Below are 287,065 nucleotides of genomic sequence, written 5' to 3' on the forward strand. Positions count from 1 at the left end.
TAAAGCAAATCTCTTATATTTTGCTCTCCTGAACATCCCCCAGCAGTAGGGAATGTATTGGTCACCCTATTATTTTATTCTTTAGTGTCCAAGCTTTGCTGAAGCATTTAATTTCTGTAAAACTCATGCTTTTCTTGGTCTTTTAAAATTGTGTTAGCACAAAGGAGAGTGATGGAAGCAATGTTAGCCATCAGTCCTTACAAATGACTCATCTCTATTTCAAGGAATTTGAGGTTAGCATAGGCTGATGGAGCCTGTAAGCAGGAGATGGGCCTGAGGGTATTGGAAGCTGTGCAGGAGGATGTCAGACATTTGTACTCCCACACTTTCACAGGACTGTTGAAAATGGGTTTCTATGAAGCATCCATCCTCCCCTTTGTATTTGTTTCAGGAGGGGAACAAAACACAAGGCTGTATGGCTGCTGTCCACCTATGGCTTCCCAGCCAGGGGGTACCCAGAGACTCCTTTTGCAGGCTGCCTGTGCCAAGTGCTCTGGGGCAGGGGGGTCTGCAGTGCCACTGGTGGTGAGGTTTGGGTGAGTTCCTGGTGGTTCCCTGACAGTTTCCCTCCAGGAGATGCTGCACTCCCAGCGCTGGGCTGAGCAGTGCAGCTGCTGTGCAACACTGATGAAGCCCACAGTGTTTCTGGTGAGCTGGTTGGGAAGAGATTTGGGCTCCAGAGGATCCCATTGAGTGAAAGCAGTTGTTGAAGTGTTTTAAAAAATGACCTATATAGTGTTTACCTCAAGCTCAGAAATTGCTGTGAGATGAGAAATTGCTATTTGCCCATGTTTTTTCACTTACCACTCACACTCACATCTTGGATAGGGACGCTTTGGGAATCCCAGTGTTTCTGTTTAGAAACACCACTCAAAGCCTTGTACTTGTACATCCTGCTAAAATCCCCCATCCATGCATTTACTGTGGGATGGGCAGTCTGGCATCTGGCAGCCTGCAGGACCTAGCTGTGACCTCGTGGAAAGAGCAATGCAGGCTGAAGTGGCAGAGAATAGTGATATTTCCTGAAAAAGAACAGGAGGATGCAGGGGATGCAGTGTCAGCTGAAATGACACCTTACTTCCATGTGACACCTGCTGGTAGGAAAAGGCACGGCTGGCCTTTGGGAACGAGACCTGCTAGTGCCTTTTTGTTTTTTCTAAAAAGCACTCGTTTCTTACAGCCTTCCTCTGCGGGGTCTATTGGTGCTCCTGGTTGGTATTCTCAGCACTCTGACTCATTTTGGCAGGTTGGAAAGTACTTTTTCCGGGGTGCTTATGCATACAGGATGTGTCTCTTTAGGTGTTTGATTTTTTTTTTTTTTTTTTTTTTTTTTTTTTTTTTTTAATTCTGCAGAAAACGGGCTTTCAAAAATCCACACCTCTAAAGTAATTAAAATTAGAATTTTTTCAGAGCCAACAGAAGCTGCTCTGAGCATGAGCTAGTACAATGACCTGAAAGCAGTGAGTGCCTGGCACACAGAGGCTGGCATTACCACAGCCCACATTTTATGAAGAAAAAGTAAATATGCTGGCTGCAAAGGAGATATTCAGTGTGCAGTCCTTGATAATGTTTGTGGTGAGGACTGCTCCCTGGTTACAGAGCAAACACTGACTTCCTGAAGGCCTCTGTCTGCTTATGCAAATCCCCCTGAGCTTATCCTGAAATCCAGCATCACCCTGAGAGCACTGGCAGGTTTCTAATGTGGCCCCAAGTGCTGCTAAGCTTGTGAACCCTTGATTTACACTGCCAATATATTCTTTGGCTGGCTGTTTAAGAAGAATAGAATTCAACAAACAGTAGTTGAATGCATTCATGTCAAGTGAAATCATTCCTTTAAGAGTTTTAGTTGTCAGGTATTCATTAAAGCAGGTTTCACATCAAAATGATCGTCACTAATACAGTGAAAACATCTTTTAGAGCTTTCAGGATTTTTATGTTGCATTGTGTAAATGCTGGATCTCCACTGGTATGGAAATGTCTTCCTGGACCTACACAGCAGGTATGAAACTGTACCTATGCTCCCCTTTAGAAGAAAATTAATATAGTATGTCAGTGTGGCTGGAACAAGGACATTCCTGAGAGTCCTTTATGTAAATAGAGTGCAATGGATTGTAGCTACAACTTCAGCATAGCATTCCCATCACTTCTGCAGGCTGTTTTCCACCTTGTAAACACTAAAAATTTATTTGTATTTTATTATTTCTGTAAGGTGAAAATCATCAATTGAAATTCTTTTTTTTTTTTTTTTTTTTTTTTTTTTTTTAAGGGAGAAAAAAGAGAAAAAAAAAGGTTCCCCAGTTAAAAGAGAGTTCTGGCTTAAGAAATTGAAAGTAAGTAGCAATCTGATTACTTCAGACTTTGGATGCTTTGGAGAATTTCATTCCTCTGAGAGACTGCTAAATCAGCATTTAGTACAAACCAGCCCCTTTTTGCTTGTCTCAGGCTGGAGAAACCCAGAGGACATTGCTAAGGCTAAAACGGCAAGGGGTCCAAAATTCAGGTTAATGGGAGCTGCAGCAGGCCCAGCTCTCCCTGAAAGTCAGTCAGGTGCCTAAATAGAGATCAAGGCAGCTCACTTCAGAATAGCTATTTTTGAAGCTCCTGGCCCTGGTGTGTGAATTGATGGCATTTCAGTTGCAAAGAGCAGATGGTACTAGCTAGTGATCCAGGACAGGTTTTTTGCATTAGTGTCAAAAATAGATCAAGTGCCAGCTGTAGCTCTTTTGGGTCAGTGGAGGTGAATTCACAGAGTGATGTGCACAATATTGCAGCAGAATAGGGAAAAATCAGGCGTTCATTTTAGGAGCACAAGGTGCTTTTAAATGTCTTAAACTGCTGTTCCACGTGTGCATTTGCACAGCTCAATCCCAAGTGTGTCTCACTCAGCAGTGAGCTGAGCTGCCTGGTGCTGGAACAGCACTATTCTGTGTGGCTGTAGCTTTCAGGGTGGTGCAATTCAGGGTTTGCATCCAGCTCCTGGAGGCAGCTTTGGCTGTGCTGCTGGTGGGGCCCTTCCTTGGGACACAGCCTGGGAGAACTCACTGTGTTCCATGGTGCTGGAGGGAAGAAGGAGCTGCCGTGCCCTTCTGTGCCTCCCCAGGAAACTTAGTTTTCAGAGGTGCTGCTGGGAAGGCTTCCAGGCTGATCTGCCTAAGAGCAGGCAGCTAAAGAGGAGTTTGAAAATGTTTTATGTTTACTGGAAAACCAGAAGAGATTCTGACTCTCAGCCTACTGCTCGTTTTATGTATTGCTGAAGTTTTGCTGTATTTTAGTGAGAAACTAGAGAAAGGTGGTGCAGCCTCAGCAAGGTGATCTGTTCTTGTTAGTTTAATTGGGCCATGGCCTCTTTTTTGTTAAAGAAAGCTATGATGCATGAGGAGGAGAGTTTGCATCATTTAAGGCAAAAGATGAGTTGTGTGTAGGAAAGCTGATCCACTCGCACACCCTGCTGGCTGTAGTGAGAGTGCAAAGGAAATGCATGGCTGCACATTTTATAAAGAGACAGCATTCCTGTCTTTTTATAATCTAAATTAACTTTTTTGCCATGGTGTCCCTCTTGGTTTTCACTTCTGAAAAGACGAGCAGTGATGTGTGAACTGCCAAAAATCAGGGAGGTTGCCTGGCCAGAAATGCTCCTGCAGCAGATTTCAGTACTTTTGGAAACCTCTACCAGGTCCCTGTGCCCACCAAAACTACTTTATGATGTAGCTGAAACTGCTCAGATCTAAAGTAGGGTGTATAAGACACCTCTCCATGACCTAAGAGAGGTAAAAAACACTGTGAGCTTGACCATTGTTGGGATTTTTCCACGTGAAGAAAATTACTAGAATAGCAACACAGAGGAAAAAAAATACGTGTTCTTTGATTCTGCTCTGGAATCTCTCCCAGATGCCCATGTGATGATTGCCTCCATATGACTTTCCATTAAAAAAGAAATAATGCTCCCTTTATCCCTGAACAAAATGTCTGCAGTGATTTGGAAATAGTTACTCCAGCCAATTTCCACACGTGGACCTGCTGCAGTTAACGGTGTGACTGAATTACCTGGGAGCAGTAGAGGTCTTCAGACTGTATCTGGCCTTCACAGGGCATGTATGAAGAGACTGATATTTTGAAGAGATGGTTGGCCACCCCATTTGAATCCTCTCAAGTGGAGCCAATTTGGAAAAATTGCTGTGCAGCTGGAAGCCAGGCTTTTTTAGAGGTGTCAGCCCTGAAACAAACCTTGTCCATTAGTTCTGGAGTGGCTGAACACCTGCATTTTTCAAGACACAAATGACAATGTTCATATATTTGGGAGGCTGGTGGGGACAGAGCTGCCTGGGGAGGGGGGATTGACAAGACTCCTTACTTCTGGTGAGGGGGCACAGCAGTCAGGGCTCTCCTCTTCTTCCCCCATCCATGGTTTGGATAACCCTGATAACCTGGTAGCAGCACAGCCTTGTCTGTGATGAGTGCCCCCCAGACCCCATCCCCTGCTGTGGCAGCTGCTGGGGTTATGCTCCAGCTCACTGGACCCAGGTATGTTGGTGAGACTGAAAAAAAACATAGCTTGGTGATCAAAGTAATGTCCTGGAGATGCAGAAATGTGGAGTTTGGACTACTTCTCCGTGAAATTGCTGCAGGAAAGGGGATGGAGGCAGAAGAGGTAACCAGCAGGGTGAGCAGGCTGCATTCACAGCTACTCAGGAAGCTCTCTGAAGAAAATGAGCCTTCCCTGGAGGCAACCCACCTTTCCTTTTGCCATTTCTCCTTTCTGTATCTGGTGTATATAATGTTTTCATGGACTCCAAGTCTTCCTGACTTGTTGGAGAAGGTGGTGATATCACAAATTACAAGGACAGAAGAATTTCGAGGTAAAACCATCACTAATAAGAAGATCCAACCTTCATTCACCATTGTACTCAGTACCCAGTGCTTGTGTTCCTGTCATGTTTGGAAATCCTCCTCTTGCTCTGGAAAGGGAACACTTGGATGCTCTGCATTGCAAGCTGTGGAGCTAATATCCCTTTCACATCCATAACCATTTTTATCCTGTCAGGAGCACTTTACCCTGGTGGACAAGCTGCTTTTCTATGGGTGAGCCACGATGGTGCAATATCAGCTTGTACCTGTAGGTTGTGCCTCTGGATAGCTTTTCCCATCAGCTCCAATTGCTCTGCCCGACCCGGAAAATGACGCAGTTTCTGTCTTACTGCTCGCAGATTATGCTAGTTGGGGAAATTATTAATCACTCACATTTGCTAGATTACCTTTGCATCTGTGTAAACCTATCATGAGCTTATAATAAATCAAAATGAGATAGCTGCTGCCTGGTAAAATAACCAACAAATGTAACTACAGCCTTGGTGATAATAATCATCTCTGCAGATACTTGCTAGTGTATGTTTTATGATTCTTTGATATCATGCCAGCAGTGCACTAAGCACTCCAAAGCCTTGGGAGACAGATCTTTGCCCCACAGCACTCTTGGAGCAGAAGCAGTTCAGGGCAAGGGCAGTGAGGAAGGGCCTTGTCCAGTTGGGATGTTGGAGCAGCAATGTCATTGGGTGATTAATTAATGTCAGTGCCATGAGGAAAATGCCAGGACTGATGAGTTTTCTATGTTCAAGGGTTTTTTTCTGTTGAATTCTTTGCTGTTCATGATTCAATACCTCTGTTGCTGACCACACCTAATAATGTGCCACTCCTCAAACTTTGTGAAATGCAGTGAAAATCCTGTGCTGATTTGGATGTTACAGTATGGAAGGGCTGTGCCTTGTGCTGCTGGTTGGAGAAGTAGCTTGGCTATGGCAGGCACAGGAGGAAACAGGCAGCTTGGCTCAGAACAAGTTGAATTTAGTTACAACAGGTTTTATTTTGTTTTACTTAATGACTTTGTAGAAAAAACAAAAATATCCCTTGTTTCTGCATATCCAGTTTGCATTGTTTTTACAGCGTGTTCCTTTCTCAGCTCTCCTCCTCCTCTCACACACACAAAAAAATATGTTATTTTGGATTAAGCCATCGCTGTGGTATGCACGGTGGTACTACTCAAGGAAGTAAACAAAACAAAGTGCACCACAACTTTTCCTCTTGCACTGCAAACCTGCCGGTCTAACAGATTTTTGTTGCTCTCTGGTAACTTTTATGATCTCCCCACCTTCATTCAGATTGCTGCAATGGATTTGTAAGATAAGCCATGAAAGCAGCCGTAGACACTACGTGCCCTGCCTGACAGACAAGCCTCCTGTGACACAGTAGCCCTGGTTATCTACACACTGGTGTACAAATACCTTGGATTACGATGGGATTAATTTTGGGTGGAGCAGTAAATCCCCATTGACTCTGCCCATGGCTCAGCACTCATTCAGCAGGGCTCACGTGCTGCTGCTGGAGTGCAGGGTGGCAGGGCCTCTCTCCCCATGGGGACAGGAGAAAGGATCATGGGCTCCCACAGGGAGAGCCTGTTACGTGCTGGTTTTGCCAAGTGCTCATCCTTCCAAAAGGAAACAGCACTCGGTAAGGCCATGTTCCACCAGGCAGGTAACAAATAAATAGCTGGGCAGCAGCAGCCAGGTGACAAATTTCAGCTTCTCCCTTCAGCTGACGCGACTTTTTCCAGTGACACTATTCCAACAGAATGCTCTTGGGGTTTGAGAAACCACCACATAACTACTGGCATTGCAGTGTTGAAAGTGAGTCATCTCCAGGCTGAGGAGCACACAATGATGCCTTTCCATGCTTTTAAGAGCAGAGTGACTTGCATTTATAGATCCAGTTATGAACCTGCAAGTAGGGCCACGGCAGGCATAAAGGAAAATCAATGGGGACACTGCTGATCCTTTATTGAGAAATAATAAATTCTGCTTTTAACTATACCAAAGCAATTGCTCTTGCTTAGGAAGAAGCTGACAGCTAAAGATACTCTTAGCCACTGGCTTGATAATCCACAGCAGAAAGGGCAGCCGAGGATAGCATCTTCTCTGTCACCTTATTTCAGTAGTTCATGCCTGAATCGGCATCTGAGCCATAGGTTTTCTTTATGAAAAGCACATTTTAAGGCAAATCTGTAATCCACTTGACACAGCAGTGAGGTGTGAATTGCTTAGACTTTATGTGCTAGGGTGGTCGACACAGTATCTTTATTCAGGGCACCACAATTGTGCAGAACTAGGTTCAACTTGCATCTCTGCAGCCCCTTTGAAAATTTAGGACTTGAGATCTGATCTGAGCATTATCACTTCAACCACAAACACCGCCAGGCTTAAACCTGACTTCTAGCTTGAGTATAGTGTAAGTATATATACCACAGTCTGAATATTTTTTGTCTCTTGCTGCTCGGGATTGCTACTGCAGTAACTGAACTGCTTCCCATCTCCAAATTGCTTTACACTGCCTGGATTTGAGACAATAGCACTTTTTTTTCTGGCTAAGAGCTCAAAAGGGAGTTAGCTGGGCTGGCATGTTTGTTATTACTGATTCTCCAATGCCCTTTGTCAGAGGACTCTTGGGAGGGATGAGTCAGGGCCCAGCCCAGACTCCTTGTAACTCAAGTCGTTGTTTGATGCGGTTTTCCCCATTTTCTGCAGTGCTTCCATGACTGCGCTGCCCAGGGATCAGAGATGAGTGGCAGAGCTCTGCCGAGTTAAGCACTGGATGAACATGTGATGAGGAGACAAGTGCTGAAGAGTTTGCAGCTATTGTTGGTGGGCAAAGCTCATGGTACAAAACATTACACATTCTCTGAGCTGATTGTTTTGGGGGGGCGGCAGGGGGATGGGATGGCGTTTTCAAAGGGCGAAGTCAGCTGGCATTTAGCAAAGGCAAAAAGAGCAATTTTGTTTTCTTCTTTCTGGCTTGACACTAGTACAATGGTTATCAGAGTGCAGGACTATTTTTTAATTTTTTTTTTAATTTAATTTTATTTTTTTTTGCACTGAAGACTAAAGACTAAGGGAATAGCTAAACCCAGCTGAGCCCAAAGCTTTGCCTTATAAGGGAACTGCCCTAAAGCACAGATCCCCGGCAAGCCTCTCCTTGGGAGAGAAATCCAGAAAGCAGCGCGGTGGGGATGTGTCAGACCGGAGCTTGGAGGGATGGCCAGAATAACAACACTCCCTTAAATAACTTTGCAAAACTTCAGCGAGAAGGAGGCCACCAGCTTCCTTCCGAGGAGCAGTGTGTGCAGTCACACCAAAAAAACAGCAAGTTTGCCTGAACAGGAGCCTCCTTTGTGAGTGCAGTCTCTGTTGCAGGCTGGTGCTTGAGCTGACTTCCCAGCTGGAAGAGCTATAAACCCTTTCTGACTACAGACGCTTCAGCTGGACGGAGAGAGCTCTTTCCCCTAGTTCAGGAAATGCTCCTGGCTGTCACCCCAGTCTGAGCTGTCCTCTCCGGCTGCTGGGGCAGATAATCCATGCTCTGGGTCTGTAATACCTGTGTGCAGTTGTGCCCAGGGATTCTGAGACAGGGAACAGGGCCAAGAGATTCACTTGTGCCTCAGGTCCCTTCCTGAGCTCCCGTGCTGTTGGCAAAGATGCTTTGCAAACACTGCTGGCTCAGCAAGGAAGGTCGTACATCTTTTAATTAAAAGGCTTAGTGGTTATGTAATGCTGCTGAAACCGGAATGCAAGCAGACATCGAACCAGTTTTGTTTGAAACATAATCAATTGAAATAGATCTGCTCGTGTCTGCCACGCAGCCATGTGACTCCCCTGGGTTTGGCATCGCAGACGGGCTGGGAAGGGCAGGATGGGGATGGAGCACAGCAGCACAGCCCTGCTGGGAGGGAGGGAGGCAGGGAGTGTACAAGGTCTGCTTTGTACAGGAGCAGCCTCCCAAACAGAGCACTGCAGCAGTGCTCCAGCCCTGGCTCTGCCAGTGCTGCCATCGCGGGCTGTGAAGTCTGCAGTCACACAGAAATGGAATTTGCAAGAGAGCAGATGTGAAGAACTTGCCTTCCTCATTTTAGAAAGCAAGGGCCAAAACTAGGAAATCTCCAGCAGCTTTCTGTGAGTGTGCACAGTCTGTCTCACCCAACAGGAGAGCTTCACCTGCTTCCACTTGGTGTCCAGCACAGGGCAGTGACCCCCAACACTTTGGGAATTCAGTTTAGCCAGCCCTGTGCTCTGGAGGTACATGGATCCTCCCCCTGGAAGCTGTTTAGTGCTGTCAGGGATGCTGTGAGTCTGGTTATGACTTCTGTGGGAACACGTTCTGCTCTACAGTATACCTTGAAAGCAAGTGTTCATACAGCACATGAAAGCTGCTTGTGACAGTGCTCAAGTGTTACTGGGTGTGGGTGATGCTGCTGTCACACAGCTGTAAAGCTGGGGTGATTTTAGTGTAAATGATGATAATCTGGTGTTAATGAAAGAAAGTTTCAGGTCTCTTCACTAAAGTATCAACAGTAAAAATGTATTGCAGAAAGAAATATATATATGTATATACTGCTGTGCATGGAAAAAAAAAACGTTTGTGCAGAAATGTCTGATACCCAAGAGCTCAGTTAGGTCTGATGAAGAAGTCTGAAGCCACACTTCAAGAGCAGTCTTCAGAAGTGCAAGGTTGTTTCCCCACATTAATTACATACACATGTGAGTGGCTCTGCAGAGATCTGAAACATCATCTACTGAGCGGAGGTGCAGGAACATGGCACCTTGTCAAAAACTCTCAAAAAACCCTTAGCAAAACCTAAGGCCTAAGGATAATTAGGAGCAATAAATTTTTTTTTTCAGAAATTTTTTTCTATTAGCACTGTAAAAATTTGAATTTAAATTAAATCAATCCCTCCTATATCCCTATCAGCATTTAGTGCAGGGTCCTTTCTCCCAGGGGGATCACTTCACTGTAAGTTGGAATTTTACATCCTGTGTGGGAGCAAGGCACAGCAGAACCTGTCAGATCTAGAAACACAGGGAAGTACCTGCTTCTCAGGGAAGTTAAACCTGTACACTTTCATCTCAGGCTGGAGTTAATAATTGATATCCCTCAGATGTAGCTACCTGCTTCTGAGGAAGTAAAAAACAAACATACATTCTTGCCCCAAACAAACTTCCCTGTGCCTGAATTCTAATGATAATGAGTAACTTTAGCAACTACTTCAGGAAACAGGTATAAGCTCTCCTGTTTAAAACCCTTCTTGATTAAAACTCTAGTCTTTGCCTTTGAAAGTACTGCAGCATCTAGAGAAGTATTCTCAAGCATTTTTTTCTGACCTGTGCTTTCCCTACCCACTTTTCCCTACCTGGTGTCTATCCCTAAACACACAATGTAGCTTTTTGAAGTCGATAGTCACACATATGTGCTATTTCAGGTGTACAGTATGACTTGTATTTGACTCATAGGCTCATCTGAGGCTCTGCTGTTGGTGGGTCTGGAGCAGCCTCAGCAGTTTGAAGCACTTTGTTCAGCACTACAGGATGACAGCTAAATGTAGTCTTGTATGATACAGTTTCTTTCACTGCAGAAGGAAAATCCCAGCTTCTCTCAAAGTGGTGGTCACCAGAACCTAATGCTGTGGAAAAAGCAACACCTCACCCTAACAGAAAAAATCTGTAAGGTTATTGCTCTGCTCCTCGTGAAAGACAGTATGTTTGAGCACTAACACTTGTCTGTACAGTCAACAGACAGCTCAACCATCATGACAGCTACCTGCCTACTAACATAATCCTTTCATTGTCATTACATTGACAAATTATATGCTGGGTGCTGTTGCACACTCCAGGAAGGCAGTTTTCCTTCCAGGCATGGCATTTGCTCCTCCAGGATGACTGGCAGGGCTTGCCTGGAAGGGATGGAGTCACACCTGGCAAGCCAGGGGTGTCTGTCTCACCACACTTCTGTGCTTTCACTTATAGCTTCCATGTCCTTTCCCTGAAACACCATATCTTCCCTCTGGTGTATGTGTTTTTTTTAATTTTTAAGTTTAGCCAAAATTCAGGGAACTCAGACCTGACTTCAGTCTGGTGACTGTAATTTTCACATTTACTTGACAGGGGTGTGGTTTTGACTGAGCACCTGTTTGATGGGGTGACACTGCCATACCCTAATGCTGTCAGGGTGCAGTCAGGTGTTTGGTTAGGGAGTAAACTCAGAGGGTGTAGCAGTGCAGACCCTGAATGAAATCTGTATTACCTTATGGGCCTTACTCCACAGAGCTGTGGGGACCAGGTATCCATCTTGGTGTTTTGTGAAGATGTCAGTTGTTTCAGCCTGGCTAAGATCTGAACACATTCTGTTATTTAAGCAGAGACTTCAAAGAATGTAGGGCTGCAAACCTTTATTTTTGATGTAGGTAGATGTATTTAGGCTGTGCTGATACATCATCTAGACAGCTTGTAAAGTGGTGTTTGTGGTATGAATCTTGTCTGGTGCTGCCACTCAAGGAGGTGATGATGACTAACAAGATGGTCAAGTTGCCATCTGTCTCGTGATGGGTTTACTTTCTCCTGTGTTCTGTAGGGCAACATTGACTTTGGGCAGCAAGCAAGGAGGAGGAACTTCCCTCCAATGCTGCCAAACCACATGAGTAATGCTGGACACAGGCAGTATCAGGGGGTGACTCACAGGATGACATGTCAGCTGTGTGACCTTCTGAGCTGGGGCCTGGAGCCAGCTGGAGACCACTGATCAGCTCCCTCCAGATAACTCATGCTTGCTTTGTTACTATGTGCAGCCTTTTCAGTGCCTTCAGTGGCTGCTATCATCTGCATGTCCCAAATCAGCTGATGAAGCACTTGACTGCTTCTAGTCCTCAGTCTTCTAGCAGAGCTTGAGTATTGAAATTAATTTGGGGGGTTAGGGATGGGATTCACCTTCAGATGAATGAAAAGGATCTCTTCCACTTGCCCTGTGTAAAAGCTCCTGAGATGATTTGGTATATTAAAATAATGCAAGTTAAACACACTACCCATATTATTGCAAATGCTTTCCAAACAGAAGACATTGCATTTGTGTAAGTATTTATTTAATACTATGGCTATGATATCATGACCTCTTTTATCCCACACCTTTGTCAGGGCAGGAAAAGCTTGCTTTGTGCAGTTCTGGCACTGTCAGGTTGCTGAAAGCCCTTGCTTCATCTATCTTCAGCTCCTTGGAAGTGCCAAGGGCCGCCAGCCAGGCTGTGAGGCAAGAGTGGTCATGGCAGTCCCTTCCAGCAGCAGCTGGGGAGGATGTTTTTGTGAGCTGGGCACACAGCACAGGTACACAGGCCTTGGCTGTGCCCACCTGAGAGCACAGAGGAGAAGCCTTGCATGCATCTCTTTTAATCTCTAGCCCCTAGAGATGAATATCAGAATATCTGCGTGGGTTCACAGCGAGTGTGTCAGTCCTGCACACGGGAAGGCTGCCCAGAAGTGTGGAGATGTGCCAGCAGCTCTTATTTCAAGTGCTTGGATAGGTCATGGCAGTGCTGTGAGTGACTGCCTGCTCCCTTGCATATCCTGCCTGTGTCTGATCCACACCACCCTGGGCATCCAGGAAATCCTTTCCACTGACTCAGAGCAGGGATCCTGTTGTGTAACGAAGGGCTCGCAATCCATCATGGCTTCAACACAGGATTAGGACAGCATCCACACTTTCCCTAAACTGATCTTCAAGTATGCTGGTGGGGCTGGGGCAGCCAGCCTCCACGGGGATGTCCCTGACAGTGGAAAGGGAATTAAAGGGACACCAAAGCTCCTCTTTGCAGGGATGAGCAACAGCCACAGAACTTGCCAGGGAGAGCCAGCAAGCACCAGGTCACAGCTGCTTCCCATCCACTTCATTTCCTGGACAATAGTGCTCATTTCTTTCCAGATTTTACTTGCCTGGGAACTCAGTAACATCTGTTCCTCCAGGTTTCATCAAAGATGAACTTCCTCCTGGCAAAAAAGACTTGTAGAAGTTGTTTGTCTTTTTTTTTTTTTTTTTTTTTTTTCTGGTTTTGTTCTCAGAGCAGTGTGAGGTTCAAGTGAGGTTTATCTCTAAAGGACAATTATAAAATTATAAGCTTGCCCTGCCTCTGCATCTGGCTTTTTGCTAAACAGTTTCTGCTCTGACTTGACACCAGTTCCACATGCCCCTCTTCCCACTGTTCAGGGAGCTCCAAATGCCCCTCTTCCCCCACTGTTCAGGGCAGCAGGCAGAGCACTGGCAGCTGTGTCCATGCCAAGAGCCCTGCTCCCATGTGCTGCCTCGTGTCACACAGATGCTGGAAAGGCTGGCAGTGCCACTACAACATACTGTGCTATAGCCAATTCTGCTGAGGATTCACAAAACGCAAAGGTATGTTCAATCTGCTGCACTAATAGGAGTTAAAACAACAAAAAGGGCTCACATAATAAACAGATTATTTTCTTAGTAAAAACCATCTCTTTAAATAGCTGCTTGCATGTGTAAGCCTGCACTCAGAGTTCTGGATTTTTTTAAATGGAATATGGCACAGTTAATCTCTATAGGATTGCTTATGGAACTTGGAATTTTTTTTTAATTTTTTTTTTTCTTTTCAAAAACCCAAAACTGATTAGCTTTGTTAAGAATGCTTACCTCATGATTACCTGTAGCATCATTCCTCATCGCTTTTCTCTTCTTGTAATCTTATTATTATAGGGTTAAAACATGTAATTCTTTAGGAAGGAAAGATGAAGCAGTTGAGAGTCATTTTATTCTCATGCAGCCTGATTCTAAAGCATTTCAAGCACGGAGCTGTTAGTGCCTTCAGTGGACAGCCTTGTGACACCTGTGAGGAAGGCATTTATATAAATGACCTCTCTCTTGGGCCATGGCAAGGCCTTTGCACCCAGAGGACTGTTCCCAGGAGATCCTTTTCTGCTCCAGAGAGAGTGCCCTGACATCCTTCTGCCCAGTCTGCTTCGAGGTAATGTGTAACAGACTGATTTTGGTAATAATCTTCTCCATCCACTTGCAGCTCTGCTCTGAAAGCCTCTGAGAGCTGAAGGTTAAGCAGTTAAAGTTCTGCCTGGAAGATGCAGTGCCTTTCTCAGTGAACTCTGAAATAGGCACTCAAAGGTTACACCTGTAACTCCGTGGCACAGCTGCCTCTTACTCATGCCCTTGAACTGAGAATAGCAGGAGGTAACAGAGGTATGGACAAACCAGCTCTGTCCTGCCACAGGCAGGCTGAAGCCAGTCTGCTCTGCTGCTGCTCTCTTTGGAGCACAGCATTCCCAATATGGACTTTCAGCAGTTTTCAACTTCAACACTGGTCTGTGACTCTGTCTGAGTGACACTCACCTGGTGACTGTATTGCTTCTGCCTTCATCTCATGCATATGACTTTCTTCCAGTTTGTAGGATGGAGGTCTCAATATGCCAATAAATGTGGCCTAGACACGAGAAGTATGCAAGAGACAGGAATAAGCTGGCAGAAAAGCACAGCTGTAATGCTACTAAAGGTGCTCATTCTTTTTCTCCTCCTTGTAAAGTTTATTTGGCAGCTTTGGAACCAATTCTGTGCAATCTGTTTAGGGATATAAAAAAAGGCTACCAACCTTTTTTCAGAACCACTGTGTGGGAAGAGCACTGCTCCTCATGGTTTTCTTTTTCCACACAAGCACTTACCCTGAGCCAGACTAAATGCCATTCAGGTGGGGTGTGCCAGGCATCCAGAGCTGGCCAATCCTCAGGAAGTGATCAGCAGCATTCCATCACACAGATCCTTCTGCTTGTCCTGAAGTACAGGTTCATTGGACTGAGCTGGTGGATGTTTCAGCTCATTACCTTCATAAGTTAATGGTTCTTGTTACTCAAATTAGTACTGAGATGTAAATTAACCTTTTCCCTCTTATCTGTTAAATAAAGGGTATAATCTCAGTATTCAGGATGTTTCTAGAAGATTATTACTCTCTAGCATATGGTTTGATCGATTAGTTCCAGTTCTAGCAATCATTAACAACTACTGGTAGTTTAAAAATTACTTCTCATTTCAAAGGGTGGAATTTATTTGGCTTTACACCAAGGCAGGTTCAGTAAGCCCTGCTAAACAGTTACCTTTCTCTTCAATCATACTTCTGTGTAAAAGGGCAATACATTCTACCACTTGTGCTTTTTCAGCCCTGAATTTCGCCTTTGCCATTAAGAAAACTTGTTGACATATCAAACAATGTAACTAACAGGCAAAGCAGAACAAAATGAGTCACTATTTAGGCTATTTTTTTTTTCCTTTTAGATTATGCTTTCTCTTTTAGAATATATTGATCAAAAGACAGAAATACAACTTAAAAGGTTATCACCAGAAGAAAAACTTGCAGATATGTGCAAGGTGAGAGAAACTGGTTAGAAGAATTGCATGAAAATTCACATAATGAAAGTGCAAGAAATGAAACTAATGTAACTTCTTGTAAACATGACTTACAGGGCACAGGTCTTGAGAGTTTGTAACTGCTGTAGTCAGGATAGAGTAAGTCAAAGCCAAGGAGAAAACAGAAAGTTGGCTGGATGATGTTCTTCATAAATTTTAATCATTTTCATGATGTTAACCATAAATACGTTAATAATTATGTGTATCTGATCTACATGCCTTCTGACCCAAAATACTCAATAAAGTTTGCTTTTTATTTGTTGCCTTATAAAGTATTTTTAGCTGAAAATATCTTTCTTGCTATAGCTGGGTTGCTCAACTATGCCACCATTCTCTGACTGTTTTAGCAGAGCTGATCCTCAAATACCCAATGAGACTTTAGTCAAACACAAACACAGTACATATAGCAAACAGCCTGGAGAAAAAACTAAAATTCCTATTGAATGGAACACAGTAGGGCCTATCAGATTTATTCTCAAATTAGGCCCATGATGTCTCAGGTGATTAGTGTAGGGTATTACAAGATAACTTCCTATGCAAGTATATGGCAGAATAAGAGATGTTCAGAATTTATATTTCCTAAACTCAATATAATCATATTATTCAGACAGGCAACTGGTTTGACTTTATGCCTTATTATAGGGGTATCTAATTGCCCAAAGCTGTTGGTTGGTCAAGGAACCAGATGAAACTATCTAAATATTCCAAATATCCAAGTACATGGTCATAGTGTGTGACGGGAAGGCTGTGAAGTCTTATCTGACAACATCCCTTTCCTGTGGTACAAGGCCAAGTGTACAGAGAGAAACAAAACTATCAGCATTTCTTGGCTACTGCTCTTCCTTCGAGCCCTTCTACAGCATGTTAATTCAGAGCACCTCAAGACGTGTTTCACAGCCTTATTATGTGAAACTCCTCTTTCTCAAAGCAGACAGTGATGACCTGTCAATTTGTAACCCAGCTTGTTTCACTTCTGTTTTGCAGCACAACCCAGTTCAATAGCTGTCTCAGGACAACTGTGAGGGAGTGACAAGCCGTGGCACGTGCGTGGGAATGAGTGATGTTGCCACCAGAGTTCGTGTCATGTTAGAAACACACCAATTTCCACATCACAACCCAGTCAGTTGAGGTAAAAGCCCAAATAATTTGGTCTAGTACTGCTATAAAAAGTATGCTGAGGGCTAAAAATATTATTTTAAAGGTAGAGTTTCTTCTCTTGTATGTTTTCCCATTAGCAAGAGCTGTTTCAAGCCCTGTCTGAAAAGATGAAGTATTATGGAGCAGTTAAAGATGATGTGAAGAAGTTCTGTGACAACAGTTAACATTACCAAAGCACAAATCTTTGGCTTCCACAAGTGTTGCAAATACACCAAAAGTACCATACAAAATTTTTGAATGCTTTTCTTCTTGGAATTTAGGATGAACATACACATGTTTAAGCAGTAGACTAGTTATTAGCAAAAACATGTACTTTATCCAGGCTATTTTAAAACCTTGATCACTCTACTTTTTAAATCTTGGAATTCAGTTTTGCAGTATTCAGTCCCTTGGCTACTGTTGTGGAACTGTTCAAAAGTCCTTGGATAAACATTAAATACCCTTGGAGTGTGAGGGTACACCATGTGCTACTGGAAGTGCTGCTAGTTTTTCTCTCTTTCACCTCCCTATGAAAGTTACATGTTTGTAAAGAGAGAACTAGATGCGGGGGAAGGAGGGAAATCTTTCAAGGTTACATCCTTCAAGAATTAAAAAAACTACTCTGTTTTCTCATTAGTCTTTATGAGACCATTTGTTTTTAAGTAAACAGGAAACTTAAACACTTGCAGCTTGGAAGGAGATGGGCAACTCACAGCAGTTGCAAAGGAAGGCTGAGGAGACTCAGTCACCTGAAGTGTGCATTCCTCTTCCCTCAGTGCAGCCACAGAAATAGAGGGCGCCAAAAATACCAGGGCAGAAAAAAAACATGTGGTTTTGCTGATTAGTTTGCCATTTCAGAGGTAGTGGGATTTTGTTGAGGCTCTCATTATACCCTGTACCAAATCAGAGTGGTTTCTATCTACTCCAGAGGAGCCTTCTGGAAGAGGAAGACATTTAAAAAATTTGGACGACCACTTATGATGAGACAGTTTCCATTACAGTCTGATTGCTTGTTTTGCTTGCTTCATTTTACCTTGTTTTGTTTTGTTTTGTTTCTCTGCAGGGAAGCCCTCCTCTTGGGACTGGATGTTTTGTCAAGCTTAAGCTTCTACATGGTCACAGGTATTTGTGAAAGGGTAAAACCAGAGCTTTTACTTTGTGAGACAATTTAATGGGATGCACTTTTATGCTTTGGCCTGAAAGCTTGCACCTCTCCAAGGGTCTTTTAAATGAATGTGCTGAAATTCAGAGCTGAAAGCTTAGGACAAGGGGAGGATGCAGCACACACTGGCTTCTCCATCACTTCAGAGCTGAGGTGGCCCATGCAGATCATGGAATGGGTTGGATTAGAAGGGACCTTAAAGATAATCTCATTCCAAACCCCTTCCATAGAGAGGGCCATCTTTCACTAGACCAGGTTGCTCCAAGCACCATACAACTTAGCCTTGAACACTTTAAGGTATGAGGCAGCCACAGCTTCTCTGGGCAACCTGTACCGGAGTCTCATCAGCCGCACAAATGAAGGATTCTTTCCTAATATTTAATCTAAACCTGCTCTCTGTTAGTTTGAAGCCATTCCCTTTGTCCTGGCACTGCATTCCCTTGTCAAAAGTCCCTCCCCATCCTCCCTTTAGGGGCCTAATGACACAGGTATTAATGGTCAACAGTGACTGCCCAGTGCTGTGGAGCTTTTTTGACAAGCCAGCTTGTGGTCAGCCCAAGTGCTCCGACCTTCCCCAAATGCTGGCACCAATTATTCATGTCTGTTGTCAAGAGCAGTGAGACATGAACCCATGGGCTCCCCTGAGCTCCCTCATGCATGCTCATCTCAGGCATATGATGGGGCACTTGGATGATGGTGTCACTTGTTTCTTTTTGCTTGCACAAGGTTACCAAGGCTAATATTTGAGGGCTGGGAATACAAACAGAAGATCCAAGTTTGCTCCCGCTCCCTGACCTCCCATAATATCAAGACTGCAGTTTAAGAGATATCATCAAAATTAAACATTAAATGTGATTGTGGGTGGAATGTATGGGATATGTAAGTATGTAACAGTATGGTTTAGGTATATTGTAATGCAAATAACATGCAGTGTGCTGGATGCAGCAAGGAATGCTTCCCTGTTAGCTTCTGTTCTGACATGTGAAGAATTTCACGTCTGAAAAATGCTATGACTGATAATGAGCATGAGGAATGATGGTGCAGTCTCACCAACCAAGATGAAAGGAAGCAGGTTAAGAAATAGAGTAATAGGAAAAAATTGTGCCAGTCTTTGCAGGTCATCCTCAATAACTCTACTTCTGTGATTTGCTTGATCTTGTTATATATGCTAGAACACATCATATGTTGTCTGTTAACCATGCTAGGAATGTCCTAGGCCCTTGTTGTCTTTTTTCAGTCTCAGAAAATCCTTCAAATATTCTTCCCTTTGAATTAATTCCTCACTGCATCTGTTTGCCTGGAATGTGAGTGATATGAACTGAGCTATTGACTCATCTATGTGCTATGCAGAGAGGGCATTTTTTGATTTTATTCTTATTGCTTGTCACTTGAGGTCACTCCCTCAACCATTACTTTCCAGTTAAATAAATCCTCTGAATGTTTTCCTTCTTGTTAGATTTCTGAGCTGTGATGCCTGAACATTTGAACTTTCCTTTTCTTGGATTAAATAGTAACTATTTAGTACTTGTGCTTCTATGCTCAGAGGTAGCTGTTCTGTATCCTCTGTACAATCCAAAGTGGAATGTTTCTTGTGACTGGGCACCTTTCCCTTGAATCAATACAAAAATGTTACCCAAAGGTACAGCAAGTTTGCCTCACAAAAGGAAAGAGTATTCCTAGGAACTGCTGCTAGAATGGGTAGAAATACTTAAATAGATAATGGTTGCCTCTGGTCCTTAGTTCTCTTTTGGAAAGCATTACCCCGCAACAAATAAAATGGAGCCAACATAACCATTTAAAATAGCAAAGTAAACAGTTCATGTCGTAGTCAAGATAATCCTTAATTTCTGCTGCTTATCTGAGATCTGCCCTGCTGATCTGATGGGAGGATTTAACCTTCCTGAAAGCTGTTATCAGTGTATGTGCTTGAACTGGGAAGACCTCTTTGCACCTGCTTTTCAGAGCCCTTTCTCCTAGGAGATTAATGCTGCTATGCCCCTTTTAGAAAGGAAAACCTCTGAAATATGGTTTATTTTTAGAGAGCTATACTAGGAATATTTTGCTACAATACAGCTTAAGGGAAATACTTTAAAAATAATGCCTATTTAAAACATGGTATTTTTTTCTTTCCTGAAGAAGCTTCTTGTCTTAAATTCAAATAATTTTTGTCTTACAAAAGAACATGTATATTTGTGGAAGTTAAAAAGAGATTAATTGGCCTGTGGTTACTGCTAGTTGTGTAACCAGCTCAAAATCAAAGCTATGGGGAATTTTAATTTCAAATTTCTTTGCTCTGTGTGGAAACCATTTTGTAATTTTCTGTTTCTCTTGGGATACTGTGTGAAACACAGAATGGCAGAGCAGATGGCATGTCTTCTCTTTCCAAAGAGACGAGTAATATCACTCTGTTCAAAGGAGAAATCTAAATGGGGTTTCACTGGGTTATGGGAAAGCCTAGTCTAACATCTGGATCAATACCAAATTCAGTGTCAGTTTAACAGGTTTAATGTATAATGCTTTTCCCAAGCAAATGGTGATGGTTTTGATGCTTTTTTTACTACATTTCTTATGGCTTATTTAAATTGAAAAGAAAAAAAATCTGTGTCTGGATTAAGACTTTCTGGTATACCTGTGCCAGTGGGAGGAGGGAGAGAATCAGTGGGTGAAACGTCTCAGGCTTAGTCATAGTAAGAGCAAGGAGTGATGGCCTGAATTATGCAGCAAAAGTTCTCAGAATAGCGAGTGAGTCACTACTGCCCTTGAACTTTCTGGATCTGAAACTATATTTATCATTTTGCATTGTTCCCAAGCTGTGTAGCTGTAGTCCCACACACAGAGCAACTTGCATTTTCTGCCCTCATGAGCTAAAACACAGACAGGGGAATTTCCAGGGAGAGAAGTCGAGGATCAATTTCTTTAGGTGAGTTTTAAGAAAAGCTTTAATGAAGAATACATGCTAATACATACATAATAATGTACTAGTGTGAAAGCAATACTAAAGGGTTAAATAAAGGAAAAAGTCAATAGAGTACAAAGTAAAAAACCAAAAAAATAGAAAAAAGGAAGTGAGTAAAATTGAAGAGTTCCTGTAGGGTCAAGTATCATGAGGTACTGTTTTGAGAGGCAAATATTTTTGTGAATGTAGTAGCTTTTTCTTTTCCTTCTCACCACCTTATCTGCAAGGTACTGAACAGAAACCACAGCACTAAAAGGAAAGATCCAGATTATTACATTTTTCATACTTCCACCTCTTCTCCCCCTACAGTATAAGAGATGAATTAGATGAGTTTTTGCACTAGGTTGTGGCTGAACAGCTGGCTTAGAAAAGAGTGCAGCTGTCACACCAGCAAACCACCTTGGCACTAAAATTCAGAATCTTGTAGTGTCTGCAGAACTGTGTGTTTGATTAGTGACCAAATACACATTCTGGAAGAGTCAGCACTCACTGTCTCTGGTCTTAGAGCAGCAGACTCTGTGAAAGAATGGAAAAGGTGTTTGAGAGACTTCTATCTTTAGAGTATTTTACATAACGGAATTTTAGAAATGAGAAATATTATTATTGGGCGGCAGGATAAAAGAGGCAGTATTGGCTTGCCAAAAAGGACTTAGCAAATGGAAATCCAAAATTAGTTCCAGGAAATATAATAGATAATGTAATAAGTATGTGAGAACTGCAGGTACTTTGCATTTTTGTATGTGAAGTTACTGCAGCACAGGATTACACATCCCACACTGGTGTTTCAAGTTTCCTTGATCAGTGGGAAGAAAACCATTGGTGTGTGGAGGCTCATTTTATAGGCATAGATTATCAGCTATCTTTGTACCTTCTTCCAAAAACCCTCATGGCTGTTGTGACAATTTATTAGCATAGGGAACTCCTGTGGGTATTTGTGCTGCCGGGTAAGTAGGAGCACAAGGCAAGCCTATTCTCCACGTCTATTTGTAGTTATCTCAGAGTGCATGAAAAATGGGTAACAGAACCCTCTCTGTTTTATGGGGGTCTTAAAGAGCAATTTACTATTCGTAGACAGCTGAAACTTTCAATCTGGGGGGTGGTGGAAAACAAAATATCAGTATCTTCAGAGTAAAACACTTCCAATAAAGTGTGTAGCAAGATCATTTTAACTCAAAATTGCAGCTTTTCTGCCCCCACCTCTGCCAAACATAATAAACATACCAGATGAAATAAACTTCAATGCATGGGGAAATTGTTCACCAGGAAATTCAGCAGTAGTAAACTCACAGATCCACAAGTATTTACATTTTTGCTCCAAAAATTAAGATTCCTAAACTGAGAAGACTAGGGACAATTAAAAAACTAGTTTGCATGTTGGCATTACGGAGGAAGTAGGATGACAAGAAATCTCCTCTTCTTCTGTTGCCCATAATGGATACAATTTGCTAATATAGATTTGTACTCATCTAGGACAAATTTAGCAGTTGGTGATGTGAGCAAAGTTTCACCAAGGAACTGCAAAATCTGTGACTTCCAAAATGTTACATCCTGACAGCTGTGACAGAAGCTTAAGTGTATATAAGGAGTGACATTTACACCTTGTATTGGAGCCCTGCAGTTATTTTCTGCTGCTCTTCTCTGCTACACTTTTGCATTTAGGACTTTGCAATCATAGGTCGGTGGTTCCCAAACTGGGACATGAAGGTCAGCAGCAGCAAAATTTCTGCACTCTGATTTAATGTTTCACGATGTGAACATGAAGAATGGCCGCACCCAGTTCACCTAGGCACCCAGGTGGTTGATTTTTGTGTTTGGTTTATTTGTTTTTCTTAAAAGCTAAAAACTTCAGACGTTTGAACCAAGACTTACAGCCTCCACCGTAAGTTTTGGTAATGAGCTATGCAGTTATCCTTTTATTGAAGGTACATGGAAACCCTTTAGTAGCTCTGCTCCTTGTCAGAAACGTTTACCCCAAAAAGTGTGGGAACAGCCATTCCTGCTGAGGGTATTTCCAACAGGCTGCTGTTCCCTGAGCCCTTTCCTTGCCCGGTGGGTGATGGACACAGGCCCTGAGCATTCCTCTCTCTCCTCTGTGAGACACTGACAGGACTGAGGGGATGGCCTGGAGCTGTGTCAGCAGAGGTTTAGGTTGGATTTTAGGGAGAATGTTTTTCACCCAGAGGATGGTCGGGAAATAGAACAGGCTCACCAGCCTGGCAAGAGTTCCAAAAGTGTTCGGACAAGGCTCCCAGGCACAGGGTGAAGTTCTTGGGATGCACTGTGCAGGGCCACGGGTTGGATTCGATGATCGCTTGTGGGTCCCTTCCTGCCGGCACGGCAGAGGCGGTGCACTTCGTAATCAAAAACATACAGTTTTAAAAATGGCCATATCCATGGCAACCTGAACCCGACACCGCCGCAGGCCGGCCCGCTCCCAACGCCTTTACACGTCGCAGGGCGAGGGAGGGAAGGAAGGAGGGAGGAAGGAATGAGGGAGGGAGGCGGCGCGCCGGGCCCCCCTCAGAGCTGCGGCTCCGCCCGCTGGGGGCGCTGCTGCTCCCGCCCCGCCGGCCGCGCGCGACACCGGCGGCCCCGCGGGGAGACTGGGGGCGTGGCCACGGCCTGAGTGACGTGCCGGCTGGCCAATGGGCGCTCCGCCCGCCTGACAGTTAATCGGGCTGGGCCAATGGTGCGCCGCGGGGGGCGGGCGCGGCGCGGCGCGAGAGGCGCGGCCGGGCGGCGCGGCGGGCAGTCGGCGCGGTGGCGCAGGATGATGCGGCTGTGGCGCTCGGCGCTGCTGCGGGAGCTGCTGCTGCTCGGCCCGCCGGGGGCGGCCGGCGGCGGGGCTCCGGCCCCGGGACCCGCCGCCGGGACCAGGCGCCTCCCGCCGCCGCTCGCCGCCCTCGGCGCCAGCCCGCCCGCCGCCCGCCGCGGCCCGGCGGCGCTGCCCTCAGCGCGAGGTCTGTGCACCCGCTCGGAGGGAGCCTTGGAGGAGCCGGGGAAGGGGGCGCAGGCGCCGTCGCCGACTCCTGGCGAGCCCCCGGCCGACAGCGGCCACAACAATAACCACGGCGGCGGCGGCAAGGAGGTGGCCGTAGGCGGCGGCGGGGAGAAGTGAGTGTGGAGGGGGCGGCGGGCGCGGGGGATGATGCGGAGGCGCCATGTGAGCGCCGCCTCCCCTTCGCACGCGTGGTGCCTGCGGAAGGGGCCGGGCCGGGCCGGGCGGGCGCTTCCCCGGCAGGTGCGGGGACCCCGCGGGTGCCGAGCTCCATCCCGGCTGCCGGCGGCTCGGAGCGGGAGGGAAGCCACACGCGTGGCGGGGTGTGCGCCCCTCGGGGCTGTGTGGGCCCGGCCCGGGGGTCCCTCCGCCCCCGTGCGGGGCTGCCGGCCCTGGGGAGGTCCGGAGTGGGCAGCGTGCCGCTAGGCTGGCTTCGGAAGCGCTGCCGCTTGGTTAAAAATATTTGTTAAGAGAAGCGAAAGCTGTGTCATCTCGCATTAATTATTAAAGGCAGTGTGCGTGGTGCGTAGTGCTACCTTGGAAGTTTTGCAGCGCTGTCTTCTCCCTGTCTGTATGCACCTGGATGCGTTCCGGTGTAACCTGCTCTGGGGTCATTGGACTGGGTGTTCTCCAGAGGTCCCTTCCAGCCCTAACAATTCTGCGATCTAGTGCAGCCAGGGACAGAGAGTGCCATCCGTACGTGGTGAGTTCAGATGTTTATAGGTGCTGCAGGATGTGTGCCTGTGCCAAGAGATTCTTATTTGTCCCTTAGTGGCAAAGGTACATGCAGGTAGTAGAATTACAAGGCTTTATGTTTTTATGAAGTTAATATTCCTTCACTCAGAACCCGAAATTAAAAAAAAGGTTGGAGACAGGTGTACCAGCTCCAGGTTTTGTACCCGATGATGGCTGGTAGTGGATACCAGGTGTAGAGTGTAATGAAGAGGTAAATGGATTGGCAGAGCATTGTTTGTTAGTTCTCAGCATTATACAAGTTTTGAATGTTCGTTTCCTGCCACCCCCTATCTTGGCAGTCTGTGTGTTGGATGTTTGAACCTGGCTACATTTAGAATCTCAGGTAACCTTTTACAAGAAGTTTGACAGCTGCAAGCCCCGTGAAGACTCCTCCTTTGTGTGTGTCTGAAATGTGCCCCGTGGCATTCCTGTAGGCACCCTTTGCACTGATTATGGGGTGGCGTAATTAAAATTAAACCCAAGCTGCTTTCCCAGGCTTTGCTACGCTTATTACCTAGATGAAAAGAGCAAATGACAAAAGAAACAGGGCCGAGAAAGGAGTACCTTGTTTTGACACTGAGAAGTCTCTGTTAAGCTAATGCTAAGAGGAAGTCTGGCAAAGATTCCATAAGGCTGAAGCCCCTAGCTTAATAGTTCTGCTTTTGAGTTGTGGTTTGTGGGGCTTTTTTTAGCATGAACTTCAGTATGGCAGGTGGGGAGAGAGGCTGTGGCCTTGTTCTTCTTTGGTTTTTCCCCCCAGATACTTTAGCTGCTCAGCCTGGTTCATAGCCTGCTTTAAAGGCATCACCAGTTACTTCTGCTATCTGATGCCTTAAAAAATGCATGCACATCAGGTTACGTAACCGTATACAATATAATACACAATTTTTTTTTAACTAATTTTTAATTTTTTTTTTAATTTATGCTATTGTTCAGGAAATATGAAGTCTCCTCTTTGAGTTAGCTCTTTATATAATTTTTTGGAACAAAATAATATTCTTCCATGGCTTGAATAGGTGTGGTTTATAAAGACTGCACTTCTGTTTTCAAGCAGGAATACAGACATTAAATACTTTGGAAAAAAACAGCATGCCAGCTGTGATGGGTTTTTGAGGATATTGCAGAGGTGATTTATTGAAGAAGTAACATTTTCTTAAGCTGAACTGTTATTAGCTTCCTATGCTAGCATCAATTAGGGAAATTCTTTAATGTCTAACATGTGGTAAAGCTATGTAATCACAAATCAGTTAAGCACTTTTAATACTTTTTGGCTTTTGGCAGAAGGATGTATTTGAAAGTCAGATGTTTGTTCTTTGAGTCTTACTGCAAAATGAACTGCAAAATAAAACACCTAGCATACAGTTACAAATACAGAAAAAGCTAGAAACTTTCATTTCAGGTTGTGCAGGAATTCCTGGTGGCACATTAGGCTGCTGAGTACTTTCATTCTTACTTTTCTTGAAGCAGAACTGTGAAAATCTTCCTTCAGGCGTTTGTAAATGGTACATTCCATGGGGAAGTGGTTGCTATATTAAGACAGGGTCGAGAAGAAAAGTGAGATTCTTCAAAAGACAGGTGTCTGAACTGCGCTGGCAGCTGGGCTAAGTCAGTGCTGTCTGTACTCTGCTGAGTCCAGCACTTTGCCATCCGTAGTGTCTTAACATTTGAGTGGTGTTTGGCAAATGGTTTGTGGGCCCAACTGGCAGTAGTTTGGTTTTTGTTTTTAATTAGTGTTGGGGGGCATTTTTTTTTTTCCTATTTGGTTATAAGGTCAGGGTTCTGGGATGCTGAAATAAGCCACGATGTCAAAAGACAGCAGTAAGGTTTTCCTCTTTATTTGCTTTCCTAACAGTCCTTGCATACAGAGTAGGAGTTGCAAGTAAAAGCCTAAAATGTTCTGTGCAAAGACTGTACAGAAGTTTAGAGCAGTTTAATTCCTCATAGTGAGAATAAATTATGAGGTCTGTGGCTGATGAAATAACTAGTATCCCATTGCATAACCAGATCCCCTGGTGCATTTTTTCCATAACATCTTCCACCACCTCCTTATCCCTGCTATCCAGCCTTCACACTGTGTATCCAACTGTAACTTAATGTCTTTTGGAGAGGAAAAATGATTGAGCTTAAACTGAGAGTGGTCACAGACTAGTAAATTTAATTAATAGGAACTGTGGATTAAATCACAATCATATCTATGTTCATGCCTGAGTTATTAAAACACAACAGCCTAATATACTCCTTAGTTATAGATGTGTTTAATACTTAATACCCTTTGCTCCTATTTTCAATGTAACTGTTCTTTGCTTTTACTTTCAATGTAACAGTTCATCTTGCATCTTGTGCTGGTCAGTAAAGGGATGAAGCAGTTTATCTTAGTGTAGAAGCTTTTTCCGAAATTCAAAAGGCCTTGATTAAGATGAGAGGGAGGAGCAAAACGTGAGTGACCTTAACTTTTGAAAGCTAAATTGCTCACTTTTTACAATGGTGCTGGACACTTGTATATAGAATATCACAAAATGGTTAAAGGAAGCTTAAGGGTTTTTTTTTTTTTTTTAATGACAAGGGAGTGTTAGTGGTCTTTTTTAAGGCCAGAGATGAATTCTGGAGATACTTTTTAAAATGAAATTGCTTTTACAGGCCAGGTTACAGAGGAATAACTAGTAACCACTCAGTGTTTCATTTTGCTGATACTTCTGATGGAGTGTGAATACAATAATCAGAGATGCAAGAAGAAGTTAGAAGTGCGCTTTGTTAGACCTTTCATAACTTCTGTCGAGGTCAAGGCTTTGAAGCTAGAGTTTTTTGTTTTATCTTAAACAGTTTGTTAGCTACTAAACAAGTCTGTCTTTGGTCTAAGTTTATAAATATGTAGTTTGCTTTTGCATCTTGCTAGTTCTTGGGTAAATAGCTACCGCCCTCTGTTAGGCCCAGTGTCTCACTATATGAGTGGACACAAAGTAGTTACTCAGTGACCTAAGTAACTAAGTTGGAGATACAACCAAGATAATACAGCATCTGCAGTGTGGTGACAGCTTTTCCAAGGTGCCTGTCTTAGGTAGAATGGCTACTAACTGTGACTTGTGGCTTTCACAGAATCCCAGAATAGTTTGGATGGGAAGAGACCTTTAAAGGTCACTTAGTCCAAACCCCTCTGCAATGAGCAGAGACATCTTCGACCAGATCAGGCTGCTGAGAGCCTCATGCAATCTGACCTTGAATGTTTCCAGGGATGGGACACTTGCCACCTCTCTGGTGGTAAATCTCTTCCAGAATTTCACCACCATCACCATAAAATTTCTTCATTATATCTAATATAAAGCTGCCTTGCCCTCTTTTAGTGGAAAACCATTGTGCCTCGTCCTTGTTATGACCTCTATGCTGTGACGGATCCTGTTAAAAACCTGTCCCTGTCCTTCTTATAGGCTCACTGTAGGTACTGAAAGGCTGCAGTGAGGTCTCCCAGTAACTGTGGCCTCATTTTTGTGATTAGTGTCATATTTGTTAATAAGGCCTGAAACTATTATTAGCAATTATTATTATATCATATCTTTATATTATTTGTTGTTCTGTAAATCCTGTTCTGCATTTTGGCAGTTCTGTCTTGAAGTACAGAGCAAGAATCTTCTGTATTATTTGAAATTTAATCTTGTTTCTATCCTAGAAACACTTGTTAAAATGAAGTCCTCCCCAGAATCTGGTGTAGGCATTGTACTGATGCAAAAGGAAGAGCTGAAAGGAGGACTGCAAAGCCCTTGTGCTTGGAATTCCTCTGTTGTTTTTTCTTTGTATTTAAGAAAACAGTCCACCAGTATTGTACTTCATAGATTAGTATACTACCAAAGAATTCTAGTTGTTTAATAGTCTGGTGATTATTTATTTTTTTAAAGAAGGTAAATAAGTATCAATAGTCCTTATTCATGAAGTCAGGTAAACTGGAATTTCCACTTAATTTGACTGTGGAAATTGCAAGTTCCCTGACCTGAAAAACAGCTTTTTACTTGTGTGGAACAGAATTATCTTGCTTAGTGTGTTCACAGTGCCAAAACACATCTTTTAGGTTAAGCAAATAGTTACTGACATCACTGATCTGATAAACTGCAGAGCAAGCTTTTTCACCCCTATTTAGCAGATAAACTTTACCAAAAGATGGACTATTTGACAAGGAGCAATTTTCTGTAAATATATTGAATGTCATCTTCTTTGCTTTGGTCATCTGTGCAGCTCCATTGTTTAATTAGGCTGAGTGACCCAATATTAAACAACAGCAGATGTGAAAACCATGTTGAGAGATTTTCTGCTGTGAAAGGCGCACATCTTTTAACAGGTTAGTTTTATAAAGAGGCAGGTAAAATCTTGGTTAAATAGCTGAAGTATTTTTCTGCACCTTTCCAGATAGAAATCCCTTACTTGGAACAGCTGTAAAATTTTAAGTAATTGCTCAGAAATGTGTAATTAATTAGGTTATCAGTTGACATTTCTCAGTGTGTTTGTTGGCTGGTTTTGCCTGTGTGAAATAGGAACGTTTCCTCTACCAGACCTTCAGCAGCCCAGGAATGACTGGTGTAGCAGAGACATTCCCTAAAACATGAAATCTCAACATTTTGGGAAGCTCAGTTGAATGCTTTGTGTAAATGATGAAGATGTAATTTAGCATAACTTTTAAAATTAGTTCCCTGCAGGATTAGGATGCAGACACACGGTGAAACTTTAGTTGCTGTGTTGGTAGTTCTGGTTCTGTTGGCTTGACTGGGCATACTGTCCCCAAAGGATTAAAAGTGAAACATGCTGCCTGGAAGACCTGAATTTTCTTTAGGAAAGGAAATTCAGTAATTTGCTTGAGGTAGTTGCAAGCGTTTGTCTTGGTTGAATTGCCAGCCTGTTTGTGCATTAGTCAGCCAGCATAATTTAAATTTAAAAAAAATAAATCTAGACTGTAAGACAAGGAAAGTTCTGTTGGCTTACAAAGCTGTCTTCTGTTCTTAGTATGTAAGTACAGTGTTTCAAATTATAAAATGAGAGGTGATATTTTTTACTACTGGTTTTCACAGCTAGTTATGAGGAAAGGAGGGAGGCAAGGGCAATCTAGAGGTTGTCTCAAATTTATAAGGGTATTTGGATTTAATCAGATTTTTATTAAAAATAATCATAAATCTGACTTGTGTAAGTATTGGGAGAGGAGAGGATTAAACATCAGTCAGTAAGATTGCATTGGCCTATCTAGAGTCTGTGCTTAGCTGTAGCATTTTATTTTTGCAGTTGAGATCTGCTATTCAAAGAATGACTAATCTCTTGAAAATATCAGTGACTGGAATTTGGACCTGCATTTTGTAAACACATGCATAAATGTATAAAAATACGTAAATTGCCCTGAGCATTCTAGTTTCAGGCAGTAGTTTATCTATTACTGTTTAGTAACAAGTATTTCCAGTATTAATAGATTAAAAGATAGACCTTTAAAATTGATGGCTAAAATAATGTAAGACTGCATACTCTGCATTTTAGTTACTATCTACATCTTTTTCTCTTTTGGTTTTATGTATTTTTTGTTTGTCAGACATTGGAACATTGACTTTTTTGTTTGGAAACCAACCTGGGCACTTCAGGGGACCAAAGACTCAGAATCCCTTTGCTGTAGTGGGCTCCTGCCTGCTGCAGGGTGCTCTGGAATATCAAGGAGTATTTTTGTATTTAAATCTGTAAACTTCCAAAGGCTTTGGGGGAAAGGTGTCAGTACTACAGCTTTCTGTCTTAGAAGGAGTCTGAATGCTTAGTTTGGTAGGTTTCCTTCAGATTTCACATAAAATGGAGATGCAGGTAAGGAGAAACTGCAGGTGTAGGGGAAGCATATCTGGGAGTGAAATAGGTGACGCCTGGGATGGTGTGTTTACACTGATAAGCACAGTGACCATTAAAGGTGCATCTACACTGGGTTTACTTAGCTAAGTAGGTGTGATGAGAGTCACTCCTTCTGCTTCATGGGCTCTATTATGCTGCAGATGGCTTTGCTTGTTCCAAGGTAACTGATAGGGCTTACATAAGCTTCTAGAAGGATAAGGACTTTAGGGCTCTTCTGTGGAGTCCTGAAAACAGGACTGCTTTGAAGAAAATGTTACACATGTATCATCTCCTTCTCATGCCTGTAGAAGTTGGGTCAGTATGCTCGACGACTTCATTATAAGGCATGTAGATCCTGGAATCTTATAAATAATTTATCCTTTGCAAGTAACATGTCTATCCTTGGTAACATCAAAAAGAGATATGTGATTAATCTGCTCCCCAAAAAAATCTAAATATAATCTTAGTGGTAAATGTATGACAGTGAAAATATGACTGAGTTGCAGTTAAGAGTGTTTGCTACTGTAAAATCTATGTCTGGTGCTTGTAATATTACCATTTTTTATCTGCTTCAAGTCTGTCTAAGCTTTGTGTTCGCTGATGAAAATGTTCTTTGAAATTAGTGGCAGCAGTGAAAATGTGTTTCCCTGAGGATAATGCAAAAATGTGTATAAATAAAAATAGGCACTAAAATAATCTATGCTTTTTTTCTTTTCGGTTTTTCAGTAAAATAAAACAAGGTCTCCTTCCCAGCTTAGAAGATCTACTTTTCTATACTATTGCAGAAGGACAAGAAAAAATACCAGTTCATAAGTTCATAACTGTAAGTTTACTCTTCCAAAGTCCTGTATGAATGTTAACTACTGCAAGGTTATTTTAACTTTCTAAGTGCAAGAATGCAAAGCAAAGAATTTCTGTTGTACATGTTTAGCTTTGGGAAGGGATGTAACTATTGTTTCCTCCCACCCCCCAGTGCTGTTTCTGCAGTTAAGTAAGAGAATGATTGTATTAAAGTTATTATTTACTTCTTTGATGTGCAGAAGAGTATGCTTGAAGACAACTGTGCCTGTGGCTTGAGCTTGTGTAAATTGTGGTTGTGCCACTGGATTTGAAGTAACGTTAATGCTTTGACATAAAATGCAGCCAAAATGGCCAAAGGAAATTGCTAAAGGATCAGTAGAGTGTCACAATGTCTCTGTTGATGATGCAGTGGCGGATCTCTTACAGTGACAAACAGTGAGCAGTGGATAACTTGATTGTAAAAGCGTGTCTTTTCACTTAGTAATTATTGTTTTATTGTAATAGGCACTCAAATCTACAGGATTACGTACGTCTGATCCTCGATTGAAAGAGTGCATGGATATGCTAAGACTGACTCTTCAGACTACTTCAGATGGTGTTATGCTGGACAAAGACCTTTTTAAAAAGTAAACTTTTTGTCAATTATGTAACTGTATAATTCCAAATGAATGCTGTCTGTGTGCTACTGAGTGCTGTCTTAAGGAGAGACATAAGGTATATAAATTGATTAGAAAGGGAGTCAAACCCACGCTCCTGATCCTATTTTGATAGAAGTTTGTTCTCAGATTTCATGCAGCAGACAGGCTGTGTGAGCTCCACAAGAGTTTAATGTGTCAGTGTTGTGTGCATGTGTATCTGACCCCATAGTGCAACTCTTGGTCAGATGCCAAGCAAAATTAATTGATGCAGCATGAAGTGTTTAGTATGATTACATAAAACTGCTCTCTCACTACATTGTCAGTTTTTCATCTGAAGTTCAGGATGCTGCTTCTGTGTGGCGAGATGTTCAGAGCATGTGTGTAATTCTAAAAGTGTGTATGGGGAAAACAGTGATGTTAAATTTCAATATATGTGGAGATGAGGGGATTAGGATTGCAGGCATTGGTCTGTTTTGGAAAAGGTCTGTGTGCTGTATTTTAGTCACGCTTTTGTTTGTTTTTTTTTTTTTTAAGCAAAGTCTGTAGGCAGCTGAGTAGTATCAGCACTGTTTCAGGATGTCTTCTGTTCATTTCAAAGCACACTCCTTTGTTCCTCTACTTGCAGCTTTTGTGTGCTGAAAGATTGGAAATTTAGAGGCTCATAAATTTTGAAATGAAATTTTAGACTATTTTTGTCTACATTTTTATTCCATTTACAGGGGCAATAATAAGACCTAAAACTTATTTGCACGTACAGTTTTTAATTGTATCTATATAATACATATATTTTATGTACATATAGGATATAGAATGTATACAGTATATGCTTATGCTATCCTATGTATTTACATACTTTATGTAAGTATAAATATATAAACACAAAGTATATATATAAATATATATATATAAACATTTTTTGAAATAGATTGAGAAAAAGTGAATGTCTGTGTGTGTGACAAAAAAGCCAGTCAACTCCTTAAGCAGATGTGAGATACTTTGTAAAGGTTCAGCGTGAGTTGATTTTACTCCTGTTTTAAGTTCTAGACCAGGTCTTCACTGTTTTTATTGTCAGCAGAGTAAAACCTCTTATTTTTTAGATTCAAAAACCTTCCTGGGTGTATGGATGGATTGGAAAGGAAATTCATTTCCTATTATGTGTTATTTATACCAAAAGGCTTATTTGTCACAATAAACTGAATTATGTTTTAGTCAAGGGCTCTGCATTTGAAAAAGAACTGATTGCTAATTAGCAGCATTATCTTATATTCTGTGTCACATCTCTGGGACTCACTTCTCTGTGTGAGTAGTTATAACTATTTGTTGAAAGCTTACATGGTTGCTTCTTGTGTAGGAAGAGTTTTGAATATCAAGACTATACAGAGGTGGAGAGGTAAATCCTATTTCATGTAGCAAGTTTTTCTTTGCAGCAGGTTTCTTTGCAACCTTTTTTATAAATTAAAGACCTCTGAGCTGTAGTTACCTGTTGCTTGTAGGGACACTGCATTTGTTGTGAAGAGACTTGCACAGGGTCTCTGTATTTTCTTCTTCAAGTGTTTAAGGTGTGAAATACTATAATATATCTACACAGCCGTACTTACCTCAGGACTTGAAAGCTTCGGTTCCCTAAACATAGAAGTCAGTAGTGTAATTCTCCTCTTGAATTTGAATCCAAAGCTGCCAGATCAAATTAAGTATTAAGGTTAAGTGATCTGGAGTACTGGTAGCATAAGCTTGACTAAATCAATCAAGTCCAGTAGAAATTACCAGTGAAATACACCAGCTCATGCATCTGTGTTGTCTGTTTCTATATGTCTTTTTAGTGGTTCTAAACATTAGGCTCCAATTTGACTAAAATTGCATTATTTTGAAGTTTTTTAGCTTTACAGCACTCTCCACATCAGAAAGAGTCTCCGTGTTACAGGCAGAACAACATGGAGTTTTAATCTTTTGTCTGCAGAATTTCTTGAGTTGATTTCTGGGGTGCATATTTTGGAGAGAGTACTGATAAATTTATGAATTAGCTGTTCATGTTGCATTTGTTTAAAGTAGTGTGGTCTTTGCAGGGTGACATCAGGCTACTTCTGAAAGCAGTGCAACATGGTTAGCTTGCTATGAGAATTTTTCTTTTCTACCTTTTTGGTACTACTTAATATAATAGTACTGTCTATTGTTAGATGAAACTTGGGCTGTGTAGGGAAGTAGTAATAAGCAATCTGAGTCAGAACTTCAAGAATAGCAAGGTGGTAAAGGAAACAAAGTGATTCTAACTTTACACTAGGGAACAAAGATGCGATTTCCAAAAACCCTCCCAACTCTTGCTTTCAAATTTCGTTATACAAGTCATTGACAGTTAATATAGATCATAAGACTGGCAGCCTAATCTTCCTAACCAATATGTCTCAGGAAAAATTTGTAATTTGAAATGACTGTTTTTTAAAGTGGGGCAAGAAATGCTTGGATTGGGATTTGGCAAGAGAGTTCTTTTTTTTTTTTTTTTAGGCTGAGATTGTAAAGTTTGTGGAAATGGAAGAGTATAAAGTAGGAAGTTTTTAGTGTACCTATCCTGAACACCACTAAACGATGTGAGAGATAAAGGCCAAGTTGTTCACAAGATTTTACTGTAGAAAGGTTTTTAGTTACCAATATGATTATTTACTTAAATTCTTCTCTGTGATCTTTTCCTATTGCTCCACTTCAGAGCCCTGAGGCCAGCCATCTCCAGAGGATTACTTGGAACATAATTAGTTAATTACTTTGATGGGGAGGAGGTGTCAGCTGCAGAATTTCAGTCTATCATGGCTCATGTTCTTGGTGACTGAAGACTGTCAGTCCTGTTTACTTTCCTGTTTAAAGGGAGACCTAAGAACTCTGTTCTTTTGTCCATGCACCTATTGTTCTGAATACCCATCTAGATTACTTGAACCCTTGTATTTAATTTAGTCTGAGAATTTATACGATTTGCTTGGGTTAAGGAGTACCAGGATAAATACCCAGACAATGATCTTGGCAGAGTCTGGAAAAGATTGGTAACAATAAGTAGTGTCCTTCACCAGCACAGCCAATTCTGTAGTGAGTTTTAATCCCTGCATTAAAATGATTGAACTGCTTAAGTGAGTATCACAGGCTTGGTGTAAATTTTAGGTGTATAAATTCCCTTCTTGTTTCAGAAACATAATGGGATTTTAAGAGGACTGTATTTCAGTGCATACTGCCTTCTTGTTTTCTAGACTTTATATTGAATTGTTCTAATAGGTTTGAGTGAAATTCAGATGTATTTATTTTTCTTATAGGAGTGCTTAATGCTGTCCAGGTAGTACAGACAATGTAGAAGTGCATCTGAAGTTCAAACCTAGTGCATGTTATGTTGTTACTCCTTCTGCACACATAGCTGCCATCAGTGTTATTAATTACTTTTGAAATGGGGCTTTGCACCTGGAGTAGGTGACTGTAATTGGAGGCTGCTGGGAACAAAAGCAAACAGGATTTTTTGCAAGATACAGAGGAAAAAAGTGACAGATTGCAACAAAACCAGCTCAATTGCAATTTTAACATATGCTAAGAAACGAGTATATTACAGACAGCATCTTGTGACTGTATATCGGAAACGTTATAGTTTCTCTTTCACTTTTGGAGAGCGGTGCCTATCAGCGTTTGAAGCGGTCATCAGTTGAATTTAAGATAAAGTCCTCAAAGTACAAAGCAATTTAAAGGCTTAGGAAAAGAGCGATTCAAAGGATCATTCTGTCTCTTCACTGGTCTTCATGCACCTTCATTTTGAACTGATGATGATTTTTAATAGTAGGATTATTGAAATATCTATTCTAAGTGAAAATATTTTCCTAATTTCTTTTCCGGAATAAGTCTTAATTGGAAGGTATGTTCTTCTTTGTAGTATGTGCCTAGATGTTCTTAACATCCGTTTGCTTGCATTAATAGTATGTGTGTGCTTCTGTCAACACTGATAGAAGGCATGGTATGAAGGTGTTAACTATTTGTTTGCTGTTAAACCTGCCTTTGTCCTCCTCACACTGGGATAGGGCTGTTAATACCCTTTATCAGGTCATGACTTGATAATGGCTCTCAATTCCCACCCTGCTCCTGCTCTCCTCTCACCCACGGACACACCACTTTCGGCATGTCTCTGTGTTTTCATCCTTCCTTCTGTTTGCCCTAGATATGTCTTTTCCTTTTTATCTCATCATTTTTTAACTGTCCCAGATGGGCTGACGCTCAGAGGGTGTAGCCGATAGTGTAACTGTGTTCTGAGCTCAAAGGCAACAGAGATTCCTAGAGCGCTGGTGTTTTGAAAGAAGAAACTTGCAGTATGGCTCACTATTTTGCTTAGTTCAGGAGATATTATCAAGTTTGTCTACATTTTTCCACGGAGTTTTTTTCCTTATTAGAGTGGAATCACGTTTCAGTTTGGTCTGTTGGCAGCATTCTTACCTAAGTTCATGGGAAAGGGTGAAGTGAGAGAAAGCAACTCTGAACCTCCCAAGTCTGATCTAACTCTGAAATTAGCACTCTTTTAGATAAGGACTGGGTTAGACTTCGCATGGCTTGATCCTAAGAATTAGGTCCTTTAGAGCCGTTTTGCAAGCTGAGGTGCTACTTGATTGATAATACCTTGCAGTTCAACTTCACAGTTGAAACTTCAAAAGAGGGCTTTAAGTAGAAAGGAATAAAAATGAATGCAATAAAGCTATTATGACTAATTAAAATAACAGAGTGGCAAATTGGAAAAGTATTAAAGACTTGTTCTTATAGGCATGTAGCTTCAACATGTAGTTGCTACTTAAGTATGACTTTTTGACAGTACATTGTTAAAGTACTAATGAACGTTTTTAACTTTGCAGGTGTGTACAAAGTAATATTGTGTTGCTTACTCAAGCTTTCAGAAGGAAGTTTGTCATCCCAGATTTTATGTCGTTTACTTCCCATATTGATGAGCTATATGAAAGTGCTAAAAAACAATCTGGAGGAAAGGTAACCTCTTTGTAAATTCAACTTCAAATTTCTGTCGATTTTCAGTATTAACCAAATGCATCATTTGTTAAGTAGACAGATTTTCTTAGTGTGCTTTTAAGCAAAATTAAACTGGCAACTTGATGAAAGAGTTTGGAAGTTCAGTTATGCCTGCAACTTGTACACTGTGTTAGAAATACAGTTCACAGCCTCCAAGAATCTTGTAGCATTTTGATGTTGGAATATGAAAGTATTTTTTATTTTACATAAACTATGAAACTGCTGTATAATTTGTCAGACTACTCTTAGGCTATAGAATAATTATGCAGTTCTACACATCTGTCTGGATTGTGTGACAAAAGTAATTGTTAATACTGTACCTTTGTTAGTAAATAAAATTTATTCTGGTGCTTATTTTCAGTAAATTAATTGAAAAATCCCAGATTGTGTTACAAGCTAAAAATTTAATATTATTTGGAAATGCTTAACATGCTGTAATACAGAACACAGATACCTCTCTGTGCTGAAAATTTTACTTTGAAAAAAGCGTTTTATTTGATAATGATCTAGTGAATATAATAATTTCTAATGAAGTTTTAGATACACCAGCTTATTATTTGCAGAAAAACTAAGTTGTACCTTATGTCTTCTTTTCATTCATATTTATTTTAATTAATGGGGACTAAATTATTTTGGGTATTGTAATGTGTCTCTCTCCCTTTCACACTGATAGGTTGCTGACTATATTCCACAACTGGCCAAGTTCAGCCCCGATTTGTGGGGAGTGTCACTTTGCACCGTCGATGGACAGAGGTATATTGTAGCTTCCACATTTTGTTCTTGGAATAGTTGAAGGAAAGACAGAAGCAATGCTTCTGTAGTATTAATATTTGGAAGTTGAGAAACTTTGTCTAATAGTACGTGTGCATCAAGCTGTATAACTTTCTGTGTAGGTCACAATGTACCTAAGTGGTAGCTCCTCTGCATTTTAATATTTTCACTGTAGCATTGTTATATAATCTGTGTGTCACTGAAAAATGCAGATTCACATTCTTGAAAACGGAAATGAGGATGTGGAAACTGGACAGAGCTGAATACGATTTGGCTTTTCAGGTTTATCAAGCTTTCCCCTGTAAGAGTGTATGTAGGTCTTAGATTGAGTCAGAGTTACTTTATTTTTCTCAGTAACTGAGAGTAGCAGAGACACTTAGGAGCCTAGATGTAAAGGGATACCTTGCACCATCTAGCTGAGAAGTAACATGAGCTCTGTGTCTTCCTCTGTGAGTACACAATGCAAGGTGCTCATCAGCTCAGCTGATCTGCAGTTTGCTATGGTCCTACTGCATGTTCTGGAAACTGCAGTTTTTAGGTGTTGTATTTGTGAATGAGGCGTTCCTGAGAGCATCAGACTTGATTCTGGTGGCTGTGGCTTGGAGTTCATTTTGCCATGATCTGTCGAGATCCTTATGTTTGCTCCTAATTAGCCATATGTTCTGTAATCTCAGGGGAGGAGCTGTACAAGTGAGCAGAACTATTTTTTTCATCTCCCTGTTTTAGGTGACTGAATTATAATCTATTAATAGTAAAAAACCTTATACTTCCAATTGGCATTTTGCTTTGTTTGGATATTATGTGCTAATGAAAGTTCTAACAATGTTAATTTTTTTAATATTTAATGTTGTGTAATGTTAGCTTTTATAAGGCCAAAATGGCATTGTGATTTTCACCAAAGCCTTCTTGTGTTTTCTGCAAAGAATAGAAGCAAATACACTCCTGATTTTGCCATCAGACGAGTGGCTGCTTCAAGCCTTTTGCTCTATCTAGATGTGGCATATGCTGCTTGCATGAGTCACTCTTGAGTGCAGTCTGACATAGATGCTGAAAGTAAACTTTCCAAAAGATAGCCTTGTAATAAGTGTTATATCTTTGCCATTATTAAAGGAAATGTAAATACAGCCATTTGATTATTGTTCTCAAATTGCAAAACCAAGCTGTATCTCATCTTTTTTATATAGACATGAATTGGTATTGTGGTTCTCTTTGGGTCAGCTGTACCCTGCTGGGTATGTGGTTTGCAGTTGAGTAGGATAAGTGTAAGACTAGAGGTCTTCAGTGTTTTTTTTTTTACTCTGGTACAAACCCACTTCTGAACTTGCTTTTATTTTATTACCTCTGCAGTAGTCAGCAACTGACTTTGTTGTGCTTGGCTTATGGAGTCAGTTGCTAAAACCTCTAAATCTCATTGTTATGTTTAAAATAAGATTTTAAAATATGGTTTTGCTATTTGGGATGTTTTTGTTAATAGTCCTTGTGTGTTGAAGGACAGATGAAACCTTTAACACTCTACTGGCACAGCTGACAAACAGGAAATTTCAAGCCTCCTCATCTGTGTTTTTCCTAGGCATTCTGTGGGTGATACCAAAGTTCCATTTTGTCTTCAGTCCTGCGTCAAGCCTTTGAAATATGCGATTGCTGTCAATGATCTTGGCACAGAGTATGTGCACAGATATGTTGGTAAAGAGCCTAGTGGATTGAGATTCAACAAGTTGTTCCTGAATGAAGATGGTAAGATATACATCATACTTAATAATGCAAATACTCAGCTTTAGAAAATTATGAGGCAAGCCTACACAGTTTTTTCAGTCCTGTCATTTTACTGTATCCTCCTAAGTCTTACTACTAGGCAGTGTCCCAGAATATTTTGCCATCAAATGCTAGTGAAAGATGTTTTATTGCTTCTATTCAATTTGCTAGTTACTGAGCTATAGGAAAGCCCAAAGAATTTTAACAGTGCAGGTATTTGAAATGTATTTTTATTTAGTTGAGTTGGTAGCAATGGTCCTTAATCATGGCTTCTGTAAACTGATAGTGAAGGAATCAAAGATGTTAAATTGATTTTAAAAAACATGTCACTTCTCAGCCTTCTGAGAAGCAGGTGCTGGTGCCAAAGGCCAGCACTGACTAGTTTCCAGAAGGTGAAATCTTCCCACAGTTTATTCTAAATTGAACTTGGCTGCTGATTCAAAACAATGTCTTTATTTTTTTCCCTGTGGCAGGAGTATTTTAGCAAGATTTTCTCATACAGCACTTTCCTAGATTATTTCTTTTTCATATTATATTAGTTCTTAAGCATGGAAATGCTATTTTTAAAAAACTTTATGGCACAAATCTGAAAGATTTGTGAGAAAGATGACTCATGTAGCCTTAGAGAAATACTGGATGTTATCTCTGAAACACAAATGTTTCTTCTAGTGGGTCTGTCTCAGTGAAAAACAGACAATGTTTCCGTTGCCATGGTATTGCAATTAATATTTAATTACCAGCATAAGGCTTGGATGGCATTTTTGTCAAGGACTGTATTGAATTCTGACTTAAATATCTGTATTATTAATATATTAATGATACATGATTATATTTTATGCTTATAAATACATGCAAATTATTTATATTAGAATTATTTATTTCGTTTATACATTAAAATTATTTTTCTATACTTAAAAATGCAATTTATTTCTTCTCTTTTATCATGTTAGTAAATGGTGATGAAATAACAATGTAGGAATACATTGCCAAGAAAGGATTAAGTGTTTTCTCAAGTTATGCTGTCTTGTTTTTGCTTTTCTGATTTTTACAAATACAGTTATATAACAGTGTGAAGGCTTGTCTTTCACATCCTACAAAAGCTTTACTATAAAAAAAGCTTTTTGGTGCTGAAAATTGCCTCTTCATTCCCTTGAGCTAATACAGATGTTCTATATTTTTTATTTTTAATAACATGACAATGTGTAGTAATTACTCTCTTTTTATTGCTACTTTTAAAATTGAACTATTGGAAATGAATTGGTGGGCTGTGGTCTTTTACATTACTGTTATACTTCAAGAGTATTTATAAGGCTGTTATGCATAAGAGAATTTGGACAACTGAAATTTTGACCAATGAACATGAAATTAATAGAGAAGACTTAATTCACATGATAGAAAATTTAATTTTTAAGTATGTACTTCTGTGGCTGATAGGCATGAGGAAATAAAAGTGCTGGAACTGACCTGGATGGCCTCTTATACACTTAAGAAAAGATTAAAACAGAAAGTAGAAGTCTAATAAACAGAAACATTTCAGTTATAGTGAAAGGGAGGTTGAGTTTCTCCAAGTAAAGGAAGAGAAGGATTTAAAAGATTAAATCTACACTTTACTTGTAGATTTAAACCACTGTATAAACTTCAGATATGCAGTCAGTTTGCAGATCCATAAATACTTTGAAGATCAGATTTGGAAATTTTAAAGAAATAGATTTTTAATCTATTTAGGTTCTAAATATTCAGATAGAATAGTAGTTGAATTTCATGGTTGTAATCCTGGTTTTATGAAGTGATGCACAGGTGTCTGAGAACTGTTTACGTGCATCTGAAGGTATTTTTTCTATATTTACTATGTGGAGGACTCCTAAAACATATAGTTTTTTATAGAAAAGGATATCCTTGCATTTCATTGTTTACTAGTATTGAGATTCAGGCTGGAAAGAATGAAGAATATTTTAAGACGATTTTAAATTATAGCTAAAAATGCCAAGTGAAAACAAAAAGCTGTTGCTGTCTTTTGAGTATGTGTTAGTTGTAAAGTGGCCAGAACCAGTACAGGTATCTTGAGATGTTAAGCAGTGAGAGACAGGAATCTTGAGAGTAGAGGAACCAAGAATACCTTGACTTTGAAGGTGAGTGGTGACATCCTCAAAGAAAGGAGAAGCAGTAGCACTTTGGAGGATATATTCTGTATGGACATACCACATTGATAAGCCATTCAATTGCTGAATGCTAAATAACCATTGCACATCCTTTTTATTCAAACATACACATGATACAGAATCTGCTTGATCTTTGAATTCTTGAAGAGCAGTTGCCAACATGTAGAGTTCTGTAACTCTTCTTGTATCTTCTTGGATACAAGAAGGGCCAGTTGCCCCATGCTGTGGCTTGGGAGCTGATGATTTAGTATCAGGGTAAATTTGTCTTCAGGTATGAACAGGGTTGTTGGACCTGCAGAGGGTTTGCCACACTTTGGGATTTTCAAGACTCAGTGAATGGAACCATGGCAAGAGCCTTGCATTGAGTGGGAGGGTGGAGGAGATGACCTCTGGATGTCCCTTCTGACATGCAGGCTGTGATGTGAGTGCTCATGTGATCTGTGCTCAGGTTGTGGTCACTGAGGGGCTGTGGAAGTGCTATTTTCTTATCCAAGATCTGGTGTTAATCGAAAGTCAAATACATTTCACCCTTGTGGCTTGTTAGTAGATAACAACAGGACATTGGATATATGTGGCTCTTAAGTGCAATCAAATGAAATCTGAACAATTTGTGAGTCTCTTTCATAGAGATAAGGAATGGCAGTAACAACTTAAAATATTATCTAGACAGCAAGTTTGTATAAACTTTGTAAAAGCTTCACTTTTTTGGAAGGTATGGGCCTTATTTTTCTGCTAATAGATGGGTTTGATTTATTTAAAAGTTCCTTTTAATATTGACTTTCTGAAAAATACTAATAAAACTTGAAGATGAGCTGATAGTCATAGATGGCTAAGTGCCATTGAACACAACCAGTGTAATTTTTGTGGGAATATATGTGTATGCTGCAAATACCAGACTCATCTCCAAAACCCAAATAGTCTCAAATTTCTTTTAGAGTTCATGCTTGTACATCATGTATAAAAATACTGGGCACTTTTTGTGCGGTTTGTAAATCAGTATTTTTTTCAAATTTGGAGATAAGGGAACAGCAAACAAAGAATTCAAACCTGTCATGATATTAATGTATTGAGAATTGTTAGAAGTTTTCAGACACCAGCATGCTCAGAAGCTAACATCCTAGTTAAAAGGCACAGCAAAAATGTTAATTAAAAAAGGGTAATTTGTGGAAGATTATTTGGGAAAAATAAGATGGCTTGTGAAGAGAGGTTTTTAGAAAAAGGAGATACAAAAGAAGGTGATTCATTCAGCAGCCAAGAATGACTTGGGAATGCAAAGATACCGTTAATATGGAGATCAGTGGGAAAAAGGAACATGTAAGTGTAGCAGGCATATGCAAGTCAGCTATGAAGTAAGTTCTTAAATGAAGAGGATTCATAATTTTCAAGAAAAGAAATTATACCAAACCAAATAATTTACTGGATTGTTAGGTAGCATAAGGCTGAATATGTTCTAAGCTATAAAATATTGTGCTCAGAATTAGAAAATATTGTGTACAGTGTTGGATTACAGTAATTTTTAAAGGTTTAAGATTATATAATAGCTATTCTGTAGTAGTAGCTTTTCAGTAATACATAAATCTAGAAGAATTTTTTACATAGGCACTTGACTGGTTTTGTTTGACACACATGTTTTGGAATATATTTGTAATTGAAAACTTTATTTCACAGACAGGCCTCATAACCCTATGGTGAATGCTGGAGCAATTGTGATCACATCTTTAATCAAGGTAAAAAGTTAATTTTTAGTTTCTCTCTGAGTATTTTAGTAGAATTTAGAAAAAATGCATTGTACAGACTATAAACTGTTTTTGATTTTTGTCTGCAGTATCTGATGGCACTTTACTCACTGACAGATAGACAAGCTCTGATATTTTTGGGAATTGTCACCCTTCCAAACAAATACAATGTTAGAATAGCAGTTTCTAACAAGTATCAGTGATTCTGAAAAACTCTTTTTCCTTGCTGGTATTATATTTGTGTCCTTCTTTAGCTGAACAAAACATTATATTCTCTTGAGAGTGTTGCCTTCTGTTTGTTAATTACTGAGGAAGTATATTTCTCAGGAATATAATTTATAGCACTCAGAAATACTTTTCTGAGTGTCTAGTGCTCTTTAAGAGCACAAAGTTACAAAGAGTATTTCTTGCAATGCAGAAGAAATGGAAGATACTATAATTTGTACAGGAGCTATGCTGCTATATCTGAATGTCAGTCTTATGTGGAATTTGTGTGCTATTAACATCCTGCACCACTAAATTATATTGAGCTTTTATGGTACATAGTTGCTGTTGGGATGTAAGTGTGCTTTCATAAATAACAGTGTTTGAAAACAGGTACTTATTTTGCTGAGCACACCAGTTCTGAATAGTGAGTCCATGATCTTGAGACTTCTGGAAAGCTGTTTTTTTTGTTTTTGTTTTTGTTTTTTTTTTTTTTTTTTTTTTGGTAGAACACCTGTATAAACGCCTTGAAGTTGTTAATGGTATAAACTCCATGTAATGTTAATGCTTGCCAAATACTTGACTTGTATTTTCTGCTGGTTTTAATAGCCAGAGGTACAAAAATTTATTTTTTTTTTCCTAAAGGTACCTGCATAGAGTTCTGGGGAACATGTCAGTCCTCTGGAATTTTTGAGTAGTAAACTTGATACTGTTACTTCAGAGGTCTAAAAAATCTTGTTTACTACCTATTTCTTGGTTGTATTTCAAAGTCCATTAGCTACAGTGTGTTTCCTACCCCTTATTTCAAAAACGTTGATTTAAAAATTACTTAGATCATGATTTTCTGTTATTTTATATTTAAAGAAGGTGTCAGAACTCCTGCTTAAAGACATTTATCTTTGATAGCTGTAGGTGAAAGAAAATGGCCTTAAGTATGACAGGTAAATTTATTCACATTTAATATTTTTAAAGGTTGACTGAGCATTGAAATTCACTTGGATAATAGTGAATTTTAAAATCTGACTTAACACGTTTGTCTGAAATGTCAAAATGTGAGTCCAACTACAACATGCCCTACTGATCATAAGGCAAAACAAAAGCATGTGCCTCTTGCAGAAGGCACATAGTTCTTGATAAGTGGTCTACTTCTGAATAGATGACATGGATTTGTTTAATGCATGCAACTGTGGTATTTGTTAGAAGGTTGTGGATTGATTTTGCTGGGTGGCTTTTTTTTAACTTTTATTTGGGTTTTTCTGTAATTTTCTTATAAAGAGTATTGCATTGCACTAACATTTCTGCATGTGGTAGCTGCACGTCTAGTGGACACGTATCTTACTTATCACACCATTCTTTGTTTTCAATGTGATTAAAATGTAGATTATTTTCTGTACTGCTTTCACTAAGATGCCATTTATCATTTGAACAACTAACCAAGGTATATATATTCTGAAGACAATTATGTAGAGGGTCACAGGTACAAAACTACTTAGTAGTTGTAATTTTTGTGAAGTTACTTCTTTACAATCTGCAACTTATTATTCCTACTAACCAGTGAATTACATAATTCACATTTGTATTTGATCTAATATCAAACTTACCTTTTTTCTGAAAAAGGTAGCTTCATTAACTCATGTTTTGTCCTCAATTCCTCTGCATTTATTCTTTTTAATTAAGGTGTTACTTGTCTTGAAGACAGCGTATGGCTCTTAAAGAAAATTTAAATTCACCGAGCATTGCAGATTTACCTAACGATAGCATGTTAATAACTACAGAGAGACTGCTGCTGTATTTCATGGTTAAGAATGCTTTTATCTCCTTTGAGATTCATTCTCTCTTTCTGAGAAATGGATCTAAGAACTCTTTCATTGTTCCCATACATTTTAGCAGTTGTTAGTAGACGTGATCCTGTAACCAGCTGTCCTTAGAGCCTGGCATAGATTATGATTGTGGATGAGAGATGATGCTTGGAGTAATCTGTCAGAGTATTTTAACATGTAATATGTTAACATTTTAGGGGTGAAAAAGGCTCTTAGCATCACATACCCAGTTCTGAGTGCTGTCAGAATTTGGTGTTCCTGCCTTGGAACAAGGCAGGGACCTAAACTTAACATTACATTGTCTTTGCAATCCATAATAATAAATCATTAGGGGTATGTGCATGTTAAGTTACACGTTTGTTTGAATTACTTAGGCATGGCTGTATCCTACTCCTGCCATCTTAAGTGATTTTCCAACTACCTTGTGTTTGGGACTATGATGTATTTATATTTTGGTCCCTTAATCCCTGTCTCTGTTCTAATTGTACTTGCATTACACTCCACAGACTGTTCCAGCAGTTTAAAGCATATATCTACAATAAAAATGCATTAGCAAAAGGACATCCTGCAGGTCACTTTTAAAGAAATAAAAATTAAAAAAAACCTGCTATAGACCTTTTCCCTTGTTTATAATTGTGCAGCCATTTGCCAGTATTACTAGTTACATTAATGACATAGCTACACTAATTTTCAAATAATTTTTATCAAAAGAAAATTGTAGTGGCAATTACAGGAGTTTTTGGAAAAGTGGTCTGAGATAAAACAGTAATTTTTATCATGTCTCCAAGGAGATACAGGTGCTTGAAAGAAGATGATTCAACTGCTGTATGGATTTAGTACAGATTCAGCTGTCTGTACATCACATTGGCTGGGAAAAGTCTTTATTGCCTGTAGTATGGATAGATTTTACTGCTTTGATTTGTTAAGTTTTCTTAAATCTTAAACTCGGTTCTCAAAGCTTGTCAACTCCAGGCATAGCAGTGGTTTTGCCAGGGACTTCCCACTTCTATATTACCTTTACTGACTGTCACATTAAAAGTGCAGGTGAGAGGAAGAGGAAGGGTTCAGAGAGAAATATATGGAAGAAGGCAGATGGCTGTGGGTAGAATCACCAGAGGACAAGGGATTAGTCTTAAGCCATTTTCATTGTATGCTTTAACATTCCATCTGTAGATAAAAGTTTTCCTAACCTAACAGCAAAGGTTCAGGCAAATACAGCATCTTTAGATTCTCTATGTGCTGGCAGCCACATGCAGGACCTTAGACAGTGTGGACTTCATTGCTCACTGAAGGGAGGTGTTCTATGGTCTTGAAATATGGGGGAAGCATTTAGACATGTTGGCAATAGCAAAATTCATAGTTGTTGCGAAAAATTTGGTGTACAAGAAAATGAAAATGCTTGTCTTGCTGACCCTAAAAAAACCTTAGCTCAGTAGAAGCTTTTTTTTTTTTTTTTTTTTTCTAATAAAATATGGAGGGGGTTGTGATGTATTTAAGAACTTTCTGAATATGCTGGTATTACAAAAATAAATCACGAAATAAATGAGGCAAAGAGTGGTAAAAAAACCTGTCCAGCTGTGCCAAGGGTCTGTTTGCAGTCAGGATTCAGTTATTAAGAAACCTATGCAGTTACAGTGTAGTACTTGAGAGGTGGGAAAATGCATGGTTTATTTGACAATATAGTTACAACAAATAGTACTGATTTAGCTTAATTGCTCTATGCTGTCATTCGAGTTTTCCTTCCTCATAGATTGATGTGTAAATGTGCATACAAATCACTTTTCAATATGTGTTGGTGTTGTGATCTTCTCTGCCAGATACTTGTCTCTACTTTGGTGATGTTGTCTCTTTTCCTAGGTTATTAATTTTCTTCTGGTAACTGATCTGGGATAGAACTTATATCCATGTTTTTCTCCACTTTTTATTAAAACTCAAATATATTGGATGTTACCTGACATAGGATATGTTGTAGATTCTGTGAAATAACATTTTAAATGGTAACACACGTACAGAAGTGAAAGACAAAAAAAATCTTGCATGTATTTGAAATTTTGATAGTGTTGGTCTTAGGTCAAATGCTGTCTGTCACAGTGTACTCTGAACTATTGTAGAGCTGAAAATGCTTCACTGAACTGTGAAGACACCAGTTCTCACAGAACAGGACCATCTTAACAAATAAAATATGAAAAGTGTGTAAGTAGAGAAAGCTAAAATAAAGATATTAGTGGCTAGCTTCATGAAAAATGCAGACATCTTAAAAAAAAGTTTTCTTGCACTCTTACATAGGATTATGATTTTTTTGTTTCTGGATATTTTCATCACAGTATAGTGTTAGAATATAGATTTGGCTTTAAATATTCCAGAAATTAATTTTTAAATAATCTTCTATTATTAGAAGACTATATCCTTCTCATGATCCAGGTGATTTTATTAGCCTTACTTAGATTCAAGATTGAGAAATTGCTTTAGTAAGAGACATATGGTAAGAGCTTATATGCTCTTATCATAGAAACAGTGTTGATCAACTAAAAGGAGCTAATATTAACTACTTTTCTATTAAATTTTACCTAATTTTGTTGTTGCAAGCTCTGGTAAGTATCCATGGGTCTCTTTCCTATGTAGGTATGTAGCCTTTGAAACTGTATATTTTTTTAGTAGAAATACAAGTAATACTGTGCAAGCACCTTAAAAAAAAAAAAAAAAAAAAAAAAAGAAAAGGGAAGATCACTAAAACCTGACACAGACAAAAAAATTCAAATTTATGGTTGACAGCCATGGTGTCCATTGGGGTTTTAAGTGTTTACAAAATCATATTGAGCTGTCTTCTGCAAGTTTGAATTTTCTGCCTATCAAACTGCCTCAGTCTTAACATTGTAAATTTAATTTTGTATTCATTTAGAAGTGTTTTTTCATATGCATATACACACAAGCATGTATAAGTGTGTATATGAACATATTCTTGTAAATGTACAAAGTGTTTGTGGCGTTTAGTGCATGGAATGTTTTCTTTCATATTCTACACAGGTTGAATTGCATCTTAACTTGAAAAACACTTTTTTAGAAATATTGTCACTGTGCCCCCAAACTCATAGGTTTATACAGTCAAGCTAAAAATGTGGAAGAACAGAAGTTTCCTTGTCCCTTATGTTTGTTTAAGTTATTCTGGAAAAGCTGCTCGGTACTCTGAATGTTAGGATTTTATATTTGCACTTGAATTTTAATCATAGAATGTGTGTTGCCACTGTCTCTCTCCAGCTTTTTAGGAGGAGCAGGACACCTCTGTCAGCTGCTGAAAGAGGGGAACTAATCTGTTGGGGTTTTTAGTCACCATGTGTATGGAAGCAGTTTCTTATTTCAGTAAGGTGTTGGTAGTAAATCATCCCTGCTGAGGTCAAATAGTTCAGGTGTCTGAGCAGTCTGGTTTCAGTAGCAATGTCTTTGTGTGTGATAAGAAATACCTCTACAAGAGCGTGGAACATCAAGGACTGAAAACTCATCATCTGCCTTAGGATGCAGAAGATTTTCTTCCCAAAATATGACTTTAGTTGTGAACTTTAAAAGGAACCTTTTTTCTAAAAAGTTGATGTGGAAAAAGTTTGCATTGAGTCTTTTGCCCACCAATTTTATGTGCTGCTGGTAAAGCCGTGTTTTTGTTGAAGCGAATTTTTTTCCACTGGGCAGAACAAAAAAGTGAAGTATTATGTATTTATATTTTTGCAGAAAGCATGATCCCTTTCTCCCTCTTTTCTTTTTTTTTTTTTTAACAAAAGAACCTGTTTCAATTTATTATACATGTCTAACCATACAATTATCAATGCAGCATCCCATAACTAATGCTGACCCACTTTCCCAGAAAAAAAGATGTTCATTGTGCATTTGAAAGGTTGAAAAGGTTTTTGTGGTTTAAATGTTGTTACATATTTTACAGCATTAGGATCTATGGAATATTTTGACAACTGCAACAGTTCAATGAAGTTGGTAATTTCTTCTTTTAATTATTTTTCATTGAACAGATTTGGAGTTAAATTTTTAAGATTTGTGTTCTGGTATATTATACAGGAACATTTTGATGAAATGTATCATGCGTTTTTTTATCTAATTGAAAATTAGCTAGAGATTATTGCCTTTAGGACTAAGGTTGTTAGCCTTTAAACATAAGGTAACCACTGGAACATAATTTTGAGAGAACAGTGTGGTGTTCCTTTCACCAGTGATTGTACGTGTGTGTCTGCACATCTTCTTGTAGATGAGCTGAAGCATGGGCTTCCAAGATTATCTGCAACACCCTAATCCACATACAGAGTGGGAAATGAGACTGGCTTTATGCATTTCATTAAGTAAAATACTGGTTGATATAAAGCTTCTGGTTTTTCCACTGTCTTCCCCCCATCCCCACGCTAAACACACTTCAAGTAGCGTCTTGAATTGTTTGAGATTTGTTAGTCTTGTTATTCTAAACAGAGTATCTTTAATATTAAAATTTTGTATTAAAACAACTTCTCCAGATACATTGTTTCCACTTGTGTATGCGATGCCATTGTTTTTTCAACTTCCTCCAAAAAGTCGACTTGGCTATTAAAAAAGATTTAAAACTCCCCCCATGGACCATGTGCTATTTTTTACCTCCCACTCCTCTTTGAATCTCTTTTGATAGGAATTTGTGAAAGGTCATCCATCAGATACCTCTAAAAACTTAATATCTTAAACCAGCAGTTGCTAAATTTGAGAGTGCTCTTGAATGAGTGAGGGGGAAAAAAAAAAAAAATCCTCAAAATAGCAGCCCTCATCCTCCCCAAAAAACCCAAACCAGCCCACCCTAAGAATTAAGTTTCACTATCATCCTTATTAAGATGGATTTAGATTTTCCTGTACATTGTCAGCACAATGATGTGCCCTATGATGTGAAATTCTATTTTTCTACCTGTTTAACAGTTTTTAATCCGATATTTTTTAATTTATTGCAGTTATTTTCATAGTAAGGGGTAACACTTCATTTTAAGTCTTCAGTCTAAATTCTTAGTATGGGCACTGGCCATGGAAATATTTTAACTTCAGTAGCCTGAAGTTAGAGTCTTCAGAGTTGAGCCTATGCTCAGCTCTGTTGGTAATATGAGAATAGCTTTGCCTTACTAATCTATAAAAAGTTAGTGTTTTTACTGTAATTATCGTGTTTGTAGTTACTTTTGTATTTTTTTTGCTTTAGCTACTGCATTTACTTATGCTAAGCATGTAAAGTTGAATAGAGAGCACTTAAAATAAAGCATAACTTTTTCAGTTTAAGTTAATCTCCAACATACAGGTGTTTAAGATGCATAGGATTATTTAAATGATAATTAAAAATTTACTTATCTAACACTTTAATTTTTTAATTAATATATGAAGTGATTGTAGTACCTTATTCTTAATTAGCCTCATACCTTAGTTATATGCATTAAAATCCTAATACTGTTAAGTGAACTAACTTTGTTTCTTTGTTAACAATCTTTGTAAATTATTTTTCTTTTCTTGCAGCAAGGAGCAAATAATGCAGAAAAATTTGACTACGTAAGTAAACATTATAACTTCTCTTTTTTAACTAAATTCAGTGGTAAAATTTAAAGATGACAAGAGAATTGAAAGTGAAATTTTAGTAATACCCTGTGTTTTGTTTTTGTAGATGTACTTGGTTGTTTAAACATTTAGTGATTTGTATTGCATTTATAAAATGGTGTTGCAAGGTTTAGGGTAAGGCTGGGTTGAAAATATGTAACCCTTTTATGTGTAAAAGTATTGCTTTTCTTCATCTTTGTCTCTGACAGGTGATGCAGTTCATGAATAAAATGGCTGGTAATGAGTATGTTGGATTCAGTAATGCTACGTAAGTATTTTTATTCATTTAATGAGGCTGGGGGAAAGGGTTTCATCTGATTACTGGTATATTGAGCTTGTGACAAAGTCCAGTTATTTACATTTCAACTGGCATTTCATCCCTTATATTGGAGGGTGTCTTTGACTTACAATTTACAACTGAAGCTGTGCATGTCTCTGACATCAGTGTGGCTAAATTTCACCTAAAAGCGTTGGTTACCTCTTTGAAAATGTCATTGTTCTGTCTTAGTGCTCTGTTGGTGCCATGGCAATGAGAGCTGTAAGTGCAACTCTTCTCTTCCTGGCAATTATATTAAAAATTAAACTCTGCATGTTGGTGGCTGATGGCAAATGTTTAGAAAGCATAGTTCATACAAATGAAACTCCTTCTGCTTTTTTATTTTGCATATTTAAATTATTTTGTCAAACAGTTCCCCTTGTAAACTCAGTGTATAGCATTTCAAAAACCTTGAGAGCTTTTTCAGGCAGCACGGGGGAAATAATGAAGATTCACTTTAGCAGAGTTGCTTCCAAGTTGCCAGCTGCAATGCTTGTGAAGAAGTGTTTTTCCTGAGCTTTGTTACAGTAAGAGGTGTGTACTGTAGAAGGAACCAGGCAGGTGTTCCTCCTTGAGGTTTCATCCTTACCTTAAAGATCACAGTGAGGAGTGCAGCTCTCAGTCTGGCCATTGTCTGACCTGCTGTGTGATCCTCACGTTCCTGCTTTGGGCAGGGAATGACTCTGTCACTGTCTCAGTGGGGGATCTTCCATTCCACTCTGGCCTATTTAGAAATGCTTCCAAGATTAGGATTTTATCCTCTTTGCCTTCTCTCCAAGTCAGCTTACATTGTGTAGGTAGCCAGTACTGTGTGTTTGGGTGTCAGTGCTGATTCACTCCAACTGGGTGAACTGGAATGAGCTGCTGTGGCCACTTCTGTCCCATTAGTAGAATATTTGTGTTCAGAAGTGATGTATCCTTTACATGGAATTTTACTGAATTACATTATCCATCTTGAGTTCAGTGATTTTTTTGGGGTTTTTTTGGGAAGTTTGACATGCTGCCTTGTCTTTTTTTTTTTTTTTTTTTTTTTTTTTTTCTCTTTTAGGTTCCAGTCTGAAAGAGAGAGTGGAGATAGAAACTTTGCAATTGGCTATTACTTGAAAGAAAAAAAGGTTAATTTCTTTATTGTTAAGTGTATTTTGAAGATGATGTGCTGGGTTTTATTTGTAGTCTGTGAAGACTTAATTTATTTTATGTACAGTATAGCACAAATTAATACTGGATGTGTCTTCTCAATGTTATTCAAAGGCTGTAATTTAAAAAGTGTGATGTTTATGCCATTCTAATAATTTTTGTGCATTATGGCCATGGTAATTTGCTTTATTTGTTGTAAAACATATAATCTGTGCTGTAGAGGTGACTTCATAAAACTCCTGGATGCATTTTTCAGTTTGCTTATTTAAGGATGTTGAAAACTATACTGGAAAATATTTTAGTACCTAGTTTGTTGATAATGCTGTACTTTTAAGTCTTTTAAATCTGATATCATTAAGTATTTCTACTTACTACATTTAAATGTTTATAATAAAATATGTCTAATGCTGACAAAATTGCAGCTTAATTTGTCTTCCTAAAAGCAATACTAAAAAAACATAATTTTACCTTACCATCTTCTTCTATTTTTCTTCCTCAGTGCTTTCCTGAAGGCACGGATATGGTTGCTATACTAGACTTCTATTTTCAGGTAACTGACTTTAAAATTGAGACTCTATAAGCTTAGAATTGCTATTGTAAGCAGTAGAAGCTGATTTGTGCCTAGACATGGAGGCTTTCATGACTTGCAGTTACATGTCAGCCTCTGTTTAACTGTGGAAATGACAGATGCAGTTTGATATATCCACATTTGCTATTGTTTGGGTGATCTACTCAGATGTCTTTGTTGCTAATACAAACTGGCAATAGTCTTTAAACCACGAGAAGCTAGAAGCTTGAAATGTCTTGTATTACTTCAGTGAGTTTGACAAAACACTTCTTCTTTGGGTTGCTGCTTACTGTGCTGTGGAGTAGCTTAACCTCTGTGTAACTGGAGAATGCATGCTGAGCTGTAGGCTCCAGGGGAGTGCTACAGGGGAAGTCATGGGAATATCTCCTTTTGGTTTAATGCAATGCTTTTGAGTAAGAATCTATCTATATATATATTTCCTTTTTTTTTTTCCTTTTTTCACTTTCAGCAAGTTATTTACAATTGTCACAAAATGAGAACTTTGCAAGTGTGAGGTATTTCCTCAGTAAAGGTTTCCTAATGTTTAAATGTTCACAACTCAGCCCTTCTATGTAGAGTTCTCAAGAGGCAGTTCAAGTTTTTACTGATTGACTTCATCTGAGAGAGTTAAAAAAAATAATAGCTGAGTTCTCAAAATCTGTTTGGAGACTTGCTGTTACTTATGCAAATTATAAGCCATTATTTTCCTAATGCAAATTTTAATCAAGTTTTTTTGTGTTGGGATGCACCTGCTCTCTTATATTTAGATTTGATAAGTATTTACGAAGTAAGGTATGTGTTATTAGTTGTAGTTGACCTCTTGTTGAGTTAGAAACTAGGTACAAGCTGATAGTCTACTCTGATCTTGTGACAGAAGAGAACGTGTAATTTATTTGAATTTACTGTGTAAACACACTTTTAAATGCCTTGTATCCCATTGCCTGATATGTTTCTAAGTGGAAGCTATTAATAAGTTAAGAAATGCTAAAGCTTACTTTTCTGATGTATTTTAATTTGGCCTCATTTTTGTGCTTTCTGATCTCTGATGTAATGACCACATGTCATTCTTTCTTTTTTCCCTGAAAAATCCCCTTTTCAACTCATGCTCAGGAAAAGGGTAGCTCATACAGGAGCAGCATTTCTGTTTTTTTGTCAGGGTACAATGCTTACCTTTCCAACATTCAGATTCTACTGAAGAGTCTAGTTATTTCTTTTCTTTGGGTTTTCTATAATGCTCCTTCCTCCCTTTTGTAACTGGGAACTTTCTGAGCAGGAATAAACATATTTGCCTATTATCTCTGTAAGCGAGGATGGATTAGTCTCAGTTTAGACAAAGGAGGTACAAAATGCAGGTGCTTAAACTGAGAACCTAGAAACAATTTTTTTTTTTGAAAGTAGGTGATATTATGTAATACTTCATATGTTTAAAACACAGTTGCCATTTTAGATGCGTCTCTGACAATCTCTTGATTTGCAACTCCAGTTGATTGGACTAGGATGTATTGAGTTTGGCACCCGGAAAATAAGAATTCCAGGTAGTAACTACTCATGCAAACGTGGCTTAGGTAACTTCATGAAGTATCATGTAATGACTGTTTGGCAAAAGCAAGAATACGAGCACTAGTTTGTTTACTTTTTAGAGCAGCATTTCAGCTTCAGGTTGAAACCAACTTATCTTTTGGTTTCTGCAGAAATGAGGCAGCATCAGGTGATGGCATCATATCACATTTCCTGATGTGTCACCAAAGTATGTATAGTCTGTACTGAAGCAGGGATCCTGGGAAAAACTATGGTGTGGTTGTATCATTACTATATAAGAAATTAAATATGAGAAAGGTGAAATACGGCTGCATCAGCAGGAAGTGCTGGCATTAAGACTTGCATGTGCTAGAATTTGCAGCTTTAAATTCTCCTAATAATGTGTGGGATCTTCTAAGGCTTTAAAATAAAAAACCCACCACACGAAAAAAGCTCAAATTGAAAAAAAAAACAAACCAAAACCAGTCATTCTGTGGCTTTGCCATTTAAGCAGATGCAAAATACTGAGATTGTTTTACAGACCTTTTCCTCTCAAAGCAACATAAGGGGGGTGGGGGGAGGAATTGAGCAGAGACACTAACCTGTGAAAATACTGTCCCCAGCTTTTAAGAGGGCTTACAAACACTGTCACTGGGATCTTTATAGTAGAAAGATTCAGACTGTATTAATTGATGCTACTAGAGTAATCTGTAACAAATGTTATGCTACAGGTGATTTTGAGATGTTAATTTAATATTTCAATATTTTGGTGATCCTGCTGTAGTTGGCCATACTGTGTAGAAGTACCAGTGCTTATAATCTCTGTTTCTTTTCCATAAGCTTTGCTCAATAGAAGTAACATGTGAGTCAGCAAGTGTGATGGCAGCAACTCTGGCTAATGGTGGCTTTTGCCCAATCACTGGTGAGAGAGTCCTGAGCCCCGAAGCAGTCCGGAATACCTTGAGCTTGATGCATTCCTGTGGCATGTATGACTTTTCAGGGCAGTTTGCCTTCCATGTAAGTACTTTCCAGGTATTAATTACAGCTGACCAGGAAAGGTTAATCTGTGCTATTATTTTCCATGTTCCTGGTGTTGCCTTTGTTCAGATTGGAAATAAGTAGGTTATTGTATGTTTTCATAGACACTTGACAGTTTTCTTGTGGTTTTGTTTTTTACCTTCTGCAGTCAAGATTTTTACAGCTTCATTCTACCACCTTGTTGCAAGGTGTTCATGAGACACACATTTGTGTACTACTGCTTAGTCATAATTACTTTTTTCTAATAGATTTAAATTATCTTTTTCACAGTCTTATTGACTCACTGTATTCCTGACAGCAAATAGGTTTATGATTGTAAACCTTGGATTGTCAGGTTATTGTTTATCTTAAAAGAGATAAGTAATAACGCTTTCCCAGCTTCAAGTGCCTTCCAGATACATGTTTTATAATGCAACACAATAATCTTCAGGAAAATGCTGGTGTGATACAATAGTGAGGAGCAATTGCAGAGGCCAGTAATTCTCTGATTATTCTGTAGGTTGGTCTTCCTGCAAAATCTGGAGTTGCTGGTGGGATTCTGCTGGTTGTTCCTAATGTCATGGGCTTGATGTGCTGGTCACCTCCTTTGGACAAGATGGGCAACAGTGTTAAAGGAATTCACTTTTGTCATGTAAGTAGCATTGACCTTGGGTTTTTTTGGTTGTTTAGGACTTTTTTTGTTTTGGGTTTTTTTTTTTTTTCTTTTGCAGCTGATGTTTACTGAACTTCAGTTGGCAGTTGGCATGGCTGAGATAGAAATGAATTAAATAGTGATTTGTGATTGTTCTCTACATAGCAAGTTTCATCTGATTCAAGGGTGAAAGTCTAAGGATAGATGTTTGCTTTTTAGTAGTAAATAGAACTAGAATTCAGTGAGCATTAAAATATGCCAGAAACACTGGAGAAGTCTGTTGTGGAAAAGCTTTGAAAAGGAACACTTCATAGGGTAATGAAAGTGCTGGATTCCAGTATATTGCATTAAAAATTGTAGAGCTCTATTTATAGACTTTCTACCTCTATTGTCATAAAGTGCAATTTTCAAAACACTGGAAATGCAACTCTTATTTCATTGCAATAAAAGAAAGAGACTGTAATGAGATACTGCCATTCTGATGTATTTTTTAACTGATTTTTGTAAACCATCTGACATAAAAGATGTCTTCATAGATGATACCCAGATGTTGGACAAACCCTTCCTAGCAGCAGTTAAAACTTTTCATGCTTCTATTTACACAGCTTCAAATTAAGATGTTACTAATTCTAGTTTAAGTACTTTAAAGTTTCATATGAAATCATCCTGGTAACTTGACTCTAAATCCTAGAATAGAGGGGTAGGTAAAGGATTTAATGCATCAATTCTGCATTGCAATGAGACCTAAAAGCTGATACATGATTGTGGCATACAAGGAACATTAATGTAACATTCACTTTTAAAAATAGAACAGCATTGCCAAGTTTTGTAATTACAGCCTTTCATGTTGCAATTCAAACTGATTGAGAATCCATTATGTCACTCATTTCCTCGTTTCATTCTTTTCATTGAAGTTTGATGTATTGGACCAACCACCAACCCAGGCTATTTTTTCTCTTCTTGAAGTGTTCCATACAGCTGGAGTAGAAATTTATTAAAATAGATATTTTGCAAATTGCTTCTTATTTGGTTTTTCTGTAAGAAGGAGTTTAAAGGTATTATTAGAACTTTATCCTATAGATGTGTTACGTTCAAAGTGCCTTATGGACATGGGTATTGATTCATTAAATAAACTTCTCTTCTTACTGGTTTAAGTTACTAGGATATGATGCAAAATGTAAGTGTAGTATTATTACTAACTTAGATGTGTTTGGCTGTCCTAAGCAGATGATAATGCATATTCTTTAAATACTTGCAGGATCTGGTTTCTTTGTGCAATTTCCATAACTACGATAATTTGAGGCACTTTGCAAAAAAGCTTGATCCTCGCAGAGAAGGTGGTGATCAGCGGGTAAGTTCCTGTCTGTGCTCAGTGAGTATTGCTCATAGACTTCAGAAGAAATATGGGAAGTTCTTCTCTAAATGACAAACTGCTCAATGACATGTATTGCATCAAAGCTTTCAGATAATCTAGTTAGAGTATATTATTTGTGGACACCTACCTAGGTGGACCACACTATCATAAGGTTTTGTGTGGGAGAATTTACTACTAGATTTGTAACTCCGTTTCATGCAGTTCATCTGCCCTGCTAGATTAGGTGGATGGTATCTGATGGGAGTTGCAAAGAGTTTTCCTGTACTGGCTGCCTTTAATAAAGACTTGACCAGCTGGTGGGCTTAGCCTTTCTGTTGTGTGCTGCAATGCACGAGATCTGTGTTAGCTGTATTTTCATGAGGATATCTCTGACATCACATGACCTGCTGAGAGTTGCACAGGCAGTGAATTCAGGCATGAATAGTGCTGCAGACAAGAACCTGCTATTTAGGGAGCAGTGTAAGCAGTGTCTGGGAATGAGCTGAATCCACTCCTGCTACATCTACAAATGATACAAGTGTGAGGGTGTTGAGATAAGGGAAACCTCTTTGTTTTCAATACCATTAATGTTTTGACTAAGGCATGAAAGTTCCAATAGGTATGCAGTAGAATGATTTTTAAAGTGCTTCTATTTGCATGTATACATCTTAAAAATACCCAGTTTTGAATTTGATTTTTTTTTATAAGTGGAAAAGGGAGACTAATAGTTTATGTGAAGAGCTGAAAAACTTGAGTCAGTTAGCAATGACTGCAAGTATGGATTTTTTTTTTTCCTTCAAGTACACTAATAAATAATGTATGTTGCTTGAACAACTAGCATTCCTTTGGACCAATGGACTATGAGAATCTCCAGCAAGAACTTGCTTTAAAAGAAACAGTATGGAAAAAAGTGTCACCTGAATCAAACGAGGACATCTCCAGAACCGTAGTGTATAGAATGGAAGGTCGGGGAGAGCAGAACTAAACGAATGGGTTCTAGTTTCATTAAATTCTTCATTTTAAAAACCCTCAAGCATCTCTAGATTTAACTTTGATTTGAATATGTTTACCTGGTGTTTCATTTATATATACATTTTGTGTAAGTTCTGTATGCTATACCAAAAAGATTGTCAAAGTTCAAGGGTGTGTGGGGAAAAAGCATGTGCAAACAAACCCAAAGCTGTAAACTGACTTTTGTAGTTCCTTAGAACACATTTAGTTTAAAAAAAGTAAAGGTAAATCTTAGTGTTTTCAAAGATGTACCACGGAAGTGGTATGTATTTGTTTATTTTTGTTTATATCTGAGAATTTTAAATATATGAACTTTGAGGCTGAGCAAGAACTTGTGTCCACTGAGCAGGGCCAGCATGTAAAGATAGAATATGAATTAAAATACAAAATAGTGTTCAGCAAAATACAGCAAATTCCTAAATTTCTAAATAATTGTATATTAAGTGGAGATGGATTCTGAGTCATATTATTACCATGTCAGGGTTATTTCAGTGGGAGCTTTGAACAGAAATTTGAACAGAAACGGACCCTTGGCATATGCCATGCTAGTGAAGGTTATTTTTTCTTTTAATCAAACCATTAATAAGTATTAATGCTAATGTTTTAATAAAGAGAGCAAAAATGCCTGGGCCGGAGTGGGAGAAGGAGGAGGGAAAAAACCTGTCTTGTTTGCAAGTTAACTAATGCAGCAGAGAGATTTCTGACCCAGCTATTTGGAGCGTCTCTCTTGCTGCTTGTGCTGCCAGCTGGTAGTTATGACTCAGAAGTCTGCCTTACTAATAGTGCTGTACTCCACCCTGGAAAGGAATGTAAGCAATCTGGGGTTTAGAGTGGTAACCAACTGAGCAGTGAGCAGGAAGTATGTTCACAGGGGAGCAGATAGGTAGATCTTATTAGAACTGTTTACAGTTAACTTATTTTTCAACCATTTAATATGTGTGTATGCTCATATATGAAGACCAGAGGTTTCACTTACACATGAGCAAAGTCTCAAAAAGTTATCATTAATGGCTATTTTTTGGAAATTATTTTGAGCTTGCAGCTCTGCCAGCTTGCTGAGAAAGAGGACTTGCATTTTTCTACAGGCAGCTGCATCTCTTAAGCTGCATAATTTGATAATTTGAGTATCTTGAGTAGGGTGTAGCTCCAAATGATATATTTAAGCTTCAGATAGGCTCAATAGGCAGTTCCAGACAGAGGTCAAAGACTTGCTAAATTCTTAATGCTTGCAGGAATTAGATTCTTGGTAATGCTAAAAATCTTAGAAAAATATTCTCTATAAAGTTTTCTCCTCTTTGCAAATTTGCAAATAATCTGATAGTACACATCACACAGAGTCCTGGTTTATCAAACTGGGGAAACTTGCCCAAGCAATGCTAAATGGTATTAGCTGATAGGGGATTTTAAGAGACAGTGACAAACAGTTCAGTAGTAACCTTCACCTCTTCTCCTTGCTCCCTTCCCCAGTTTCCTCTTCCTTTTTTTATCTAAAACTCCAAAACGCTGGTATATGGGTTTTGCCTAATGGCAGAGTTAGATTTTCCTGCCCCTTGTTTTGACCCATCTGGATGTTCATGAGCTTAGGAAGATGCATAAAACAGAGCTGATATTCTCTGAGAAAGCAAGCTGCCTTTAATTATTTTGTTTAGGTATTGTTAGTTTTGCATAAACATTTGAAAAAGCTCTGACTAAACCCTGAATAATCTTCATTTAGCAGAGTATTGTAAAAGGCTGAACTTCCTATCTTTGAAGCCTAGGATGAAAATATTTAAGGAAAACAATACAGAACATCAATTTTCAATGAATTTGATGCCCTACTGGGATGAAGAGGTAAATCTGTGGTGCAGGTGTCAGTAATAAGTGTCAGTCATGAATTGCTGAATAATAACTATTTTATAATCTTATCTCCGATAAGGTTAGGTTTGTTAGTGCTTATCCTCAGAATAAAGGCAAAGTCTTGAATTTACAAAAATGTCTTGCCTGTTTGAGGATTTTGCAGTAAACCAGTAGCTACAGAGACATAAGTATTCAGATCCTGCAGAACTACCTGAAATACCCTCAGTTGCAAGAGGGAACATAATGTGTCTGTGCTGCTAATGGAAAGTATTTACAGTGGTGACACGTTGCTGGATGACTTGCTGATTTAATTAAAAATGGTAAAAGCATGATGCAGGATTTTCTTGATCTGATTCTACCCACCATGATTTTAATACTGTTTGAAGCCACTTCTAAAGATGTGGTTGAAGATGGATAATTTTTCCACATGCAAAAACTTGTGGTAGAGTCAAGTCCTGCGTAGGAAATACAAAGATAAGAAGACAACTAGGTCTTTAATATGCGTAATGAGAATATTTAGGGTACAGCTTAAACAATCTTTAAAAATATATATTATATATATATATTACAGTTCTGTAATATATGCTTTTGAAGCCTGCCTCAGAATTGAAGGCAGCTTCCAGCTAGGAAGAGTCAGGAGGAGACTCCTCTGAACCAACAGTTCTGTAACTTGCCCACACTTGTAGTTTCTTGCCCTGGCTGCCATGTGTGCAGATGGCTCCTGTTGGTGGCCAAGGTCACCCACCATGGGCAGTGGGAGAGGCTGGGGCCTTGGTTTTAGTCATTCCATGTGTGAAGTCTGCAACGGTTTTAGTGTTCACCTGTGCTACAGTAATAGCAATTCTTGATATTCAAGCATTTTAGCTGTTTGTTTGTTTTTCTTTGTCAGCATCATTAACATTTCATTAGAAATGTAAATGCTTTTTAAAGATTTATTTTAGCATTTGTGTTGTACCTTTTGGCTCAGTTGTTAAGTTACCTGTCTCGTTTTCCATTTTTCATTTGCATTGTATGTTATTTATGTATCTTGATTTCCAGCATGCTTATTTTTGTATTGTTTAATAAATTTATTTTAAGCTGATTTTTTATTGTATTTTTTTTCTCTCAATGGAGAACAGGTATATTCAAACACATTTTTTAGATTGGTAATTGATATAGTGAGCACTCTGTTCTAAAAAAGATTCTGGAAAGGTAGGTAGAATAAGCAGGTTAGTGAAACCAGTCATTGAAAACTTTCCTAAGACTTTGTAAACATTTTGTACAATATTCTAATTATTTTTCTCTTTGAACTGCTCTCTTAGTTGAAAGTAAAATCAAAGTAGCAAAACTTTGTCACCATGACCTTTTTAATAAAGGAGTCCTGGTTCAGTAGAATTATAGTTTTGAAGATACTGATTCAGTCACATGCAACATGCATGGTTAGTGGTGCCAGTGTAGTAACTGCTGATCCCGAGCATTATGAAGGGAAAAACACAGCTTGTAATAAATCGCATGTAGTAGGGGAGGTGGTCCAAACCCCACATTGTAGTGTGGGATAGTGATGGTGGGGCCTGCCTATACTGAGGATGGTCAGATTGTGAACTTAGCTTTTCTGTAGACTGGTTTATAAGCTGAAGTGATTTGTTCTATGGTTGTAAAATTAGCTGAGTGTTCATTATACTTCAAAACATCGCATATCAAGGGAGTTTATTCTCTAAAAGCCATAAAGATGATGGGAGGAAAAAGAGCAGTAGGTACAAAGAAAGAGCCACAGGTGATTTACTATAAAATTATTTTGGCTCTTATATTCTGGTTTTCAGCATATTTTTTTCAGACCAGTAGGTGGGTAGATGGTAAAAAGACAATGGATTCAGAGGAGGGTGGGTGGGAGGGGGGGGATGGATTATGTTGTTTTTTTATTGCTCATATATCTCTTGGTCTTGATACATACATGTCATTGATGCACAGTAATTTGTGAACAAAGGAATTAATAATGAGCAGAATTTATGTATGATGTTTTAGTATCCTCACCATTGTTTGTAGGCTTGTATTTATTTTTTTTTTAAATTTAAAAATACTTCTGTAGTTTTTTTGAAGGTTCAGAATCAGTTATTGCAGTGAAACAAGAATAAGCTTGTTTCAGCAGAGTTCTTATTAGAATGACTTAAATAGACCTAATAATTTGCCTTCAGTGCAGAGTCTTGTTGAGGATTTGAGTTCACATATGTCTAGTGGTTGGAGAGTTGGCAAAAGGCTTTAAATTGGGTAGAAATCTTAACTAAAGTGTTCTTTCTTTTATCATGCTGGCATCTTGTCTGTTCCCCATTTGTCTAGTCTGAAAATGTATGACTAATATATGTGAAAGCATGGTTGAGTCATGCACAGCCCCATTTTCTTTCAGGAATTTGTGTCCTAGTATGTTGAATAATTTAAATAGTCTAAATTATTAAACTACCTACCTTGAATCAAGCTTGACTTCTGATTTGCTGTTTGCTCCTAGAGAATATTGTGTGCAAAATAAAAATGCCCTCTTTTCTTTTGGTTTTCATGCAAGTAGGAGTTAATTTTATTACTGGCATTCAGTCTTGCTTTATGCTGACTTTTGGTATCACTTGGGCATTGAACATTTAACTGTCTTTGCAAGACTTGAGTGGTACCACTCTGCACATGGTTCAGCTTCTTCTGACAATACCACATGTATTTCTTCTGTGCTTAGCAGGGGTCACATCTCAGGCTGCAGCTTAGCTGAATAAAGCCTAGAATGGAGTTGAGTGGCAGAAGTGTGGTGGGGCAAGTTTATTGGGTATTTTGTTTGCTATTTTGTTTTTTTACCAGTTTAATTTGAACAGGACTTAATTGAGACAATAAAGCTGGCATGGCTGCTTGACCGAGGATAAGGCAGGTGGGTGTTTGGAGAATAATAGGCACTTTGGCACCTCAGCACTAAGACTGATGAGGAAATGGGGTTGAAGGAAGGACAAGGGAAAAAGGAAGTAATTCTGGAATGTCTTCCTATCCTCAAAAATGTTCCAGCCAGCCATACTTTGATGTATTGTATGTGCTAAGCAGGCACGTGGGGCAGCATGTCTGCTGTAAGGTGCTGCTTCCTGTTTTAGCTGCTGCTCTGCTCCAGTTCTGACTCAGCTGGCACATAGCTGTGTCTTCATGTGGTTTTACAAAACTCACGTGCACACACTGTGAATTGGAAATTTATCTTCATATTGTATCTTTCCTTAAATCAGGCCCGATTTACTTAGCTGGGTGCTAAGAGGTTACAATAACCTCTCTGTCAGAGGTGCAGGGAGCACTAGTGACTGTAAGCAACCTGAGAAGGAAACCACGAGGTCACAGAAGCTGGGAGGGATCTCTGGAGATCTTGCAATGCAGCCTCCTAGACCACCTAGTGTCACTTGGGTTGTGTTGCTCAAGGGCTTTGCCAGTCAAGTGTTGAAAACCTCCAGTGGTGAGGTTTTGTCATCTGGCTATGTAAGTTATCCCAGTGCTTTAATGCTTTGATTAAAGATTTTTCTCCTAAGCTACAATTGGAATTTTCCCTTTCTGTAGCTTGTGATGGTGACCTCTGTGTTTTCACTGAATGTGATGATCTTGCCATCATGCTGTAATCTGTTGGCTTTTAGGGAGTCCTAGGAGTGGCATAGGTAAAAATGGCTTTTGGTCAGCAGTAACTGATACTTTCACTTCCTGTTGTATTTTTCCTACTGGATTCTAAGTATTTTTTCATTATGTCATTGAAAATGAAATTATTTAGGGATTTGAAAAGGTCCTGTTCCTCTTATTTTTCTATTGAACAGGCTAAATGCAAACGTGGAAGTGTGTTATTTGCTGAGGGATGGCATGTTACTGTTAGAACCCCTTGTGATCAGAGCACTTGTCAAAACAATCAACTGAGAACACAAGTGGAGTGATAGGAAGAGATAATGTTACTCATTTCCTGTTGATGTTATTCACTAGCCCAGCTTTTTCCTTGAGGCAGGCAACTTTATTGTTTGTTCAGGAATTACTCAGGCAATAATCAAGGTTTTTTTTGACTCATAGACCTGCTTTTGGTTATATGTGTAGCTTTTACTTTCTGAATGGAAAGTACATTTCACACTTCTTTTGAAGGACCTCTCTTAAAATTCTCCAGCCTGTATTTATTGCAAGTCAAGTAATTAAAATGTAATCTTGATCTGAGAATAAACTGTTTTGATTAAACATATTTTAAAAAATCCCCACTCATGTCATTGCAGTGCAGCATTAAGAATTATGATTGAGAACAGAGAGAAGCAGGCTAAAAGAGCTGAATATGTTTTATCTCATATACCAAGGCTGCTGGGGAATAGTATAACCATTTGTAGTGTTTAAAGATAAAAGTGGGGAGGCAAAAAGATTATTTAAGCTAATAAATATTTCCAATACAAGTAAAACAGGTATAGAATACATAGCCTAAAAATAAGAAGGTTTATAGAAACTTGATCCTGGTATTTAGAAAGAACCTTTACAACAAGGGTAGAGTGCAAGTGTCTGGTAAGATTTCCCCATTCTGCTTTCAGCCTGTAGGGTGGAGTCAGTCTGTTGTTAGTGCAGGTGCCCTACATCATTTTAGAGCAAAGTCCTTTCTTTTGGATATTATTCCAGTTCCAAGTCCTGTATTTAAGAGTGAACTGTCATCCACAAATTGTGAAGTGCCTACCGGCTGGGAAATGGGAGCATTGCCCCACTGTACTCTGTTGTGTGGGTATCAGTGGTGTCAATAGGTCCTTGAAAAGGCAGACATCCTTTTGTCCTGTCTGCTTAACACAGCTCCTGTCACTAAAGCACCCATCAGCATTCCACTTGATTCATGTGACTCTCGTTGATCCCAGTCCTTTGGTCCCAAATCTTGCACTGTTAGTGATGTCTATATCCATTACTTCAAAGCCTCTTGTTTTTTTTCTCTACATCCAGGATCAATGGCTTAGCATTCATTCCCCCTTTTAAGGTTTCTCTGTATATTCTCTGTGCTCTTTGTTGCAGGACTGTTAGCAGGGGTTTAGTCTTTGAAAAGGAGCTACCAAAGTAGGTATAATATTTGTGATAATTTACTGCAAGAATTATTTTACCACTTTTGAACTTCCAGCCATCATCATTTACTGACAAAATGTCAAAATTGCTGATGAGAAATGCTGAAAAAGTTTGATGGTGGAGTAAGTTAAACTCTTTGAGAGGGTCATTTTCTTAAGAAACTTGGATGCTTTGGACATGTGGCAGCATCACTGAAGTATTTCCATCCAAGCTGCTGATGGCAAATGCATGCAACCTAGAAAGGAAAATTTCCCTGGCCTTCATCTTCAACAGTGTCAGTCTTCATGCTTTAAATCTTTCACTTGATCTAGTAAACTTTTTGTTGAAAGGATTAATGGACCTACCATTCCTTTGTCATACTGTTCATGGCTAACAATGCAGCAGTAATTCCTTTGGTCATCCAGGACAGGAGCCAGGCCAGGTTTTTCTGACTCCCTCTTGTTAATTCATAGTTCTGTGGAACAGCTTGATTCACTATTACTCACTACTGCTATTCTAATTCGGTTTTCTTTATTAGATGTTCAAGAACTTTTATTGCTAGCACAGTTTGAGTTTGTGGATGTCCATGAAAGGTCTTTAAAAAAAAAAACAAAAACAAAAAACCCAAAAAAGTGGAATCAACCAACTTTAGCTCTTAAGTCTAGTGAAGGATGATTAAATTCTCACTTGATATTTTGGGGGTCTTCTCAGTGATGTGATTAATTCTGTTGTTCCCAAAAGCAAAAAGTGTGTTAATTCATTGGTACCAGAAGAAATTGGAAACAGCAGGTGGAAGCAAGCATGACCATGCTCACTGTAATCTAGTGAAGGCAGCTTTGGTACTCAGTTTTCTCTCTTCTTCCCAGTATTTGTACTTTCTGAAATCAACATAATCATTCCCAAAATAAAGGGATGGGATGGGTATACCCATACCAACGTGGTTATTAAGCAAAGGATAAGACAGAATAAGAGATTGTCAGTGAGTAGCTCTTGAGATCAGCTTCTCTTCTGCCAGGCTTATCTCTTTGTCCAGGCTCACATGAAGGGCCAGGGAAGCTCTCCAGTCACAACATTATTATCTGAGCACTGGTGAAGCTTCAGCATTAGGTACTGAAAGGCCTTCTGTGTTGAAGAATTTAGGATGATCTGTTTTCCAGTGGTGTCTGTGACAGCAGTATTGGCTAGGTCCATCCTAGTACCTGTTCTTGATACTTCATACCTGACTTATTTTCCTGGAAGTTTCTTCCGACTAAGGAAGCATCTATTCCTAGGATCCTGTAATCTAATACTGATGGAGTCAATGGCTTTGAATCTTGAGCTCTGATTTCTGTGGATTTTTTTTCCTGTGTACCTTACCCCTTGAATCCAGTTCATCATTAGTACTGGTTTTATCTGCTAGAAAGGGGAAGTACAAAAACCCAGTCTGCTTACCACAACATTTTCTGCTATCTTCTTCCTGATGATGGCACTGTAAAGGAGGAACTGCCCCATCCACACACCCTGGAAATTCTTATGATACTATGTAATATTTTCTAGTAAAATTGAGTTGGTATTCCCTGATTCCTGGGGGAGAGGCTTGTGTGCAAGGATCTAGTTGCACTTTGCTTTGTGTGACCCACTCTCCACCTCTGGAGATCAAGTTCTGGAGTCAGGATTAGTGAATGGTTGTTTCTTCTGCCTCCATCAGGGGAGGCAGAGGTGGGAGTGGGGCAGTTCCGGATCATGGCTGGCCAAAACAGCTTGTCTCACCCTGTGGGCTTGCACATCTCAGGAGTGGAATAGATGGGCATGGTCTTTCTGAAGGAATATCAGTTGCAGAAGGTAAGTAGATGTTTCACTTACTCTAGTAAACATTTTGTTTAATTACTTTACTCTTAATTCATCATAATTAAATAGTCTTATCTGTAATTTAAACAGCATCAGTTTACTAATACTTTAGAATTAATCAATAGTCAGAACTGTAAATAACAAGGCATTGCAAATTCCCAGTGTGTTGCCATGAAACAAGGTTTCTGCTTCCGTATCTTGCCGTCATCAAGGGCTGTTCTGTATTGCAGGCCCTTGAGTAAACCCAAACAGACTATACCTATGGAATCACAAACTGTATTGGAAACATAGATTATTCCATATTCTTGTTTACAAGATTCTAAGTCTCATTCAGCATTTAAAAATTAGAATAATTAAATGTAATAATCTCTGAGCATGCACGGGATGAATTAATTGTAGAACTGAGCTCAGTCCTATCTGTGACTTGCTTTATTCTGTATGAGTCAAAGAATTTTTTTTGACAGTTGAAGAACCTCCTGCCTGATAGTGTTTAGAGTGAATTCACAGGTAGAGAGGTGTTGTTTTGAAGAATACTAGTGTTACAAACTCCTTCCAGAAAGTTGTGTCCACTTAATGGCCATCTTATCAGCAAGAGGTTGGTGCTGGAAGAGATGAATTTTGTCTTTCATGGCTCCAAATGTGATTGAAGGAAAAATACTTTCTGCTCAGTTACTGCTTCCTGTGTCCTTAAGCTTTTTTAATTTTATGCAAATTAGTACAGTAACAGAGAAGAAAAAAGGGACAAACTCTTATGGTATTGTGCTCATTTTTAGTAAATACCATTTTTAGATGGTTTTGAATACCTCCATTGATTTAAAGTATTTTGACCAAAAAATGAGCTTCAGGCAGAGATAGATCAAGAAATGCAGTTTACTGGAATATCTGGTATCAATACTCTAATTATTTGCAATTTTGGGTGGTACAATCCAGTACTTGCCTCAAAAAGGCTTGAATGAGAGGGAAAATTATAGAAATCCATTTGATGCCAGTAGATGGAAGAGGGGAACAAACCACCTCTTCTCAGCCTTCCTTCCAGGAAAGCTGTGCTTGTCCTTTAGTGGCCTGTCTGTTTGCCAGTAAAAAGCAGACTGACAGTTGTTCTTAGGTTGAAGAAAGGGTCCTTTGGTGTATATATTTGGTTTAATTATTTCTTACATTCAGCTTATGCACAGCTTCTGTGACAAGTTCCAAGACTGAACTGGTGCTGGCTTGTTTGGATGTTCATGCTCCTGTGTCTGAACTGAACCTAGTCAAAACTCCTTGCTCTGTTTTTGGATTTTAAACAGACAACTTTAAGACCACTGAAATTTTTTTTTGTCAGTGTCTACCAGCTAGTTCAAAAATTTAGGAAGTCAGAAGGAGAAAATCACTAGCTTTATTCTAAAAAATTGAATTTGGATTTGAAACAATGTGAGAAGTGGAATTGCAAGAAGATGTTGAAATACCTACTGGGATTTTGCCCAGCTTTAAATAAAAGTAATAACTAACCAGTGTGCTGGCTTGCCTGAGGGTTTTGCGGCTCTAGCATCACAGTTGGTTTAGAGCTGCTTTGTGTTTGGGTATAGGAAAATACAGTCTCTTGTGTGGCTGCAGTCTAGACATCACTCATGGGAGAAGCAGCTTTCAGTATTTCAGTACATGCATGGCTTGTGTTCGAGCAGGGCTGCTGGAAACTGGAGTGAGGAATAAATAAGCATTTTGTTAGTCTGTTAGTTTGATATCAACAGCACAAACTGTATGGATAATTGCTGTGCAAACAGCATTTCAAGGTAATTCCACCAGGGAGACTCCAGAAATAAACTCTGTGGTAGCAGCTCTGAAAGTCACTTGTGGCAGCTTTGAGTCCAAAAATAAACACTGCACCCAGGGCTGGTAGAACTGAAGGAGCTGGGTATCGTCCTCTGTCCCCAGCTGTGAAAAGGGAGGACCTTGCACCATCTAGAGGAAAAGAAAGGACAGTCAAAGGGTTAGAAAAGGAACTGGGGAAAAAAAACTTACAAAATCTCATTTCCTGTGTTAGTTTTAAAACGTGGCAGAGTAGATATTGGCAGTAGATATTTGCACTTTGGTCACATGAGGAAACAAGGATCAGTAGTGCAGAAAATAACCTAAGGAGGTGGTAGAAGTCATCAAGAAGAAATTAAAGTTTTATGGAACAACTGGCCTCATCTGTGTTTCCAAATATATCAATATTTTAATGTGTATGTATTAATTTATTCACACATCTTCTAATTATTTATAGTGTAGTGGGAGCAAAGACTTTCCCAAGGAATTCTGAATTTATAGCTTCTTAAGACCCTTGTGTTTATTTGAAGTCAGAGCAGGAGGCTCTGTCAGAGGCAGTGAGTGTTGGGTTGCTGTAGAGCTACATGGGGTCATTTGATGACTTTACTGAAAGCCTCACTTTTGTGTGCTTCAGGAAGTTATTTAGAGAAATTACCAGTTCTTGTGGAACTGAATTTTCTTTAGAATAAGGTAATGTTGAGGCTGCTTCGTCCAGCAGGTAATCCAGGGGCTGCTTTGAGTGCCTTCAAGGACTGTCCATCCCTAAAAGTATTTCATAGAGAGAACCTCACTAGCAAGCTCTGAGACTACTTCAGAGCTGACCTGGATGGGCATCTAAAGTGGTGTGGGATTCATTTAGTGAATAAAACATGGCACTTAGGTCTGGGAGTTGTCCTGGCAGGTGGCTGGCACTGGAGGGGGGCAGACAGGTCAGGTCCTGGTTGTGAAATGGAGGTGATGCTTGGCTGGGCTTGGAGGTTGGTTGGGTATTTGTCTATAGTTCAGTCTTAGTTTTGACTTTGTAAAGTATGTGCTGTACTTACCCTTAGGTAATAAGTTCTGCTTTATTTCTCAGGAAACAAAGCAGAAGCTCAATTGAAAAAACAGGCTGTTGACTGAGATTTCTTTCCCTATGAAGTATGACTTACCCTCATATTGAACAATGGTATTGTACAGGAAAACTATGGCTGTCTCTTTTAGACATTAATTTCTTCTTTTATGTGGACACTAGAGAGTAAATTCCAGGTTATTGAAAATTAAATGTAAATGCAAAACTGGCCTATTTGTAAAATAAGTGATGCTGTCTAGTGTCTGAACATATAGATACCTGTGTTCCACTCTCAGATCCATCCCTGGTTTATTTTTGTCCTTTTAGGGACTACGTGCATTCTAGTTTCAGAGTTGAAATGCCAAAATTCATTTTGTGCAGGTTTGAAGCATTTCTTTTCCTGTTTGTTTTTACTTTATTTTGAAACCCTACATGCTGGGGTAAAGCTGTCTAAAGGCTGTGGTGCAGCCTGGGTGAGTTACAAGTTCAGTGTGTAAAAACTAAATGGTTTGCTTTGTGCTCCAGCTTTACTTTTCGTGGTATCAGTAGGTTAGCACTGCTGTTTCAGAGTTTATCTTGGCGTCTTGAGTTGTCAGGAATTGTTTTCCATTGATAAAATAAGCATCCAAAAATCAGCAGTTCTTCCGAAGAGCAGGAGTAGGGATTGCTTTTTGCTGGTGACCCTCGTCAGGGGACCAGCTCTAGGAAAAGCAGCTGAACAGTGCTACTGTGAAAGTGATTTTGGAGCTTTCATGACTTTGTGGAATCGCTTGTGACTCGTGTAAACTCTTTGCTCCTGCCTTCCTTGTCAGTCCCCGGCCATGGGTTTGCATGGGAATAGGCAGTGCTGCTGTGCAGTTAATCGCCGTTCTCTAGACGGGTGCTCACCTTGGGCAGCTTAACCATCTATTTTCTGCCTTTGCGAGCTAATGCGGCGCTGAGCCGGATCAGCTGTGCCGTGTGCTGGGAACAATGGGCGGGGAGCCGGGCGTGTGCGGGGCTCCCGTGTGCCCTGCCGGGACGTGCTCTTTGGAAATGCCACCCCGCAGGTTTTCCTGTGAACAGGGAGCTGGGAGCTGTGCTGTGTCAGCCCAGGGAGGCAGCCAGGCTGTCACAGGTGCACACAGTTGTGCTCGGCCCCGCTGGGGACAGTGGCACGGAGCAGTGTGCCTTGGGGACACTTCCAGCGAGCTGCAGGACTGCATTCCCATTGCTCTGCAGCTCTCATCAGCAGCTTGGGGGGAACATCACCCAGAGCCCTGCTTACCTGGGACCTGTGCTGAGGTCCAAGCAGTCACCTGTCATTAGGGAAGTCAGGCCCTGAAATTTAAATCCCAGGTTATCTCTACGTCTCTGTGCCATGCAGGGGAAGGTATAAAACTTAGCTCTTCAAGCCAGTTGGCCACAAGGGCAGGGTTCCCTGAAAGGAAATGTTGTGTCCCATTTTGAGCACAAAAAATTGGATGTGAGAGAAGAGTGTGGGACAGCTAGCTCTCAGCTAGCTCTGCTCTCTCTTTTTAACTCTTGTTTTAGAAAGTCTCTTCTTAGTCTGGTGCACAGTAAAGTTCAGACACAGCAAAGTTCTTTAGAAACAATACCCATTCAAACCTTTTTTTCCCTCAGTATTTTGAACATCTCTTCATAAGGCTAACCTGTGGTGTTATCCCTAAATATCATGGAAAGAGCCTTGGAAAGTTTAGGGGAATTGTTTATTTATCCTTGTTTGGCTTGCCTGGAGCAGCACTTTATAAACTGTAGGGCTTGACTGTATTGCTCAGCCACCTGGAGAAACATAAAGTTGGAAGTAATACCTTTTTTTTTTTTTTCAGAATGTTAATTCTGTGATGTTTTCAAAGAAGTTAGAGTGGGAGGAACTTTCTCAGGAAGCAGGACACAGTAGGAAATTAAAATCCAGATTCATTGACCTTTTTAGCTAAGAGCCTCTCATGGAATTAATCCTGCTTTGAGCTAAATTAATTTTTTTCTGGAGGATTTGCTTTCCATACATGCACAGCTGTTTGGCTTTTCTCTCCTGAGCCAAGTGCAGCGTGGGGCAGAGGCTCTCCCTGCCGTGCTGGAGGCATCTCAGTGGCAGCAGAGCAGGACAGAGCCCTGTGGTGGCAGGGACACGTGGGCAGGCACAGAGCACAGTGGTGGCACGCTCAGCTGCTTGCCCTTGGCTCCTGCTCCAGGTTTGGGTGTTCTGCATTAATGGTGAAGGCAGTGGGCAGATGGTGTCAGGCCATTCTCCCTTCACCACGAGACTGTAGCAGTTCATTTCCATCTCTGGGCCTGTTTCCCACCTTAGTGCTCCTAACACTGTCACTGTGCTGTCTCTGAAGTGTTTGGAGAGCTCTTCTGTGGATGGCAGTAGAGCTAGGCAGTGGTAGACAAAAGAGAAGTGATTCTATCTCAGAATCACTGTTGTGTAGGCACTTGCTATTAGCCGTTGTGAGATTATTTAAATACATCTGGATTTGGGTGTACAGCTCAGGTAGGAAAGACTGTTTTGTTTCAAATACTCCACCAAGGCAATTCCCACATTCTAGCCAAGCCTTTCAGATCAGTTAGATGTAGTTGAAATTTCACTTGTAATAGCTTCAGCATATTAATACTGAAGTGAAACTTTTTTTTTTTAATGACGTTTTTCCAGTTGGCATGCTGAGAAACTGATAACCAACTCTAAAGATCTCGTGCCCAAGTCCTTTTATCTTGCAGGGAAGGGAGCAGAGCTGTGCACATGCTGTGTGCTGGGCCACGTGCTCCCTGCTGCAGTTCCTCTGTTCCTGTGCTCGTGTCACCACTGCTGCTTGAAGGAGACTTCTCTGAAATTTTCAGCACAGCCAGGCTCAGGAGATGTTTAAAACAACTGTGACAGGAAAGCTTCTGGCTAGGAGCCACTTTGAGTTTCGCTTTGTAACTGGCAGTGCTGTAGCTCACTCAGTTTGTCCATTTGGGGTGTTCTGTCCATTTGCAATGGTGTCTTTCATTTTTTGCCTTTTTGTCCCCTGTTTATCTGAAGTACCTGCTGCAGCACTGTGCTTCCTGCTGCTCTGAACTCCGGCTGTTTCCTTGCTTTAACTTGACCTCAGTGCAGTTCTTGAGCAACAACAGTCTTAATTTTTCTTTCTTGAGCTGCTCACATCCTGCCCCACGGACTCACAGAACCATTAATTGGAGAGGTACCTCTGGAGGCTTTGGTTATTTGGCCACCTCTGATGTGAAGCAGGACTTGGATTCTTCATAGCTCTGTCCAAGACCTCTAACACCTACTAACCTGACAGTGAAACTGTGTTTCTGATTTCTACTATTGAGTGACATGAGTACTTCTGAGGAACCTTTCCTTGCTGGTTTCACTGCCTGGATAACAAGGATTATACCCAGTGCTGAGGAAAGAGAGGGTCTCATTGTAGCTGAGTGAGCAGTGCTCTGTGTTGTTGGTGTGGTGAGAAGAGCTGCTGAATTCCTCTGCTTCCCTGCAGGTTTTCTCTCTTGTTTGACAAAAAGTGCAACAGTTTCTGGGTTGGATCCTGCCATGCAGCTGTATGGCAGTGTGTGATCCATCCAGCTTGTATGAAGCAGAGGGACTCCATCCCTTCTCCTTTTATTACATTTTCAGAGTTAGGGAAGTACATGCAGCAGAAAAAGGTAACTCATGGCTGTTGGGTTGAAGGTGAACTTTGTGTTTCTAAACATTAGGAAGGCTTGTGTTCACCAGTGCACCAACACTGAATGTTCATGAACCACTTGGTGAGAAACTCACTGACAGAGTCTCTAAACACTTAGTAGGGCACAGGCAACTAATTTAAGTTTAAATGAGTAGAGCTCATCTGTCATGTTCACTATTTTTTTTCTCCCTTGCAGTTAAAAATCCCAAAATCGTATGTTTGCTGCTGCCACTTCAGAGTTTTTTTTGCCTTTTGCCTTTTTTTTTTTTTGCAATGAACCTGTTATTTCAAGCTAGTACACTGTGAGCTTTGGGTATAGAATTTGTACTTGACTTTGTGGCAGCCTAAGTGAGATTCTGCACAGATACAAAGCTTATGGCTGCAAGTGCTGTTCACATAGTAAGTATTCCTCACTGTAGATGACAACCTCTTACATAATGATTTAGTATGCATACTGCTTAAATTTATGCTCTCTTGGAAACTAAGGAAGACCCATAAGATGCTTGAAGAGATTATATGTTCTTACTTTGAGTTCAAAATGTATTTTGTATTTGCAGAATCCTAAATTTATATTGAATTCACTTTTTACGTGAACTCAATAAAACTTCTGTTGTTTATGGCTGCCTTCTGAGCAGTTTCATTTCATACCTTATAAAGTTTGTTAATTTTTTAGCCTGGTCTGTGCTGCTGTTACAGTAGGGTGCAGTTATGAGGTCAGGGTGTGTTTTGTTGGTAGCAAATCCAGTCTAATTCTCCCATAAAATCATTGAAGTCTCTAGAAGCAGGAGGAAGTTGTCCCAAAAGGATTTTTTTAGCTGTGATGGCCACACTTGGCTTGTTTTAGCTTGAGTTCATCTTTGACCAGCTTTGGATAATTACTTTGCTAACAGTTGTCCTGCTGAATTTGTTGGGTTTCCCCAGCTTCTTCTATCTCATTACTTTTCGTATTGGACACAGTGCAAATTTCCTTCTGAGGTAAACAAGCAGAGATCCTTTTGTCTGGACTTGAATTTGTTTTTGTTTTGATCTGTCAAGTTCAGTTCTAAAGTAACCTTTGATTTTTACTTGATTTATCTAAAGGAAGGAGCAGCTTTGACCCCTCCCAGATTGTTGAGAGATGTGATGTCGGGTGATTGTGTTACAAAGCCTCAGGAATCTCCAAATTACATTTTGTCACATCATTACAGAAAACAAAAATGGCTTTTTAGCAAAATGTTCAGCTGAATCCAGGATTCTGGGTTCTGACTACACTTGGAAAGTTGTTTTTTGAGGCAAGGAATGTGTGCTATTTTTGTTTTATTACTTTAATACATATTTGCATTTCCCAGAAACATCAAGAAGCCCAGCCAGAATGGTCAGTTACCTCTGAAATGGTTTTTATGAAAGACAGAGTGTCCTTTGCTCATCCCAGATGCTGAGAAGGGAGAGTATTCATCACCTGTAGGACCTGAAACACGGGAGTGCTGCCAGCCTGGTCTGCCTGCGGGGCCGCAGCGGGTTGAGGAGAGCCTGAATCACCTCGATGAAATGTAGAGATTATCAAACTGAATTCTGCATCCATTCTGCAGCCTGGTGCCTGCAACAGATGCTGTCTGTGTTAGAGGCTTTGGCATTTCACTGTGGCTGTGGTGGTTCCCTTGGAAAGCCCAGGGAGGGTGGTTGGGTGGCTGCTGCCCCAAGCTGGCCTCGCTGGTGCACATCTGTGTGTCTGACAGAGCAGCACAGACCCCAGCCCTGCAGGGTGCCCCAGCAGCTCACTGCCCTGGCCCTGCAGCCCTGATGCTGGGCAGGGGCTGAGCCCAGCCCTGGGGAGCTGCCTGTGGCTTGGGAGGGCTCAGCTGGGGTGGCCAGCTCTGCCTCCCTGCTGACCTGCTTAGGAGTCTTGGTCACTGTTTTGGCTTGTGGCAGAAACTCTAAACAAGAAAAGGTGGAAAGGAGTACAATCACTCAATGCCAGTGCTCTGAAACACTGGTGAAGTCAAGCCCAGGGGCCCAGCCTTTGTCCCCAGTCAGGTTTAGGGACAGCCCAGCAGGGCAGAGCCCCCTGAGAAGGGAGTCCTGCATCTCACAGCCCTCATCATGAAAACTGCAAAGGAGCTGCAGGAGTTAGTGGGTACTGGGCTGAGGTTGGCTCTGTGTCCCCTTTGTATTTCCATCCTGGCCTTTGTGCCTCCTTCTCCTTCTCTTTGTGTCAGTGCCTATTTGAGGTGTAAAAAACAACAATTCCACAGCTTTGGTTTAGAAGAGGCGCAGATGTTGGCTCATCTGTGGCCCTGTGAAAATAAACCAGTGTTCTTGCAGAAATCTGTGGGAGATGTGCTTGTGGGTGGGGAATTTTCATGTTGTTTGCTTCTCCTCCTTGTTGTAGAAGGTCAGTGCAGCATCAGCTCCCTCTTTTATCTCTGTTTCTTGGTTGGTGGCTGCAACAGAGCTTTGCAGACTCAGAAAAGCAAAACAGCATTTAGAAGGTTACTGGAAATTACTGTGAAGTGATGCCTAGAAGTGGCTATGTATGTTTGTGAAAGAAGCTGATGTGGATACTTAAAACCATCTAGCTTGTCATTTTTGGCTCTTGTTAAAAACTGCAGAGTTGTTATAGCCAGAATGTATTAAAAATATGCATGAGGCAAGGTTGGTGTACCCTGACAGTATCATTTCTTACTACAGTAATTAATACAGCTGAGAAAAAGCACTGATTACCAGAGACCTTACCTGTGTTGTGCTTTCAGCTCATATTTATCTAAAAAGATCCAGCTTTATCTGCCTGGAAACTTTGCTTATTACATAACAGAACTGCTTAAAATGGTTTATTTGAGGAAAGTCTGCATGTTGGATGTATGCAAGGATAATCTGTAATACGTAGAAAAAGGGGCATAATTTCTTCTCTTCTGCTGACATAGATTTCCTCCTGGCATTAGGAATCCTTGCAGTTAATAATAATAAAAAAGCCTCTTACTTTACCAGAGTGAGATTGCCTTATGGGAGAGAAGTCATGGTTTTATAAATTGTGCAGAGTGATGCTGTCTGTGCAATTCAGTACTTGGTGTCATTGGGCAAGTGAAGAGAGAAATAGGGTTTGCCCATAGAGCAAGACTCATGTTTTTTACCACAACAGAGCAGAAATTAATTGTTTTTGGTTGTTTCACTGTCCTGAATGACTTCAGCCTTGCAAAGACAGACCTTGCAGTACTGGTAGCAGAGCAAGCTGTACTGCAGAGTGTGAGCAGGCAAGGGGATACAATTAACAAGTTCATAAGCACTGGACCAGCTGGCCCCGCTGGGTTTTCTTTTTGAGGAAAAGAGATCAGTAAACTGGAACTTAATCTTTCTTTGTAGGTGAAGTCTGTGATAAATCTGCTGTTTGCTGCCTACACAGGGGACGTGTCTGCACTCCGGAGGTAAAAGTCAGTGGGGGTTTGGAATGGGAATGCTGCTTGTTTGGTTCCTGCTGTTGCTGTTTGTTTAGGAACATGCACGTGCACTGTCTGTGCTGGGGACATTGAGCTGCATGAGCTAGAGATTGAGTATGTTCACCCAAAACCCAACCAAAAGACCCAAATCTAACCATCAAAAAGGTACCCTCACACTATCCTGAATCCCATAGTGTTCCCCTTCTTTGGATCACAGTAAAACAATTTCTTTAACCATTTTGTCTGTACTCTCACCTGCTTTAATATTCAATTCTGAGAGTGCCTCAAAAATTCAGGTTGGAAAATGTACATTGTTATTGGACAGGTTAGGACATATAGCTTTGTTTTTAAAATCTGGAAAAATTTAAAGTAATAATGGTAGGAGACTAAATAAGAATTAATTTGGCTAGACTATATCTAGATGTAATTAGTGGGTGAAAAAATGTATATAGTTTAACTCTGCTGTCCAGGACACCATAGTGTGAAGCAAGAACTTTCCCAATCCCTTAATGCTGCTCAGGATTTTCAGACTTGGGAGACTTCCTGGGTATAAATTTACTTTGCCTTATGTGGCTTAGCTTGTCCATGTACAATTTTAAATCAGGTGTGTTGACTGTTATGTTTTCTGCAAAGATGTTTTATTTTTATTTATGACAGCTGAAGAGCAGGCACTGAGCTGGTTTATAAGGCCAAAGCCCCTTTCACCATCAGGAAAGAGAGGATGTGCTCATGGCGCTGCCACATCCTCTTGTGGCAGAGTGATGTTGTTCCATGCTGGTTTTGTCACATGCTTTAAATTGTGTCAGACTTACCTCTGCAATCTGTTTTATTTTGTTTTTAAGGTTTGCTCTGTCAGGAATGGATATGGAGCAAAGGGACTATGACTCACGGACAGCCCTGCATGTGGCAGCTGCAGAAGGTACTGTCTCCTCACACAGCATTTGCTGTCTGTCTGTCTGCCAGCTTGCTTTAGAGCATCCTGGCTGTCTCTGTGCAAACCTGCTTTTGTCTGTACATACATGGATATAGAGAAGTAGAGGCACTCACAAAGCTGCTTTTCCTGTAGGACACGTGGATGTTGTTAAGTTCCTACTGGAAGCGTGCAAAGTGAATCCTTTCCCCAAAGACAGGTGAGTGTTTCTATTGCTGGTTTGGAGGAAAGATGCTCCAGTAACACTTCCCTAGTCCCCATGAGGAGAGGTGCCCGTCAAATAAGTGTGGAATGTGTTGAGCCAGTCCACTGAAGCAGGGAAATGGGATTCTACTGGTTCTCAGTAGGTTCTGCAGACTGAGCAGGAATGAAAAATGAACCACTAAACCCATTATTTCAAAGGTTATTCTCAGCTTAATGCAGTTCCACAATTACAGAACCGAGTGTGGTCTGTGTGCTGAGCTATTAGTGCAGTATGTAAAGAACTGGATTTGTGGTGCTTTTGGGCTCTGTGCTTAACATGCCAACCTTAAAAATACTGTGCTGCTTTTTGTAGGTGGAATAACACTCCCATGGATGAAGCTTTACATTTTGGACACCATGATGTTTTTAAAATTCTTCAAGAATATCAGGTCCAATACACGCCATCAGAGGATAACAACGATGGGAAAGAGAACCGAACGGTTCATAAAAATCTGGATGGCTTACTATAATCATCTTCAGCTAGATCCTAAGAATCCAGTCACTTACCTATTTAATTGTGGTATGCATAAGTAATGAAGAGCGTGTGTGTTTCTATCTGATAGTGGTATATATTTTACAGAAGCCTCTGTTACTTCAGTGTTACGTTACAGGAGTTTCTATACGCACAGGACAAATCCAATCTCTTCAAAAGAAACAAAACCAACTAAGAGTCTCCCTCCATAATGTGAGCAATATTACCTCATGCTGCATATAATTGATGTATAAAAATATTTAGCTGTTGTTGGCTTTACTGTGCACTACTTAATTTATTTTTGTGTTCTATGTGAACTCTAGTCTGTGGTCAGGAACTTTTCTGCTGAATTTTTGTTTCTTTATTCCTCTGTTTCCAGTATGGCCAGGATGAGCCAGAGTACTGTCAGGTATGAGCGTCAGTGAGGTTTTCTGAAAGCTGAGGATGCTGATGTAGATTTAGGCTGGGTGTGTTAAGTAAGTAAGGATCTGCACTTATCTTTGGGAAAAAAATAGAAAAAAAAGAATTCCACACAACCTTGTTTACATGATATAAATATCACAGAGTATATAGGTGACACTTGTCAATGGTCTAGGCTTGTTCTTAGAGATAGTCTTGTCAGGGAATGTGTTTTAAGGTTTGTTTGACCAAATGGCGTAGGGGAATGTGACTTGTAGCTCCGGTGTGTAGTGGGATTTTTGTCCTGGGAGCGTTTCTCTCAGTTCCCTTTGTCTTGCCTCCCTCCTCTCTCTCCATGTTGAGCTGCTAAAGTACTTCCCTGTGGCCGGGGAGCGCGGGTGCTTCCACTCCGTGCAGTGTTCCTTGCAGGTCTATTTGCACTGCCCCTGGGGGCTAACAGTGCTGCTCCTGGTGGAGCCAGCCAGGGCAGTGGAGTGCTGGGAAGGCAAGAACCAAACCAAATACTACACGTCAATCTGAGCTCATCTAGGCTTGCAGTGAGGAACACGGATGGAGTGAAACAGCTTTAAGGAGCAAAGAGCCAATCAAAACAGGAGCAGAGCAGGAGATAAGCCAGGTTTTGGGGTATGTTCTCTTCTTGCACTGCCATCAACCAGGGAGCAGGATATTGCATCACTGGGATTCCCCTGGTGTGGGACAGGAGTTCAGCACCAGGAACACAAGTAAGTAAATGCCTTTTGTGGTGAATGGTGGCATTCGTTGTCTTGCCACTGAAGCCAGCGTGGCACGTGCCCTGTCGTGGAAAATGTAGATGCAGGTATTTGTAGTTCACATTTGAGGTCCAATACTGCCACAGCCCCCTGCCCCATGTACAATTGCTTCTGCCAGTAGTGTGGCATAAAACCTCAGAAGTGAGCAGTCACTTCAGATACTCACAAAACACTACAGCTATTGGACGTAGGCAAGGATTTTAGCACAAGAGTTTAAGGCAGGAATCATTCAGCACATGGAAAAGGAGATTGTGCTTGAGAATCATGTATATGGTGGTTTTTATCCTAGCATGTAGTCTACAAGTCATTAGTAGATCTCAGAGTTCAAATTTTCTGTGTTTTGGCACCAAAATCTCCTGAAATAATGCTCAAATTCTTCCTGGAATGGCCCAAGCACTTTATAAAGATGATCTGAACCACATGACCTTCCTTTAGCAATGAGTACACTAAGGTTTGGAGGGAAGTAACTTCTCCAGAGCAACTCAGCAGGTCAGTATAGTTGAGAATAAATCCTTTCAAGTTCCTGTACAGTCTCTTGTCAAAATGCCATACTGCCTCCCTCCAGGGAGGACAAACCACATGGAAAAGTGCTTGGTACTCATCACAAGCAGTGACTGTCTTCATCACGATGGAATCTTCAAAGAGTCTGAAAGTCTAAAGCCCTCAAATAGCATCTCGAAGCTGGCTGGCATGGTTATCAAACACTTTTTCTCAAGAATCCTGTTCTTAGGCTGGTTGGGTTTGTTTTTTGGTTGTTTTTGTTGTTGTTCTTCTGAAGATCAGCTATTTTTCTGAAGGCTTTTAACCCATTCTGTCATTCACATCCTGTGTCATGGCCACCCTTGTAACCAAGAACTAAATGAAATGGCCTCTGGCTCTTTGCTGAGCCACATCAGTCACTGGGTAGCACAAAACAACAGATTTATGGGCTTCAGTTTAAAGGAGTATTTTCAGATGGATCCTAGTTCAGAGTTACCCATTTCTGTGCTAATCTTCTCTATTTTGCCCCTATTACAATACATTCTGTAGCTTCTCAGAAAAATACCTGATTTAGCTTTATTTAACTGACATTGCATTGTTCAAACTGGCATTTTTAAACATAGGTATATTCTATAGTACACACAGTACAAACAAACCAAAACCAAAAGAAGGATTTTAACTGAGCTAACATTGAAGATCATGGCTGTCCCTAAATTTAATGCTTTCATACCGAGTGCTTTTAGCCAGTCTTAGCTTCAGTGCATTTCTGCTGGTTAGTTCTAGTATTTTCTCATTGTGAGAAGATGGATTATTTTGTAATGTCCAATTCAGCGGCGCAGCTATGTAGACATGGCGTTATTTATAAATATAAATATATGCAGTACATTGGTTTGGCTGTTTATCATTCATGACACTGACATGTAGATTTTACAGTAAATAGCTTTTGGTTATCTTATCCAACGCTGACTTCCTTATGCTCCAAAGAAGATTGCCCCACTCCTTTGTTTTTATGTCATATATGTTTCTTCTGTATCACAACCTAAAATCGTTCAGCTAACTTAATGCTTTGTACTCAGAAATATTGTGGTAGTCTTAGCATTAATTAGCCTTTGTGAACAAACTGTATTGTACCAGATTTTTTTTGCTTCAGAGCTGGACTATCTGTGACTATACTTAACTGGCAGTGTACTTCTGGTCATTGTAACTGACTGGGCTGATCTTGACTTTTAGATTCTGTATTGTGGGGACTAGACAGTGATGAATGTATTTCTAGCAGTTTCCCATGAATGAATCTAAACTTGAGCTGTACTGGTTCTGAAAATGAAAGTTATTTATTTTAAGAAATAAAATCCAGATAGTGTTGCTTTTTACAGCATAATAAATGGAAATACCAAGATGATGGTGGTGCTGGTGAGTTTTATTGGTTATCTGTGGGACTGCCATTGAAATAAGTCTTCAGCTGTGGGAAGGCTGTCCTGGAAAATCTACTCTGGTCATTTCCATTGTGCAAAGCATACAGGAAATCAGAATGAATTTCTGTAATGTAGTGTTTTTCTCATTTTTGCTGGTGTTTATTTTGAAACCTGTGTCCTTTTAGTGGTTGCTTTTTGTTAATGCTGGAATTCTGGCCAGGTACTCTGAACAGGTCTAGCTTTTTCTTGACTTACTCCTGCCATCCTTCATCACACCAACAGTTTCTTTCCTTTATTATTCTTCTGGCTCTACAGTTCATATAAAAGCCTGACAAGTGTGGGATGAGGGATTTTGCCACTTATTAGCCCCTGAGAAAAACAGCTGTGGTCCAGCTTGGTAGCCCACAAAGATGAGCCATAGATCAGTTATCCTCGTGGGGACTCAAATTAGAAATTCAAATTCAGTTTATTGAAGGTTGTGTGGGGACAGCAACAAGTGAATGAAGTGATACAAGCAGTGATAAAAAAAGAGTTAACAGCCACCTTCTAAGAACTCCAGTGCAGACAGACCTTCAAAAATGCAGAGAATTAAAAGCATCAATACTGGCTTCAGAGCTGTAACTCTTTAGTTGCACAAACAAGTTTAAAATTCTATACAGAGAAGTAAAATACTGACTGGCACATCTACTTTATAACAGAAGTAGCCAAAGTATGAGAGATTTCAAAAGTGGAAACTGAAAGTTCCATTTATTTAAAATAGATAATATAAATTTATTTAAAATAGATAATATTCCATTGAGGAAAAATCACTGCTTCTAGAACTACTGGTTATGGAAAGGCCAACCTGTGAATAAGGCTTTAAGTCCCACAAAAGTGAAGTATACAAGTAATGACATGTAGAACATGAATACAAAGCATAGCTCAATGAACACCTTGATTTTTTATATTAGCAACAAATACACATTCAGCTAGTTACAGTAAGATAAAAGCATTAAGTCATTTCCTGTAGCACTGCTAATCTCAGTAACCCAGGGCACTAAAAATAGGTCAGTTGGTAATGCTTTCATTTAAATACACCTTACATGCTCTAGGTCCTTTTAATTTTTCTTTGAAGCTTTTGCAGGGGGCACATCAGATATCTTGGGCAAAACACACTAAACTGAAGCAGTCCCTGTTTTCCCAGACAGCAGCTGCTGGGTCTGGAGTGGCCTCTGGAGGTGACCTTGTCCAAACCCTTCTCAGGCAGGGTCCCCTCCCGTGGCTGTCCTGTTCCTGTACCTGGACTGGTGGGTGCAGCCTGAGTGCTCTGCAGCCCCTCTGCTCAGCAGAGGGTTAATTAGCAGTCTGCACTAATAGTTATCCTTAGACAGAGGGACCAGCTGCCTAGAACAGCCTTGCCTCTTAACTGAGAGATGTTAATTGCCTTAAACACGCTGAGAAACAAACCTGTTCCTCCTCTGGTGGAAGCACAGCTTCATCCTTTCAGTACTGCAGACTGCATATCCTGCAGCCATTGCTCTGGATAAACTTTAACTTCTTCACTTCCCTGTGCCTTACCCCTAATGACAAAACCACTTCATTATCAAAGCCTGTAAAGTCTTTTAGCTATTCAAATTAACAGTTAAATAAATGCCCTGGTTCATAATGCATCAGAAAACTGAGTTCCATTCCACCTGTTATAACCTATGTGGGGTCTGTATTATTGCAAAAGATGAGGGGGGACCAGATCCTCACCTTGGCAGATTAGGCACAGTAAATAAAACCATACTTAATCCCTTCTGCAGTCTCCTAAGAGGAGGTTCTGATATTGTCTGATGACTGCAGTCTGCAGAGGCTTTACTCTTGATTATACACCTTGGGTTGCAAGCTCAGCATGTGCCAATGCAGCTTGAAGGTAGTGCCCTAAGAAATGCTCTTTTGGAGAGAGATTGTGCTAAACATCCTACACAAGATTATGCCTTGTGAAAATTGCAAAAATGAAATGCAGGAAACATTTTGGGCTTCTGCTCTCTCTGGGCCATGCCCAGAAGAGCTAAAATCACAACAGACTTCAGCAGCACATGGATTTAGTGAGGCATGTTAGCTGTAGAGTGTTTTCCTTTTGTGATGCAGACAAAAATTCAAGGTGTAAGCTTTCTGAACAGAACCTCTGCAAAAGAACCAGCTTTTCTTTGAAGCCTTCTATGTACAGTCAACTGTTTTAAACGTTTAATTAAATCCTTCAAACAATGAATGCATGCTTCTCCCATCACTGTCATTGAGGAGCTCACATTGCCACCTTCCTCTTCCTCCACTCTGGCACAGTACCTTGCTAATTAATCAAAGATAGGCATGGAATGAGGCTGCTCAGGCTAGTGCTGTTGATATTCCCATTAGCTAAAAGTGCTGCTGGGCCTTCAGGCTGAGAAACTGAAGGAGGGAAGTGTTGTCACCAAGGCAGTGACTGCAGCACAGGATGCTGAAGCGAACTGGCCGTGCTAATGATGCAGGGAAAGCTCAGCCAAAGCTCAGAGCTGAATGTGTGTACACATCTGCAAGGAGAAAAGGAAACCTCCATTACACAGGCCCAGCCCTGGTTCTCAGGTCTTTGCTAACCACAGAGTTTGCTGACCAAGTTCTGCCTCGATCACACCTGATCCACATCTTAGGATTCAGCTGCTCAGGCAGAGGAGTGGGGATCACTTTGTTTTTCTGAAGCACGTCCTTCGACGACAACACTGCCCTGTTACCAGGCAGTATCTCACCAGCACTGGTAGGACAGCACTTCCAAACTGCTCTCCTGCTCAGGGCCCTCCTCACACAGACCCCACCAGAGGCACTACAGGGATACTCCTTCCTCCCTTCCCATCTTCCTTGCACCTGGAAGGCACACAGAGGAAGCTCTGCTCTCCTGTTCTTCACCCCTCCCCTGCAGGCACATGGAAAAAATAACTGCTGGCAATCCCAGTCTAACTCTCCAGCTTTTCCTATGCTTGTGAAGAGATGTGTTTTCAAGTGTCTGCTGAAGTGTCTGAGGTATGTCTGAAGGGGGGAAAAAGGGAAAAAGCAGGTTGTGTCCCAGCCCTCCTTCCAGGCTGGCCCATGACACGTACCACAGTATCGATCTCTGCAGGGCCCACCATCCGAGACACCTCATCGAACTCCTCAGGAGACATGGGCAGCAGGTTCTCTGGAGACTGCAGCCTGGAGGGGTGCCTGATGGAGAAGAGAAGGGATTAACTGTCACTAAAAAAATGGGGCACAGCTGGGCTACCCTGGAAGACCAGGCTTTGCAAAGCCAGCCTGGCTTTAAAAGAAAACTAAGACTACTCAGGGGTGCACATCCTAACCAAAGAAGTCCAATGAGTCTTTGAGAACATACTTTTCAAGAAATTATGTGCCAGTACAAATCCCTGCAAGTTTCTAGGGTTTTTACCTAAAACTGGTATTCTGAACACAGCAGTGCATTAATGTGTTGTGATCAGATTCTCAAAGAGGAAAGACTTGACAGGGGCATGTACAGCTTACATAGTATGAAGAGACATGAACTACAGCTAAAATCTTATGATCAGTTCTTAAAAATCCAGTGTTTTTGTGGGAACTTACACTTCAGATACAGAGATTAACTCAGTCTTGATGTAGCCATTTCCCTTGGGACCATCCAAATCCATTGGCTCTGGTGCTTCAAGGACAGAAAAAAATCTTGTGGGTTTTTTTTAGCAACTTTATGTCACATTTTCATCTCTATTGTACCAAAAATACAGCCTACGACCCAGATAACATGCAAGTCTCTCTGTCACACATTTTACAGCACTATGGTTAATTTATTCAATTTTTAGTCAGTTTCTCCTGTTCTCCTATAGAAGAAGGCAAAGAAACCAGTCATGGTCAGGGCTGTTAGTGGGAACCTATATTTCTGGGACAACCCAGATCACATGACAGTTGAGCTGCAGGGCCAGGGACAATGAGGGGTTTCAGTTTTTGGTCTGATTAGGTCTCACATTGTACCTGTTTAAAACCAGACTTTTTCTTAACCTGTGAACATGGGACAAGCTGCTGAGGCATTCAGGCCAACTGCTCCCTTTCCTTCCATGCCACAGAAATAGTGCAGTGCCCCAGCAGCCCAGGAACAAGCAGGCAAACTAACAGGTAGGATCCCCAGAGAGCACTCACCCTCCTTAGGCCTGGAGTAGTATTTGCCAAAGGCATTGTCCTTGGGTATGTTGGGGTACAGGAAGCGCAGCGGGTTCTCGGGAATGTTTTCGGCTGCCATCACTTTGTAGTTGCGGATGATGTCGGGGAAGGTCACGGCAGAGAGCTCCTTCTTGGTGTAGGGCTCTACTGAGTGGAACTGTGGCTCTGCAGAGAGAAGAACCAGTTCTTAAAGCTGGTTTCAAAGTTGTTCTTCTGAAAGTGTCCAGAAATTCAGAGTTCACATAAGCAAAAGCCTTGCCTGGATGGCACCTAAAGTGCTGCAGGAAGTATTTAATGGCTGTCAAAGGGAGCATAACTCTTCTGTGGGGTAGGGAGGCATGGGGGGAGAACAAGCACACAGTGATGGCTCTTGGCCTGTTCTGTATTCAGAATGACTGGTGTGACTTGTCCATGGAAATTAATTGCAATATTTCATTAAGTATTTTAGGTTGTGCTGCCTTTTTAACCTTCTTGCAAATTATGTAATACAAACTCTGCTGCCTATTAGGAAGTTTGATCCAAATACACCACTTGAGGCTTTTATGAATCATCAAGACAGACACATAAGCCTTCCTGAATGCTCCAAATCCTATCAACCTTCTTTTGCTTAACTTTTGGATGTCTCAGGTATGAATGCAGCAAAGGGAGAGAAGTCCCCCAAGTACATTCAGCAGTTTCTGTTCCACCTGCTGCTGGTTTTGGGCTCATCAAAGTGAAGTGTCAACAGCTGCCCCATGCTGGCAGGTGGGGCTGTGTTATGAGGGTGGTGAGGGGAGAGCCCTGACTGGGTACAAGGGAGGTTTTAACTTTTTGTAGCTGTGATGCTTCCAGGCTTTGTTAAGAGAGGATGAGAAACTAGTCCAGCTCACTGAAGAAGCAAGCTCTTCACTGACCCTTTTGGACAAGGGGAGGAAGGAGAACTACTTGGAACTACCTAGGGGGAATGTGGGAAGGAAGGAACAAAAGCTGCATTTGGGCTTGGAAGGAGATGGAGGTGTGTGTTCTAATGGCTGGGAAAGAGCCTAAGGAAGCAGGGAAGACAGTCCAGGCAGCTTTTCCTAGCCAACTTCCAGGCCAGAGGCAGGACCTGGGAAACCTTGATCACTTCATTGTGTGGTTTGAGTTACCTCAAGTATGGTGTGTCCCTGCTGTTGCTTGTGCCCTGCTGCTACCAAGGGTGTTGTACTGGTCCTCAGGGTGAAGGGCATAAAGACTTCTTGTTCTGATGCAAGCAGATCAACAAAGGTTCTCTGTTGCTGACTTACCATTCTGAGATTCCTCTACCCAGGTAAAGGTGATTGCTCCCTCCTTGCTGCTTTCACTGAATCTCAATAAAAATGTTCCTGGGCTTTGGTCCTTCAGCAGAGCACGTTCTCTTTCCTTGCTGATGAAGCCCATAATGCAGCTGTAATGTTGAAAAGATAGAGCTGAGTTACTCCCCAACATAAAATCTAAGCTGTGCTTAGGGCTAGCTAGGAAAACTAAAAAGCTTTCCTCACTTAAAAGAGCTGAAGTACTGGTGAAAGCCTCACAGAAGGTTTTGAACAGCTGGCAGCAGGACTGACTGGCTGCAGTCAGGTGGTGATTCATGCCTTGTGGCAGCCATGAATCACCACAGCTTCCCCCAGCACTCTCACTTCAGCCTGGGGGCTTATACAAACATCTTTCTCAACTTGGAACAGAAGAGATTGTCTACTCTGCTCTCAAAGCTGGGCCATGGGAGCAGAAGTGAACTTGCATGCATTTAACAGAGTCAGAGCCCAGCTAGCAGTTAATTTTAAATTCAAAAGTATGCTAAGCAACAGCTGTTCTCCTTTTTTACTCTTCCAGGTAAGGAGTTTGCTTTGGGCCTGACCATGTTTTCTACAGGAACTGTTAAACTTTTGTGACTTATTCAGTTGTTACTGCACGGACAAGGAGGCTGGTGTGGTAATTGAAAGAGATTGATTGATCTGGACAGGTACTGGGGAGAGAGTTGCTCAGTCAGTGCTAGGGTATAACCCTGGCCAAGCCCCAGCTGCTTGGTTTTGGTTGGTATTTTGCTTTTGTTAGTTTGGGTTTTTTTCCAAGGGTTTTCTCTGCTTCTTGTTCCTCAAAATATTCCATCAATAATGATCTTTTGAGTTCTGTGACTTGTCCTTGGGAGCATTAAGTTAGGGAAAGTGGATTTTGCAAAAAAAAAAAAAATCCCCTAAACAATCAAAATTTTGCTTAGAATTTTAGATGCTGTAAGCTGCCGGTTTTATGGGGTTTAATTAGTGACTTTTGTGGGTTTTTTTAGTTTAAATGCCATCTTTAGGTAACAAATGTATTCAGTAATCAATATCCTGTGCATAAGGGAACTCCTCTGCCTTCCTATCTCTCAAGTATGAAGAAAGGCAAGTGTTCCTGAGGTTGTATTAGTTACTCTTTTGTATACAAGGGGAGTCTCTGCTATTCAAACCTGTACCCAATACTCTTAAAATCAGTGAAGACTGCCTGGTTCTGGGCCCGTGGTGTAGGCACAGGCATTGTGAGTCTGGCTGCTGCCACCTCCAGGCAGCTCCCAGTACCTTTCCTCAGCCAGGGAGTTTGGGTTTTTAAAATGGTTATCACCACGACTTATACTTTCTTGTGCTTCAGTTTTTCTTGTCTCTGTGCTAGGATGTGAAAAGAACCAACTTATAGTGGGAACAGAGGCAAAACAAAATCTAATCTAACGTTCAAAGCCCTGCTCTGTGACTGAAATGGGACAATTCTATCATCTGATGTTCTTGCTTTTAGCAATTCCCTCATCAGAGGACTCCTCACTACTAAAATTCATTTGCTCCAGATTTTTCTGGTTTCGAGATCCACCCTCTGCACAAACTTCCCAACCTGAAGGTGCAACTGCTAGCCTAGAAGTGAGGTCTGAGGCAATACCACATCTTTAAATTCACTCAGGTCTTACCCGTCATTCCAGAGACAGAGGAGATGTTTCTTAATGAGCTCCAGGATTCCCTCAATCCACAGCCAAAAGGGGAAATTTTTATCATTTATATTTTCCTGAAATTCAGAATATGGAAAGGCAGGGATGGGAGGGGGGAGAAGAGGGGTAATGAGACATGAATTTTGTTAAGCAGAGAGGAAGGCAAGGTTTCAATCCTGACACAGTCTACTTGTTTTTGTGGTTTTCTCCCTTTTTTCCCCCACCCTCCCCATATTCTCTTATGATTCTTTTTGTGTCTCTCCGTTCCAAAAAGACAGAACTATTGGCAATGAACCAGGTACTGAATCTTAAGGCAAGAGGCAGTATGAGAAAAATGCCTATCTGAGTCTCTAGTACCCACATATATGTGATCCATCACCTCTCACATGCAACAACACTGGTCTAAGAGCAGATAAAAGGCTCTTTTTCATGTCTGGGTGCTATCCCTAGTGGAGTTGTTGGACATTCAAACCCATGCCATTGGAGTTTTTGACTGAGCTGGCTAGCAGAAGACCTCAGAGACACTTTCTGTTGAGACCTGGATCTCAATGTCTCATGAGGCATCTGTATCAATGAATTTCAGTGCTTGTAGGTCACCAGAGCCTTGCTCTTCCTCTGGAGTCCGCTCCTGGTTGCTGTGGTCTCCTACTTACCTATACCAGCTTAAGGTCTAAAGCTGAAAAAAATGTGCAGAGTCCTCCTGTCTTGCTTCAGCCAGGATTGTGAAATTCCATGATGTGGCTTTCTGTCATCATACTGACCCTCTTGGCCACCCATGTTAATCCTCACCCTGATCCAATTTCCCCTGGTCTGGGAAATGTCCTTCACTAAGACATAGAATTGTTCATCTTGCTGGTTGTTTTGTTTGCATTTTCTGTAACAGTCAAAATGGAGAACTATTCTATTAACAGCAGCTGCATTAATAGTAATGGGGATGCTGTGTTTGAAAGATACCCTTTTTTTTTTTTTTTTTTTTTTATTTTTAACTTATGGAATTTACATGGATCTAAAACAGTCTCAAAATCATCTACTCTTTGCCATTGCAAGCTCTTTTTCCTCCTGCTGCTACTTTAACTTCACCATTAAAGCTTCCCACGACTATGTAAGGCCTAGAATAATTAGGGGATGCTACCTTGGGGGGAAACAAAAATATCCAAACAAAACCAAAAATAAAGTAAGACGAGATCCCTCTTCCATCTCAGTTTTTAGAATTGTGCATACCTTGCAGAATCTTGTCCAAGGAATGAGGCCATCCTGAGATCCTCCATTTGTTGGCCCTGAGCACAATAAATTTGACTTTAGTCATGTTCTGTAAGCTACTTAGCAATGCTAAAAGTACTTAGAAAACCAAGTTCTGAGTGTTTATTTGCAAGTCAGCTGTTGGATTAAGAAAGAAAAGGAAGGGCAGGCTGCTGTGCTTTCATAGCTACTGCAGGGGAGATTGCAAAGTTCCCCTCTGGGAGGTTTTATGATAACCAAACCTGTGTGAGCAGCCCTTGTGTAATGGGAACCAATCCATCCTGACATTTTCTGTGCTGTCCTGCACCAAACACTTGCCAGCTGCAAAATGCTTCCAGGAAGGAAACTGAATCCTTGCACAGTTCTTGCCAGCACAAGAGGAAGACTAGAGCTCCACAAGCTCCTCTTCAGTAGACCCTGCAGCATCTCTCTGACATTAAGCACTTTCCTGCCTTGATTCTGGTGATTTGCAGGATTTTGCCCCAGAAACTCTTGACTCCTAGATCTACCCCAAACACAGACTCATCTTATTCCTGTTGCAATTGTTTCCCTCAGCCTTGTTTTTATGTACACAGTACCTCATGAAGAGAAGTCCTATGCCAGGCCTGCATTAGCAAGAGCTTTGCAGACCCTGACTGCAGTCAGAGCCAAATTCTTCCCACTAGAGATTGTGCTATGGCTTCCAGTAAATATGCTTTTCTCTGTCATTCTTCTAAAAGTAAAGTGGGTTAGGGAGCTTGCTGCTAATACTGCTGGTGTTAAGAGATCAGGATGCTGTCAACTTTCACATTGCAAAACCAGCAGCCAGGTTGTACCCTGGCACTCTGCTGGTTCTGTCTCCTGAGGAATTCTGAATACACAGTGTTTGGCAACCAGGATTTTTTTCAGCTGAGTGATATTTTTATCTATAGAGATAAGGTTTAAGTAGCAATCCTACCATAGCTCAACAAAATCTCAGTGGATCTGAAATGCACATTTGCCATAGAAATATATCACTCTTTATGCTGGTTAATTAAACAAAAAAATAATTCTCCTTGTAGAAATCTGAAAAGTAGTCTAATAAATTAACAGCTTTTTGTCAGATCTTATATATTGGGGGAATTAGGGAGTGCAATGCTGTACTTGCCACCTAGACACACTAATCTCAAATGCCTTTAAATATAATTTTTTCCTGAAACTTAAGGTAGGTGAAATACACTGAATCAACAGTATTTTTCATCTAGAGTCTACTGTGCAAAATCAGTAGCAGTGTCAAGTGTCCTGCCTATTCAGGCAAACTGCAAGGAGTTTGGAAACAAAACCCAAGGCTGATGAGGCTTTTATTAAGGACACTCATGTGGGAGATAATTCAGTGTGATATTCTTTGGCAGCTTCATAGTGTTTGCATGCTGATACTGCAACTGTGTTTATGCAGAGTGAATCCCCTGTAGCTGGGGGCATGCATGAAGTTAAAATGAATGGAGGTGGATTTAAAAACAAAACCCAAGAGATGCCAAGAGACATCCACTTAAAAGACCTGAGTAAACATGAGTGTTACTTCAAAAGGCAAAATTAGGCCCAGTCTGTGCTGCTCTAGAACTGCAGTTTTTTTACAAACTCTACCATACAAAACCAGAAAATGCTTCATTGCTACAAAGTTATATTGTAGAAGGGGGAAACCTGTGACAGGAAAGAAAAACTTAAAACAGGTTGCAGGAAAAGGTGCAGACCTAGCCTCAGTTCAAACAGGCTATCTGTGATGAAAGCAGACCTTACCAAGGAGCTTCTCTCCCAGCATGCTCAGCTGATCTGCATTAAGTCCTCTCTTTGTTACAGAAGAGAACTGCCAACTCAGAACATCAGAAAGCTTAGACCACTTTGCACAAGGTGGATTCAGAAAGAAGGACAGGTTCTAGAATGGAAGAGAAAAATACAAGCTATAGTTAACAAACATTCATTTTGGAATGCCACTTGAATTTTTGTATTGCTGAAACAAACTCCAGATTTAAGATCAGATGCCAGGTTGAGACAACTGGGCAGAAGCAGGCAGCTATTCTTCCAGGCACTCTTTACCAGAAAAAGCAATCTCTGGGGTTCTGGACAGGTCTACTCCCAGCAGGTAGAATTGCTGGATGACTCAAGTGCACCATAGCTGAGTTCTTGAATGTTCATTTGGCTTCTCACTGTATGCTGTATATCCCGAATACATGTATATTACCCTTATGTGGGTTTCAACATTGCTCTGTTTAGGTCAGGGAAGTCACTGCCCCTCTCTACACCTGAAACTCATCAAGAGTCCTCTGAAGAGCTAAAATGCAGCAACTACTTGCAAACAATGCTTGAAAATTAGACATAGTATCTGATGAAACTTTTTTTTTTCCTTGCAAATACCTTGGGATCAGTAGATAGCATGTTGAACCACAAGATAGAAGCCCATCCACTGGGAAGCTGGCTCACATTTGAGATCACAACAATGGGAAGGGATGTGGTCTGAAAGGGGCACAAAGGAAACATGTCAGGTTACCCTGCACTGTTGCCACAATCCTCGAGATTACCCACAACCCCATTTATGTTTTAATTTCCTCCTTGCATAATCTTGACTTTTTCAATAGAAGTTTGTATGTAGGGGAAAAAGTATGATGAAATACTGGAAAGACTTGGGTGATGTTTGTCTAATAAAGACTTTAGTTCAGTGTCAGTTATGACAGCACTGATAGTGACAGTAGAGCTCACAGCAGACTGCTTCTGAAAGAAATGTAAACTGATAACCAACCCTGTGGTTTAAACCCTCTAGGTATCACACTTTGCAAAGCACATCTATTCTTACTTTCCCAGAGATCTGACAGAATTCTCTCTGTGTCTATACAGTTGTTGTGAAGTGTCTTTCCCATAATTTGAAATAACTGAAGGTACTTGATATCCCACTTTAAAAAGAAAAAAAAAAAAAAAACAGAGAGAAAAAAGTTAAGATTGTCAGCACAAGTGACACACAGGAACTGCAGTCCATCTGTTTGATCTAAGACTTACCTCTAGGTCTATTACCAAACCAGGCTGGCACAGCTGTGTCTCAAAACTCAGAGAGTGAAGCTCTTCTGTTACAATGAGAGGACCCTTCAAAAAAATAAAAACTTTTCAGGGACTGAAAATTCCTAAGGTGAAGTCATGGGGCTTTATCACGGGGAAAACACTTTTTTGGCCATGGTCACATGCTTTAGACCTCAGTAAGAGCTTACAGGTCAAAGTGAAGTGACAGTGCTGACTTCCTAAAACTGCCTCTCCCGGCACGTTTTTTTGTGGCCACTACCTATAAGCCATAGAAAAATCTGTGTTTTCCAGGAAGCCCTGTTAAAGGCAGCTGCCAGTGTGGGAGAGTCCCTCACTGCCATTCTGGCAGTAGTTCTCCTTAAAGACTTCCTACATGGATCACTTTGTAGAAACACTGAACTCCTAAGATCTCTCATCCCATGTCTCCATGAGTCTAAGCAGAGAACATTGTCTTAAATGAATGCCTTATTAGTGTTATGTTAAAACTTTACAAAGGAAAGGTTAGAGCTGCTTACCTCATTTGTTCTGCTCCCTGTGTTTTTCTGTTCTTTCAGTTGCTGCAAATGAACAAAAAACCTGTCACTCATTTATGGTGGCCACAAATAGAAGTGGTAGAGCAGGTCTGCATGCTCCACTTGCTCAGCTTGCTTGCTGCACTAGTGTCTGATTCTATTTGGTTCTAAGCTGTGGGAGCCAAATGATTAAACTGTAGGTAACTACTGCTGTTTTATAAACTGTTCATCTGTGAAAAATGATGTTGCACTGTTATGATGCAATGGCTTTATGCAAGAGGCCTTTTAAGAACAGTATGAAATCAGGATCAGGTGGAATACTGGTTTATCAAAGTACCCCTCTGAATCAGATGATAAACTCTAGACAGTCTCAGTTCTAGACAAACAAGGCAGACACAGCTCCATGTTCCCTGGTTCTGGACTTGCATTTTTCCCTTCCTGTTGTAGTGATGGAACCAATGTGCTCCCTCACAATCTACAGATCACAAGTGCTGTATAGTCTGCCAAAGGCACTGACTTCCTTGCAGCTGCACACTCATTGACAACTTTCATCTTCCAGACTCAAAGCTCTTTAAACTATTCCACACTTCCCTACCTATGGACCTTCCCCTGAAAGGCCCAAACCAGCCTTTCTAGGCTTCTGTAAGTTCTCTGAAGAACCCATTGCAGCATAAGCTGTATGGCAGCAAATACTCCTGTTTGCATTCCTGTCCCTTTTTCAGTGACAAGAAATCCCACTTTGATTGAAACAAGCAAAATATTTTTAAAAGGATAGAACAAAGAAAAAGGAGACATAATCACAGTTCCTCTTTACACAAAAATGAATAATAACTTCAATAACAAAAGCAATTGTTATTTGTTTCCTTCCTACCATGCTCCACTAAAAAATTAAGTGGCTGTATCAGTAATAGAAAGAAAAAACAAACCCCTTACCAAGTGCCTGAATTCTGCTGCTAGACTTCCATTAGTAGATTCTTCCATGTTCATTACTTTTGTGTTTGTTCCCAAAATATTAAATTTCCTGAACCTACACAAAGAGAAAGAGAGAGAAAATGTAATTAAATCTCCCATTCATTGAAAGAACCTAACGTTAATATATCAAACACTGATGCCACATACCCTTTGACTGAGTTCTTCTCAGTTACATCTCTGCCAAGAAAAAAAAAGAGACAATCTTTTAAAGATTCTGCCACAGACAGAAAATGTGCATATTTTAGTACCTGACAGAGCAATTGGTTCAAGCAGTCAAAATAAATATTGTGCTACATAGCCTATGTTTTACTGAGGCTTGATATTGCTATGGGGGCTTAATCAAAAGAAGTACTTTATTTTACTATATAGATTTAACTCTTGCTCTGAGGAAAAAGAATATAGTTCTGTCACTCTAAATCTGCTTTTAAACTTGCTGAATAAATTGCTGCATCACTTGAATTGGTTTCCCCAGCACTTGGGATTTTACAGAGTTTCATTCTATCTAGGACACTTCTCAAAGACTCACCTCCCACAACCACATAAGAATTCATTTTTACTTTTTTACTATTCTATGCAAGTTTCTAGACCCTAGAGCCATTTCAAGTGAACAAAATGACTTGGCTGGGAAGACAAAAACTCACTTGCTTTCTTGAAAGCATAGCCTCTGTCATTATTTTGGACAGCCTGTCACATTTCTTTCCCTGCCCTTGAAATAAGTGCAAAACTCACCTGAACTGTTTACAAAATACAAAAGATTGGTATTAATCTGTTTCAACTGCTGTAGTTTTTTTTCTCTGATTGAGAACATGTCCTATGTTACAGGTAGGCAGATTATACCCCTAATTCAAAGGTAGCTTGAAGATAACTATATTTCTTACTAGACATTACCCAAAAAGTAAGGGATTCTAGAGATGTGACTGAATTACATGACTAGAAATGGTGGAGTCCCATTCTACCCTGTCACCTCATGCTAATCCAGGTGAAACACCCCAGCAGAGAGGCTGTTGCCCTGGTGCTGCCCTGTATCTGATTTAGCAAAAGTGAGCTCTCCTCTGTGGAATTGATGGTGAAAATCTGATGCCATCTGCACTTTGTGACATGTCTCTGGTGGCAGAGAAAGATTTAGAGCAAGGGAATGGGTAAGGAAAAGGTAAGCTGTACCTGCAGCTTCAGAGAACCAGCCTGCTTCTGGCCTACTCAACACTTATGACTACTCTTGTGTTTGAGTGTGGGGACAGCTTGCTACTACATAAGAGGGATGAAATAAATGCAACATACTTATCAAATAAAACTTTCACTTTCAAGTTGTAGTTCAGTTCCTGCAGTTTCACCAGCAATCTGGAAAGAGAAGTTTGTTTTTTTTTTTAACGTCAGCAATTGAAAAATTTTAGAGATAAAAAAATTTTAGAAGTAAAACTAAATGGGCATATGAGCTGCTCTTTGGCATGACAAAGTGCTCTGCATGTGTCTTCTTGCTATTTGGCTGTGTTTGTTAACCCTTGGTACACCCACTTCTGGGAAAGTGAGTTAAGCTGAATGTGAGTTAAGCTCTGCCAGAAGAAAGCCCCTGCCCATGGCACTTCCCTCCTCCTGGCCTCAGCCCTTGGGCTGAAGGGCAGGCTGTGCAATTCTCTGGGCTGCAAGAAAGCCTTACCACAAAAGGCTTTTGGGAAAGGGGAAAACATACCTCAGCTTCACAGTAAACTGCACTCCTGTCTTCAGGACTAGTGGTCTCTGAGGATGTGTTGGCATGCAAGGCTGCCTCTCTACCACAAAGGAGCTATGGGGAAAAAAAAGTAAAGGCGCTATGATTTATCTGTGCTGTTCTTAAATAAGAAATATAAAAGTGGACTTTTAAAGAATGTTGATTTACTGGTAATACTATACACTTTATACATTGCAGTTTCAATCTACAACAGAGGTGTGTGAATCAGTTCCTTTAAATTTTTTCAATGGGGCTAGAAATAGTAATTTCCTAAGTGTTGGCTTTTCTGCAACATGTTGATGGCTTGAGGAGGAAGATTGCTACATCACACTTCCCTGAAATCAAGCAAGGAAACACTGTGCTGTAATAAACATGGTGCAAGTGAGGAGCTCCTTTGTTTGCCATTCCCAGGGCTTCCTGAATTCTTACAGTGACAGTGATGTCTAACAACATGTGCCCAAAGGATGGCTACACTAGCAGGGAATTTGATGAGGGCCAGCTAACCAAATGAAATAAACTTCTGGGGCTAGCCCCAAATTTTTGTCTATTGTGCATTTACAAAATAGGACTCTGATCTTATGTGAAGCAACTACCAGCTACAGTAACTTGCATCATAAACGTGATAGAAGGGCAGTGCTGGCCTCCCAGTGCTGGAGGCAAAGATATGTCCAGTGACAAAGGATTGGAGAATCTAGTGTGTATCTGTCTTGGGCACAGCTTGATGTAGATTGTTTCTGTCTCTCTTCACTTGAAATTTGCAGGGTTGAAGCTTGAAGTGAGAAGTGGACTGGGAGTTTGTAATTAATGTGTACTGTAGCAAAGCTCCTGCTAAACCTTTTCCATAGGCCTGAACCTGTGGAAATCCTAGATGGGGCAAGTCTCAAAAACAGTAATTCAGTTTAATATTTGACAAACTTAGGAAAACCTTGGGAAATGAAAAGAGAGTACGCAGGAAATACTGAGGGAACAGTAGGAAAGGTGCTCTTCATTTATTTATTCATGGTAGTACCAAAAGATCCTTATGGTCTATTACCTTTGGATGAGTTGTTGGAAAAGCTTGTGTGTTCGGTCCTGCAGAACTTGTTTATTTTTTGTGATGGGATCAGGGTCATAGGTAAACTTTTGTTCCAGCTCCTCAAGCTTCTTGAGCTGCTGACGAACTTGCTGTAGGCTTTCAGCAACAATGGTGAACCTACAATTGACACAATCTTATTACTTTTAGCATGTTTTTATATTGGACTAATGCAAAGGCACCAGACTGTCCTTGAGGATGTCCAGGCAGTGTGTGGAGTACACTTTGTGCTCAATGGAAATGTGGTGTGGTGATAAAATGAATGTAGTTATGCTAAGACAAAATGAAAATGGGTGATATAAATAATCAGTATATTTCCTAGATGTGGTGTTCCTTCATAAGACAATTTAAAGGTGGTCTTACAAAGACTTACCAGTTCTGCAGGCGGTCGAGGCAGGCATTGGGTGGCCCACCAATGCATGCTGTCTGCTGCCTGTGCTTCCACTCCACCAGCTCATCATTAATAAGGGCAGCCTGTGTGTGCTCTGTGATCTGCAGCAGCTGAATTATCTTATTCACCACTTCCTACAGAGATTGAGATTACCCTGTTTATTAGAAATACTTCGTACAGGAGAAATAAGTACTGTTTTAGCTGGTTTTGCAGAACTCTGCAAAGATCTCAGTTCCACTGACATATTAAAGTAACTTTCCTACTACTAATTTATGTCAATTCAATGACAATGAATATGTGCTTAAGATGAAGAGCTGCTGACTTCTGAAGGAAAACTACCTTTCTCTTGCAGTCCAGGGATAAAAACATATGCTGGAGATTCAGTTGTTCTTTTTTGTACTCCTCCTGAGACATACTGTTGGACTCGTGCTCTGTAAAAGAAATCCAAATTGTAAATGTGAGGCTGAAGGAGTGCTGAAGGATTGTGGCTCAGTGCTTCACTTAGTACCTTCTGGACACGTCCCTGTTCTGAGGGATAGTCAGCGCTGCCAAGCTGTGCTGGAAACTAAAGCCTTTTCTAGAGCAAAAAATTCAACAACAGAGACAGAGGTGTATAATGAAACCAGCGTGGAATCTCTGTGTGTTTGCCTTGGTACACAAAACCTGACAAAACCCAAAGCTGGTTTGGCATTTGTAAAACATCACTTATTAAGTGTATGGCTGGATGGTCACAGAGCCTACAGGGTTTGCTGCTTCTAGTGGCAAAGGGATGTAAAGGGCAAAGGAGTTCTGTGCTAACAAGGAGGCTCTTTTACTTGGAACATAAGACAGATGCAGAAATTTAAGTTTCAGTGGGAAGCAGAGTTAATCAACAAGGGACATTACCAGTAAGTTTGGCTGTGTATTATTAGGCTCAGTGCCCTGACATAACAAGCATTTTACTCTGACAAACTATATACATTAGGGAATATCCTTGAAACAGGGTTCACCTCTGTTCTGCAGGGTTTTACATTTGAAGTCATATTCATCTTGCATATCCTCTAATGTCTTGATGTCCTGTTCCACATCCTGTAATGCACAAGTGAGGATGGCCACAATTATTTAATATTTTCAAGTAATGCAAGACTTCATCTGATTAGGAACTGTGTGGTACCAGCTCTGACGGACACGAAGTCCAGTTTTGTAGCAATGCTTTTTCCTCAAACTCCCTAACAGGAAACATTCCTAAATTTCATCACTTTCTATTTACCCTTTCTCCTTCTCAACTAACTGAAATCTATTAATTATAAAGTATGGAAAAGCTTTTGTGGTCAAGCCATGTAAGTTCATAGAGTTTAGGAGAACCTAGACTACAGTGGAAAAACCTGGAACAGCACACAGCATCTTAAACTTTCAAATCCTTATCCGCTATTTGGAGAAAAGGTTCCTGTTGTGACAGTATTTATTAAAATAAACATCTATATGCTAAAAAAGTACATCTTCTAGTTAGCAAAAAACTGGTCAGTTATGATGTGTTTCTTTTTCCTCAGTTGCTAGTATTTCAGATGGGTAAAATGCTTTTGTGGCTAAAGTTTAGGCACAATGCACTTCCTATGCTCAAGTAATCCCTGATTTATAGACTTGAAAACCCCTACCTTACTTTTATTTGTCATTTTATTAAGTCTAATTTTCAACATCTACAAACCAACAAACACTACTGAGAAAAGTTATATCATACTTACTGTGACACTGCTTTTTACAGCCCTAACTTTGGCATCAAGCTCCTTCTGTTTGTCTGGCATCCCAGCTGCAGTGTTCTGTACACTCCCTACTTCCATCTGAGGGAAGAAGCAGAACAAGTCAAAACAAAGTGGCCCATAACTTTTTTCATTAATGTTAATTAGTGGCATTTGTTGACAAACAACCTGAGGAAGCATGGCTTGTTCTGATGAATCATACTAAAATTTTGTAGTATTAAAAAAACCCATCAAATTCAGGTGAATTTGAAAGAAACAAAGTGTTTGTTTTGGTAAACAGCCAAAGGTCCCCCATCATGGATTTAAGTCTGGTGGAAGTGATGGCCAAACTGGACTGGGCTTTGAGCAACCCAGTCTAGAGGAAGGTAGATAATCTCTAAAGTCCATCTGAATCCAGACCATTCTGTAATTCCCTTTCCCTTTTTATGACCCACACTTATTGCACACTGGAAAGGCAGCAGCAGGTGCTTTATGTCACGTGGCAGGACTGAACAGCTGTGCTGCAGCTACAGGGGCTCTGTCAGAGTCACACTCTGAGAGCAGCTGCTTTGGACACTGCTGCAAAGGGCCCCTTGTTGAAAGGCTGTGCCCAAGTGCTCTTCCCACGCTGCACATTCAAAGCCTTGCTATAAACTGAGGTATTTCAGTACTGGAAATTAACATTTTATTTCTATGTAAGTGGATTACAGCTATCTATACATTTTGAATGCATTTCCCAACCGTGGAATTTTTATTGCAAAATAGTTCTTGCAAAAGGGAAAAAAAAGGTGAGAAGCTAGAGAATAGGTGATGAAGGAGAAGATATGGCTTTACCTATAATTCAGAAGAAAGAAAAGGGCTTCACTAAAAAAAACAGTCCAAAATACCACCAAAAATAGAAAGAAATACTTGGAGACAATTGGGAAGGAGAATGATGCATCATCTTTCAGAGATAGTCCAAAGTGGCATGCCTAGCTGCTTAATAGAGAGTAAACTGGGGAGTAAAATGCAGAAAAACAAACCTAAAATCTCAATAGATATGAGTTAAGCACTAATTATTAAAATAAAATCCAATTAGCCCATCAGGCTGTATCATACTAAAGAAGCATTAAAACAACCAGCATAGTTTTTACACGGCTCAAGGAATAAAAGTTATTTCCTGGCCATTTATCCTCCAAATGCTTCATTCAGCAGAAAAAAGCCAAGCTGTCCAGCTGGTACAAATCAGCATTCTCCAGCTGGTACATATCAATGCTCACCCTTCTCTTCTTTAAGGAACCTCCTATTGGGCAGAGAGAGGATAGTCTGTTTCCCCTGCCAGTCTTCATCCACTTCCCATGTCCCAAATAATAGGAAAGGGAAGATACAACTGCAGCAGACATTTCAAGACTGTTACCTCATTGGATGCCCGGGCACAGTTCAGTATTTTCCTCTCTTCTTTCAGACAGTTGTGGATGATCATTGCCATGTGTATTGGGTCTTCTTGGAAGTTATCCTAGCATTAGAGACACAGTCTATTGTTAAAGTCCGTACACGTAATTTCTTGTCCTTCAGTAACTTCCTAGAGTTCTCAAACTGTAACTGTACTGCTAATTAAACTCTAACTTTCTAACTGTAGCAAATCAAAACAAAAATGGGCAACACTTGAATTCTGGCTTTTAAATCAGGATTCTCATGTGATCCTCTGTGAAAATCCCTCACAGCAGGGTAGTTGCTTAGAGGCATCCAATTGCAAAATCAAGCAAATGTATAGGTACAGAACCCAGGCATACCTGAAGATTACGTTTGCTTTTCCTTATGTTGTGCTGCAGCAAAAAGTTGTTTTCTATCAAGAATCTACTAAATTGATCATCAAGCTGTGACAGCAGGTCATGGAATAACAGTGTAGCAAATGATATATTGTTGGCCGCATGTTCCCTAGAATCATTTAAAGCATGCTTGGGTTAAACACACTTCCAATACAAGAGCCAAGAAATACATACAAGTGCACTTTATTTTTAATCCCCAACTTCAGCTGTAGAATATGCAAGCACTGAGAATTACCTTCAAATGTAATCCAGTTTCATTCTCTTAATTTTGAATTTCCTTGATACAGAAATGTTGTTTCTCTATTATTTTTGCCACATTCTGTTCAAATCCATTTACTCATTCCATGCACATCAGGAACTTAAAAGTGACCCTGATACACTTCTATGTTGTATCATTCCTCAAAGAGAAGGTATTCCACAGAAAGTCTGGCAGAAGTTCAGATTCTTTGAACAGTGAGAGACTGATGCTACCAAGGTAGTAACTAATTGGTCTAAACCACTTTAGTTTTAGACCACTGAAAGCATTATAAGCAGGGACACCTACTCTAGGTATCAGGTTCCTCTAGAAAGCCCTGAAGAGGGGCAGGAACACAAGCTGGAGCACCCACAGAGCTATTGAAGCATTCTACCAACAAAAGATCACCTAGCAGCTTGCTTCCCCAGCATTCTACTGCTGCCTGTAACTGCATGTCTGAGGGCACTGCTTATCACACAACCCAAAGCCTAATTAATTTCTGGGCTTACCAATCCTGGTTTTCCAGCCACTGTGCCAGGTACTGCCTGATCTCCATAGGAAAGCTGTCATCATATAGCTGGTGAACTTGCTCCAAATACTTGGAATCAAGTTGCTGTAGCTGATACCACTGAGTCATTCTGAGGAAGGGGTGAAAAAAAAAAGTCAGTGTAAATGTTTAAGTAGTATTTAGACTGAATTGCTGAAAAAAGGATTTAAAGTTTACATGAACATTGACAAAATGTGCTGATTTTGGCTGGGATGAAGTTTATTTTGCTCACAGTAGCTAGTATGGAGCTGTTTTGGATTTGTGCAGGAAGCAGTGTTGGCAATACAGAGATGTTTTTGTTGCAGCTGAGCAGGGCTTACACAGCATCAAGGCCCTTTCTGCTCCTCACCCCACCCCACCAGTGAGGAGACTGGGGGAGCACAAGGAGTTGGGAGGGGACACAGCTGGGCAGCTGACCCCAGCTGACATTCCAGACCGTGTGGCACCAAGCTCATAGAGCTGGGGGAAGGAGAAGGACATTTTGCATGATGGTGTTTTTCTCCCCAAGCCACTGTGAGGCATGATGGAGCCTGGCTTTCCTGGGATGGCTGAATACCTGTCTATTGCTTTGCTTGAGTACATGGCTTTTGCTTTACCTGTTAAAACTGTCTTTATGTCAGCCTATAATATCTCAGTTCCTCAATTCTACCCTCCTGATTCTCTCCCCATCCCACCTTGTGGAGAGTAGAGGAAGTGAGTGGCTGTGCAGTGCTTTTTTTTCTTTTCCTCTGAACCCATTTTCATGGCATTTAGGGTACTGCTATGTTACTGCTCTTGCTTAGCAGAGCTATGGGAATGAGGACCTGTATGTTTGATACCTGTACCCTGCATAACTGAGATCCTAAACGTGGAGTATCACCTTTTGTTTGTGCAAATGTATTCCCCACCACCAAGAGTGTGAGTGAAAAATTAGAGACCCCCTCTAAGTGCCCATTTTCAGTTACTATCTGTGTCCACACTTGCCTGCTCTGAAAATGGACTACATCTCAAGTCACTTTAAATGGAGAAGTACTGAAAATATGGTTTTTTTAATGTATTTTAGTCCTCATGATTGTATTTTCAGGCTAACTTCAAACAGCCAGCACAGCAGTGCTTAAATGAACTAAGACTGCATAGAATAGCTTCTCTCAGTCCTAACACTTTTGTAAGAGTGACTTCAGCTCTGAGGTATGGTCTCTAGAAGCAGATCACTTCTAAGCTGCACATTATCAGCTTGTAGTGGAAATGGTATGTAAAGATATGAGCCCAGGCTGAGAATACAGGTGGTGAGATGCAAATCCACTCACATCATTGTTTTTTAACGGCTGCCTATAAGATCCACCCAAAAGAACAGGGCAGCATCAGGGTGAAGGACTATCTTCTATGCCCCTTCCTACCAAATCCTGTAGTTTTTATATGCCAGTGCCTTCGGCTGCTACGTGGTGTGTTCTAGGTGTGAGAAGCAAAGGAGTTAAAAATGTTATGTTTAAAGTGAGGGCTCTGAGGCTTTTGATGTGTGTGCTTTTCAGATTGCAGATAACACAGCACTTGAGTGTGGTGCAGCAGTCCCAAAGAGGCAGCCTGTTCCAGTGCTCTGTCACCCTCACTGTAAACAAATCCCATGTTGAGATGGAACTTTTATTTTAGTTTTTGGTTATTGCTCCTCATCCTGTCGCCAGGCACCACTGAACCGAGCCTGGCACCATCCTCTCGGCACCCACCTTCGAGATATTTATATGTAATGATAAGATCCCCTCTCAGTCTTCTCTAGTCCAGACTAAACAGGCGCAGCTCCCGCAGCCTCTCCTTGTGAGAGTGCTCCAGACACCTCATGATCTCTGTGACCTCTGCTGGACTCTCTCCAGCGGCTCCTGGTGTTGTTTGTACCGAGGAGCCCAGAGCGGGACGCAGCACTCCAGATGTGCCTCACTAGGGCCGAGCAGAGCTGGCTGACCACCCCATGCACCCCAGGACTCCCTCCTGGCCCTTCTCCACCTCCTCTGCTGCCATTCCCGGGGATCGCGGCGCGGCTCCGGAGCAAAGGGCGCAGGCAGCACTGCCTGCCGGCTCCCGGCCCGTGTTCCCCCGCTCCCGCCGGCTCAGGGCTCAGCCCCCAGCTCAGGGCTCAGCCCCCGGCCGGCAGCACCGCACCTGTTCTGCAGAGGCTGCCCCGCGATGCTGGAGGAGCAGGATCAGCGGGATCGGTGTCAGCGCCGCGCCGGGACAGCGGTCCGCTCCCAGCGCTCCCGGGCACGGCAGGTCTGGAGAGGGCGAGCTGTGGAGAACGAGCCGAGAGCCGCACTCGGGAGCGGATGCAGGGCTGTCAGGAGCGCAGACCGCCAGGAGATACCTGTTTGCCTCGGCGCAAAGACACCAAGCGCAAAGCTCGGGGGGAGTCCCGCGGGCAGGAGCAGTCTGAGAAAGCGACAGCCTTAGTTACACGGGGCATTCGCCCCGCCAGCCCCCGAGGTGCGGCAGTGTCCCCCCGCTCCCCTCACCTCACCTCACCTCAGCTCAGCTCCGGCTCGGCGCCGCCGGCTGCGCTCCGGGAGCCGCGCGCCAGTGCGCATGCGCGGGGGCGGGCCGGGGGCGTTCCCGGGCTGCGGTCGCGTCACGTGACTTCTGGGAAAGGCCGCGCGGCCGCCAAGGCGAAAGCGAAACCGGCGGCGCTGAGGGCGGCCCTGAGGGCGGGGCGGGCTCGGCGGCTGTCCCGGGCCCTCAGCCCGCCCTGCCGGCCCCGGCACTGCGCTGCCGAGCCAAGCCTTCCCTTCCCCTCAGGCACATCGTGCTGTCTCTTGGTCCAGCATAGCCCTTTTGGGTTTTGTCTGGTGTTTGAAGCAGGCAAAGACCGGAATATTAAAAGTCCAGGCTTTGCTGCAGTTCTCCAGGATGATCTATCCTCTCTCCCTCCTCAAACAGAACTGGCATGTCTTACTCCATGAAATGAAGAAATAAATTGGAGATCTGTTTGGTAAACTTCGTGGTGTAAAATACTAGGGAGCAGTAGATCTATAAGAATGGTTGTGACGCACCAAGTCAAAGCACAAAACAAAGACATTGTTTTATTTCGCTATTGCAAAACGCAGGGAAAGAACCAGCACGGTTGGTAGAAGTATTTAAAATAGATGATTTTCTGGCAGTATCTGGGCACCCTTTTTTCTTGTGTTTTTCCTCCACGCCATTGTTTCACTGGAGAGCTGTGTTCTTTCTCATGGTGGCATAAGGACAAAATTCTCACTTTATTAATGGTAAGAGCTCTATATATTGGGCTGTATATATTCATCCTACAGATAATCATTCCAGGGTTCCTTTAAAGCAGTGAAATGCTCTCAAGGCACATCTTTTCAACAAAATGTGAAGGCTACCCTCTGCAAAAATCTGTTCTGAAGCGATAGCAGGAGCTGTCGTGCCAAAACCCGACCCATGATGCTGTCCAGGAACTCCAGTTACATTGGGCTGAGGTTAATTCTTGAGAGCCTTGAAGGGTTGCCTTGCACGGAGAGCAGGGATGAAGGAAAAAGGAGAGTGTTTCTCATGCCATGTCTGATCTTTTCTTACAGTACTTCTCATGAACTTCAGCTGGTCAAAAATTAAAGATATCCCCCGTTTTGTTTGTATTGAGATTGTGAGAAGAGGTTAGAATGAAAAGACATAGCTGATATCAGGGGAGGTCATGCTTCCTGCTTTAGAAACTCAGCGACTCCTCTGTGCCACTGTTTGTATCTCAGTTTAAGGTCAACCAGAAGGCAGAAGACTGTTTTTGTTATGCCTTGAAAAAAATCCTCAGAGATCTGGGTATGCAACTTGAAGCCAAAATCTGATTTTATTCATGCTGGTTATATAAATTACAGATATTACCAAGCTATATACAGAATTGCTCTTGTTGTTTTCTGTTTTATACGTGATGCTTGCTGAGCTTATGTGCAGCTTGCTTTGAATCACCCACTGTAATGAACAGAGATGTGTTTTTTTCTTTGAAATCTATTTCCGTGTATCACAAAAATATCTCATTACTTTGTTTCCACTAGCTTTCAACTAACATAAATAGCGTGGGTGAAAGGAGAAATGAAAGTAAAGTCCATGTCTTACTGATTCAAGAAGGTTTAGTTTTCATAGCAGAAGTTTCATTTGTACCTGCTTGAGAAAGCATTAAGGTGCAAATGTTCAATTGGCCCTACATTTGTGAAATACAGTGGCCTTGAAACTGCCTATTTACTATGCTATTAAAAGAGATTTTAGGGATAACACTGGGGGAAATAAAACCAAAACAAAAAAAACCCAAACAATCCAAACTCAGCAGTAAACATGCCTGAAAGAAAAAAAAAAAAAATAAAGGATGTAAAGAGGGCAATTTACCATTTTCACAAAAACTAGTTGTCCTGTCTATTAAATGAGCATGTAATATCCTGTCATGCAGCACAAGTTTACAGGCAGCCAGCAAATGCTGCAGCTATTCAGTAACTTCAGTTTTTTAAAACTGCTTCCCTGTTGGCATTGACCAATTAGCATCCAAACTGTGTCAGAGGGGAATTTTGTATTTGTGGACTTCCTGGCACTACTTGCTGGAGTACCTGAGTGCTTCCTCCCAGACTGATTTACTTCTGCAACTATTTTGTGAGAGAGGGAAGTTTTATAACTCTCTCTTCCAGTGTGAAATGGAGACAGCCTTTCTAACCCCACAAGTTTTACACCTGCTTCCTTTCTGGAGCTCCCTTCTCTCCCCAGCCGTGCCTACCTGCCTTCCACAACTTCTGCTGTGGTGTCAGATAAAAATCCATGCTGAAGGCAATTCATCTTTAGAAAAAAGTAAACCCCAGACTGTTCTGCAACTTCCAAATTAGGGGAACAAATATCTTTGCTTTGAAATACTATCTAAATCAGTGGTGTACAAGATTATGATTAAGCAGAAAGTATTTGACATATTAAATCCTAATTTCTCCAGACACATTAATGTTTTTAGTTATCTTTATATGCTGTCTTCAGAAGCAAAACATTTTGTTCTTATGCTCTCATATTTACAGCAATTCTATGGAAATTAGTAAAATTAGCAAGTAAAATTTATCTCTGCTGGGACCCCACTGAAGTCAAATGACTCCCAAGCCAGAAAGGATTTGGTCTTATTTCACAACATGACACGGCACAACATTATTATTTCACAATATGACAACAGCAAATCTGACTTGCAAAAGGCTGTTTGAATCCCTAGGGAGAAAATTCTTTGTTTATATGTTACTGATAACAGAGAGAGGCCTAAGAATAACATAATGGTTTCCAGGAAAAGCTGACTTTCAGAGATGACAGGAAAAAAATATGACTTCTTTAACCCATCCAATGTTCACAAGATTTTTCCAGTAAGTGCACTTCAGTCAGTTGAGTAAGGAGAGCTCAGCTAGAAGAAAAGAAGGAAAAGATAAGTCTCATGACACTCAGAGCTGTTCATTCAAAAGAAACTGCAGATGAACTGCAGAGTCACTTTGACAATGTCATACAAAATGATAAGGATCTGAAAATCCTGTTTCTAGTTATTTATCAAATAGAGGAATGCTCTTTAGAAGATACTTTGTAGGAGACTGTTGCAATAAGAATAAGCATAGTGTTTACTTTTGTATGAACCTATGTGGTTCTTGCAGCCTGTGGATATGTATGGCAAGGGTCTTCCTGGTGTCTTTGTTTGTTTTGGTTTTTTTTTTACGAGTAAAAGAAGCTAGACTAGGGGGAATAGATGGGACTTCAACAAGACTGGAGAAAGTATGTCTTGCTAGAGATACTGAATTACTGAATTGAAGGGTATTTTGCCCTGCTGCAAATGTCACTCTTTTCTATATCTCACATGATGCTTTTTTATTGGCATTTCATGGAGAAAAAGTATTGCTTTAATAGTGCAGATTGTCTGCTTGCTGTACTAAACCAGCTCTTCAGCAGGATAGATTGTTGTGTGAATTTGATAAAGAAAAAACCTCTATATTTTCCACATTTCCATTTATCAAGGTAAATTGAATTCAAAAGGGAAGGAAGGAATTTTTAAAAAATCTTCTAAAACTATTTTCCTCATGCAATTTCTAGTAGAACTTTAAAACTTTTCTAGTAAGAGCCTACAGAAATATAACTTACCATCTAGCAGCACTGAAACACTCTTGGCTCTCTTGACTCTCTTGGCACCTTTAAAATTGTATTTAACACTTGCAATTTGCTACCAGCACATTCTTTTTGTGAGATTATGACCTTGAACGATGGCCATGGTCACAGCTTGTTTTGAAGCTCTGGATAGAGCTGGTTTGAGATTTACTGTGCATGCAAGAAGAAACCAAAAATATTTGGAAGCTGATGTTAAACGAAAGTGAATCCAACTATTCTTTATTCTGACAAAACTTCAGGAAAGCAAATGTGTGCATAGTTCATGAGTGCAGTTGAGGAGGTCAGAACCATTTCCCCATGTTATAAAATAGAAATGAGTGGGAACATGTCTTGGATTGGGTGGGGATAGGTTTTAATGCAGATTTTTAATTCAGGCTGGTTATTTTGTTTTCAGCTAAAGAATTAGTTCGTCACGATTGCTATGGGAGAAAAAAGTGGAGAATAAAAAAAGATATTTTGCTCTTGAGTGGATCTTCTGGTTGATGTATTAAAGAACTCAGCGATTTGTGTATAAAGTTTAACTGTACTTCTAATCACTGACAGTCAGGATTCTGGAGTAGTTTTGTTCTGTTTGTGGGTAAGGAGAAGTGTGTACAGAAAGGCATTTGAAGGGGAGTTGGCAGGCTTTTTAATACATAACCATTTTAAGATCATAAATCACTGAACATACAGAAAGTTAAGGGCTAGTATTAAAAAAGGAGATTTTCTTCTAAAGCTGGAGCCAAACCACTGCTGTGTTTCTTGAGAAAAGGCTACTGGACAAATCCCCCCTGGCTATACATCATTGCTCTAAGGACTCTGAGCCATGATGATTCAGAATATAATTTATAGTCAATAAGGAAAAGAGGAATTTTAAAAAAAATATTATCTTTGTAGAGTATTTTCCTAATTCTACTGTATACTAACTTAATGTTACTTTTCTTTGCTGAAAGTGTTTTAGTTGACTTTTAATTTTGCACTTTGAAACCCCCTGTAAAATCTTGCAGCATGAAAAAGTTGTGCAAGTTTGCTGAGCTGGAAGTTATTGTGTTCCTTGGGCAGCTCCCCTGAGCAAGTCCAGGCCTTTGTGCTGCCCAGAGAATTAGTATAAGTGACATGTATTTTTCAGTGTAAAGCCTTCATTTGTGCAAGTACTCTGGGACCTTTGTGTTCTGATATTTATGATTCATTGGCCAGCATGTCAGGCAATTCCAGTGCTTTCAAGATGCTTGCAGTATCCTGCTTCATTTAGAATAGAAAATATCTGCACCATTGTTTCAGAGTGTAATGCAGCAAGTGATGAAAGAGTTCTTTCATAGCTGTACAAGCAGCCTTTTACTAACCAGCATCTGTGCTGTCTCCTGTTTGCTTAATATTTACTTATGAATGGGAAAGTTTCCAACTTACAGCAGTTTCAATGGCTGTGGGACTCAGGTGTTCTCTCAGCACAGCATAAACGCTTGGAGACATTGGAAGAAGATCTGATGGAGAATGTGGTTCTGCAGAGTCACTGAGGCTGAAAAAATAGGAAACAAAAAATATGCAAAAATAATCTTAGAAAAAACTTAAATCCCTCTAACTTTATGCATATCAGTGGAGTATGGTACATGTTTTTCTAAGTTTGTTAACCCTGTTGTACTCAGGCTTGCTGGTGGCTCTGTAAGCTCATGTCTACAACCTGGTATACAGTTAAAATGTAGGAGATAGAGTCAGGTTTATTCTCTCTTTCCTTGGCCTAATATCAGCTGCTGGACAAAAAAAAAAAAAGAGGCAGTGAAAGATAAGTAGATCAGAGTACCATAAAATCTGCATTCAATTTTTACAAATGGTTTGCCCCATGAATGGGAAAAGCACTGTACAGGTGAAGTCCTTTACTTACCTTTCCTGTCTTTAGCAGTCCTTAGCAAACTGTTTTCAAATAGTTTGGGGAAAGGAGACAGGGGAAACTCTGAAATGGGATGTAAATTAAATAAAAATAACAGTTGAAGTGTAACACACCTGTGAGGATACTTACATTTTGGAGACTGGGATAAATACAGAAGGAACATAACCTTTCCCTCCTCCATCCGAGGGCTTTGAGACTAGAATAAATAGTAGATAAAGTAAATATTGTCTAGTAATTTCATTATCTGTTTGAAATTAATTATTTGCTTGAAGTGCTGCAGACAAGAATGAATTGAAAAGTCCCTGCATAAATAAATAGCCATAGAAGTGAGGGGAATTCCTGAGATTAGTCCTTGAGTTCAGGTCTTAGTCACAGAATTGCCTGTGCTCACTAGATATGAATCATAATGTAATACTGCAACTGATGAAAGAGATTTCTTTAGGCCTTCAAAGCAAATATACAGTTCTTTAAGTTTGGTACTCTGAGCCTGCAGATTTCAGTTCTGCAAATGCTAGGAGCTCTGTCTCTACAGCTACAGCTTCAGCAATATCTTTTTGCATGAAATCATTCCTATATGTAAGATTTTAGAGGATTGGAGCATTAGGCAAAGTCCACTGAGTTAAAACGAAGAGGAAGAAAAATACTGTAGCCTCCAATTATTTTTGAGTTGTGTAGGAATTCAAATTCAAATGGAATTGTAACCTTTGATACTGAAAGTCTAGAGGAATGTGTTGTATCTATTAAAAATTAAGGCTTTGAGGGCTTTCTTTAAATGAGAATGAATTTGATCTGAAAATGAACTAACTTGGACAAAAAAGAATGTGGGCCTGAACATATTTGGAACCATCCTTGTTTAGCCTTTTTGCATTTTCCAGTGCAGCTGCCAGGGGTTTTCAGGAACATTGTCTGCCCATAATAACTTTGTAATTGTGCAGTATTTTGGGAAAAGGTGGTGAGATAAACAGCCTTTGTTTTAGGGTTTCATTGCATGAAATGAAACAAAGTAGGGCTTCCAAGATGTTTGGAAAACACTGAGTTTTCTTGAAATTAAAGAGTGTAACACAACTCTGAAGCCAATAAGCTGGATGACTTTTTAATTTCCTCTCCCTTGAACACCCAAGCACTGAATTTTGTGATGCACCAGTCAGGAAAATAGATCAATTTCTTAGCTTCTTTTAAATATTGTCACCACCTCTACTGTAACCTCTAAGACCAGGGATGTGTTTGCAGATTGAAGCTGTCTAAATGACAGACACACGTTAAAACAGTTCTCTTGAAGATGACTATTAGAGGATGCACCTTAATCTGTTCTCTCCCTTACATTCCTCAGATTGCCTCTTGACTTTGCAGCTGCTGTGCAGGAAGGGTAAACAGAGAAGTGGAGCCTAACCTTCGTTTGGCTGGCAGCTGTAGTGTTTGCCAAAGGCCTTATCTTTGGGGATATCCGGATACAGGTACTTCAGGGGGTTTTCGGGAACGTTGTCTGCCATGATGACTTTGTAGTCGCGCAGGATGTCGGCAAAAGGCAGGGCAGACAAGCGACCTTTGTTGTAGGGTTCCACCGAGTGAAATGTTACATCTCCTGCAGAAACAGAAGCACCACAACCTGGAGATGAGCAGCTGCAGCTGGAACACGTTGCTGTCTTTCTTTCGAGGTTTACAGGTAAGCTTTACCTGTTCTTACCTGCGTTAGTATCTTCCAATATTGAATTTCTTCACATTTGGAAACAAATCTAAAGCCTGCAGTTAGCAGGTACACTTCATAGAGAGCTTTGTTAATATGAAGAGCTCAGAGGTAGAATGACAGAGTTTTGGTTTGTGTTTGAGAAATTATGATACTTGTATCTTGTCCAAAACCATACTATGACATGATACATGTGAATATTACTTTCAAACCAAACAGAACTAGACTCCTGTATTGCAGGTATATTTCAGGTTTAATTGTTGGCTTGTTATTTTCTTTTCTTTTAATTGTACTTACCATTTTCTCGCTGATCCACCCAAGTAAAGGTAATTCCACCCAGATTGCTCTCACTGAACCTTAATAAAAATGTTCCTGGTGTCTTGTCTTTCAGCAGAATTCGTTCCTTTTCTTTGCTTACAAATCCCATTATGTACCTGAGGTGTAACAGGAAATCACGGGTTTACTTTTGGAAAAAAATACAGATTTTGATCTGTGCAATGTGTAGAATCATAGAAGAAGGGCCTGGGTTGGAAGGGACTTTAAAGTTCACCTGGTTCCAAAGCCCCTGCCATGCACAGGGACATCTTTCACCAGACCAGGTTGCTCAGAACTAACCAGCTCAGCCTTAATCTGGCCTGTTCAAAAACCTGTATAAAAACCTGGTTCAAAAACCTTCAAAATGATTACAAGTCTTTTTAAGGCTTGACCAAAGCTTTGTGTGATTTACACGTGGACTAGGTATTGAGCTCAAAGTACTATGAAGCCTGGTGAAATTTATCCCAGTACTTGATTGCATGGACAGAACTGAAGAATGGATCTAAACCTGCATTTCTAAGAGATCTCATGTTGTTCCCCTTTGGCAGCAATTTCCAAAAGTTATGAATGGGGGAAGGGAGACAGAAGTGTTAGACTTATTGCAAATACTCCCCTGCATGGCTAAAAATGAGGTGAGTAAAGGACATAGAAAATTTGGAAAGAGATCAATATACAGCAGTTTCCTTGTTGCTCACCCATCAATCCAAAGAGGGAGAATGTGTTTTTTAATCAAGTCCAGGATTGCTTCCAGCCAGACCCAAAAGGTAAAAGACTTCCCAGGCAAATGTTCCTAACAATTAAAAAACAACCACAAAACACAAACAAAACCAACACACACAAGAGGACAATAATGAGAGTGATGTTACCCAACATTCCTAAGACAGTTTGTTCTCAGTTTCTTAAGAATAAATTACTTTGCTCAAGTGAGAATGACAATTTGAGCTGTGGATTTGAGTAACATATTTCAACCTGACATAAAACCAACTATTTTTAAGGTATGCATTGGAAGCACCTCATTTTTCAAGGAGAAAAAATATCACATCTGTGATTTCTTCTTAGTTATAAGTTTATATTTTGAGTAAAAAGAAGATGAGAAAGTTGAACTTCCTTCCAAAGTTCTGTATTTGTTTAAATAATGTAGTTAATACTAATTAAACAAGCTTACCCTTCTTTATCAATACATTCTCTCTTCCTCATCAGAGTTGTTGCATATATCGACTGTCTTAAAGTAATTTAGGTCAAAACTAAACATCTTATGCTTTATAAAAAATGTATTGCATGCTTTGGTAATACTTTCAATTGATCATTTACAGAAATACATAAGGCACACTATAATGGCAGTTTCTGATATATGTGGCAATATAAAATAAGAGCTTGATTTTATTTTTGGAACAGTACCTTGCAGAACTTTGCCCAGGATAGTTGATAATCATTGTAACTGACTTGCTGTCCTAAAAGGAAAAAAAAAAAGGCTAAATGGTGCATATATTTTTCTGAAGTTATGAAATGAGTACTGCTTGATATCTGTATAGATGAGTGGGGGGGTGAGGGGAGAAGTACAGTAGAACCAGACTTTGGAAGGGAGGGATAGGGGCATGCTAAGGGACTGTAGATCTGGTTTTCTGCATTCCTTTGAAGCAGGTGGTAGTAGTTTTGGAAATACTTGCCTAAAGTGGCCTGTGACTTGGTGTTTGCAACACTATGTGCTCAGTTTCAGCTTTCAGCTTAAGTGTTACTTCTCAGCTTTCCCCAGGGCCTCTCCCTTCTGGGGCACACTTGGGTCTCAGTAGTCAATAGTTCATTGTGCTGAGGTTACAGGGCCTCTTTGCTGTGCTGACACCAGTGAAGCATCTCTGGTGAGATCCCAGAAATGAACAGACCCACAGGGACAGGTACTTAAAATGAAACAAACCCCAAACCAAACCTCGTAAGCAAGCAAAAATACTTCCTTTTGATTTCAGATGTATGAGATAATTGTTAAGGAAGCAAAATAAAATAAATAAAATAAAATAGAATAAAATAAAAAAATAAAAAAATAAAAAAAAAAAAAATCAAAGTTCATTGTGATTTTGATGCCCTCTTCCATCAGTTGAGCAGCCCGGAAGTTCAAAAGTTGAATTACTTTGTGATAGGAATAAGCTGAAGCCTGCTTTTCTTTAAAGAAAAAGATGTTATTGTGGCATTTTTGGTAGCAGCTCTGGAAGTGGAGGTCATGCTGTGCTGGTTTTGGAGGGGATGGAGTTCATTTTCTTCACAGTAGCCAGTGTGTTTGGGATTTGTGCTGGGAACAGTGTTGGTAATACAGGGATGGTTTAGTTCTTGCCCAGTAGGGCTTACACACAGTGAAGGTCTTTTTTGCCTCTCAACCCACCCCATGAGAAAAGTGTCTGGGAGTGCTGAGAAGCTGGGAGAGGACACAGCTAGGACAGCTGATCCTAACTAGCCAAAAAGATATTCTGCACCATATGGTGACATGCTCAGCATGCAAACTTAGGGGTGAGAAGGAGGAAGGAGGGGATGTTTGGGGTGATGGCATCTGTCTTCCCAAGTAACTCCTTTGTGTGATGAATCCAGCCCTGATTTCCAGGCTGAACACTTGCCTGCAGATGGAAGGTGGTGAATGAATTCCTTGTTTGCCTTGTGTGCACGTGTGGCTTTTGCTTTACCTGTTAAACTGTCTTTATCTTGAAAGTTTTCTCACTTTACCCTTCCAATTCTCTCCCCATCTCACTCTGGGGGAGTGTGTGGGGCTTAGTTTCCAGCTGGGTGTGCTTAAAGCCCCTGCCTGAAGTTACCAAACATAAGAACCCCAAAGCAAATAAAATATATTTCTACATGCTCACCTGTAAGTTTCTCTGCCAGCATGTTGAGCTGTTCAGAATTGAGTCCACGACCAACATATGATGAAAATTGCCAGCTCAGTACTTCTAAGAGCTGGCTTAAAGAGGCAGTAGGGGGGTTGTTGAAGAAAGACAAATTCTGCAACAGAATGAATGCTTTGTTTAGATAGCAACCATGAAATACATATCAGGCTGGAAGAGGAGGCTGCAAGTACTTAAGAAGAATCTGGAGGTGTTGAAAGTGAGCTCTGTGTGTAGGGAAGCACTGGGGAAAATGTGTGGGCCCTCCCACCTGCAGGCACCCAGCAAGGTCCTGTGGGGGGCCCAGGCAGGGTTCTAGAGTGAGACTCTTAGAGAGAGCTAAAGTCCCTGTGTGCACCTTGGATGCTAAAATACCTTGCTATGCCTCTTCTAGTGTCCTGTGTAAAGACAGTGAAAATATCCTTAAATCCTGTCCAAAAAAATATAGATATTATCATTATATTTTAATGTTTAGTGCATGGAAACTTTAAAATATTACATACTGATATGGTGATGTGCTATTGAATCATATGGCTTATCTTAGTTTTTTAATTTTGGGGGGTTTTGGTTGTTTTTTTTTGGATTGTACACACAATGAACTTACTGAAGACTGTGCAAAAGCTCTTTGGAGTTTGACAGAGTGATAATGCAGTCCAGCCTGCAGGTCAGCTGGCCAGCTACCATGGTAGACTGCCTGACCCTTTCCCTCCTCTGGGCATCTGTGTGACTGCACTAATCCCCAGCTGAAAGCCACTGACAGCACCATTCCACAGTCTGCAAATACAGTAACAGTGACTGAATCTGAAATATGTGCTGAGACAGCTGGAGCCTTAGAAAGAATGATTCTGCCTTTGCTCAGGGTTGGAGCCACTAGAAGTTGCTACTTAACATTTATAATCTGCATAAAAAGCACAAGTTCCTATAAAATCCATGGGGCAAAGCAGCACTTAAGTACATTACAGATTCACCTGTATACCTGTTTTCATGGTTGGGAGTTGTACTGGTAGAATTATTTTCTAACAGGTCTAGTTTTAGTCAGCCACACCCAAGAAAGATAAATTAAAACTAGAGAAGTTATGGAGAAGGCCTGTCACCTTTCCTTAGTTTAAGAGCTACTACTTCAGGCTACAAAAAGAAAAGCTAAGGGTGCATGTGGTTTTATATCTGGGCAGGGAAAGAAAGATAAAGAGAACAACAGTAAAGTGTGATGCTGATTACAGTGTACATGACAAAAATAAGGCCAGCTCAAGAGTGGAATAGATCTTTTTTATACTTAATGTATTTAGGAACCAAATAATAGAAATGTGCAAATGCAAGAAGTGGGTGTTTTCATGCTGAGGACCTACCTGAGGGTCGTTGGTTGAGAGATTGTACCAAATAATAGAGGCCCATGCGTTGGGCAGCTGGCTGACATTGGAAATCATCACCACAGGCAAGGAGCTGGTCTGGGGGAGAGAATGAGTGCTGTGTGTAAGTGCTGCTGAGGAAAGCATTAGTGCTGGGCTGTGCCTTGGTGTTTTTAGCCTCTCTGTCTTCCCAAAGCACAGACTTCTTTTCCAGAAGTTCTGGAAATCTTGTGGTTAGTGCTGAGAGCCTCACAGAGGGCAGGCAGACCTCTGGTGTGCCCCAACACTGTTGTACTTCTATAAAATGCTGGAAAATGCCTTTTACTCCAACCCCAGATGGTCTGTCCCAAATACTCACTTCCAAATTTATGGTCAATCCATACAGGCAGACCTGTGTTTCAAAGCTGATGGAGTGCAGTTCCTCAGTCACCATGTGAGGACCCTGAGGGAATATTGAGGTTATAAAGCTGTGAGTGCACAGCTGGCATTTAAAATTAACACTGTTCTAGTGATGCAGCTGCTGAGGTTACACGTGGAATGAAAACTCATATCAAATATATAGGCAGAAGAGGAAAAGAATGAAGGAAACAATTTTTTTGCTCAACTCTGACACTAAATTAGTCCAGAAGTCTGGTATTTTTTCTGATTAATCTAAAAGAACCCCTTAATATTGTTAAAGCAGTACTTCTGAACTTTTATCTTTTTTTTTCTTTTAAACACAGATTTGCACACAAGAAGTTAACAGATAATTTTGTGAGTTTGATCAAAGTTGCCTCCAAAATTCCTTTTCCTAAAATTTCCTTACTAATTGACAATTTGACTTTAAACAGGGATGTTCAACTTCAAGGAGAAACAAACTAGAAACAAGCCACAGCTTTAATGACAAATTTTGCTGTGGGTACTAGTTGAAGGACTAGAGGCCTAAATCATTAATCCAAAGTAAATCTGGTATTAAAACCTCAAGCTTTTCTTGGATGGAAAAAAAATAAAATCTGTTTGTCATCATTGATTAAAGTTTGTAGTATAAGCATTTGTTTTGATTACAAACCAACATAGCTCTGTAAAGATCCAAATCTTTGCCTCTTAGGAAGCAGATCTCTTGAAATACATTTTCATCTCCAGAATTCAAAGTATAAAAATATATTTGTTGTTTTCCAGTTTTCTTTGTTGTTGATCTTTTCCTCCCCATCAAGCATTTGTTTTGACAGGCTTTCCTTTTAAAAAAGGAAATAAAAACTTGCAAATGAAAATGCTTTCTCTTACTGAAGTATCTGCTTTAAGTCAATGTAAAATAAAAGTATTTCTTGGCAGAAGACCCTGTGGCCTTATCTTTGTCATGGAGCACCTCCTCCAGGAGATGTACAGGCCACTGCAATAAAAGATACTGAATAAATGAGGAATTGGGACCACAGGGGATCCTTAGGAATCTGAATAATAATAGTCTGCCTTGCAAAGGGAAAAATCCAGCTTAGACCTGAAGGCTTTTAGGTGAAATATTAATTCATCAAACTTGCTCAGATGTTTCAATACAGGTTGAATCAATCCAGCTCAACCTGTATTGCTGACACAAAGTTGAAAAGGGTTGGTGAAATAACCCTTCTACCCCCCATTATGATTTTGCTGAAGCAAATTTTTCTCATGGAAAAATCATCTAGGCAAAAAGGTACATCTGCATGAAAGAACAAATCTAAAATAGAGAACTTCCACCTTTTTTTTTTTTTTTTTTTTTTTTTTTTAATGAGGCCCGTTATATTTAACTACACTTTTAGCATACTGAATGTCCTATAACAAACCAAGTTTTGAAAGCATTATAGCTGCTGTTAACAAAGAAAATCCCAACTCTTGTTCTGCTAATAACCACATTCACAGACTGACTTGACCAAGGAGAGGCTCTGTTTGAGGAAATCAGCAGTGAACCAGGTCACAGTTCTGCTGTCCTAATTCTCCACAGCCCTATCATAACTTTATATAGTTTTAAGGCACAATGTGTAGAAGAGGGAGGAAAATGCTGCCAAAACTGAAGTGCCAAAATTTCTTAACCTATATTTTTGCATTTGCTTGTTGTGGTGTCAGTGATTTTGTGAGCAGCAAAGTAACTGGGAGGTGAGCCTTGAGTTTCAGTCTTGCTAATCAGGTTGTGAGTTGTTCTGTTCAGAAATGTGTGTGAGAGTGGCACATGTTATCTTCTGTTCAGGTTTTGGTCAAGTTCTTCATGCTGATCACACCTTTTGCTTTGTACCTAGAGAATACTTCAAATAACTCTTGTGTTTTTGTAATTACAACTATTCAGGCTGTGATATGGGTGGTTTTTGTTTTTTAATTTTTTTTTTAAACTCGCTAATAGAACTTTATGCTGGGTTTAGTGCTGTTGTGCCATACACAGAGTCACCACGAGAGGGGAGCCTATGACCAGGCTGGGACAAGTGACAGGAGGTGAAACACATTTTTGGATTCTGTCCTTAGTATATATTTAAAAATCCAACAACTCTTTGATTTAAATAAAATCAAATATGAAACATTTGTGAGAGTAAGCAAAAACAAGTAAAATCAATGCACAAACCTCATTTCCTTTGCTTCCAGCGCTTGTTTTCATTTCTTTGGGTTGCTGGATAAAGCAAAGCAATATTTATGTGTGAGAGAAACTATAGACAGAAGTACATATAAAGAACATAATTTGTAACCAGGATGTTCTTAGTTATAATAAGATTTTATTATATTTATGTATATTATTTGCAATATACAAATGAAGTCTAATGAAGACTCTGACATTGAACCTTGAAAATTCTATTGTGAGGAGTCTTCTGATATTTTTAAAGTTTTAAGAAACTTAGTTAATATAACAAAGCATTAACTAGGGTGCTTGACAAGTGTATCACACAAAAAAAGTGCTGAAAGCCATCGATCTCAACGTCCTCTTGCAAAACTACACTGATGCACAGTGTCTGTGGTTAAGCCCCAAAATACCACAGGCAAGGGAGTGTTAGTGAGAAAGCAGGACTCACTAGTCAGAAAGCAGGATCCAAGAGAAGTTACAAAAGCAGTCTGTCACAAGGCTTTATCACAGGTATTAATTTCTGATAGATTTCAAGCATTCAATTCTATCTCCCCTAGGAAATCGTGGTGTGGTTTAGGTTTTTTGTTTGTTTGTTCTATGTGTTGGGTTTTTCTTCTTGGTTATGTTGTTGTTGTTGGTTTGGTGTTTTGGGTTTTTTTTTACCAAACTCAGTTACTGAGAAGCTTTTTAATTCAGTGTAATTAGTCCTTCCTCTTCTGGTGGTAATTAGGATTTGCTTTGTCATTTCTGTGAAAATATATAGTCTTATTTTATGGAATGGATGAAATATGGAATGACATAAAGAGGTTGTAGGAGCAATCTTTTAGTACAAGCAGAAGGAAAATGAGTATGGCCTTGACAGTAATACAGTCCTTTCTCCAGAGTTTATAAAGAATCTGTTATCTCTCTACCAGGAGTACACAACAGTAAAAAGTGTCAAACCTACCAAATGCCGAAATTCCACTGACAAGCTTCCATTTGCAGACTCATCCATGTTCATGGCTTTCACATGTGTTCCACACAGAACAAATCTACGGTTACTGGGGAGGACATGACAGTGAGGCACTCAAATACCATTGTACTGGGAAAATTTAATAAATATCAAATTCTATTGTCTTACCTTACAGTTGAAACATTCCTAAAAGAGAAGAAGGGGGAGAGGAAATGGATTGTGAATCAGTAAATGTGTAGAACAGAACTTGTACTGAGAAGCATATCTGAGGTGGTAGATTTTGCCTGCTTAAAGCTGGTTTGCATTGACCCTACAACTACAATTTTTAAACTGAAGAGCTGAAATTCATACTGTCCCCTTAGACTTTTGCATCTGGCCATATGTAGGTAGTGTATTTTATCTTGCTATTTATTATCAGATGGTACACAGCTTCTGAGAGAAACAGCCCTGGCTTCTCTCTTGCTCCCTCCTCACTGGGTGTTTTCCCTCTTTCTTGTGGGCTCATCTATGTCCATGCAGTCAAGGTGTTTTTTTGGAAGGCTTGCAGAAGCACAGCAAGCAGAAGGAGGGAGGTAGCTGGTAGCTAGGGCTGGGGATGGTGCATGGTGAGAGCTTGGTGATATTTCAAACCTAACAATCAATACAGTTTGATTTCAAGTTTTTGTGTGATGCTGCTCTATCAGTCTGATGATTTTTTTCCTAAGTCTTGAGACAAATCTTAAATAGACTTCTTGCCTTCAATTTGAAAACATCAATTAGACCTAGCAGCTTTGTTTTAAAAAAAGAAATCTTCCACATGAAAAAGAAGTGTTACTCTGATCTTTTAACTGGTGGGTTTTAAATATTTCTTTCCTTTTAAAAGCAGTTTTAAAAGCAGATAGGGTAGTCACTGAAAAAAACTGTGTGGTCTTTGTAGGGAGTAAGAGAATATCTTCACTTTTAAGTTTCTTACTTGTCAATAGTTGCTTTCACTCTGATCTGGTAGTTCAGCTCTGGCAATTTAATTAGCAACCTTCAAAACAGAAAATAAGAGAGTGAGTATTAACAGAATAAATGTATCACCAGAAAACACTAGACGGGTTGCTCCAGATTAAAGTATCAAAAATTATTTTAATCTGAAAACAGATTAGGGCATCTATGATTATAACACAATTTACAGGGTTGAATACTCAGAAAGAGGAGCTGGGCTATTCCAGTGGTGGGTGCCCAACCCTCCCTCCAAGTCTATGGAAAAGTTTGAGGGAATGGCTGGACAGACACCAAAGTAGTACTAATTAGGAAATGGATTTGTGCAGTCTCTGACTGCACCACAGATGTGTGTGTGCTTTCCTTCATGCACCTTTTTTCACCCTCCATGAACTTTGTGCTGCAAGGTGGAAATGAAATGAGAGTTCCTCTCCAGCTTTGCTCTTTCACAAAGTCAGGCAAGAAGCTTGTGGGAGAGAAATAACTTGTCTGTGATTTACCCAAGACCCCCAAAATGTATCAGTTTCTCTTTCCTCTGTGCAGAAGTGGCTCTGAGTATTCTGATTGTGGCTTGTATGACAAGAATCATTATTTACTTAGTTTGTAAAGTCATTAAAACAAAATTTGATGCATACAGAACCCTGCCTTTAGCCACAATGGGCTTTTCTTCCTTGTGTTTTACTCTTTCCTGCCACTTGTTCTGTGTGACAGATTGTGTGGACTTCATATCCCCATTCCAGAAAATGCCTCTGCAGTTAATGCATCCCTGATGCAAGTTGGTCTGCCTTGCTTTCTAGATTCTCCTAGCATAAAATACAGTACACAAATGAAGGAGTTTATACTAGATGTTTTCCCTTACCTTAATTTAACAGTGAACTGTATTAAAGTTTTGAGAACCATTGGCCTCTGGGGATGTGTCGGCATGCAGGGCTGCCTTTCAACCACGAAGGAGCTGTGTGAGAAGAAGTGAAACAAATAGATTTTTAGGAATATGTATGAAAAAACAGATTTTTTGTTTTGTTTTGTTTTGTTTTGTTTTGTTTTGTTTTGTTTTGTTTTGTTTTGTATTGTTTTTTGGTGGGGGGGAGGGTTTGTGGGGGGGAAGGGAAAGGGGCTGGTATCTTTTAAAGACTTATTTCTCTACAGATGCTAAAGTGGGATCTATGCATTCCAACTCTGAGTTCTCAAAATGATCCAGTGGTCTAACTTGCCCTTAAATTGTTCCCATAAGAAACAGATATTTGGAAGATATTAAAAATCACACCAAATTCTATAGTTCTAAAACACAATGTTGACAAAAATCTTGGTCTTTCAAAATTTTATCAGAGCCATAAAACAGAGTATGAAGAAACACTGAGTGTGGCTGCAATGAAATTAAACTATAATAATTAAACTATGATTTTAATTTTTATATATATAGAGCAAACAATTGAGCCCACTTTGCTTTCAAAGATTCACTTGTGGAATATCTCTAGTATAGCCTGCACCAAAGGCAAGAGAAATGATGCTAATATTTTACCTACTAATAGAAGGTGAGTTGGGAGGGCAGTAGGAAGTATAGCTTGGGAGGGGACAGAGTAAAGAAAAGGGATATCTACTAAAAAAAAAAAGGCAAAATCACAAACACAAACCCCACAATTTTTCTAAGCAGAATGTACATAACTCCTCCTAGAATAAGGGGATTTCTGACATTGATTTAAGAGTCAGAACCTGATGACAAGCCCTTAAATGCTTCCCATGAGAAGCTGCCTGGCACCTTCAGTTTCTATTACTTTTGGTGACAGCTGTGCATACTTCTTATATCAGGAACCTGGTCCTTAAAATCCTCAGACACTTAAATTTTTTGTCCTTCCTCCTAGCAGTGTGTCCTCATTGTTGAGGTAAAGTTCTGCGCTTTGGCAGTGGCTTACGCACTTCCGGAAGAGGTTGTAGAGCAGAAAGTTGACTTTTTCCAGCAGCTGAGGTCTTTGCACAGGAATGGGGTCCCCATCATAAGTCAGCCTGGTCAAGAGTTCATCCAGCTTTTCTAGTTGCCTTCTGACTTGAAAGAGACTCTCTGCCAACAGCGTAAAGCTACAGCAAGACAAAGAATTAGTTTGCAATCTTCCTTGTGAACGGTTTCTTGGAACACAAGAACTACTGAAGCTCTTGCTTGGGGAAAATCAGAATCTGTATTGGATGGTGCTTTCCAGCTTTGTCCAAACTCACATCCATTAATCTTTGTTTTCAGGAGTGTATAAATACATTGGGCAAATCACCTGCTTTATCTTCAAAGATAAATATTTTCACAACAATGCAACATTGTCTGTGACAATTTGGAAGAAATATATACGTGGTCCTGATGTTGTACATGGAGGGCACTTGTGCCAACATTAATTATTTCATACAACTCAGGAGTTTTGCACAATGTACTCTTTAAAATAATAATATTTATATAGAACAAGTAAGTTAACAAGACTGAAGAAGTGTACAAGCAGTAAGGAAAAAGAAATCCAAGCACACTTGCTAACAGTTCAATAGGGTATGTGTGTATAAAATCACATTTTAAAGCTATTTTTAGCATCTTTGTTGGGAAAAAAAAGTATTTTAGTTAAGAAAAAAAAAAAAAGAAACCTACACAAAAAAAAAAAAAAAAAACAAAACAGAAGGAAAAATCCACATTTTTTTCCAGTCCTAAATTTTTCTTGGTAATTTTCCTTCCTATTTATTTCTTACTTTTACTTCTTTTCCATATGAGAGTTTTGATGGGAGAGTAATGACCATATGTTGCATTGACATTGTCTGGGTGATATCTGTTAAATATAGTGTTATTTTCTCTTGATTTGCAATCACTTCAGAGTTGCCACCACAGAGACTACTGCCATTCAATCCCTGCACAGTGTGAAGCCTGGAGGAGTGACTCAAAGCATAAAGCCTCTGCCCAAAGACTAGACACAACTCCCACTGCCTTCAACGACAAACTCAGTCAGCACCATTCTTACTCAAGCAAAACTCCCAAGAGAGTATGGCTCATGTATCTGGAGGAGCTGTCAAACCCAAAAAAATTAGTGGCTGCCACAAGGCAGGCTCAGCAGCTCACCGTGGCGTTAATTCTGAATAGCGAACTGCTTTTAGCTAGCGCCTTTTACTTATTTACTTTCTTAACTGCTGGGTGAATTTGCTGCTGCTGCAACTGATCTGAAGGAATGATCACTCTGAGTGCAGCAGACTTCCTGTGGTTTTCAGTGGAAAGGCGAGGTCAGGGCAGGTTTACCAGTTCTGGAGCTGGTCGAGCCCCCCGTGCAGGGGCCCCCCGATGCAGGCGATCTGCTGCCGCCGCTTCCAGTCCAGCAGCTCCTCAGTCAGCATGTTGCTCATCAGCACATCCATCTCATGGATCACACACCCTATTTTACTGAGCACTTCCTGGAAAAGAGGAAAGGTGTCACTAACTGACCACAGCCAGCTGCAAAATTCACCAGCTAGCATGTATCACTTATTGCATTTTCTTCAATTATTCTGAAAGTAACCATGTTTAGTTCCTATTGCTTCAGGATTCATCCTGAATCTCCATGAAGTCTTCTTCAGTAAATTTTTGGGGTTTTTTTTTGGGAGGGTTTGCGTTCTTTGTTGGCATAATATCTCCAAGGTTTTGAGGCTTGCAAGCTCTGTTGAGTTCAAAAAGTTCTGCTTTTGTTTTGCATCATATAAAATGCCTTTTTTTTTTTTTTTTTTTTTTTTTTTTTCCTTGATTTAGTCATAACACTATTCCCTCCGCCATGGACTCAAATTACTTCACTCTTAAGGTGAGCAAAACCATATCCTTGACTGAGCTGTTACTTGATTGCCAATTTCTTAACTTCTAGTCAAAATCACCCAGACCCACCCAAACATTTTGCAAATTTTTTACTCCTGTGAAATTCGTCTGCTCTTCTGAGATGAAAATTTAGAAAGGCGCATGTACGCATTTGAGTATTTGGTGTGGGAATAAGGGGAGAAAGCAGATTAACCACAAATGACAGAACATTGTCACTAACCTTTCTCTTGTAGTCTAAAGTATTGAGCATTGCCTGCAACGCCAACATTTCCTGTTTAATGAGGCCACTGTTTTTGTCATTCTGCTCTGCAGGGGACGAAAAGAAATCAGCATAAATAGATGTGTGGGTGCATATGCCTGTTTACAAGGAGAGAAGAGGAAAAAAGCCACGACCAGGCTGCATGAACATAAGTTTAACATAAGGTTTTATGGTCCTGTTTGTAAATGTGCAAGTGGAAAAGGCAAAAAACATACAGATGATACCCAGAGCTCTCTAAACTTCTCATCCCTGTGCATGCTCCTGTGCATTATGTACATCTGGCTTGGATCAATGATTGATCTGTACACACAAATGTGCTCGTGGTGTCAGCACTTAGACTGAAGCTCTTTGGACAATTACAATGTCTGGCTGAGAGGCATTTGAAACAGAGATAAAGTGTTCGTGGCCAGGGGAATTTCAGCAGCCAGGAGCACTGATCACTGGGCATTTCCCTCTCTCTCTAACATTTGTGCTTCTCTGGATCATGCACTAGTTTCACCAAGCTCACCCATGCTCTTTCACATGCAGCTCTTCCCCACCCTTCCTTTCCCCGACCTTTTGCATCTTCCATGCTGCATTCAAAAAAGGAATTGGTGTCAACTGTGTGCCTGCTAAGCTCTGGATTGATGCCTTCCAACTGAGTTAGGGTGGATGTTTCAGTAGGGGCAGACAAGTAACCAGCCCGAGCTCAGCCATAGCAATTGCTCCCACACACTGGAAGCTGCCTGTGCTGGAGCAGAACAGCGAAATTTTAAGCCCTGAAAGTCATTTATTGTCAGCATGTTTTGCAAGTGGAGCAGCTTTCAGGTATCTGTGTGCTCAATAATTAGAATTGGCCTGATGACTAGCAACTCATTAAACCATGAAAATTCTGATTGCTGGGTTGTATCCAGCCTTCTACATTTAGGGTTGATGTGCTTAAGGACTTGGATGTTTCAAGGCCAGTATCTTTGCATGTTCAAAGGAAGATAATACAAAGATGTCTGAGCAGACACAAGCAGACCCCAGTTTCTTTTCTGAAAGAGATCATGCAAGCACTGTTGCTATGTGCAGATCTCAGCCATCCCAGGCTGGTCAAACATGCATTGAGTGCTTACCAGCTGGTTATCACCACTGTGGTCAAAAAAGAACAGAAAGCCAAGTTAGAGGTGAGAAAAATCAGTTTTGCACGATTCTGGGAAATGAGAGTCTCTTCCACATTCTCCCAAAGAAAGGCCATATAAAAGGGGAGGATATTGAAAAATAGGTTCTTTAAATTAAATACTTTACATGACATTAGGCAGCTTATCCATAGGAAATAACTATACTTTCTTAACATGATCCTCTTTACCCTCTTAACCCCAAAAGAGTCATTATGTTTCAGGACTATACGTTTATATAAACCAAGATCCATTTGTATGTTTACATATATTATTTAAGTAATGCAGAAAGCCCCCTGATGCTGGAGTCTAGCTGCAGAATCAGCCATTTCCTAGGAAATCTAAAAATTAGTATAAAAACTCTTACCTAAGCTCTGTATTGTTTTATACCTGAAGTCAAATTCCTCTTGCAGGTCTTCCAAGTATTTCACATCTTGGTCAGTCATCTTTCCCAGGAAAGAAATGAACAAATGCATAATGTAGTATCTTCCTTTCTCATAATTTGAAAACCCCTGAACAGTTATGGGAACCCTTGTTCTACTATCTTGCAAACTTTAAATAGTGTGATTGAATAATAAACACACATTTATAGCTACAGATTTATTTTACTTTAAAAAGTAATATTGTTTAGAAAGTCACATATTACCCTCTGTCCTGCAGTTGACAGTGGTTGATTCAGCTTTATCCCTTCAAGTTTACTAGTTCAATGACATAGTGGAAAGTAGGAATGATTGTGTTAGCCTGAGCTAAACTGAAATTGTTGAATTTATTTACAGAATGTCTTAAGAATTTGGATAAAGAAAGGAAACATTTTTGCTGCTTTGGCATTTTGCAGCTTTCTTTTCATATGTGCTGTAAAAAAATATTTAAGATATTTTCTGGTAACCAATCAATGATAATTCAAAAAACCCCGTCAGAAGAAGGAAAATAAAACTGTAGGAAATTATCTGTTATACTTCTAAGGTCTATTTCTGTGCTGTTTATAGGAAGCCTTGATTTTGCCAACAACTCATAAACAATCCTTTTTAGTTCCCTAAGATATACACATTAAGTATCTGTGAAAATAAAGAAACTTGCTTGCTAAATGAGCCCACTCACAATTAGCCTTTTTGGTTTACTCTTTATTTTGGAGACTAAAGTCTTAAATTATACGTGTCAAGTATGAAATTACATGCACGAGGAGCTGGCTAATATCTGTGTTCAACTTAATTACCTACTAAAAAAAACCCCAAACTCTGCTATTTTCACTGGTCCTTCAGGGGTGGCTGTGCCTCCTCACACAGGCAGGAGCAGCATGAGAGGCTGCTGCTTTGTCTGCTCTACAACTCTTATCTTACAACTTTAAGTGTAGATAGACACCTAGCATTACATTCTTCTGAAATTACTTTATCCTTCTAAGAGTTTGAACTCCCTAACCCCTCTTCTCTGTGAAAGGAGACACTGATGAGAAAATCTAGGATCTCTTTCCAGTATACCACAAGTGTTAATTTTGAGCAATATATGGAGAGGTATTTAAAATATAGTTTCTACACTGAGACTGCTGCAAAGCTGGAAGTGGGGCTGGCGTAGCAAAAAAGCCGTGGGCGCTCTGAATCCTTATCCTGCCTTGAACTGAGCAGGTGTTCTCTGAGCTTTCAAGGTCTCTGGGACATAGCTATGGGTTTGACTCAGCCCAGCTGTGCCCTGCAGTGGCATGAGAAACTCTTGGAGAGTGGTTGCCATCAGCTCCCAGTGTTCCTGTCCCCCACCTCTCCAAACCACGTAATTATGTCACGCACCCTCGGTCCACAAAGGTCTCAGTACATGACTCAGAGGTCGTGAGGGTTGAGCTACTGCTGACCCAGCTACAGGAGGTGAAGATGCAAAAACACATTTTCTGCACCTCACATCTTTTTAGAGACTGTAGGTATGCTCTTACTGCACTCACCTGCTGCCTGCAACTCACACAGGGATGAGCGTGACAGCTTTAAAAGAGGGAGCGCTCACACGGAGCCCAGGCAGTGCTGACACCCTGGGATCCAGGTGTGTCCTGACTTGTCAGCCTGGCCAGATGTCCTTGGAATAATGGAAAATGGATGGTGTGTGTGTCTGCTGGCAGAATTGTGCTACCCAGATTAAAGATAGCTCAGGTGTGTCTGTGAAAGTCGTGAGAGACAGCCCACGGGACAAAAGAGGTACCTGAGCACTGTTCTTGATGGCTGATACTTTGTGTTCTACATTTCTCTGGCGTTCTGAAACCACTGAGTTCTGTAGAGACTTTTCCAGTGGCCCCTGGAACACATTGAACAGATAATTAGTGGGCAAGTAATAATATAATAATAATACTAATAGGTGATAGGAACTGCACTGCAAGTTCCAGCACAGAGGGAATTCCAAAGCCAGTGTTCAACCATCTGGAGACTGCTGCAAACACACAGACATGTTTAGTTCTACACCTTTGAAAAACATGCAGCTTTAACTTTGAAATCCAAATTATGAAAAGGTGTGGGCATACTGCAGACATTGAATTAAGTAGATTAAGTATAGATTATTAGATTTTTAAAAAAAGATCCATGACACAAGACTAATATAGGAATACATATTACATCCATGAGTGATTAACAAGAACACAGTTGACTTGAAAATTCTCTCTGGGTTTTAATCTTGTAACAATTTCCCCAAAATAAGTTTCATAGGTAATTGGAATTTTTTTCTCCAAAAGACATAAAAATCATCAATAAGTCTATAAAATATTTGATGGAATGTCTTTTGCATTCCATAGTTAATATGAATTAATGCATTGCATAATTTAAAATACACACATCTGTTTTGCAAAGAATAATCTCTTTAAAACCTTTCCCACAGATTAAAGTCTTTGAAGATTAGCTGTGACTGGAAGTCCCTCATAGCAGTGTTTCCAGCAGAAGAGACACTAATGAAGTTCAAATGTGAGTTTAAAGGGCAACATTTGGCAACCCCTAGTGCAAACAAATCACTCCAGTGGAATGAGAGGACAGGATTTGGTCTGAAAAGCATGTGAGCAGATTAACATGGAGCAGATTAATGAAATGTAATTCATTACCTGTACAGGCATGCTGGCTGCAGCCAATATTCTTCTTTCTTCTCTTAAGCAGTTTGAGATGATCACTGCTATATGCATGGGATTACCATGATATTTGCCCTGCAAGCACAAGTATATACAACTCAAAAAAATTTCCAGAATTCAGGGTGTCCCTCTGGAAATCACAAGCAACATGATGTGTGAGCTACAGATTGGTGTGGGTGGAAAAGACTCCCCTTTCCAAGTGCTGGTTCAGCCTTTCAGGGCAGCATCAGTTAGTGTCACCATCATAAAATATTCTTAACGGTGTTCCAGGGAGATTATAAAGATACAATTCTGAGATGTATATCATCTGAAGATCAAATTGCTCCCCTGCTAACACAGCTGTTTTGAAAGGGCTTTCCTGTCAGCCTATTCTGGGCATGATTTTATCACCTCTTCGATTTTCAATAGGATGTTGCTGCTTAGCATGTAGCACTTTTGCCAACAAAAAAAGTTTGTAAGCATATCAATATGGTAATGATGCAAGCAGGAAAGCTTCCTCAGCATAAAGCAGAAGACTTAAATTTTAATGTCTATGAACAATTTTTCTCTTTCAAAAAATAATGTACCTGAGATGAAGGAATAAGTAACTTTTGTCATAAGCCAAAGAACCAAAAAAAAAAAAAATCTATATTTTTACACCACCATAAATAAAATGCTGATTTGCTGATGTGTGACTAAGGACTGGGAACAGTTTGAACTAATATTGGTTTATGCTGTATTTATCAGATTGGAATGATTGAGGGCTCTCAAGCAGCTTCCTTTATTGTGATGTATTTATTCACTGTTTCTCAGTATCCTTCATGCCTTTCATACAGTATCATTCATTCATTCATTCATTCATTCATTCATTTATTCATTCAGATACCCTTCATTCAGCGCTCACAGTGTTTGTCCATTAATTTATTTTTCTATGTCGTTTCCAGTTCTGGACTTACTCTATTTTCTCCTCTGTATCATTATTCTTTATTTTCTTCATATCTCCCTGCCACTCAGAACCTCTTTTATTCTAGCTGTCTCTGAACATGGCATAATAAGTTTATACATACTTTAATTGATGCCATATCTTCCTTTGATATCTCATACCAATTGTTTTGTTAGACACAAGGGTGTGAATTCATCTGACAAAAATGTGAACACATTGCTTTTGTATCCAACAAGTACCATGGCATTAAACATACCTTTCTAATGCTTTTCACTAAACATTTCCTGTGGGCTCTTGCATGAAATGTGTAATCTGAAATATGTTTTGACTTCAATTGCAAAGTAAAAAAATACCATATTAAAAATGGTATTTTTGATCATGGCAACTTGGTTTGAGTTGCTTGGTATTAAATACCATGTGTGCTGTGGTTCCAGGTATGGATTAAGGTGAAAGACACAGGACCCTTAAAACTAAATAACCAAGGTACCAAATAATCTTCCAAGGAAGCTTTGACTGCCTGGCATTGTTGGCAATGGAACAAAACTTTGTTTCTATGGTTTCTGAAGTCTTTTTAGGGCAGGAAAAGCACATACCCCAGTGCACACCAGAGTAGCCCCAGTGCTGTGCCTCCCTTGATCTCCCTAAAAGCAGTTCAGGATGGTGCTTTACTCCAGCCACCATCTGCATCAATCACCCTGAGGAGCAGGAGTTAGGAACCTGACTGGTTTTAGCAGCTTCTCTGTAGACAAGAAGTGGTGAGTAACACCACCCCAGGACACAGTCTGCCTCAGATGAAACACCAAGCACTCCCTTCCTGCCTGCCCCTTCCTGGGCAGTGAGAGGAGACTTGATTAAGGATACACTGCTGATTTCCATGTCAAATAACAGTGCCAAGGATCTGTCACTACACATTTCTCCCTGCCAGCTCCGTGGCTGTAAGGACAGTAACTAACAGCTTCCTTCAACACCACTGCACTTCAGGTCCAGTAATATAATCACAGTCCCCTTTATTGGACATTTCCCAGTCTCTCTCTGTGTGTAGTGTCAGGATGTAGCTTTGGGAAGGGAATACAGAAATGTGGGAAATGGCTGTGATCTTCCTGCAAAGGATTGAGTGGGGTGTCATGTGGAACTGAGGTCCAACAGCAACAGCCAGGGCAAATGAGCTGCTGCAGAGAGTGGCTGTGCTCCTGGCTGGGCTCCAGCCCAGTGCCTGACTCCTTAGGGAGCCAATCCAGGCTGCTAACTGGCATAGAAATGATCCATGGTTTTTTCACTAACTGGGTTTTCTGCTCCTTGGTGGACTGAAACTGCTCAGCAAAGGATCTATTTACTGTTAAGGATGAGCACATGTGAAGCTGGGAGAGGGGGGAACAGTCCTGCCTTGTTTTGGCTGTTATTGCTAAGCCTGTCTCATCCATCTATACCTTGATTAGAGGGGGGAAAGTCCTGTTACTTATAAGGCTTGGGATGAAAACTGTGGGGAGAAATCTGGTATAAATCCACTGATGGGCATATTAATTCCTCAGTTAATTTCTGCTTCTGGCTGTTACTTCTTTTTGGTAGTAAAACAGGGTTCACCCTCCCCCTAGATGGCCAGTGAGTGGCAATGCCATACTTAGTCCTTTGAGGCTTACCTTAGTCCTGGCTTATCACTGCCCAACAGAATTCCAGCACTGCAAGGGTTTAAAGGAGTCAAACAAAAGCTATTTAACCCAGTCAAGAAGAAGTAAATATCCTCTCTTGGAGCTGGAAAAATGCATTTATGAAGAGGAGGCTGTTAAAAAAATTCTGACAGTGGGATGTGTTAAAATTCCCCACAAAGGGTGCCAGTTACTGGGGACTTTCCTAGTGTTTGATATGCAAAACTTTCAAACACTCTTTCTTTCTCTCCTTTTCTTTGTTTCATTAAGAGAAAACCATCTGAATCAAGAGATGGAGTGGAAATTCACTTCCTCCCTCCCTTTATTTTTTTTTTTCTATAACCCCTAAAGCTGTAGAAACAAGCTGGGTCTGTAGTGATTTCCATACTTATGCCAGGCTGGTGCTCCTTCAACCTGATTCAGTTTGAGTATTTGCCAAGAAGGTCAACAGGGAGCTGCCACCTGTGCTCCTGGAGCAGCCCCTTTTGCAGTAAGGGAGCAGATGGATTGCAGCTCATCAGTAATAAATTGATAAATGAAATGCATCACTAAATATCTCAGGAATTGCAACTTGTTTAATAACAATAACTAGTAGAAGCCACAATAACCATGCTTTTGACTTGGGAAAATAATAAAACTAAAAATAATTTTCTGCCTGAATTTTACACTTCTTGGCTGTAATTACTTTAGAATGCACTGCTTGGTATTCCCTTATTAGTTATGTACTGCCAGCTCTTGTTGCTCTGCCCTTCCATTTTGTCTTTAGCTGAGGACAGAAATTGCCCAACATTATCTTAATTTCTGAATGAATGATTGAAAATTATCTGCTATCAGCAAAAGAGTAGTATAAGTTGGAAAATTAAGGAATTTTAACCAAAAATGGCTTGAGACTGGGGAATCCTAACTTAGAGTGACATGAACACTAGCAGCTAGAAGAGGAAAAAGAGTGTGGATTCTTTAGATATGCAAAATTGTATTAATAAGTTTGAACATGTAAGGAGAAAATGTGTATTTGTCTTTTGACAAATACCAACACAGAGAAATTGAGGATTTGCTTTTCTTCTTTCAAATGAAAACATCTGCTAATATTAGTGTAATTTTGTTGTTCTTAGAAGCTTTCTCCTCTATTCTGCTCCAACAAGGTCTTTCCATGCCAGTTACAACAAACAACAAATGATCTTATTTAGACTGGATTCTTTTCAAGAACTACCAGCATGATGCTAAATTTAAGCAAATGGGGGGAACTTGAATTTTCATTCTGAACAGGTGACAATTTTCTGCAAATGCTGATGACATTTCCTTGGAGAAAACCTTCCTCCTGCCACCCAGCATGCACTCTTTCTACTCTAGGGACATCTGTTGTGACAATATCTTACTAGATCACGAAGAAAAACAAAGAGGCATTTCTGCAAAAGCAGGGCTCTGTACACAATATCAGTGAATACTGGATGTGCTCTACCTGAGCATCTGGCTCTGTTCTCAGTGGTTCAGGCAGGGGATAAGGTGTTAGCTGGTTTCAACTTGCAATGTAGAATGATGTGCTATGAAACCATTAGAAAGTCACTCAGGGGTTTGCCTGATTATCTCAGTGTTTTCAAGGTGATATTAAAAAGGGACTTAAGTAGGTTTTGGTGCTTTCCAATTCTGAGAATTGCTTCAGAATTTGGGCGGGTTTTCTCTTCTTTTCTCTTTTCTTTTTATTTATTTTTTAAACCAATTTTTAATCAATTTTCTTTTTCAAAAAAGCTGTATTTCTTCTCATTTCTGCCAGAAAAAAAGCCCTTCTTAAGCCTTTTAATTGTGTACAATAGGAGCTTTAGGTGTAGAAGGGTTATTTAGTATGACCATTAAAGTGTTTGTTCATACACAATGAATATTTGAAGAAGCTGATGGAAGGGAGGAGGGATAGGAAACAGCAAGACAAAGTCAAGCAAAAATACATTTCCTTCCTTATTGCTCACTTGTGATATGATTATTTTACTAAGTATGATACTCAGCATTTTTCTAGATAAGAAAACATCTCATCTTTCATAAAATCATAGCAGGGATGAAAAACCCCTTTTGTCTATCTTTTTATTTTTTTGAAAGAAAGAAAGCTTTGGTTTGGTTGTGTATCTCGAAGGTGTGGGAGGGAAGCTGTACATACATATTTCCAGTTTTCACCTTCAAATATGACAAATAACACTTTGCCTTGATTTGTTTTCTACATTTGTTTAAGAATCCAGGCAGAAAGCCTAATGAAGACAACAGCAGAATAAAAAGAAAGAATCAGTCCTTGTGTTGGCCTGATGGCTTGGGAGATTTTTGAAAGCTTGTACTAAAAAATCTTCTACTAGAAAGATGTCTCTGTTTTATCTTAGCCCTTAGGAGGAAGTGCCTGTGACACTATCTATTTAGACTGCTCTTGTACTTTTATTTTTAGTTTTCCCTTGTACCTCTCAAAATATGTGAGAGAACTTAAAGGCAACCTCTTTGTTTTAGAAAACTCCTATGATGTGTGGCAAGTCCTAATACACAGCCATGTAGTCTTGGAGTTTTCTCACAGTGTATGATGCATAACTTCCAGATGATTATAATTATTTTAGGGCATGTACAAGTAAATTGCAGTAAGTAAAGCTGTAAAAGCACAGTGAATGAGCTGTGAAGGCAGAGGTCTTTTTCTCCACCCCTCAAATTCCACTGCTGAGTCCCTCCCAGCAGCCACTAAAACCACTCAAGGAATAATCTGATTTCTGAGCAGGTAGGGTGAGAGAAAGCTACAGAAAATACACATCTGTAGAAATCATCATCAGACAGTAGAACTGCACAGACAGGGAGGGGTCAATAATGTAGTGATACTTCTTATTTGATATTTATTTAAAAATAAATAACCTCTTGTTTAAATGAGATTAATTTGAAAGTAAATAAAAATACCATGTTCCCTATGAAAAAGGGTAAAATATCAGAGGACAGAGAGGACTGACCCCCACATCCTCCTCCTCTTCTGGGCACAAAGACCTGAGTATTATTAACTAATCTCTCAGGCAGATGTTCAACTGCAACTGGGCTCTTAGTACTTCAGAATGAACAAAGCCCACCAGAGGTTATTTAGTTTGCTTATATTTTTACATTTTTCTGCAAGCTAACTCTTTTTCATTCCACAAAAACAAACTGAAACATTTATTAACTTTTAGAGTTGTGGTCTTTAAATAACTAGAAACCCCAAAGTACTTTACTTGTAACAAGTAACCTTTTTTGGTCCTGTACCAATCATTTTTAAAAACCTTTGTTAGCTGAGGCTGCAGTTGCTTTAGCAAACAGATTTCTGTGCGGGGTTTCCCGTTTGCACACCAAAATTTTCTGTAAACAGCTTTAATGGTTGTGCTGAAAAACTCACTGGGAGCAGTTTAATACAATCTGAATTGTGTCAGACAGCAGGACACGCTGGTTCAAAACACACTTCCCACTTCAGCGTGTTGAGTTGTTGACCTGGCAGGCTGCACGAGTGCTAAATAGGTGTAAATAACATTCTAAAATAGATCTTCCGTGGTTTATTAGGAACTTTCTCTGTTTTGTTCCATTCTCACCCTTTTGTAAGCTTTAACAGGAAACTGCAACTTAAACATCAATAGCTGTTTCCACTCTTTGCAACTGCTTCTCAGCACAGGGCTTATTAGAATTGTTTGTCTGGCACCAACTGGAATATCCTATTTCTTTGATGTACTGAAATAAATACTCTTAGGATTCCTCATGCATGTTCCTTTCTGGTACAGAGGCTTTTGTAAACAGTCACTTGAACTGAGAAACCTTTATTTGTTCACTTAGTTCTCTCTGGAGGAGCGCAGGGATGCTCAGTTCCCATTGCAGATGGAAACAAACTGGGCAGAATAAGCAGGAACATGACACAGAATCAGGAATGAACACAGGAACAGTGTTACTGTTTTAAGCAGCATTGTGTAAAGATGCATTTGTTTGTACCACATAGAAACAGTGAATTTTACATGGAAAAAAGTGCCCTAATATATGTTGTTTTAGATCACAGCAGATAATTTCAGAAGCTATTCCAGACTTTTCCATAAAAACAGCCAGAGCCATGTAGGATAAAGCAATGTAACCAAAGAACTCTTTCCCAACTACTTACTGCAACTTCCAAAAGCTTTTTTTTATGTAACTCTGGGGTGTGAATCGACAGATCTGGTGCTTCTGCCTGACCTCTCCCTTTGTAAACAGACCCCAAGGTGTTAATGGTGTGTGTGCCCACAGACCTGCTCATCCAGGCATAATCCCATTACCCTCCCTCCCCTCATTTTAGGCTCTAGCAGGGCTGGGGGGTCAGTAAAGTTCACCAATACTGGAGAATCTGCTGAGACAATTAAATGAATTTCATGAATATACATAATTTACAGCAAATTGTTCCCCAGAGCACACAGTATACTCATTAACTCAGGCTTCAATGGTAAATGAGCAGAGCAGCCCTTTTTATTCCTGAAATCTGTTATTTCACTTTTATAAAGGAAGATTTATGTAATCAGATTTCACCCTGAATATCATAAACAGAGAAGTGACACGGATGCATGTTGCCATTAATGAGAAGGGATTGCTTTCAGAAGTTATCTTGAGACTAGTGCATAAATAAGAGCTTCAGTTATGAGTAGGATGATTCTGGGAATTTCTGCTTTTGCCCTGATGGGGCTGTCCAGTAGCTGCCACAGGGCACAGCACAGACAGTGGCTCCTCCTGAGAGCTCATCTGAGCCCACACTTGGGCCAGGCTGCATTCCACAGAACTACTTCTTGTCCAGCAAGCACCTGAGGGGTGCTCCAGGTCTCCAGTTTGGAGCATGCAGAGGAAAGGACATCCTGGGGATGGAAAATGGTGCAGCATCATTCCAGCATCATTCCTAAATGGAGCATTGGGACACTGGGGGACAGTGCCCATCTCTGATTCCCAGGCTCCCTGCACTCTCTCCCCAGCCCAGGATTCTGGGTCAGGAATGTGGACAGTGCCTGTCCTCCAGTCATGTATCGCACAGGGGCCTGTCAGGGACAGGTATGCTGTCACATAAAAATGTTCCTTCTGAAAATTAGGATGTAATTGTCCATGGGCCAAGGTCATGGAGACTCTCACATCTGTAATTTGGTTCCTAGAAGTGCTAGGCAGCTCTTCAAAGCTTAACATCTGCCCTTTACATTTGGTTGTCATAACAACAGCACAAACCATCTCCTTGTGACTAATCCGCTTTGCTTTTCTCCATCTAGATTTTAAGGAGAAAGAACTATAACATAGTTTCCCTGCTCCTTCTCCCACTGCCTCTGAACATTTTCCTCCCTCTTCCCTTTCCAAGACTGCTGCTGGGGGGAACAGGAGCTCTCTAGGAAGATGGACAGAGAATTCAGAAAGGGACTGTGCTATTCTGTCTCCCACTGAAGAACACAGCAACAAAAGGCTGCTCTGCTATAGAAATGAATCCAATTTACTGACTAGGGAAGTAATAATAATTTGGGAAGCAAATATGAAGGATTTTAACCTAAAATGCTGACCCTGATATTAACACAATATTTATACCAGATTAATATCAAGAAGAAGAGATATTTCAATGAAAGCAAGAAGTAGAGAAGCAAATTGCAGAGAGCTAGCAGTGACCACAGCTGCCTAGCTAAGCTTCTCAACACTATTTTCAAGTGCTTATAACTTTTTCAAATGACATATTTCCTGGTCAGTGTTTCTTTTCTCCCCCTGAAGGTAATTTTGGAAATGTAAGGAGTCTGAGCAGGAATGCCATATTCCATAGTTATTTCTCTAAAGGTGAGAGAATAGGGATGATCCCTGTGTTCTAAAAGCAGGGGTGCCAGGCAGACCCACCTTCCTGCTTGGACTTCTACTCTTTGCCCTTCACAACCCCCAAGGCTGCCCAAAACTTTGTGGTGCAACTGAGGCAAGCAAAGTCTCTCTTCTTTCACTATTTCCATCTTATTTCCACATAACAACTGTGGGAAGAATAGTTAGTAAGGATAGTGCAGAAGGCAATCTTTCCCAATGAACTACAGCTGTACTGATTGCTGAAAGGACACAGCCTTGCCTGCCCAGTGAGGATGGGGGTTATAAAAGAGTGGGGGCAGCTGGCCACAAGTTACAGTTGGAGCTTGAGACCCAGAGTCTGCTGCAGTTTGGGATGGAGTCTGCTGTGAGGAAGAAAGGATGTGTGGCTGGGTAAGGGGCAGGTTTGGGGTTAGCCAGTCATACAGAAGGAAGCTTGCTGAGAGAAGAAGTCAGTGAGGAGCTGCCTGAGAGAGGGCATGTAAAGTTTCTAATAAGAGGCTGTTGATGGTGCTGTGTCCATCTTGACATAATTGCTACAAACAACTAACATATTTATGTAAAGGTGTTCCAGTAAACAGTCAGAATAGAAGATTTTTCTCAATTTTATGACAAAAATCTCAGGGAGAACTTTTAGGTAAGGTGTGCTTGGCTGTGGTGATGGAGACTCCTAGAAATAATGCTTTCCAGACTTAGTAACAGCACCAGGAATATTGATCCTGAGGAGTCCTTGTCTCTCTAGGAAACAAGTGCACAGGCCACTTCTGAAGTGTGCATTGCTTCCTCTTCTGAGGCTGCCTGTCACTAACCATCCAATTGTATTTCTGATTAGATGTTAGTCTCAGTTTGTGTTTTGTCAAGAACTGCAGGTTGCTTTTGAATAGCTTTTGTGTGTTCTCTAATTGAATTTTTCTTTATTATTTCTACTGTCATAGCATTTGGGAGCCTTTACCACAGCTCAACCTACTATGCTGTGTACATAGTGATAAGTGCTGGTTTCCAGCACTATCTGTTTTGTCAAGTATTACTCAATAGGGTAACACAGTTTGGCTCAAAATAATGAACAAATGTTGTACTCAGATTGTGTATTGAGGTTGGACAGCTTTGTGTGTGTGCATGATGAGCAGAGTCCGTGCATCTGTGTGTGGTTCAGAGGGGAAGGAAGAGGAGGGAGCTGTGAAATTTCAAAGAAGTGCTAGCACTAGAGAGTGAAGCAGAGATAAAGGTGGGCTCCTGGCAACTAACCTTCAGAGAAAGTCAAACCAACACTGTTCACAGTGTCACCAGAGAGGAAAAGATGTTTACAAAACCAGCTTCCTCCCCTATATTAGGAACCCAGTCTTTCTTTCATCAGTCAGTGAAAAATCTCATTAGTTTTACAGTGTACCATTCCACCTCCCCTTCCCTGGGTGATATGTTGGGACAAAAAGGATTCATGGCATTCTGCTCTGTACATCAGTCACGTTTTTCTGGTGTTGTCTCATGAACCTGCCACAAACTAGCACAGATTTCAAGAGTTGGGTATCTGCAAGGGCTTCCAGTTGTGGGTGGGAAGCCAAATGCCAGTTTCCAGTCTTCTCATACATTCAGCTGTAAAATTCAACCAGCAATGCATTCACAAAAGATTACACCCAAAATTAGATAATTTGCATACTCAAGAACATTACAGAACGTACTGTCCATGCTATGTGTCATGTCCAGTCCATAAATAATGTTTGACAATTGATAACAAGGATAGTCTGTCAGCTGATTTCAGCTACTGTAGTATTTCTTTACTGATGTACTTACCTAATCAGTGAAAAAATAATTTTAACAGCTGCAGCAGGAGACTACCTGTGTAGTTCTACAGAACATGCAGCCCATACATTTATCTTCTATGTTCTTAAAAGTTGTAATATAGTGTTTTATGCAAAAGTAAAAAATTCTGGTGTCACAGATTTAAGACAACAACCTATCCAATAACAGGTTGTTATGAAAAATTGCAAGGACCTGGTTGTACTCCAGCCTATTCTAATTCTTTTGGAAATCAGAATATAGACTGTGGGTGGTAGTGTTCAAGATCAGGAAAAGCTCCAAGAGTGAAAGTGCCATTCAGTTTTTGGTGGTTTGCATGTGTATTTTGAAAGTGAATGGGTAGCTTTTTGTCTAAATTCAGGTCTTGATGCAATGAAGAGAGGTCAACATTATAAGTGATGGGGAGAGCTGCTGGGCTTTGGTTTTTTTTTTCTCACCTAGAAACATTATCCTGCAATGCTCAAGGAATACACCAGTGCAACTGCTTGACCTGAAATGCTCTTTCCACACATCTGCCCCTGTGGAAGAATCCTTTACTAAGGTGATACAACTTTGTGGCAAAATGTGCCAAGATCATCATGGAAACAACAGGATTTCTGCAGCTGAGCAAATTTGGTGTTTGAAGAGCATGGAAATTACGAAAAGTGCTGCTCCAAAAACCAGAAAAGAAACAAAAAGTTATTTTATTTTAAATTACAGGAAGATGCTTGCATAATATAAGCTGAAAAAGCAGTAGTGATGGAAATAGTGTCATATTTTTAAGAGGCCCCCACTAGGAATAAAGAGTAGAAAGACACAGCCATAAAGAGAGCAAAGTAATTGAAGTCCTGCTAAGATTTTCCAGGCCAGTGTGTATATGTACATATGTCTCAAATAAAGAAAATGTTTGGCAAGCAATGTAATTATCATTTAAGTACTTATGGAAAACACCATCAAAGAAGAGAAAAACCCCCAAACTTTCATTAAACTCAATGGCTTTTAAAAATATCTGCTTTATGCAGAAGACAGATGTCAAGAAGTAGGTGACTAATGAAATGAAACTCTAAGAATCCTTGCTTTAGATAAACTATTATTAGAGAAATATTCAGCCAATCAAAAGAAATAAAATTTTGCAGAAGCCTAATGGTAAATCCTTTAAGTAATTCATAACAAATAATCCCAGAAAAGCATAAAACACCAAGCAGGCTGATGATTTACAGCAGTTCCTTTTTCATGGTGCTGCCATAAGCCCCAAGCATGTATTTCATTCCACAGTTAAATATCTGTAGGTGTCTGAAAGGTGGTAATTACATCTGTAATAAACACAAGCACTGTACAGTGTCATTTGTAAGAGCTCAGAGAAACACAGATATGCACAGAGCTGAGAACTCCCAGCATTTGTATCCAAGCTGTGTGCATTGAAATAGGAATTTCTGTTCCACAAAGAGACAGTGGAATGGTTATTTTGAATTATCTTGTTGAAGGCTCAGTCTCCCTGTTGCTGCTGGGAGTCTGTGGCAGTCAGGGCAGCTCTGAGCTGGGCACTGGAACAAACTGCATTCCACAGAGCTCCAGAGACCAGCAAAAGTGCACTGCAATTTGTCACAATGACCCACCTGCAGCAGCTTCCTGACTCTTTTCAGGTTGTGTATCAAGAGCAGATTCTTCTCCTGCGAAACTCGGTCCAGCTGCTCATCCACTTGTATTATCAAATTCTGTAAAAGGATCATTGCCATTGCTTCATTGTTGGCTGCAGCCTCCCTAAAGAACCAGTGAACAACAGCAATGCACATTTAGAATGTTGACTGATGTGTCAATCTAGCATAGAGAAGATGATAATCTATTCAGAAATCTAGGCAGAAAAAAAAGACTTTAAGTACATGGTGACTTGCATATAGTCAGAGCTTGTGATTGTTATGATTTTGTGGGGTTTTTTTAATATTCCAATACATATGCACCTATAAAAAGAGGGTGAGGTGGTAGCACAGACAGTAGAGTCAGCCAGAGAATACAACCAAGGTTTTCTAGTCTCTGGTCCAGTGAATATTTAAATACTTCCAGCTCACTTGTCAGAGGAAATGGGGCTTATGCAAACTGTCCCTCTCACTCAGTCACACAGATATAACTTCTGAATTCGCTGCCCAGTTTCAGACAAAGCTGGCAACAGGCTTGAAGTCCAAAAGATAGAACGTTCTTACAAATTTCATGTCAGTCTGGCAGGTTGGTAGAAGAAAGGAATCCAAATTAGCTCCTCCACTGAGGGAAATGGCAGCAATAACTTGCTCCAGGAGGCAACAGCCAGATGGCCAGGCAGCAGCTACAGCTCCTCACACCAGGCACCAGATGAGCCTTCCCCCAGCCAAACTATTTGGGGATACAGGAGGACTCTGAGGCTGCTGGTGAAGGGTATGTAGGGAACACAGGACACAAGCACAGACAAAGCCAGGCTTTACTGGTTTTGCTGCTTGTGTTATGCAGGGCCATAGCATTAGTGACAAAACTGAGGAGGAACAAGTTTGGACAGTATGGCATTGAGATGTCTCTGTCTGGTGTGACTCTTTCTCTTCTCTCCTTTTTCTTATTTTTATTTTTTTTTCTCATTTTAGTTTGGAATTTTTTAAGATAACTCTCAAGTGAATTGAATCCAGATGTGTGCATGAAGTGACCTCCTAGAGGAGGAATAGTTCCTGTAAACAGCTGGCTTCTTCCCCAGAATTATCCAGCTTTAAGTGCAGTTTTGGACAAGTGGATCATTTTATGCTGCAAGAGGTAAATGGATAACATTTCCATTGAAAATTAACTTGTGTTATTTTTTTTTTAATCCATTTTTATTGGATTTTGTTTAGGAGTAAGTTCAAATGTGAAACTCCACCTCCCAATATTCCTTTAGTTTAAATGGCTAAATCCATAACTAGTGAAATAGTATTATTGGAGTGTAGAGACTTGCTCAGTTTGTAAATGAGCACCCTAAAGCCTGCCAGCAAACAAAAGAATTGTTGGTGATTAAAATGAGAGGAGACAGAATGAATGAAATCCTACCAGTCCTGGCTTTCTATCCATTGTGCTAGTAGGTGCCTGATTTCCATGGGGAAGTTATCATCATAGAACTGGTCCACCTGCTCCAAAAACTTTATTTCCAGTTGTTGAACCTGACTCCATTGGGACATACTGCAAAAGAAAGGAATTAAACATGACTGCAATTGAAAAATGAATATTAATTACTAGTCCAAAATGCATAAATTGGTTATTTTCATTGTAGCTCTTATAAACTTTGACATTTTAGTCTGTCTTTCAAAGCAGGTGGTACTTGAGTAAATTTAGCCAGATAAAGGGAAGAAGGAGAAAAGTGAGCAAGGCCATTAAAGAAGTTCTGGGTCTTACACTTGAATGGGCACCCCTGTCAATTCCCTTCCTTTATGTCAATTTTTGAGATACTTTATGATGCTTGTAAAGTGGCAAAACTTACACACCATCTCTCATTGAGAGAAGAAGTTTAGGATTGTACTCTTCAAACCCAGATAGAACTATTCTTACTGAAGGATAGTGGAAAGCAATGATTTTATTCTCTTCTTGGTGGATTAATTCCACTCAATTTTCTCCTAAAGTCATCACAGTGTGCTGTTCCTAAAGCCCCACATTTCCTGTTGGGAGAGTACTGCTTTACAACCCAAATCTAGTACATCTTCTCTACTTTACATGGCCATAGAATTATATTTGATGAGCCCTGGGATCTCAGTCCTAGGGCTGAGATCAGTGGGCTCTGTCCTGATCCCATACCAGAGGTGATCTTCCATTTCATCTTAACTAAAGACACAAAATACATTCAGGGATTAAAGACTGAAATGGACCAACAAACTGTGGATCTATTGGAACATTTTTTGATGGATACCTTCCCTGAAGAAAAAAAGCAAGATTTCATCAAGGTGGATATTTTTATAGAAAGCTGACCTTTTTATATGCAGCTTTGCTATTTCCACTTCTGAATTCTAGTTTCAGAATGTCAACAGTTTCAAATAAAGACATCATATTTTTAATGATGTAGTCTTTCATTCTGCATTTTTTAAAGTCAGAAGAAAAAAAAATAAAAAAGCAGTATTTCAAGGCTTAATGGAGTCCTGAGCACTTACTCATGCAAAAGTAAAAGTGACAGGTTTTAGTTTCTCAAGGCAGGCTGATAGGATGATTCTGTGTGTGGTATGAAGGACACTGTATATAATGTCAGTGGAAATGTGCCCAGTGACATTTCCCTCCTCTTTACTACTTCCATTCTGAGAGGAAAAAAAATATTGCCTGGATATTTACTCTGTTTCTTTAAATTGCTGAGGAGGAGTTAGGTACTGGAGGTGTTTTTCTGCCTGTGCTGCTGTATTGACAGCTACAAAGAATCCCAAACCTTATTTCTGGTGCTACATACAAGGAATCAAATTGTAATGCATTAATAATTTATAGAATAAAATCAGAGAATTGTTAAGGTTTGGAAGGGACCTCCAAGATTGCTGAGTCTGACTGTAACTTCTTCTGAACTCACACTCAGAAAAAAAAAAAACCCAACACCAAACCAACAGATTTTAAAGTCGGTTCAGTTTTGGTGTGAGTTGTTATTGTAAATGCTGTGAATTTTGGTGATTATGATATCCCGACAAGACTAGCGAGGAAATGTGATATTTTTATCTAGAGTAAAAAAAAAATAAAAAAAAAACCAAAAAAAAAAAAAAAAAACCAAAAACAAAAAAAAAAAAAAAAAAAACCAAAAACCCAAAAAACGACAAAACAGGAAACCCCAAACAAACAAGAAAGAAGGCAAAATTTTGTCCAGGCTGCAGCCCCCTCAGGCCGTGTAGGTTGCAGGGATGCTCGCATGCATAAACTGCTGCAAAGCACACGGGTAGGGTTTGTCCCTGGGATTTTTGTGATGTGCTCGGTACAACCCACGTTCCCGTTGCCCAAAAGGTTTTGCAGGGACAGCTGAAAGGTCGGGCAGTTGTAGCTCATTGTGCAATTGTAATTCCCCCGAAGGGAACTGAGCTAAAGCTTTCAGGAAAGATGCGGCAACACTGTCTACAAGAGCACGTAGTGAGAGGACAGGGGGAACGGGCTCAAACTGAGAGCAGGTTCAAGTTAGACATTGGAAAAAAGTTTTTTTGCTGTGAGGGTGGCGAGGCACTGGAACAGGGAGCCCAGGGAAGCTGTGGATGCCCCATCCCTGGAGGCGTTCGAGGCCAGGCTGGACGGGGATCTGAGCAACCTGGTGTCCCTGCCCGCGGCGGGGTGTAGGAAGGTCGTGCTCATTAAGGTCCCTTACACCCCAATCACCCTGTTATTGTAAGGCAAAAGGAGCAGCGGGTGCTGCGGGTCGGCGGGGATGGAGCCGCACTCCGGGCAGCGCGGACCAGCCCCGCTTTTCGGGCTTGCCCTGAGCCCGGTCCGATCAGTCCGGCCCATGCCGGGGGTCCGTGCGCATCCCAACCCATCCCTCGGTGCCCCACTTACCTGTGCCGCTCGGACCGCGCTCCCACGCCCCATCCCGTCCCATCCCATCCCGTCCCATCCTATCCCCCGGTGCCCCACTTGCCTACACCCCCGGCCCCTCTCCGCCGCTCCCACCCCACCCATCCCCGGTGCCCCACTCGCCTGTGCTGCTCTGGCCGCTCTCCCCCATCCCACCCACCCCACCCATCCCCGGTGCCCCACTCGCCTGCCCCGGCCCCGCTCCGCCGCCCCGCGGGTTGCACGGCCCGCCCGCCCCGGCAGCGCCTTCCTGTGCGTCAGCCCCGCCCGGCTCCGCCGTGGCACGGGAGACCTGCCGGTGGCACCGGAGATCTGCCGGTGACACGGGAGACCTGCCGGTGACACGGGAGACCTGCCGGTGGCACCGGAGACCTGCCGGTGACACGGGAGACCTGCCGGTGACACGGGAGATCTGCCGGTGACACTGGAGATCTGCCGGTGACACGGGAGACCTGCCGGTGACACTGGAGATCTGCCGGTGACACTGGAGACCTGCCGGTGACACGGGAGATCTGCCGGTGACACTGGAGATCTGCCGGTGACACGGGAGATCTGCCGGTGACACGGAGATCTGCCGGTGACACGGAGATCTGCCCCTCACTTACCTGGGCACAGCTCCGCAGGGAGCTGCTTGTCTTCGCGAAGCTGGAAAGTACAAAATCCTTCCCGTTCGTGCAGCGAGGGCGCAGGGCTGGGGGCTCGGGGTGCTGCTGGTCCCCCAGAAGCTTTGGAGGCTTTTTCACTCGGTGTAATCTGTCCCCACTGCCCGAGCTCTGCTCAGTGAAGGCCAGCGAAATGCAAAGGGCAGCTCTTGGAGGGGTTGGGCAGCGGAACAAAGCGTCTTGTGGCTTAGTCATAGAGGGTGGGCAGCACCTCCAAGAACATCGAGTCTAACATTTGACTAAACATCGCCATATCAACACAAGACCCACAGTCATTATGTTTATTCAACACTTCCAGGAATGATGGCTCCACCACTTCCCTGGGCACCCCATTCCAATGCTTAGCCACCCTTTCCATGAAATAATTCTTCCCGATGTCCAACCTGAACATCCCCTGTCTCTGCTCAGACCTGCTCTCTGTCCTTTAGGTTTCAGCGAGCACAGCAGGCTGCTTAGCTTGTGTGGACCACATCAGGACAGCGAATTAGTAATTTGAGGACCACCCAGGAGCTAACATTGATTACTAATGTGATTTTGTGCTGTCAGTAGGGGGAACTATTGCACTGTATTTCTTTTAAATAAATATTGGTAATTTTTTTTTCTACATTAAACACTCATTTTCTGAGCATCCTTAAGCAACTGCTGTCTGTAATGATGAGAAGACAGGTATGTTCATAGCATGGCAACAAAACAAGATAGTAACAGGTTTTTAATCCCCTTTTTGCTTGCTGTTTCTCTGCTTAACCTAGAAAATAAACTATATGGTAGAGTGGTTGATATTAAGACAATACAATGCTTCCTATTATCTGATGGAAGTATCTGTCAGGCTTGCTTCAGGAGGCCATAAGCCAGAAGTTCAGCTAGGTGATCTCAAAATCCAGGGTAATCAGAGATCTTCATCTGAGGTTTGGAGGTCAGTTTCTGGGATGATGGTTCCTGTTCCCTTTTCCCTCCTTTCTCCCCCCACTCTGGCAGGTGGAGCATGAAGGCAGGTCAGTGGCTGGGATGGAGAGCAGCTGTTGGGGGTGCTGGGTGTGAGCCATGGCTGGGGAGGCAAGAGAGCAGGGGCATGATCCTCACAGCAAGGGCTGCAGGAAAATGGATGGAGTCACTCATGGTGTTACAGCGAGTCAGGACCTCTGGGGCTTTGCAGAAGCTCGTTGGAGAAAGAGGAAGGGAAAGGCACCTTGTTTGGGAGAGGGGAATAAAGAGGATTGTGGTCCTAGGGCATTAGAGTTGGATTGTGGAAGGCATTGAGGTGTGGCTGGGTGTGAAAGGGTGCAGGGACAGCTGGAGTGTGGAGGCTGTTTGAGGATCAGGGGTGGGAGAGGAGAGTGTGGAGCTGCAGAGCTGCCAGGCTGCTGAGGGTGAAGGGGTTCCCTTCTGAGCCTGGAGTATAACTCAGCTCTGTGCTCTGAAGGAGGCAGTGCCTGCTGAAAGGAGAAGTTTGGGGGCAAGGAGTTGTGGCTGACAGTGGAGGAGTTCAGTGAGTACAGATAGGACAAGCCAGAAAAGGTTAAAACCACCTCTGGGTTTGATGGACCTAAGTTAATCTTCACTGTGTAACATTTCATTCCACTTCACCCGTGTTTCAGAGCAGGAGAAGACACAAGTGTCTTGGTGTGGGCTGCTTAAGGGAAGAAAAGGTCTCAAGCTATGGAGAAGGAATTCAGGACATAGTAATCTTCTCATTAAAAGTTCACAAAGTTTCTTCTAGGAACACTGAGCCAATTTATTACTTTGATCTCTCTGACCAACCTGTAATCAAGATTACCATCTCTCATGTTTGGCCCCCAGTCATTACACTCCTTGACTCCCTTAATTAGAGGATGTGTCATCTGTCTTTTACATAAAGGAGACATTCAGCTTCTACATGCTCTACATGTCTTGTGTCTGAACTGTTCATAGCTTTTTTTTTGTGCATTCAGAACGTGGACTTCTGGTCTCAGTGAGGCAAGTAAACACTGTAATTGTGAGAAGCTGTCCTGCTGACAGTGGAGTTCCATAAGTCAGCAGCTGTGTGTGCAGGTCACATCCCTTACTGTCCTCTGTTTGGAGAAAAAGGACAGGGACAGCAATGTCGACCTAAAGTGACACGGTATAATAATCTATTTATGAGTGCTGGAAAGAACTCTAATTTCTGTGTTTGTATGTAGCTAAAAGAATGGTCATTATGCCTAGAAAAAGAGGGTTTAGGTAATGCTTGGTGGTTCTTAACTGCTGAAATACTGCTTTCCCCCTTTCACTAATGAGTGAATTATATGTGCAGATGTATAAATCCATATCAAGATGTATCTTGCCCAAATTCAACATGATATCAACTAGAAAAAATTACCTTGCCACATGGAGAATAATGAGAAATAAGGAATTATGAGAAATAATAAGAAATAAGGAAATCATAGAAAATGACATTTTCTCCTGCTGACTTGGGTTCAGGTCTCTGCTTTCAGGGTGGTTTGGCCTTTGATCCTGCAATCTCTGCCTTTGCTTTTTTTGGTAGGTAAAGATAGCAGTTTAGAAGAGGCAGGAGAAGGAGAGAAACTCTGGGGGCCTTTTATTAATTACTTTGTGGCATAAATGAAAAGTTGCATATGCAGAACACCACTGTAAATAAACTTTGCCCTGCTCCAGTCATCATTTTTTCAGCAGTTTCCAGCTCTTCAAATGTGTGATTGATTTAACCTGCCCACTTTCTGAATGATATAATGCAAATTTGAGTTTTACTTTTCCTGAATTACTCTAGAGTCAGGTTTCCTTTCTTGGTTGTGATTATGTAAATTGTTAGGAATGCTAGTAGTGTTATTTTAACAGGCTTTTTCACTAAGTATAATCTGTGGGAGCTCAGGAATCTTTTCTCTTATACAACAGCTTCCCTGACAATTGGTAATGATCACTTTTTGTGCAGATCTTAAAGACTTTAAGGTGAGTGTGAGAAAGGAATACAAAATCAGTGTTAGCTGGTGAATGCTGTGGGTTTTATGTATGTCCCTGTGAGGTAGAGCTTGGAGGGTAAAATGAAGACCCTTGCTGGTGCAACTTGGTTAGTAAATAGGTCAGTGTTGGCTGGACAAGAGAAAATAGTAGAATTTTATTTTTTATATTTTATTTTATTTTATTTTATTTTATTTTATTTTATTTTATTTTATTTTATTTTATTTTATTTTATTTTATTTTATTTTATTTCTGTAAACCTGTTTTTTTTTTCTGGATCTCATCCTCTCAGCATGCAGTAGATAAGGACCCTTATGGTGGGAAATTTAGCTGCAAGATGGCATATTCCCTGTTCATTGCAATTCCCATGGCAGCAGGGAAGGAGAAGCATTATGGATGAGTGTAGTCATCCTTTATTTATTTTGAAAATTTCTGAATTTCCTAGTGGCTTTTTATAGGATGTTTGAAAATTTTCAGGTGAAGCAATTTTTTTAGTACAGTCAGTTCATAACAGAAAAAATAAATGGGTTTGTTTCCACTGGGAGACAATTGGGATGGCAAAAATAACTGAGGCTGTATGTGGAAATTTAATGTTGGAAGTTGTTCTGTTGATGCAAGCAATACTCTTACTGTTCCTTTGCCTTCATAAGGAAAAGTGATTTCTAAGGCTGGCTAACATGAGGTGAAATGCCAGTACATAAGAAAGCAGCTTGTGGCCACAAAGGGTAAACAAAAGCTCAATTCTTTTGTCAAGTTTGTGGTTATCAAGTTCAAGTCTTGCACTGCCCCAAAACTGCTCTAGTTATGAGGCTCCCGTAGAGTGGGATGGGTGTTCTTCTATTTCTCCTGGAGAAACAGGTTTGAGATCAAGGAGACCATTTGCTTATTCCCTGCAGCCTGGCCACTCAGGCAGTCCAGCATCAGAATCCAAGGATTTTGTGCTTACCAGGAAGAAGTTGTGATGCCTGACACAAGCAGAAGGAATCAAAGCCCATTTATCATCCCAGGAAAAGCTGAGGGCCTTTGTCTTTGGGCATAATGAGTCTTTCATTGCTGGTCTGGGTGAAGTAGCACAGCTTCAGCTGTGGGAGAAGGTGCATCCTCCCTCTGGGGGGCTCTGGAGCAGACTGCAGATTCAGGATTGCAGGAGTCTGCTGGGAGAGGAGAAAGGGAATGTGTCTGGGTTCCCTCAGTCTGGCTAGGAAGTTACAGCAGGCCTTGGAGTCCTGCTGAGTGCTTTAAACACTGACTTGCTGATTTATTTGCAATGCAGTGCATGGATTTGAAGGGAGGGATGATGTTTGCAGCAGGAAATCCTCCCTGAGACTGGAGCTTGCCATGTGTTGTTTGAGATGTGCTCTGGATTAGAGCACTCTGAGACTCCCAAACTGGAGACTCCCAAGTCAGAGCTGGGTGGAGGCTGGAGTGGGCAGCAGGCTCTGAACAGAGCTGGGTATGGGCAGCACAACTGGAGTGGCATCATTGGACACCCCTAAATTCTGGGTGTGTAAAAGACTGTGCAGAAATTCTGAGGATGTGCTCCTTAGCTTGGCTCCTTTAAGTGCATTTAGGATCTTGCCTTGAATTAAAAAAGAGCTGAGGTTTGTGTTGCTGTGCTGCCTTGAGGTAGGCAGCCAACTCCTGCCTGGCTGCTGCTCTGGGCTCGTGGCTGTGTTGGGTGGGGGGTCACAGGAAGGAGCTGCTGGAGCATTTCTGCACCTGTCCTTGTCAGCCCTTGGTGTGCAGGGGAGCATCCCAGCCATCAGTCTGGTATTAGATTCCCTCTGCTTAACAGGAATTGCACCAGGGCTTTTCCACCCTAAGTGTCTGGTAATGTAAATACAGCCAAAATATCAAAATGGTGGTACTATGTTCAAATACAAACAATAAATCCCTTATTTCCTGATGTCCTTTGACTCTTTTATCACTTCTAATACTTAATGATATGTATTTATCACAATTCTTAATGCTTTGAACACAGAATAAATCATTCCTTTTTGTATCATTTGTATAACTGCTTCTAAAATGACCATGAATGGAAATCTGTGATCTCAGTTTTCCTCCTCTCCCCTAGTTCAGGGTCCTCAGCCTGGTAAGAATTTGCAAGTGAGATTTTCAGACAGACAACCTTGATGATGAGACCATCTATATCAGTGGTTGTCACGGGTTTTTTATAGCTGCCTAAACTTGTTGGAAAAAAATCTGGTAATTGCCTAACCTCTTTGGGGGAAAAAATGAATCACAAATGCACTGTGGAGTGCTGCCACAGTAGTTATCATTTGCCATCAAAATAAGGAGGCAAAGCCTTTGAATTATTATCATTTTTCCATTGCTGATTTTGTTTAGTTCTTTCCATACCAAGGAAGGTACAGATGTCTTCTAGAAACATCTTACTCTGAGCAGATTTGCGCAAACTGCTGCGTGAAGGTTTCTGACCTACTTGTGACCCAGAGCCTGAGAAGTGCTGCACCAACACAGCAGATAACTCACACCACTAAAACTATCTTTTGTCAAAAAAGAAACCACTGGGTTCTCTGAACTCCTGAGTACTAAGCAAGAGGTTCTCAGTTAAACTCTTGTGGTATTTTTTTTCTTTTTCAAACTTCGTTTTACAAACTCTCTGTTGCTGTTTTTTTAAGGTGCTTTTACTGAGAAGGAAATAAGTTAATGCTGAATTAGAAAACACAGCCTCTTGGTGGCTCTGGTGTCACCAACTACAAGAACAAGCTGTACATATAAAAATTTAAAAATTTGCATTTCTTAGTATTTAAAGAATATTTAGCAATAGGAATTAATTATGCATGCAAACTTAAATGGCCATTCTCAGCAGATGAGCAGGACAATCTTGGTGCATATTTCTGAGTTAGATTTGAATCTTCTGTCTGTCCCAAGCTCACTGCCAGTGTTGTGTAAATCATACCATATGTTAGGCATCTTCAAAAGAAAACTGAACAAACCACACAGTAATTAAAGTGGGTTTTTTGAAAAATCAGACTTTTTTGCTTATTTGAAGATTTGTTGTTTTGCAGTTCTGCTGAGAACAAGGATCTTTACACTGCTTTGCATGTTTTTTTCTCAATAGGAGAATAATTTTTCTGAATAAATGCAGAATCTATGCTCTTTGTGCCGTGCCTATTAGCATTAAGAGGGGGAACAACTCTGAAGGGAATCCCCAAATTCAGCATATTATAGCTAGGGGACAGCACAGCCTGCTTTTGTCTTGAAACTTTTCCTGTTTCATCAGTCTGAAAAGATATGTGGGTTGATAAGTTTAATGAGGCTCTCAAATTACAGGAGGTTGTGTGCTGATGTGGGACTTGTGTGGTGACTCAGAGGTGGCAGCATTTTCACAAATGCATTTGTTTTCAAGCAGTGTGGTTATGTTGCTGAGTTCACCAAGATAAACACCATGTTTTCCATGTGGCTTTCTTTACCAAAACCTAGTGTTGTGCAAGGTAATGAGTAATTATCAAGGAGGTGGCTATAAAGAGTTATCCTGATGTAATTACCAAAATTAAAAGAACTGTGATGCCAGTCAAAAAATTGAGATAAAGACTGTACTTAAAATTAGGCTCTACCTCATATTATGGAAAGAATATGGAAGTGGGATACTGAATCACAGAATGATTTGGGTTGCAAAGAGCACTGAAGACCACCTAGTTCCAACACCCTGCCATGGGCAGGGACAGCTTGCATTAGAGCAGGTTACTCAGAGCTCCAGCCAGCCTGGCCTTGCACACTGCCAGGGATGGGGCATCCACATCTTCTCAGGGCAGCCTGTTCCAGTGTCTCACTGCCCTCACATAAAGAATGTATTCCTGCTATCTCATCTAAATCTGCCCTCTTCCAGTTTAAAGCTGTTACCCCTCATCCCATCACTGATGGGATAAAGAGTCCCTCCCCATCTATTCTGTAAGCCCCCATAAGTGCTGGAGGGCTGCTATAGGCTCTGCCTGGAGCCTTTTCTTCTCCCAACCCTCTCTGCCTGTCCTCATGGAGAAAATGCTCCAGCCCCTGATCACCTTCGTGGCATTCCTCTGGACCTCTTTGACAAAACTTTTTTTTCCAAGCCAGATTTTCCTACCATAGCTACTTCTACTTGCCTAAACATTGGCTTGGCTTGGCTTCATCCTCTGCCAGCTGGGTAGGACATGGAGGATCTCTTGAAATAATCCAAAGTAACGGGTGTTATGAGGTGTGTTTTAATTCCAGCTTATTGTAAAGCAAGTTGTGTCTTGCACTGAGATTCACTTTATCCAAGGAGCTGTTATCCATGAAAACATGAGGTAATTTCTTCCATCAGTTGCAAATAGCCTTTCTGAATATGGAAAATTGGTTAAAGAGAATGCTGCTTGGAAAAGGTGCTTCAAGCAGTCCAGGAGCAAAGGCAAGATTCGAATTGTAGAAGCCCATTTCTTTCATCAACATTTGTCACAGTATCTGCCAGATCAGAGCAGTAAACACTTCTCCACCGTAATAAAATATTTCACTCATTCTAGTACTTGCTTTACTATTTTGGTATTGTCTGAATAGGATTTTTTCTAATTATGGTTAGTTTTTTGTTCTTTTTTAGCATTTATATCTTAATCTCTAGTAGATACTCTTGTTTGACCTGGAGATAAAAAGCATGTTTGTAACAACACAGATGCTCCAGAGTGGTGAGGTCGTGCATAAGTTTTGCAAAATAGAAGCATTAGATTAATATGTAATGAGGTTTATTCCAGTTAAATTTCCCTCTTGCAGTCATTCCTTCCCATCCATCCTACAGCCAGCCTTAGGACAGTTGCCACTCTGATAATGTGTGTGTAGGGATGATGCTGAGAGGCCCTGCCTGTATTTTGCTAACATTGTATGCATGTCTCAACCCCAGCATGCACTGTTCAGAGGTAAATGGGTGTGCACTTGAATAAACACTGGAAATGCAGAAAGGGGAGTAGATGATGGAAGCAGAGCAATGCTCAGCATTTCAAGCAGTAGTCAAGTTGCTCAGTTGAATCTCTAACTCAAACTTTGAGGCAAAGCCCCTTAGGGTAGAGCTTTTGGTTTTCAGTGGCTCTATTTCCCCATCTGTAAATTGCATGTAGTTATATCCATCTGGAAATTGTATTTCCTTGCAAAGTTCTTGTTTTTGCATAAGAATGCCATTGTAGTGGCACTGGCATTAGTTTTGTTAATAGGGGCTTAGAACTGTCTTACCAAACTTTTTTTTTTTTTTTTTTTTTTCAAGGAGGCTGTGTTATTAAAATCATTATAATATAAGTAAATAAGGATATTTGGGTACAGCATAGGTAATTTTAAAGATCACCTCTGTCTTTATCTGTTAACTTGTGTTCTTTCCTTCTTTATTTGCATCCCTGTTGCTCTTTTTGGTTTTTTGGGGAGGTGTGCTGTGCCCCTGACCCATGGATCCCAAACAGCCCAGGTTTCCATTGAAACTCACATTCTGGGATATGATATGTAACAAACCAAGGAAATACTGGTGAGATGAGACTAACAAGTCACTATAGGTGTAATTTGGCAGGTTGAGTACTAGAAATGCTTGCAGGCATCTTCTAAACTAGGTTATTTATTATTGTTTGTGTTCACACTATAGTTTCTACTCAGTGATTGTCTCTCATGGACTGCAAGATTTCAAGCCTCAACAAACTAAGACATACAAAAAATAAAAGGATTTGAATCCTGCTAAAGTTAGCATTGGAACAAATTTCTTGAACATAACTTTCTTAATCTTTCTGTGCAATTTTAACAATTCTGTTTTTCCTGCTTCCTCCCCATTGACCTTGACTATATGGAGAGTATCTTTTAAATTTATATTTAAATCAGGATTTAGAGTCAGGAGCAGACACCCACATATGCTTATTGTCTGGAATTCAGTACTTTCATGACAAAACAGGGTGTAGCATAAATCCATTTGGATATAGTATTTTAATTGAGCAAGAGCTGCTTGTAGAAACACTGGTCAGGTTGTGCTGGGGTTTTTAATAAAGGAAAAGATGATGCAAGTGCAAATTGCTGAAATACTGTAGGTGTAGTTTCAGTGGAGGAATAATACAGTCAGGGCTAATGTCTCTGATATCTCATCCTGCTGGTTATTTGAAGGTAGTGAAATACCATTTCATTGCACATGTAAAAACTTGCCACTCTATTGTTTAACTACTATCAGATGAATATTTAATTTACAGGAAATATTAAAAAACCCCAAAGGCTTATTTTTCAGAGCTTCTATGCTCACCTAGAAATTGTGCCTGAGTTCCCTTTAAATTCTCTTGAAGTTGAGTAAGAGAAAGCTTGTCAGGATTTTGAGGCTTGCAATGAATTTAGACAGCTCAGCTCCCAGCTCTGGCTTGGAGACATCCTGAAGTCCATTACCTATCTTTGTGCTGCTCCTCAGCAAGAATTGATCTAGCTTGGCACAGCACAGCTTTGCACTTTAATGTACCAGCTTTTTTATGAGCAGGTAGTCCTACTTGCAGTAAAATCACTTCTACAAACCATGTAGTGAAATAATGACGAGGTCACAAATCTGCAGGTATGTCAAAATGAGAGTGGGAGATAGCCCTCTGCTATAGGAGTGTTTCCAGTACAACACTGAGCTTCTCAGTAGAGACTCCTAAACTGGGAAAACCAACACATTTGTGAACCAACAGTGTTTATAAATCTAGGCCATGTCAAAGTTTCTGCTGTGGAACTGAAAATGCGGGATTTGCTAAATCACGTTATTGCTGTGAAGCCTGGCAATGGCTTTTTCTTGTTTCTTTTCTTTCATCACTACTCTGAACGCCCCGAGCTATCTGTGTAATTATTTCAGGCAGCAATCCACATTGTTAGCTTATTTCCCCTGGGTATGTTTGGTGCATTTTCTTAAAAGTCGATTTAAAAATTGCTTGGATCCATTTGGAAGGAGCACAGCAGTTTCCATTCAGTTTTGCCTTATGGGTGTCTGTAGCAGTCTGAATTACCAGAGGCACACAGCTTCTTGGAAGCCTGCTGTGAAGTGGAAGGGCACAGCCCCACAGGAAAGGTGGTGTTGACACATCATCACTCTGGTATTTGATGCTCCAGGTGAAGAATTGCAAGACCGGGAAAAGAAAATCGCCTACAAGTAAAACCTGCACTTAGTCACTGAGTCTGTGCAGACAGATACCACTGCTTCCACTTCATGCATTTGCAGGTGATTGAGCAAGGCAGTGAGCACAGCCAGCATCTGTCACATTTTCAGCTGTTAAATTCACTGAAACTTTAGTTGAGACTGAACCTCTGATTTTTCTTGCCATTAAATAAAAGCACCTGGAGATTACAAAGCTGGGTAAAAGCTGGTTCACTAATTTTGTACATTCCACACAGTTGAAGTAGTCACCTCAGATTTGCAAAGCTGAAGGCTGCACAGTGTGCTGAGCTCTGTAAATGGCAATTGGTGAGCACCTCCTGGACCTCGCTGTGCCCTGCAGCCTGACTTGTAGCCACAAAGATCCTGGACTGTGCCCAGTGGCTTGTCACACCAGCACAGCCCTTGCAAATTTCAGGAGCATCCCAAGATCCATAGATTGACTGTTGGATAAACACAGACTGCATAAGGATTATTGCTTGGTTTTCACAGTACCTTGTGTGTTTGACGAACATCCAATCTATGGACCTTGGGATGCTCCCGAAATTTGCCTCTCTAGTGGCATGGGTTGACTTTGAACTTCAGAGAAACAAGGTTTCCTTTGTGTGCAGGTGGTGGAAAGATTTTACTGTTTGGTCCACTCTCAGGCTTGTACATTTTGTGAAAAATGTAAAGTTTTAATATTTACAAAGGTGTTTATTTTTAGCCATTTGTAGAATCAAGGAAAATTGTTGTGGGAAATTCAATTTCATTGCATTGCCATGCTGAGGGTAGGCTGACTCATGAGTGATAAAATTTTAGATGTGTTTGTAATTCATATAGACTTGTAATCCAGGCTCACATGATCCCATTGGGATGGAGGTGATGTGATTTCTTCTAGTAAATGAGACATCTAAATGCAGTCCACTTTTAAGGAACACATAGCACCAGAGGATCCTGCAGGTGTGAAGCCACACACTCCTGCAGCTCATACCAAGCAATGCTTCTCAAATGATGCACTGGGGCACTATTTCATGTAACTTGCCATCAGATGACATAAATTCTCTGACAACTCCTAACTACACTGAAGCAAGCATTCTTGGAGTAGGTTGCAGCAGTGGAGCCAAGCAGTTAATCAGGTGTAACATGAGGTTTTGATGTGATTTACTGCCTGCTGGTAGCCTGCACTGGGGCTGTTCTGTCCTTCTGCAAGCACTGTGTAACAGTTTTAAGCTGTCCTTAGACAGGACCCTATTGTAAACATTCTGCCTGGCTTAACTGGGATGTCCTGTAAAAATATGCTAATAAAAACTGAAGTAATTTTAAAGGATCCTATTCCTATTTCCACTATTCCCACCAGTAAAGTACAGGCCATGCTCTTAACTCTTGCTGTGCTGATGCTTTGCTAATGCCTGTAATCCTTGTTTCAAAGCTGATCAGTCATTGTGCTGCTGTGCCTGAGTTCCCTGCTGCTTTGGATTGCACAGTGCAGAAGTTACCAGAGAAATAAAGCTTGGGTTCAAGGGAATCACATAAATTTATTAAAACACAATTTATTTCGTGTCCCTCCTTGTCTCAGCTTACTCAGGTCTATGGAGTGAGCTCTGAGGTACCACTTTATTTAAGTTAAAGGAGTTTTTAAAGCAAGGTAACTTGTGTTTGGTATCTGTATTTGCCAGGTCCTTGTAACCTGGAGCTAGCAGGTCACAGAACAGCAGTAAACCCTTCATGAGGTGCAGCTTTCAGAAGGATATGCTGAAAAACATCATTCATTTGGACAACTTTTACTAGACTGTCTGCCTGGGGACAGATCCTGAAAAAGTGAGGTGTTCTTTTAAACAGAAAGATGCACTCTGGTGGGTTTAGACAAGCTGAATTTTTTAAGGAAACAGATGCAGAGAGGTGCATACTGAGGGGAAATCAGAGAAATCTGCATTTTATAGGTAGGGTGAGACATCCATGAGACTCTCAAAGGAGACAGTGACCTGCATGAAGGGCTCCTCTTTCCTAACCTGCCTGCAGTTCCTGGAGGACCAATGCCTCAGTTAGAGGGACTTGCAAAGAGTAGCAGTGAGCAGAGAATGATGCTTGGGAGGGATTTCTGGTTCCTCTCTCTTTTCTTCTCACCCTTGAGCCCTGCAAAGTACAAATCCTCTGAAATATGGCCACCAGGATTTTAGCAGGACCTCAAAGGGACCTGCTGGCAGCTCTAGAGAAATGCATCAATCCCAGTATAAAACAGCTCCCTCCCACCCCAGCCAGTTTTTTCTCTAAAGAGAAAATTGTGATGTCCTTCCTTTTGTGAATTAATTGTAATTTTACAGGCATCAAATGTTTTTAGTAAAGATTTGAATTGCTCCCAGAGTTGGAAACAATCCTTGTATGCAGGGTGGGGGTTTGGGGAGGGAGGAGAGTTTTGTGTCTGCAGCTGTTGAAGGCCATTAAAAAGTGACCTGAGCCCCCCTGAGAGCCAGCCTGGCATTAACTGTAAATTGATATACCAGCTCTCAAACACTAATTTCAGATTTCTGCATGGCAGGGTTTTGCTAAATGTTCTTATTCTAGGTATTCTGGTTACACTAATTTTTCATGTACTTTAAAAATAGACTGAACAGCAAGTGATCAGCTGTTGGCACAATTTAATAATTGAGGAGTTAATCCTTCAAATCTGAAACACAAGAATGAATTCTCCTGATGTATTTCCAGCATAGTAGTTAAAAATTTATCTTAAAAACAATAGTGCAGTGGAAACAAAGCAGAGGAGTTTAACTCTGCTAACAGGGCTGCTGCTTGTGTGGGGCTGAGGGCACAGTGGCAGAGACCCAGCAGCAATTCATCAGGAGGAAATCAGCAGTTTTGAGGTTGCAGAAAGCTACCAGCACCTAAATCCTTTAAATAGCCTGAAGGTGGTGGCAGCTGCCTGGTGGTAAGGCTGGCTCTGTGGCTTGCCTGTGTTTGCAGTCACCAGTGCTGCTGCCACCTGAAAGATTTGGGAGGTTAAAAGCAGTTCATGGAAGTGCTTGATTTTTTAATTATTTTTAAATTATTTTATTAATTTTTATTTTAATTATTTTCTTTATTTTCTTTATTTTCTGTTTTTAATGTTTTTATTGTTCTTTATTGTTTTGTTATTATTGTTATTTTATTAGGAAGTTATTATTTCTTTCAATTCCTGTGAGTAGGATAAGTTGCAATGGCTCTGCAAGCAGCTGTGCAGGACAGTGTTCACCTCTTTTCAGAGGGAATATAAAGCTGATGAGCTGCTGAGTACTTTTTGGGCATGCTTATGAGATTTTTATTATTGTTGTATTATTATTATCAATTATTTTAATTTTTGTTTTTTTGGCTGTTAGCTGGTTGAAAACACAAGAAATGGAACCTAATTTTTACTATCTTTACTGTCTTCAAAGCAGCAGCACCAAAAGCAATCATGTAACATTGCATGTAAATGAGCATCAATAAACTTTGAGGTGAAATACAGACAAATTGCTTGTTTTCAGTAAAGAAGGCTCTTGCTCTTCCTTAACTTCTTTTTATTGTTCATCTCCAGTTTGTAAGAAAGTTGCATAACTTACTTCCAGCAAGGTAAAGCTAAATGTTTTCCTGTTCATATAGAAAGGTGATGAACCATGGCCCTCAGAAAACCATTTATTCACTCAAATGTGTTGGTCATGGTAGTCACGTCTTGCAAAACTTTTTTGCCCTAACTTGTCTCTAATTTTTTCATTGTTGCAGTTCAGATTCATCATTTGTTTCCCTCCCCAAGCCAGTGAGATTCAGGAAGGAGTCATGGCAGAAGGTTAAAACCTGTTGGATAAGTTGGTATTTAAGCTGCGTGCCTTTTGCATACAGTAAAAGCATCAGGGATTAATGAAAGCATTTTAATGGATTTCTGTGTTCCTGAATCATAGCAGAACCATGAGATCACTATGGATAGCCTGACTACCAGATTTTCAGGCTGGGTAGTGGTCTCCTATATTACTGAGAAGAGTTTTTCAATGCATTTGAAAAATAAATTGCCTGGTGAATGAATGTTTTATGTTCCCCTTTGTTTTTTTATACTGTATAAGATACATGATAAGGCTAATCAAAAGAATATAAATACACAACTAATCTTAAATTTAATTACAGATTCATGTGTTTTCTATCCTTTTTCTGAAAAAGTGAAGCCACTATAAAATGCCATTTTACACTGCCTGTACTCTCTGCATTCACATTCTTTCCCAATTGATGATAAAAATGTGTGCCTACAAATACATTCAAGAAACACCACCAAAGTAAAATAATCATCTATTTATATGAAGGTAAGGTCAGAAGACCAGTTACACCTGCTCTTGGCATGTAGGCTCTCTCTTAGCATGTGGAAAAATTGCTTGTGGGACGCCTGGAGCCAGAGTGAGAGATGATGTCAGAAATGGCTGGAAGGTAGGACAGAGCATGGTCTTGGTCTTGAGCAGTTTGTGATGCCTCTGCAGTCTCTGTGTTCAAATTAAAGCAATTTAGACTAAGCTGAATCTGAAATAATATATATATTATATATATATATATATATATATATATATATATATATATATATATATAAATATATACCTGATTTACAATCCCCATCAGATTTCTCTAAGGAGAAGCTGTAGGAAGCTTCTTTTACCATGGATCTTGAGGAGTATAGGGACCATGTTGTAGGCTGGCAAAGGGGGTTTCTTTTGTCCTGTATCTTATATGCCACACCTGTATCTTATCCATGTGGCTTTACACACCCTGATTATAAAAATGCTGCAGTCTGAATTACCTTTATTCTGCCACCAAATTAACCATGAAGGCTTAGAAATCAAAGATTCTTACAACTTCACTGCCCTAAGTCCACTAAGGCTTTTTGAGTACAGTGGGCATCAATTCTGAATGCAAGACTAGAAAGCTTTTACTTAATGTTGCTAATAAATTTATGGATGAAATAAATATCACCACATGGATCACTGTCATGCATGCAAAAAATAAAATCAGTGTGTATGGCTGGTAGTTCTCTTTCCTTCTCCCTTTAAGTGCTAGGGACCCCAACTTCTCCCTTGGTAATGAGACCCCTTAAATTCATTCTGGCATTGTCCCTGTGCCCTAGGCTGAGTTTCACATGGTTCCTTGAAAGAGTTCTGCACTGCTGGAGGGAGCCATAAGGAGTATTTAATGCAGATGTAAATCAGATGCAGTAGAACACAATAGCCCTGTTCATTGCTCTGTTTATAAAGTCATTAAAAAATGAGAAGAGTGACTTCAAAATAGCAGAATGAGCAGAACGTGTCCAAACTCTTAGAAACTGGACAAACTGGACAGAAATGCACATTTTCTTATGGAGTGATAATTGTTTGTTATGGGGACCATATGGAGCTTGACAAGAATAGCTGAGATGAGACTAACAGTTTTAGACTTTAACCAATCACCAAACTGGTTAATGGCTTTCCCCCCCACCATAACCAAGATAAAGCAGCTGCAGTGAAACACTGCAGTGGATAACACTGTGAAAGACTTCCCATGTAAATTTGTCCATTTTGCAATGAGAGCAGAAGGTCCAACGTGGTCCTAAAGAAAAGGGCAACACCTGCCTTTTAGGCAGACCTTGGTTAGTGAATTGCAATTCTTTGTACAGTCTTTGGCTGTTTGCAAAAGATTCAGGGCTTGCAAAAATGCAGGCCTGGAGCATGCAAGATTTAATACATAGTACTGTTCCAAACAGACTGTTTTAGGGAACTGGGGAGAATTCACATCTAATTACTACTGTGCCTACCTTTTTTTTCAATTTTCCTGATTTAGTTTCAAAGTATAGAAAACACCATTTTCCCCGTCTTATGATTGCCCAAGTAATTTTGATCGTTGAAATACATTTTGTATAATTTCTCCACTTAGCCTTACAGTGCCCCCTTTGAGCATCTCTTTTAATTATACTGGATCAAGCTATGATTTTGCTGGCTTAAAATATCCAAGACTGAATGCCAGCAGCAATGTGTTTGGCTACTGCCTTACTCTAGTTCTGCCAAAGCAGAAACTCCCTGGGCTGTTCACTCCTGATTTTTTTAAAATGTTTTTTCAGGGGGTATCAAACCTTAAAACAAGAGATGCATGATTCAGTGTTGGTTTTGATTGACTTTCAGACTCATTTATCAACACATGTTTCTTCCTCTATGCAAAAATAGTGCATAGGAGATCCAAAATAATGGAAAAAAGAAATAGTGCTTGCTTCAGCAATGAGAAGAGAAGGGATTGGAATTGGCTCTGCATGGAAATGTAATGGTGGTGAATAGTAAGCCTTGCAGATAGTGTTTACAGCTGTAGAGGATGTTTTCTTGTAATCTCATTCTTGCCTTTATAGTTATTACACAGAATAACTTATTCTGTTTGCTCAGGAGATGTCTGTGTTTGGCATCCTGCAGAGTGGGAATACGTAATGCTCTTTTCATTTTCTAGGAAGCATACACTGAAGGAAGAGAACAAGACAATGTTTAGCACATCCTTTGTGCCAATAAAATGAGTTACCATACATTACTGTTGTGTTAGAAAGCAGCTATAGCTAAGTGATTAGCAAGGGAGGGGGCAGGGGAAGGAATTGCTGCTCAAGATTCCTTAACACAGATACTGGAAGAGACCAGGAAAATTAGCAAGATTTTTACTTTTTTAAACAAACAAAAACCCAAACAAATTAACTTGCTTTTTAATTTACTTTTTAGATGCCTGAACTGAAAAAATGTGATCTCTAAGATCAGTCATCAGCCTTATTAAAAAAAAAAAAAAAATAAGGCAAGTCTATAGGTATGTATGGTTTCCCTAGCTAGAATTACAGGATGTTGTAATATTAAATTAAATGGGTGATTATGCCCCAAAACACCAACTCTAAGGATACACCTGCAGTGAGGACTAAAAGATGACTTCAGCTCGTGGTAGGAGTCCTTGTTATGCTCCATTCCACCCTGACTGTGCTCTTGGCCTATCAAAGGTGGGTCAAGAGTCTGGGACTCCCAGCCAGAGTTCCAGCTGCTGTAGCTGGTATTCTCTAAGTTTACAAGTTTAGCTGGCATCTGGAAAATGAAATGCTCTTCCTTTCCTTTCTTTTTTTTTTTCAGCTTTATTTCTGTGAACACTATGGAAAAATACAAGTTGAGGGGAGCAGTTTTGTCAGCTGTGCCATGGTCTTCTGCTAAAGGGGACAGAGGGGCTGTGGGTCCTAAAGAAGAAATTTTCTATTTCATTGACAACTGGGTGTTCTATTGTTGGATAACAATGTGGTGGTGAATTTCACCCTGTATGAAGCAGTGCCATGATCCTGCACTGTGCTTGGGCTTCAGGAAGTTGCTATATGCTTTTTCAGAAGTACAGAGATGAAATGGTTCTAAACAGAATGCCCTGGAACATGTTTTAAAATATCCATGTAGTGTGGACAAAGGATGATTATGCTAACAATGGCTTTTCCATCACATCTTTCTGTAAGTAGCTTGGAATCTGAGCTTCTTGTATTTGGAGTGGTGGCAGATAAGAAGAGCATCAGTAAAAAAACCCCAAGTTTTTCCTGAGGAAGTGTTAATGCAGCCACAGGATCAAGCTGAGAGGTGATGTCCTTCATCACCTGACACCTGCAAAGCTCCAGGCTAAGTGCATGATTTGCAGAAAGCAGATTATTTGCTGAGTAGGAATTCTACCAGATTTCCTAAAAGTTTGTTTGGAGTGAGGACTGAAAAAGCAAGAAGGGTAACAGGCTGCAGAAGTAGATGAGTATCACTGGCAAGTACGAGTGCACTTGCCCACTAATTAGTTGAATCTTGCTTGCTGAGGATAGGGTTTTGTTTCTGCAGATTGCTGAACATATTAGTTGCTGTTTCATACCCCTCTCTGTGCAAAATTTTCTGTTGCAGCCCTTTTTGAAAATCTTCAAGGATTGAACTGCAGCATTGCTGCAGAAGTGGATCACACAGATGCTGAGTGAGCCAGTGCAGTCAGAGAGGATTCTGCCTTGAGGGGAGGAGTGGGAAAGTCCAGTGTAACATATTGAATGCTCCAACAGTGATATGTCCATGATTAATGCCTTCATGAGGGGCTGTTGTGCAACAGGACACTCAACAGGTCAGTGAATAATCATTTGAAAAGCCTTCCTTTAGTAGACTGATAATTACACAGGACTATAATAATTTTGCAGGAGATATTTCACTGTATCAGCTAAACCAATAGATATGAAAAGCATAAGTTCAAAAGGCTTCATAAAAATCTAATGCTAGTAGAAATAGTTTCATTATTGAAAAATTGCACAAAAGCCTTTTTATTTTAAATTAAACACCTGTATGCTTTTTGTAACAATATTGCAGCTGTAGACTCCTGGCATAATAAAAAGACAATAAAATAACTAATCAAAGGATAAAAAGAACCTGTATAAATTCACCTCATAAATGAGGTGAAGTGGGCTAGTTTTCTGAAGGGTTTGTTTTAAAAACTGATGTGATATTTGCTTTCTGTTTTTCAGTATGGCTTTTAATTTGGAATCCTCTCTCCTAACATGAACAAGAAACAGCAAATCAGAACATCCAGTTGTGTTTGACTTGTTACCTTTGGCACAAAGCTTCAGCATCTCTTTTTAACTTTCAAATACACAGGGCTTTTAGGGTGAGGATGTGCCTTTCTGTTCTCCAATAAGATTCCAGGAGAGCTTCCTTTAGCCTCTGGGTTTATAATGACAGCCCACAACTCAGCATAGCTGGCTGAGGCAAAATTTTATCAAATCCTGAACGTTTTGCAATCTAAAGTCCAGGATTCAAGTCCAGCCACTGCAACTCAGGATAAGCTCATTCCTTCTGGCCTGATCAATGCTTAGCAAATAAAATCTGGCTGTTCAAAAGATCGAGGACATGATAAACTCAGACACTTGCCCATATCCCAGTGTGGATGTTTAAAGAAGACTGAGTTGTTCATTAACACTGATAGCCTTTAAAAGAAGTCCTTCCTTGCATCTGAGCTTGATTAGGGTCTCTTGCCTCTCACTGCACTGTTCAGGGGTGAGCAGCTGTAAAGAAATCAGGGTGGATACCCTGGTTACTGCTCTGGGGGGGGAAAAAAAGGCAATTTTCTCTGTGAGCTTTGAAATCTCCAAGTGGCAAGAGTTGGTGAGTGTTTGTATGAAATGTGCAGTGCTCTCTGCTGTGCTCGCTCATTTCTCTGAGCCCCTGTCGGCTGGAATGTCTCACATGGAGAAGTTATCTGTTCTTTAAACAAGAAAATGTAAATTAATATCCTTTGTAGGAAACGTGCTGAATAAGGATCTCCTACAGACCTAGTTCTGTATGTAGGCTGAGACAGTTCCTGGACTTGAGCCACTCATTTTTCTCCTAACAGTCAAAAACATTCATTATAGCCTACGTAGCTCTACTGAAGTCTACCAGCTTTGTTTGCAGTAAGGATTCCAGCCTTTTGGAGACTTGGCTATCTTGATATAGATACCAACCCTAATTCTTCCAATGAGACAAATGTGTTTAGCCATCCTTTCACCAGATCACTGAATCTCCCTGGCTAGATATGGAGCAGCACAGCAAGGAATTTTGACCAGTCTGGACACTCATTATTATTCTTGTATTAAGTAAATGGTTTGGGTAAGAGGAGCAGGCACTGTTTCCTCATCAGTTTCCCAGTATTTATAAAATGTATGGCAGGAACAATCCTTGTGCTCTCATTTCACCACATCTAACTCTCACTGGGATGGGTGATGTGTGGGAGGAAAGGTTTGTTTTTCAGCTCATTCCTTCAGGACTCCCACTGCCTTTATTTTTATAAGGCAAACACACTAATTCATCTCTTAAGCAGGCACTTCAGGGCTCATGGACAAATTATGCAGAAGAACAGGCAGCTTGGAGCTGTTTTCTCTCTCAGCTGTGCTTTCCTAAGGAGAATAATCATAGAAACCATAGGGTCATGGTTGAGCCCTTTATAGTTGTGTGTGTTATATTAAAACAGTAAATCACTTTCATGAATGTGCTTTTTCTGTGTGGAAGCTGTTGGGTAATTTAGTCCAAAGTCAGCTGAACATCTCTAGTTACTTCAGAGATAGCATGTCCTACAGATGGTTTCAATTAATACTTGTTCAGGGCTCTTTAAAGCAAGTAGCCAGTCTGATTGTTTAGTAAGTGCCAGTCAGAAATATCTCTATATATGCATGTGAAATGTGACCTTCAGACCTGTTGTGGTCTGTGGGGTAATACCCCCAAAATGTCTTGGAATGGGGCTTTAAATTTATGTTCTTCTCTCTTCACCTTTTTCACCCCATTTTGGAAATGGGTACAATACCCAGCTTTTTTGGGATTGTCAGCCACAAACCTGTGCATCTGTTTGAGGAAAAAAAAAGCAGTAATCTGTGTTAAACAGTTATTATGGATTTTACAGAGAGTATTTTCAGTTCAAAGCCTGGCTCAGGTCAATTCTTCTGCTTCAAATTAGCATGCATTTAGGAATAGCACTTAAACATAAACATGGTTTAGGAACTTCACTGGTTGCAGCCCTTTGAGAAGTAGCAGGGCCTTTTTAGTTAAAACAGTACTAGAGGTAAATGGTAAATTGGTTTATTACTTGCACAATAAAGATATTTCTTAATAAGTGAATAGGAAATAAAGTGAATGTTTTGAAGAAAAGAAAGGCTGCAATAATTTATTGAGGTGATCCATGAAAGCAAAGGTTTGTAATATATATTACAGGACAGGACATGCATAGGACCAAACACCATAAATACATAGAAGTTGATAATAATGTGAGAATGAGAGTCTATACATTTCACAGAACAATAACCACAGAATAGCTAAATCATGCACAATCAGTGAACCAATGGAACTGCTCCTATAAATTACACTTTTTACAGAGCGAGACTGTTTAATCTGGTGACATTTGATAAAGTATATTCTTGGATTCAAACAGGCATGGAACAGCTCTGTAGCAGCATTGATGAGGAAGCAGTTTCACCTCTGCTGCCTCTTTTTCAGCAGAACTGCAGTTGGTTCCTGGCTGGGCTGGGTTCAAGGTCCTTCCTTCAGGAAAGCTGTAAACATCTTCTCTTATAAGCACTGCCCTCACCTGTGATGGGAGCAGAAACACACCACGTACATATGTTATTAATTTGCTGCTTCTTGGCAAAAAATTTGCACTCTCAAAGAGTTCACTCTGTTGTAATAAAGCTGGAGAACAAAGAAATTGCTCTCTGCCTGCATTTAAGACATGCATAATCCCCAGTGAGGAGTTAACATTTGGGGAACACAGGAAGAGCTCTGGTGTTGGCAACATCTGCCTGGCATGTGCAGTCACATCCTTTACAGCTGAGTTACCTTTCATGGGCATTTCTTGCAATTAAGGTGGAAGAAATAATTGTTCTTACGTGCCCTAGATAAGTTGGTCCCTTTTCTTTAGCTGGCAGGGTAAGTGGAAGGCTCTCAGGTTTACAGAATTAGTAAGAAGGAACTTCGAGAAACTTTTAATTTTGATTTTTCCATGCTGTGATTCTCTTTCTTACTCCTACTGCTTCCATCACTGCTGCCATTTATAGACTGGTGCAGAGCCAGCAAAGAGCCTGGCTGAATTGAGCATCTGTCTGCACTTTTGCTTGGACTCAAAAAGGGTTTGGATCCACAGCTTCAAACTTGCATAGCCAGGTCTCTTTTAAACCCTTCTTTAGAAAAAATCACACAGGTGAGGGAATCATACATTAAAGGAAACATGTGCCTCAGAACTTTGTCTGCAAACTGCCTGGACACAGTTCAGTGTCAGTATTTAGGATGAGACCTCTTAAAAAAGTCATTCTCTTTTCAACTTCTGTTGGCTAAAGTTGTGGAACTCTTTTTTTTAACCCCATCTTCTGTAAATTACTTTTGTAAAACTTAAAAATTTTCTAGTAGGAATTGCAGACCAGTTTTAAATAAAGGGGAAAATAGTAATAATAAAGCATAACTCCTCAACAGAGTTTCACATTCTTTCACACCACACAGGGATGGTCATTCCCAGACACCAGCAGCTCATGGCATGGGAGATGTAGTATTATAAAACATACTTGGGTTTATTCTGAAAGTAAGCTTGCATACACCTACAGCTCAATTTCAGTGCCTTTGTGTTGGGTAATTTTGTTTGCAAGAAGAGACATTTCCCTGGTGCTGTGTGGATTCAAACAGAAGATTTTTCTCGTGCCATTTAACGTGCTGAGTGATCTGAACTTTTAGATCTCACAGGACACTGAGCCTTTCCCTTTCTTAATTACAGTTTCTGTGACTTGCTTGAGGGGATACTTGTGAAGGGATGCATGCAGTTATGTCTCAAAAATACTTCTTTTACAGAGGGAGGAAAGATTAATTTGTTCTACTAGGAAAAATCCTAGAATTTCTTCTCTTCTGTAACATCAATGATAAAATCCTATGGGAGAGTGGGGAAATATTACTTTGGAAGTCTGCAATTTCAGGACTTACCTCTGATCAGACTCTTCTTTGAACTCTTGAAATATGTTCCAAGTTTGCAGAATTAGCAAGATGGCAGTTCAGAAGGTTCTTGCAGCTCTCATGCTTGTAATTTTTTTTTTGGAGGGGTGTGTTTTCCTTAATTTTACTGGGAGTATTTACACTTGAACTGAAAAGCAGAATTACTAAGTGAACACTGCTTCTCACATCCTGTGCTTAATCCTAACACACAAGGTAAAATCTCCCCTGGGGTGATCTCTTCTCTTAAATTCTAGGTCTAGTCCTTGAAGCTGTCTTACTCAGGCCTTAGCTGCAAAGGAGAAAAACACCATGCTAATTGGTGGCAAAAAGCCAAAGTCCCTCCTTGGCAAAATGAGGAGACATTTTGGCAAAATGGAAAGCTGACAGTGTTTTGACAGGTGGAAATACAAATCCTGTATAAGATCCATCTCAGGGAAGGCAGATGATCTGTCTCAGTACTGAATGAACTGATGCTTTCCAAAGCACCTGAGGAGCATTCCAGCATTCCAGAGCCACTGCTTGTTCTCCCAGTTGTGTGCAGTTTAAATTGCCACAGGTGGGTGAAGGATGAGCTGTGCTTTCTGGGGTTTTTAGTCTAAAACCTGGAATTCTCTGGCAGCTGGTTTGTTGAATCATTCACTTGTGTACAGCCAGAGCTCAAACCTGTGGCCACTTCCCATGACAAAGAAGCCAGAGACTGTTATTGTTAAATCTCCTGCTCAGTCTTAGAGTAAAATTTTCTGTTGTTTTATGAGTACTGGGGTTTTTTTGCCTGAAGTAGAAAAGTGTTCTAACTACTGTAAAGTATATTCCCACAACTCCTGGTACACTTAGAAAAGAAGTATAGCTGCCACATTTTATGAACATGAAGGATTTTCTCACTGAGGATAGGAAAAATGGCTGAGAATGGGATTAGAAACATGGACATCTAAACTGTTTTCCACTCTATCAAGGAAATTAGGTATTTATGGGTTTTTTTTGGTTGAATTTTTCTTGCTGATTCAATTTCTTCATTTATGAATAGGAAAAAATTTGATCTTGCCTAGTTAATCTCTCCATATATGAAAATTGTATATCCAAAGAAATATGAAATAATAAAATCATGTCAATCAGTAAATATCCTTCTGTATGAAAGAAGGATTAAGAAAAACAGAGGTTGATGTATTTTTCTTTACTTTTTAGCTATTGCAAAACTAATTTTAAGTTATAAATAATACCTGATTTGTTAATTCTGATATTTAAATACATGGTTCAGCCAACTCAATGCATTTGAGAAACCTCCCATCCAGTTTTAACTGATACCATCAGGTGTCTCTGTATTTCTGGTGAGCTATCCTCATCCCAGCACCGTGAACTGGGACTAGATTCCTGCCCTGCCTTTCTGCACATCCTGACAGGCTGTGCAAATTGCAGTTCCCAGCAGTTTTATTCTCTGAAGAGGTTGGGTCTGCTATTCTTTGCCTCTTTTCTTGCAAGGTTGGCTAGGAGGTGCTTCCAGCCACTGGCCAGTGCTCTTCTGATTGCCAAGGACTATCAGGGGCCACTCCAAGGGCTGTTGTGTGTTTGATTCGTGGTTTGTCAGGCTAAACCACACCCTAAATTTCCACAGTCTGGCCCTTTCAGTCTCAGCTACAGCCAGTTTCACAGTGGGTTTTGTTTTCTTGCCTTGTGAAGCTGTAGGCTTCAAGGCTGCAATCAACAAACTGTAATTCACCCCGTGGAAACACCCAGAAAAAGAATAGGGGAAAAAAGAAAATATCATTGTAAATAAGCAGCTCTTAAACTGCTCTGATGTACATGGATGTCTGTCACAGCTTGTGGTAAATTGTGATGCAGGACCTGCAAAAAAGGGGTGCACATTCCCATTTTCTTCCCTAAAATGGCTGTAGGCTGTTGGTGAACAAAGCCTCTGCCTGTGTCCCTTCAGGGTGACATCTGTGTGCTAAAGAAAGCATATTTAATGATTCAGTAGTTGGAAATTCCCCTTAAATATCCTCCAGGTTATGCCTCATGTTTGAGAGAGACCTGAATGTGTGCTGAATACTGATTATCCCTGATCTCCTATATGGCCCAGGGTATACTGTTTGGCTATTAGAAATGAGCCATATCTTACAGAAAATAATCAGTGGCTAACTGATCATCTGTGACCAGGCACGTCTTTTATTATTATTTTAGATTTTTTTTTTTTTTAAATTATTTACTGCAGATTGTTTCAGTGGTAATTATGTACTCCAGTAGATGTAATAAAATGAAAAATATTCTAGATTGAATTGGATGCTCTTTGCATTGCACAAACTTGCTTTAGGGGAAGAACACAGGTTTTGGGACCTATGTTTCTTCCTTTGCTTGCTCTACAAAGCAAATAACTTAAGACACAGTGACAGGCTGCTAAATCACATTTTATAGTCAAATTGGAAAATTGTCTCAGAATAAGGATGGATAATGAGATATTTCCTTTCACAGAAACCTGAAACAAAGCAGGGAATGGAGTGCTGGGGGGCTGGGAAAAACAAATTTTGGTTTGTTTCCTGCAGGACAAGGCAACTTCACAAAGGTATTATATTATTATAGAATATAATAATATTAATGTCTGTGTTATAAATGCTAGCAAATATCACCAGCAGTCATGGATGGAAGTTCAATTTACAGGAATCTAAATATCAAATAGGCATGAAGAGTGCACCTGAGAAGTATTGCCAGTGTCACCCCTCCTGAAGCATCATGGCAGGACCATGGAAGGAAAGCTGCACTGCTTTATTCCCCTGTGACCCTTCTCTTTGGATCAAACAGAGAATTTTAACCTCTCAGGTAAAACATTTTGTGTTTCAATGCCATGGTGATGATAATTTTAATGTGTTATGTTGAAATGTGTGCTTTCTCAGTGAAATGCCTGCAGTCACTGTCTTGAGATGTTTCTTTTTGTTCTGTGTGTGTTATAGATAAATAGTGTTGACTGGACAGTAGCTGCTTTCCTTACTGAAACTTGAATTTAGTTTTCATTTAGATTTGGAGTAAAAGGAAATTGCTTTTTTTTTATTGTTCTTATATTATTATTTCCCTTTGTTATTTGGGAAAGAATGCAATAACTATCTCCCAGAAAGTAAGTTGAGTCATGAGCAAAGCACTTACCTGAAGTGAGAAAGAGGTGAAAAAAGAGGCTACTGGTGCTGCTCAGGAATGGTTTTTGCCTGTGCCTTTTTCAGACTACCCCAAAGCTAAATTAACCTCCTGAGAATACCTGCATCAGGCTGTCACTCTTTCTATACCTCCTGAGTTTTGACCAAGCTCTCAGCACTTCAGCAGGAAAAATATTTTATTGAAGTAGCTTTTGACCACTTCTAATGAAAGCAGCAATTAAATTATCAGATATTAAAAAATTAAGGGCAAGACAAATCTCAGGAGCTGAGCATCTGTGCTGAGAATAATAAAGCAGTGGTGAGTCTGTGTACCAGCAGGGCTGCAAGGCTCTGGTTCCTGGGCTTCATCTGAGAGTTGTCTCCAACACTTCTACACTTACAGATTTGAAAATTGTGTGAGAACACATTCTCTTCCTATAAACAGGACTACCAAGGAGATGTGTATCTGAAAATGTAGCATTGACTTTGAAATATCTGAAGTGTTTTAATGAGGAAGGATTTTAGAATGCATTTTGCATCTTCACTGTGTGGTTCTGATTGCATTGAGTCTCGTGATATAAGCTGGATTTCTTCCACATAGCTAAAGAGTTCTGGTTGTGTATCTGCAGTTCAGGTCCTCCTCTCACTGGTATCTAGCAAATGTAGGTTTAGCTTGGGGTTGAATGGAAGCTTATTGCTGTTTAAAAACAACCCAGATTGGGAAAAGCCTGCTCTCAAACAAAATGTAACAAAATGTGCTAATTGGTTCCTTAGGAATAAAAGAACCAGCAGTAAAACTTTTCACACGGGGTATTTCTCCGGGAAGTGTGTCAGTGTAATACACAGACCTACATTCTCCACCCCATCTGTGAGTGGGGAGAAACCTCCGTTCCTTGCCCTCAGTCCCAGAAACGCAATTTGAGCCCTTTAGGGCTTTTTCTTTTATTGCCCCTCTTTCCATACAGCGGGGCAGTCGCTCTCCATTCCCGATGGCTCCTGCGCTTCTCGGGGGCAGGGTTGGGCAGATAAGCTATGCTGTCAAAGCGTGCTCCAAATACTTTCGGGCGCTTGCACTCACTTGGGGAACTACAGAAAACATTATTTCAGGAACCGAATGGGAGATGCTGGGTTTCACACCGAAACAGGCCAATTTCTCTTTTTGCTTAGCTTTCGACGGCTCGAGGTGAGGGTGAAAGAAACGAACTTGGAGAACCGCAGAGCAGGCGGGTCTGGAGAGCGGGAGACCAGGTGAGGAGGGCGGAGGGTCGGGGGTCGCGGGGGTCGGTGCAGCCCGGGGGGTCGGTGCAGCCCCGGGAGCGGCTGCAGCCCTGGTTCGGTGCAGTCCTAGGAGCGGATGCAGCCCAGGTCCATCCCCGCGGTTCGGTGCAGCCCCGGGAGCGAGTGCAGCCCAGAATCCGATGCAGCCAGGGATCAGGGTGCAGCCCGGGATCTCGGTGCACTCCCGGATCTCGGTGCAGCCGGGATGTCAGTGCAGTCCTAGGAGCGGGTGCAGCCCAGGATCTCGGTGCAGCCCTGGGTTCGGTGCAGCCCCAGGAGCGGGTGCAGCCCGGACCCCAGCCGGACGCGGTGCCGCCGGGCGGCGCTGCGGGCCCGGGGCGAGCGGGCGGTGCCGCCTCCGCCCCGCCGGGCGGGCTGGGAGGGGCCGGGGCTGAGCCCCGCTGGCTCGCTGCGCTCCGCCGGCTCCTGGGCAGGGCAGCGGGGCAGCGGGGCAGCGTCCGCCGGCGGCTCGGGGCGGCGGTGCGGCTCGGCGGATCGCCCTTGGGCGGCACAGGTACGGCTCCCCGGCTCCCTTTGTCTCCCGCACCGGGGCTCCGGACCCGCGCGGGACGCGCTTGGGATAGGGATAGGGATAGGGATAGGGATAGGGAAAGGGAAAAGGGATGGGGCGGCGGTGTGGCGGCTCGGCGCCCCTTCCCCGCTCCAAACTGCGGCTGTGGGGCTGGGACGGCTTCACTGAGGCGTGAGCGCGGTGCGCACACCCGCGGGGACGGCCCGGGACTCGCTCCTCGAGTACCGGTGTGTGTGTGTGTGTGTGTCTGTCTGTCTGTGTGTGTCTGTGTGCGTGCTCTTTCCACGAGGAGAGCGTGGCATCTGTTTCTTCTAGTCCGAAATAATTACCCTGCGTGCGCGGCTCTGCTGAATTCAAAAGGACGGGCTCGGCTGCGGGGCTCCGCGGGAGCCGTGGGAAGAGTGCTGGTAACTTGGAGCAGGATGATGGATTCTGCTGTCGGGCAGCACTTGGAGACTTGAGGAAGGGCTTTCCAGGGCAGGATCATTGTCCCAGAGAACTTCCCTGAGGGGACGGGTTGGTGTGGCCTCCCGAGGAAGACCGCCTGTGTGCGCCCATGGAGGCTGTTGGGATTCGGTGTGGGACATCTGTGTTTTGGGAAGGGCATCCCTTTGTTCCTCGGAGGGGCCGGACTCCCCGCTGGAAAACAATGGCCTTCCAGCAGAGCCAGTGGTCCAGTGCTCGCTCGCCTTGCCCGCTGCACCTCAGTGCTCACACGTGCTGTTTGCTTTTTCCAGTAATTGAAAGCTTTGAAATTTCACACCATGTCATTAAATCAGTTGCTATGTGTTTAGTCAGGACCACTGTTCTGAGGGGCAAATGTAGCAGTAGTGAAATAAAAGCTAACTACTCTTAAAATTTATGTCAGAGAAACTATCTAAAATATATCCAGGTTGGAAGTGACCACTGGCATAAAGGTCAGGTAAAACTCCTGACTTGGCGATTTTTGTGTTGAATCATGAGCCTTCCATATCCGTCTGTCCTATTGTTAATTGTGAATTAAGGCTGGCAACAAGCTGCCCATCCTTCCCTGGATGAATCATCACTTTGTCAAGCCCTGTGTCAAAAACAAGGCTTCTCCCAAAAGCGTGCAGTGTTAGAGGACAGAAATAGTCCAACACATCTGTTAAAGTTAAGTTCAGTCCTTGGCTGCTTTTAAACATATGAAAGGTAATGACATTCTTCTCATCACGTGCTTTTATTTCCAGTTGTCCCAGGCCTGAGTTTAAGAATGGGTTCAGTTTAGTGCTTAACGCAATGTGCTGCCTCTGGCTTAATTTTGTGTGAAGGTGTAAGGGTTGGAGCATTCCCATTCTTCCCAAAGTGACATAAAGTGGTCACTGCTTATGTTGGCTTGTGCTAGGCTGCCACAAGTTCCTCCATATCCTTAGGATGTTTCTGAAACACCTATGTGGTGTTGGATCTCTAAAAGGCTTCTGGCTCCTCATGAGCACCACTGGCAGATTGAGTGCTCAGCAAAGTGAAGGTGGAAAGACTCATGAAAGCATCTTAAACCACAGAAGCTTGCCTTTTTACTTTCTTTCTGTTTTTTTTTTTTTTTTAGGAGACCTTGTTAAATCTCACCTGTGGGGAGGAACTCTGTGTGGAAATGATGCCAGGGGCCGATAGTTTGGCTCTGTTGTGTTAGCCCTTTCAGGCATTGTGCAAGACTTGATGTAATTGCCTTTAGAAGGGCAAATGTACATTGCAAGCCTGCTAGTGCTTCTGGGGGAAGGGAAAATAAAAGTCTGGCAAATGAGGAGAGGAAGTGGGAGAGAGCAATTGGAAACATAAGCAAAGCCATTAATTTTTCCCACTGTGCACTCTTAAGAAACTGCTGGCAACATACTGGAGATACTCTGCCTCATGGAAGTGTCGGGGTCTTGCTTCACATGATTCTCTGAGATCATCTGGTTTCCCTGAGCTCTGTGGGAACAGAAATTCCTCGTGCTGGAGTCTGATCTCATCTTCCTTCGGCAGCAGTAGTAGCAGCGCCTTGGGAACTGGAGAGGAAGGTGAAGAAAGTGCCAGTGGGATGGTTTGGAGAAAAGCTTAGTTCTGGTGTGGGCCAAGCTGGACCCTGTTCCTCCTTTCATTTGCTTTGTGTGGTCAGAGCTGGGACAAATGCTGACATATCCCCCAAAGTTCAGTGCCCTTTCAGGCTGCTGAGCTTGTTTAGCACAGCTCATGTATGGGACTGTAACTCTTACCCTATATTTAATTCATCTTTTTTTACTGTACTAATGAACAGCTAACTGTGATTTGAGTGACTGTATGCATCAAGCTTGGGGAATTTCCTGAGTTTGATGAAAGACAAAAACAAAGGGTTTTTCCCTCCCTTATAGCTATGTTGTTAACCTATTAAATTCTCAGAGCCTTCTAAGTATCATCTTCTGTTTGTTGTGGGACTACTGGCAAAAATTTTAGGAAGACTGGAGTAGCAATGACCAGCCCTGGAGTCTGTAACTTGATCTACAGCTTTTTCTCTTCAACTGGGAAAGGAAGTAACAGCTCTTGTTACACCCTTATGTAACCTCTCCATTCATATCCTCCAAAAAAGAAGGAAACCAGAGCTCGATTTCTGGTGTATAAGCTAACATCAAGGCATGCTTTGTCATAAAGAAACAGTAAAGAACAACATTAATTTTCTTCTATTTTGCAGTTCCCAGAATGCAAAAAAAAAAAAAAAAAAGCCCCAAAACCCACAACCCTCCCAAAAAGTTAAGCATTTTAATTTTGCACTGATGGGATAGTGGAAATCTCAGCAACTCTTTGTCATATGCTGTGAAGTAGCTAGCAAAGAGGATACTGGAATTGCAACAAGGGTCGTTTTGTGAATCTTTCCTGGTGTGTTTGAGCATTAGTCTCAAAACATTCATCCTTTGCAGTTGTGCTCCAGTTTGCTTGTGGTTTGGGAAAGCTTTGGTCTTTTGGTGTGTATTACACCAGATTTTGGTTCTAAATAGTGTGGAGACCATGATCTCTCTTTTCTTTTTTTTGGTTTGATTTTTTGTTTCCTGACAGTGGCATAGCTTTTAGAGAAAACTTTACAGAAAATCTTTTTGCCTCTCCCAACTCCATTTTACTGGGAAATTTCCCTTTTGGTATCACCCAAGTAAACTTGTATCCATTTCTGCTAGCGAAATCACTGCGGTGATGAGTGAGTTTCAGTGGGAAAGACTAGTGCTTAAAAATAACAGTTTCAAAGAAGAATTATCAAGTCCCCTTTCCAGGTGGAAACTGGTTGGTGGAACATCTTTTTTCCAGTGTTCCAGCTTTTGGGAGGAAAGCAATCAAGAGGTGGTCTCCAGCCTAGGTGACCAGATTTAACTCTTCAGCAGACAAGTTGGAGGCTCAAGATAAGGAATCCAAATATCCAGGGTCCCAAGGAATAGGGGTGAAATGTTTACTGAGATTTTCTTTCCTTTGCAGAGGTGGGGAGTGGGTGTCTCTTGGGCTCAGGTAATTGCCTTGTCTCTGGCTCTGTGAAGTGCTGCCTTGGAACTGCTTCTCAGTGTGGGTGTACTACTGAGCTTTTCCTTGTTGTCCCTGTCTTGGAGAGCCAGCAGCCCTTCCAAGGGTCTTATATTTCAGAAGTCTTTATTTTGTTGGGCAGGAGGACCATGAGAGCAAAAACACCAGCAGGAAAGTAAGAGTTGCACTTATTCTCTGTGTTTTGATGCCTTTGTGTTAAAGCAGTTTGAAGCACAATTCAGGGTATTCTTTTAGATCAGAGGTATCCTTATTGTATAAGGACTCTGTGGATGGCACTGCAGTGAGAAGTCAGCACTGCTTTTAGGAGAGCTGTTAAATAGCTGAGTTGCTATTAATCCTCTCCACTGTTCCTCTGTGGAAGCAAATAACCAACTTAACATAGAGACACTGGTGAAGAGATGAAGAGCTGCCATTTTTTTTCTGTGACTCTGGGAACCAGTCCACTTGGTAGCTTGGCTAGAGCTTGACTTCATGTTTGAGAGCTAAGAAGAAAGCTTCTCCTAGCAGAGCTCATGCTTACCTGATGTGAAGGAAGGGACACCTGGGATGTCTAACTTCCAGCAAAAAAACCAGCTGCTCTCCCTTCTCATCAAGAGAGGCTTGGAGACAGGGCAGCAGAAAGGTGGTAGAGGTTGAAAGGCAGATTATTTTTGGGAATAGTTAAGCCTACAAGATAAACACATGGTTGCTGGAGTGTCTGGAGAACCCTCCTAACTTTTGCACGTGTGAGTAGGTCTGTGGCTGGTGGAGCACTAGGGATTTGTTGTGCAGAGTAAGCTAGGGAAGTGCTCATTCCCTGTGAACCTTTGGAGAAGGAAAAAAGAGTTGTGGAGGGGGTGAAAATGAATCCCTCTATGAAGGAATATTCCTGGTAGTGATGAGGAAATATTGCTGCCATGATGTACCAGGAATCCTCTGTACAGCCTAGTTTAAACCCTGCCCAGTCAGGAAGGGCTCAAGTAGGAGAGGGAGCAGAAAAGGGTGATTGGGATGGAAAAGCCAAGAGGGAAATAGGCAATACTGGCTATGCATTATTTGGAATGAAGTCCACTGAAATTAACCTCTGCCAATACTTCCCTGTGGAGGAGAAAACACATTTAAATCTAAAAACAAAACCAAACCCCAGCAGCATTAGCAAAAGGAAGAAAAAGTGGCTATCAGGGAGTGGATCAGGAATAAATTTAGTCTGGAAATAAGGCCCAGCATGGGAGCTGTTTCTCATGGAGAGGGCTGGAAAAGGCACTCTGGGGCAGTGTGGTGGTGGCTGTAGGATGTGGTGGGTTTGGCACTGGTCTGGCACACAGAGCTGACAGAGCTACACTTACATTGTTCACTCACAGCCTGTCAGGCTGCTGGGCTTGAAAGGGCTCTGGAGATCACCTTCAGTGATCAAAGAGTGCAGGGCTGTGCTGAAACCAAGTTCACTCCAGGAGAAACCCTGGAAGATCTGGCGAGCGAGGGTGGAGCTGGAGCTCCTTGTGCCTTGTAACAGATTTCTGGAACGCAGGGAGCTTGCCTGTATCTCGTGTGAATAGAACTTTTTGCTTCCTAAAAACTGCCAGATGATAGTTCTCACTGAAACACTGCGAGGGGAAACTTAGTAGCTGTGAGTGTGTGCTGAGTTTTCCTGCCATGGGACCGGCTGTTTCCCGTCTGTGGAAGGGGGTTGCTTTTTATTTGCTTTCTATTGATGTTTTGAGAAGGTGTCCCTCTCTAAATCTGTGAAGTGTTATATTTTACTTGGAAAAATCTCTGTTTATCCTGCTAGTTGTTAGTAAAAACACCGTCTGCTGGCTTTAAACTTCGTGGACATCTGGGCAAGGGTGTGATTACTGTGTGTTGAAATACAACTTCATGAACTGCTCCTATTGTCTGAAATATCTCATGGTACAATACACAGGAAGAGCTGGAGATGCCTTGATTTAGAAATTGATGACTTTTATCCTCTAATTTCATGTGTGTGTCTGAAAATTACCATTGAGGATGAAAATGACAAAATTGTGGATATAGGTCAATTGCTTGAGAGGAGCAAACCTGTCTAAGTACATGTAATTTATTTAAGCCTTGCCTTCCCTTAGATTTTTTTATCTTAGATTTGGGCAAATAATACTTCCCCTTCCTGCAACACTTGCATCCAAATTCTTTTATTCCCTTCCTTCATTAAAAAATAGCAGTGCCTTGCTGGGCAGAAATTGATGTGTAGAATATACAGTGATGCCAGGGTGAAACCTTGCACTGTGGTTTTACCTTGGCAGCTCCTCCTGGGACAAATGGGACTAGTGGGGTCTGACTTCCTGCAGGCTTTTCTCTTGTGATGGATTGACTTGCAAAGAAGTAATAATTTCCACTTGAAGCTTTTTCTGCAGCTAGGGAATTTTGCAGACCAATTTTTCTGCTCTGTGGTACTTAATGAGGGGTTTGTTCTCCTTGCAACCCATGTTTCTGATGGAATGCTTGTGCTCAGATCTCGTCTCCTGCCTGCTTTTGTGTGCAAAATCAGCTGTTCTGTTGTCCTTTACTCTGTCCTTTTGAATGAAATTCAAGATTAGAAGTGTCTGAGAGAGTAGATGTGTAGACCAAGAGATGTACAGCTGGCATGATTTGTCTTATTCTCATAAAGTACTAGCCTAAAAACATTCCAGACTTTATTTACTGATATTTCAAGGACCCCATCAGTGAGGTTTTCAGGAGGGGAAACTGCAACGGGCTAGAATAAGATCTTTGGGGTGGTATTTGGGCAACTTCTTTTCTTCCTGTTTTAAGTGGAAAAGGACAGGGAAATTTTTGCTTTACCCAGACTTTTACTGCTTGGAAGACGATATGGGTGCATGGAAACTGTGGAAACCTGTGAGTGCCAGCTGCTCTAGGAGTTAGGGTGTGCTCAGTTACTGTGGCTGACTTGATGCTGGGTACATACAGGCACCAGTGCCTCTTCTGGGATCTGGGTTTCCTGAAGCTCCTCATTAGGTCTGTGCTCATCAGTGACCGGTTTGAAACCTGGTTCAGTGACTCTTGTGACGACTTTCTGTGGCTGCTTTTCCTCCTGCTGTTGGCAGCTGAGGGAAGCTGTGGTGTTACCTGGCCTGTTATTTCGTTTTCTGCATATCTCCAGGGCTTATCACCGACTGCTTAACAGGCAACAAAGCATTTGAGCAGAAGATTAGCGTGCACTCTGGTATTTTAACCCTGTAGGATTAGGACATCTCTTAGTACCTACCTTACCACCGATAGGAATTCGTGTTTATTATAATTTATAATTTTATAATTAGTGTAATTAGCCACTCCAGTGGCTCCACCATGAGCAGATCTCTTTGCCTGCATCAGGGATGTGTGTGTGGTTCCTGTGGCTGACTGCAGGGAAGCAAAGCTTGCTTTCTGCCCGTGTGCTTGTGTGGAATGGAAAGTAAAAATCCTGTTTTAGTCAAAGATCTCGATTACAGCTGATTGCCGGATTGCTCCCGAGGGACTGAAACCTCAGTTGAAAGAGGTGATTTGACTTTGTGAGGGCTGATTGTAAAAGTGTTTTGTGGGGAGAGCTCTTTTGAACCCAAGCTCTGGTGCAGTGGCAAGCTGCTGGTGTGTGACATACAGCAAACAAAGAAGATCCTCTAATATAAATACACACTGCCTTGTTTTTTGTGCCCCTGCTCTGCAAATGTAACCTTTGGATTAGGCAGGATCCCCCAAAATTGGCAGAAAACTTTGAGCGGCAGCTTGAAAGATTAAGGTAATCAGTTTAAAAGGGCACCCAGTGCTTAGTGGCTATCCAGTAGTAAAAGATTTTTTGGGTTGTTTTTCTGGAAGAATAAGAGTGTTTTCTATGTGTCCATATCCTGTAATGACAACTTTTAAAAAGCTGTGTTGTTCAAAGAACACTGTCAGTCTGAAATCTAGTTTTTAGTTTAGGGGGAGAAGCAGAACCTTTGAAACCTTTGGGCTTTGCACTCATGTTTTGTTCCTAATTTTGAAAGAGATTCAAGAGAATCTTAGCAAGGTGTATGTGCCAAAAATTGATCTCCTTTGTTGCTGAATACTTTATCCCTTTCTGTAGATGTGGACCTGGAATGATTATAAAACTCTGTGGCTAGGCAATGACTAAGAAAGGACTAAATATAAGAAACCACCATGGATCCTGTTTCTGCTGAACTCAGTGGGAATTTAACCAGAATTTTGGACTGCAAATATCCTTGGTAGTGAAGACCTAGATGCATTGAAAATACCCAAGGTGTCTTGCCCATTAAACTAATTAAAGAAAAAAAAAAAGGGACTCCATAATAACTATTTACAGAAAAAGCCACTTTACACCTATAATCTTTGAAGCCTGTCAATATAATCCAAAATGTAAGGGAGCATTTGCAGGGTAAAAATGGAGTAGCAGACATATTTTGACTGTATTTTCACAGCTGCTAAAGAAGAGTGCCTTAGCAATGTTTAAAGGTCCAATGTTTTTCCCAAAACCTGGTGTCTGACCTGGTATGACTGACCCAGATGAGTTAAAGCAAGGCAGAAAGTTGACTTAGGAAGTAGATCAACCCCAGAGTGCTATTACTGGTGGCAGTTATTGTGTTGTGGTTGCAAAATAATTATCAGAAGTAATTTGAAGACATGTACTGCTGGGACTGTAAAGGAGGAATAATATAATAGATATACCCCATGGTCTCATAGAGCAGGTATTATCCATGCTAATGTTATTCAGACTAGTGGGAAAAAAATAACAGAAAGTAGCCTTGGAGAAATGCAAACACAACCCCCTCAGGCTGCTGAATTAGTATTTTTTCTTTTTTAAGGAAGAGAAGGAGGGCAGAGCTGTGTCTTCTGCATACGTGTCTCGTATGATTATGGTTTTGTGGTAAGGTACTGTGCATCTTTTTGGTGATACACAGTTGTTCATGGTCTCATAATAATATGAGCAGAAGCATGAGAGACATCTCTTTCACTTTAAGGGGAGATCACTGCTTAGTGTGGGTTGTAAAAATAAAAAATACCCCGCCCCCACACCAAAACAAAAACCCCAATACCCCCCCAACAAGCCCCAAAGAACTTCAGCAACAACCAAACCTCTCACTTCTGCATTTGTGAAGAACCTGAGTCCTGTTCATGAAGACAGTTCCATCCACTGTTTACATCAGGAGATGATGTCCCAGTAAACATTTTTGTACATGTCCTAATGCAGTCTGATTATCACACTATCAGTGTTCCTAAACTGCACTTAAGTCTGCATTGTTAAACAATTAAAAGATGATATTGCCTCACTGGCTGCAGCTGTTTGTTCAACAGTACCTTAAGCAGCCTGATTCTTGAAAATGACCCAATCTGTAGATAAATGTGTGGTGTTTGGTAGCAGAGGCCAGTGGAGCATTCCTTTCTCCTGTGGAATTCTCTGGTCAGATCTTCTGTCATCTAAATTGCAGTCACTGGTGTGAAACTGCCCCTATCTGATGTTGCTAAAGGGCTGTTCCCATTTAGCTGATGCTGAATGCAAACATTCCTGCTCCCAGGACAAATACACCCCCTAATGCCTCACTTTACTTTTGTAATTCACCGGAGCTGTTTGTTGTTGGGTGCTCAAGGAACCTGGTACACCTGTGTCATGTTCAGTGCCCACGGAAATTTAAGAGAGGTTGCACAAGGCTTCAAATAACAGCTCTTGCTTGGTGGGTAAGATGTGAGGAACATTAGCTAATTCATAAACTCTGAATTATAAACTTTTCCAGTTTGGAAAACACTGATTTGTTCAGGAGGACTGTGAGGAAGAAAGGAATTCAGAAGCTATCCAGACACTGGCGAAACCAAAAGGGAAGATGGAGAGTCAGAGGAAGCATTTTAGTTCTCTGAGTGCTTTTACTGGTGTTGCCATATCCATTAACATTCCTTCCTGCAACTTGTCTGTCACGTTCCTGCATTTTCTTGCGGGGAAAAGTGGTGGGCTCAGCATGGAGCTGTTTTGTGCATTCTCTTTTCCACAGGACATGGATGTGTCAGAGCAGTCACAGCTGGGCAGGAGGGTGCAGGTGTTCCTGGCAGACCTGGCTGGGCAGCAGATGGGATGGGCTGGAGGGAAAGCAGGGGTTTCCTCTGGATGATATCAACATTTTTTCACACGTGCTGCTGTCGGGAAACGTATCTCAGAGTGAAAAGGGCATTGTAACAGTTCAGCTGCAAAACCTGTCTCAGTTTGCCTGGTGAGCCAGCACAATGAACTTGCACCTTTGGGGGTCACTCAGAGCCACAAGGTTTGCTGGGCAGCAGAACAGGATAAATTTAAATCCTGCCTCTTGCTAAATTGGTACCTAGGCTTGTCTGCGATGATGGTTGCAGCCCCTTTTGGTTTGGTTTTGTTCAAGCAATGACATTGTGTCCCTGGCTGCTTTCTGCAGCAGTGGCCTGTCCATGTTCCCACTCTGCATGGGCTGGTTGCTCCTGGACAGAGAAAACCAGGAAGGGCTGGGCAAGCATAATTACAGCCTGTCAGGGGCTCAGGATCAGACCTGGAACGTGAAATCAGTTTGAACTCCACTGTTGAGACTTACAAAAGAAAAAGGGGGTTATCTTCTGCAGCAAGCTGGTTATAGTAAAACCAAAGGCTTTATTTTTTTTAATTTAAAAAAATTGTTTTTTGTTTTAAAATAATCAGAGCTTGAAGCATATGTGAGTACATATGTGTCAGTTTTGATGGCAGGGAAATCGTCCTCTTGCTACAATGCCTGGAAAGGAAAAAAAACCAAGCCACCTCTGCAGACAGTGATAGTTCCAGCTCAGCAAACTCTTAAGTGTGAGCTAAGGTCTGCACAGCTGTAGGAAGCTGCTGACAATTGCTGCTGTTCTGCTGCTGGAGGGTGATGTGGAAAACCTTGGACAATTCTGTAACGTGCTGTGTGCCAATAACAGGGCATTACTTCATTTCCCCCGTGGAGAATGTGTGCATTTAATTGTACAAGGCTTTGGGGGTTTTGCCTGTTCACTGCATTCTCTTCTATTTATAGTTCTCATTCACTCTTGTTTCAGAATGGCCAATGATTTGGCTGCTGTGGCTCTGGGATGCTGTGTTTTTTTAATTTGCCATCCTTGTGGCCAAGAGGGGCAAGAAGGTTTTGGATTCAACTGGCTTGGCTGGATGGCAATCCCAGGCACTGCAAGCACTGGATGCAACAGTCTGTGTTTTAAAAGGCTCTGTGTGGTGTGGGAGTGTGTGGATAAAAGCATTTTTAAAGACATGGCCTGCCCAGCACTTCTCCTTCCAAGCATGTTGTGCTACATAAAACAGATCAAACTGCGAAGGATTACTGAATAGACTTTAATTTTTTTTTTTTTTTTTCTGAGAATGGAAACACGTTGCAAATGTTCTCACTTCATTGAATTAAGGCTTAGATATGAGACTGAAGGGAGGAAGAGCAGATTTGACAACTGCCTACAGAAAAAGGAGATATTTTAAAATGCTGCTGATCTTTCCTTTAGGGACAAGAAAGGTAAATTTGGGAGAAGCCTCAGGTGGTAAATGGGTATGGATGAGATCAGGGAGTGTTGGAGGAAGAATCTGATCCTCCTGATCTCTCAGGCACTGGGAGCAGGTTCTGGTCCCATCCCTCCCATAGATCTGGTTCTTGAGAAGCATTCATCTTTTTAAAGGTGTGTGAGAAGCCACTTGCTTTTTGTGTCCTGCTCTCCAAACTGTGGTGAGCACGCTGTCAGCAGTGCTGATGGGAAATACCAACAGCTGCAAGGCATCTCTGAGTGTATGGCAAACACTTGGACATGGATTTGGATTGAGTTTCTGAGCTTTTTCTGAAGTTTAGCCATGTAATGTTGCAAGGGTTTGATTATTTTTTTTTTCCTGTGTCGTGTGCTGATTTTTGACATTTTTTTTATAAAGCTACTTCTAAAATTAGCATTTGGTATTTTTAAAGTACTGTATATTGATCTTCTACTTCATTCTTCTAGTAGATTAATTTCAGTTAAGTTCTATTTAATTGATTAATATATGTTTAAACACTTGGTTTCTCTTAGCAGTGCTTTTCCCCCCACTTTTTACCTCAGATAGACAGCCAAATTATCCCACAGTCTGGATTCTCCTTTGTTAGCTAAACCAGAGCAGGGATTACAACTGGATTCCACCAAAGCAAAGGCTAACAATGCTGGTATGGAAGAATAATCTTGAATCATACATAAGTGTAGGGGTAATCTTTAATGGATTTTTGCAAAGGCTATTGAAAATGGTTTTGAGCAATCAGTGTTAAATAAGTTGTCTCAGCCTGTTCAATTTTTTCATCATTTGGGTTTCTAGTATTTTCTAACTTGCAAGTTATTGAAGAGTATTTTAATCATAGAGTGCTGTAATTTATCATGGAGAAACCAAGCTGAAAATTAATATTTGACCATAAAATGGAACTTTTCCAATATATTGATAAGTACACTACTTTTTGATCCAAAAGTAGTAGATATAGTGTCTTCCCACAACTCTTATGCAAAACATGCCACTGAGTTTGGAAATACATGGGTGTTTTTGATGGGTTTGGCTGCTCTTGCCCTTGAAATTCCCAAGCAGTGATGCATGAAGTGTGGTAGGTGGTATGTAGTTTCACAATGGTAAATGAGGTATTGTACTTAGAACTTAAATTTTAGGTTTAAATTGCCCTTATTAGGATTTTTGTGTTGGCTTTTTTTATATATTTGGCCACAAACCCGTTATTTAATAAGTTCCATACTTGAGAAGGGCTTTATTTTTTTCAGCCTTCAAAAATTATTTGAGCATTAGTTGATGTATGGGAAGTAATTAGGTCACTGAGGCAAGATTGGTGGCTTAAAGAACTTGTCTTGATGGGATGCAGAAGCTGAAGTGATACCTCTGAAAAGATTCTACAAATGTTTAAATTTTTTTGGTGATTCAGAGAGGTGAACTTTTAAGAAGAAAAGTATCTTTCCCTACAAAAATATTTGTGCAGTGTTTCTGTTTAAAATAAATGCTGGTTTGTTTGTTTGTTTAGCAGAGTTGACTCAGCTTGGGTTGGTTACCATAGTTCAGCGCTGTTTTTGCGTTTCCATGTGAATTTCTAGTAATTCCCAGGCTTGGTTCAGGTTTTGGGGATCTTTTTGTGTCTCTTTTTTAGCTGCCTGTGGAGCTGAGCTTCTCTTCGTTGAATTTGGAAAAACATCAAGCGAGACTTAAGTCTTGATCTAAGATCCCTCAAATGTCACTCACTGATGAAAAACATCAAATAACTTTCAGTAAAGTAGTGGCTGCTGGCAGAAGGAGAGATGGAAATCTTTGCTTGTTTTAAATTAGTCATCTGATGGAGAGGCACTATGGCAAGGTAGCACTGATTGTGTAAGGTAATAGCTGCTCAATGGCATTTTGAGGAACAAGAAAAGAATATCTAGAATTCAAATGTGCAGCAGTGGTGGGGGACCAGGGACAGCCTGGTAGCACTGTGTAGCTGGGAGGTGGAACTGGCTGGTGATGCTGAGCTGTTGTTTTGTGCAGCTGTAGCTGTGCAGCAGCTGGTCTTGGTTTGTGTGGTCAGCAAAGCTGTTCTCTCACCTCTGGCTCCCTGTTTGCTGCTGCTATGAATCCATCCATCTTTGTCTCCTCACAAAAGCTGGAAGCAGTAACTGTGTGCCCAGAGTTCTTGAGGAGATCAGGAATCTCCAGCGTTTGGATTGGAGGGATAAAAGGCTGGGAGGATCAAACAAGTGCCAAGTTTTGGCCTGACCTTGACTTCTTTGTCTAAATGACTTCCTTTATCAGACTTGCTTACTCTGTTTTGTTTGATCCTGGTCCCTGTTCAAGCCCAGCTTCTGGCTTTTGCCACTCTGGTTGCATTGATGCAGTGTCTCTACTTGTCAGCAGGATTATTGCTGCCCCATGAAAATGTTCTCTCAAGCAACAAAATTGCAAGTAAATGAAGTAATTTGGTGGCTTCACAGCCAATACCAGCAGTGTACTGGAATATAGGCACCTTAGAGCCCAGGGTTCATCAACTAAGATCAAATAGCGTGGTTTTTGTCTCTGAGTGGGTTCACTGAGTTGGTTTTCATTTCAGTATTCATGGAGTTAGAGAAATGCAAGGATGAAAAAGAAATTCAGATTAGGGTTATTGACAAATTTAAACCCTAGTTTGGAGATCCTGATGAAGCTTTTGGTAAAACACAGACTTGCAAGCTCTTCAACATTATGTTGAAGCCATCCAAATACTCTGGTTGTGATGCCCACTGGAATCTTCATTCGTGTTTTTAAGAGTTTTGTGTTTAATGTATAGTGGACCAGAAAGTTAAGTTTTAGGATCATGTGGACTACCTGGGTAGATGCAATGACTTTGAGAATGTTCCTTGAAAACATAATTTTAATGTAGTGTTCTTTTAACTTTTATTCCTGAACTAGTGTTACTAGATAATGCCTGTGAATAATTAGGATAACCTTGAGCTCATCTTTTTGTTTTATTCTTGTTTCTTTTGTTCTTCCCAGGACAAGATGGCCAAAATGGAGGTCAAGACGTCACTTTTAGATGACATGATAGGGGTGGGAGATATGGTTCTTCTGGAGCCCCTTAATGAGGATTCCTTCATCAATAACCTGAAGAAGCGCTTTGATCACGATGAAGTTTATGTGAGTATCTGTTAAGAAATAACATCCTATGGGGAGCTGTGCTGTCATTCTCAAGATATGTGTTTATTTATAAGGATACACACAGACTGAGTGCCTGAACATTATCTATTGTATTAGGGATGTTTTAAACCTTACTTGTGCTGTAGTCTTTCCTGTACTGCATTCTTTGCATTTGATCTTTCCCATCTGGGATATTTTTCTTTTGTCCCCATTGCATGACATGGGGAGACTCTGATTTTCATAAAGTTTCCAGAGCTGCTGCTGACAGTAACTTTGATGCTCCTGTTGTCAGAGGGCATCACAGTTATAAATAATTCACTTACAGGGAAGGCACATCCAGGATGTTAGAGCAGCCTGAAGCAGAAACAATACATGCTTGGAATATGCTAAGGGTAACTTAAATATTGCCTGCTATCTTTGATTTGCAAAAAGGTTGTGTTTATTGAAATGGTTGGGTTTTAAACTGAATACAGTCAGCTTGGATATATGTGGAAGTAATCAAAGTCTTCAGGCATATTAATCTCTGAGTGACGATCAGCAGGAGAGATGTTGTGAGCTGGCAGGTGAAACACAGGCAGGTAATGAAGAGGCAAATGGTGATTCCAGTTAAGCCTTTCATTTCCTGCTTCATCTCTTTGTTCCACTTTTGCTAAAATGTGCATGGTATTGTGTCTGTTATACTGCTTAGGCTGTGTGAACTTAATGGTTTGTAGAGACTTTTCAAAGCTGCTGGCAAGCCTAAATATTTAAGCCAAAGGATATCTATGATCTGCAAGCAATTGTGTCTGCAGCTTACTTAAAATCATATAGGTCTTCTGTACTTAATTATAATTTAGCCTTCCTCCCTTTTTAATTTTTAGTGTGATTATATTTTTCATTCTTGCTAAGCATTTGAACCATCATGGTTTCATTATACTGGAGAACAGAAAGGAGAAGGTATGGGAGGGTCTGTGCTATTTTTGTTTGCTTCTTCTATGCCTTAATTATAGTCTGTGCTTTGTACCTCTGCTATTCATTGTCTGCCAGATCTTTCTTCTCAATTTTCTTGTTCAACCAGGCCTGCTCCTTTTGCTGGAGAAATAAGGTTGGTAACCTAACTAGTTAGTTGCTCCTAACTGCTATTCTATCATCTCCACTGATTTACTCCTTCAGGTTGTACTGACAATTTAAATTAAACAATAAAATTAGATTAAGAAAAGACTCTCAGTATCCATGAAAACCTTGTTGAAGAAGATGTGGGAGTCCAGAGTATTCCTCTGGCTTCCTTGGAAGGTTTAAGACCCCCCTGGCGGGGTCCCCAAAGACCCTGGAATGGGACCCAGGTGTCTCAGGGGCTGGATTTGGCTCCTTGGAGCAGTTTGCCAACATTGAGAGAAGAAATGCAAGCCACAAAAGTAAATGGAGTGTAAATTGGACTGTTAGAATGTAGAATTAGCAAATTTCTAGAATGTTTGTGATAAGGGACACGTGGCCAACATGGAGAATTGGGGGTGTGGATATTCTTCCTCCTTCTTCTCCGTGTCATCCATGCTGGGTGACACGCTGGCACTTTTAGATTGGACAAGAACAGATCTGGACCATGTAACAAGATTGTATTGTATTGGGGGTCATTTGTAAATACCTAGTACGTAGTTTAGACTATAAAAGATAAGTCCTGCCTCTGCCAGGCGGATTCTGCCATGGACGTCTGGCGAGCAGACTGCTGTTCGCTGGACAAAGCATTCCTGAGATAAGCAACAATAAACAACCATGAAAACCTCTAAGAACAGCCTCCTGCAGTCTCTCATCGGCGGGCATTGGAAAGAGCTGGGTTCCAAACCACCTGCATGTCCACCAGAGGTGATCTCAGGTCTAAGGAGACACCTCAGGATGTGACATTTGGCGTCCCTGGGTGGGCTGCAGCCTACAAAGGTGGGTGTGGACCCCTGGACCCTGAAAACCCAGCTCGAGAAGATGCACACAGCTGGAGGAGACCCCCTCAGGCAGAGACATTTGACCACCTGGCTGGTCCTTGTAGCCTGCAAAGGCAGGTACAGACCTCCAGAAGACCGAGCTTCAGAAGAGGCACGCCGTTGAAAAGGACTGCGGAGGAGATTTTTGGCCCTCTGCCAAGAAAATCCGAGGTCCAGACGCGAGTCGGAGAGGAGGTGTCCCGGGAAGCCTCGCTCCTGTGCACTGCTGGTCAGTTTCAGGAACCTCCGAATCGATTTTGGACAAATTGCTTTTGGGTAAGACGGTTCAGATTCAGATACATCATAGGAACACTATAGGCAGAACTCTCAGCCAGGAACAGCTCACTTTACTATCCACTTTGAAAGTTTTAGCTTTTGTTCATCCTGTCTCTGTCACAGAGAAGGAATTCTGAGATTTGCTTGTGTGGGTGAAGCTTCATTACCCACAGGCAGAAACAAATGTACTATTTACAGCAGGATTCTGGCAAAAAGTTAATTGTAATTGATATAAGTCTGTAACTCTGAAAGATAAGGGAGTGAAGGACTCCCGAAAGTGTAGCTTTATCCAGTCTCTCCTTGGCAGAAAGCAATTAAAGTCCCTCAGAGACTGGGGAAGGATTCTCACCTAGCTATGAGCTGGGGGAGGGAAGTTTATGGCTGCCGTGCCAGCAGCAGCGGGTTCAGCAAAGGATCTTTTAACGGTAGCACAAGTTATGTTAGAGGCATTGTCTGCTGAAAAAATAAAGGTTTCTAGTCCTCTGAAGGCCATAGAGGGTCTCTCAGGACTTGAAAAGAGGACATCCAGCCAGCAGCTGGTGTCTACACAAACTGTCTGCCAGCAGCAGACCAGTTCGTCTTCGGACATCCTAGATTCCTCAGATTCACCCAAATTCCTAGAATTACCTGAACCTACCCCTAAATCGGGAAAACTCAGAATGGAGGTTTTTCCAAAACAATGATATTTATGGAAACATTTCTTCCTCAATGGTTAAAAAAATTAACTTTCTTTTGTTTTTAAGCTTCTGTTACACCTTTGAGAGTTACATTTTCAAAACATTGTGTCTTAAATTTTCTTTGTTCCTTGATGATGGGTTCTGTTCCCTATGGATAACCCTTGGATATTGATACAGGCAAGTATATATCAGACTTCTCTTTTCTGCTTTTTCATCTTGCTTCTGGCAAGTCCTTAATTTTCAACAACTGTGGTGGCTGCCTCTTCTGGGATCCAGAGGTTTTTTTTCAGTTAGTGGCTTATATATGTATGCTTGTGTATACTAAACATGTTCCACATGAGTTTTAGGGTTAATACTCTATTCCTAATGCCTACAGTAACAGTGGGTGATACTGAATCATCTCATTCCATTTAACTCAAGAAAATATGAAGGGAAAGGAAAGGAAAGATTGCTATTTGCCTGGAGATTAAAGGAGGCAGTAGCACCCAGCCCAACCTTTGGGTCATATCTGAAAGTTTTATTTAAAGCATAAAGATGCAAACTTGTTCTGTGAGGGTACCCTGGACTATGCAGATTCTTATGAAGGATTGCTATAAATCTTGTGGGAGTGGATTTCTCAAGAGGTTTTTTTTATCTTTCTTTTTTTTCTTTCTTTCTTTCAACTACTATGGATTACAAAGTATTTAGTTACATGTTTCTCCTTAATTCAGAGTGGATAGTTTTTTCTTGAATGTTTTAATGGCAAATGGGTGTTCTATTTTGTTATTTTCTGCTGTTATGAGTGTAAGGAAAATTAGCTGACAGCATGTGTTCAAACACACAGTTCTTTGAGATGGTGACAATGAAATATGTATTTCCCCCAGTTTCAGATCCTGCTGCACCTGGCACTGATGTGCAGTGTAATTTTCTGTATTATGTGCTTTGGTAGGTGATACCAGGTGCCACTTTTCCCCGGCAGTGTAGGATCCTTTGGCTTGCAGGTTGGAAAGCCTATTTGTTCAAAGTCTTACAAGCTCTGTGTGTGAATCCACAATGTGAAGGCCAAGTGTTGCAGATCTTTGCAAGTGTTAAAACATTCACTACATACAATGATGGAAAAAAGAGATGTTCATGCCTGTGCCACAGGCTCCTACCAAGTATGCAAATTACTTGCCCTGTGATGCTGCATGGTTTTATTTACCAAATCACTTGAGGAATACTGTCTCCTCTGCATATCAGCTGAGTTTTGCTGCCTTGCAAATTTTCATGCTTCTGCTGCATATTTTAGAGAATTTGTAAAACAGTAGCAGTTGGAATGGTGCTCACTGTAACCACCACATTAATTTTCAAGTACAGTCTCTTCTCTACCTTCTCCTCGTTGCCACCACTCACAGCAACTGCACTTTGAATTTCTGGTTTTAGACTCTGATGAGGACAATGGAGCCTCTGTTACACCTGGAAGTAGGGCTTGCTTTAGCATGTAAAATCTGTAGTTTGCATTCTGGGGAAGTGAAGCTGCAGCAAACCAGGCTTACCCAACATGGTTTTAAACGCTGTTTCCTGCAGACTGAAGGCTCTGTCTGTGCTACACATGTTAGTTTTAAAAGGGAGTTGCAGTTATAGCCTTCAAAAGGGCTGGTTGTGAGCAGTGAGACCTGTAATGTGGATGGCTTTGAAGATGCTGTGACACTGGCCAGATGCTGTGTGATCATGTTAGCCAGTCTTGGTGGGAAAACAGGCAAAGGGGACTTAGAGGAGAGATGGGCACAAGCTCTTTAGTAAAGCCTGTCGTGGCAGGATGAGGAATATTGGTTTTAAACTCAGGGAGGGTAGATTTAGACTAGATAATAAGCAAGAAATTTTTTAATGATGTGGATAGTGAAGCACTGTAACAGGCTGTGCAGAGAGGTGTAGATGCCCCATCCCTGGAAAAACTTAAGGTCACCATGGAGATGAACTCTGAGCAACCTGATCTAGCTGGAGATGTCCCTGCTCATTGCAGAGGGGCTTGAACTGCAGACCTTTAAATATTCCTTCCAACCCAGGCTCTTGTGTGATTCTATGAAATGTGAGAGTCAGATAGAGCCAAAATCTCTCCCCTCCCCACAGCCAAAGATGACAAGATAGTTGGGCTCATTCCACAAGAAGATTTTTTGCCTTTTCTAGTCTCTTTCACAGTTATGTTTGATGCTGGAGATCCTAGTGCCAGCTCCATTTGCCCCTTTGAAACTCTAGATCTTCTCTGTAAGAACTCCCTTTGCAAAAGCCTTTAGATCTGGATCCTCTGATGGTCCTTTTGTATCATTCCAGGAATGTCCACTGCAAGCCCTTCAAGAACATTGGCAAAGTTTCATGCCATGGTGCAAACAGGACACTGAGTTCCCTCCTAAGAGTGGGGGAACAGACTGTGGCTTGATTACCTGTTGTTCAATTTTATGTGTATTTGGTGGAAGGTTTAATAGACTTGGGTGTTGTGTTACACACTAGAGCTAAAGCTGGAGGCTGTGCCTATAAAAATAAGCATGAAGGCTGGTGGAGCTGGAGTTAGGCCAAATATTCTGCTAAAGACCATCAGATTCTGCAGTAATCTCGTGCTGAGTGGCTTTGGGAGGGGGAAGGGTTTGTTGGGTAACATGCATGTGTTAATTGGAAATGGGAATCTTAGAGTTTAGTCATGTCTGGAAATGTCTGAGGTATGTCTGACCAAGAAAAAAATCTCATTAGAAAGCTGTAATTGTTTATTATATTGTTTTTGCAACTCTTAAACTTTACATTGATAAAATTTGCATTGCTGTTCCACAAAAGTTCTTTTCTGTAGCTGTTGGTAACAAAAGCCCGTGGGAGTCTTTCGTTAACTTTACGAAGTAAAATGTGGCTCATGGGCAATGCATTAGCAAGTAGGAAAGAATCCCACAATGTTGATTATTTGAAGGTTTCAGGGAGCAGCTTGTGTGGTTAAAATGTGTGACCTGCAGACCGCATGGAAAACTTTAAATACATTCATCAAGTTCAGTTTGTGTGTGATTGATGAATTTTTGACTTGTTCTGTTGAACTCCCTCTCTTGAGGTTGTTTTTTTTTTTTCTAAGTTGACTGAAAAATGCATGCCTAATCCAGTTCTGCAGTTATTTTTCCTTTGCAGTTTGGGATGCTGACAAATGGGAGGGGGCATCTGTCTATATATACATTTACAGTGACTCATGAATGGTAGAGATTTTGGATAAAATGTAGTATTTGTGTTGGTCTGTAACTTATTTTTTTGGTGGGTTTGTTGCTTTGTGAGGCATGTGGAGGTGTCAAGGGAGGTGTGAGGAGTCTGGAGGGGAGTGGAGCTGTGTAGGCTCACAGGAGTCAGCCTTTAGAGGTCAGATATGGCTTTATTCTGCTGCCCTGCACATTTTTCCCCACAGTTATGTTGTTTCTTGAAGTATTCCCAAATTTGCAGAGGTCAACATTTTGTTCCTTACAAGAAAATGTTTGTTTGCTTTTTGTTCTTACAACAAAACAGAATCTTTCTCTGATGTCAGCGTTTAATTTGTATTTTCTGGTGCGTGGAGTCTGTGGGCTGCTTTGGGCAGCAGCAGTCTTATGTTACTGAACATTTGTTGTTTTATCACTGAAACATTAAATATTTGGCATTCCAGGGTAATAACTCTGTTTTATCTGTTTGAGGTACCATCCTTGTGGCTGCCCATGCTGGCATGGCTGCTGTGGTGTGCTTGTTTCATAGACTGAGCTGCTTCCTGTTGATCTTGATTGCTCTAATAATTTTAGGGTTGGCCTTTTTTGTTTTGACCTGCCTTTATTCCACTGTCTATACTATTGATTCATCTCATTTCAGATACCTTACATTAATTATAACTCCACTGAATTGCCGTAAATCACAGTGGCTTTGTTCCTGCTGCACTCGTACCTGGTATTCCAATGCTACATTTTCAAGAGCAGGGTAGGGAACAGAATTATGTGAATGAGACCAGTTATCCTGGTCTGCATCAGCCTTGTGTAGCCATCCCACTGATGCTGTGAAGAAGAGAGTCTTGTGATATTGGGAAACACAAATGCAGCTCTCTGGGGAGATTTGTGTGGTAGTAGTAACTGAGTGTTGAAGTTCAATTTTATTCTCAGTTTCATTACCTCCTGATTTCAGCATGATCATGTTCACCTTTAAAACGTTGTTGTTGGGCGGGGTGGAGTAATTTGTTGGGTTTTGAGGAGAGTTGTTGTCCCCTGTGGATTTTGGGTACGTTTTAGCTGTGTGTGTGCTGGCTGGTAGCAGGACTGTGCTGTGCTGCTCCTGCAGAAGAATCCTTCCTCCTGCCAGATCTCACCCTGCTCTCTTGTACTTTCATGTGTTTGCTTGTGTTTATCCAGCAACTCCAGCCTGGGCTGCTGCTCTTCCTTTGGGAGTTGGATGAGTGGCAGGTGTGGTGGCTGCCCAGCTTCTCAAAGGCAGGATGGTTTGAGAGCTGGGTCACAGCAGCATCCATCCGCCTGCGATGGGAGCCCAGGGGACCTGAGCTTCCTCCCATCTCCTTCTCTTCCTCCCTTGGGGGATGCCTGTGTCCATTTGAGCAATTTTCCCATCAGTGCCTCAACAGTTTTGCCCTTTGAGGGAAGCTACTGCGTTGTAGCAATAATATTGTTGCAGCTGCCACAGGCTAGGACCCTGAAGCTTGCTGCTTCTTCAGATGTGAAGAAAGGCTTGTGTGCCCAAGGCACATCTTTTGCTGTGATAGCTTGTGGCCCAAGAAGTATTCTCCCTCCCTGCAAATCTTGCTTTGCTTTGTTATCTAGATAAAAATCCTGTGGGTCCTCTGGCCCTTCACATCAGCTGCTCTGGCAAAACAAACTTTAGAACTTGCCCACAGTCAAGAGTAAAGATTTTCACAGCAGGTTGGCTGCTTTTTACCTGAAGTGCTTTGTGGGAGGAGAGTTATTTATCTCAAGGCAGTGCTTTGTTTCCTTTCCTTTCTGTATGGCTCCCAGGATTCTGAGCCTTGTGTTTGAGGTACTATTACTGTAGGGCTCTGTGCAGTATTTGCATAAAGGAGTAAGAAAACAGCAATAAGGATCAGAGAAAACTGAATGCATTTGGTGGGCTGTGTGTAGGGGTCTTCTCCTCCCCTTCTCCTCCCCTGCACATTCTTTCTTTTTTGCCTCTGATGTGATACTTTGAACAAAGAGAGAAGAAAGTATAGGAAATGCCTCCAGTTATAGTGTTAGCTTTGCCTCAAAATACTGTGTATTTCTTCACTAAGGAGATGATGACATTTGGGGCATTTATTGATGGTTTCATGTTGTATGAAACCAAAACACAAAAGGAAGATTAATGAAAGATTGACAAATGAAGAAATAGAAGTCAAAGTCTCCAAGGGCTATAAAAACATGGTTTTCACCCTGAGGAGCACAGGTTAGCCTTGGCTGCAGCATGGCAGAAGATTCCTCTTCTCTTTCCACACATTTCATTCATACAGAAATAATGGAACATTTGGAATGAGTGCTCTCACTAATGTTTTCACCAGTGGTTTCTAGGCACACATGTATCCAATCCCCAGCTACTGTTTGCTTGTGGAAACAAGTATATCCCTCTTGGAAAGTGGGCAGGCACTGATGTCTTGAAAATTCCTTATATCACCTTTGGGTTGACTTCTTCATTGCTTATTTTCAGGTTTGGCCTATATTTGTGTCCTGTGTAAGGACTCTTTTTGTTTGTATAAATCATCCCAACCTAGCCATAGAGGAGACCAGCAGAGAGGATTAGCCTGCTCTATTAATAACAGCACTTGAGTCTGTCATGATGCTGTTGAGGTTAGCAGCAATGTTCACTGAGCAGGGCAGAGATTTCTGTGCCCCCAAGGAGCTCAGCAGAGAAACCTGATGATCTGTGCTCGTGCATCCACTCCATGTACTCTGACTTGCAGTGTGGGTGTCCTTCCCTGGCAAACCATCTGCTCTTACTTCAGGGCTTGGCTCTCACACAGGTTGCAGTGAGTTAAGGGCTTGTTCCTGGCCAGTCTGGGCTGCCCACTGCTTGTCCAGGCTGCTGCTGCTTGCCCAGTGGCTGGCAGGCTCAAGCCCACATTGAGGAATATTTGAGTAGTGTGGTTATCCTCTTTGACACAGGTTGCCTGTGCTGTGATTGTTTGCCCTGGGATACAGATGTAGGATTCTGCCTCTGTGTGACCTCTTTGAGCTTTGTTTCTTGAGTCATTATACCAGCCATTAATGTACTTGGTACAGGACTGTTGTTTTGTCTCCTCAGTTTGTTTTCCTTGGTTGCTTTTCCATTCTCATCCCTTCAGGACCTCATCCACTACTCTTCTGGGTAGTTTTTTTACAGCCTTTACTGTCCTTTCCAGGTTTTACAAGGCTGCCTGTCCTGGTTAATAACTGCATTAAGCACATAGAGTAGCTTACCAGGATTGGGTTTTTTTTCTATTACAACATGCAGACTTTGTCCAGTGTATTTCTGGGACTAAAATGCTGTTTCTGGGAAGGTGGGCTTGAGCAAGAGAGTTTTCATCATCATGGAGAATGGATTTCTGAACAAACACAGCCTAGTGATACATCTCTATGCTCAAGCTCACTGAAGCACAAGCACTGCCTCAACCTGAAGTGCAGCTGCTCAGCTTGGATCACAGGTGGAGTTTATTTTGTGTGTGAAACGGTGCTAGCAAGCCCTGCAGTGTTACAGGATGAAATCTGCATGTTTGTTTGTTTGTTTTTCTTTTTCAAGTACCCAGCCCATCCCTCTCCACCATGCAATACAAACACCTCCACTGCCCTGCACAGGAGTACAGTAAATCAAAGCCCCAGAAACAGCAATGGGCTCAGGTGGCTTTTCTTTTAGTCTTGATGTTGCTCTTCTCCTTGCTCTTTTCAAACATCATCTCATGCAGCTTTGTGTTTCCAACCTGAAAAAACACAATGGACCAGAGGCACAGTGCATTTAACTGTTGTCTTATGGCCAACCAAAATGTAAAACAAATTTGAGCTCACAACATGATTGTTCACATAATAGGTGATATTTTAATACAATACTGATCTAGCTGGTAATGCTAATTAAATTGGTAAACTTCATTATAGAGAAAAGTTGTAGTTTTAAGTTTGCCTGGCTCTGTTTGAGATTGAGACAGCTCAAAAAACTTAGAACATGTAAGTACAGGCTTCCTCTGCCATCTCCTTGGCCTCAGCTGTTCTGAACATGCAGTGGCACACATGCTTATGAGTTGGCAGGATCCAAAACTGTAATAGGTCAGGCAAATACAAAGGAAAATGAGTATTATATTATAAATATAATTTTCATGTGTCACATTGAAAAAAAACCCCACAGAACCATAACACATCCCTCCCCACAACAATGGAAACAGTGCTGGGCAAGCCTTGGTTTTGGATTAATTACAATAAAACCTAGTCACACTTTTCTTTGATCCTACTTTATTGTCTCCCATTTCAATGCATTACTTTGGTAGCAAAAAATTCAAAATTGTAGGAACCGAATGATAATTTGAGCATAGCCATTACTATAGGAATGTGCATTATATATATCTGGAGCATTGAAGTTTGCCTGCATAAATGGAATAATCCAATCTAGCAATCTTATTTTACTAAAATTTCTTTGTTTTATATTTCTGTGCTCCAAAGTTTAACAAATTAAATAAATGGAGAGAAACCTTGTTGCCCCCTGGGATGCTGGTGCACTTGCCAGGTGTATTAGCACTTGTGGCATTTTACAGAAGGACTGACTGTGTGCAGCAGCAATTTCTCTGCAGATTGCAGGTTGCTTTGCAGAGGTTTTGCTACAAATCCAGAAAAGCTTTTAAGGATAGGGAGTGGGCTTTTAGGACAGTCCCAGGTGTACAACTAGTATCTTGGCTCAAATGGTTACACTGGCTTCCAGTCCTAGGGGGATAAAGTGGGACATCAAAGAGTCTTGGTCATTGCATCTGGACCAGTATTTAGAAGTGATGTCTAACAAACATTACCAGCTTTTCCAGCTGAATTGGAACTTGGAATTTTCTTCCTGCTTGAGGTGTTAACCCCTTATCTGAACAGGGATGAGCTGTATGTGTTGTTTTGGTGGAGAATGCAGAAGGTGTGGTCATTGAAGCTGACAGAAGTGTTCTGGAGCTGAGGTTTTAGCCCACTGCAGTGTTGCCACACCACGTGAGAGATGCACTGAGGAACAATGAGTGAGGGTCTTTTTGCTTTGTGTTCTGAGCAAACACAGAATTCACCTTTGTGAGTTGCAATAAAGTAGAAGTTGGGAGGAAGGAGTGTTATCAAGAGCCTAGTTAGCAAAGCTTGAGGAGACAGCAGATCTCATCCAAACTTGCATAACGAGACCATGTCCAAACAAGAAAGAAATCAAATCTCCTGGCTGTATTCTGTGCATCCATCAGGCCACTCCTCTTCTTTCATTTTTGTCCTTTAGCAGGGAAGTTCAAGCATCTCTTTTGTCCCTGGGGTGCTGTGGTATGGTCTCTCACTACTCCTGGGCGCTCTGCTTTCAGCACTGGAATGTTTCTGCGCTGGTCGCTCGCTCGAGGATTTAAACCATTTATTTTGTTTGTTTATAATAGAGTTCTGGTGGGAAGACAGATGTTATGTGGGAAAGCTATTTTCCAGATCTGTTTATCCCTGTTATGTGGGATCTCACAGACCACCAGTAGCAAGTAGCTATTAGGCATCAGCTTTGAGAGATTGGCATTTTCAGAAGAGGAAATGTATTAGCTCTTGTAAGCAGCTTTGCAACAAACCCAATGACTTCTTGGCACACTTTGGCTTGGTGTTTAAAATGGATTGGAGTATGTCTTTGTTTCAATATAGCCATTTGACCTTTTGAAATATTAGTATTTTAGGAAATGGCCTGTATTTGTTTGTATCTGGCAGTAAAGAGCTGACTTGAATTCCCAAAATACATTGTCTAAGCAGCACTTATCTATGAAGACATAGTTCTAAATAAATCTCATTTAAAAGCCTGTATTCAAAATTAAAGATCAAGGTTTTCACTTTCAGTCATATTTCTTTATCTTGATGTCTCAGGGTACTTCAAGGAACTTAGCAATTAAATTGTATGCTAATGTGGTAGCAGAATAGGGACAAGTCTTTGTGCTCCAAAGAATTAATGTTTCCAAATACAATGTTCAAGATTTGGCCTTCATCTCTCTTCTGCTTTTACTTTGCAACACTGGTTTCACAACAGGCTGAGCTCACAAATTCCAAAGATTTAGGAGGAAACAATTTATTAATATTTTATCAGAGAAGAGTCCTAATTGGAGTATCTGTGCACTTGGGAGGACTAGAAAGCTTCTTACTCTTGGGCATCTGTTACTCTTGCCAGGAATCTGTAGAATTCCAAATTGCCAAGGCTGCATGTGTTGAGAGAGTGCAAAGTAAACACTGTAGAAAGGCAATTTTAGCATTTCCATCTTGTTCAGCCAAGGAGATTAGACATAGTTGGAAAATTATTTCCTCCATAGGGGGAAGATGACCACAAAACTAGAACAGCTTTTTCTTTATTTGAAGAACATTTACGTAAGCACACGCTGTGGTGTGTGCTTGAAAGAAGCAAAACTTGAATTATTTTGGCTGCTCCTGGTCCATCCCAGGAGTAGGAAACACTCTGGAGGCCTCATGGCACTTGTTTTATCAGTGCAGTTTGGTTTATTCCACTCAGTTTGGGACACAAAATGCCCTGTGAGTTCACAGCTTGCCTGTGCATGTGTCTGCAGTGGAAAATGGGAAATACTCCTCTCTCCACTTTCTGCTTAGGACCTGATTTAGCAGGAAATTGCTTTAGGCATGGAAGTTAGATCTGGAAGAGTTGCAGCAGTTAATATTTTTTATTTGTTATTGCAGCCCTGGCTGTAACTTGGTGCTCTTCTGAACATGCTGGTCAGTAGCAGTGGGGTCCTCATGCCTCTCCTCCCATTTAAAAGTGCAACTCACAGTGTTTTCTCTAAGAAATGTTGTGGGTAAAAATCCAAGTAGTGATTGTACCTCAGCTGCTGAGATATCACTGCACAGAAGACCTTTAGAACCATAGCACATTAAAAAAACTATTGTTGTATTTTTTTTTTTTTCTTCTAAAATCACTGCAAATGTAATCCAAGTAATGGGAACCCAGGGCTTTTGTGTAAAGCATGTACACCTCTCAGGGAGCACTGGTAGCTGGAAAATCATGTTTCATCAGGTGGTACTTACTTGTTTTCCAGCTGTGGAAAGAGATACCAAACACTTGGGGTTTTACTGATCTTTGGTCAGTATCTGCAGGCAGGATGGAATGGGGTTTTGGCATTTTTTGCCACTCAGTATTTGACTGCAGCCCTTGGAGCTGGAGGGAGGCACAGCAAGCTGTGGGATGTCTGACAGCAGGTCTAAGGATGCAAGTGAATTGTGTCATGAGCAGACATGGGAGTCATGGTGTACAGAACTTGTTTTCCTTCAGGCCAGCAGTGCATGGATCTAACAGAGGGAAACAACACATTTCTCCCTTGGCTTTCCAAGGGTGGCTGTGAGTATGCTGAGAGTCTGGGAATAAAAATTGCACTTCACGTCTGCTGAGGAACCATGGCAGGACTTTATCTGGCTTGGACCCTGACAGTAAATCTCTCCTTTGGCAGAAACCTGTCTGAGGCTGTTCCCCTTCAGGTTTCTTCTGTGCCTGAGGCTCTGACAAGGCAAAGTGAAGCTGGGAAGAGAGGCACAGTCGGACTCAGCCTTCCCCTGTGGGGGTTGGTGTGAGTGCCCAAGGGCTGCAGCAAAGCTCCTGTGACATTTGCCATGCAGATGGAGTCAGTCCTCTGTGAACATCTGTGTCCTCTTGCCTTTCCCTCCCCCAGCTGAGTTAGTCACAGAAATGTGGTTTCATGGGGCTTTCTTTTAGAAAATGTTCATAAGGAACTTTCAGTTATGCAGAAATAGCTACTTGGTACCCAACACAGAGAGTATCTAAAAGATGTTTCAGAATGTATGAACATGTTTATCTATTGCTACAATTAGGCCTTTTCTTTTTTCTTTTGTTTCCACAAAACTATTAAATGGGCAAATAATATATAAGCAGCAAAGGTATGTTAAAAAGAAAAACCAGCAATGATTTTCTCTTTTCTTTCTACAGACATACATTGGCAGCGTGGTGATATCAATAAACCCCTACAGATCTCTACCCATTTATACTCCAGAGAAGGTGGAAGAGTACAGAAATCGAAACTTTTATGAACTCAGTCCTCACATGTAAGTACAGCAAAGAAATTTTAGTTTTCATTCTGGCCAGGAACAGATGGCACCAGCTGTCTCTCTCCTCAAAAGATCTGTTGATTAAAGCAACCAAAATGAAAATCACACCACCACTCCCCCAAAATGATTTTTTATTAGCTGAGCCCTATTTTAAAGTGAAGTTAAAATGGGTTACTCTTTTTCTTTCATGCACTTAGACCCTGGTATGTGCATTTCAGAACATTTCCCCCTAACTCTTAGCAGTAGCCAGTATTACAGCACTGTAAAATAAGCAGTCTGTTTTCAAGGAAGTCTGTTTCTTCCAAAGTCCAGACTGCCTCAAGGAAGCCTCGAGGTGTTAAATATGTTTGAATAATATAATGTTACTTTTGATATCTGAAACTCTTAATTTATCTTTGTGTAATGCAGAAAAAAACCCCCCTCTCATTCTGATACGTCTGAATGGTAACTGTAGGAGAATTAAAGCTTGGTTTTCTCTTCTCTGTGCTGGGTGGGAATGAGCCCATTCATAGAGGACAGCCAGAGCACCATGAATGCATAATGCAGACTTTAGGACTAAAATAGGATGAATAATAGGACAAAGTGCTGTTTGCAGGTATGGCTGAGAGTGGTCCTTAAGGTCTGCATGTTGCAGTAATAATTTTTATCTTGCAGTCCTAGAGGTGAGGCTGAAGCCAGCTGTTCCTCCCCTCAGTGTGACACTGGGAAGGAGAAGTGTTTCCAGCTGGTTGTGAGGCTGCACCTGACTCTTCAGCCACAAATTCAGGAGACTGACTTGAGCCATCAGTGGTTGGATAAGTGTCTAGACAGAGCCATACATTTATGCATCTTCCTTCAGTGTTAACTTTTAGGTTAAATGAAAATTACCTGTAGAAAGTGTTCTGGAAGTTATTTGGTTCTGGTTAATTTATTGTCTTAACACTTCATCTGTCACTCTCCCACATGCATGGTCTGAAACAGCCCAATAATCACATCAAATAAGCTTCTGGTAGTTCTTGGACCTCTTGGTTCTGAACTCTGGCTAAATTCAGGTTTTCTTTCTTCACAGTTTTGTTTAGCAAGCCCAATAGCCTGCTAAATTGACACAGTTCCTTGCTAAAAGAACTTTCTGCTCTGCTAATTTTGTTCAGCTGCATGAAATTTGCTGTCAAATGATGGAGTATTTTAAAAATAAAACCTGTGAGATAAAGTTTGTCTGACATTCTGAAAGTCAGTTTATGTACTTGGTTACACCTTGAATCAAGTAGACAGTAATATATTGATCTCCACATTTTCCTGTCTCTCTTGAGAGATGGTTTTCCAGAACAGAAATGGTCAAGAGTCATTCTTGTGTGTATTATGAGAGTCTGAACTTGGTAGAAAAGTATTTCATAAACATCATTCATCACTAATCACAGTAATTGTAGGGTCAGGTTCCCACCTCACAGCAAGGATTTGTGGAGCCCAAACACTAGAAATCTAAGAGCAGGAGATTGGAGTGAGAAAATATTGACTTTTAGTTTTTGTCAGGAGGTCTCAATTGCTTGATAGTAATACATTTTCCTTGCAAGTTTGTATAGAGTCCCAGGTCAAGAAAAGTGTGTGCCTGATTTGTTTTGGACAGATATGATCTCTTTACAAATTTTCTTTATTTTGTACTGCTTCTGTGTGAGAGTTTTGTCTTCTGACACCTGCTAAGTGAACAAAATATTGTTAAAAATCAATGATTAGGAAAAAAATGTTGTTGTGGGTTTTATTACTGGTATACAATTTCAAAACTGTAGAAATATAAAATGATCTTACTTTATGGTGACCTTGCTTCCCTTCACACCTGTCTCTAGATGCTTGTGGGAATTGCAGAATAAAGAGAGTCACTTTTGGCTCTGCTAAAATTGGTGAGCTTCTCACCATCTTCAGGAGATGTTTGGGCAGTAATGTAGGTGTATAAAATAAGTGCTATGTGGGCTGCCTTATGGCATCTCTGGCAAGCCTAAACCACTTTTCATCCCCTTCAATGTGGAGATCCTCGTGCTGCACCGAAGGGTTTGTGCCAGTCCAGTTGCCCACTCTGTCCACTCTGGAGCTGGTCCTTGGTTGGTAGATCATGAGTTGGGCTTAGGGTGGCCACAGAGACCTGCATGAGCCTGGCCTGGGCTGTGTACAGCACTGTGCTTGCCTACCTGTGCTCAGGACAGACTAAGGACTGGCAGGCTTTGGGATGCAGCTGGCATCATCCCATCCTTGGAGCTTGCAGATAATTCTAGGGTTGCCTGCTCTGGCAGCTAAAAGCAGAGCTCAGGCATGTCTAGGGAGGTTCTGCACTTCCACAGAGACCTTGCAATCTTCAAGGTGGTTTTTTTTAGCTGCTCAGGAGCTTTAATGAGGAGATGCTGTGAGACAAATTGCAATTTGTGGTGTTTGTTCTGCCACGGAGGTAAAAACCCCCCATGGATTTGTGGAAATGTATGTACTTAGTTTTCTTTGATGTGTAAATCTCTGTTGAGCCTTGGACTCTTCAGAAGAATTGATTATGGGTAAGCCCACTGCACCATTTAGGTGTGCCTTGGGAAAGAAGGACTTTTGGCTGCTGTTGTGTGATCCTGAGCAAACTAAAATTCTTGACTGTTTATAAGGAAACTAATGCATCCAACCTAGAAAGTGTGTCTAGAAGTAAAATTAAAGTGTGTTTCTTATTTCATTATCTCTTTTGGATGAATAATGTAACTTTGGTACTAGTGCTAGCTAGAAAAATGCAAGCAATTAATTAAAACAAAATATGTAGCAGTGGTTTGGTTAGACATGGCTATAGAAACCAGGTCAGTATGGCACCAGAACTCCTGTGTCTCCTGTTGGTATAACAGCTCACATTCTCCAGTGTCTGCAGTTTTGGAGAGAACATTCAGGTTTGTGTGTCAGCATCTCTAGAGCAATCTGCCATGGGATGGATGTTCTCATAGTACAGCTCTCTGTGGGAGCTCCTGGACAACCAAAATCACTTTTTAAATTTATTTTCCAGAAATTTTGTGTGAGCTTCTATCTAGGCTGGAGCTATTTGTGTGTGCCTCAGTGTGGTGGGTGAGGAGGATGTGCTGGACCATGTCAGCTGTCCCAGCTAAAGAGCAGGTTTGGCCAGAAAGAAAAAGAGACAGAAGTTTATAATGGCATGAAGGATACATGTGGATTATGTGGTGACTGGAGAAAACACATTTTAGGGAGTGAAAAACTGTTCAGGTGTTTTCTTAGCCCTAATCTGAAAGAGGAAGGAGGCTGGGAACACCTTGTGCTCTGTTCTGTGTTTCCTCAAGGATGTCTGTGAGTGACTGATGCTTCCAGTGACGCCAGTTAATACTTAATTGCAGGGCTTGGGCAGGGTTTGTTTTTCTGTTGTTTTTTTTTTTAATGATCTCTGGAAACCAGAGTAGGGCCACAGTCACACTTTGAATGGGCAGCCAAACTGAATTGCTGCTGGAAAGTTTCTGGTCAGGTGATTTTGGATGGTGTTATGGCTGATAAAGTTTGATCCAAGAGGTTTTATTTCCATGGTTCATTCCTCTCTGAGTGCACTACTCTGCTCCTGTTGTTGTGGCACTGTGTAATAAAAGTGTTACTTTTCTAGGTCTCCTGGAATGCTTGGTTTCATAGTCTGTGGCTATTTGCATAGGTGTAATAGGAAGTTTACCAAGCTTTTTAATTGCTGGCTTGTTGTTTTTGTGTTAATGTTGTTAATCTTGCTGGTTTTGTCTTTATCTGCAAGGCAGGATCAAACTTGTCTCTGACTTGGCAGGGCAGAGTATGACATTTCAGTGTTCAAACAGTTTGCTGCATTTCTTGCACTTCTGTTCTGCTCTCTCAGTTGATGTAATTACTCTTTCAGTTGATGTAATTGCTGCTTTGCTTACTTTGTGGCTGAGCTAGTCCTGAGAGCAAACCAAGCTGTCTATCTTGCTGCTTTACATTGATTTTCACTGGTGACAAAGGCAGCTGCTGGCATCTTTGAAGTGAATGTAATGGGAAATCAAACAGATTATCATCCCACACATTTATAACCATCATGCTGTATCACTTTCCTACCAGTAACAGATTTGGAGAGAAGGTGCTTTCTTGAATTTCCTGTTTTAACCTTGTCTCCTGGCTACTAGCAGCTCTCTGTCCCTGGCAGGGAAGGTGGCATGAGGCTTTTTGCTGCCCTTTAAGTTCTGAGATGCCCTTCCTGCTTGCTCTAAAAGAATTACAGATTATTTTAAGTTGAGGGACAGAGCAAAAGTGGCAGCTGTACTGCTAATGGCCAGCTACATTCAAATAAGTATTCAGTCCCTGTGCATTTTTTTTTTGGTTATGCACTGAAGTTTTTAGGGCAGCATTAGAAATCTGGAGGTGGCTTTTATCAGACACTTATTGAATCCCATTTAAGCAATTTGCAGTATGTTTTATTTACTTATTATTAAATCTGTTAAATCTACATTTCTGAAGTTGTTTTGCATGTAAAGCTTTCAAATTTAGACTTAAATTTATGCAGACAACTCCAGAAAATCAGCTTGCCTTTATATGGGATAAAAGCACAAATATATCAATGTGATACCTGTTAAAATGCAATAATGAGGAACTTATTAATGTTCCTCATTTCAGTTATTGTCATGTAGATAATTATTGGGATAAATCATCCTGTGGATATCTGCAGTTACTCTGACAATGGATGCAATTTGCTGTTTCCAACTTTTGAGCCAATGTAAATGTTGAATACAGAAGTTATTTTTTGCTTCTGAATCTTTTTTTTTTTTTTTTTTTTTTTTTTTTTTTGCTAGTCTTAAAGGATCATATGTCTTCAGGAACACCAAGGTTTCAGTAGCCCTTTTTCCTCTAATATGTAAAGCAAATATTTTTGTCTGAAGGATGTGATAAAGCCCCAGCTGTGAACAATAGTTTTTACCTGTAAGTAAAACTAAGCTTTTACCCATAGGTAGCAGAGTGGTAAGATGCATAGTAGCTGAATTTATTTCTTGAAGAAGGTGATGGTGGGATGAGAGCCTGTGACATAGTTAAGTGTCCTTCATTGCCCCAGTATGTTTATTTTAACATTTCCATTTCAGTTTGTACTTTCCTAATCTTCATTTTCTTTCTTTTTATTTTTTTCTTTTTATTTTTTAACCACCTCACTGTGGTTTTCTTCACCAGTATCTGATTTTACAGGCATTTTATTCTTATTCTTAATAATTCCTGACTTCTCCAGAGACTCAGTCTTTGGACTTGTGGCTCAGCAGAGTCCTGCTGTCAGAAGAGATTTATGGCTGAGGGAAGATGATAATTTCAGAGGTTAGTTGGCATAATTGACCACTGGGCAGGGAGGGAACATGGAAATCATGAATAGCAGCTAGGGAGGACTGTCAGTACCTGGTTGTTAAACCCATGCTTGGAGTGAATTGAAAGAAGAGAGGGGTGGAGCCCTAGAGGGAACCTTGAAGTCTTTTTTTTTGGTGGGGGTCAGACTGATTGTTCTCTTAACCTCTGCAGAGAGGCAGAGCTGGCTGTGGTGTGCCCATGAATGTAAGTCCCTCAAGCACAGAGGTAAAAAGGGGATGAAACATCACACTTGCTTCAAGAAGGACTTCATGCCTGAGAAGAGCCTCTTCTATTGCAGTGTTCTCTCACACCAATCATGGCATGCACAGTTCCCTACATTTTACACTTGGCTGGAGACCCCAGAAGTTCTTCTGAGGAGTTTTGAGGGAGGCAGATGTGTAGTGGCCATACTGAAGTGAATAACCTCTGAAGAGCATTTTGCCACTTTGAAGGCTTAGGGTAGAACAACAACAAATTTAGCTTTTTCCTGAAATTTGAGCAGGGCTGTTTTAGTGGGTTTGGATAGCACATAATGCAGCTATCTTGCCCCAGTGCTCCAGAGTTGGATTTAGTCTTATTGACAAGAACAGTAGTTGCTTGTTTGCTGCTGATTTTAGATTGCATGAAATTTTCTAAAAATGCAGAATAATACAGGAACTGATTTATGGCAGGATGTGCAATTGTAAGGAAGCTCTAAAAATGCACCCAACACCCAAGAAGTATAAACAGCCTGAAAAAGCAGAGTATATATAAATGCTGTGCTTTATTTAAGTTCTCAGAATATTCTGGAGTGACATTTAGACTGGGTTCCAAAGTTTGGTGGAATGAGCCTTTCTGCTGGTCCTCCATGTGGCCCAGTCTAAATTAAGAAGTGAAAAGGCCCTTTAAATTCTTTTTGGTGTCCAGGCCATGGGATGTCCCAGGTGGGAGCAGACAATGCCATGGAGCAGCAGAGCTTTGTGCAGGTGGGCTGGGGCTGACAGGGTTGCATTTCTGTGCTCTTGTGGCATTTAAACACTCTCTAGCCTAGGGAGGAGTGTATTTAGAGACCTTAGGGGATATAAAAAGCATCTAGGCAAAACTGCCTCCCAAAATTCCCCAGGAGATGGAGTGCTGGCTGCCTCTGGTCTCACCCTCCCTCATCTCTCTGTGTCTCAGGAGCTGCAGCAGAGTATTCTGCCAGGACAAAGGTGTCCAAAAGCACCACTTCTGCTGGCTCAGAGTGTTTGAGTGTCCACAGCCACAGCTCCTGGGTCCCCTCTCTGGGCAGGACCCCAGGAGAGCCTGCTCACCCATCAGTGTCTCCTCTGGAGAGCTGTGTGTGGTCCCAGCCAGCACTCACCTGCCCACTGGGCTTCTTGAGGAAGAGGAATGCAAGGATGTGGGTACCTTTAAAACATAGGGACTTTGTCAGGGGAACACTTAGCTTGAGATCTGTTCCAGATGCTTCTGTAACTCTGGAAGTGTTGTCATGGTGTACAAAGGAAAATAATCTTGGAGCATCCTTCATGAATTAACTGCTGGCTCAGAGCCTCAACAGAATAACTTTGTTTTCAGAACTGTTTTCAAATATTTACTCTAACCCCTGTACACAACATACTTCACATTTGACTTCAGTCACGTTGGGGATGGAGAGTCAAATGGTTTTGGTTATCTGTGACCATCTCTTTCTTTTCTTTTTTATTTTTTTCCCCCTGCATGTGAGTGTATTTGTTATAGTCTGTGTTTATTTGTAAGCACAAAAAAGTTTGGAACTTGGCTAGATTATGAGACTGAAGATAATTAGGAAAAAAAGGTGGCTGAATATATGTTGGGGATGTGTGTAAATGCTTCAGCAGTCTAAACTAATGGTAACTTTTTTGCCAAATCCTATTTCTCTCATTTTCCTGGAACTGGATTGTTCTGACTAGCATTCATATTATGCCATTGATATTTTTAGGACATAAAATACCAAAATCTTTTAAAACTAATTCACATTGTCACGTGAAGTAGAACGTTCAATAGCTTCATTTTTCCTTTCATTAGAATTTTGAGACTTTTTGCACACTGAAAATAATGAGTTGTACTTAAAAAGGAGACACTTTCGTGTTCCCTTTCTTAAATACAGTCTGAAAAGTGGGGACAGGTAGGGGCCCTGACAAAAAGGAGACAAATCCCATTTTATGCACTCTGTGTACATTTCCATTATGCCTTTCCTGCACTGGCAGCCTGGGACTCTCTTTAAGATCTGGGATTTCAAATTGCAAGAAAGAACAGCTGTTGTTCTTTCATTGGAAGTGTCTCATTGTATTTAATGGTTGTCTTTTTTTTTTTTTTTTTCCCCTTTAAGCAATTTAGAGCCCACCAGCAAATGCCCATCTGCTCTGCTAGGAGCCTTTGTTGTGATTTTTGATACAGCATAAACAAGGTTGATGTTTAAAGCCTTAAAAAAACACTAGTAAAATTTCAGATATTGTACCACTGTTAGCAGCAGATCATTTCCCATTCAATCTCTTTTTATCAGCACCATTATGCAAAAGACTCTGTTTTATTCAGCTCTGGGTACAGCATGGTTAATGTAGTTTGGGTTATTAAGGATAAACTTTTTCAAGTTAGGAATCAGGAAATACAGTCTTAATATTTACAGTCTAGCACACTGAATAATCTTCTACTTATGTTTTGAATAGATAAGAGAACTTGGACTCGAGTTTACAAACAAAGGTCTGTACTACAAAGACAGTTTAATTGTGGTCATTTCAGTAAATTAGTTGAAATCTGCATTTTTCTTCCATGCAGTTTCCATTTTGCATACTGCAGAAATGATTTTTAGTTGCTAAACCTTGTGGAGTTCAAGCTGCAACTGGTCTTAATTACTCCAAGATGATTCTTAGTGAGGATGAAAACAAATATGTGCAGTTGACATCTTCCTTGAGCATCAGCATTCCAGCCAAGGATGTAGATGCAGTAGATTGTTGCTGGAAATCAACCACATGGGCTGAACTGGAGCCTCATGTTGGAGCAGCCTGAAGGAGGCTTTTCATTTCTTGCTTTGACCATTCATAGAAAGATAATTTTGGACGTATGTCCACGAATCTCGTTCACAAACTTGAGCAAATGCCATTTCACAGACTAGATAGACATGTTAGCTCAATGTTTTACCTGAGCTAACAAGCTCTCAGAAGCTTTAGTGCCTACTTTGCCCAGGGGTTCATGGCAGGGACTTTATTTGGAAAAGAGAGCTGGGAGGCAGAAATTAGGTTGTGTAAGGCTTCTTAACAAACTGCTTGGTTTGTTGAGAGAACTTAAGAGTTACTTGCAAAATCAAAAAGGATTCAGTAACACCTCTGAGTAGAGTAGCAGCATAACTATGTAATTACATAGTGTTGACATTGCCTTTCAGATGTTTTCCAGATAAGTGAATTACTTTTATTTGCAGTTCTGCCACTGCTGTTTCTGATAAACTTGTGGGCAGCTGCATTCTAGCCTTTGTTACAGAGCCTGGATTTCAGATCTGGTGATTAGCAGCTTAGTTTAGTTTACACATACAGCTCTGAGGATGTCTCTGCTGCCCCTCTGCCCTGCTCTGGAGAGACCCCACCTGCAGGGCTGCATCCAGCTCTGGGGTCCCAGCACAGGACAGGGACCTGTTGGGAGGACTCCCTATGATCAGAGGGATGGATGGAGCCCCTCTCCCATGAGGAAAGGCTGAGAGATTTGGGATTGCTCAAACCTGAAGGTTTTGGGGTGACATAATGACAGCCTTGCAGTACCTGAAGGGAGCCCACAGCAAAGGTGGAGAGGGACTTTGACAAGAGCATGAAGTGGCAGTTCAAGCTGAGATAGGTTTGGATTGGGTATCAGGAGAAATTTTTTCCAGTGAGGGTGCTGAGAGACTGGAACAGTTGCCCAGAGAAGCTGTGGCTACCCCATCCCTGGAAGTGTCAGGGCCAGGCTGGATGGGGCTTGGAGCAACCTGGGATAGCAAAGGTGTCCTGCCCATGGCAGAGGGGTTGGAACAAGATGATCTTTAAGGTTCCTTCCAATCCAGTCCTGTAATTCTCTATTTCTCATTACCATGATATGAATTTGGTGGAAATCTTGGCATATTTTCTGCTGGCAAGCTCCACTGCAGTGTGTTGCACCAATGCATGGCTGACATCTCTTTACCTGTCCCACCAGACAGAGCTGTGGAGTCATTCCACAATGGATCTTTTGAGATGTTGTAGCTCTCAGGGATGTGCTGCATCCTGGAGTTTAATTGTGCTGGATTATTTTCTTGTGAGGTGAGACATTTTTAAACATGTTCCTTTCTGTGCAGTGAGGATGTGAAACTGTGCACCTCACTTTGCTGTTTTTCTCTCCCTGAGTATTGGTACATGTTTCTTTACTTTAGAATAAAAGAATTTATTTTTCTCTCTTGAGTTGGCAAAGTAGAACAAATTTGTCTGGAAAGCACTGATAGATCTGCAATAAAATTTTTTGGAGTGAGGGAAGTCCCTGTGTGAACACATGGTATCAATAAACCCTGCGTGGTTCCAAAACTTGACTTGCTGTATCTCTGCTGTCACTGCATCAGGAGGAAATTACTTATTTCTGCCTTCTGACTTCAGGATGCTTCCTAGGGCTGCAGGAAAAAAAATAGCAGGGCTTTCTATTTCCTAAGCAGGAGAATGTTTTTTGAGGCAGAGACATGGAACACTATTATCTAAACATTTTTTTTTAATGTCAAATCATAAAAGCAGCACCATGCTCTTAATGCCCCAGGAAAACCCCACAACCAGTTCTGCCCTATTGTAGTTTCATTTGTGAGATGAAGAAGTCACTGGAATCTTTGAACAGAGCAAAGCAGTGCTCTGCCATTGTCTTGGAAAAGCACACTCTGTAAATCCCAAAGATACATCCTATTTATAAATTAAAAAGGAAGGAGAAAAGCAATGAATAGTATATTCCTGTCTGTATAGGAAGAAACAAGTTATAATGATCATTGTTCCTCTAATAGGATGATAGAGTCTTGTCTTATAAGTATCCAACTTAACCTTTTTTCTGGGCTTGTTATTTCTGAGATAGCTGTGAATAATTATAAGGAGCCCTTTTTAACCACTACCTGTGTTTTAAGAATGAAGAATAATTGGTTTGCGTTGTTTTATTTTGATGGAAAACGTATTCTTGGTAGCAACAAGATGAGTTACAGTTTTTTGGGGGGAGTTTACTGATAGCATGCTATTCTCATGGTGTAGCAGCATAATCAAAGCATTTCTTGTTCTGCATGTAAAGTTTGGTCAAAGCTGAACTGAGCATGTGTGTTTGGCAAGTGAACTTCCCTGTGTTTCAGACACGTGCTGTATTAAATGCAGCAACTAATTCAATTTTCTGTAAAAATATTGAGAGTCTCTATATTTCAATGCAGAAAGGGAATGACTGTTTTCTTCTGCTCCCCTTTTTCTCACTATCCCAGCAGCCCTTCATTTCCACATGTATGCAAAAGCTCAGAGGTGCAGTGTGCTTCTGCATAGATGAAACAGCAAACTGGGATTTGAAATAAGTTTGTGCCCTCTAGTTAAACTCTGGCAGAAGCCAAGCATGGCAAATCAGTTTGCCCCTCCTTCCTTACTGTTCAGCTGTCTGACCCCTTGCTGCTCCATTTGAACCAGGGAAGTGGAATAAATTCTAAATTTTACAAGCCCAGCCTCAGGGACTGGGAAGCTTCAGAAGGTCCTTGGGGAAAAATGAGGAGCTTGCCATCAGCATTTCTGCTGTGCCATGAGGCTGCTGGTGTCTGCAGGCTCCTGTAGTGCATTTGGGATGGGATGTGGCCATGCCTATCAGGCTTGACAAAACTCAGGTAGTCTGGATTGGCAAGTGGCATGGTCATCCTCAGCTGCAGAGATCCTGTTTTGCACTGGGTGATGGAAAACAGGGCAGCAGCTGGGTCACAGGCTCCTGGTAAAAGGCACTTCTTGTTTTCCATCATATTAATGTGAGCTCTGACAAGATGTCTTAGATGTTGTTGAAATAGGCAGAAAATCAATGGCTGCATTTTTGGCTTTTCTGTACAGTGCTGGGAAAAGATCACTGTTGGTTTATATTTTATATTTATAGTAAAAGAAAGTGATTAAAACTGATAAAGCCTCCCTTAGAGTGGAATTGTGTACCATCCTGTGAGAGGGAAAAGGACCAGGCTTTGGTGAGCTGGGAGGTTGTGCAGGCACAGTATTTTGGGAAGAAGCATTGTCTGAACCTCTCTGTAGGGAGGCTTTGGACTTGAAGTTTATTGAAGACATCTTAAATCTGCTTCAGTCTGAGAAAGACAAGATTTTCAGCAAGAACTTTTTTCTTTTTATCCAGACCTCAGATTATTGGTCTGAGACAAGTCTTTTGCTAGACCTGCAGTGTATATATGAGTATCAGAGGTTATGTTATATTCTCAGTCTACCAGAAAATAAATCACTCTGCCTTCATATTAGCCTGTGTACTGAAATGTTTTAGTCATGAAAATTGAGTGGCTTTGTCCTCTTCCCCCTCCCTTTTTTTCTGTCCCTTCCCTTCTGTAAATGATGGCTGCTTATTACAAATCAGATGGGCTGATTTGCACAGCTTTGGGCTTTATTCTGCATCTAATAATGTCACAGTGGCTCGTGTGAATAACATGGGGAGGCCTGTGCAGGAGGTACCCTGCTGCTGTGTGTGTTGCCACACAGTGTTGTTGATAAAACAGGTTTCTGTGCTCACCAGGAAAACAGAAATGGAGGGTATGAATAGGAGCAAAGGCTTTCCATCTGTCTTAGCACACCTCTTTATCCTGGTGTTTAAATTTGTTTTATTTTGTCTCCCTGATTGGCATTTTTGAAAGAGCAGCTGCTTGCCTGTGAAGGTCTATCCTAGCTGATGCTCCATCAATTCAGCTGTTACTTTATTCACTCCAGTGGCAGGCTAATCAACCTTTTCTTTTCAAGTGTGTCAAAGTGCTGAACACGAGACAGTTTGTAATTATGGAAAATGGGAGCACACTTTTTATCCTTAGGGCAATTAAATGATTCTGCACTATGAGCTAATACTATAAATAATCTCTTATAGTTGTTTTTCCTGAATGGTGAATTTTCCACTGAGCTTCAGTGGGTGGGAGGATATAAATAGCAAATAGTGATGATTTACAATGTAAAGCCTCAAAGCACTTTCTAAAATCTGCTTCAACTCTTCCTAGCTCAGGTTGTTAGAATTTTCAAACTGGAACAAATTGTAATTCTAACATTTTCCCACTGCATGTCATGAGAGAAAGAAATAGTTTCTATGCTGTTACCCTGCTACTGAGCACTTCTGTGCACTCAGAAAGAGAAGGAAGGAAATTAAACGATGCTCTTAAGAAAACTTGAAGTAATTAAATTACATCTCGTGTAAATTTATATTAAAAGTGCATGCACAATTTATGTATTTTTGCTGTTCTTTTTAGTCTAGCGTGGCATATAGTTTTTGATAAGCACTGGTCTTTAGCATCCTGCCAGTGTGTTTAGACACATTTGGGCAGAAATGAACCATGGTACCTGAGCAGTTGGGCCCTGGTACCAGAACTCTGCTTCATGAGGAATCAGAACAGTCAGGAAAAGAGGTTTTTCTCATTTGCTTTGAAAGTAGCAAATGTTGTCAGCCAATAGCTGAGATTAAGCAATAGATGTTCTGAAATGGGGACCAAGGATCTCTGAATCAAAGCAACAGCTGGTGAAGAAGTGAATTGACTCTATTAGTGCATGAGAAGAGCAGTTGGAGAGAATTTAAAATAGTGTTAGCTAATTACTTTTAATTGCAAAGGCAAATGAAAGGAAGGATGGAAGTGATAACACAAAGCACCAGTACCTGGCAAATACAGATCCTGGTGAGTTTGGCTTAAAGGAAAAAGATGGAAGAAAAGCTGCTCCTGTGAAGTGAATTTCTGACTATAAGAGGGAGGTTTTTATGGCTTTTGTAATGGTGGGTGCAGTCTGGAGGGTTCAAGTGCCTGTTTCAGGGTGTCTCCTCCTGACCCCAGTGTACAGTTCAAGCACAGAGATGCTGAAAATTGCCAAGGCCCTTTGGAAATCCCCCTGGGAAGGCTGTGCTGTTTCCCTTTGTTAAATCTTTGGGTTGGGACTTAGTGACAGATCTGGCCATCTGGAGCTTGTGGCTGGCTGTAAAGGAGCAGAGGCTTCTCTCTGAGCTAGGTGTGGGCGGCGTCTCGATTTCAAATTGCTTCTATACTTAAGTCTTAGCTAAAAGAGAGCTCCAGTAAATACTTGTGTTTGTTGTGGTCAGGGAATGTCATCTGCCTCCATGAAAACCTAAAAATCAAAGCAGAGCTTATTATAAGGTATGGTAACTGATACTGCTGACACCCTCATTGGCTAATTCGAAACACATGGTTTATAACTGCTTTTTAAACTATTCTAAAATTTTACTTAGGCTCTGTAATTGTGAGGTGGCTCAAGGAGTGGTATGTGGTTTAAATCCATGGTTGCAAATGTTGACTTCACAGAGCCATGTCCCTTCACGTTGCTAAAAGGAAAAGGCTGGAATTCTTTGTGGTCTATAGACCATTAATATGTTTTAAACTTAAATGACCTTACATGAAATTATTTTTTTAACAAATAGGGAATAGCATGAAATTCTATTTTTTTTTTATCAGATAGTGTTTGAACTAAAAGACTCAAAGTTTGTTTTTGTTTGGTTTTCTGTTACTGTAAAGATAGACTTTGATAATAGATAGGAAGGACTGTGAGGTGTAATGTTGTGCCATGAAAGTCAACATGACATCTGAATAGATCTATCTTTTTATTTGAGATAAAGATCTTTGTTTAAAAAGATTTGACATAAATGTGTATTGTTTTTTGCAGTGCCAGAAAGATGAGCCTTAGTTGTTTAAATAGACTTTTGGTTATTCCTCCTCTAATTAGATTGCTGGAACAGTGGCTGAAACATCAGTGGTAGATTTTACAACATTTCTGCTGGCTCACTTTTGATAAGTACTTATGGAGATACTTATTTTGAAATGAGTTGGTTTATTTTTTCTTTTGTCTGTAGTAGATACTATTTGATACCCTGGTGGAGTATTAGGCTTTGTGGGTTGTGTAGATTGCAGAAAATGGCAGGAAATCTCTGACTAGATTGGATTAAACCAGAACTGGATGGCATCCCCCTCTCTCCTCCAACTTCAGAAACCTCATTGCAATATTAGGCTCTCAGTTTTTCTGTGGAGGAAGGAGAAAAAGCATGGTTTGGTGTCTTTAACTAGGCAGGCAGAGCTAATAAATACATCAAGCAGTAAAAATGCATTTTGACAGGGGCTGTTGAGAAACTTAAATTCAGTGTATTAGAAAAGATGAATGGGTACTAAGCTGATTAACTCGTAACTCAGTGTATCAACAGAGAATATTTCCTCTGTGCTTGATGCTGATTTCATTTTCCAGTGTGAAACTACTGCCAAGAAAATTGTTTCAGAAGTGAAAACTAGTTGATGGCCAAGACTGCTTGAAGGACAAGAGGCACAGAATGAGCCATCCAGTCTGTAAATTTGAAAAGTGTCTCAGAGTCTTGTCTTCTTGCTGAAAGACAGTTTCCCTCAGTCAAACCTGTGGAAATCACAGCATTATTGTTGAAGTTTGTCTCACATGGCCCATGAATGCTCAGTGCAGTTTATTTCTTTCATCTTCATCCTGTTGCTTTTAATTTTTTCCTTGCAAAAAAGGAAGGTAAACTATGCTGGAATAAGCTTTTCTGAGTGCTGTTGTGCTTTTCAAATTGCAAGTATATCTGCAGCAGCATTCAAAAATATTATTAATTTCCTAAATATGTCTGTAACAGAGTCTGGTAAAGTGTTATTGCTACTGTAGTTTGGATTCCAAACAGTAAAATGGGTGCCAGAAATTGTGTCATGGTCTCTCAGCAGCAGCAAAATATTTTATATTTTTTTTGCTAGTTCTCCAGCATGTTGGCCACATCACAATGTGACTTTGTTGTAATGCTAAAAACATTACAGCCTGCTACTCTCTCATAAACACATTTTCACCTCCAGCTGAACTACTGAGTTCAAATGCTTCAATCAGCACAGCAGTATTAAGGTTTGGGAGAGCAGCCTTGCTCTGGGTTCAGTGGGATGTACCAAAAGGAGTTAATGACCTTTGATCATGGGTGTTAAGTGGACGGTCCAGCCATCTGTGCAGAGAGGAGAATTGTAATTTAGTGCCTTGGACAAGACAGGCTGGAGAAAAGCAGTGAGAGTGGTGGAGGGAGCTGGGCAGGCAGATGTGCTGCAGGAGAGAAGATGGGAGGGACACAAAGAGGGGGAAATATGGTGTGAGCATCCTTGGCTTGCAAACCTGGTGTGAGCATCCTTGGCTTGCAAACCTGGTGTGAGCCCTGGAGATGGAGGGAAGGGTGTTATTGCTCAGGAGCAAAGGAGCTGTTTCATCTCCCCATTTCCCAAACCTTTCAGAATGCCCCTCCCTTGGTTACCTGGCTCTCTTGCAGGGTGGCTGGGCTGGCAACATGATGTGGCCATAAAGCCAAACAGGCAAAACCAAAACCCAAATAAGCAAATGTGAGATGAGCCTAATACAGGTGAGAGATGAGGAGGTGGAAGGAATGATGCTGTACATGCAGCTGGTGATAAATTGGAGACAACATCATGCTCTTCAAAACTTTTTGGGGAGAAAAGCCTGAAGCTAAGGGACAGTGGCAACAATAAGTGTAGACTAATTTTAGTGTTTTTAGGTTTAATATTTGAAGCTGTCAAACTGCAGCAGTAGGAGCCTCTAGAAAAGGCTCTGCTTGCATCCTGCCTCTGCTTCCCATAACTGGTGTCATGACAAAAGCTTGCCCTTCTATCAAGGAGCTGTGGTTGCCTGTGAAAAAAAGCACCATATAGCTATGTTGTCCAAAACAACTAATCATCTGTTTGCTATTATCAGCTGAAGCTCCTGAACTGTTGTAGAATAAAGAATCAAGTTTCTAAAAAGTACATTGAACCTGCAATGATTCTGCATCTTATGTAGACCTGCGAGTACATTTCTGTTTCTCATGCATGGTTTTTTTGCTGTAAATAATAAACAATATCCACTTTTGGATATATATAAACACTAAATATTTTACTAGATTCAATAATCTAACAAGGCTCTTGGTCTGTTGAACAGCTGTTTATTTCATGTAAAAATATGCCATGTTTGGATATCATATTTTTTCTTTAATTAGATTATGCACGTGTGCTTTTTATTTGGATTTTGCTTTTATGTCCTTTTTCAGATACTACTTGTTTAAGTTTTTCAAAGGGGAAAATGCTTAGTTTCCAGAGTACTTCATTCCACTAATTGAAAAAATGCAGTTGAAAGAAAATCTTTATTCTGTCTCAAAATTACTACTAAAGAAAACTAAATATAAGTAAAACATCCGCATTTCTCCAAAGTATATGTTGCTGCATGGCAGCAGAACACATCTGGATTCAAATTGCAGCCCAGGAGTTTCAGGGTCATGATATTCTGAGCTCCAGGAAAAGACATTTTTGGTACAGGAAATCTGTTGGTTCTTATTATATGACATGACACTTACTGGGTAAAGAAGACAGTGGGAAATAATTCTGCATATTCATGCACAAGTCCAGCTACACCCAAAGGATTAAAATGTTCAGTGTTTTATAAGGTTGTGAGATATCTTCTTACTGAGTAGGGACTGTGCCTTATGGTGCAATTATTGCCTAGGATTTCCCTTTTTCCTTTATCTTAGAGACATCTGCAGTCAAACCATGCCCTGATGTTGCATTGGTATTTTTTCAGTGGAGAATATTGCATTTTGTTCAATGAAGAAAGATAGCTACATTTCCCTAAAATTCTGTTATTTTGTTTTGACTTTGCTGTCTTTAGGAAAACTTCAAGATTATCTTTGCTTGTTCCTGGAAGAGGTCGAAGTAAGCCTCTGAGAAAAAGTTCCCATTTTTGCTTCTGTGGTTCTTTATATTCTGAAAAGTGAATGCTTCACCACTTATGGAACATTAGCACTTGGAGAGTTTTGGTTTTTTGTGGTTTTTTTTTATTTTTCCTTCCTGGGTGTGCAAAGGACAGATTGTAATTATTGTCAGTATTTAGTAGTTGTTTTTGTTTTTGTTTTTTTTTTCTTCCTCATTCTCAATTGTCTCTTTCTTTCTTTGCAGCTTTGCTCTGTCTGATGAAGCTTACAGGTCTTTAAGGGACCAGGACAAAGACCAATGCATCCTTATTACAGGAGAGAGTGGAGCTGGGAAAACAGGTAAGGAGCAGCTGGGATCTGACTGGAAAGCATTCATGGCTGTTCAGAGTCCTGCAAAGGGAAGCTGGAGCTGGTGAGAGTTGAGAAATGTCATTTTGGATGGCCATTGCAGAAAGTGAGGGCTGCCACACTTGTTGCTGCAGCTGTGGACTCACATAAAATACAGTTTTTTCAAATGTCACCATGTTCAAGTCCCATGTCATGTTAGTAAAGTGTCCTCATCAGTATCCAGAGTTGTACCAAAGTAATGCTGGCTTGTCACAGAGTATTGCAAGGGCCAGAAAGCATTTAGGCTATCCTGGTGGGGAACTTGAAGACATGGAAAACTGAATGCTCTGGGTTTCTACACTTGATACTTCCACTTGTCTCTCAATAAATAAATGCCTTTAAAACCTGGATTATGCTGTTTATCCAAGGAAAAAAAATAACTGTAGCTGATTACTTTGGAAATTTTATCAGCCTTTTGCACACTGTGCTCAGCTGCAATGCTAAGATTGGTTTGTGTGCCAGAACACTGAGTTTCTTAGGCAAAGCTGACATTTCCTTGAAAATGACTGCTAGTTTTAAAACTGGAAGTCTTAAAAACCAAGTGAGGATTGCATAACTGCAGTACATTTTAGGTAGACCTTAAAAAAAGAGAGAAGTCAGTTATTTTCAAAGATAGCAATTTAAAGCAGAGGTGACTTGGAAAAGAGACAGCGGGTAGGAAGGCATACATCTGTTTCCAAGGAATTTGAGAGATTTTTCCTTTGCATCCAAGAATATGTGGGGCTTTGTGTGCTTATTCTGAGCAAGACTCAAAGTAGGTTACAAGAAGTTGCTTTCCAAGACTTTTTGTGTATATATGAAGTGTAGGCATCATCTCTGGTGCTCTTTGATTAATGGCATCCAATTGAGAGGTCTTGTAATATAATCTTTATTTCCAGTTTGATGACAGGAAAACATGTTAAAAAAACCCCAAACTCTTATTACTATGAGTATTTGAGGTTCTGTCTAAAAGTTCAGACTTTAGCAAAGAGTCCTGTACTGGTGGTGCTTAATGTCTTGATTTCCTCATGAACTGTGAATTATCAAGCACCTCATACAACTGAGGTGCACATTTTATTGGTTTATTCATTTGAAAGGTGAATCAGAGGTTGAGTTGTTGAACTTCTCTATATGTAAATAGTAGATTTAGGTTTGTGTAGAGATTTTGACCATTCTGTCATTTTTATAGCCATATGGAAAATAATCTGAATTATTCCTTTTTTGTAAGGTAAGTACAGAATAGGGGGTGGAAAGGGTAGGAAGTTCCTGGGGTTAAGGAAACAAACTTCTTAGTACAGATACACTATGTAACTGTTTTAAATTTTTGGTAGCCAGAATATTTGACATTTTTGCTGTGGAAGAACTGAAACTGTACTGTCATCAGTTGGGTTTTTTATTTGCTTCCAATTTTGTCCTTGTTCCTCTGCATGTTTTTAATGTTAACTGATAGTAACATTGGGCAAGACAACATGGTGCATCACCAGAATGAGTGGTGTATTTAAATGTTTTGAAATGTTAGGGTGATAACTCCCTTCCTGATATCTTTCTTGGGCCAGAGTCCCTGATAAGAGAAAGAGCCTTTATTTTCTTCTGCTGATGTTCAAAGCCTGCACTGAAGTCCTTGTGTGTAAACTATTATAATGTTTTTTTTGCTGTTTTGGTGCATATTTCTCTCAGTGATTGAGTGCCTGTGCTTAAAGATGTTGACTGCTTTAGGAAATACTTCAAATTAAATAGTTTGGCAATTCCAAGCTCTGAAGGGAACAGAGTCAAAAATGAGAGCTGGGTTTGAGGCACAAATAAAGGAGATGGGAGCCTTCTCAACACACCTGTAGTTTTTGCTCCCTGCTTGCTTCTGTGTGCCAGGTTTCCTCAGTTGCCTCTACAAGAAGGGATAGTAATATAATGCTAACAAACAAATCTGGTTAAATAGGAAAACTCAACATCCAAGGGATAACTTCTCATCTCTTAATTCTTTCCTGAAAAGAGACCTTTAAATTTGTAACAGATCTCTGGAGATCTGTTACAAATGTAATGTAATGATTTTTTTTTTTTTTTTTAAATGACCACAGTCTTGAATTGATAGGAATTCCAGCTGTTAGTAATTATATTGTATATCAGTTGATACTGCCTCCAATTTCACTATCTTGCATTACAGTTACCATCACAGACTCTCTTTATAAACAAAAATCATTTTCCAGCTGCTTTTTCCTGACCACCAAAACCATAAGGGTTGAATGGATTATCTAATCTTTGTTTCTATCATGGATGATTGACACCCATGTGAGCCCAGCTTTGAGAGTCCAAAAATTGTTCCAGACTTTCTTAAAAGCCCTTTGAAATTAGTTTTATTGTTTAAATGAATGCTTCACTTTCTCTGCTGGTTTTACTTTCAAACTGCAGCACGTTATGTGATGTTGCAGTCACTCAGTTGCTTGTAGATCAGAGTTGTAATTACATGTGTGTAAGTGTTGTATGTTTGCACTTGTTGTGAATCTGCTGATATAAACTGATTGAATTTTGTGTCTTGAAACTGCCTGAGCCTGTTTGTTTTCAGGCTGGATTAAAACATTTCCAATGTGTCAGCAGGGGATAATGTTCTTCCCTTGAAGAATGCCTCTTCCTGAGGCTAAGTGAAAAAGGAGCAGGTAATGTGCTGTATCCAGTGGTGGCTTTTCTTTAGCTTGGGTAGAGCCCTAGGTGTTTGAATAAAGAGAATTGCTGGTGTATTGGCATGGGTCTCAGAGCAGGGTGTGCTCCTTCTGCATTTCCAGATGGTACAGCAATGCAGGAGAAAACTGAAATGAATGTGCTCACAGTTCCTGTCTGGCACTGAGAAAATGGGATGGAGATTTAGTCTGTAAAATCATATTACAGCCTTGTTGCCAATGCTTATCACTGTTTTGTTTGGCTCTCCCCCACAGAGGCAAGCAAACTTGTCATGTCATATGTGGCTGCTGTGTGTGGAAAAGGAGCAGAGGTTAATCAAGTAAAAGAACAGCTTTTGCAGTCAAACCCAGTCCTTGAAGGTAAGAACCTCACAGAATGTGTGTGAGCATGTTATCTGTGTGTGTGCTGGTGTGCCAGCTGGGCTGGTTTGGAAAAATATGTCTGGTGATGTTTCATTGTTATTTGGTGTCCAAAACCATAGGAGATGCTTTATGTGGATACATCTGCAGGGTTTTCTTCAGCTGTGTGTAGGTTTTCTTGAGAAGAAGATGGTTTCCCTGATGAAGGGAGAGCTCAGGAAGTTAGGTCACACTTCCCAGCCTCCTCCTGCTGCTCTCAGAGGGCTTACCCTTCCTTAACCCTGCCCTGGTGATGCTTGTCTGTATCAAAACACTTGACTTCAATCCCTCTGATTCATTTCCTTCCAAATCATATTATTATAGTCTCTAGTAAACAAACAAGCTCTGCAAGGCATTATTTCTCGTTTAGGAAAAAATTAAAAAGGGTGAAGAAATAGATCTTAGAAAAAACTAAGCCAATCCATATGCATGTCTCTTGTTCCCTGAGACTTATTGTTTCTTGGGTCTGGTGACTGTTGGCCTGTTTTTCCTGACAACTGCCATTCCTGCTCTCCCATAAAAGACTTTTTTTTTATTAGTAATTTTAATTTAAAGATGTTGGCTGCCAGAAACAGGATTTTTTTTTTTTTTTTTTTTTTTTTTTTTTTTTTAATTTTATTTTATTTTTATTTTTTTTTATTTCTGGAGATAGGATATATGATCCTCAAAGCTTGCAGCTCTGTCCCATTGTCTAATAATTGCCTTCAGAAGTTCCTTGGTTAACATTGACTTATTTAGATCTATTGTGTCGATTCCTGGCTCAGTGTTCCCCAGAATTTTCAAAGCTGTTGTGGTGCTGAGGCACAGTCATTTGTCAAAAGACAATTTTGCATTATGGCCAGATCATATGTGGTGTTTGTAAAGACTGTTGAGTGTCAACATTATGTTTATTGCCTTGCTTATGTGTGATGAATTGGAGTCTATAGGGGACTCTGCAAGTGAGAACAGAGGGAAAAGTGAAAAAAAAAAAAAATGAAAGGGAATGCAAGAAATTGGGCAGAGAGCAGCAGGGAGCTGGATGGTTAAAATGTGATCTTTGTACACAAAACAGAAATTGTAAGCAAAGTCTTGCAAAGAAAGGGTGAAATGTTGACATTTAAGAATAATAGAAGTGCTGGATCAGCCTTCCTTTGGCCATCAGCTGTGTTCCCCTTAAAGCTGAATGGGGGGATTGCAGCCCTGCATTGTTCTGGGTTCACAGAGAAGAGCTCTGTTGTTGTATCACTGTTCTGGAAGCAGATTTCAGATATAGACAGAAATGGCATGGTGGCTATGGAGGCTTTTCTTGCCAAAGCTAGATTGTTCCCCAGATTGGGTTTGATTTCTTGTTGCTTTGTGAAGCTTTGTTTTAATGCAAGAAGAATCAGCCAGGCTTACTGAGGAGTGCCTTATCATTTTAAGGTACTATTTGTTCTACTTGGTGTGCTGGTAATGCCTGTTTAGTTTTTTTGGAAGGTCAGACACTGTCTTATTCCATAAGGAATAAAAACTGAGCAAGCCTGGCTGCTTATATAGGTTTTAGACAGAAATTAAGCATTTGTGGTTAGATTTATTTTTCTTTGGGTATGTAGTTCTGTTTCAGTCAAACTGCAGTACAAGAAAATGACATAAATGTTACATATGCATAATTTATCTTATGGGATTATTTTTATTAAACTACAGTTGCTACTGTAAATTAACTTTTAGAAACAATGAACTTTAGGGAAAACCAAGGAATATGCCTCATGCTTTATAATGGAACATTTGTGCTTGGCTCCATGCAGTTATAAATGACTTTACTGTGCAGCACTGTGTTTAAGAAAATGCAGCTCAGAGATTTGGTTGTTGAAAAGATGATTTATTGCAGGGCATAAAGATTTTAAAAACAATTCTTTCACTTATCCTGGCCTTTAGGATCAACAAACTTTTCCTTTTGGCTCTAGTTCTTTGGTCAAGAATAGGTCTACTCATGCAAGTTTGTGAAAGCCTAAAGGCATGTATTTATTTCTGTCCAAAAACATTGACTTGACTTGATATTCAAATATATATATGCTATGTAAATAAATAGTGGTATAAATAAAGTCTCTTGTTGGAGACTGTACCTAATGATGGAGGGGACACTCCTGTTTGGCTCCCTGTGCTTGGACAATGAGTTTTAGAGCTCACATTGTCCCCCAGTCTGAGTTCTTGTCCTGTCCATGCTCTAAGATGGTGACTGTCCATCTGAATGTAGCCCTGGGAAGTCCTTTCCCAGGGAATTTTCATTGTCATAAAACTTCAGCTAAAGAAATTCAAACCAAACTATTCAGAGAGCTAGTTTAGGTCAAGCTGAAGACAAACTTTCATTGTAAATCTGACTGATTTCAGCTGATTAGTATTCAGCCTGAGGTAGGATTAATCAGTTGAAATGGTGTAAATAAATCCATTTCAAAGCACTGATTAAATTGTCCTATGCAAATAATAAGTGTCATTCTGTAATTTGCTCACTTCTGGCCTCCAGCTTTTGACATATTCTGGGAACTGGGATTCATTTCTTTCTCTGAAATGAAGAAGTATTTCCTGTATTTAAAGTTACTTGGATAATAAAATTACGAATTTGTTGATCCAAACCCCAAAGATATATGCTTAATATAGGTACAGTTTTGTTTTGGAACCATTTCCTCTTGTATATTTTTCTTGAGCTTTTTTAAACAAGGAAAGTGTTCAGACAAAACTTCTTTGGACTTCTGCAGGTTTTTGTAATTTGTGATCATGTCTGTCACACTCTGTCCCCAGGGACTGATGCCCATACAATGAAGAGGGCATTGTTTCTCAGAAATCTGTAATTCCTTTAAATGTATAAGCAGACCTAGGTATTTTAGCATTTAAATATTTTATTTACTGATAGATTTGCTTGTTGCATTTCTTTTTCTCTTTCTCCAGCTTTTGGAAATGCCAAAACTGTGCGGAATGACAACTCCTCTAGATTTGTAAGTATTTTCTTCACTCCTTTTCAAGGAGCCTGCTGTGCTGTTGGCTATTTCTGTTTTACCATCTATCAGCCATCAAGGCATCCATAATTTGGGAAGGAATAATTTGGGGAGCTTTCTTGTAGCTGTCAGAGGGCTGTGGTGTTTGAAGAAGGGAACTTCAGCAACAATCAGGATTTCATTTTGTGCACAGTGTGCTAGTAGGGCACTGTTAGTGATGCCTCTTAAAAGATGTTTCACCTCCTGGCCAGAAATCTTGTTGGTTTCTGATATGAGCATAGAGTTCAATTGAATATCAAAGTAGAGGCTAAAGAAGAAAAAGCAAAATTAGGATGTGGCAGCCTGTGACCGGATGAAAACATGATTACAGTGCAGCTGGATTCTTTAATTTTCTGGCACTGGTGGCTTTAGTGTCAGAGACCATGTGTCCAGCAACTGGTCTGCTTAGCAAGTAGATCTTTCCATTCCAATCTGGCTTCTCCAGTCAATGTGATCTTGTTTCCCATTAATTTTTTTTTTTTTTGTTAAAATTACTATTTTAGGTTTCCATTTACTTTCTATAATGTTTCAAAATGTGCTTACAATTTTAGTTTTAATATAATGTTATTTTTTTGCTTAAATTTTTTATAACCAACTGGTTGAATTAAACCTTTTTTTGGACATGAAACTGAATGAGAAATTATCTGAATTGACAGTTGAAAAAACCAGAAAAGTTGTTGTTAGTGTTGAGAGATTCAGATGTGTGAGTACTTACAGTTTCTCCTGAGAAAATCAGAAAGCTGAATACAACTCTGACATCTGCTCAGTTGTGTTCAGAGGAGTAATATTGTGAGATGTGTGAAGCTGACAAGAGAAGGAAAATCTGTGCACTGGGAGAATGGTGTGTTGTGAGTTAAAGCAAATGGTTAAAAGTGCTGGACATTGTGAGACTGGAGAGCTGGTTTTTTGTTTTTTTTTTTTTTTCCCACTTGGGAGATTTCCTTCCCTTCTAATAATTCTCAAGAGCTGATGATGTTCCACATCTGTGAATGCTCCTTCTGCAGCTCATTGCCTCTGATTGTGAACAGAGCAAAGGGTCTTCATCACAAGGGCAGGCCCAAAATTTGGGGCACCTGTAGAGATTTTTAACTTTTTTTTTTAATAGAAAGGCTAGGAAGACTGCAATTATCAGACATGATACTACAGAAATTATGAGCCCAGAAGTCTTTCCAGGACAAAGTGGAACTAACAACTATTTTGGCTTTCAAGTCTTTTGCTTATAAACACTGAGCTAAAAATACTTTTGGAAACACCCAGTTGTCCCAGTCCTTGGGAAATGAAAATTTAATTATCTGATTTAATTTTTTTATCTCTGAAATTCGAATCAGCTGTGAATTAGCCTTGAACAAGACAGTATGGGAATGAAAATAGAGTTTGAGTCAAACCAATCTTGACAAAATACACAGTAAATTAGAAAGTGCCTTTGAGCCAGTGTAAAGTGCTTGGTTTTTTATGTTCTATAATAAAAAGTAAAATGGAAAAAGAAACAAAACCCAATCTCTTCCTAAAGGCAGTGAATAAGGATGTATAAACATGAATAAGGAAGTAAAAAGGCATGCCTTTGTGCTGCTTTTGTCAAAGAATCTTAGGTTTGGGTTGGAAGGGACATTGAAGACCATCTCATTCCAAGCCCCTGCCGTGGGCAGGGACATGTTCCACTGGGCCAGGCTGCTCAGAGCCCTGACCTGCTGCAGTGCCTCAGCCCTCACTGTGCACAGCATCCTCTGTCCCAGGGTTTGGAATTTGGCTGAATTACTACCAGCAGCTTTTATCTTTCTCAACTCCCTTGCCAACATGAGCAGCACTCCTTTTGCCTTTTCTGCACAGTCTGTTTGCTCTGTCACTGTTCAAGGTGGCTGTTGGACACTGAGCACTTGTCAGATAAAATAAAATGCTCCAAAGACCACGGGTGATCCTCTGCCACGTGGGAAAGCCCAGCAGAAGTCGAGGAAACGCGCTGGGATTGAAATTGCTGTGTGGCCACAGCCTGTTAATTGTTGCCTGTGGCCTCCTGAGTTCTGAGGGAAGGAGTTCAGTGGGCAAATCCATCACTTTTACGAGGCAGGCACACGCCTGGGGACAGATGTCCCACTATTGCCAGCGCTGCTCCGGCTGCCTTGGTGCAGCCCCCAGAGCTCCAGCGAGGAGAGGAGGCTGCTGCACCATCACTCCTCCCTGCATCCCTCAGGGAATGGCCATGGAGGTGCCTCAGTGGCAGTTTGGTGTTCTTGGCACTCCCACGGATGTTTGTGCAATGTGCGTTTTCTTCGGAGAGCCGCAGAGACTCGGCGAGTTCCTGCCGTGCTTTACAGACCCCACTAAAGCTGTTCTCATAAAAATTATCTGTGATAATGCCTTACAAGATTTCAGTGATTCTCTGTTTTTCAAAAATCTGACAGGTCACTCTTCTAACCTTCCAACCAACTAACTTAATGTCTTGAGCACTTTTTATTAAATGGAAATTATAGTCTTAAAATCTGTTGCTTTCACAGGGAAAATACATGGATATTGAGTTTGATTTCAAGGGCGACCCACTTGGGGGAGTTATAAGCAACTGTGAGTATTACTTTTGGTATCAGCATATTCACAGATTAATATGTGATTAATATGTACAGAAAGGAGGATGGTTAAATTATTGAGAAGATCAGCTGTGTCAGCCTAATAGAATCTCTCTCCATCATGTGATAAATTCTGCTTTTTAATTTTATTGCTGTTGTGGTGCTGAATGATGTACCTTGGGGAAAGTGAAAACAGACTTGAAAAAGTAGGCATGAATATTGAATTTACTGTGCTGTTCCACAGGTACTGAGTGATGCTTGTGAATCTGCATATTGTCTCTGAAGCTGGTGGCAGATGCATATGATATCTGAGGGTCTTTTTATTCCTGAATCCTTGGAATCAGTTGTGTTACTAGGTTTGGTGGGTCATGTATTTATGGCAGATGCTGTCCTGTAATTTGCAGGGGTGATACAGGGTGTGCTGGGCATCACCATGAGATGAGTGTGTTCACTTGGAACCAAGGCCACCTGCACAAATTTATACACCTCCAAGTGCAGGAAAGAGTTTACAGTGAGAGGGGATGAGCAGCTGTTGAGTTTAGGGAGGCAAAGGTGGCCTTGAGCTCTTTTTATGACACCTGTAGCAGCTCAGAAATTCTGACCAGCTCTCTGTTGGGAAGAAGAAGGCTGGGAACTGAATGGCAGCCCAGAATGCTTTGCCTTGCTTTTCTTTTGAGGGTTTAAGTGCAGCTTTTAAAATAAATTCCTCCTCAGTGCTATATAAAGCCATATTTGTTTGGTTTTCTTATTTTTTAAGAGGGGAGGGAGAGGGCAGTGAGTGACTGTACTAGGTGTCACTGACCTAGCCATGACCTCTCTTTCCACTCAGCCAAATTCATTGCTGCTTCTAAAGATGGGACTTCTGACACCATTGGCAATTTACTGGTTGTGAAATAATGAGACTCACCAAAGGTGAACTGTACTGTCCATATATAACACAAACATTTTAAAAACACTGTGAGGAATTTTGCACATAAATGTATGTTTTGGCTTTTTTCAGAGGGCAGGCATTTTTTCTGGACCAGGTCATTTTTTTGAACTGTGCCTGAAGAGCCTGATTTTTGTGACAGAGTAGATCTTGAAACTCAACCACCATATGTGTGTTTATGGCTCTCTATTAGCTTTCACATTTGGCAGTCAACAAAATTAGAGGCCAAGCATAATATATTCATAATAATTAAATGTGAACATAAAGGTCCTAAAAGGCTGTTATTTGTTCCTTTTTGTTTCACTTTCAAAATATATACATAAAAATGAACCCTGCTTTGTGAGAGTGGACATTTAACCGTCTGTCTTTGAAAGTACTGCACTGAGTCATGTAATTAAAATATTGTGTCATATCAAAAGGCAATCCAAATAGTTCCTCTGTAGTTTATCTGCCCCATAAATCTCTGCATGGTGTAATTATAACATTACATGTAATTGTAGTGATGTGATGACATATGTATCAAAGGGCAGACATATTTTTGGATCTATGTAAAATATGCCTATTTTAGGCAATCTTTCTGTCTTGTCACATATAATAAATATCTAATAGCAAGGAGATTAATTTCCATTTAAGAATAAAGACCTGATGTGTAAGCCCTGTTGTGGAAAAGATGTTACTTGTTGAGCTATGAAATGCCTCATCCTTGGCAGGGCAAATACTGAGTTCCTGTAGCAGCATGTTAATGTAGCTCATCTTTGATTAAATGTTTGCAAAATTAGGTAGTCCATCCATCTCTCCTTAAAAGAGATTTTAAATTCTCTGCATTTTCAAAGTGAGTTGGTTGTGCTGCCTTAGATATTTTCCACACATCTGCAGCATTGCACTGCAACACAAACATTTCTTTTTCTGTGAGATTCTGAAGATACTGGGGACCAAATTTTTTTACACCACTCAGAATTTACTCTGGTTTCAGTCAAAATCAGGATTTGTCTTCATAATTCATCAAACATGAAGTCAAGTAGCACTGAAGTTTCCTATCCTTAAAAGGGAAAGTATGATTATGAAAATATTCATAAATATTCTTTGATTTCTGACCATCTGGTGGTTTGGTATTAATGTGATGTGGAGATGACATCATAATGCTTTAGTTAAACTTTAATGGTTGTTTCTGACCAGCTTGATTTCCAAACATCAGTTAAGGTAGTGGGCTTTTTATGCCACAGTTTATTTCACCAAGGTGTATTTCACACTGTGAGTGGCTTGGAGCAGACATGGCAAACATCTAGGTCATTTTGGTGGCAAGAATGGTTACCAAGATAAGCTACTAATTTTTCCAGGCTGGTGTGAAAACCCCAGCAGGGGTTTTCAAGTGTGCAGACAGTAGGGATGTCCAGCTGGCAGATCTGAAACATTCAATGTGCCATAAACAGAAGGGTTAATCTTTTGAGTAAAATCAGGATGGGAATAATGAAATGAAAGGGGTTTTTGGCATCTATAAATTCAGAACTGGTATGTACCTAAAGTGAAGATAATGTTGTGTTTGAACAGTGTAAAATCTGTGCAGTCTCATTTCATATCTTCCAACTGTGCTGGTTTCCAAGGGAATTGATATACTGTTACATCATCATCAACAGTCATGAAAGGAAACTGGGAATGGAGAATTTGAAATTATTGTGGTTTATGCAAACTTTAAGTATTTTTCTTCAGTCAGAAATTTTTTGCCCTTTGGAATTCAAGGCAGCAAGTGTTGTATTTGTTTGACCCACCAGCAGCAGGTGTGGGGGTGAGTAGGAGGGTGAAGAAGGCTGAGATGTGCTGTAAGCCTGAGCTGTTAGTCCTGCCTTTTTGTTGGCTTTCTGTGAAGATCCCAGCTCGTTTTCCCAATGGGTGGGAGGTGCTGGAGCCCAGGTAAGGTGCTCAGTGCTGGTGCCAGCTGCCAGCCAGCCCATCCATTCACAGGTGACCTGCTCCATGTGCATGGGGTCAGGGAATTCAAACTGCTCCTATGAGCATTGCTAAACAAAAATCCCTTGCTGTGTTCCACCTGGGGCTGTAGGCATCTGTAAAATCACTGTTTAGTAGCAAACATCAGTCCCTGCCTAAAGGTGTGCTGCTGCTTTAAAGGGCACCTGCAAACAGGTAAATGGCATTTACATTTTCAGTCTTTGGATGGAGCCTGAGGTGTGCCTGCTCTTTGTGCCCTCCTGCAGGGTGTTTGCACTGGACAGTCTTGCCAGCACCTATGCACTCAGAGGGCTTTTTTTCCAGAGCACTTATGAGTAAAGGCAATGCTGGAGTGTTGCTTTCAGCTGGGTGTAATACTGTGGAAATAAATTACAGAAAAGATCAATTCTTAGTTTCCCATTCATTGCAACTACTTTGTTAGTGAGGATGAGAGAGAGGAGAATGGTAATTTCTTTCCTACCTGTAATTACAGACTAATGTGTATCTTATATAAAAATAGGTATGTTTGGTTTTGAAGTAATAGGTGCTAATTGCAATATCTTTTTTCTAAAATAAAACTCCTTGTCCACAGATGCTGCATCTGTTTTGCACTTAAGGCAGTGTTTGTGTGCACACCTTGGCTCATTGGTTTTGTGGCTGGTTTTGTGTACACTAAATTTGATGGCTGAAGTGGTTTTGCACAGTTCAGCTCAAAATGTTTCACTTTCACAATAGTTTATACCTTTTGAAAAGCATGGATCCCACAATATCTTTCCCAGAATTTTTGTTAGTCTTAAATTTTCATTTTTAACCTGGGATTTCCTGCTGAAAAATGCCTGTCTTTTAGCATTAGGTGATCTGTCCTAAATCTGCCTAAGCCCTTCAGTGATTTAATGATTAACTAGGACACAACATTGGTGCAGGTTGTGAAGCAAAGGAGATGCAACACCTGATCTGGAAAACCCATTTTTAACCAGCAAAATGTCTTTAGAGTTCAAATAACAAGAGATTAAGACAGGGCTCTGTTTTGCCATCTTTTCCAAAAGCAGCATGAAATAAATCTATGATTTCTATCTAAGGCAACAACTTTCTTTTTTTTTTTTTTTTTTTTTTTAAGCTAGCAAAGTGGTAACTTTGCAGCTTATTCTTTTTTACAACTTGTTTGTTCATTTAAAAAGTCAGGAGGAATTACCCACTTACTGAGAAATCTAGAGCCTGAGTGTTATGTGATTACAAATATTCTAAATTATTCTGCATCACTCAAGTTCATGGGTCAAGTAACCAAAAAAAATTGTGTAAAGTTGTGCATTAGAGTTTGCAGAGATATTTAGAATTATTTTTTTCTTTCTTTTATGTTAAGTCAAATTGTTTGGCAGGGTGCTTACATAGATGTCTTGCATTTAAACAGTGATATCTAGGAATAACAAAAAAAAAAAAATCTTCAGAACCTGTGGCCTGTAGCTGGATTTTGAGTCATCTGAATTGCTGGGTATTTAGACAGAAATTTTTCCAAGGCAGTTTAATTTTTCCTGTTGCTTTGCAACAAGTTAAATAGATAGATAAAAAGTATAAAAGTTAGCTAATGCAGAAATAATACCTAACCCATAAACCCATCTGTAGTTCAGTGTGTGCTCTCCTGATCATTCTGTGTAGTCCCTATACACAGACCCTGTAACAAAATGTGATGTAGAGAGAGTTTGGGGTTTTTTTTGGGTTCTGTGGATGTTCACAGAGATGAACACCATCTGTCCACACACTCCTCTGTCAGCAGGGCCACCGAGGGGCCACGTGCTGCAGTCTGAGCTGCAGCTTTGTCCTTCCTCTTGGGGTGTTTGATCCCCTGGTAAGGGGTGGGAGTTAGCACAAAAGTTACTGCAGGGCAGAGGTTGCATCAAGAAAAATATATGTGGTTGATTTATTAAAATGCTAATTAGGGCAAACAGAGGGAAGAAGTTTTCTGGAGGAGTGGGCAGATGGTCTGGATCTGTCCTGCAAGTGTGATTTCAGTCTGCATGTGAGCAGAAAGAAAAGGGAAAAAAACCCCAATGAACGCAGATTTGGGAAAGAATTGGCAGCAGCTGCTTTGTTAAGGAAAATACTTAATTTTTGACAGTGCTTTTTTCCTTAGTTGTGAAGGCTGTCAGAATATGGAATGTTAGGACTTTTGAAAACTGATTATGAATTGGTTAACTTTGTTGCTTCCAAAAATATAGGAATAAGATAAACTGGTGAAAAAAACAGTTATCCTCCTAAACATAACTAATTTTACATACATTCAGGAACCTGCCTTTTAAATCTGATGTAATTAGAAGGCCTACATACAATATTTTACCAGGATGTGTAGCTGGACTTTTATGACAGCATTTGAGTAAATTTATAGGTAGAATATTTTTAAACCCAAATAAGCCAAACCACATAGCTTCAATATCCTTTGAGAATACAACCATTTCCTGAAGTGTGTGTAGCCACTGTGGGAGCTGAAGTTGTTTATTTTCTTGAGATTAAATTTGGCTGTGATCTGTTCCAACACTTGCCTGGAGAACCTTCACAGCCAGCACAGCTCTGAGCTGCTCACCTTGCCTTTCCCTGCCCAAATATCAGCACTTGAACACTTGGATGGGGATCTGCCTCCCTCAGCCAGTAAATACTTGAAAATTGTCCTCCTATTAGCCATTCAGAAGGTTAATAATGCTGTCTGAATTTTGTTTTGTTTTGTCATTGTTGTCACTGGAGCAGAAAGTAGTTTTTGAACCTGGCATGCTGTAGTTTGGGTGGAAGAGGGACTCTGGAGATTTGTGTAATTTTCTGGGTTGAAGCTCCTTGAGACCTTGCAGAAGGATCTTTATTTCCTGTTCTGTGAGAAGGAAGGTAATGAGGTGATTGGAGTGGGCAGCACAGGCACCATGCACTGCCTGTAGCCAGCAGAAATAGGAATAGAAATGGGAATACACCTACTGATGAATGTCCCTGGATATATGCAGTTTAAGAGAAATGTGGGAATTGTGTGCTTGCTATCTGGAAAGATGTAGTTGTGCTAGTGAGAAAAGAAGAAAAAAGCCTAAGTTTTGTACAAATCCAGCAGGTGACAGTGATACCTGTCCAGATGTTCTCTTGTTGCATTCCTCCTGCTTCTCCTGGGATGCTGTGAGCCACAGCCTTCCAGGGCAGTGCAGGCTGAGCAACCTGTGAATTGTCACTCCTGTGGTGAATATGGTGTTGGTTCTGAAGTGGCTGCAAGGTGTTACAGGTCTTATGCTGCCTGCCTGGATTCCTGCCCTGGTGGGCAAGGCTTAGAAGTGTGTCTGTCACTGAGAGCAGCCTTCCTGTCAGACCACTCCATCAGTGCAGTGCTGCTTTTCCATTCCACTTTATCAGGATGGAGCTTCTGTCAGCCCCACTGGGAATTATTTCATAGCCTGATACACCTGGGGATCACAAAGTGCTGCATGATTATTCAGTTTAAATGTTTTCTTTATTTGCTCTCTCCTTTCCATTTGCCCATCTTTCATGCACTTAGCCTGGTAACATTTTGCCTCTCTTCAAACTTTCACCCACAGTGTCATCCTCACCAAATCTTAATTTTGTGGTGGTACTGTAAGTCAGTTAACATCTTTTGAGCACATTGCCTCCCTGACCTAAATTCTCTTTGCAGCTCATAGATTGCAGCCTTTACCAGAGCACTGGGCTTGCCTCTAGCTCAAAGAAATATTGGAGATACATTATTTAATAAGGTTCATACTGACCATCTTCTGGTTTGCTGATGGTGATATAAATCAGTGAAGTAGAAAATGATGGAGAGTTCTATTCATTTTAAGGGTTTTGCTGCAGCAGTCTGTCCCTGACCTGTGAGATTTTTGTTTGTTTGTTTAGATCTGCTAGAGAAGTCTCGTGTTGTTAAGCAGCCAAGGGGTGAAAGAAACTTCCACATTTTCTATCAGATCCTGTCTGGTGCATCAGAAGAGTTTCTCTGTAAGTGTTGCCCTTGTGCCATGCTCAGATATGAATTTTCTTTATATTTAATGTGCTAATCCATGCATATCATCTTTTGTGGGAAATGTGATATTGATTCATTTTCCAAATTATTGGTGGTAGTATCATTGGTAATACCTGAAGTCACATATTCTTTCATATTTTCCAGATACCTGAGTCAGAATTGGCTTAACAATGTATTACAAACAAATTTGAAAACCTGTTCTTATTCAGAAGAGAAAATCCAGTAAATAACAACAACCTATTCCTGACAATGCTGATTCTGGGATAAAATTGCTACTAACAAGAATGCTGTTACTAATCACATTTTTATTTGATTTATTAGGCAAACTCAAACTGGAGAGGGACTTCAGCAGATACAACTACCTGGGCCTTGATTCTGCCAGAGTGAATGGAGTGGATGATGCTTCAAACTTCAGAACAGTCAGGGTAAGAAGGACCAGGGGCTGGTTGTGCACTCAAAAGAAGGGGAAGAAAAGAGCTTAGATGCCTTGGTCAGATCCTGGGAGAAGTTATATTTGTAGTGGCTTAGGACAGCAGGAGTACCTGTTCATTTGGCTGGGAAAAATTGGGTTGGGTTACAAACTAAATTAAGTGGCTAAAAAAAGTACAGTGTTTCAGAAACCCAAATATTGAAAAGGAGTCCTAGAAGTGGTCTGGACTGAATGCCAGCTCCATTTTCACACCTCCTGTGTGTTAAAAAACTTAGCATAGAAACTATATCATGTACTTTTAGTAGCAGAAGTGTTCACAAACCATTTGTAATTAATGCAGATAAATGGTGAATTTTTCAAGTAGGACCTGTTTAAATGTAGATGCTTTTGTCTCATAGTTTTATTTGTCCCCTTCCAGAATGCAATGCAGATTGTTGGGTTTATGGATCATGAGACACAGTCGGTTTTTGAAGTAGTGGCAGCTGTTCTGAAATTGGGAAATATCGAATTTAAGCCTGAATCTCGTGCAAATGGCCTAGATGAAAGTAAAATCAAAGATAAAAATGGTAAGATGAGATTAGTGGTGGGAGGAAAGCCACTAATTTGTCTGAAGTCATTATTAATTTTGTCATTTCTGCAGACATACAATATCTTTACATCTGAATTAAATTAGATCATTTCCAGAGCTCACCCTCAGGCAACTATGGGCTGCATTCTGTGCAATTTCAATCATTCTGTTTAAAATTCCAAAAATTATTATTTTCTTTTTCCCCACTTTATTAGCAGTTTTTTCTAAAATGTTAAATGGTTCTGTGCCTTTATGTAGCTGCTAGTTTTTTCTGCAGTGGAGGATTTTTGTTCTTTTGCAGTATCTCTGCCTTTAGTGTCAGATTCATGTAGTGATATTTTTGCAGCTGATGTATTTTGAAAGTTCATTTTCATCTGAAAGTTTTTCATTATGAAAAGTAGTCTGCTGTAAATGGGGAGGGAAGGCTTCTTCTCAAAAATAAGTGGATAGGAAGTGCTTTGAAAACCAGTAGCTCTGTTTCCTTGCTCTGTGCATGTTTTTAAAAACTTTGCTTGGCAGGGTGGTGGGTAGAGAGTGTGAATGGGGAACACTTCTGTAGAACAGCATTTTGGGAAAATACCACACTTCTTAAAAGCTGGTAGTTTTGGGGAAGAAAATGCAATAATAAGGAAGGATTCATTGTATTCACACATTGCTTTTTCTTGCTAGAACTCAAGGAAATCTGCCAGTTGACAGGTATAGACCAGTCTGTATTGGAGAGAGCTTTCAGCTTCAGGACAGTGGAGGCCAAGCAAGAGAAAGTTTCAACAACACTAAATGTGGCTCAGGTAAAAAATGGTCCTGATTTAAAAGGCAATAATAATATAAAATGGCAATTTTATTCTGCATGATCAAACCATAAATGATGATTTAAATAAAAGTGCATCTGAAAGGCTGCACTGAATAAATCACAAGCATAAGTGTGTTTTTCCTTCAGTGGTTTCTAAATGTTGAGATACTGGTTGCTTTGGCTTTGTGTGTGAATTACCTCCAGAAGATGAGGGGTAGGCCAGTGTTTCAGAGAATGGAAAGACAAGCAGTCCTGCACAAAGCACATGTTGGAAGTGTTGTGGCAGGCTGTTCTCATTTAGGGCAACTGCTGTAATTCCATGTGAGCTGGAAAACCTTTGCTGCCAGTGTGAATTCATCTCCCTGCAATGCTGCAGAGCCAGGCTGGTGGCCACCTGTGTCTCATCAGCTCAGGCTAGCAGGAATGTGGCTTCTCCAGCTGCAGCTGCTCCGTTCCCTTTGCCTGGGGTTGGGATGGGGGATGTCAGCCTCGAGTGGGCAGCTGGAGTGCCTGGCTGTCCCTCCTGTGCCCACTTAGAGCCAGTGCTGCCTGTGCTGGTTTTACTCACAGCACCTTTAAGACACATCATCAGCAGGAAAATGTTTGGTTTAGCCCAGCATTTATTGCATTTTTTTTTTTCTTTCTTCTCTTTAGGCTTATTACGCCCGCGATGCTCTGGCTAAGAATTTGTACAGCCGGCTGTTCTCCTGGCTTGTTACCAGGATCAATGAGAGCATTAAGGTATTGCTGCTTTGTGCTTGTAAAAGATAAAATCCATAGAAATCCTTCAGATTAAAGTGGACTGTAAACTGTGCTTGCCAATTTCATTTCTGCTGGCTGTACGCTGTTACACACAAATAATTGTGTCGCAGCTCAACAAATTGCTCTCTGCTCTGTTCCTAAGCTTATAAAAATATTCACATCAAGAGTATTCTGGGAAACCATACTTAACATTTTAGTTTTACAGTATTTGACAGCCTACTTATGAGATACATTCATTTTCCTGAGTCCCAGGTATGCTGCATACAGATGACTGATTCAATGTTTAATTTTGTTTAAGGCACAAACAAAAGTGAGAAAGAAGGTGATGGGGGTGCTGGACATCTATGGCTTTGAAATTTTTGAGGTAAGACCTTTATAGTGGTAACCATTTAGTGAGAGAACTGTTATTAAAGCTTAACAGAGTTGTTAATGAATTCAGAATCAGAATATATGTAATTTGACTCAAGTGTGTCATGCCTGGCCAAAAAAAAAAAAAAACAACCCCAAAAAACACTAGAAAAGTAAGCCAAAGAGAGATGTCTTAACATGTCTGGCAATTGAAACAAAAAAATTATGAAAGTCAAACTTGTGTTTTTACACCGTAGATAAATAAATATTTATGATGCATAAACTAAATACATTTTGTTGTGACATACATTCTGAGCATAAGAGAAACTCTGGCACTGTCATTTCTGCCCTGAGGCATTTTGTGGATGTCTTTGAACAAGCTGTATATCCTGAGAGGGCAAAAAAAAGCCAAAACAACCACCCAAAAAAAATGATACATTTTTTTCCTGTCAGAATTAAACAAGGACTTATGTTGCATTTCATCTCAATTCACTTAGGTAAATACTCTGTACCTATTCCTAGCTAAAGATCTGTGGCTCACTGCTGTTTGTTTACAATAGTATTTTTGGACTGGTGGTATTTTGAAACAAAACAATCAATGAGGAGTTTTTAATTGGGTTGGAGAGCACCAGGGACAGGGCATTTTCATAAATCTTGTTCTGACAGTTTTTGTTAAGAGATTTATAGATTCTTGTTGGAATCTTTATTTAAACTAGAAACTCATCTGAGGAGGAAAAAAATCAGTAGAAAACATGCAATCCTAACCCACTCCCCTACATCCCTCTTGGAAATATGGGGAGATGTTTAAACTGTGTTGAAAATGGGAATATTCCAAGGGTAGTTGATGTGAGGGTGGTGTAAGTTTGATTTCAGAAACAAAACATCCAACCACGTGCAAGTCAGGGTACCTGTGAAGAGGAAGAGGAAAGCTGAGCTTTGCCTCCAGGGCTTGCTGAGCCAGGTTGTGCTGTTTGCATTAAACACAGGAGAATGTTTATGAAAATATCATGGAAGGTATTTCAGGTGGCTGACTGGGGATCCTGGTGCCAGATCTCTGCAGAGCTGGTCCTTGGGGGAGCTTTTAGGGAGCTGGCACTGGGGTGGTGCTGCTGGAATGGTGTTTTCCAGCTCCCCTGTGGTTGGTTAGCTTAGACATGCACCAGCACATGAGCCAAGTGGAGGGCTGTGTTTGTGGGATGGTGTAATTTTCATCTTTTCTACAGTCAGCATCTTAGAAAGTCATAAGGAAGTGGCTGAGTGCAGGAGAAAAATGAAAAAAACAGGGATCTTTTCACTTACCTGTCATACTGAATTACAGTGTAGCTTTCCCAAAAGCTGCAAACTCAAAAGTTTTAAAATAATGTGGGTAGTTGTTGTTCACTCCTTTAAATGCCAAGTGTTGGTTTTCCTGGAAAAGGTGGGGAAGGTTTTGCCTTGTGACTTGAGGATCAAATTCATCACATGTACATTCATACAAAGTGTGACTCTCTCATGAGTTAAGACCTATGGTGAGAAATAGTAGCCAAGTAGCTTGCTTCAGCATCACAGAAATAATTCAAATTATTGTTTAAATTGAATTATATTAAAGCAACTAATCAATAAATAAAATTTTGACACTGTGCAGCCTCATAAGTCAAGGAGAATTTAATAATGTCTTAAGATTTATAGCATAATGAAAGCAGTGGAATTTGAAGTGTTTTGCTGTGTGGTGCATTTGTAAACACGAATACCAAATATACAAAATATTAGCTGAGGTGTAGCTAATGACAGTAACATATTAATCTAATTATAAATCATTAAAACCTAAGACTAAAAATGTGCAGTTTCCTCTTGAACCTAATTCTTAAGTCATATTTTGATTTTCACATCTGTTCCTGAAAGTTAGAACTCAGAATCTGTGCCTTTAAAATGTGCAAGCTGTGTGATGTGCTGAGGGTAGAAATGCCTGCATTAATCACATTTCTGCTCAGGAATCAGGTGAATTTATCATTGGTCTTTGACCTGAAGTTGCCTGGTACCCTGGAGCCAGAACATATCCAAACCCACAGCAAGTGTAGCAGGAGTGTTTTACATACATGCAAAATTTTTACACAGGGAATAAGCAGCAAAGAATGTGTTTACTGAAGGGTGATTTTTAAATTTTAAATTTTTTTTTTCCCTTTGTTTTTGAAGTTTTTGTTTCATTTCCTAATGGGCAGGGCACAATATTTCTCAGGCCTTTTTTCTGTTCAGGATGATTCTTTGGCTCATCCTACAGTTCCTTGTGTAAGAAGAGTGAACAAAGAAATCCAGATTTAATATTCTGAAAGACCCTACACTTCACCTTCTTGATGACAATAGGAGTCTTGTTCTATTATACACAAATTGAAGCTTTTAAATGAGATCTTTTTCATCTGTTTTTGAAAGATTAATTTATTTATTGTTCACTGTGGTTTCTGCAATTTTCTGCAATTTAAGCTGAAGTTAATTTATGAAGGTAACTGGAGGTTTCTTGGAAATTACCAGGGAAAAGATGACTGGAGTATTGATACTGCTGGCATATACTCTTTGGGATTTGGGTTTTGCTAGTATATTTATCAAACACAAACCCCATTTTTCAGACAAACACAAAAGCCATCCAAGAAAGTGGATATAAGGACTTGTCTGTCTGAATATTTAGATTGGGGAATTTAAATCTATCAAGAATCCTCAGCCTCTGTGGGTTTGGCAGATGTCAGCAGTAAGCTTGGCTGTGCAATCCACAAAATAGGTGCTGTAAAGCTGTGTTTATTTTTGAGTCCTGCCATGCCTTTTGTGGCAAGCCACATGCCAAGGACCAAATGTGAATGCTGAAATTTTGGGTGGCTCTGTGTGAACTGTCTGTGAGCAAGGATTTAGGGACCAGGATTAGGGTGAAGATGCAGGCTGGAGGGCTGGGCTGATTGTGTAACTGTGCTGCTGGGTTTGGGCAGTGCCTGGAGCCTGGCCCTGGTTGCTCTAAGTGTGTTTATTCACATTTCTGAGCAGCTGCGTGCACAGCCAGTGCACAGACTGTGATTTGAGATGGGGCAGGGATGGCTGGTGGCACTGGGGCTTCTGGAATCTGCTGGGTTCCAGCTTCCTGGGGAAGGCTTGGGGCTGTTCCCATTTCATCCCTGTTGGATTGTGTGTTTTGGGGCAGAAAGCTGCTCTGCATCCCTGCAGTGTCAGGGTGGGGTTGTGATCCAGGAGGGAAGGCTGTAGGAGAGAGGTGGTGGGGCCTGGCAGGGCTCAGCAGAGATGAGCAGAAGGCTCTCTCTGTTTGCTTCTGGGTGTGAATTTCCTGCTGTGTGCATTTCCTGTGGGGACAAGAAGCAGGGTGTGTGAAGATGAGTGCCATGGAGCGAGTGTGAGGATTTCATCCTGCTTAGAGATGTGTCTGTCTGTGCTAGCTGGCTTAGGGGCTTTATTCTGAATAGTCAGGCACTGCTCTGCAGCTGGTCCATATGATGAAGTTAATGCTTTGGAGTGCAGTTTTATGGAAGTTAATGCTGCCAAACAAGGCTTACTGCTGGAATTTGCCAGGCCTTGAGAAGACAGTTTGGGATGTGAGTGCTTTGTGCTCACTCCCTTGTTGGAGCAGTTTGTTCCACATATTTTAGACTAGAAACTGGGGTGCACCAAAGAGTTGCAGAGAGGGGCTGGTTCCATTTGGCTGCCTTGTCTTTGGGGACAGCACCTGAACAACTCCTTTTGCTCCAGGTAGATAAGAACATGCAAAGACATGGCAGAACCCACCACATTCTGTGTAAAACCCACCAGTAAATAAAAATATCACTGGCAAACCAGCCAAACAAGCCACCCAGCAGTAAAACCAGGTCCATTTCTCACAGTTTGTGGTGCATTTTGGTAGCACTTCTTTTTATTTAAGGCATAGAAGCCCCTTGAGGTGACAGAAAGAAGCTTGGTCCTGCTGCATGAACTATGTAAGCTACCATCTGGACAATGATAAAATTACAGTATCTCTGTTCAGGGAATATGTTAGAAATATGAAGAATCATTTTCTTCACATTAACAAGTTCATAGTTGTGATAATTGTGTGTTTTTAGAGGGAGGAAACCAAATAAGGAGCAATAATCATTGAAAATGTATTTCTGAGCTGTTCAAGGCATGAAAAAATAAGGGAGATATTTCCACCTTCACCACAAACCTGTACAACAGCTTGCTGACTGGTTACTTTGCCTTTCTCTATCCTGTTGATTACATGAAGGACTTTACAGTTCCAGAACATACTGAGCTCTGAGAGATTGCTCCTGAATCAGGGTCTTCCCCCCACATCCCAAAGGATTATTTTACAGGAGAAAGGTCTAGTTATTTGCTAGCAGGATGACAGAAAAAAAAAAAAAATTCTAAGGAAATAATTGACTTATCAGGATCTTATTTTATCTTCTTTTTTTTCTTTCTTTCTTTTTTTATTAATAATCTGAGAACCCTTTCTTCATGTCTTGTCTTTGGCTCTAACTCAGCCATGGATATCTCTTGTTTTGTTAATTGCCCTAATCTCCAGACCATCATTTACAGCTCCTTTTTCCAGGCTGTCTACCTTGCCACAGATTTCCTTTTTGAAATTGTTCAACCCTTTGCTGATGCCCAAAGGTTTATCATATACTGACAAGCAGCAGTGCCAAAATGTGTGTACCCAGCCCTCTGCTTCTTCTGGCAAGCCCCAGGCTATGGGAAAGAGGAAAACTGAATTTTTAATCTATAATTGATCAACTGCCCCTGCTGGCAAGTGTCATGTGAGAGAGGAGCTTTACAGAGAGGGGACCCTTGGCTGGACTCTTAGGTGCCAGGGAGATTTTAAAATACTGTCAAAGCAATAATTTCCTGAAGTGATGGGGTGCTGAAAGCAGAGGTGCATCCAGGAAGTTAACCACCATTTAATTAATTGTGTTATAATGTAAGTATTTAGAGAGGCTTATTTTGCAACAGGCAATTTTATGAAGTAAATCTCATTGGCTGGCTGTTTGCAACAGAGGAAATGCTTGAAATGCTGGAGCAAAAATACACAAATGTTCTGCTTCAGGTTGTGAGAATAATGCTTTGCCCTACAGCAGCTATTTCTGTCTAAGCAGAGGAGTGGCTCTGATTATACATTAGGTTCTTGCCTGTTTGTAATTCCTGTTGTTCCAGGACTGAAATGTGTCAGGTTGAGTTTGTTGGAGTGATGGTACCTGGGTTTTCCCATGGATCACACCTGCACTGGATTCACTGTAGTTTCTCACCCTTTTAAACCCAAATTTGGTTCAGACCTGTGTGCCTGGACAGCACATCTGGGAGCAAGATGGGTTTCAGAGTGCCTGATTCTCTACCTGGCACAGAAAGAGGGCTGAAGTGGGGCTGCACATATGGAAAATGAATAATCTGTACACTGAAACATGGCTCAATTGCATATTTATAACTAAAAGATGTGCCTCTCTGGTTCATTGCCTATAGAGATATTTACACAAAATCCCAGAGCACTCTAGTTTACAGGAAATGAGCTTGATTATACACAAATATTTGTATATGTAAACAGAACAGAAAGGGATAAATATTGATAACATGCCTTTACTAAATTGGCAAAAAAAAAATTGAAGGATTGTTATAACTGAGTCACGTTTTAACTGGGTCATTGCTTCTGAGATTAAAATAGTATCTTTTTCCATTTTCTTCAAATGCAATTTTCCCATTTTGCTGATTTGAACTTCCTAGCATTTATATTCCTTAGTTTCATCTCATAAACTTGTATGCTTGTGTGGTCATACATAAAGCCCCCTATCCCCAGCCACCACAGAAGCATGTAAATTGAATTTGCTGGTTGGTTTCACTCTTCATTCCACCATTCATCTCAGTGAAGTGAGCATGTTGGTCTTTTATCATCATTACTTTTGCCATCTGGCTTTTTCTCTAGGGGCCTGATGGAGCTACTTGGGGTCACCTGCTTATGTCAGGAGGCAGTCAGAGACTTCTGATGCCTGGAGCTGTGTTGATATTTAAAAAAAAAAAATTACTTTCTGAGGCTATTTGTGATAGAGCAGAAGTATCAGTCTCTGCATGTCTTTTTCCCTTCTCACATTGATGTAAAAGTTCATCTTAATGACATCAGTCCTGCTGATTTCAGCACTCTCATGACTTGAAATGTTTACGGTTTTCTTTTAAAAGATGCTTTTCCTTTAAATGCATCTCATTATTATTTTAGCTGTATGTGTTCATGTAATATATTTGAAAAAATGTTGCTGGACACCTTTTTGTCAGTATGATGAGCAATGTGTAGATATTTTAATTGACTCAGAAGAAAAATGGTGTGAGGAAAGATTAAGAAGGAAGCACCTACAAGGTGTGACATTGAGGTGTGATATAGCTGAGTCTGTAGGTTGGATCAACATCATCTGCTTAATTTGGGGAAAACAGTGGAGAGGACACAAAAAATGGAACACCAAAAGCTAGACTTTATTAGGCAGGTGGAAGTTAAGAATTTATTCCTGCCTAATGGAAAGGTACCCAGTTTTCAGTTTTAAGCAGGTGTCTTAGTTGCCTTATCATCTTTGCAAATTGTTGGAAACTGGGTACTCAAAAGGAAATTTGAATTCTCTGTGGGGAGAGAAGGTTAGAAATTACCTAATGTTGATAGGAAAATACCCTGTTTTAGATACTTTTTGTTCATAAATCTAATTGAGATATTTCTGCCTGAGAAAGACTTTTTTTAGGTTTTTTTCTTTTTTTTTTTTTTCTTTTTTTTTGACAGAAATATTTTTGTCTGTTTCACATTGGTATTTTACTGGTATAAAAATGTATAAAGTCAGCAACAAATCATTTTTTTTCAGATGATTCCACAGTACACAAGTGGAATTTTTCAAAGATGAAGTTAGGTAAAATATTAAGGGCAAAAGAATATTTTCAGTAGGACTTTCAAGCACCTGTATGTAATAGCAGTGGCTCACAGATAGAAATGTATAGCTACTTTATATGATCACTTTATTTTTGCATGGAGAAGAATTTTTTTAGTGTTCAAAACTTGTTATTCATGAAACACCAACACCAAGAAGGTTGATAAAGGATGAAGCTGTATGAGCAAGACACCATTATTTGTGAAGCAAGGACCATGGCAAAGCAGGCTTTGATTTTTGTCAGTGAATTTTTCTATTCCTTTAAATTTAGTGTTGCACCTGATAAAAGATTCAGAGGATAAGATGAGGGTGGTTGGTTGAGCTGTATCTATAAATTCAACATGACTTTAAGCCTATCTCAGGTGACATTCTGTTTTCCCAGCACCTCTATTTGATTTGAGAGACTGTGGGGTTTTACATTCCCTGAAGGTTTTATTTTATATTCCACAGTGCTTTCAAAGGCACAGTCAGAAACCTGCTATTAAAATGCAGGGTTTGAAGTGATGCCCTCAACTTTAAAAGTAGCAGAATTACAGCCTGGAAGAGAAGCTGACACCTTGAGAAGATGTGGTCTCTTAATTTTTATTTTTTTCCCCCTTTAAATTTCCCCCCTAAGAATATTTGATAGCTCTTCCTCAAATTTTGGACCTGACTGCAGTGCTTCTGTGTTGGTCAAACCCCTTTCTGTCCCTGAGCAGGTGGTGTCCAGCCCTTGTCTCCTCAGTGGGTTTAGTGATGTGCTATCACTGACTTGGGTTATTCTCTACTGCCTTCTAAAAAAAAAAAAAATCAGAAGTCCTTTAGATCCCTTCTAATTCTGTTATATTCATTTCTGTAAGTCCTTCATTAAGATATTTGGGGAGGAGAGCTTGTTTGTGAATGTTTGTATATGATTTGTGGAGCCCTCACTCATAATTAAAAATCAGAGGTATTCATTAAGGGAGAATAAATGGACAAGTTTGTTGCCTTCCTTAGAATTCCTTAGAGATAAACACTCTAATTGTTGTGTTTTTTCATACTGTTATTTTTTAAACCTTTTCTGTAGAGTATTTAATTTACCACATTTTCTGGTCTGCTCAGAGTTAAGTGTTATGAGAATTTCAGTAATTCCATTTAAAAAAAAGTTTTCCCTCATTTTCTTTGCCATAATTAACTGCCTTAGCCTTTTGCTCTGCATTATTCATAAAGAACAACATTGCTGCTGCTCTTCAATAACTTTTTTCCTGGAATAGCAATTTTCAGTGGCTTGGCAATGTCAAATAGAATTTCATAGCTCAAAGTGAGCGATTTGTGGGGAACTCTGTGGATTTTGGTTTGCCTTTTTTTTTTTCCTTTGGCAAGCCATAAATATCACAGATACACAGCAATCAGGAAAACATCTAGCAATTACTTTAATGTATTGTTAATGACCTTTCAATTAGATGGTTGAGCTGGATTTTCTGTTCAGTTTCCATCCTCTTTTTGATGACCAAGCCTGTGTAATTTGTGAGTGAACAGTCCTGCAGCCCTTTTAATCAGAATAACCTGGTCTTCTGGAGAAGCAGTCTCTCTGAGTTGGGTGCCATGTGCCTGGCAGGAGGATGCAGAGTGTGTTTTATCCTTTCTCTGTGTCTGGGTGATGTGACAGTTGGGGTCCTTTTAATTCAAACTCAGTATATCTGAAGTGATGGCCTTATCTGAATGTGTCAAGGAAACTTATACTCATTCTTCCTCCAGTATTCTCTATTCCCTTCCTCTTCTGTTGCAGAGATTTGTATGCCCAAGGTTATAAATATGGCTTTTAGAGGCAAAAATTACCTGGTGCTGTTCTGTGTTAGGCTCTGATATGTCTCAACCTCTTGGCTTATTTGATATTTAGACAGTAAAGATAGACTCACCTACGAAGATGTAATACATAACATTTATGTAGTGCTTTGCATTTTCAGTGATACAGAGATTTATCTACTTGGTATGCTAAATAAATGCTAATAGATTTTGTATTTTGTATTGTTATGGAAGCAGAACAAGTACTGACTGCAGTTTATGTAATTTCTTTTTCAACAGAATGCAGTAAGTATGACTTGTTTGCAGTGTTGATTTTGCTGCATGCCAGATTTTAACTCTCTCATCTAGAGCTATGCAAGTTTTGCAATCTGAGTGATAATTGCAGTTGGTGAGAGGGGCAGCGTTTGTGGCTGAGGAATTTTTGGTGATCAGCTATGATTTTGCTTCATTTAAAGCTAAAATGATAAAAATAATCTGTGCTACCTCAATATTTTCTAATCTGCTTGTGTGTTCTTAATCTCATTTAGCAACCAGATCCTTAATTCAAGCATTCCAATGATTGCACTTGCCTTCAGTGATAAAAATTCCATCAGCATAATTTAAGCTTCACAGGTGCTGTGTAGCAGATTGTGTGGTGGTTTTGTGCCCACCCCTCCTGCTGGGGTCTGCTCTACTCCCTGGTCCCTTCTGCAAAGGGTCACACAACTTGCTCCCTAACCCAGTTTTAGATGAATTAGCCTGTTAAAGGAATTCTAGTCAATGAAGCTCTTTTGTTGACAGGGAGGAGGTGGGTTGACCTCTGGAACCCATTATCCCTTAACCCAGGCTCAGCTGCAACTGGAATAGTAGCTTGAGCCTTGCTCTGTAGGGAAATAGGATGCTTTATTGACTGCTGAGTGGAAAAGAGCCAATGCTGCTGTCATGATTTTATTTATCAGACCCTGCAGCAGACTGCATTTTACATATGGGGACAGATGAGTGCAGGCAAAACTTTGGTTGTTGATTCCCTGCCACCACAGGTGTCCTCATGACTTGTTGAAAGGAGTCAGTGTGGAGGCATCACGAATAAAACCCACAGAGGTTTTTGTCCCTCCCAACAGACAAAGCCTCAGGGAAGGATTTGGTCTAAAGTTTTTAAACTAATTGTGATCTCAATCAAATATTACTCCAGCCATCACATCACAAAACTGGAAGGAGTAGTTAATGCAGTGGCTTGTTGACCTGCAGCTGCTGCAGTAACTCACTCCAGCTGGGTTCCAGGCTGTTTACACAAAGCAAATTCAAACATGTTTCATCTGACAGGACAACAGCTTTGAGCAATTCATTATCAACTACTGCAATGAGAAGTTGCAGCAGATCTTCATTGAACTCACCCTCAAAGAAGAGCAGGAGGAATACATCCGAGAGGTAATGCTTGAATGGATCTTCCTTATCCCCCTCCCATTGTCCCTCCAGAGACACACAGGCATGCAGGCTGGAGCCATTTTTCAGGCAACAGAGGCACTTTTTGACTGTAACATGGAGCATGTTTGTGCAGGGCTCTGTGGTAGTCACATTAAGCAAAAAAAATGTTGGTTTGGCATTTGTTTCACATTATGAGTTCTCCAGGTAAAAACCAGACCCAGCTCTGATTCATTCATTGGCAGAGATGACTGGCAGTTCTGAGCAAGGGCTAATTGATTTATTAGAGCACTAATATCACTCTCTGGTATCAGTGCCATGTGTTTTGGATTATACAGCAAGGTCTGGGATGCACCCCAGCCACAGCCACTCTTTCCTCAAAGGGAATTGGGTGGCTAAAATAATAGCACACAACATGAAAGAAACTGCAAGTAGAGTTTTGGTTCTAGTGTTCTGTCAGGTATGAAGGGAGCCCTGTGAGCTTTATGGATAAATTTAAGGTGTCCTGTGGAGCCCAGCCTCTGGTGTTTGATGTTATTCTGTGAGTGAACATCAAGCTAAAGTTTTAATAGGTTTTAGCAGTGCTCCACATGAGGCACAGAGCTCAGACAAAATAGCAGCTCCCAGCTGTAAAAGCTGGCACACACTGTCTGTACTCAAACTGGATGATACCATTTTGCTGTATAAACATTTTTTAAAATTACATAAAGTTCCTGCCTTATGATTCTGAGGATAACATGAAATTTTGTCATCTCTTTTTAATTTTGCATTCAGTGGTGAACCATCATTACTGCAATTTGGTTCTTGAATGATATTTCAAATGCTCTGAGAAAAGTAAACTGTAAGAAGTACCACAGAGTGCAAATTAGGAATGAAATTAATATTTTCTTTCAGTCCTTTGCCCTACCAGTGCTACCTCGTGATGCATTGGCATCTCATCCTGGAAATTTTATCACTGGTGTTTAAAAAAAAATTAAGATATTAAAAACATCTGAACAACAGTCATACTCTGGATTTTTCAAATGGTCTTATCTAAATTTAGCCCTCTTTCTTCCTCCCATTAAAAAAAAAAATCCCAACAGCAAAGAACTTAGAAATTTTGATCTCAGGAGCTTGCAGTGACATGGGCTGATTTCCCTGTGGCCAGTGGGAGCGTGGGCAGCTCGGGAGGAGCCTGGCCTGGGGCCAGGGAGTGCATGGGAAGCTGACATGGGTGGGGGAAAGGAATGGAGAGAGCCTTTGGCAGCTGCTCAAGGACACTCATTTTGTGCAGATAATGTTAATAGTAGATTATTGCTTTTTTTTTTTTTTTTTTTTAATAAATGCATTGTTGGTAAGCATGAAGAATTAAATTTGAAAGTAGTACCATGGTTAACTGGAATATAGTTTTAGTTGCCTAGAGGAAAAGCTCCCTCCATTATTTTCCTGTTCATACATTTATTTATATTTTCTTATAGGGGATTGAATGGACTCATATCGAGTATTTCAACAATGCTATCATTTGTGACCTAATAGAAAATGTAAGTTGTATTCAAGAATCTCTCTGGATAATTTTTAATCCGTGGATTTAATTTAGCTTTAATGTCTGTATGCATCCTCATGCACTAAGTTTTGTGAAACATGCCATTTACTGTATTATTCATCTTACTTTGTATAGTAGAAGCTTATTTTACTAAAAATGAGTTTTTTAATAAGCTATGTTACTTTTGTAGGAATATTCAGCACTACCAAAAAAACTAATCAAACAGCTCTGAAATGTTTACATTCAGGGCTGTTTTCAATAGCAGATATCGCATGCTGCACTGTAATTAACATTTATTTTCATATGGGAACTAGAAAACTCAATTACATGTTACTGAGTGTTTGAGGTACTCAAAGTACTTGTGTATACTGAGAGGACTTCTAATGCAAGAAAGATAAAATTCCTTAACCATCAGAAAAGAAGAGTTTTTAACCACTAACATAAAATACACAGTGTTTTTTCCATAAACTGGATTCTTTCAGTTGAGTTGGAGTTGCTACAGTCTGAGGAAATGACACGAAGTTTCATGTGAGTTTTGGGACTCAGGTCTCATAAAAAGTCTTTCAAAAAACATCAGTTGGAAATGGTCATGGGGTAAAGAGAGCCAAACTTTGAGATGGCTTGAAGAATGTTTTCCTGGGTAGCAGAAGTCAAACAGGTGAATGGCCTCTTTTTTTTTGTGCTGTGATGGAAACAAGTACTAAAGCTTTTGTTTTGAAACTCCAGAACCAGACTGGAATCCTGGCCATGCTGGACGAAGAATGCCTGAGACCAGGAACTGTTACAGATGAGACCTTTTTGGAAAAGCTGAACCAGGTCTGTGCCACTCACCAGCACTTTGAGAGCAGGATGAGCAAGTGCTCCAGGTTCCTCAATGACACCTCCCTGCCTCACAGCTGCTTCAGGATTCAGCATTATGCTGGCAAGGTACCTGCTGGGGGGAGTCTGCTGCAGCTGATTAAAAAATCCACACCTGTCTTAACCTTTTTTGTCTTAAGCCTAAAATCTGTGGTTTGGGCTTTAAGAGATCTTGGAATGGTTTTGGTTGGAAGGGATCTTAGATATTCCTTAAATATCACCTAGTTCCATGAATAAATACAAGTCTGACAGCTCTCGGTGTGTAATCCATTATGACTTTTTATTATATTTTATCATGGTGGAAATCAAAATAATTAAATTAGTGGACTGAAGACAATTTTAAAAAATTGACAGTAAATGTAGGATTGAAATTATATCTCTTGTCTGAATCTGCTGAAGTGATAATGTCACACAGTAAAGAATATTTGGAAATAGGACTGCTTAATGCTTTTTGAAGTTTTCTCCATCTAACAATTTTGAATAGCTCAATAATTTTCTCATTCAGAATAGTCCTGGAAATATCAGATTTTCAGCCTTTCAGGCAGCCATTCATTAGAATTAGTTGCCAAGAAGAGTTTGTACCTGCATTTAAACTATCAGGGATTAATACCTAGGTATTTCTTAGTTGGCACAAATCTAAGTGAATTGAAAATACCTCAGTACTTTGAGAAGGACTGTGCACAGATTGTTTCTTAGCAGGCAGTGGGGGTCTTTGATAGTTTCAGGCATTCTTTTACCCAGCAGAGTGAATTCCTCCTATTTTGGGAGGAATGTTGTTTTTCCATCCTCAACTGAGAACATTTTGATCTTGTCACTGGTCAACAAAAGTTTGACCCTCCTTTTAAGAAATTTAAGTAATTTCATGTGAACAGTTGTTTTGTTGTTTTTTTTTTTTTTTTCAGTAGTGGCATTTAGTGCACCTGTCAGAACCAGAAACATGTTCTCCAAAGTAAAATGCTGCCTGAGTTCCCAGTGACTTGCTGTTGTGTAAAATATGTGTCAGTACTATTTTCATTCAGTATTCTGTGTACATAGTGCATACCTATGCAGAACTGAGAAATCATGGATCTGTACGAGAATCTGTATCACCAGCCAGAGGACTTGTCACAATTAATCAAATACATTTTCCTACCCTCAAAAATTAAAAAAAGCCAGTAGCAATCTGAGATGTGCCTGAAGTTCCTCTGGCTGCCTCCTGGGTACCCAGCTGCAGGTCAGAGCTTTGTACTGGTGCTTGTTGATATTGGACTGCTTTCCTGGTAAAAGTCCTTTAAAATAACAGTCCCCTGGGGGCTGCACAGCTTGCTGCTTGCACTGTGATAGCAAAAGGTGATATTCCATATCTTGTTTTAGTTAGGCAAATAGTGTAAGCATTAGGACTTTGAAAAGAAAGGGTATTTTGGTTGTTCTGGTTCACAAGAGAGGGAGAAAAACATCATCAGACAAAAAAAAAAATAGATTGTTTTGGAGTATTGGCAGGTGGTGGTGTGTCAGAGTTATCATGGAAAAAAGGGTTTCTTCTACTTCAAAAACCAAAATTGATTGACACAGGAAACTGTTGGCAGTATGAGAAAATGCATCTTTCTCAGGTAGCATGTTCACAGACATTTTATCCAACAAAAAGTCATCCAAGTGTCAGATTTAAAATGAAAGCTGAAATACCTTTGGTTTCTTTTGGACAGTGTGTAAGAAGGAGAAATCAGTTTCTGGGGGCAGTTTTGACCTGGTCTGTGTTGTAGTTCGAAACCTGTGCTAATGAGATTTCTCTGTTGCTCAGGTTATGTACCAGGTGGAAGGATTTGTTGACAAAAATAATGACCTTCTGTACCGTGACCTCTCCCAGGCCATGTGGAAGGCCAACCACTCCCTTATCAAAGCATTATTCCCAGAAGGAAACCCTGCTAAGATCAATCTGAAGCGACCACCAACGGCAGGTTCGCAGTTCAAGGCTTCAGTTGCCACCCTGATGAAAAACCTCCTGACAAAAAACCCAAACTACATCAGGTAAACCCCCCAGTGGCGAAGAATTGGTGAATCTCTTTGATGAGCTTATAAAAACCAAAAATAAATCTCGATGTCCAAGGATAAACCGTTGAAATGCGCGGTTCGAGCTCACCACGATGGTTGTTGGCGCGTGCAGAGTGAGGAGATGCCCCTTTTGGTTTTTTCCCTTGCAGGTGCATCAAGCCCAATGACAAGAAGGCTGCTCACGTTTTCAACGAAGCCCTGGTGTGCCACCAGATCCGGTACCTGGGGCTGCTGGAGAACGTGCGGGTCAGGAGGGCGGGCTACGCCTTCCGGCAGCCCTACGAGCCCTGCCTGGAGCGGTACAAAATGCTCTGCAGGCAGACCTGGCCCCACTGGAGAGGGCCAGCCAGGTAGGCTGCTGCAGCATTCCTGCCTGCCCACAGTGCCATCCCCACCTGCCACACGCCCCGAGTTCTCAGTTGTGCCAAAAATGTGCCTCTGCCCTTTCAGGAATAACTTTACTAATCACTGCGGATCATTGAGATAATGCCTCTTGCTAATCAATTATATTAAATATATACTTTAAAATTACATAATATTCACATAAGTTTTTGCAAAAAAAAAAAAAAAAAAAAAAATGTTTGGGATGGGCAGATAAGCTTTTATTATTTCTTTTTACATGTGGCCACCAAAAGCTTCGTTTAAAAATCTTTCCTGATTGATTAACTTCTTCTAGCTACAATTTGAGTCTTTAGGTTATCAAGATAGTGGTGGCAGTGCAGAACTGGTAACAATAGCATTGCAATAATAATCACAAAGATCTGCACAGTTCCACTTCCCTTTTTTCTGTTGGTGTTCAGAAAATGCATTTGATGAGAATGGAATGCTGGCATTTGTCAAACTTGTCAGTCTCGGTTTCACATTTTGACATTAGTGTGAGCCCTTCCTTTTTCCTTTCTTCTGTTTTTAAGTAAAATAATTATAGATGTAAGAGGAAAAAAAAAATAGGTCGTTGCTGATGCTGTAAAATAAAATTTGCTCTTTTTTTCATCAAATTATTCTAAATCTTTACAGTGATTATTCTTGCCTTTAGCTGAATAAACCACTGAGTAAATGAGTTTTCAATCTTCTTATGTCAAGCACTATTTAAAAGTTTAAAATATGCTTTCACATACTTTCCATAAATTAAGCTGTGAATATCTAAAGTAAGAAGTTTTAGAGCTGGGGGTCATGTTTGTTAAGCTCATTTACTCCTTCTTAGGGCTGGAGTAGAGGTGCTGTTTAATGAATTGGGAATCCCTGAAGAGGAATTTTCTTTCGGTAGATCAAAGATATTCATCCGCAACCCAAGAACAGTAAGTGAAAAATGCCTTCTGCTAAATCAGACCCTCTCTCATGAGGACAGCATCATTCACTACCTGCTTCCTGCAGATTTTTCTACATGCAGTGCTTTGATATATTGCTATGAATGTAGCATTAAGAAAAAGCACTTTTCAATGTCAGACCCATTAAAATCAATGTGAATCAAGATTCTACAATAGCTGTCAGCCTTAATTTAATATAATTTTCTAGCACTGACTTGTGACTTTGTATCTGCCACAATTCTTCTTGGTGTATGTGCCTGTAGCTCTGGAGATGAGGACTTGAGTAAAGAAGAGATTTCTTTTATAAGAACTGTGCTTATGGGTTTTTTTCCTTGTCTCTTCTCTCCTGCTGTTTTTCCTCCAATGTCAACCAAAACCCTAAAATCCCCCACACCCAGCTGTTCAAACTAGAAGACCTGAGGAAGCAGCGTTTGGAGGACTTGGCTACTCTGATTGCCAAGATTTACAGAGGCTGGAAGTGCCGTACTCGCTTCTTGCTAATGAAGAAATGCCAGGTTGTCATCGCTTCCTGGTACAGGAGATACTCAGTAAGATCCCATCCTTGCTACATGGGGGGTTCCCTTCATGGTTTAGCACATATAACCCTCACAGGATATTTTTTTTTATATGTACAGAGAGCTGTTGAAAGAATTCAATTTTATGTTAATGCTTAAGTACCAGTAGCAGAAATAAAGTAAATTCAGTTTCTATAGATTACTGTTAAGTGTTTACACTGTGCCTGCTTTTAAAAAATTGAAAAGCTCACCAGAGTCCTTTCACTCTGGGAGAGCAGGATTCTATGGCTCTGCTGGGAAGAGTCTTTTTCATTCAGCTAAAATGCTGTGCTTCCCAGCACTTACAGTGCTCTCCAAACATATGGTTAATGTGTAAAAAATGTTCAGTAATATACACGTGCAGTTCTGTGGAATTCAGTCATTCCTAAGCCTTTTTGTGTTTTTGCCTTATTTGGAACAGTTGCCTTAGACTCAAGAATGCTGCCTGTAGGGGTTTATTTTAATTGTAGCTCCTAGGACTGGTGATTTGGTATCATTATTGATACAGTTCATCCTAAAGCAGATTCAGTTCTATGTGTGGACTGGGTGTTCTGTGCCACGAGCTGAACAGCACTGTTACACCACTCTCATTTCTTCTTGGCAGTTAGTAAATAACACTGGCTTACGGGATAAAAAAGATTTATTTGTTTTTAAAGCTGCTCTCTAACTTCTCAGCTCTGTTTTGTTATTGCTAGAGAAGAGCACAAACACATCAGAAACCTTGATAAAACACGGAAAGAAAGTCTTCTGAAGCTGCAAGTTGCAGATTTGACAAATCCCTGTTTTTCAGTTGACAAGCACTTCTGTTTGTCCTCTGGAAAGCCATCAGTGTTTGCTTCACTTCTTGGATAATTGGAGGGAAGTGCAGATCATTTGGAAAAAGTATGACTGAAGTATGACTTTTTTTACTGTAAAAAACCTTCTCTCTGATTTTGTGACTGAAAGCCCCATTCCTACAAACAGCATCATCACAGAATTGCATCATGCCCATATGGCCTCATTATGATCTCACACAATCTTAATGAATCTAAAATGGACTTACTGCAGCTAGATTGGCACAGCTTTAAATACAAAGAAATGAAAACAAATGCACGACCAAGAACTGCTGATTTCTTAACTGTAAACCTTTATTGGGTGGAACATGGCAGCAGTTGTTTTATTGGTGGTGATAGAGATGTTTCCTCAGCCTCTTCCCATGGAGGAAAGTTAGTTCTCCTAACTGGTGTCCAAGAAATTTATTGTTCAACCTGGCATACTTAAATAGTACTCCAACATCTCATTCAGGAATCCATGGTTTTGGTTTTTTTTTCTCTTCCTGAGTTATCATCAGCAATAATAAAGGCAGTGTGGGTAATAGGAACAGCACATACCTTATGAAAAGGTGGTAAAAAAAGCTTAGCCAACAAACCTGAGCATTTGTGACAGTTTGTGTGCTACTCTGGTGGTGGGAAAGACAAATAAAGCTCTTACTGTTAGCATTTAATCTGCATTTGTGCTGCTGACCATGAACTTAGTGTTTCTGTAAACAGAGTGACATTGTCCATGCAGCATTGTTGATGTGCTTTGTTTCCCCTCGAGTTGAACACAGAATCTACACTCTGATCTGCTCAGTCAGAAATTGTTCACTTTTTGCATTTAGTGCTTGTCTCCTCAAGCATATTGTCCAATGTTAGTAATGAAAGCTTTATTATGCAGTGTTTAACAGATGTGATATTCTATTCTAAGCATCACATATGTGTTTCCAATACAGCAACAAAAAAAATACCAGAAGATAAAGAGTTCAGCTGTTACAGTACAGTCATACATCAGAGGGTGGAAGGTGAGTTCCCTGTCACTGCAGCTGTCCCTGTTTGGTGAGGTAAGGAGCAGCTCAGAAAACACTTCCCAAGTGCACTGAGCATCCTGCCTTTCACATCTGCTCTCCTTGGAGCTGTGGCTGTGCCATTGTTAACACTCATAGCAGAGGTGAGTTCAGGATATCTGCATGTGCTGCCTGGGCTGTAAGTCCTTGCAGACAGAGCAAGTGGAATCCTGGCACCACACTAAACCACTGGGTTGTCCTTGAGGCATCTTCTGCCAGGGAATTGAGAGGCCAGCAGCTCCAGAGAAGGATGCTCTGGGGCTCTGCCACTGAACTGATTTGGAAGAAACAAGTTGTGGCAGTTATTTTATGCTTAACAGGATTCTCATCTTAACAGGATTCTTAAAGAATGAATCAAATTGAAAGCAGGATTGAAATAAAGAGTTTGGGTTGCCTGGACAATTTGTTACTTGGGTTAAATCTTCAGTTCTGTGTCTGCTAAGCAGAGTGTACTTGTGTTGAGAAAGTAGTTTATTGCTGTGGGCTTGCACTGCCTCAGTTTGCCACATCACTTATCTGAGAGTTTTGTGCTTTGTGAAGGGACAATCATGCATCCTAGGAGATATTGAAGGAATGATGCTTTAACAGGAGGTAAAAAGGAAATTAACAGCTCACATGAAAGCAGCCATGATGCTTAAAGAAACTACTGCTGTCCATCTTCAGAAAAAACAACCCTGGGCTCTTCTATTTTCTTATTAAGCTTTCTTCACCCTGTTAAAGGTGGCTTTCCCCTCTAGTTAGTGAAGAGAGAGCTGCCTTTAATTCTGGAGTCAGTTCTCTTTCTGTCAGACAGGGAAGGAAGGGGCTGCAATTAGTAGCTGCTGGTGTAAACAGTTTCTCCTGCCCAGAAGGCTTTAAAGTTTGCCAGCAATAAAGCAACATGATTTGATTTTGCTATTTCTCTGGATTTTTACTTTGTCTTTATTATTTTGTTTAAATGGGTTAAAAATATAATTTCAGTCTAACTATTGATGTGCTGTCTTTTCCCATGAGCATTATTTGAAGGAAACTGGGTTAAAAGCATCATCTTGAGTTGTGGTTTTCTGTTTGCCATTGGAGAACAAGCTCTTTTGCAGTAGCATTACTGTGCATGAAAGACTGGTATGACAGCAGCCTTTGGTGTGACCTGAAGCCAGGCAATTTACTTGTGATTTATTCTTTATTGCACTCTAAATGGATTAGACATTTACTGTATGGAGAAAAAATATTGTTGCCATTGTGCAAACAGGCATATAGATATCTCAGGTAATGCAGCAAATCTGGGAGGAAACTGAGCATTGAACTAAGATCCCCTAACCTGCCAGTCCCAAAGTCTTGCAGCACAGAATCCTCATTGGAGCAGCAGATGTTAGGCTGGGCAGCACTTTTTAATGTATTTGCTTGGGGATTTGGAGGCAGTGTTTTTTTGGTTTTGCCTGGATTTACAAGTTGCAGTGCCCTGCTTCAAATATATAAAAAGTTAGTTAGTAAAAAATAACATTTTAAATTACAGTCTCGGAAGCTTCTTCGGGAACTGAAGCATCTGAAGCGTTGCAACGAGGCTGCCACAGTAATTGCTGCTTATTGGCACGGCACCCAGGTAAGAAAGTGGCAACAAGCTGTGTGTCCCTGCACAGAATGAAAAAGGATAATCCCTCAGGGCAGTTATCTGGGAGTGTTGTCAGTGCCTTAAACCGCTTTGACTGCTTAAACTGTTGTTTTGGTTTCTCTTTGCTGCTAACATGCCCTAGCTGGTGCAGTCTGGGAAGCTGGGACACGCTTTAATGTTTGCTGTTTGTAGTGACTGGTTACTGCCTTGCTTTCTTGCACCAGTGGGAACTTGCAGTAACCTTTTCTTTCCTAAGCTTTTTCTATATCCCGTTTTCAAATGCATCACAGGCACGAAGGGAACTGAGACGACTGAAAGACGAGGCTAGAAATAAACATGCTATTGCTGTTATTTGGGCTTTCTGGCTTGGATATAAGGTACTTCATGCACATGTCCCCCCCTTCATTGCTCAACAATACCATCATTTCATCACTATTTCATGGTGGGAATTAATGACTAATACAATTCACTCTGAAATAATAGAGCATGATCACCGATTCCTTCCATTTCCATTCATGCCACACCTAATAAACCTGATAGCATTTGTGTATGCCAGTTTTTTGTAGAGTAGGAAATTCTTTGCATGGCAACCAAGGACAGATTTGCACTAACCAGCCATTAGACTAGATTAAAAATGACTGGACTACAGTAATCTCAAATTAGGAAATGCATTTAATTACATGTAACTATGCAAAGCGTGGTTTGTGGGGGGAGAGAAGGTTGGGGGTTTTTGGTGTGTTCCTCCCCATGCCCCCAACAAGTGCTTTCAGTGACACTGTGTTAGTGATCCAATTTTATAATCTGTTTTCTGGACAAACTTCATCTACAAGTTCAAACCAGCATTATTAATTTTCATTAAATTCTAGTTATTATTAGTTTAATTGATTCTCTGGCTGTGTTTTGAACCAGTAAAAAAAAATTCAATAACTACAAGTAAAGCAAAATTTTATGAGCTGATCTTGTAGCAGAAAATGATGTTGGTTTGCAATTCTAAACTTACAGCTCTAGAAAAATCCCAGGAATTTCAGCATCAGCTGTTTGTTTTCAAAAGCAAAGTCCCACTGAAAGATTCTTGCTAATCCCCAGCCTGTAGTTGTGGGTTATGTGAACATTTGAAATGCTGTTCACTAGAGGTCAAAAATATATTGGTTTCAATTAATAAATTCCTAATTTAGTTGAAAACCATAAAAACATTAGACTTAAAAAATTTTTCAGTTATTATTTGTGTTGTGGGTGTGTTTTTAGAACACCTTGCCAACTGGATGGAGAAATGTGCTCAAATTACATCTGGGGTATATTGCTGTGTTTGACCTTTGCTATTTTGGTATAAATCTAATAGATTTCCAGCAAAATGGCAGCCCTGGGAATCCAAACAAACATGTACAGAATTTCCTTCATACTGGAGAGTCTTCAGAACTTTTCAGTTCTAGCTTGATATTTAGGTAATGATATAATTTGACAGACACACAGTTTCCTCTATGTGATTAAGCACATTGAGAATTTATTTTATTTTTAACCAGAGTTCCTTTCACCAAAAATTCACTCAGTACTGCAGAAGAGATATTTATTTTCATAGTTTTAAGATACTCCTTAGAATTAAAAGATACATCCAGTGGATGGAATAGTGTTAACCATGTTAATGTTCCTCATTTAAATGTTTAGTAGATTTGGATAATTTTTAACATGGTTTAATAGTTATTTTTAGCAACTGGCTCACAGGAATTTAATGAAAAATTGTCTCCTTATTCCTTGAACAGAAATAATATAAATATAATAATATATATGTATATAAAGATAATAATCTAAATTGAATTAAGCTTAGAAAAATAATTGCAGTCTCTGATAAGAGAGACAACTTTTTATTGGTGTTATCTTTTATCTTTTCCTGGGGGAATATTTAAAACAAAAAATTTTAAAACTTATCAGAAGTCTCTTGATTTACCAAAAAAACCCCCACAAGTAAAGAAAAATAAAAGTGTGAGCCTCGAGTACTCAGTTTCCTTCCTTTTCACAAGACAGACAAATACTTAGCTTTGCATAGCTCTTGCTTTTACATTGCTGTGCAGTAGGAGCTTTTCTGCCAAGCAGATGAGTGAAAACATAATCTCTGAGTCTCCATCTACTGCACATTAACCTTTCCAGCTGCCCCAGAAGAGCATGACTGGCACAGGCTGGAACTGCTGCTGCACAAGTCTGATAACTTACAGCTTGACAAGTGCAGAAGCAGGGCTGGAGCTGCTCTGACTGAGCCTGTAATACTGCGACTCTTCCTTCAGTGTTGTCATCAGATAACTGGATTAAAAATGTGCACTCTCCTAAAATGCAGCATTCTGTTAAGTTGCCCACACATGCCTCAAATTGCTTTCCTAAAATTGAATGATTGATGAAAGGCAGGAAGGTGCCTATTTCTTTTTACATGAGGAATGCGTGCTCGGTTTGATGGCTTTGCCCCTTAATTCCACAGACAGACATCAAAAATCTCCAGAGATTTTTATTTTTCTAAATACACAAAGATCCAAATAAGAAATGACCTGTAGAATAAAAGCCCTCATTACAGTGCTGGAAAGCCATCATGACCCCGAGCTGATGGTGAGATTTTAGCGTCGCTTCGCTCGCGAAACCGCGGGCAGAGCTCTCCCGTCAGAATCCAGCTGTGGGACGCCCAGGGAGGAGGAGGAAGGGCTGGCAGTGAATAGCACAGGGCTGGCCACATTCCCACCTGTCAGCAGCTTGTTCCAGCTGTGTGTGGCTCTCTCCCCTCCCACGGTTGCAGTGCCTCCATCCCTCCCTCCCTCCCTCCCTCCCTCCCAGTGTGCTGTCTGCATCGCGCTGTCTCTCTTGTTCACTCTCTGAACCTTCCAGGCTCGGAGGGAGCTGAAGCTCTTGAAGGAGGAGGCTAGGCGTAAGCATGCTGTGGCAGTCATTTGGGCCTACTGGCTTGGACTGAAGGTACTTTCTCCAACATGGACTCAGTAAAGCGTGGCACACCTTACTAACTCTTAATAAAGCAGCAGTTGTGCGGGCTCACCTGAAGGGATGCTTTTTGACACACTGGTTAACTTGGTCATGGACTTTAAGTCAGAAGCTGAAGCTGCCTCACTGACAGCAACATCGAGGCATTGGGGGTTTTTTGTCATGTCAGGAATCGCAGCTTTCAAGAGAAGGACAAAAGCCAGGTTAAAGGCGCTCTGTTACAGTTGTTTAAAAACTGACCTACCTTGGCAAAGGTCCTATCTGGAAAGATTACAAGGATGTATTTTCTTGTTGTGACCTCTGCTTGTTAACACTTCCACCCCACTTCCCGTTCTGACTCTCACTGCTGCTCGCAGTAGACCCCTGATCCCAGTGTGGAGGAGGGCAGGGTGCAGAGCCAGTGCTCGTGTCCTGTTGCATCCAGCAGCCTTTTTAGGGCCTGGCATTGCACACAGCTACCTTGTGGCTTGTGACAGCCACGAATTCCTAGAAAAAATGGAGACGCCCAAGAGCGTTTTGTTTCCCGTCCCTTGCTTTCAAGGACTGGTTGGCAAAAGAAAACACATCTGTAATCTGAAAAAATGTAGTTCTGCTCTGTAAATAGACTATGAAAATGGCATCTTCAGATGTTTCAGGTCTGTGCCCAGATGATTTACACAGCACAGTTTTAGAGATGCAGCCCTGAAGAGCTGTGGAAATCTGAATCTGTTTGGTTTGGCTGGGGTGACTTTGGCTAATAGGAATTGTAGACTACAGAGGTATGAAAGGAACAATTCACTCCATAATGCAGAGTAAAGTTCAGCTCTCATATTCTTGTACTTATTCTGACAGTGATGAAATGGGACAAATAGAAACATATAATTGTATATAATACATGTTCAATTGTATTTAAAAAAAATCCATTACAATACATACATGGAAACCAGAGCTGGAAAATACAAAGGAGCCATTTTAAGAAGTCATTCTGCAGATCAGAATCACACTTTAGGTACTACTGCCAAAGTAGGTCTGTTTTTATGATTTTTAAGGCAAGGCTACGTCCCTCCTGAGAACTCAGAGGCCGTTTTATATCAAACAGCAGCATTTAAATGCAAGCTGATGACTCCAAAACCTTTGAGGCACATTACAGCAGGAATACATTTCTGCAGTCTGTGGTGTGGTTTTCAGTGAATTCATTAGATATAGTGTAAGCTACATTTCCAATTTCCATCTCATTGAAATATACAGATTTTTCTGAATAAGACTGTAGTCTGTCATTCCAATATATCACTGTTACCACAGGTAGTTTGAAGGCAAAGTCCTTTCACCCATGACATTGTGAGGCTGAAGAATTAAAATTGATAAAAATGATGATGAAACCATTAAGTTATGAGGATTTTTAGGTTGTTTTTTTTTTTTTTAATTGTATACCAAGTAGATTTTAATAGCATTTGTGGTATTTTCCAGATTTAGGCTTTTCTGGAGCAGCTTGCATTTCTCAGTGCTTGCTTTGCAGCTTCCCTGCAGCACCAATAGGATGTGTGGGTGTCTGTTAGTTCCTTTCTTCCAAATTAATTTGCACACCTTGCAGCTTGCAAAGAATAATATAAAGCAGGATCATTATGGAGGGTCTATGGTGAGATTTGGGGTGATTGTGGTTGGAGTGGCTTTGAGTGTGTTGATTACCACCCTGAATAATTAATAAAGGATGTACTCTAATTATAGAGCACTAAGCCTTGCAGAAAATGACTGAATAAGACCTCTGATATTTTTCTCTTATAAAGTGAGAAGGAAAAAAATCTGCACTGAATTTGCATGGAATGACGACAGCTGAATGCTGCCAGTTTTGTTGATGCATCTTAATATGTAATTAAGTAAAATCTGTTTACCTGTGGGGTGTTTTTTGTCCCCAAATGGTGACAGATTCTTGCTTTCCAAATGCTGGTCTATCTTAAAATGCATGAATCAATATGAGGCAGAAAGGGGTGCCAGGGTAAATTTTTTTTCTATAAGTTGAAGGGGATTTTATTTAATGAGTTTCCCTTTATGTTCTGGTTACAGAGAAGCCAGCAACACAGTGAGTTAGCTAAAACCACTAAATTTTGCTCTGGGGTAAATTATGCAAAGCCACGATGTTTTCCCTGGGTTTTGCCCAAAACCCATAACAGGTGTGTTGCAGGCTGTGCTAGAGTTTGCAATAAAATGTGAGGGATGTTTCAGCTGACTTGAGATGAGCCTGGGTGTCACATAAAGCTGCAAACCAGTTGGGTTGGGCTCTCCCTAATTGTCTTTTCTGAATTTTGATCTATGTCAGTTAGCACTGATGGAAATACAAAAGGCAAAACCAGTACTCTAAAACTTGCACTTCCAAGTATGTATTAAAAATTAACATCACCTGCAAAAATTGTTTTGATGATCTTTTTTTTTTTTTTTTTTTGTAATTTGATTGGTTTTCAAATAAATTTTGGGAGCAAATATCAAGCTTGATATAAGCAGCCTTTGTGTTGATTTTCTGCTCTTACCAAGCACCAAAATCTTATTTTTCTTTTGGAATGAAGACTGCTTGTGTGAAAAGAATTTTTTCATGCAGAAGTCTGCTCTGGAAAAAAAAAAATCCACTTTTTATTATAGCAAACTCTGTATTAAGACTTTTAAAGGAGAAAAATCTGAAAATTTCACCAGTTAACTCTGTAATTAACATCAAATCAGTGTCACTTCAGACACAAGAAAATTGTATCCTCACTGGTGATGCCTCACTTTTTCCAGTCCAGCTTTATGCAAAAGCCTATTGAAAATAGATTTATGATGTGAATTTGACAATATTTGAATAATTTGCCTTTTTGGAGGGAAGTATTTCAAATTCCTTGATAAGTTTGCAAATAATTGCACTCAGGTCAGCCGAGGTATCTTTCAGACATCGTGGTCCATGGTTTACCTCACATAATTTAAATGTGACCAGGTGATGTTCCTATTTCAGGGAAGCCTTTGCATGTACATATGCTTGTTTTAATGTTTTCTTCTGTAAAGCTCGTTTAAAAAGTACCTGTGCAAACAAATTCATTCTTTATATTCATTTTGAGGGTTTGTTTAACTTCCCAGGTCCGTAGAGAATACAGGAAATTCTTCAGAGCCAATGCTGGAAGAAAAATTTATGAATTTACCCTTCAGAGACTTGTATGTATTTATCTGTACAAAGCACATGTGCACTTTCTGTGTTTTAAGCTTTTATTTTCTATCAAATGTAATAGTTGTGTTATGAAAGTCTTTGTAAGGAAATGTCCAAGTACATGGAGAAGTGACAAATTAATAGTCTGATATTGTAAAGAAAGAATAGTGATAATGTTTGAAGGTGTAGGAATGGTATGAAGTATTTGGCACACTTCTGTGATGCCTAAATCTGCTTTTCTTAATATACCTGGCTTTAAAAATCCATAATCTGGTTTATGGAGAGTTGCAGTTTGGTAACTGTGCTTTTTAATCACAGAGCATCTGCTTTTCCTTGCGTGCTTCAGTAACTGATATTTGAACATTAATAAAACATCTTGCTTCAATTTTATCACAGATGCAAAAATACTTCTTGGAAATGAAGAATAAGATGCCTTCTTTATCACCAATAGATAAAAACTGGCCAGCGAGGCCTTACCTTTTCTTGGATTCAACTCACAAGGAACTAAAGAGGATTTTCCATTTGTGGAGGGTAGGACACATTCTGGTCCTGTCTGTGCAGAACTTCTTCCCATGATTTTCAACAGTTTTGTTCACAAAGGGTCTATTTTTAGGATGTATTTCCTTCTGTTCCAGCCAGAATAATTTTATTTTTTTGGAAGGAGTATGCTTTTTGATCATTGCCTTTGGCCTGCAGGGGATATAACTATCCTGGCTACTCCTTTCTGGGGCTAGGGGGAGAGGTTTGCTTCCTGCCATCAGCCTGTTAATTAATAGCTTGTAATGGGTCCATGGCCAGGGCTTAGACCAACGCTGGAAGTGCTGGGTGGAATTTTTTACTTGTGAGCTGTGGTTAGCTGAAATTTGTTTTGGATCTTTGGTGGGAGAGAAGGGCGAGAATCTGCCCAAGCGCTGATGGGAGGTTTTATTGATCTTGTGGGCTGTGTTTTCTGTGAATTGTCAAGGAACACTTCTTCTTTCTGAGCCTGCAAAACTCACCCTCTCAACTGTGATTTTTTTCCTTTCTCTCAGCCTACATGCAATTCCAAAATTGTGGAGCTGTATTTTTGTTTCTGTGAGCCTTTTTAGAGCACTCTTCCAATGAATGGTACCTCAAAGATTAAGCTCATGCTCGAGTACAATGTGCTTACAGGAGATGTTTTATGTATTGTTTCTGGTGTGATTCAAAAGTATCTAGAATGGATGAGGGGGAAAGAACACCTCTGCTGTTTGTTATCAGTGGCGTGTAGGATGGAGCTGAATCACTTCAGAGGCATACAAAGAATGTGCATCTTGAGCAATGAGCAAACATGAGTTTGGGCTGCTGTGAGATTGGGAAAGATAATTTTATGGTTTGTTTAATATATCCTGTTTTGTAGTGTAAGAAGTACAGAGATCAGTTCACAGATCAGCAGAAGCTTATATATGAAGAAAAACTGGAAGCAAGTGAACTTTTCAAGGACAAGAAGGCTTTATATCCAGCCAGGTAATGACTGATTCTGCTGCTTTTAGTGTACAAGAAATTCAACATCCTCACATAGGTTTAGGAAACTAAGCAAGAACTTGCTTTTTATCTTAAGCAGGAAAGTGCATTTTCCTTCTTTGACAGCACCTCTCCATCATTTGCCTTTACCATCCTGAAAACTGACCTCAGTTAAAAACTAACTTAGATATTGTCACTGCCACCAGTCCTGTGATAGGAAGAAATTCTGGTCCAGAATCCATGGTGGTTTGTTGCTCTTTCCCCTCATTCCCACCAGGCTGTTTCCTGCAATAGTAAAGGTGGAGTGGGTGGAAGGCTCTAAGTGTCAGTGCCACTCACTCCCAGATGAGCTGTGCTGGGGAGCTCTCCTGTGCTCAAACTCAGCACATTCACCAGAGTGCTCTGAGGTGAAGACTGGGTAATTGAAGAGTTAGATGCACATCCTTTTGCAAAGATACTTAAAAGAAATTTCTATTTCCATTTTAGAATATTTTTTCTTTCTTTTTTTTTTTTCCTTTTAACAATGTGAAATCTTTGCAAATCAGTTTTTTGGTTTCGCAGATTATCGAGTTCTTTAAAACTGACAGATCCTTGTCATTGCTATCTATAGAGCCAGCATTATTCAAGAAAGTGCAGCAGCATCTCATTTTAATTAAGGAATACACTTCTTTTGGTATGCAATAAAACTGACAAAAGAGATATGTGATGTCCATGAAATAAGTTGGCTTGCACTTTTTAAGTGAATATGAGCTTATAAATCGTTTTTTCTAGAAAATAACCATCTTGTTCATCTCAAGAGAGTTTTCTCTTAGAAGCTGTAGTTTGAGCTGAGCAGGAACAAATAGAATGAGAAGCAAGGTTCAGCAGAGGGAGGAACAGAATCTGCAGGAGTTTATGAGAACAGTTCCATGCATGGACAAGCTCTGCTTGTTGTTTGTGTGTTTCCTTGGTTTTTTGTGTCATTTTTTTATAGACATTTCCTGTTTTCCTGTAATGGGCTCAGTGTACATTTCTCTTTTTTCCCCCTTCAGTAGATCACTTACTTAATGGCTATATATGCTGCCTTGTGGTTAGTTCCCTTATTTGCTTTGGGATGTCTTTTTATGCTGCTGGGAAAAGAGAGAGATGATGCCTTTGGACTTTCCTATGAGCAAGCAGGTCTTTTTAGGTTTTAGTCAGTATGCATCTGCTCAGTACAGAACTCCTTGGGAAAGAAGGAATTCTATTTATATCCCTGGTTTGGTACTTTTTACACCAAGGCTGAACAATGAAATACAGCAAAATACACACACACATGCACCATACAGATATATATATATGAGTAATTTTTATCCAAAACATTCTTAAGTGATATATGATAGAGGAACTGTTGACTCATTTCACTTTTAGCTGTAACTTATAACTTGTCATTGTTTGGTCAGGGATGAAGGCCACAGGGAATCTATTGTTTTGATGACTATGGTTTCATAATGCTAATTAATAAATACCCAAAACCCCCAAAGTTCCAACATGGTGGAAAGTTAGAATGCTTTCCCTGCCCTGCATTCATTTAGAAACATTTCCATCTCTTTTTTCCTGGTATTCAGAGCTGATTAGCTCCTACTGTTGTTTTGCTGTTTTGGTGTTTTTTAATCGACCTAAGGGTAGAGAAAATTACTGTATAAAGTTTCTGATTAATTAGTATGATAATGTTTCATAGGATGTGGCTAATTTTCTGTCTGTAGTATAGTTAAGGAGAGAGAGGGACTTGTGGGTACTAAAATTCCAGTACCCTTCCTCCTCTTTCCCATCTCTCTGTGTGCCAGAGATGCAATTGCAAAGGCAGTGCTGTTCCACGTAATGTATTGGTTTCTCTTGGGCTCCAGTCTTGGCAAAGCTTTGCCTGTATTTAAATCACTATTTTAAAAGTGGCTTCCAAACAAAGCAAGCAGAATTCATAACTTCTTGGCCTTATTTTAACACAAAACAAAGCAATTTGGCCCACGTAACTGGAAAATGCTTCCAGAGCAAGGAGAAACCAAACCCCACCCTGTTCTGTCTTTGGTGACAGCCTTCTCTTCATCCAGCATGAGTGAAAATTGCATTTGGTGCATGTCCCCACGAAGCCTGAGGTGCTGTCAGGTCTGCTCCTCCTGAGGCTGGTGTTTAACTCTGCTTGCTGTGCTGTTCTCCTGGGCAGTGTTGGGCAGCCCTTCCAAGGGGCGTACCTGGAGATCAGCGAGAACCCCAAGTACAAAAAGCTCAAAGATGCCGTGGACGAGAAGATCATTATTGCAGAAGTTGTGAATAAGATCAACAGAGCCAATGGGAAGGTAATCACATGGATTTGATTTACCCAGAAGGGTAGATCATTTTTGTTAAAAATACATTGAAAGAGAGGCTTGCAATAGTCTGAGGATTTTTAAGGGCAAGACTGGAAATGTTGTATTTATGTAACTTGGTGATTTTAAGCACCTCTTTTAAATTTACATAAAGATTATTCAAATCTTGTTTTGTAGTTTCCAGTGACTTTTCCAAACATAAAAGGTGTCTCATCAGCTGGTAACAGACTGTATTGTGTCACAAATAAACATAGTCTCTGTACTCAGCTAACATCTTCTGTTTTCCAATTAAAGAAAATAAACTTTTAGAGAATATCTTATTCAAGTATTTAGAAAACTTTTCAAAGTCCATGCTGTCAGTCAAGCTTCTGATTATCACATTTTATTATCTTTTAAAATTATGAGAGGATCCTCTGCTAGCTTTGTTTTTCAAAGCTCTTTGGAATGAAGAGGCAAGTTTCAAGTTTTTTTTGTATCATTTGAATAAAGTTGTTAAATATGGTGGGTTCCTTTTTGTTCTGCTAACATAGAACACATTTTGCATTTAAATTATACTTATTAAAACAGGAGGTATTATTCTGCCTTAGTAAACTTAATTGCTTTCACAATATCTGTCTAAATATTAGAAGTAGTAGATCTCAGCTTCTCAGATGTAGATGTAATTTATGCATTTGTAGGAGTGAAATTAGGTTGCCAGTGGTTGATTCCAAGTTAGTTTCTTCTAAACCAGAAAATTAATTAAATGAAGACAATATCTTTCCTGTACTCGCATAGGCTACAGTTCTCAAGATTAAAAAAAAATAAAATAATTAACTATGGTTCTGTGGGCTTAAGGCAGCTACTTCTTAATTCTAATAAAGATTTTATTCTTTAAAAGTTTAAAGGAAAAAAAATGTGTACGTGGATTAATTTCTCATTTCTCTTTCTTAGTATTTTCTAAGACAAATTTAAGAACACACATTTCATGCTTTAAAAGTATTTGTCTTTTGAAAATATGAATGCTTATCCTCCTAAAGGGTAATTTCAGTAGATAAAGGGAGGAGAACATAACTCTGAAAAGTACTTATGTGATTTGTGTTGCTCTGCATAATAGTTTTGGTGAATAATGATCAATATAGACTTAGTGTGTGATGATTTTCCTAGAGGTTTAAAGAGCATGAGAAATGAGGTTATCCTGATTTGCATCATTTCAGTGTTTCACTTTCTGAATTTTACAGTAAGCCAGTAATTAAAGGAACTGTTTATACCTAAGCATATGTGCCAAAATGAGCTAAGCTTCTCAGTCTATAATTAGACACATAAATAAATTTGACCTGATTTTAACTGACCTGCAGCTTTTACTGAACATCAAATGTTCACATTTGCTAATGTGGGCCAAGCTTTTTAACTCTGTGAGCTCCTTGGATCCTAGTAGGTGCTCCATGATAAACCAGTTCTCTCCTCATGTAGACCATGACCTGCATTTTTGCATTTTCACAGGCTGCATCCAGGATTTTCTTGTTAACCAAAAACAACGTTCTTCTTGCGGATCAGAAATCTGGGACTATCAAGTCAGAGGTTCCACTGGGAGATGTTACCAAAGTGTCCATGAGCTCCCAAAATGATGGATTCTTTGCAGTGCACCTCAAGGAGGTTGGTTACCACCCCATCACACAATAATATTACTTTTTTTACATGCAGCAATGTAAAGCTTGTTAATTATCTTGTAGCATTAAACCATAGGGGTCAGCTTGTCGGCTTAGAAATTTATTGAACTTTGCCATAACTGAAAAACACTTTGATTTAAAGCTACTGGAGCCAAATGAGAACAGTTTATTACATTATGAACGATCATTTAACTGTGAAAATCAGACTTCATGTTTCACTGCAGTCTCTTCAGGACCAGAGTTTTCCACTTGCAATATGGTTCAGGTACCTTGAGCCAGTGTTTTCCTTACATGTACTGGCAGAAGATTTCTCTCTTCTTTATGGGATGCCAAGAAGTCCACGTTGAGGCACAGTTAATTTGTTACTCAGTTCTAAAGAACTTAGCTCAGTGCTATATTTGCCTCACTGCACTGTAACCATTGCTCTGCTAAAATCATTAAGCTGGCATCTGTGTTCTAGCCTGAATGAATCTGAAGAACTGTTACATACAGTGTCTTTTCATACTGCCATCATGCTAGTCATGGTGTTGGTATTTTGCTTTTGTTGATTCCTGAAAGTGAAATTGGATTGGATTGGATTGGATTGGATTGGATTGGATTGGATTGGAAGCTTGCTGTGGTATATCCAGACAAGGGATACAGAAACACTACAGTTTTGTAGGAAAATGAAGATGACTCTCCTTGAGGGCCAGAAGGGATTTTTTTTCCTTTCTCACCTAATTTGTAGATTATTTGGATGCAAATGGTATTTTGATCCTATACACTGCACTGCAATCGCTATTTAATTTACAAGACAAAAGATTGTTGTTTTCTTAAACTGGGAAGAGAAGACTCCTTATAAACCCTCCTGCCTGGCTGCCATTTAATCATACTCAAGGTTTTGGTAGTCCTAACTGCTTTCCTTCCTGTTTCAGGGTTCAGAAGCTGCCAGTAAAGGAGATTTCCTGCTCAGCAGTGATCACCTTATTGAAATGGCCACTAAACTGTACCGCACTACCCTGAGCCAAACCAAACAGAAGCTCAACATTGAGATATCTGATGAGTATGTTTCTTGTTTGCTTAAGAGTGCATTTGCTTCAATGCAGCATGCTAAAAAGTCAAGTATCTAGTGTCAGAATAACAAAACACTGTTGTGTGGCTCATACTTCTTTTCTCTAGACAGAATAGTTGTAAAGAGGGATCCAGTTTTCAGTGTGTGCTCATTTATGGTATTCATTTTGGCTTTTATGTCCCTGAAAACCATTACAGAAAATGTGCTTTTGTTAAAGTACTTTCAAATAGGGCTGTGAAGCAGAATTGCTGCTGTAGAAATAATCAAGAGTTATAACATTTGAGAGAACAATTTTACATGTGGCTGAAAAGTTCACAGATTACTATGAGATATTTATAGATTAGAGTGGACATTAAGTGCCAAGTTCTTCTGAAAACAACCCAAAAAGAACCCCAAGCCCCTCCCCAGTCCAATGTAGATTTATGAAGCTCCATCTTCTCTCTTGTGAAGGTGTAACAACCTATTGTTGTTCAAAAGCTTTGTTTGATGAAAAATTTGCATCTTAAAATAGTATTCTTTCTGCTTGGTACAATTTCATATTTTGGCCTTAAATAAGGACTGCCTTTTTTATGGTTTTAATTATGGAATAAAGGTGTTTATATGTGTGTGTGAGCTTCTAAAGTTTGCTGAGTAAGAGTCTCCCACTTTGTCCACCATTGTCATGTGCCACTTTTGTTCTGTGAAGTGGCCCCTCTTTTCAGTCGTGTTGATTTGGTGGGTTTATTCACTTTGAATGAAGCAGAAATTTGGAACCCTTTAACAATGGTAAAGTAAGTTTCCTGTAGGCAAAAATTGCACCTTTTTTTCTGGAACATACTGGTTGTGTTCTAGAGTCATGGTAGTGAGTACAGTTTGTATCTGTTCAGATTTGAGGACTTATGAAAGCGCTAATTTTGCTCTTTCCTTGAAAATAAAATCTGCCATTTTCCTTTGTTCTGTTACCAGATGTCATTTAATTTGCTCAGGAGTGTGTGGTTTTTTAGTCTCTAAGAGAGTGTGCCTATCCCCAGTAAGTTTCTAGTTTAAGGGATGCTACAAAGGAGGAAACTACTAAAGCAAAGTTTAAGCATGCATTGCACTAGTCTGGATTGCCTGCTTGCCTTAGGTCTGGAAAACAGCCTGCTTTCAGGGAGCCTTGCTTTTTGGGATGTGGTCTTTGTTTCTTCTCTGGCAGATTAAAAACATTCATGTGTGTATTGCTGTTGAGTTTATCCAGACTAAATAACTTCAAACTGTTCGCGTCTCCGTTGATGGCGAAGCTGGAGTCTTCTCCCTGCTAGAATTTAGACACAAGCACAGCTAGGGATTGGGGAGAAAATGTGCCCTTATTTTGGCTGCTCTGCTTTTTGGGGAGAGAGAGCAAGCTCTGAGTGCAGGAAAGCAGCACTGAAGGGCAGCTCAGCACAGCAGAGGCCACTTCCTCCCCTGAGCTCTGCCGTCAGCTTGATTTGTGGTTTCCGGCTGCAGAGCAAATTCTTTGAAGTTTTTGGCCTCTGCTGGAGGACTTTTTTTAAGGATGCTAAAAGGGAAAATCTGCTGTGTTACAAAGGACTTTTTAGGTCAGCAGCCACTGCATGAGAGCCAAGAGGCAGCACTGCCTTGCTTATTGCTTTTAATCTCGCTGTCCAGATCCGTGAGAGCTTGTTGGGTTTGTGTGGTGGTGGGTTTTTTTAAAAAAGCATTTCTCCACATTCAGTGAAATTTCCCTTCCAGTAAAAAGTGAAGAGTCAAATCCAGATTAATTTACCCTGAACTGTAGAAAATGTCTAAATTTGGAGAGTGCTGGGCAGGAAGTGAATTTTCTCAGATGCTGAGCAGGGGGCTATAAAGGCTAACGGAGGATTAGGCATATGAGAGCTGCTAAAATACCAGATGTACTAAATTAAGCATAAATCAAAAGAAAACTCCCAATGTTGCCACAGAAGTATTGAGCTTCCATGAAAACAGAGAAGTCTCTTTGGCTAGCAGTGAAGTAGTTGGAAATAGTCTTTGCTGCGTTTCTGGTACACGAGAAATTCTGTTTCAAACTGGTTTTTTTTCTAAATGGATAGCAAATTAACTTGTAAAATGTCCACAGTTTTAGGCAAAAAGCAATCATTAAGGCGATTCTAGCCCATGGGTTTTTTTTTATTTATCCCCCAATTCTTTGTTATTAGTACAGAGCTGAAAAAAGACATCATTTGGAGCGATGCTTAGAACCAACAGGAAAATACTTCTGATCCTCATATGTCTTTTTTTTTTTCCCCTCTCCACACTTAACTAAAATTTTACTATTCCCTCTCAGGTTCCTGGTCCAGTTCAAGCAGGACAAAGTGTGTGTGAAGTTCATACAAGGCAGCCAGAAAAACGGCAACATCCCAACCTGCAAGCGAAAAAACAATCGGCTTCTGGAAGTGGCTGTCCCCTAACTGCAGCTGGTGACTCTCCCTTTCATGGACTTGTTTCTTTGTAATAGTGCAATTTTAGTGGTTTGGTTTTGCTATTTTTATCCCTTTCTGGAGCTGTTGATGGCTAATAGCTTTAGAAACCTTTGGCAAAACATTTGATCGATCGACTTTGAAATCTTTTTATTCATGCCGGAGTTTTAACCCTCAAAACCACAGATTTTTATCCAGTGAGGCATTTTTTACCAGCTGGCACATATCTGTCATACAACCAATCATTCTCTTTGTTTAGCAGCAGTATTTTAGTGCAGCATATCATAAACCCACATATTAATGGTAACTTACTCGTATTCCTTAGTCTAGAGACCTGCTTAACAGGAATTACACATGGCCTTGATGCTGGGTGTCCTTTTATCCCAGGCTGTCCAGGTGTCTGACAGGCTCCCCCTGTGCAGCCCAGCAGAGCAGGGGCTGATGAAACAACTCCTGTAGCTCACACTAGGACCTGTGTAACTCAACCTCCCCGTCAGCACAGCACAGAGACATCTAATTCTGCCAAACAGAAGGAACAGATGATTGCACAAGCAGCTACATGCATAATTTTATAGTAAAACATGTGGAAATTTTGAAACAGCATTTTTAATTAGGTCAGATGTTTTTAATGACTTTATAAAGTAGAGATCAGCAGAATTAAAGAAGCTTTTTTTCTTTTTTTCACAAGAGCTATAAAGTTCAAGGCATATTTTCTGTTCTGCTATTCTTCTTTTAAGTTATGAGTTAAGATTAGAGCCTGAAAAATGCAATAGTATTCATAACACAAGTAAATGCTAGTTATTTAAACAGTTAGTTATCAAGTGAAAGGTTTGAGCCTTTCTTTTAAATATTGGCATGTACAATGTGCAATAAAACATACGTGACATTTTGTGAGATTATTTATAATACACTTTTGTGTGCAAGAGAGAGGATTGGTGCAGACTGCATAGACAATGTAGGGTTTAAAATAGATCTGTGTTGTTAATTTGCAGTTTTTAGGGTGTACACTACAGTTGTCAATTTGGGAAGAATACTTAGAATTTAAAAAAAAAGAAAGAAAAAAATCCTTAATTTGGGGGTCTGTATATAAATTGGTATTATGGTAATAAACTGTTCTAATTCTGTGCTGTTTGGTACTCTTATGTTATAACCATATTTTTGTACTCCAAACTATTTTATATAACTCGTGTGCCTGATGTAAATGCGAGCGCAGACAATGCAAGCGAGGGCCGCGTTATAAACCTTCAGTGTAACTGATTGCACTTAATCTTTTGTAAGCCAGAAGCATTAGCTGAAATCCTTGGGAGGAGAGGTGCTTTTGCAGAGGGAAGGAGGTGCTCACGTGGAGGGTTTGTGGGATGTGACCGTGGGAATTGTCGGCGCGAGGACGGCGGAGCGAGTGCGTTGTGTTTTTGCAGTCTGGTCTAGGACAGATTGAGACCCTGGCTATCTGATGTGCAGTGCTGGAAGTCCAAGCATAAATAAAAGAAAGAGAAAGAAAAGCTCAGAGTCTCCTTCCTCTGCCTGTGCTGATGTGATGTAGCGCTCACGGCTCTGGGTAGTTCAAAGTTAAAACAGTGTTTGCTGCAGTAGGTGTTCAAGTGGTAATGCTTATTAGTCTCAAAAATACAACTGGTTTGGGTTACACCACACTCTGCTTTGGGATTAAATGGTTTTTCTATGATTTGGGTGCAAAGCAATTGTTTTAACAGGTTTCCTTAGTGTTGCTGTTAGAAGTCCATACACATGAGCTTGGAAAGTGGGAGTAATCAAAAGATGTGCTTCCCAAACTGGCAAAAAGCTGCCTCTTCCTCATAACTGTAGTTCAAACCCTTCTTCTCATAAATGAGTCAGGTTAATGGTTTGATAAAATTTAAATAATTTTACATGTATTGTAATTACGGGTGCGTGTGAAGGAAACTTTAGAATCGATTTGTGATGCAAAATTATGGTACTTGAAAGGAATTACTGCATTGCCTTAAGAAGACATCACACAATAATGACAATGTGGCTTTTAAAACTCATAAATCCTGTGTTAGAGGTTCTGCTTGGGGAAGATTTGCAGGGTTTGTTAAATTGTTCACTTTCTTGGAAACCTCACAGTAAGAACCACACGGAGAAAACTTTGAAAATTAGTAAAAAAGTGAGGAAAATAAACATTTGAAAAGTGATGTAATTCTGTAGTTTGCTTGCAGGTAAGAAACGGGAGACTTTGGATTAAGAACATCTGGATATTTGGCCCATGGAATTGGGGCATTACCAGATAATATCAGGATATTTGTCCCATCCCAGCCAGCTCCAGTATGCACATCCCTTCTATTTTTTGACCTTTGCAGCAAATTATAATAGCCATACCTGCAAAAGACTGGAAGAAGGACAAACTCCTCACCTTGAAGTTTCTCTTGTTTCCTTTCTTTTTCTGGACTTCTGCAATTTCTACCTTGCACACTAGCTGGTACTTTGTGACAATTATCTTTTGACTCTTGAGTGCTTAGCAATGTACAGAGCAAGTCTTGCTGAACATGAATTATTAGATGTTACTAGGAGAGCCATGGTATCTTGATGTTTAGATATAAGTATCTTGGATGTTGAAAATAAAAATGCAAGGTCACCCAACTACCTAGCTTTTTTTTTTCTTCTGTTTTCTTTTATCACTGTCTATCAAATGGAACTGTAAAGAGAAGAGTTTTCCTCCTATGGTGCTAACTTTACTGTTGCATCCTTTTACTCTGTAAATGCTATTCTTTCATCTCAAAGCTGGGCAAGGATCATTAAGAAAAAAAAAATGATGCATGATGCTTTCTAGAATCAAATAAAATTCTGTTCCTAGACCTGTATTTTCTCTTTATCTGTATCTTTCTTACTGCAAAAAGAGCAAGTGACTGGTTTTTAGATTAATTATACACAACTCTGGTGTGTGACTTGAAGAAAGAAGAAATTTTTATTTTGTTTGTGATTCCTTGAGAGGCATCCTCAGTGATCCACAGTAACATTTTTCAATCCTTTCCTCATCATAATTTTTGATGAAAACTACAAACTCAACTTTTCTAACAAATTGGTTTTAGACCAATTGCCTGAGAACAGAATTATAGCCAGTTAAACCTGATTTTTAAAAATGGCTTTGTGCCCCAAATTTATCATATTCCACATGTCTTGTGTTCTGTTTCTCTCCTTTTGTGCTTAACAATTCTATCCTGATTTTTTTAAATAGTTTTGTTCACCATAAAAATTATAGAAGAAAACAAACTAAAATGTAAAATAAGGAGAAACATTTTCATTTTTTATTCGTGTTTCTTTGCCAAAATGAAAGTCTTTTTCTATATTTCGGGGGGGGGGGAAATTAAGACTGAATTCTAAATTTTTAAATGAAATGAGAAAACTTTCCCCAGTCTGTGTAAATGTTAATTTCTCTGTTAATTCTTAAGCTGTTAGATAACCTGCACTGCCCCATCCCTCATTTTCCCTGCACTTCTGGAGCAGAGTGGGGAGAGGATTGTGATGAATTCACAGTTGCTGTTGGTAACTGTTGTGGAAATGTGTGTTTACATAGGTTGGGGCAGATTTGCATTAGGCAGTCTTGAAAAATTAGCTGGAATGCAAAGAGGAAAAAAAATACTCCTATGAATTTGTTGGTTTTAAGTAAATGCATCACTGTTTTATGTCTGGCTGTGTTTCTTTACAGTAAACTAGTGCTACTTAAAGAATTGGGATTCTGTTATTAACTTAATCTAGTTATCAGCTAGAATTTGTTCTGCTCCTGTTCCCTTCCACCCTTGGATGAATTCAGACTTTAACTCAAAATGAGAGTTAGGACAGTCTGAAGACCATGGTGTTAACTTTGATTATAAACAATTGATGAAATTGAGTTCTAAAACTATTAAGAAACAGATTGGCTCTCTCCCTGGTTCTAAACTTTTAAACAATTGACATCTAGCTGTGAACTGACTAGGCAAAATTATGAAGCACGAGGCACAAAATGCTTTATATGTGAATGAAAACTCAAAGAATCTGAATCTCTTTTCTTAATAATTCAACTGTTTTTCAAGGCTGCACCCTGCAATTAGCCCAAGGTAAGGATCTCTTTGCTGTGCCACATTTTACTGTTTGTGGTCTCCAATTATTTAAAAAAAAAAAAAACAAAAAAACAAAAAAACCCAACCAAACCACAAACAACTAAATATTGTTGTGGCCAGGGAATCTTCTTCCCTGGAGACATGGCAAAGTGCTGGGGATCTTTGGGGAATCCTTCTGTAGGAGTCTGTGGCTTCACTGTCCCCTTTCACCTCTACCCTCTGAAACATCAAATACCTTTAGGCTGCTCTGATAGTGGGACATGGTGGGTTTTGCCACAATGAAAGGGGATTTTTACTGGTCTGCTAATGTCCCTTCTGCACGTTATGAATTCTTTCCCCACCAGTATCTTGATACTGGGTGTTCTTAGAGATGCTGGATGATGTTTCCTGCTCTGCCTCACATCACCTGATTTCCTCTTGCCCTGTTCCCTCCTGCCTCTGACATTCCCTGCAGTGATAAAGGGAGGCAAATATCTCCAGGATACAGCAACAATTCATTCTTTTAGGTTCTTCCATTATCTGCCACTGCATCTTGGCACCCTGGTTGCAGCTGAGCATACAGGAAATGTTTTATTTCCTTTCCAACCAAGAGCTGTTTTTAATGAGAGATGCTTTGTACCCTTTCGAGTTACCTTGTTAGCTGTGTGGTATCACCAGTGTTTCCCAAAACTCCTGACAAAGAGCAAACCTGAAGCCTGAGACATGAAAAGCTGCTGCTGCTGTGTGCTCTGTCTCTTCCTGCTGGAGATCTTGAAGTGATGTTGTGATGGGTCTCTGCTGGTTTGATTCACCACACAAAGCCTTCAAGGTTGCTGTGCCTGCTTCTCATAGCCAGAAAAAATGAATCCATCAGAACATCAAATAGGCAGTTTCAAACTGTGATGCCAAAAGAGGGAGCTCATTTTTAACTGATGCAAAGGAGGACTAAATAGCTGTGAACACACTCAGGTATGTCTTTACTTGCTATTATGCTGTGTAGCTGTATCTTGGCATAAGTTTAAACGTGAAGACTCAAACTGGAGGTGTTCAAAGCAATTCTGTCTAATTGAATTCCCCATAAGCTATTGATTTTTATTAAAGTCCAAAAGGTGTGGCTGAGCCTGCAGTGGAAGATCCTAAATTTTCATCACAAACTTCTTAAATGGTTCCTGAATTTTCATGAACTGTTCTGGGGATGATGAAAAAAAAAATCAGCTATATCAATATTATATTCAACCATATATAATATCAATAATGTAATATATCAATACTACATTCAACAGTATCAAAAATACTGTTTTTATAAACCTATAGCAGCATAAGTGTAGGAATGTTTCCAGCTCATAGTCAGCCCATTACTGGCACAGAGGTGTTCTCCTTGACCCTTTATTTGAACACTGCTTAGAAACTCTTGTGTTGATGGCACCTGCTGTCCTGCACGTGGTTGGCTCCAGGGATGTGGGGTTTGATCTTACCTGGGTGGTTTTCTTCCTGCTGGTGTGGAGGCAGGATTTCTCAGGGTAAAACCAACAAACCAACAAGAGAACAAACTGGAAAAGGAAAATGGGGACTGTGAGCCATTCCATGCTTCAAGTTTCAGTCCCAGAGAATCACAGAACAGTCTGTTGGAAGGGCCACTAAAGATCTCTAATCCAATCCCTGCTTTGAGCAGGACTTGAACTTCATTAAATCGCTCAGAGCCCTCTCCAATGTGACCTCCTTCTGGTTTTTCTGTACAAAGAGGGTGAGGAAAACCTTTTCAAAGAGAGAAGAGCATCCTTTCCAGCTGTCAGACCCTGGGATGCTACATTCAGCCAGGGTGGAGTAAAACAGATTTGATCTATTTTTGGTTACTGTGCTAATCCTGATCCATGCTGTTATTTGGAGGTTTCCCTTGCCCTTGTGGCTTCTCCTGTTTTCTACTCCCAGATATTCCCTTCTCTTACATTGCCCTGCACCTCCCTTTTGCTTGAGATGTCTCCCTGTCTCTCCAGGGTCTTGATGTAAGGAGGGGCATGAAATTATCTCAGAAAGGAAAGCAAATCCACACCAGGGTATGGGTAAGAGGCACCTGGAAAAGGTGCACGAGCTGCCAGGCATCAGGAGCTTCCAGTGACTGCTGAACTGCAGCCACCAGGGTTTAGCTGGCTCTTCAGTCCTGAAGAGCTGGGCTCCAAAACCCACATGTCAGGGGAGCAGCCATCCTATTGGTGCCTCACAGGGAGCTAGTGAGGTCTGGCAGGCAGCTTTTGGAGTGTGTCACTGCTCAGTTCAATGCCAACAGCAGCTGGAATCAGTGGGAAATGCTTTTGGTGGCAGCACAGCACTGAGGAAACGCTGTCCCTGCAGTTCCTGGGTAACTGCTTTGGTATCCTCAACTGGAGTGTGTGAACATACACGCTTCAAAGAAATGAAAATGTGCAGGGAATGGGGACATCTTCCACCTGGCACATCCACTGGATGCAGCTTCTCACCATCTAAGGGATGTTGCCACATTGTTCCTTGAAGATTGTGCCTTGGCTCTTGTGGAAACCATACTTCAAGTTCCTTTGTTCTTCTTTTCTTGGATTGCTGCACTTCCAGTAAAGCTCACTGTGGCTTTAAGGATGCATCTCTTTTTTCTCATGAAGAAAAGGTAATTTTACATATTTTTGTTTCCTTTTGAGTGAACTGGCTACTAATGTATTTGAAAACCATTCTCAGTCTTGGGAAAAAAAAAAAAAAGAAACAAAATGGATCCTAGCAACTAGAAATAAGACCTGTATTTATAGTTATTTCTTTCCTAGAAATGGCTGGAAAAGTCAGACCAAGGCTGCAGTTTCACATTTCAGCATGAGTTGAGCTGCCCTGTTCCATGGTCTGGTTCTCCCTGGACCCTGCAGTGAGCCAGGACCATGGGCTGCAAGGGCTGAGAGGTCACCCTGTGGCAGGACAGGTCCCTGTGCAGCCCATGGGGTGGGACAGGGGAGAGGATATGGGATCTGTGACTGGTTAGGGTGTGATGCACTGGGATAGCAGCTGGGCTTTCTGCAGCCATGGCAGGTATCAGGGGCTTCACAAGCTCTCCTAGAGGACACTGTGTGTCAAAATCCCAGATTTTCTAACTCCAGACATCCTTGAATTTTTCCAGTTGTTCTTTGAAAACACAGAAAGGCAAGGAAGCCGTGGATACAGATCCTGCTGCAGTGTCACCCTCTCAAAGCAGGGTTCAAAGTCTCTCTGTGCCCTGGTGCTGGCTTTGTTGGAACCCAGAGCCAGGCCTGCAGAGCCCTGGGCTGGGCAGTGCTGGGAGCAGGCACAGGGAAGCCAGGCGTGCAGGGCAGCGGTGTGAGCACAGCCCACGGTGTCACTGCGCCACACCCGCGGGGGTCACTCGGGGAAACCAGCGATGAGCACCACACTAAGGACTCTGTGAAACCTTCCCCTCCCAGATGATGACACAGTTCTCAGGAGGGGGCCAGAACCTCTCCCTGTTCTCATGTAGGTTTTCTGTGCAGACACCAAGCAGCTCCTTACAGAGCTTCCAGCTGGGATTGTAATGTCATTTCCTCTGCTATTTGCCCGGATTCCTCTTTCCTATGTTCCCATTCCCTCCTCAGGCCTGCTGAAGAGCTGCTTTGCTCATTCACAGTTTACCTGCCAGAAGCTGTGGTGCACAGGCTGCTCTGGGCTGCTGAGGAAATGGTTGTGCTCATCAGAGAGCTGGTGCGTGCGGCTGGCACGGAGCGAAGCGCGCCTCCCTTTCGGCTCCAAGGATGCATATCCAGCGTGCAGGCTCTGGCAGCAGTCCTCAGGCTGGCCTGCCTCCAGGCCAAGGATCACATCCCCTGTCCCTGGGGGATGTGAGGTTTAAACCTCTGCAGCCCAGCCACCAGCAGCCCCTGAGTGCCTTTCTCCAAAGCTGGCGCTGCCCGCTCTCCCCGCATGCTCGTGGCAAACACGAGCCACGATGCACTGTCAGGGCTCCAAACTTGGCTTCTCCAGCCCTCTGTCTACACACAGCCTGACAATAGTGTGAAGATGGAAGGAAGGAGAAGAAGTTTTGGAGAGGCAGCGCATTGCTGGCGCGCTTTGAAAGCTGACTCCTTCCCTCCAGATGTTCTAAATCACATGTGGAGAAGTGTTTGTGGTCAGATGCTGCCTGAAACTGATTGTTGATAGTCTCCTGAGACAGCCTGTGACAAATTGAATAATAAAAATGCTGAAAATAGCATAGTTATTCCCTGGAAAAGCAAAGTTCCCACAATCCAATGAGCTGGGAAAGTTGTTGAACTTTCTTTGGACACAATGTGCTCTTTCTGTGTGTATGTTCTCCAGCCTTCCGCGGGTCTCCAGGCTTCTTCCTGATGACCCTTCCTCTTCTTACCAGCTCCAGGCAGCCTCCCCAGCAGCAGCTGAGCTGATCCCCAGCCTCCACCACGAAGAGCAGTTTCCTGCAGCCCATGAACCTCACAGTTTGCTCCTGGTACAGTGAGTTGTTGCGGGTTTGTCTTTCTAGCACATTTTTCTTATACTGCTGGGAAAGCTGGCTCACAGGACGCCTATTGCTGAAATGTTCACCACAAACAGCCCATCCTGGCCAGCAGCAGGCCTCTCCTGGCTGTGCCATCATTGATTCCTTTCCCATTAGTCCACTTGTGGCAGCACAAGCAATCCTGACCTTCCATCCTCAGTGCATGAGCAGCCAGGGACAGCCCCCATGCCAGGCTTTGTGCTCTGTGCATTCTCACTGGAGCAGGAGGATTTGGGTCAGGGAGTGCCCCAGGAGAGCTTGGGGAGGGCAGGTCCCTCCTGAGAACTCTGTAGTTTGGTTGGTGGAAGTGGGGTTTGTGGTGGTGAGAGGAGATCTGCCACAGGCTGCTTGTGCTGCAGTAGTGAATTCCATTTCTGGTGGAGAGGTGATAAAAGCCATGGGTAATGACAAGAGGTGGAAGTGTTTAGAGTGCCCAGAGTGAGATTCATGTGTTTTGCTGGAGCCAACAACAGTCGTTATTGTTTGATGGATGCTAAATACATACAAGTGACCAAAGTCTGTCTACTACTGGAAAAATGTGCTGATTTCTCTATTTCTCTGATAATGGAATTAGCCATAGATCTGTCCTGTTCTGGCATGAATTGCAGATCTGCAGGCATGTATAGTTAAAATTTCCATGCCAATAGATCCAGGGGAAGGTCTTGCAAATATGGGCTCACCTGAGTGCATTGTGATGATCTTTTTGTGGGTGATGATTTTGATCATAGCTCAACATACTGGTTTATCTGACCATTCATTCTGGGGACTGGCAATGTTTGAACTTCCAGCAGAGCTCATAACTGAGGTCATCAGTATTTTAACACATGCAGAAAGTCCTGACTAATGTGCCAAAGTCTTCTCTGACACTTTTTGTCCAATGGAATATCCCACTTACCCACCAACCTGCTCTCCCTGCTGTCAGGCAGGTCACCAGCTGATGCCAATTTTTGTGCCCTCCCTGACTGCCATGGGGCTGTGGAGCTTTGTAAACTGAGCATCTGCAGTGCTTCCCCCAAATCCCTCCCCCAGATAAAAATCTGAGGCATGCAGAAAATTCAGGGGTAGAGTAAAACCAAAGAAATGGAGAGGCATGCAATGAAAAACACAAATGTTTTAGGAGTGTTATAGCCAAAATATGAAAGGCTCCAGTTTCATAATGAAATTAAGTTTGTGCTGAGCTGTTGGTCTGAAGTTTAGATCCTGCATGATGTGTTGAGAACAGCACTTGCAAAAGATTTAATCTGCTGACAGATTGGTGCTCTGTCCCAAAACCACCAGCACACTTCTCTCCATGACTGTCTCCCACCAGCACTGCCTGAAATAGCCTAACAAAAGACAGAAAACTGGCTGTGCTTTTTCTGCCATGAAGATGAAATGCAGGAGATGATGGCTGCAGGAATCCATCCTCCCTCCTTGGGCTTGGCAGCTCTGGGTCTGGACACCCCTGGGTGCATCCCTCACCAGCAGCAGTTTTATTCCACATGGACACAGTGGTTTGTGGATCTGTTGTTTGTTGGGACTCACTTTTTGACATTTCTCCCCCTATTTATCTGAATGTCTGTGTGCTTATCTGAAGGCTGGTGTGTTTTTATGTGAGCCTTGCTGGTAGGTGCAGCCCTCCCGTGGGTCCTTCTTCCAGCAATTCCCTGGCTCCATCACTAGTAAATAAACAGAGCTTTAGATATTGGAAAAGATAATTGGCTGTGTAATGCACAGAGAGCAAAATTGCTTTCCTCAAGATTTATTCATCAATTACAGCTTGCCCTGGATGGTGCAGCTTGAACCATCTTCTGGATGGGGAGAAATATGCTAAATAGAAGGGAAGCTGTAGCTGTAATAAATGACTTGGTACATTTGTGCATGGTGGTTTAGCTCTTCCATAATAGGTATCCTATTAACATGCTAATGAACATGCAAACAAGAAGCCAAGGATTATCATTATTTTTGAGACAATAATGTGTATTTTGGGGTTTTTTTGCTTGTAATTAATGAGAATGCTGTCTGGTCTGTTGGTGTCCCTGGGGCTGGTTGTTGCTCTGGCAGGAGGAGGTAGCAGCCCATGTGCTGCACAAATCCTGTCTCTCCTTTTGGCAAGCTCCAGTTTGTCTGCACCCACCAAATCCTGGCATGCACTTGTGGAGGAGCTCCAACATCTGACCAGCCTTCAGGCTAGGCTTGCTGAGGTCTGAGGTAGCACTAAAGCCCAGCCAGGGACAGTAAGTGCTCCATATGTATTTTTAATGAAGGTTTTTGATGGAAATAGCATGTTTCTCTAGAAAATGTAATGACATGACAGCACTGTGCAGGGTATTCTCTGAAATGATGCTGCCAATTACAATTCCAGTGGGTTGCTATAGCACATGGAGAATAAGCAAAGTGACCATATGGAGGAGGAATGGTCAGGGATTTCTGAAGGGCTTGTCTGGAGGTGCTCAGTTCTCTCAGCTACTATTTACTTTAAAATAGTTTATGGGACTTGAGAGCTCTCAGCGTTTGGTGAGACCCATCTTCTCTGTACATTTATTCCTGGGAGGGTACAAGGTGGTCTGTGACCCTGTCACTGGCCAGGTGGCTCTGCTGACACTTTGGCCATTGACCTGGTCACATTGTTGGTGTTCAATGGGTCTCTAAGAGTCATTTAATTAGTTTCCTTTTATTTTTTTCCTTTCCCCCCTCGAGAATCACTTGTATTGTAAAGCACACTGAGCTGTGCTGCTTAGAAATGCTTCTCTCATTCATGGTAATGCATGAGGTAAATATTCCTGTGGTGCCTCACTCTCTGCTCTTTGTGAGGACAGATTGCACATCCCAAGAGAAGGTTCCCTCCTGTGACCAAGGTGCCTCTCTCATTTATGAAGTGAGATCTTATGAGGAAGAAATGATCAATTAAAAAAAAAAATTACACCTGTACACAGGATCTGTCCCAATAGGGCTCCTGTGACATTTAGGTGCTACCTAAATATAATGAACATCTGCCAGCTGAGAGGAAGAAATAACACCACAAATGTCTTCCAGGGAATCTGCTGGTTGCTGCTGTGGCTGATAATAATGTGGGAAGGAATGAAGGAGCACAGGCAGGGATGGAGAGCCCTGGGAGAGCCAGCCCTGATTTAGGGCAGGAGTACTGAGGTGTTTGATTACCCAGCAGTGTTTTCCCACCATTCATGAATGTACTTATCTCCAGAGTTTGGCAATGTGTAGACTTTTAAGTAGCTGAGCCCTGAAGCTTATCAGACACATCAGCCATGGCCTGAAATCTTGAAAGCAAATTTTGCTCAGCTGAAAAGGGAGCTTTAATGTCAGCATGCAGTGAATTACCTCCCTTCCTCTCCTTTGCCTGAAATAAAGACTGTATTTCAGGCAAAGTGATGCAGAACATGGACAAAAGAGCAGTGGGAGGAGAGCTATACTAAAGGTCTGGAAGATGTCTTTGAAATTTATAATGTTCTTTTAAGATAAAATGAGGTAAAATTGCTTCAAGATGATCTCAAGAAACCACTAAACACTCCATTCTGCTGAATGTCCTTTTAAGAGTCTGTCTAACTGATTTCAAGACACACATCTAAAAATATGAAGGATCTTCCAGGGAGCCTGTGGGTGACACAGGGCACCATGACAGCCAGCAATAGGGCTGTGGGTGGGGTGATGCTCACACCATGCAATGAGCCAACAGCAGCTGCCTCACACAGGCCCTGAACATTCACCTTCTAATCCTTGGAGAAGGGTTAAACAGCAATAGTTCAATAGTTGCTTGTGTGGATTGCTTGGTGGTCAAGCAAAGTTATTTATTTGGTGCTGGTATGACACAGGACCTTTCATTTCAGGATTGCACTGCACCACAGTGTTGTTGTTGTTGCACACAGCCTGGGGAGGACAGAGCCACAGTGCAGGACGGGTCTGGTGGGACTGAGCAGGATTTTGGTGACCCTGTGTGGCTGTTTGTGCCTCCAACACGTGCTTGCTCTAGGTCCAAGGGCTGTCCCATAAACACTGTGGTCAGGATAGTGGGGCTCATCTGCCAGCAGTCAGAGAAGGGGCACTTCCATCCACCGTGTTAAAAAAGTTAAATGTTAAAATTTTCTGCCCTCCTGAGGAGGAAATAATCTTGGGGAAGGCTTAGCACATGCAGAGGGCTCTGGAGGGGAGGGGTGCTGGCAGAGCTGAGCCTCTGCCTCATCCTGCTCAAAGCCTTTGCTGCTGCCCTCCTTCAAAACTGATATCCCACTGGTGCAAATTAGATAGGGATTGGCTCGGGGTCTTTAATTGCGATTTTCATTTTCAATTTGCATAATTAGACGTGTAATGGGCTATTTCCCACAGCCTGGGGACTGCTCTGAGGTGGTTAGTGCTGGCCCTGGGAGATCACCATCTGCCTGCAGAGGGCCAGGGCCGTGGGCAGCCTGATGAGCCTCCTGTGGCTCCTTCAGACCTCTCCCCACGTGAACCCAGCTGCTTTGCCAAGCCACCCAAGGGGGTACAGCCTCACAAAACATCAGTCATCCCTCCCAGCTCCTGTCCTCAACAGATGCAACCCTTCAGGAGAATGTGGTGCTGAGGGGAGATTAATAGGGTCTGGGTTTTAGAACAACTCCCCACTGTGTTAGCTTTGTCTTTCAGGAAAGAAGATTAAAAGGAGAGGTAATACATCAGCACCAGGTTTGTGCTTCCCAGGCTGTGGGGAGGTACCTGGGGGCAAGCAAGGGCTGGAGGGAGGCAGTAGATGGACATGGGCAGGTACTTGGGCATGGATTGGGATGAGACTGACAGGGTGGCTGGAAGGTGAGCAGAAAAAGAAGAACAGAGCCTTGCTGAAAATTTCACTACCCTGAGGTCCACCTCCTTGCTTCCCACATCCTTATGACTTCTCCCCTTCTGATCCTTCCCAAGCCTGTTTCCACAGCCCTGGATGCCCACAAGACACCCTTTGTGTCCTATTACTCTGTCTACTAGGGATTTTGCTGCTGCAAGTTTTATTTTGCATCTGCAGGAAGAACAAAATAAATCTTCCTTCTGGGGGTGGCATATCTCCCTGAAGCCTGCATGCTGAAAAGCTTTGGGCTGGCTCTGCTGCCACATCTCGTTCTACTGAAACTGCTGCTTCTAATTGACTCAAAATGTTTGTTTTGGGAAAGGTGTTTCCAGCTCCTCCAGCAGAGCCACGTGCACTGGTTTGTTATTGCCAGAGTGTGCTGTGTCAGCTCACGAGGCACCATCACCATCCAACCACCCAACTGGACTTTTCCTCTTAGACTTCAGCTCCAGTGGAAGCTGGAGATGGTTTAGAGTGGGTTGGAATGTCTCATGAAAGCACATTTCAAATGATAGCTCCTACCTTTAATCAAGCCTTTAAAGTGGGACTTTCCCATAAGGACCCACAAAAGATTTTGGGGGTTGAATCAAGAGTAATTGGTAATTTTCCACACTGAAGCTGGCCAGCAGGAATTAACAAAATGGTTCTCTTCTATACCTTTATCACTTTTCCCTTTCAGTTCTCCATGGCATTTCTCATCAAGTGTCCTTTGGCAGACAGTTCAAATACTGCTGACAATAAATACCTGAAAGATGTTCCATGTAAGGTGTGTGGATCTCAAAGCCACACTGAAACTTTTGTCTGGGTAATGCTGTCCCAGCTGCCTGCAAAAACACTAGTGTGATTTTGGGCTGTATCACAGTGAGCTTGATATAGAGGCACATTAAAAAAGCAACATTTTCTCTGCAGCAGTGACTTGTAGGACCACTGATTCTCCCCTCCCACCTGCTCAAGATGGAGATGGGCATCTCAATAGAGTTTGGTGGTGAACAAGGCTTTGGAGGAGAAGCCAAGACCCCTGTGAGAGCAGCTCTCCTCCCACAGTCCCTGTTTGGGGTGTTTCAGTGTCGATTTTAGGACTATTTCTGGCCATTTGCCATTTTCATATCAATTTTTAGGGGATTGCGTTTCTTAGTGCGAATTTTTTAGGTTGAATTTTCCCTGGATTTTTCCTGATGCTTTTCCCAGCAATCCTTGGGATTTTGGCAGAGTTTAGGTGGTTTTGTACAGATTACAGGAGTTTTTGGGCCATTTTTTGCGCCATTTTAGGGGGTTTTGGTCCATTTTAAGTCATATTTCCTCTGGACATTTTTCCCAATCATTCTCCCGGTTTTTTCCTTAGAAATCCCTGGATCTCACTGGATTTTTGTTTAGTGGCGATTTTAGGATTTTTTCTGGCCACTTTTTGTGCAATTTCTAGGGGATTTTTTGTGTCTCTTAGTGCCAACTTTTGGGCATTTTTCTAGCTTTTAACGCTGAATTTTTTCCTGACGCTTGGCACGGCACCCCTGGGCCTCAGAAGAAGCCACGAGGCGCAGAAGTGCTTTTCGAGGAGGGTCTTTATTGCACCAAAGCGCTCTTCCAGAGTCTTCGGGGAGGGCATCCTCAGATCTCGCCGTTCAGCCAGCGGTTCTTGGCCACCTGCCCCACGCCAGGCCGGGCGGCTGGGGTGTACTGCAGCAGCTGGGTGATGAGGGCCTGGCAGGGCTCTGGCAGCGGGGGCAGCCCCTCCGGGTACGTCACCCCCTTCTTCTGCAGCTGGGGCATGCTCTGCACGTTGCTGTCGTCGAAGGGGACGTTGCCCACCACCATCATGTAGAGCATGACGCCCAGGCTCCATATGTCGTACTTCTTGGCGTCGTAGGGGATGCCCATGAGCACCTCGGGGGAGGCGAAGGCGGCCGTGCCGCAGAAGGTGGTGCTCAGGTCGGGGTAGCCCTGGAGCTCCTTGCTGAAGCCGAAGTCGCTGATCTTGGCGCGGCGGCCGTCGGCCGACAGCAGCACGTTCTCGCACTTGAGGTCGCGGTGCACCAGGTTGCGGTCGTGCAGGTAGCGCACGGCCCTCACCACCTGCACGAAGATGTCCCGGGCGTTGGGGGTGCAGGGCAGCTTGCCCAGGCTCTCCAGCATCTGCAGCAGGGTGGTGTCCATGGCCTCCATCACGATGTAGAGCTTCTTGTTGCACACCTCGATGAGCTCGTAGACGCGCACGATGTTGGGGTGCT

The 287,065-nt window shown here is 40.7% G+C and overlaps 5 protein-coding genes and 1 long non-coding RNA gene across 12 annotated transcripts in view; 2 read left to right on the plus strand and 4 right to left on the minus strand.

The window, feature by feature from the left end:
- Positions 1–11,133: 11,133 nt before the first annotated feature.
- Positions 11,134–14,582, minus strand: LOC130255576 (uncharacterized). Its single transcript, XR_008840953.1, has 4 exons — positions 14,477–14,582; positions 14,221–14,311; positions 13,513–13,705; positions 11,134–12,848 (listed from the first exon to the last, which is right to left on the minus strand). It is a non-coding gene; the product is annotated as an uncharacterized LOC130255576 (long non-coding RNA).
- An 8,644-nt stretch (positions 14,583–23,226) lies between these two features.
- On the plus strand, positions 23,227–81,484 carry GLS (glutaminase). 2 transcript variants are annotated; one of them, XM_056495739.1, is made up of 18 exons: positions 23,227–23,654; positions 30,835–30,931; positions 31,414–31,535; positions 36,404–36,533; positions 37,246–37,325; positions 38,914–39,077; positions 42,923–42,981; positions 50,526–50,558; positions 50,813–50,871; positions 51,968–52,034; positions 52,556–52,606; positions 54,983–55,159; positions 55,680–55,811; positions 57,070–57,162; positions 76,699–76,760; positions 77,615–77,691; positions 77,839–77,902; positions 78,260–81,484. In XM_056495739.1, exons 1-18 carry the CDS (start codon positions 23,227–23,229, stop codon positions 78,414–78,416), a joined length of 2,052 nt encoding a protein of 683 aa, XP_056351714.1. In that variant the 3' UTR covers positions 78,417–81,484. The 2 variants fall into 2 exon arrangements, with proteins under 2 accessions (XP_056351714.1, XP_056351715.1); XM_056495740.1 differs by lacking the exons at positions 76,699–76,760; positions 77,615–77,691; positions 77,839–77,902; positions 78,260–81,484 and adding an exon at positions 58,004–61,093 and having other exon boundaries at positions 23,311–23,654.
- A 463-nt stretch (positions 81,485–81,947) lies between these two features.
- STAT1 (signal transducer and activator of transcription 1) lies at positions 81,948–104,394 on the minus strand. 2 transcript variants are annotated; one of them, XM_056495737.1, is made up of 25 exons: positions 104,328–104,394; positions 103,971–104,234; positions 101,803–101,931; positions 101,023–101,167; positions 100,647–100,745; positions 99,257–99,352; positions 98,525–98,603; positions 97,875–97,966; positions 97,518–97,669; positions 97,106–97,264; positions 96,055–96,147; positions 95,646–95,705; positions 94,515–94,544; positions 94,329–94,422; positions 93,399–93,440; positions 92,866–92,949; positions 92,230–92,328; positions 91,615–91,750; positions 89,842–89,897; positions 88,603–88,697; positions 86,939–87,078; positions 85,653–85,838; positions 85,086–85,161; positions 84,593–84,695; positions 81,948–84,031 (listed from the first exon to the last, which is right to left on the minus strand). In XM_056495737.1, the coding sequence occupies exons 3-25, from the start codon at positions 101,928–101,930 to the stop codon at positions 84,008–84,010; spliced, it is 2,268 nt and encodes a 755-aa protein (XP_056351712.1). In that variant the 5' UTR covers position 101,931; positions 103,971–104,234; positions 104,328–104,394; the 3' UTR covers positions 81,948–84,007. The 2 variants fall into 2 exon arrangements, with proteins under 2 accessions (XP_056351712.1, XP_056351713.1); XM_056495738.1 differs by having other exon boundaries at positions 103,971–104,250; positions 104,328–104,359.
- Positions 104,395–104,855: 461 nt separating this feature from the next.
- Positions 104,856–145,219, minus strand: STAT4 (signal transducer and activator of transcription 4). The gene is made up of 24 exons (XM_056496709.1): positions 145,023–145,219; positions 141,949–142,077; positions 140,526–140,670; positions 128,752–128,850; positions 127,869–127,961; positions 126,058–126,136; positions 124,513–124,598; positions 123,750–123,901; positions 122,411–122,569; positions 121,356–121,448; positions 120,483–120,542; positions 119,699–119,716; positions 119,525–119,618; positions 118,585–118,629; positions 116,383–116,466; positions 116,025–116,123; positions 114,661–114,796; positions 113,216–113,268; positions 112,513–112,607; positions 111,800–111,936; positions 111,209–111,400; positions 109,948–110,014; positions 109,341–109,449; positions 104,856–107,208 (listed from the first exon to the last, which is right to left on the minus strand). Exons 2-24 carry the CDS (start codon positions 142,074–142,076, stop codon positions 107,182–107,184), a joined length of 2,250 nt encoding a protein of 749 aa, XP_056352684.1. The 5' UTR covers position 142,077; positions 145,023–145,219; the 3' UTR covers positions 104,856–107,181.
- Positions 145,220–171,722: 26,503 nt separating this feature from the next.
- Positions 171,723–272,591, plus strand: MYO1B (myosin IB). Of its 5 annotated transcripts, none has more exons than XM_056496326.1 (31): positions 171,739–171,925; positions 186,442–186,582; positions 200,585–200,700; positions 218,165–218,259; positions 221,211–221,315; positions 224,256–224,302; positions 226,834–226,897; positions 233,642–233,740; positions 234,087–234,190; positions 234,614–234,761; positions 235,433–235,551; positions 236,208–236,294; positions 236,614–236,679; positions 246,617–246,721; positions 248,173–248,235; positions 248,964–249,164; positions 250,873–251,099; positions 251,273–251,473; positions 252,325–252,418; positions 252,826–252,975; positions 254,732–254,800; positions 256,335–256,421; positions 256,721–256,807; positions 259,293–259,379; positions 262,482–262,556; positions 262,945–263,079; positions 263,927–264,033; positions 266,210–266,342; positions 267,831–267,983; positions 268,912–269,039; positions 271,333–272,591. In XM_056496326.1, exons 2-31 carry the CDS (start codon positions 186,448–186,450, stop codon positions 271,454–271,456), a joined length of 3,411 nt encoding a protein of 1,136 aa, XP_056352301.1. In that variant the 5' UTR covers positions 171,739–171,925; positions 186,442–186,447; the 3' UTR covers positions 271,457–272,591. The 5 variants fall into 5 exon arrangements, with proteins under 5 accessions (XP_056352305.1, XP_056352301.1, XP_056352302.1 ...); XM_056496327.1 differs by lacking the exon at positions 171,739–171,925 and adding an exon at positions 172,340–172,469; XM_056496328.1 differs by lacking the exons at positions 171,739–171,925; positions 256,721–256,807 and adding an exon at positions 172,348–172,469.
- A 13,792-nt stretch (positions 272,592–286,383) lies between these two features.
- TSSK6 (testis specific serine kinase 6) overlaps positions 286,384–287,065 on the minus strand; it is a 1,072-nt gene continuing 390 nt past the window's right edge. The window contains exon 1 of the mRNA XM_056496333.1: positions 286,384–287,065. This exon is cut by the window's right edge and continues 390 nt beyond it. Within this exon, the coding sequence (XP_056352308.1) occupies positions 286,446–287,065 (620 nt within the window). The 3' untranslated portion in view covers positions 286,384–286,445.

Source organism: Oenanthe melanoleuca, chromosome 7 (assembly GCF_029582105.1).
Source record: "Oenanthe melanoleuca isolate GR-GAL-2019-014 chromosome 7, OMel1.0, whole genome shotgun sequence".
Lineage (NCBI taxonomy): Eukaryota > Metazoa > Chordata > Aves > Passeriformes > Muscicapidae > Oenanthe > Oenanthe melanoleuca.

Excerpts from the sequence above, each read along its gene's own strand:
- GLS (XM_056495739.1), top strand. The coding sequence starts at position 23,227 with ATGGTGCGCCGCGGGGGGCGGGCGCGGCGCGGCGCGAGAGGCGCGGCC. Across the intron at positions 55,160-55,679 it reads CAGGGCAGTTTGCCTTCCAT|GTTGGTCTTCCTGCAAAATC; the intron begins GTAAGTACTTTC and ends ATTATTCTGTAG. Across the intron at positions 77,903-78,259 it reads AATCCTTTCCCCAAAGACAG|GTGGAATAACACTCCCATGG; the intron begins GTGAGTGTTTCT and ends TGCTTTTTGTAG.
- MYO1B (XM_056496326.1), top strand. The coding sequence starts at position 186,448 with ATGGCCAAAATGGAGGTCAAGACGTCACTTTTAGATGACATGATAGGG. Across the intron at positions 234,762-235,432 it reads TAAAATCAAAGATAAAAATG|AACTCAAGGAAATCTGCCAG; the intron begins GTAAGATGAGAT and ends TTTTCTTGCTAG. Across the intron at positions 254,801-256,334 it reads CATACATCAGAGGGTGGAAG|TCTCGGAAGCTTCTTCGGGA; the intron begins GTGAGTTCCCTG and ends TTTAAATTACAG.
- STAT1 (XM_056495737.1), bottom strand. The coding sequence starts at position 101,930 with ATGACTCAGTGGTATCAGCTACAGCAACTTGATTCCAAGTATTTGGAG. Across the intron at positions 99,353-100,646 it reads GTGCCCGGGCATCCAATGAG|ATGGAAGTAGGGAGTGTACA; the intron begins GTAACAGTCTTG and ends TTCTTCCCTCAG. Across the intron at positions 95,706-96,054 it reads CAGTTTACTGTGAAGCTGAG|ATTGCTGGTGAAACTGCAGG; the intron begins GTATGTTTTCCC and ends TTCTCTTTCCAG.
- STAT4 (XM_056496709.1), bottom strand. The coding sequence starts at position 142,076 with ATGTCCCAATGGAGTCAGGTTCAACAACTGGAAATAAAGTTTTTGGAG. Across the intron at positions 127,962-128,751 it reads CAGCCAGCATGCCTGTACAG|GGGCCACTGGAAAAGTCTCT; the intron begins GTAATGAATTAC and ends AATGTGTTCCAG. Across the intron at positions 109,450-109,947 it reads TTTATCCCAGTCTCCAAAAT|CCTCAGTGACTCTGCAGAAC; the intron begins GTAAGTATCCTC and ends CTATTTTTTCAG.